The sequence below is a fragment of the Tachyglossus aculeatus genome, chromosome 1, assembly GCF_015852505.1.
Source record: "Tachyglossus aculeatus isolate mTacAcu1 chromosome 1, mTacAcu1.pri, whole genome shotgun sequence".
Taxonomy (NCBI): domain Eukaryota; kingdom Metazoa; phylum Chordata; class Mammalia; order Monotremata; family Tachyglossidae; genus Tachyglossus; species Tachyglossus aculeatus.
This window is the reverse complement of record NC_052066.1, coordinates 119,911,848-120,200,205: the sequence shown is the minus strand read 5'-3', so window position 1 is coordinate 120,200,205 and position 288,358 is coordinate 119,911,848. Positions and strand designations below refer to the sequence as shown.

At 45.0% G+C, this 288,358-nt stretch overlaps 4 protein-coding genes and 1 non-coding gene across 8 annotated transcripts in view; 2 read left to right on the top strand and 3 right to left on the bottom strand.

The window, feature by feature from the left end:
- Positions 1-97,473, bottom strand: part of NOL10 (nucleolar protein 10) — a 110,712-nt gene extending 13,239 nt beyond the window's left edge. Inside the window, exons 1-19 of the mRNA XM_038743452.1 lie at positions 97,404-97,473; positions 87,466-87,511; positions 86,184-86,282; positions 81,883-81,960; positions 77,919-77,956; positions 77,520-77,656; positions 71,468-71,533; positions 68,066-68,126; positions 66,691-66,776; positions 60,743-60,821; positions 58,564-58,713; positions 56,390-56,456; positions 51,061-51,113; positions 10,158-10,284; positions 6,989-7,068; positions 6,317-6,415; positions 4,641-4,730; positions 293-466; positions 1-24 (exon numbers count right to left, since the gene is read on the bottom strand). The exon at positions 1-24 is cut by the window's left edge and continues 224 nt beyond it. Of these exons, the coding sequence (XP_038599380.1) occupies positions 1-24; positions 293-466; positions 4,641-4,730; positions 6,317-6,415; positions 6,989-7,068; positions 10,158-10,284; positions 51,061-51,113; positions 56,390-56,456; positions 58,564-58,713; positions 60,743-60,821; positions 66,691-66,776; positions 68,066-68,126; positions 71,468-71,533; positions 77,520-77,656; positions 77,919-77,956; positions 81,883-81,960; positions 86,184-86,282; positions 87,466-87,511; positions 97,404-97,469 (1,620 nt within the window). The 5' untranslated portion in view covers positions 97,470-97,473. The remainder of the gene's footprint in view (positions 25-292; positions 467-4,640; positions 4,731-6,316; positions 6,416-6,988; positions 7,069-10,157; positions 10,285-51,060; positions 51,114-56,389; positions 56,457-58,563; positions 58,714-60,742; positions 60,822-66,690; positions 66,777-68,065; positions 68,127-71,467; positions 71,534-77,519; positions 77,657-77,918; positions 77,957-81,882; positions 81,961-86,183; positions 86,283-87,465; positions 87,512-97,403) is intronic.
- Positions 97,474-111,272: 13,799 nt separating this feature from the next.
- On the bottom strand, positions 111,273-117,072 carry LOC119927231 (putative oxidoreductase GLYR1). The gene is given in 5 exon segments (XM_038745774.1): positions 111,273-111,488; positions 112,957-113,088; positions 116,032-116,178; positions 116,238-116,453; positions 116,455-117,072. Coding segments are annotated over 5 exon segments (1,296 nt in total). The 5' UTR covers positions 117,040-117,072.
- A 14,723-nt stretch (positions 117,073-131,795) lies between these two features.
- LOC119934282 lies at positions 131,796-131,933 on the top strand. Its single transcript, XR_005452899.1, has one exon. It is a non-coding gene; the product is annotated as a small nucleolar RNA SNORA7 (small nucleolar RNA).
- Positions 131,934-153,043: 21,110 nt separating this feature from the next.
- Positions 153,044-210,134, top strand: ATP6V1C2 (ATPase H+ transporting V1 subunit C2). Of its 4 annotated transcripts, none has more exons than XM_038747132.1 (14): positions 153,047-153,208; positions 155,457-155,624; positions 161,285-161,352; positions 173,974-174,059; positions 179,906-180,000; positions 183,399-183,490; positions 193,300-193,398; positions 193,847-193,915; positions 201,837-201,929; positions 202,238-202,331; positions 206,350-206,487; positions 207,570-207,667; positions 209,199-209,328; positions 209,735-210,134. In XM_038747132.1, exons 2-14 carry the CDS (start codon positions 155,496-155,498, stop codon positions 209,822-209,824), a joined length of 1,281 nt encoding a protein of 426 aa, XP_038603060.1. In that variant the 5' UTR covers positions 153,047-153,208; positions 155,457-155,495; the 3' UTR covers positions 209,825-210,134. The 4 variants fall into 4 exon arrangements, with proteins under 4 accessions (XP_038603283.1, XP_038603060.1, XP_038603213.1 ...); XM_038747209.1 differs by lacking the exon at positions 153,047-153,208 and adding an exon at positions 155,172-155,257; XM_038747355.1 differs by lacking the exon at positions 209,199-209,328 and having other exon boundaries at positions 153,044-153,208.
- A 629-nt stretch (positions 210,135-210,763) lies between these two features.
- Positions 210,764-246,450, bottom strand: PDIA6 (protein disulfide isomerase family A member 6). The gene is made up of 13 exons (XM_038747003.1): positions 246,372-246,450; positions 236,566-236,707; positions 228,316-228,373; positions 227,684-227,810; positions 224,166-224,272; positions 222,955-223,085; positions 221,842-221,956; positions 220,419-220,559; positions 219,846-219,930; positions 218,591-218,663; positions 216,849-217,007; positions 212,440-212,536; positions 210,764-211,239 (listed from the first exon to the last, which is right to left on the bottom strand). Exons 1-13 carry the CDS (start codon positions 246,388-246,390, stop codon positions 211,171-211,173), a joined length of 1,323 nt encoding a protein of 440 aa, XP_038602931.1. The 5' UTR covers positions 246,391-246,450; the 3' UTR covers positions 210,764-211,170.
- Between the last annotated feature and the right edge of the window lie 41,908 nt (positions 246,451-288,358).

The window sequence follows — 288,358 nt, the reverse complement described above, 5'->3', positions numbered from 1 at the left end:
TCCTTCCCGTTCGTTCTCCTCTTCCTGAAGACAAAAATAGTCAATGGAAGCACACATTTCCCCACCGCCCCCACAACACCTTTTACAACAGCTTTTGCCTAAACAGAGTACGTGACCATCTCTACATTACTCTAATTTTATGACAGCTTTAATTATAATTTTCAAGTGAAACTTGCAGTTCATCTGAAATTCTAACTCTGCAAACACACCAGCCTCTCGTTTTAAAGTCATATGCCAAAAGATGGAATACAAAATGATTTTAAGCCACCCCAGAGGGCAGGATGTCAATTACCTGTTCCAGAGCTTCTTGTTGTTCCAGAAGTCGCAGCTTCTTTTTCCTTTTCTCACTGACTTTAGAAACAAGAGGATTCAGAAGTCTAAATTCTTCACTCTTCTCATCCACCTGGAAATCGGGGTTCTCAAACATAACTTTGAATCGATCATCGGAGAGAATGTTGGGTACGCTCTAAAAGACAGAGGGGGAAAAGATCATTATTAGCATGTTTCAAAGTTAAACACTGCAAACATCTGGCTGGGAAAAAAAAATGACAAAAATTTCTCTCAATTACAGCTTTCAGTAGTTACAAAGCAAGAAGCTGAATAAAGCATGAATTAATCATCACCAAATTTCTTCAGAACCAGACTCACAGAGAACTTTCCAAATGCCCCTAGGTTTTAACTCCCACCACTAAGACAGCCCCCATTAATCAACTTCTCAGGTGGTCAGTTCTACTTGGCTCTCATGCACTCAGAGCAAGCAATTATTCCTCAGATAGGCCTGTGTCTTTTTTGGCTTAACGCAGAACACATTTGTCAGATTTGTTCAATCAGTGTTCAAGAAAAACCTTTTTCAGAATTATGAGATTTTAGGCTTAAAACCAAGCATTATTAATGAAAAACAATTCCAGACCTAACGTTCAGGACTGAACAAAAAGCCGTATTATGCTTAAAAAGAAATATAGAAAAAAATGAAACCAGCAGGTTTCTCTGACTAGAACATGTTAGCCTTTGCATGACTTGGAATTCTTTCCAGGCAACTTCATTATTTTGTTCTTTTTGACTACTTAATCATCCTCAAGAGAATGGGGCAAGATAATCTGGAAGTCCCACGACTTAAGGTAAATTAACACGCCCTCCTCCCAATTCCTATAGAAACATGTTTCATTTTTAAGGAGGCATTTCATCAATCGTATTTATTGAGCGCTTACTATGTGCAGAGCACTGTACTAAGCGCTTGGGAAGTACAAATTGGCAACATATAGAGACAGTCCCTACCCAACAGTGGGCTCACAGTCTAAAAGGGGGAGACAGAGAACAAAACCAAACACACTAACAAAATAAAATAAATAGAATAGATATGTACAAGTAGAATAAATAAATAGAGTAATAAATATGTACAAACATATATACATATATACAGGTGCTGTGGGGAAGGGAAGGAGGTAAGATGGGGGGGATGGAGAGGGGGACGAGGGGGAGAGGAAGGCATTTGTTTTTTAAGAGTCTGTATAAGTATATCCATAGTTCTCCAGTTTTCCAACAACATGGAAGTTGCAGATTTGCAAAACCCCATCTTATGGAAAACTTACCATGTAATGCTCACCTGTTCAGATACCATGTGCACATGCAAATACCAGTTCCCATGACCCAGCGGACTTACTACATACAAACAGGCTTATGTGACCGGACAAGTATTCCTGAATTCCCTAATGATGTCCTAACTGAAACTTGGGTTCTGGCAAGAAAGGGTATGAATATTTATTCTCTATGCACCCTAGAGCAAAGATGAAACACAGCCTACCTAGACTACATTATTTGATTTAACTTGGTGGAAAAGTTGAAGACAACCACATTTTAGATTAACACTTAGAAATGAAAAAAAAAAACACCTTTCTGAGCCAGCTGCAAAAATACCACCACCAGGGGCTTTCCCTGGTCCAATTATTTGTTTTCACAGCTGTCTAGAAAGGAAAAAATAAAAAAGGGTTTGGTTTAGGTTGGAAATGTTTTGTAAGTTTATGAATGTCTAGCTAGTGATTTACCCTAAAACAAACTAATAAGCCAAAACGTAATCACCTGCCACTACAGGGAGATATTCCAAACAGCCTTTACCTAAGAATATACTACTACTTCACAAAGCCTAGGAGTCTGTTCTGAAGAGGATATTTACAACTGATACTTCTGATAGAGCTCCCTTTATCCATGACCATCAAAGCATTTTATAGAGATCAATGCTTTGAATAACTCATAAAAAAATGTTGAAAAATCATAGCTACCATTGCCCACTTGGAAAGGCAGAATGTTAAAAAAAAAAAAAAAAAGATACCGTTGCCGATGTTGCAAACTGATTTGGCAAAATAGCTTCCAAGCAGCAACCTTCTAGCGTGGTGATTTATTATTTTGATTCAAAGTTCCAAGTCTTATTTAATCATCTCTGAATCTGTCAACACATCTCAGACACAGCCACCCAGACAAGGAACACCCATAGCTTGAAGACGTCTGTTGTTGCACTATGTCCCTTTGAACGAGCTGCTGCAGGAAAACACCATGAGCAAATGAGTGAAGCATTTAAGTTTGGAACGGAGGTGGCGGTCCTTTCCCTGATTTGAATGTTGCAAACAAAAATTGGCACACAAAGCTAACAAAAAGTGTATGTGCGTGTGTGCACATACACACACACACACCCCTCCCCATCCACCCCGTTTGTTGTTACAGAGCCATGATACAGGGTGAGGAGGAAGGTGACACCTAAGTAAAATGCCAAAACTGAAAGCTTAGGGAAATGTCTCTGAGGAAGGACTGATTTTAGGATTCCTTCTGCCTGAGCAGATACTAGATGACAGCATTATTGGAAGGGGCAAGTGAACCCCTTTCAAATTGGCATACACTTTCCACCTGGATTTGGTCCTTCTTTTCATCTGGTTCTAAAATTCAACATCTTTTCATTTACACATATTTCAGACAATAGGGAGAGGGGGCGGGGGCTACACTCCTTCTAAAGGTTTGCTTTGTAACAACAGATCAAAGTCAAAAAACGTTCTAATTAAAACTCTTTAGTTTGCCATCAGAATTGTTGATTGGTTAGATTTCATTTTATTTATTAGCAACCATTCTGCTCTGTTTGCCATCTAACAATTTTGACACTTGGCTGGTAACCACGACTTGGGCACATACATATAAATCTCCCTCGACTGTTAAAAGCTTCCACTGTACCAATGCTCCCACAAAACTGCACGGAACTAATTCCCAAAAGATTGTATCCAAAAGCAGCAGGAGCTATCACAGCTATTAAAGTGGCGGAGGTTTTGAAGATCTTAATTCAAAGTCAACACTAATTATCCGCTAATGGTTTTAATGCTTCATCTGAAGTATGGAGTACTGTAAGGAGGACCATTGTTCAAATATGTGAAAGGAGGCTCCTGACAGATTAAGCCTCTCTGGTTTGTGTTGTTCCTTTAAATTTTCTGTTCAGCTTAGGTGGGGGGGCTTCAGGGGGGCTGGGGAAACTGAGGTGATAGGAGGAGGGGAGTGAGAGGAAGAAAACAAGATTCCTCTTTCTACCTTCTTGACTTTTACTTTGCTGCCCTGGCCAGTTAAAACGTCTGGGTTGTGTCCTGGAACGAGGCAGGAAACGAGGACGGAGGAGGAAGTGGCAGAAGCCTCTTCCTCTGAAAATTTCTGACACCCAAATCACAGACACCAATAGTTATTATCCCACTTTCCACCTTCTTCCTCTTCTTCCATCTCCCCCTCAACAAAAGCCTATATTTGGTTGGAGTTACCCCTACCAATGCCAACTTGGACAATCAGAGGATTGCCCAAACATCAAACATGTTTAATTCTGCATGTCTGTAACTGTTCTATCTAGTCAGAGGCTCTGTGGTCGAGGCACAATCCCAAGAATGCTTTTTTAAATGAATGACAGTATGAAAGAAAACTGGAGGGGAGGATGCACCAGGGTTTGGGACCTGGAGTCTGTGCAGGCAGAACAGAGAAGGCCACCAATAAACAAAAGAAGATGTGGAAATGACCACAGCAGCAGAAATAGATAGAACAGGATAGGTAGTCTGGACTATATGTCAAAGAGTCTTGAAGGCTGTTGCTAAAACCGTCATATTTCAACGCTCTCAAATTACAGGGCTATAAACAAAGTTATGTGACAATCATAAACCTGCTGTGTCTACTTATCAATGGTACTTACTGAGTGCTTACTAAATGTAGAGAACCGCAGTAACCATTTGGGAGAGTACAATAGAGTCAGTGGACACTATCCCTGCTTAGAATCTGACGTGGGGGGACAGACATTAAAATGAATTACAGACAGGTGGAACAGTAGAACACAAGGCTATGAACATAAGTGTTATGTGGGCCGCAGAGGGATGCCAAAGTGCTTAGTGGAGCACTTATCAATAGAGAAAATTTCAATGCCATAGTTCCATAAGTTCTAACAGTCAAGAGGCCTAACTGGTGCTGCCTGGATTTTGGCCACCAGGTTGTGATTCTTTCTGATCACACAAGGAAACGTTTCAGAAACACCAGGCTAAGGCTTGAAAACAGCTTAAAAGTGCTTAACAAACTTTACAGAAAACTACTCCAAACGAAATCTTAAATATGGAGAACTGCTCCACAAGGAATCTTACCTTCATCTTCTTTTTCCATGTGGACTGCTGCCGCTCCTCCTCTTCCTCAATCAGCTTGAGAGCAAGCTCTTTATTAACCTTTGGAAGTTTCTAATAAAGAAGAAAAGAATGAGTAGATATTAGGCTCAAAGACATGCATCTTGGACACTTGAAGAGGTCGAACTGTTTTCAAAAGGACTGGGACTAAAGAGAATTAAATACCCTTTATATGGGCAGACAATGATTATAATAAGAACCATGTGAGACATGGGAAACCGGGTCCAAGTGAGGTTTCGTTAGCACAGACATGGCCCTACTGCAGTGTGGTTCGCAATACCCTGGACCAGCTCCCGAGAGTTGGGTATTGGCTGCCCCTCTATGGCTCAGAGTGTGTGACCGAAGAACTTCTGATGCTGGGGAACGCAAGAAAGCAAACCCCAGAGGGAGGTTGCCTTGCCTTTCTCTTCTCTCAACACACACACACACACACACACACACACACACACACTCACACACTCTCACTCACTCTCTCGCTCTATATATATGTACATAGATATCTATATACATATATATAAAAAGAGAGAGAGCGAGATATCTATATACATATATATATACATAGATATATATGGGTGTGTGTCAATCACATAGAAGCCAGCTTCAGCTGGCTCGTTTACCTGACAAGGAACTGCCCGGCTGCAGCTTAAAAAAGAAGGATCAAAGGATCAGAAGAGCTGGTTCTATTTAAACTGCAACTTAGGTAGATTGACAGTGAAAAATACCACTGGGATTACTGCTTGGGAGAAAATTTGGACAGTGCAGGAGCTCTGGCAGAGCTGAGGGGCAGCAGTCACCCCTGGGGGCCCGTTTCCTTGTTTTCCCTAGAATCTGAAATGTCTCCAAATTTGGGGACACTTCCAAGGCTGGAGGCACACATTTCAGAAGGCAGAGGAGCAAAACATATTGGTTTCTCCATCAACTGGCTGGGTCCCCTACACCTTCCTGCTCAAGAGATAAATCCACGGCAGGGGGAAGGATTCAGAAACACTTGCCCCCACCCTTTGGAAATAACAGTCCCAAAGCCAGAATCAGCTTCTGCTCTGGAAAACAAGTCTACTTACTTGCTGCTCTCGGGCTGATCCTTTCTCAATATCCCAACTCTAAAGGTTCTTTCCAACTCTGATTCTTCCACTGGAATTGACAACTCTCAACTGGATTCTGTGATTCTTCCAATTGGAACTGACACTATTAATTTTTAGAGCAAGAACAGCCGTAGATTTTAGGGTAAGTCATTTTTTATTCTCCACTGGCTTCTAAGTTGCACAAAGCAAGCACACCAGGTCTTAAAAAAGGAAAAATCCCTTCTCGTCCTCTCCTCTCTCACATATTTACCATGATTTGAAGGGAGGGAGAGAGGAGGATATCTTGAGGGAGTTTCAGGTGACTGATATATTCAATGTCTTTCTAGTCGGGAGGAGTGCTACCTGCTTTAAGTTCCTGCAGCATTTGATAGCTAATGAAATGCACAATCTCTTAAGCATTTGATATAAAATATTTATTCCCCTACCTAGACTAAGAATAAAACGCAATTTCGGTTGGCAGGAAGGATTTCAAAATGAAGACAGAAGATCTCCGATATAACCCACATCATAAAATTTCAAAAATAAACCCGTACCAAATTCAACGGTAACCATATATACCTTTATTTTGACTCTTTGAGCGCGTGCTTCTTCTATTTTCTGCCTAATCCTATCCTTTTTGTATTCTTCATATGCAAATGGGTTTACCATCAATTTCACCTGAGGAACACAAGCATGAGAAATGAGGGGAAAAAAACTATGTATTAGTAGCCTAATTCATAAATGTCATGGCCATTGTTTAAAATAAAATGAAACAATATTTTCAAGCTACATTTGTAGTATTTCCACGCTACACAATATATATCTGGGAAGCAGTGTGGCCTTTTTGGAAGACCCCAGGCTTGGGAGTCAGTACACCAGTCTCCCTCTCTGGGTCTTGGTTTTTTCATCTGTGAAACGGGGATTAAATACTGAAGTTTCCCTCCAACACACTCCTATGGGAGAAGAACTGTGTCTGACCTGATTGCTGTAAGCTCGTTGTGGGCCGGGAATGTGTCTGTTTATTGTTGTACTGTGCTCTCCCAGGCACTTAGTGCAGTGCTCTGCACACAGTAAATGCTCAATAAATATGACTGAATGAATGAGTTGGTAGCTACCCTACTGCTTAATACAGTGCTTGGCACATAGGGAATGCTTATTAAATCTTCTAATACTATTATTATTATTATTCCACAGACATCTAGGGAAAAGGATATGGTCAGGTTAAGAACCTAACTTGAATTTTGTGTTTACCTTGTGGTACAGTCTTATATCCATGAAAAAGCCATGCATATATGCTCTGAGGAGAGGTGATCCAATGAGATGAGTAAGTCCTGGGAAGGGGGAAAAAAACACATATACACACACAAATAAAAATAATACACAAACACATGCAATTTAAGAGATCTTCCGAACAATGAAGATCTTTTCTAAACAAGATTGTAGTCTGTTTTAGCCAACTACTTAGATTTAATTTCCATCGTATTTTACAGAATTTCAGGACAATTCATCACCCAGGGAGTACAAACTGAACAGTGGCAACCAGGAACAACTTCTCTTCCTAAAATAAATGCCAGAGGCTAGCAGCTGGGCTAACACCTTAAGCTAGAAGCTCTCTCACCCATAATCTCACCTCACCCTAAGGAAAATAGAAATCAGGTTATTGCTGCCTCACTGATGGGCTGTCAGGTGTCCTTAGACTATTATTCTCTTTCACACTCTAGACTGTAAACTCACTGTGCGCAGGGAACATGTCTACCAACGCTGTTGCACTGTACTCTCCCTAGCGCTTAGTAGACTGTTCTGCACACAGTAAGCACACAACAAATACCACTGATAGACTGATTTAACCAGAACTGGGCCAACAAATGTCTCAGACTTAAAAAACAAACAAAAATACCAGTATTCATTTTCCATGAACACTGAGCAAGACTGTATTATTCCTGAACATCACCCGATATTTTAAATACTCAATGTGATAATGAAAGCAAAAAAGCAATGAATGGAAGGATGAGAATGAACTAAGAATGGAAAGTGCAGAAAGTGGGGGAAGAGGAGAAATAAAGAATTACCAACATTCCACCTTCTGGATAAATTATCAATGGGTGCATATACTTTTCAGATCTTTGTGGTTCCTGATGTATTATAATGAGTTAGGACTGCTAATATTTTCTTTAGCACAATGTGAATTATTTAATGGGAGAAGCTGTGAGAATGTTTGTCTTACAACAGAACATTACAGATAATCTGATGCTTATGTGATAAGAGGATAATGAAGTGAGGTGTAAATTCAAAATAATAGCATAATGTAACACAGATCTTCTTCTGAAGAAGAAATATTGCCCTTGGCTCCTCAGTTGTGGAAGAGAACACACACACCCACAACACATCAGAAATCAGACCACGCACATCAGGAAAAAATAATTCTAAAACATTAAGGTTAAATGCCAAGGACATCTTAAAAACTAGTTTCTGAGCTAACAAATATCTTCATAAAGCATGGTAGTATTTAGTTAATTTACAGATGGTTGAACCTATTGCAGGGACGCAAGACTCATTCCACTTAGTAGATGACTGACACCAGTATATCTTCCATAGAACGATACCTTTCCATAGAAAGGTATCTAAACTTGTACACACCTGGATAATGGATGGATTGACATGTGTTCTGTGTTCACTAGGTTTTGTGCTCTGTGTCCATTTTGCACCCAAAGGATCTATTTAATCCACATGGAGAATATAAAATAATCTGTCACCGGTATAAATGTTAAATATTCTCCATAATTTTACATGCTTCCCTTAAACATGTATTTTTAATTCCCTTTGTTTCCCAATGTGAAGGCAGTAACTGAGTATAATTTTCAATATTAGGAAAATTTCTGAATCCGAAGTGTAAAATATAGTTGTGATATTTGTTAAGCACTAAGTGCCAAGTACTGTACTAACATCTGGAGTGTGGACAAAGATAATGAGATCGGACAAAGTTCGTGTCCCACATGGGGCTCACAGTCTAAGTAGGAAGGAGAACAAGTCGTGCATCCTACTTTTACAGAAAACTGAGGCCAGAATAAACTAATGTGACTTGCCTATGGTCACAGAGCTGTCGGAGGAGGCAGGATTAGAACCCAGGACACGGCTTCCTGGCCCATGCTCTTACCATTAGGCCTGCAACAAATTCTCTGTAAAGATGGTAAGTCGGAGGGTGGGGAGAGGAGGAAGATTTGGTCCATAAAGGCTTACTGTTGAACTTGGAAATATGAAATGCCTTCTAAAATTATCTTACCCGGAAGGAGTTTGTCTTAATCCAATTTCAAACTATTGCTTGTTACCTATTGTACTTTTCTCATTGTCAAAAAATAGACAAGACACTGAAAGTACTGGACACAGTGTGGTCACAGAAAAACCCAAGAAGAGGTTTGAAAATTTTCAAGACAAATAGTTGGATATCCAAGAGTTACATAGAAGAAGTCTCTTTCAGAGCATTTATCTGAAGATGTATAAATATGCAGTAGCTAAAATAGCCTGGCTATTATTGTTTTTAGTTTGTTACGACAAACACTTATGAACAGTGCCTATCTTCTGAAGAACGCTAAGGATCTGAAAGACATTCATTAAGCTTAGTGGCCCAACGATGGAAGAGAGGGTGGGACTGCTAAAACAAGTTTATAATTAGAGCAACCCGCTGTTCAGAGGGATGAAGTGACTTTCCTCAGAGTCACCTCAAAGGAGAGTCTCCCCTCTCCTACTCCAGCCTTCTTCACTTGAAGAACAGTTTCTCAACAGCAAATGAGAGAAGAACCCCATCAGCTGCGACTGGGTTTCTTTGCAGTCAACTAAGCCCTGCCCGGACTTGTAAGAGTGTGGATCTTCCTTTTTCCCCGCCTTGCTTGCTGAAGGCTTAGTGCTACGTCTTGCTCCTAGCAGCTGAACTGTATGAGCATAATGGGTGGGTTCCCTTTTGGGGGTTACCTGTGTGTGTGACCATGCTCTTTTTACTACTCTAGAGCTAGGAAGCGAGTTGGAAATTCCCACTGGAATTCCTGGGGGGCTTTCAAACCATTGTGATGTTTGGCTGAGGAATATAAATCAGCGTTTAGTTCCACTATTAAAAGGTATGCTACACATAAAACGTGCATTTGCTTTCTTCTTAGTATTTATGATTAAAGGCACTGAGATTCTATGATTAAATACCACTATTAGAACAATGAACTATGTTTCCATCACTGGAAAAGAAGGAAAACAATGCTGGACTAATGACCGTCCATTCTGCTTTGCTCATTTACCCGTCGATGGATGTGCTGACAATCTCAGCACACTAGGCCTGCTGACAATTGCCAATGCTGACAATCTCAGAAAGAGAGGAAAAAGGAAATTCAGGAAAGGAAGTGCTGTGTGACTATTAAGAAGCAGAGCCGTTTCTTACCTAAATTTTCTAGGTCTTTCTTGGTGACAAATTTGTAATCATCATAAACTGTGCTTTCAGGATTCTCCTCTAGTTCTTCGGTCAAGTTGTCTAGGAAAGAGCACCATCTTGGGGCAGGGCCCAGAACCTAGGGACAAACATGACAAGAGAATCTTGAATTATTCTTACACAGCCCAACTCTTAAAAATGCAGTTAACTGTTTACAGTTCCTCACCTGGGAGTCACAGAATAAAAGTCACGAAACCCTTCATTTCCATCAAGGGTTCATAAGACTAAAAGGCGATGGGGTTGTGCAAACACCTTTTCATTTGGAAAAGAAAATAATGATAATAATGATGATGGTAATAATAATAATAATAATAATAATAATTGTTAAGCACTTACTGTGTGCCAGGCATATAGGTGAATTCAAGCATATTGGTTTGGACAGTCCCTCTCCCAGGTAGGGCTCTCAAACTCAATCCCCATTTTACATATGAGGTAACTGAGGCATAGAGAAGTGAAGTGACTTGCCCAAGGTCACACAGCAGACAAGTGGAGGAGCCGGGATTAGAACCCATGATCTTCTCTCAGGCTCGTGCTCTATCCACTACGCCATGCTGCTTCTCTATCTGAAAAATCCATTCAGCTTGCTGCCTAAGGGACATAGTATATAATAAGTGCGTATTTTCTGCAGAACTGTTAGAATTTGTGTCTTTTGATTTGGATGCATATTGCCCAAAGTCTTCAAAGACAGTTGAGGCTGGCTGATTTAATTAAGAGATCCAACTTCCTTTTAGAACCACAAAACAGATGAAGTTCTAAGTTGATGTAATGAGGCAAAAAAAGCAAACTGCCTTCTTAAATACAGCGAGGTTTTGAAATTCACTAATGCAATGAATAATTACACTACATCTCAACCTACCCTTTCATTTTATTTAAAATGCAGTCTTTTTTCCTCTCCTTACACACTTAGAAAACTTACCTAAAGACACTTGGAAACACCTTCAAAATTTCATGTAAATTCTATCTTATGTGGCTATATTACCTGTATATATGTATATATTTTTGTACATATTTATTACTCTATTTATCTTACTTGTACATATCTATTTTATTTATTTTATTTTGTTAGTATGTTTGGTTTTGTTCTCTGTCTCCCCCTTCTAGACTGTGAGCCCACTGTTGGGCAGGGACTGTTTCTATGTGTTGCCGACTTGTACTTCCCAAGTGCTTAGTACAGTGCTCTGCACACAATAAGCGCTCAATGAATACGATTGATTATGTGGAGAATCTCATTTAAAAACTGTTCTTGACAACATGGGTTCATAACTTTTACGTGGGCAGTATTCCCTGATTCCAGGCCACTAATAAAATAATAGTTAAGTTTAAACTCCCTCTACTTCTGCCAAATACCACAAATATTTTCAGTATCGCTTTTCCATGGTTGATAGGAATCTTTTTCCAACTTGGCTCTAACAGTCACACCCACCCGGGAAGGACAATGATTCCAGCAGGTGTGCTAGTGCTGTGGAAAAAGACCACTATGAAAATCAGCCCTCACTGGGACTCCATCAAAGAGGACCTTTTTAATAGCTGGTTTTTCCTTTTCTATGAGGTACTCATCATTTTAAATGAGGGGAAAGAAACAATAAATCACAATGGAAATCCTTTATTATTTTTCACATGAACTACTCTTCTGAGGGTGTTTAGCAATGACAACAGAGGAAATTCACCCCACCAAAAGTTCATTTTAATATGATGGGCCAAATCACACCATTAATTTGCTGGCTACAGTGACCGTTCCCCCCCACCCCCCCAGTTTTGAGAATTTTCAAAAATTACATGCTCATTTAATTATGAGCAAGGAGAATACTATTGTCTAGGCCTAATGTTTCTATTCCAATCTAAAGAGCGGAACCACTCAGTAATCAATAACGCATTTGCTCACAAAACTGCTCCAGCTTTTGTGCAATTTGTGCAACCCCAAAATAGTGGGGGTTATTTTCTGGGTAAATAAGTCTAGCAATAAGGTGAGCAGGAGAAAAGAAAAAGGACGGGAGAATTAAAAGGAAAGTAACAGGACACTTAAGACTGCTTTTCTTATTACTAAGTGCATTCTCCCGAAGTGCTGCATACAACACATACTCAATGAATTAACTCACTTCCCACTTTCAAAGCCCTACTGAAGGCTCACCTCCTCTAAGAGGCCTTCCCAGACTAAGCCCCCCTTTTCCTCAGCTCCCCTTCCCTCCCCATCGCCCAAATCACTCCCTTTGCTCTATCCCCATCCCACAGCACTTGTGTATATATGTACATACCTATAATTTTATTTCATTCATTCATTCATTCAATTGTATTTATTGAGCGCTTACTGTGTGCAGAGCACTGTACTAAGCGCTTGGGAAGTACAAGTCAGCAACATATAGAGATGGTCCCTACCCAACAACGGGCTCACAGTCTAGAAGGGGGAGATGGGCAACAAAACAAAACATGCAGACAGGTGTCAAAATCATCAGAATAAATAGAATTATAGCTATATGCACATCAGTAACAAAATAAATAGAAGAGTAAATATGTACAAGTAAAATAAATAGAGTAATAAATCTGAACAAATATATACAAGTGCTGTGGGGAGGGGAAGGAGGTAGGGCGGGGGGGATGGGGAGGAGGAGAGGAAAAAGGGGGCTCAGTCTGGGAAGGCCTCCTGGAGGAGGTGAGCTCTCAGTAGGGCTTTGAAGGAAGACAGATAGTTTGGTGGATGTGTGAAGGGAGGGCATTTTTAATGCCCGTTTACTTGCTTTGATGTGTATATATCTACAATTCTAATTATTTATACTGATGCTATTGATGCCTGTTTACTTGTTTAGATGCCTGTCATCCCCATTCTAGACTGTGAGCCTGTTGTGGGCAGGGATTGTCTCTTTGTTGCTGAATTGTACTTTCCAAGCACTTAGTACAGTGTACTGCACACAGTAAGCGCTCAATAAATATGACTGAATGAATGAGTAAATGAACTTCCCTTATCCCTTCCTTAGCCTCCATCCCCAACCACGCAGCGTGGCTCTGTGGAAAGAGCCCGGGCTTGGGAGTCAGAGGTCATGGGTTCGAATCCTGGCTGCTACATGTCTGCTGTGTGGCCTTGGGCAAGTCATTTAACTTCTCTGAGCCTCAGTTACCTCATCTGTGAAATGGGGATTAAGACCGTGAGCCCCACGTGGGACAACCTGATCACCTTGTACCCCCCTCAGGGCTTAGAACAATGCTTTGCACATAGTAAGAGGTTAACAAATGCCATCATTATTATTATTACCGTTTACAAGTACTTGGTACAAAAAATTATAATCCTTTATTTCTTCCTCAAAAAATGGGGTGTGGCTATTACATGGTGGTGGCAGCAATTATGTGAGTAATTACAGTGAATGTATGATTGAAACCATTGAAATATTTAAAAAAATACATGACAGCTGAATATCAAAAAGATTAGAAATCTTCCAAATCAATCATTCTTAGGACATTTTTCAAATGTAAGCTGTAACAATGAGGCACAGTCCAGTTAAAGAACATGCATTAATGATCGATCGATGGCAAAAATAAACACCTATTCCTAGTCTGCTAATAAATGTGAAACCTCAATTTAGTACAGGTGTGTAAAACTCACCAAAATACTTGTTAAAACAGTGTCTGTTATTTTATCCAAAGATAACCATATCCATATATTGCACTCTAATTAAAATTTCACTGAAGGACATACTTGCTAAGCATAACAGACTTTGCCTTTCTTTAAAGTGGCTCTGGCTGGCAGGGGATTTCAATAAAATCACCCTGACTCTCTGTACAGCTCTTTCCTATTCTCACTGCTACTTTTGAAAGTGCATTTTAATTGGCTTTACTGGGACAGGCGCTGTAAGAGAGGCAACCAAAATTTCCCCTCCACTCAGAAAACAAAATTTGTTTTTAATAAAAACATTTTTCTTTCCTGCCTTCTTTGAGGTTAGGATGCTAATCAAACAACAGATACTTCATACAATCTTTCAGAGACAAATTTGCTTTGATAAGGCTAAATGGTTATTATTTACACTACAAGAAGTTTCACTTAGCTTCACTGGAGGTTACCTAAAATGTATTTTGAGGGAACTATCCTCAGGGGACAGACTTTGGGATTACAATATCCACCTCCACATCAAACAGAAACTCCTTATCAACTGCTTCAAAGGACTAGATCCCCTCCTACCTTATCTCGTTGATTTCCTACAACCCATCCTGCATACTTCCCTGCCAACCTACTCACTGAATTTCGATCTCATCTGTCTCGCACCTTGCCCATGTCCATGAGATCATGGAAATTCCTTTGCCCACGTCCATCCACTGGCCTGGAACTCCCTCCTCCTTACTACAGGACAATCACTCTAATTAAAATCACACCTCCTTTGAGAGGGCTTCCCCAACTAAGCCCTCATTTCCCCTACTCCAGCCACCTTCTGCAAAATTCAAAGCCAACAACTGAGAAACCAGTTGGTAGATTTAAGTAAATGAGTGAGAATGTGGAGCTACAAACTTCATTTTGTGATGAAAGTGCCCAGGGCACCGGGAATGCCACCTGCCTATGCTGAAAACAGCCCAGCCGGCAGTAATACTCTGAAACAGTCCACTTCTCCAGAGAATGATCAAAGTAAAGCCAAATCCATAGGAATTATTTCAAGTTGATTTCAGATAAAGCGAGTCTGAGGTGTTCCAATGAAAAGACAAATTATTTTGACAACCGATGAGGCAGGGGACAAGCCGGATCCCTTTCCCGACCTGAAGACAAGGTCCTGCTCCCCTGCCCCGGGGTCAGAATAGAGACCCAGATGTCTCTTCCTTTCCCTGCAGCTTCACTTCCCAGTGGGAAGGGGGTTATTTTTGGCTCACCTCCGGCCAGAGGAGGCTGAAGGAATGGTGATGATTCACAGTAAACATCTGACTAGTGTTAAAAATTCCATATATCGGCTATTCGAAGAAGCAGCATGGCCTAGTGGATAGATCCTGGGGGTCAAAAGGACCTGGGTTCTAACCTCAATTCCACCACTGGCCTGCTGTGTGACCTTGGGCAAGTCAATCAATCAATCAATCGCATTTATTGAGCGCTTACTGTGTGCAGAGCACTGTACTAAGCGCTTGGGAAGTACAAGTTGGCAACATATAGAGACAGTCCCTACCCAACAGTGGGCTCACAGTCTAAAAGTCACTTCAGTTCTCAGTGAGGGACGTGGGCTGTCGAACCCTGTATCTACCCCAGCTCTTAGCACAGTGCCTGGCACCTACTAAGTGCTTAACAAATGCCATTTAAAAAAAAAAAACAGAACAGGGTGTGCTGCAAAGGGCCTTAGGGCAATACTTCTGACAAAAAATTCAGAGGTTGATTTTTAACTCCTGGGGTAAAGTGACATAAAATGGAAGAATCAGATGCATCATAGAAAATGCAGTTCTGCTATAAACAGAGTACATTTATTTGCTGTACTGCAATATTCTGTGTGGCTCTTCAAACTTTTGTGAAAGGAGTAAAAATGAGCTACATGCTAAGCATGGGAACGATCATGCAGTCTGAAATATACATATATATATATATATATATATATTATACATACTTGATGTGTGGATATAGATAGGATAGATAGATATCAATCTATCCACACATCAAGGATTGCCATTTCCCTAAAGCATCACCAACAAACGCAGCACACTCTTCCTTGGGAATAGGGAAGAGGATCCTGGCTGTGCCAGCCAAGCCAGTGGTGGTGATAGAACCAGCACGGGCCCCGGAGTCGGAAGGTCATGCGTTCTAATCCCGGCACCCCCGCTTGTCTGCTGTGTGACCTTGGGCAAGTCATTTCACTTCTTTGGGCCTCAGCTCCCTCGTCTGTCAAATGGGGATTAAGATTGGGAGTCCCCACGGGAGGGACACGGACTGTCCAACCTGATCTGCTTGTCAGCGCTTAGTAAAGTGCTGGTGCTTAACAAATACCTTATTATTAGTGGCTGTAGCTTTCATTTTTCCCACTCCACTCCTAGTTGGGCTCATACCAGAGGACTTTCGGGACCGTTAAGAAGTGGATAACCAGATAAAGGAGAAAAAACTATACCCGCTGCCTCTCTGGAGTTCCCACTTCCTCCAGGATTCTACTAGCAGCACTGTGGCAGAGGCAGGTAAAAGCAGAACTTCCAGCCACTGTCTGCAAATGTCACTCTACCTCACTGCCTGCGCTTTTGGTATTTGAGCCTCTATCCTGCTGGGTCTATCTCCCTCAACCTCTGTCAGAGATGGCACGGGTAACTTCACTATGACAGTGTTGACTAAATTTTCAGAGACACTCATGAGTATAATCTTCAACCTCCATATGCTAAAGTAGTAGTATCAGAAACAATTGGTGAGTTTATAATTGGCACCAAGACATGGGGCTAGTAGCTCCACCACGTAGTAATGTATCACCTAACATTTGGCGAGTCGCTCATCGCCTTTTTAATGAGCCCATTTGTTATGTTTTCATGACATTTTAAACTGTACAGATCTGTACCAGACATAGACCTGAAAAGCAAAATTTTGCCCACTAGCATATCTCCAAGATGGATAGACTTGAGTTTTGAAGTGCATTTTAAAGCCACTATAAAAAGTTATGTGAGTGTGTGTCCTTGATTCCTTCTCTCCAATACCCCTAATGCAGGTTAAAAGATTCCAAACACAGCTGCATATACTTTCAACTTTTGACAGGCGATGCTTAATAGTAAAGTACTGCAGGCCCAAGACAAGAGAAACAACTGGGCAAGCCTCAGGGAGTGGTCGTGTATTTAAGCATGTAATTGCATTTTCAACATAATTAGTTGTCTAATTGTACATCCAAGTTTACATGCACTTGCATGAGTAATTACGATTCATTTAAAGGCAGTCTGCTTGTAATGCTTTGTTCTCTGTTTCCTAAAAATCAGATTAGTAAAGGACTGATTTGATTCCAAAATAATTTTAAAAGGTTTCCATCATACATGCTACATGAAAAGTATATACATATATACATGTAAAATCTGTATATAATCTGTAAAATTGTACATATAGTTATAATTCTATTTATTTATATTGACGCTATTGATGTCTACTTGCTTTATTTTGTCTGTCTCCCCCACCTTCCTTTCTAGACTGTCAGCCCACTGTTGGGTAGGGATTGTCTCTGTTGTTAAACTGTATTTTCCAAGCGCTTACAGTGCTCTGCACACAGTAAGCACATAAATACAAATGAATGAATGAATTTTAAAAGAGGTGGATTCAAAAGGCTATGCAAAAGAGAAACAGGATTTTAAAAAAGTCAAAATTACCTGCTATACCTACGTGTATAGAGGTACAGCAAGTCAACTTTCCAAAAGCTCCATAAAAAGAAAGTACCATCAGCAAGAAAATTCAAGCAAAGAGAAATGTTCTGATGCCCCACCTAGGTCTCTAGACCTCTCTCCTGTTTTTGGCTAAAATAGTATTTTGAGAAAAGGTTACATAAAGTAAATTTAAGTGAATGCACTTTTATCCATATTCCCTTTAGCCTCAAACATTTCAGTACTACTCACCAACAGTTCACTAAACTGTAATCTAGTAGGCAACAAGTTTGGCCATCAACTCTGTTGTATTCTCCCAAGAACTTAGTACAGTGTTCCACACATGCCAAGTGCTTGATAAATACCACTGACTGAATAAATACTGTAGCTACATATGTGATAATGTAGGGTAAGAAATGAGCAACAGAAGCTTGTGGCCTAGTGGATAGAGCCTGGGCTTGGGAGACAGAAGGGCCTGAGTTCTAATCCTAGCTCTGCCATTCGTCTGTTGTTTGATCTTAGGCAAGCCACTTCACTTCTCTAGGGCTGAATTACCTCATCTGTAAAATTGGGATTAAGACTTTGAGCCACATGGGACAAGGGCTATGTCCAACCCTATTTGCTTGTATCCAGCCCAGTGCTTATTACAGTGCCTGGCATATAGTAAGCACTTATTATTACCATCATCAGAGGATAATTCTTATGGTATTCTTATGTTCCTGTCTGACACTGTTACAGAAACAAAGTCCAACCACTTTTCATCCTGTCCCAAGGTCGATTTTATGTGGTGGGGGTGGGGGAGGGACACGGCATACTGCAGGATTTCTGAAGGAATCGCTTTTCCAAACGCAGTCCTATGCAGCTGTCTCCAGCTGTGCAGAAACCACTGAGAAAACTCTTGGCAACTGCCCTACTAAGGGTAAGAGCTGTCCCTACGTTTGAAGACTAGTCCCAGTATTAAAAATGAAAGGGATTCCTTCTGGCAAAAAAAAAAAAAAACATGTAAAAGGGAATGGAGAGGCAAATTCACCTCTGCTCCCATGCAAAAGGGCCTTGAATTAACCCCCACAAAAAAACAATAAACTAAACCAAAACAAAAAAAGCAAGTACAAATTTGTGTGCAAAACAAGAAAACTGAATGGAAATCATCCAACGCGGATGTTTCAGAACAACATCAATAAAATCAGATATTATTGACCGATCAATCAATCAATGAATGGTATTTATTGATCACTTACTACGTGCAGAGTACTGTACAAAGTGCTTGGGAGAGTACAACAGAATGAGCAGACAAGTTCCTTGCCCATAACAAGCTTACAAGCTAGAGGGGGAGAGAGACACTGATATAAATAAATACTGATGCAGAATAATTTCGGGGACAGAAGAGGAAAAAATGTAAATACTGCAATGAGGATGTGGTAGCTCTGTCTACAAAGACAAACTTGTTGGTATTTGCCCAAGCTTTACAAACTAACGAGATTGGACTTGTTGCCCAGCTAATGATGGATTTACTGATAGTACTTTTTATTGCAATTCAGCACAGAGTGCTGAAAAGTGAGGTGAATAGAAAGACTGTTCACGTTTTTTTTCCCCAGGAGCTATTTCCTCATGGGTACGTATTGATTAGCCCAACAGCCTGCCCAGTTGACAGGGATCCTTGGCCTTCCTATCTTCATCTTCTCCCCACTGCCCTCCATGCCCCCCATACCCTCATCTTCCTTGTGTGGGTTCTGTGATTGTCCTGAGACCGCCTAGGGCAGCAGCTGGGTGAAAGAGTTGGGCTTCTTACAACAGAAAATGATGAAACGCTGGTTGGTGAATGTGTTAATGTCCAAGTTCCCTGCTCTGAACCCCTTCATCTACAGCCTGAAGAATAAACATGTGAAATTTGCACTGGGGAGGGAACACTCCCCCCACCTTACTCTCTGGCATAAAATACCTGTTTCTTGGTGCTGATAATCCCATCCCTCGTCAGAAGGACTGTCCACGGATTTATCCGGGTGTATAGCTCTCTTCTGGCTCCAAAGACAGAGTCCTGACTGGAAATTTTTCCAAAGTGTGCGGCTCTGGCTGAGAAGGTCATTCTGTGACTGGCTGATCTTTCTCCATAAATATGAGTGAAGGAATGAATGACAAGGATGTAACCCTCTCTCCCTGATCCCTTTCAGATTTGCTTGAGAGAAATGCAAGGCATCCCTCTAGACTCTAAGCCATTGTGGGCAGGAAGCACGTCTGCCAACTCTGTTAAACTGTACTCTCCCAAGCACTTAGTACAGTACTCTGCACGCCATATGCGCTCAATAAATGCCACTGACTGAATGACAGGAGGCTGGATGACTGGTTTGTGGCACTAAAAACACTGGTCCTGTTTGCAAGGTGCTGTTCACTCAAAATAGATATACCTTCTGAAAAATTTTTTTTAAAAAATGCTTGCCGCTAGCATAGCTGTTGATGCATAAAGCAATGATAAGGGATGTTTGACCCCAATATAAATTTCCCCAAAGATATTCTAAAATTCTGTTTGTTTTTTCTCCATGAGCACCTTAAAGTGTTGTAAGTAAAAGGCAATAAATGAAGGAGAAAGACAATGGAAAGAGAGTCAACTGTAAGCCAAATCACCTTTCTGTTCAAGAGCAACACTTGGGATCATCTTTCATTGAGAGCAGCACTTCCAAAAAGGTTATCAGGCACATCCACACAGAGTTGGAGGAAATAAGCTAGTTCTCACAAACAATGGAAATAAATTAGGATGGGAGGTTTCTTTTCATCTAACTTGACAATGTACATAGGCCTTCATTCCCCTCATCAGAATCTAAAAGACACCCCATGTAAATTTTTAAATGGAGACTTTGGGACCTGATTTTATTATTGGGCTTGGTATTTTTTAAAAACCGATTATGATATAATGGGGGAGGGAAGTCTGTCTTCTACCTTTGGAACAAAAAGGAACAGCTGAAGAAATAAAAATGTGTTTGATACACCTTTGGGAATCTCCTTTATATTTACAATACACTCAGCGATTTCTCACTGATTTCTACCTCTGAACTGACTTGCTTCATGATGGATGAAACTGAAAATTGCTGTTGTTGAAAAAGGCAAATTCATATGTTGCATTCTTGCAACCTACTGTGTGACGTAAAATTGTGTTAACTAGGCATGAAGCCACTGGAAATGTTGGGGTGAGGTTTGAGGTCTTAGATTTTTATAATGTATCAAAAAATGTAGGTGACATTTAAAAGTCAAACTTAAAACAGAAAATACACTCATATCCAAATACCAGGTATCTGACCTCCTATGTATCCAACAAAAGTGACCCACTGAGTGGTTACTTTGTAGAGAAGCAGCGTGGCTCAGTGGAAAGAGCCCGGGCTTGGGAGTCAGAGGTCATGGGTTCGAATTCCGGCTCTTCTACATGTCTGCAGTGTGGCCTTGGGCAAGTCATTTAACTTCTCTGAGCCTCAGTTACCTCATCTGTAAAATGGGGATTAAGACTGTGAGCCCCACGTGGGACAACCTGATCACCCTGTACCCCACTCAGGGCTTAGAACAGTGCTTTGCACATAGTAAGTGGTTAACAAATGCCATCATTATTATTATTATTATTTGACAGTACTGCACTAAGTGCTTGGGAGATTTCAACACACTTGGTAGACATGTTCCAGGAGCTTACAGTTTAAATGGGGAGAGACATTAAAATAAATTACAGGTAAGGGAGGCAATTCAGTCATAAGGCTATGTAGAAGTGCTGGGGGGTGTTGGAGGGGGTGAATGCCAAAGTGCTTAGCGGGAGACAAAGTCAAATAATCAAACAATGGTACTCACTGAGCACTTACTGAATGCCCAGCCCTGTACTAAGTGCTTGGCAGAAAAGAACTGGTAGAAACAGAAGACTGCCCACAAGGAATTTACAGTCTAGAGATAGAGACCAACATTGATATAAATACAGACAAGGGAACTAGCAGGGTAAAAAGGTAAATAATAATAACAGTGATGGTATTTGTTAAGCGCTTACTACATGCAAAGCACTGTTCCAAGCACTGGGGGGATACAAGGTCATCAGTTTGTCCCACGTGGGGCTCACGGTCTTAATCCCCATTTTACAGATGAGGGAACTGAGGCCCAGAGAAGTGAAGTGACTTGCCCAAAGTCACACAGCTGACAATTGGTGGAGCTGGGATTTGAACCCATGACTTCTGACTCCAAAGCCCGTACTCATTCCACTGAGCCACGCTGCTTCTGTGCGTAAGTGCTGTGGGGCTTAAGACGGGATGAATATAAAGTTCTTAAAGGCCGTACAGAATCAATCAATCAATCGTATTTATTGAGCACCTACTGTGTGCAGAGCACTGTACTAAGCGCTTGGAAGCAGAACAGAGTGAGTGGGAAATAACGGCTTAGGCGGGGAAGTTCTCTTGGAGAAGATATTATTATAGAATAGCTCTGAAGGTGGGAAAAGTGGTGGTCTGTCGAAAATGAACGTAGAGGGAGTTCCAGGCCAGAGGAAGGACATGGGTAGGTAGTCAGTGGTGATAATAATAATAATAATAATAATTATTATTATTATTATTATTATTATTATAACCACAACAACAGTATTTGTTTAAACGCTTACTACGTGCCAAGCACTGTTCTAAGCACTAGGGTAGATACAAGGTAATCAGGTTGTCCTACGCGAGGCTCACAGTCTTAATCCCCATTTTACAGATGAGGTAACTGAGGCATAGAGAAGTGAAGTGACTTGCCCAAAGTCACACAGCAGACAAATGGCAGAGCCGGGATTAGAACCCACGTCCTCTGACTCCCAAACCCGGGCTCTTGCCACTAGGCCATGCTGCTGGTGAGATAGATGGGATTGAGGTACAATGAGTAGTTGCATGAGAGATGTGAAGTTCATTCATTCACTCATTCAATCGTATTTATTGAGCGCTTACTGTGTGCAGGGCACTGTACTAAGCGCTTGGGAAGTACAAGTTGGCAACATAGAGAGACGGTCCCTACCCAACAGCGGGTTCACAGTCTAGAAGGGGGAGACAGGCAACAAAACATATTAACAAAAAAAAAATAGAATATGTAAAAGTAAAATTAATAGAGTAATAAGTATGTACAAACATATGTACATATTTACAGGTGCTGTGGGGAGGGGAAGGAGGTAAGGCGGGGAGGGGTGGGGAGGGGAGGAGGGAGAGAGGAAGGAGGGGGCTCAGTCTGGGAAGGGCTCCCGGAGGAGGTGAGCTCTCAGTAGGGCTTTGAAGGGAAGAAGAGAGCTAGCTTGGCGGATTTGCGGAGGGAGGGCATTCTAGGCCACGGGGAGGACGTGGGCCGGGAGTCGATGGCGGGACAGGCGAGAACGAGGCCCAGTGAGGAGGTTAGCGGCCGAGGAGCGGAGGGTGCCGGCTGGGCCGGAGAAGGAAAGAAGGGAGGTGAGGTAGGAGGGGGCGAGGGGATGGACAGCCTGGAAGCCGAGTGAGGAGTGTGCTGACTGGGTGGTAGTAGTTGATCACAGAAGTAAAATTAGAAAGGGGAGGGCTGATTGAGTACCTTAAAGCCAACGGTAAGGAGTTTCTCTTTGATACCGAAGTGGATGGGCAACCATTGGAGGTTTTTTGAGTGGGAAGACACGGGCAGATTGTTTTTGTAGGAAAATGAACCAGGCAGCAGAGTGAAGTCTGGACTGGAGTGGGGAGAAACAGGAGTCAGAGAGGTCGGGAAGAAGGTTTATGCAGTAGAAAGTGCTTGGATCACTGTAGTAGGAACTTGGATGGAGAGGAGAGGGCAAATTCTAGAGATGCTGAAGGTACAACTGACAGGATTTGATGACTGACGGGTTGAAGTCGTGGGTCGAATAAGAAAGATGAGTCAAAGAAAATGCCAACGTTACAGGCTTATGGGATAGAGAGGATGGTGGTGCTATCTATAGGGATGGGAAGGCTAGGGAGAGGCCAGGGTTTGGGTGGGAACCTGATGAGAAATTCTGTTTTGGACATGTTTAAGTTGGAGATAATAATAATAATAATAATAATAGCATTTATTAAGCACTTACTATGTGCAAAGCACTGTTCTAAGCGCTGGGGAGGTTACAAGGTGATCAGGTTGTCCCATGGGGGGGCTCACAGTCTTAATCCCCATTTTACAGATGAGGTAAACTGAGGCCCAGAGACGTGAAGTGGCTTGCCCAAAGTCACACAGCTGACAACTGGCAGAGCTGGGATTTGAACCCATGATTTCTGACTCCAAAGCCCGTGCTCTTTCCACTGAGCCACACTGCTTCTCAGATGTCGGCGGGACATCTGAGTAGAGATATCCTGAAGGCAGGAGGACATGCAAGTGCAAGTCTGCAGAGATGGAGAGAGGTTGGGGCTGGAGAGGTAGATTTGGGAGCCTAGAGATGACAGTTGAAGTGGAAATGGGCGTAGATGGAAAATAGAAGGGGAAACTTGACTGAGCCTTGAAGGACCCCTGTAGTTAGACAGTAGGATGTAGAGGAGGAACCTGAAAAATAGATTGAGAAGGAATGACCAGAGAGAAAGGAGGAGAACCAGGAGTGGCAGTAGGAAGGGGAAAATTAGGTGGAGGGAGTTGGGGAATGAGAGTTGGGTTTGGGGAGGTTTCCTAGAAGAGATATCATTTCATTATGGCTTCGAAGGAGGGTGGTCTGTCACCTTTGTAATAATAATAATAATGATAAAATTTATTAAGCGCTTACTATGTGCAAGGCACTGTTCTAAGCGCTGGGGAGGTTACAAGGTGATCAGGTTGTACCACATGGGGCTCACAGTCTTAATCCCCATTTTACAGATGAGGTAACTGAGGCCCAGAGAAGTTAAGTGACTTGCCCAAAGTCACACAGCTGGCAATTGGCGGAGCCAGGATTTGAACCCATGACCTCTGACTCCAAAACCCGTGCTCTTTCCACTGAGCCATGCTGCTTCATGTAGTGGACAGCACAGACAGAGTAAGCATCCAACAAATGCCACAGCTATTACATACGGGGAGGGAGTTCCAGGCAGGAGGGAGGGCATGAACTGACCACCAAACTAAAGACTTTATTACTCATCACTAAAGAAGATTTATGGGTCCTGGACACACTACGGCAACACTAAAGATCACAGAGAACCACCCCCGTAGCAGGCAAAGTGGGAATATTCCAGAGACGGTAGAGACACGATAAGGAATTTCTGAACATGTTTTCCACTATGGAAGTGGAGGCCTGCCAAAGTCTAGAAAGCCAGCCAGAGTGTGAAGTCATGACTCTAGTTCTGACTTCTGACAAGCTAACTCCACAGTAAATGCCATCAAAAAGGGCCAAACTCCCAAATATGGTAGCATTCCTCCAGATATCAGGAGGAGGAGACCTATTCATCAGGTATCTGCGTATGGGAACCCAGAGGAAAGGCCATAAGCCTTCAAAGATACCCCCATAATCACCACCTTCAAGAAGACAGGAGACAAAGCTGATTGTGGAAAGTACCATACTGCTTTCCAATGCCAGCAAGAGTCTAGCTAAAATTCATTTGGACAGACTACTGAAGAATAAAGTTAATCGTGTACTTCCTGAATCACGATATAACTTCAAACCAAAACACAGTACAACAGAGATCATTTTTACAGCCTGAGAGGTCTAGGAAAACTGCAGAGAACACCACCACTTTTATATATTGCTTGATCTTATAAAAACATTGAACTCCATGAATACACCGGGGCTCTCACAGTGGCTCAACAAATTTGGCTCTGCTGAGAAATTCACTAGTATCCTTACGCTACTTCACAACGGTACAGTTGGTCAGATCAGAGTGGAAGTTTTCCACTCTGCTTCTTTCCCCTCCAATCAAGTGAAGCAGTTCCGCGCTACCCCTTATCCCACAGACCAGAGATCAAGGAGTGGGAGTCAATCTAAGCTTCCGAGCCACTGGAAAACTTCCAGCTTAACACGCTAGAAGCACCATCAAAAGCACCACGATTCAGGTTTTGCAAATTGCGTAAGATTTGTGCATTTCAAGAACATACCCAAAGCATTCAAGTAATTATGAATCACTTTGCACATTCAACACAGCGCTATGTACTGACAATATAACTGTGTGAACCAGCCTACACTGGGGAAAATCAATCAATCAAAGGCATTTAGTGAGCGTTTACCGTGTGCAGGGCACTGTTATACGCACTTGGGGAAGTACAACAGAATTAGCAGACATGTTCCCTGCTCATAACGCGCCTATAGTCTAGAGGGGGAGACAGGCGTTAATATGAATAAGTCCTATTACATAATTCATATATATAATAGTACTATTAGAAGTATAGTAATAGTAGCATAATAGTATATAATATTAGTTCATATTATATATTTTACAGATATGTAATCCCTATGGGGTTGCCACATGGTCACAGTTTGAGATGCACAGATGACATAATGGGGAGAGCGAACCTGAGAAAAGAGGGCTTAATCAGGGAAGGCCTCTTGGAGGAGATGTGACCTTAATACTGCTTTGAAGGTGGAGAGAGTGGTGGTCTGGTGTATATGAAGGGGGAGGGAGTTCCAGGCTAGGAGGAGGGCATAAAGGGGGTAGCGGTGAGATGGACGAGATTAGGGCACAGTGAGTAAGGTGGGGCTAGGAGCAGAGTGTGTGGGATGGGCTACAGTAGGAGATTGGTGAGGTGAGGTGGATTGGGGCAAACTGATGGAGCCCTTTAAAGTCGACGGAAAGGAGTTTCTGCTTGATGCAGAGTGGACAGGCAGCCCTTAGAGGTTCCTGAGGAGTGGGGAGACACAGACTGAATGTCTTTGTTGATAAATGATCCGTTCAGCAGAGTGAAGTATGGATCGGAGTGGGGACAGACAGGAGGCCGGGAGGTCATCGAGGAGGCAGAAGCAGTAATCAGGGTGAGATGGGATAAGTGCTTGAATCAGCATGGTAGTAGTTTGGATGGAGAGGAAAGGGTGGATTTTAGCGATGTTGTCAAGGTAGGACTGACAGGATTTGGTGACAGATTGAATATGTGGGTGGAAGAGAGATGAGTCGAGGACAAGGTCGAAGTTACAGGCTTGGGAGACAGGGAGGATGATGGACATCCAAGTAGATACGTCTTCAAGGGAGGAGGAAACGAAAGATTGCAGGGAAGGAGAGATTTCAGGGCTGGAGATGTACACTACAAATCACCAAAGACGTTCTTTGGCAGTACAGAACTTGATCCTGTTACTAAATTCTACTACCTAGATAGTACATTCTCCTTCAGTACGATTGACAAAAGTAGAAGAAAACAGACTAAAAAGGCCAGAATGACTTTTGGAAGACTGATGGTGACAATAGGGCATTTTAGTCCATACCAAAATGGAGGTTTATAAAGTGGCTGTGGGGTCCAATCTCCTCTAGGGCTCAGCCGTGGATTTACTACAGAAGACACGTTCAGTACCTTGAACCCTTCCATCAGCAATCAAGACAATGCACAGCACTAGAGTCCTTGGGACAATACGATAAAATCGACAGACATAACTGCCTCCCCCATAGAGCTCACCTAGGAAACCATATTTAACACCAAATGAAGGACCAACAAAACGAGGTTTTAGAAATTATTCCATTCGCCAGCACTGTTCACAAAAACACATCGTGGTTGGTGGCCCGCGCACTTGGCTCCTCTGGTGCTAGCCTTCTCACTCTGCTTCCACCTCACCTGCCTCAGCACCAACCCCTGGCCCATGTCCTGTCTCTTGCCTGGAACACCCTCCCTCCTCAAATCCGACAACAATTACTCTTTCCTCCTTCAAAACCTTATTGAAAGCACATCCCCTCCAAGAGGGCTTCCCAGACTAAGCCCCACGTTTCCTCATCTTCCACTCCCTTCTGTGTTGCCCTGACCTGCTCGCTTTGCTCTGCCCCCCTCCTAACCCCAAAGCGCTTATGTACATACCTGTAATTTCATTTATTTGTATTGATAGCTGTCTCCCCTCCTTACGACTGTGAGCTCGTTGTGGGCAGGGAATGTCTCCGCACACAGTAAGCGCTCCATAAATACGACAGTGAATGAAGGATGACAGCGGAACACCCAAGTGACTGCAAACGGAGCAGCGTTAAGAGGGAGGTGCAAGCTAAGAGACAGACGGCAGTAAGCTGTTGGGAGACACTGTGGCAGAAAGACCAGCCAGAAAGTGAGGATGGTGGCGGGGAGGGGGACGTCTGAGGGAGAGGCTGCACTCCTTGAATCAGACTTTGCAAAGATCAGATATCAAGAGACAGTTGCAAAAAACCACTTGTGAGTTTTCTGAAGCTATTTAGGGAGGTCGGAGCAACAGTCCCATGTTTAACTGAAATGAATGTCAATCGACAAACAAGAGTATTTATTCAATTTTGCACTCCAGAAAATGGTTTCCTCGAGGAAAACTGGAAATCCAGCCTGATTCGGAATCCAGAGTTGTTCTTTACTAACCCATGGCAGACAGTGAATTTCCAGAAGGCAAAGTGAAATTTGGCCCACAGTTCACTAATGCACCAGGAGGCCAGTGTGGCATGGAACCCCTTCAAGACAGGGACCCCTAAGGCCACCCAAGCACGGCTATGCCAGCGTCTCACTACAGCATCACAGAGAGCCTCTGCCCGACAGGAACCTTTAGAGCTCCCCAGTCCTGGGGAGGCCACTACTTAAAAAAAAAAAAGGCATTTGTTAAGTGCTTAATATGTGCCAGGCACTGTACTAAGCTCTGGGGTATATTCAACATCATCAGATTAGACACAGCCCATATCCCTCTCCACTTTACCAACATGGTATCTGAGGCCCAGCGATATGAAGTAACTTGCCCAAGGTCATACAACAGACAAGGGGAGGAGCCAGGATTAGAACCCAGGCCTTGCTGCTTCTCTTTGAAATCACAGTCTAGGCCTGGAGCCCTGGGGTTCATTCATTCATTCAATTGTATTTACTGAGCGCTGTGTGCAGAGCACTGTCTAAGCACTTAGAAAGTACAATTCGGCAACAGATAGAGACAATCCCTACCCAATAACAGGCTCAGTCTAGAAAGGGGAGACAGACAACAGTCTTCTCCCTCCAAGACCTCTGCTTAGCTAACCTTATTCTGCATTATCTTGTAACACATATTTTGTATTTAACTGTTATTGTTCTGTCCGTTTACCCCCATATACACTGTGAGTCACAGGAGACAGGGACTTTTCTGATATACTTAGCAATCACTGCAGCATGGATCTATGCACAGTGCTACAGTAATGAACTGGAACCCCTATTATCATCATCATCAATGGAATTTATTGAGCACGTACTGTGTGCAGAGCTCTGTACTACGTGCTTGGGAGAATACAACAGGGTTGGCAGACACGTTCCCTGCCCACAGATTTAGAGTCTAAAGGATGAGTACTCCTCAGCTCTTGACTGCAACCTGGTAGACTCTTCTGCTCTATTTTTACCTTAAAATCGCCACAGTTATCTCTCAGGGTTGCACTCTGGCAAAATCTCACATTAAGGGATTCATCCTGCTCTCCATGTGCACAAACCATTTCTTCCAACACCGTGGTGCACTGCGTCCAAACAGGCTCACCTTGTTGGATGAATCTTCCCTAATTCCCTGACATAACAAATTTAGAAAAGCAGTGTGGCTTAGTGGAAAGAGCACGGGCTTGGGAGTCACAGGATGTGGGTTCTAATCCTACCTCTGCCACTTGTCTGCGGCATTTATTTATTTTATTTTGTTAGTATGTTTGGTTTTGTTTTCTGTCTCCCCCTTTTAGACTGTGAGCCCACTGTTGGGTAGGGACTGTCTCTATATGTTGCCAATTTGTACTTCCCAAGCGCTTAGTACAGTGCTCTGCACATAGGAAGCACTCTGCACATAGTAAGCGCTCAATAAATACGATTGATGATGATTGATGATGACCTTGGGCAACTCACTTAATTACTCTGTGCCTCAGTTACTTCATCTGTAAAGTGGGGATTAAAAGTGTGAGCACCACGTGGGTCAGCCAACCTGATTCTCGTGTATCAACCCAGCGCTTAGAACAGTGCTTAGCACATAAGTGCTGAACAAATACCATTATTATTATGTAGTAATAATAACAATAATGCCAGAAGTAAAAATATGCATCACAGTAAAACTGAGTGAATATCTAATGGGTACCTTCTTAATCACTCTGAAAATCACTGGACTTTCGGGTGATTGGATCCAAACCCTCAAATGGACCCGTAATTTTGAGTAGGAACTTACTGGTAACTCAGATTCCCAGGAGTCTTCTGGATCAGGAAAACTGGAATTACAACAGATAGTTGAGGGGGTGGGGATGTCTTTCGCAGAGTGGGATAAACCTGAATATTTTTCTCAATAGAAATTTTGATCTCTCTTTAAGGAAACTGGCTAAACTAACATATGCTACAAGTCAACAGAGGGTAGACGGGTGGAGGGCGGAGCAGGGGCCCGCCAAGGCCCCGACACTGCCTCGTTCTGAAAACAAGCCAGTGGCTTTCCCCGGTGGGAACCACTGCCGGACTCTCGTAGGGCGTCTGCTTTGGGTAACTCCACCGGACCAGGAGGCCCCTCTCCCCTTGGCCGGCTGAACTTTGTGATGGTCGGATCCGAAATCCCAGAGGAATCCGGCCTGATGTCGGGACAGCTGGCTCCTGGGGACGAAGGGCTTTCCTGCTCCTCTCCCTCAGAAGGAACACGTCCACGTGCAAGGAGCCTGGGCATCACAGGACCTGGGTTCTCGTTCTGGCGCTGACCCGTGCCTGCTGTGTGATTTTGGACAAGTCCCTTCACTACTCTGGACCTCTGTTTCCTCATCTGTAAAATGGGGATTCAGTAGGTGCTCTCCCTCCCTCCTACTTAGACTGCGAGCCCCTCATGGGACAGGGACTGTATCTGACCTGATGATCCAGTATGTACCCCAGCACTTAGTACAGTGCCTGGCACATAGCACGTGCTTAACAAATACCCTTAAAAACCAAAAAAAAAAATCCAGATTCTTTTAAATGAGCATTTGATCTGAGACCAAACAGGAAGGTAATTTTGATTTACATCATCCTGAAAGTTGATTTATTTAAGGTAAAAATATTCCTTTCCTTGAACTGATCCATCCCCTCTCAAAGACCACCATAATCCGAGAAAATAGATGTGGGTTTATCAGGACAGGTTCCTTTGTTTTTTTTTTTTATTTATTTTTGTGGAGTTTGGACATGTCCCCATGCACTCACTACTTGCAATTTACTACCACACTTCTTTAGAGAAGCCTAAAGCCTCAAGCCAACTCCAGTTTGCAATAACAATCATTCCAACACTGCTACAGTACTATTCTTCCCACCCTCTTCCTCCCCCTAATTTCCTAAACGCATTTAAAAACCGTTTGCAGGATGTGTAGACGTATACATGCACATGCACACGCGTGTATGCAGCCCCCCACACGCACGCACCCCTTGGGTGCTGAAGGCACAAGGCCAACTGGCATCATGTGAGCATATATTTATCTTCTGGATGGATCACACACCTGGCCACTTGCATTCCCTGAGACCTGTTTACAGTGTGTCTACTGCCAACAGTGACACAGATGGTTTCAGAGTATTAGCCTTCGTTACAGCCTCAGCGGTTTCCTGATCTGTTTTACTTCCTTCCAGGCAAATGTCTTTCTGAATTATTTTTCAGGGTCGACTCACCAGCACCTTACAAATCTTTAACCTCCTTTCAGTGTATGTACAACACCATGAGAATAACAAAAACCCTGTGGGGGGGAGAGACTTGGTAGGTGTTCACAAAGATCATAATAAATTTCACTTTTTAAAAATCAAAGACTCCCCTTGCGGCTCTTTAGTCTTTGGTAATATAATAATAATAATAATGGCAATTATTAAGTGCTTACTATGTGCAAAGCACTGTTCTAAGTGCTGGGGAGGTTACACGGTGATCAAGTTGTCCCACGGGGGGCTCACAGTCAATCCCCCTTTTATGGATGAGGTAACTGAGGCCCAGAGAAGTTAAGTGACTTGCCCAAAGTCACACAGCTGACAATTGGCGGAGCCGGGATTTGAACCCATGACCACTGACTCCAAAGCCCGTGCTCTTTCCACTGAGCCACTCTCACCGCCCCCCCCCCCCAAAAAAAAAAACTATTCACAGAGTATCTAATTCTGGGTAATAAGTACTATAATAGTGCTTGCTATTAAAATAGAGAATATTTTAAATTCCAATAATCCAGTTGGGAACTAGTACATTTAAAGATGATCATAAACTCAACACTACAGAAAGTGTATTTATTTTGTTAGGGATTCAGAATTACAAGGTGGCTGGATAACAGTCATAGAAAAAGGAAAAAAAGAAAAGACCTGGACACAAAACCTTCTCCATTAGCAACAATTGTTTTACCCCAGCCAGTTTCAAAGGCCACAGGCAGTGAAGCTTCTATTACTTCCTTTTAGAAATTATTCCAATCTTTAATATGACACAAACTGCTGAGGAAACAAATCACATTTAAAATCGGTTTTAAATTCTCTTTAGGTGTCGTTCATTTTAATATTGGTCAGTGCCGATTCCCATCAGTTGTTACAATCACTGCAAGTTCGTGAATGATTTTTATTCTCTTTGCCTCATTTTAATAGTCTCATTTGTAAATTTGTAGTATTAAATCAGACTAAAGGAGAGCATTACAGCTGTGGCTGGGCTTCTCCGGCACTAAAGCGGGAAGAATTCAAATGAGAAACAGTTTGGCCTCGCGGAAAGGGCAGTGCCCTGGGAGTCAGAAGACTTGGGTTCTAATCCCGGCTCCACCACCTGTCTTCCTGTGTGACCCTGAGAAAGTCACTTTACTTCTCTGTGCCTCAGTAACCTCACCTGTCTAAATGGAGATCAACAAGGTGCGCTCCAAGTGGGAAATGGGCTGTGTCCTCCCTGTCTTGTATCTACACTTACAAATATCATTAAAAAAAATGAGCTGCAGCACAGCAGCACCATATCTTTTAAGCTCCCCAAGGTTGTCAGAGGTGTAGGGAGAAAAGGAGGAAAGGGAAGAGAAAGAAAGGACAGTGGGGGAGAAGATGACGACAATTTGAGCCAAGGAAATTGACAAAACATTTGTCTAGTAACAGCCTACGGTACAGTGACCTAGAGCTACACCAAAATATATCACTCTAAATTAGTTATAGGTAAACCTGCAGTGAGCAAGCAAGCACCACTTTTTATTTTAATACAAAATGCATGACTATTTTCCTAGTAGGGCAAATTTAAACTATAACAGCTTTTTTGAAAAATCAACAGGATACCCAGAAAATTGCTTCCTGACTGTCACACGTTGATGCTTTTTGTATCTCTGCTATTCTTGTGATTCATTAAGTTGTGGTGGGAAATGGAGAGGATTTCCTTTGTTGAAAATAAGCCACATATATCACGTTTTAGTCTCAACATGTTTAGATTACAACGGGAAGCCCAAATTTCCCCTTGGTAAAAACACAAACAACTTGTTTGCCTTGGACTTGTGTGCAAGGCAAAATGATTTATTACTCACTGGCAATTATTTCTCAGTCTCATACCAAACGATATCTCCGCTGACAACCATTAATGAAAAAAATGATGTGTCTGCAGTTTAACAAGAGGTGCCTACCCACCAGAAATTTCCTAGATAACCTAGAATTGATTATTGATATCTTTTCTCATTTTACGATACTCACCATTTTGAGGGCTTATATTTCTTAAGGAAGATGATATAAGCAATCTGGAGCTTTCACTTTCTAGTTCCAATACTAGTATGCTGTCAATCTCAATTTTTCTCTAAAATAAGCACTCTGTGCACCTTCCGTATTGGGTTTGAAACACTTTTTAAAACAATCTTGCAAATAATATTTTCATTTTCAGATTATGTGCCTTGCTCTGGCCTAATTAAATGCTATAAATTGGAATGAATTGTGTATCAATCTATACCCATGGGTATGTACTTTTTCTTACCTCCCCGTCAATCTCTTAATCACTGCCTCCTCTCCCTACATACCGCTTTCCCTCTCCTCTAAGTCTACGGACTCTTTTGTTGGTCCATCAGTTTCTCCTTTCACCTGTATCTCTCCATATTTGGCTCTGTCTCCCCCTCTCTGGCCTGGTACTCCTGCTTCTCATTTTCCCTGCTCCATCCCCTTTTCCTTCACCATTAGATGTCCTTCTGTATCTTTTCCTGTTACTCTACCATTGTCCCTTTAAGGAAGACTGTAGCTTTTTCTTTGCGGTATTTGTTGGGCGCTTACCATGAGCCACGCACTGTACTACGCGCTGGGATATATACGACCTCATCGGGTTGGACAGAGTCCATATCCCACACAGGGCTCCCAAACTTAATCCCCATTTTACAGATGAGAGAATTGAGGCCCAGAGACTTGCCCAAGGTCTCCCGGCAGACAAGTGGTAGAGTTGGAATTGGAACCCAGGTCCTTCTGACCCCAGGCCCACGCTCTAGCCATTGGCTACACTGCTTCTCTTGTAACTCCCCACTTATCGTTTCTTTCTCCAGGGTCATTTCTGCTGCTATTTCCCTTTGTCAGCTCTTCCACTCTTCTCCAGGCTTATTCCCTCTCTCTCACTCTCTCTCTTCAATTTCCCTTTCAGTTTCTTTCAGCCCATTATGCCTGAGCACCAGTCACTCAATGCTGGGACATCAAGGGAGTCACCAGCTCTGAAAGAGAGGAGGCAGTGGGCTCCCTGGTGTGTGCAGCTCAGCAACATCTCCTCCCTGGAGCTCAGGCACTCCATCTCCAAGCAGTGCTATTTATTGAGCATTTAATGGGTGTAGAGCACTGTATTACGCACTTGGGAGAGTATAGTAGAAATGAATTAGTAGAGTCAATCTCTGCCAACGAAGAGCTCAATACTCTAAAACCCAGGCAACCTCTTGCCCCAAGCCACCTCTCCTTCAGAAACCCACATTTTTCAGTTGCAGGGCTGCCAGACTGTGAGCCCACTGTTGGGTAGGGACTGTCTCTATATGTTGCCAACTTGTACTTCCCAAGCGCTTAGTACAGTGCTCTGCACACAGTAAGCGCTCAATAAATACGATTGATTGATTGATTGCCAAGCTCACCATGAACATGTGTCGGGGCGGGAAGGAGGGGGGTTGCACTCTCCCAGATGGAGATCCTCTGCTGGGGGCGGGAAGAATGGAACTGAATCCCTTCGTAGCATTTGTCTTTATTACTCTATTTATTTTACTTGTGCATAATTACTATTCTATTTATTTTGTTAATGATGTGTATCTAGCCTTATTTTTATTTATTCTGGTGACTTGACTCCTGTCCACATGTTTTGGTGTCTGTCTGCCCCTTCTAGACTGTAAGCCCGTTGTTGGGTAGGGACCGTCTCTAATATGTTGCCAACTTGTACTTCCCAAGCACTTAGTACAGTGCTCTGCACACAGTAAGCACTCAATAAATATGATTGAATGACTTTGCCATTTTCAACAATAGCAATTTTCAATTTCATCCATCATGAAGCAAATCAGTTCAGAGGTAGAAATCAGTGAAAAATCGCGAGTGTGTCGCAAATATAAAGGCGATACCTAAAGGTGTGTCAGTGAATTTGTCTGCCAGAGAGGGCATTGGGGGAGTCTGCACTGAGCTGGGCCTATCAGAGGGGCTTTAGAGCCCACCCAGCCTATCTGAGGGGATCAAAAGATAGCATTTGAGAGCTAAATGTGTGCAGAGCACTGAGCTAAGCACTTGAAGGGGGAGTTCCCCAAACCTATACGTACCACCAACTTCTCCGGGGGGCGTGGGTCTTAGAGCAGGTACTCAGAGGATGCCACAGTGTGATAGGCATCTCTGAGATGGTCCCAGGAACTCACTGCAAAAGGATTCCCCAGACAAGCACACCACCCCAATAGTCTCTTTATCTGGGCTCCTCTGGCAGGGACATTGTTTCCCTTCTCGTTCCTCTTCTCTTGGTAACTGTCGCTAATCAGACAACTAAGCAACCCCATGACAGTGGGGGGACGTAAGGGAAAAGAGTTCTGTGGCAGTCAGGAAGAGCTAGCGGTACTACTTCTGATCCTACAAGAGACCTTCTGGACTCTGCAGAACACGGGTCTGGGCAAGTCACTTCACTTTTCTGGGCCTCAGTTACCTCATCTGTAAAATGGGGATTAAGAGTAGGAGCCCCATGTGGGACAGGGGCTGTGTCCAACCTGATTAGCACTTAGAACAGCGCTTGGCACACAGTAGGTGCTTAACACGTACCACAATCATTACTGTTATTATTATTAATATTATTATCTTGCTGAGGGGTTTCAAAAGCGCTCTTGGCAGGTCCCCCTGACTGTCCACCATGAATATTACTATTTATTAAGCTCCTACAGTGGGCATCACCTTAGGTCTTACAGAAAGCAGCAGAAGTAGAAAAGAACTGGCCCCTTGCCAGAAAGTAGTTCGCTCACTGAAGGTAAGACTGTATATTCCTCCCCTGGCCAAATTTGGCTATAATTGACTAGAGGGTTTCAGTACAAACTCACTATGACGATAGCCAGAATATCGATCCTTCTGGGTCGGCGTGACCTCCCAACCACCGAGAAGGCTAGAACTCCCCCGAAGGAAGCATGGCTGGCAGAGAAGCCTGCCAAGCTTCGAGGTGATGGGACCATTCCTTTGGACGTTGGAAGGCTGGGACGCCGAGGTGGGAACGGGCCCGGGGCAGCACGGCTCCGCGGGATCCCCATTCCCGTCGACCCTTAATCTGTTTGCTTCTCCTTCGCCTCTTGTGCGTCTCTGCAATCTTGACTTTCCCTATGGGTCTGCCTTGCCCTGCTTAATCCGCGAGCCCCTTGTGGGACATGGAGTGGGAAGAAATTGTTTAGTGTGCACGGCATTTAGCCCAGTGCTCAGCGATAGATAAACCAACTGTATTCACTGAGTGCCTGCTCTGTACAGAGTGGTGAAACAAGAGCCTGGGAGAGCACGATCAAGTTTAGAACACATCACCCCGGCCCTCAAAGAGTTTGCAATGTTGCACACGGTAGGTGCTTAATAATATCACAATAATAACGGCATTTGTTAAGTGCTTACTATGTGCAAAGCACTGTTCTAAGCGCTGGGGGGGATACAAGGTGATCAGGTTGTCCCACGTGGGGCTCACAGTCTTAATCCCTATTTTACAGATGAGGGAACTGAGGCCCAGAGAAGTTTTGCCCAAGGTCACACAGCTGGCAAGTGGTGGAGCCGTTGATTAGAACCCATGACCTCTGGCTCCCAAGCCCGTGCTCTTTCCACTGAGCCACGCTGCTTCTCAATCAATCAATCGATCATCTTTTTTCTCCTTTAAGTTATTATGATCCTCGCAAGTTTCTCCCTCCTCTCCACTCTTCTAAACTCACATTCTGGAGCTGGAACCGCACTCAACCACCACTGACCCCAGTGCTACTGTCACGGAGGGTGAAAGGATTCTCGAGCCAAGGACTGGAAGCAGCTGCTCTAAAACTACTGTTCGCCCATAAAAACTCTGAGTAATTTGAACCTACAACTTTGGTGACCATTTCATACTAATGAGACTTTTGTACTCTTTAACGAAGCAGAGCTCTGATTACTTTTAGCCTATTACTATCCTACTGCTACACCCGTAGGTTTTTTTAATCCTCCAGGTCTCTTTATGGAAATTTCACCTTTTAACCAGTCACATGAATGATAAACAGAGAACCAAGGATCTGTGCGCCCTCCAGTCAATGTGGGAGACGTGAGATCCCATTCTGCTGAGAGAAGCAGCGAGGCTCAGTGGAAAGAGCACGGGCTTTGGAGTCAGAGGTCAGGGGTTCGGATCCCAGCTCTGCCAATTGTCAGCTGTGTGACTTTGGGCAAGTCACTTCACTTCTCTGGGCCTCAGTTACCACATCTGTAAAATGGGGATTAAGACTGTGAGCCCCACGTGGGACAACCTGATCACCTTGTTACCTCCCCAGTGCTTAGAACAGTGCTTTGCACATAGTAAGCGCTTAATAAATGCCATTATTATTATTATTATTCCAGCCCCACACTCCCTTCTGCTACTAGGATAACATATCTCCACCACCCTCCAGGTCCAAAGGAACAACTTGGGTTGAAGTTGAAGTAAACTGGGGACATCCTGTGCCCAACCTGTCCCTATCCTGTTTCCATACAGAGAAACAGCATGGCCTAGTGGATAGAGCACAGACCTCGGAGTCAGAAGGATCTGGGTTTTAATCCCAGCTCGACCACTTGTCTGATGTGTGACCTTGGGCAAGTCACTTCACTGCTCTGGGCCTCACTTACCTGATCTGTAAAATGGGGATTAGGACTGTGAGCCCCATGTGGGACAGGGACTGCGTACAGCATGATTATCTTGTATCTACCCCAGCGCTTAGAACAGTGCCTGGCACATAGTAAGCGCTTAACTAATGCCACAATTATTATTATTACTTTGTACAGGAGGAGAATATAGCCTCCTGTAGGACCAGGGCTATTTGATTTCTCCTGGAAAGGCAGTTCTCTTAAGGTCTTTTGGCATGTGGGAGTAGAATGTGTTGCCATGTTTCTTAATATTCACAGCTAGTATGTAGGTCCATAAATTAGTCCTTGCACATAGTAAGCGCTTAGTAAATGCCATCATTATTATTATTATTCTGTTACTGTAAACTCCTCTCTCTATGCCATTCACACTCACATTACTGGTCCTGGGTCAAGTTGTGACCTCTGCACTTCAAAAAAGATGCAGAGAAACTGGAAAGGATCCAGATAAGAACAAACCATATCTCCAAGGCGCTTAGTCATTCACTTGCCTGGATCCAGGGAGGTGGAACAAACAATCTCTCAAGATCCCTTCCAACTCCAGGAGTCCCCAGATACAGGAAAATCAGAGCACGTGATAGAACCTCCCCCCTTAGTGAAATAACCATGTCCCTGCTAAAAAAAAAAAAAAACCCAAAAACCCTTTCTCTTTATTAAAATCCTTCTCAAAAGTCTGCAAAATGGCTTATCGACTTAGTGTCCCTGTCCTCAATCTCCCATAGCTCTATCATGCTCCAGGACTTACTGGACCCTCTCTGGCTCGTTGCTATCGCCACACCCTACAAACACCCCCCAAATAACCCCAGACAGCCTGCGGTCCTACTTAAAAAAAAACATGCCTAAAAACCATCTCTTCCACAAAGCATTTCAATAACTACTTGTTCTGCTAACTCTCTGTTCCATCATGTACATCCCTTATGTGCTTTCAAGCTCCCCAGGGTGAAGCATTCTTCAAATCTGGCACGAGTGCCGGCCAGCCAAACACTGTGTGCTTGTGGGGCCAAATGACGGTAATTTCTACCTAAATTGTTTATGACGCTAGGGTATAACAGGCTTTTACCTAAAATGAACACTTCTCATGAAATGTGCAATCTGTCACTCTCAGATCCTACATGAAGAGCAACATTGTTCTACCAGCTTCTGGTCTCCCCAGAGGTACTGGAATCGCTTGGTGAACTCCTGGGCCTTGCCTATATTTATGGGTTAAGGGGAGGGGAGGGAGGAAGGCTGCCGCTCCTGCAGAAGCCCATCCCACTCCCCCCACAGGAATCTTGATTACTACTGGGGGCCCTAAGAAGTGCCAATCCACTTATCCTCCCCACCTAAGAGGATTGGGGTCCTTGGGGGTGGTCACGGAACAAATCAGTCTCCCTTGGGCTCTCCAAATCACCAGTTAGCCCGGGTTCAAACCACCTAGCATAGCTACTGATCTCAGGGGGGCTTCCAAAGCCTGCCACAATCTAAAGTCAAACCACAGGCACGGGACAAGGCATAGCAACTCCCCAGCAGCACGACCTAGGGGAAAGAGCACAAGCCTGCGAGTCAGAAGGACCTGGTTCTAATCCGGGCTCTGCCGATCGCTTTAACTTTTCTGGGCCTCAGTTTCCTCAGCTGTAAAATGGGGATACCTGTTCTCCCCCCTACTTGGACTGTGAGCTCCATATGGCACATGGACTGTGTCCAACCTAATTTGTACCTGCCCCAGAGCTTGGAACAGTGTTTGACACCTAGTAAGCACTAACAAATACCATTAAAAGAAAGAAAAAGAAAAAAAAAAACAGGCCTAGGGAGTCAGAGGACTTGAGTTCTAATACCAGCTCTGCTATCTGCCTGCTTTGCCACCTTAGGCAAGTTCGTTTAACTTCTCTGCATCTAGTCTCCCTATCTGTAATAAGGGATCTCCCTCCTACTTAGAATAGTGAGCTCTATATAGGCTAGGGACTGTGCCCAACCCGATCATCTTATATATATATATCCCAGTGTTTAGTGGAGCTCTTGGCACATAATAATAATAATAATAATAATAATAATAATGATGATGATAATAATAATAGCATTTACTAAGCACTTACTAAGTGCAAAGCACTGTTCTAAGCACTGGGGAAATTACAAGGTGATCAGGTTGTCCCACGGGGGGCTCACAGTCTTAATCCCCATTTTACAGATAAGGTAAATGAGGCCCAGACAAGTTAAGTGACTTGCTCAAAGTCACACAGCTGATAATTGGCGGAGCTGGGTCTTGAACCCATGACCTCTGACTCCAAAGCCTGGGCTTTTTCCACTGAGCCATGCTGCTTCTCCATACCAGATACTTAACAAATACCTCAGCCACTATTATTAGTTTCAGAACCAGGCTCATTTCTAAAAGGTTGGGCCAAACTGCCTGACAACTTCTGCTCTAAACAAAAATTAGTGGAGTATTCTGGGGAGGTGAAGAGGGATGTTCAAAAGAAACTCCAGGCAACACAAACACTTTTCCATTCTTTTCTACAGACATAAAAAACAATAATAATACTATTATTAATAATAGTATTAATAATAATAGTAGTATTATTATTATTCTAGAGACATAACAAACAATGGGTCTAATGGGTCACCTGGCTCTGGAACTCAACACTTAGAATTAGCCAACAACTGCCACAGTATCTATCTGTATACAGCTGTAATTTATTGTTTTATCTATTTGTATACATGTCTGTCTCCCCCTCTAGACTGTGAGCTCGTTGTTGGGTAGGGACCGTCTCTATATGATGCCGACTTGTACTTCCCAAGCGCTTAGTACAGTGCTTCGCACACAGTAAGCGCTCAATAAACACGATTGAATGAATGAATGAATGGAGGTCTCCACCTTGTAAATCTTTCAAGATGCATGAATGAGTACATTAATTTAAACTTCCCTTTAGCCTCGAACTGAACTGACTGCAAACTAGGACATTCATTCATTCACTCAATCATATCTATTGAGTGCTTATTGTACGCAGAGCACTGTACTAAGGTCTGGGAGAGCACAGTGTAACAACAGACACATTCCCTGCTCACAAGGAGCTTACAATCTAGAGGTGGGGAGACAGTCATCAATACAAATAAATAAATTACAGATATGTACACAGGTGTTGTGGGGCTGTGAGCGGGGAAGAGCAAAGGGAGCAAGTCAAGGAAATGCAGAAGGGAGGTGAAGAAGAGGAAAGGAGGGGCTTGGTGTGGGAAGGACTCTTGGAGAGGTGCCCTCATTAAGTGCTCTGCACACAGTAAGCGCTCAATAAATACGATTTATTGATTAAGGCTTTGGGATGGGGAGGTGGAGGGGTAATTGTCTGTCACATTTGAGGAGGGAGGGCGGTCCAGGCCAGAGGTAGGATGTGGGCAAGAGGTCGGCGGCGAGATGGGTGAGACTGAAGCACAGTGAGAGGAGTGAAGTGTGAGGGCTGGGTTGTAGAAGGAGAGTAGCGAGGTGAGGAAGGAAGAGAGGCAAGGTGGTGAAGTGCTTTCAAGCCAATGGTGAGGAGGTTTTGTTTGACGTGGAAGTGGCTGGGCAACCACTGGAGCTTTCTGAGGAGCGGGGTGACGTGTCCTGAAAAGCAGCAGGGAGGACACTGTCCAACCATCACTGATTAGAATTCCAAAAAGATAAAGGAGGGTAACTACCGGTACAAGCAGAGAGGCGTGGTGGAAAGACAATGGGCCTGGGAGTAAGAGGACCTGTGTTCTAACATCAGCTCTGCTACTTACCTGCAAGTCACTTACCTTCTCTGCACGTCGGTATCCTTACCTGTAAAATGGGGATTCCCTCCTACTTAGACCATGTGGGACAGGGATTATGTATGACCTGATTATCCTGAATCTACCCCACTACTTAGAACAGTCAATCAATCAATCAGTCGTATTTACTGAGCGCTTACTGTGTGCAGAGCACTGTACTAAGCGCTTAGTACAGTCCTTGGCACACAATAAGTACTCTACAAATACCAGTTATTATCACTGGTGTCACTGCTTTCTTATACTGGCAAGTCGTCATCAGCACCTTCCCTGCCCGCTTTGAGCTTACAATCCAGAGGGAGGCACATAAATGTTCAAACAGGTAACCTAGTCCTCCGTGCTGGTGCAGGCAGTGAGACATATATAGTAGCTTGCCTCCCTGCCCCACCCAAAGCAGCATCTTGGCCTCCTGCATCGTTCAGGACCCCACATTCCCTTCTCTACACCCTGGACAGGGTACATCCACCTCTTTCCAGTTCCAGAACACCCGAGTTCCTTCATTCATTCATTCAGTCGTATTCATTGAGCGCTTACTGTGTGCAGAGCACTGTACTAAACGCTTGGAAAGTACAAGTCGGCAACATATAGAGACGGTCCCTACCCAACAACAGTTTAGAAGGGGGAGACAGACAACGAAATAAAACATGTAGACAGGTGTCAAAATCGTCAGAACAAACTGAAGTAAAGCTAAGTGCACATCATTAACAAAACAAACAGAACAGTAAGTATGTACAAGTAAAATAAATAGAGTAAAAGATCTGTACAAACATATACAAGTGCTGTGGGGAAGGGAAGGGGGTAGGGCGGGGGGGAGGGGGAGAGGAAAAAGAATTGAGGAGTTGTTACATTTTGCACGGAAAGGGAGTACAATATGGTCCTGTAGGAGCGGGGCTAACTCATTTCTCCAGGAAAGGCATTTCTCTTAGGGATTTTGGCATCTAGGAACTAGAATCCATTTATTATGCTGAGAGTTGTAGATGAGGCTGCTCATAATTCATTCAATTCTCAAGTAAGGATGCATTCTTACCCTACACTTCAGCAAATATTTCACCCATATGCTTTAAAATCCATTCTCTCCCATGCCACGTTTCAATGATCGAGGCAGGCAAGTGTGCAGGACGATTCTGAACGGTGGTCGCGGCCAGCAGAGGCTGGACTACAACTTGCATGGCATTTTGAAACTCTCCGCTCCTGTGTGCAAGCACCGACAGGGCCAGGGCACAGGAGCTCTCTTTGGTTACCCTACAATCTGGTTATCGGAGAGCTAGTTTTCTCACACGAACGTTGGGAGGAACTGGATTTCACGTGCCTGAAGAACCAAATCCAGCAAGAAACAACCTCAGTCAACGCTTCCGTCCTGTGTTCGTTTTACTCGGGGATGTTACGGGATCTGAGAAGCAGTATGGTCTTGCGGAAACAGTACGGGCCTGGGAGTGCGGGCACCTGGGTTCTAAACCGGGCTGTTGTGTGACCTTGGGCAAGTCACAACTTCACTATGCCTCAGTTTTCTCACTTGTACAATGGACAGTCAACACTATTTTCCCTCCTCAGATTGTGAGCCCCATGGGGGACAAGAATTGTGCCAACTTAATAAACCTATAGTGCTTGACACATGCTAAATACTTAAGTACTTAAGTAGCATAATTACTATTTTTTTATAATAGCATTTATTAAGTGATTACTATGTGAAAGGCACTGTTCTAAGCCCTGGGGAGGTTACAAGTTGATCAACCTGATCAGGTCGTCCCATGGGGGGCTCACAGTCTTCATCCCCCCTTTCACAGATGAGGTAACTGAGGCCCAGAGAAGTTAAGTGACTTGCCCAAGGTCACACAGCTGACAATTGGCAGAGCTGGGATTTGAACCCAAGACCTCTGACTCCAATGCCCGTGCTTTTCCCACTGAGCCATGCTGCTTCTCTAATCATTAATAATAATAATGATGGCGCTTATTAAGCGCTTACTATGTGCAAAGCACTGTTCTAATCATTATTACCTAAGTTATTATCATCACCACCGAAAGCTTACCCTATTTCTTACTAGGTAAGAAGGTTTAATAGCAGCAGAGCAGAGATTTGGACAAGTGCCATTAGTCAGAACCTCACGCTTTACACAATAGTACTGATACACACATAGCCCTTTGCTCACGGAGGGTTTCAAAAACATCATTTGCACTTTAAAAATTCTCCCTGTCAAGTGAACCCTGACCTTTGGGCTGCCTTAACAGGATCCCATTGTATTTCGGTCTATGCTCAAAGAGTAGTGAAGAAAAATTAAATGACTTTTCAATTTATTCTTGAGATGGACCCTGTGGGAGGACTTATGTGAGGATCTCCAGAACACCACCCCCACTGTGCAACTTAAAGAGAGCAAGTTATGTAGTTATCTGCTTAGAAGCCAAAATGACCAGCCTCGTCTGTGGCTGACACTCATCTTTCCCATGAGTACATTACCACCATAGACAGAAATAAGTTGGCACAGTTGCTTGCCCGCTAAAGGAGAGATCGTGGAAGGGATTGAGACATGTGTCCCCGGGTGGCCCCGAGGCCAGAACAGTCTAAAGAGGGGGGCTCTCACTAAATTGTGAACTCCATGAGGGCAAGGATCGTGTTTGCCTGCACTACTGTATTTTCCCCAGCACTTAGTACAATGCTCTGAACTCGGTAAGCGTTCAATAAATGTCATCTATTGATTTGATTGGGAAATGAGTGCTGTGTAGTTAGTCCATCAGCACTATCCTCTTCACATTCCCACCGGTTTCTGCTTGGGGGTCGCAAGTGGGGCCACGCATGAGTGTGTGAGATCACGTAAAACATATCACTTGTGACGGCCAGACTATCCTCTAATCTGTTGAACAGCTTAACGAGAGATCTAGATTCTTTAAACAGAGTTGGAATTCAATTTTTCTTGTTACGGCTGCTGTGCTTCTAAGTGATTAGCACTATACAACCGTGTAATGCTCATTTTGGCAATCAAGTGGCAGATCCCCCAAGACAGCAATTTAGCACTTGCATTAGAGGAAAAGAAGCTAAGGTGGCACCTTCAGGTAGATACGACTTGTGACCAGGCACAATCATACTAGACAAGGGGCCCTTGCCAAATGGTGGGAAGGGACCTCTAGACTGTACGCTCGTTGTGGGCAGCGAATGTGTCTGTTTAAAATTACATTGCACTCTCCCATTAACAATAATTGTATCTCTTAAGCGCTTACTAGGTGCCAAGCACTGTTCTAAGGGTGGGATAGATACAAGGTAATCAGGTAGTGCCACATGGGGCTCACAGTCTTAATCCCCGTTTTACAGATGAGGGAACTGAGGCACAGAGAAGCTCACTGACTTGCTCAAAGTCACACAGCTGACGAGTAGCGGAGCCGGAATTAGAGCGCACAATCTCTGACTCCAAGCCCATGCTCTTTCCACTAAGCCATGCTGCTTCTTTAGAGCTTGGGATAGTGCTTCGCCCACAATATGTGCTCAATGAATACGACAATGAATGACTAAATGAAGGGTGGCAGGGTCTGGAATGGTGGCTGGGAAGAACCGGCCCAGGAGAACTGGAAGGAGAAGCGGGACGGTTGGTGAGAGGCTTGGGCTTGGCACCGGGGATAGATGTTGCCCATCGAGTTCACTACCTCTGGGAGCTCTGATTGGCTCGGAGATGACTCCTCCCAGACAAAGACTGACTCGAAATGTTCCCAACGGATAGACAGGGGCAAGGGGAAGGGGGAAGAAGAAAGGGCAGCAGGTAGGACGATGGAGATTCTCATCCTATCCCGTCTGGACTACTGCACTAGCCTTCTCTCTGATCTCCCATCCTCGTGTCTCTCTCCACTTCAATCCATACTTCATGCTGCTGCCCAGATTGTCTTTGTCCAGAAACGCTCTGAGCATGTTACACCCCTCCTCAAAAATCTCCAATGGCTACCGATCAATGTGCGCATCAGGCAGAAACTCCTCACCCTGGGCTTCCAGGCTGTCCATCACCTCGCCCCCTCCTACCTCACCTCCCTTCTCTCCTTCTACAGCCCAGCCCGCACCCTCCGCTCCTCCGCTGCTAACCTCCTCACCGTACCTCGTTCTCGCCTGTCCCACCATCGACCCCCGGCCCACGTCATCCCCCGGGCCTGGAATGCCCTCCCTCTGCCCATCCGCCAAGCTAGCTCTCTTCCTCCCTTCAAGGCCCTGCTGAGAGCTCACCTCCTCCAGGAGGCCTTCCCAGACTGAGCCCCTTCTTTCCTCTCTCCCCTTCGTCCCCCTCTCCATCCCCCCGTCTTACCTCCTTCCCTTCCCCACAGCACCTGTATATATGTATATATGGTTGTACATATTTATTTATTTATTTATTTATTTATTTATTTTACTTGTACATTTCTATCCTACTTATTTTATTTTGTTGGTATTTTGGTTCTGTTCTCTGTCTCCCCCTTTTAGACTGTGAGCCCACTGTTGGGCAGGGACTGTCTCTATGCGATGCCAATTTGTACTTCCCAAGTGCTTAGTACAGTGCTCTGCACATAGTAAGCGCTCAATAAATACGATTGATTGATTGATTGATTGGAGACAGGAGGGCTGCAGCCCAAGAGGGTGGAGCTGTGGAGGAGAGGAGAGTCGTGGGAACAGTGACCGGTGGGGAAGGAACAGTGGAGAGCACTGTGTTTTCTGGCCTGTGCTCTCTCTCCAGCTGCTTCCATAGCAGCTGCTACTCCTGGGCGCACTCTTGCCCGCATTCCCACACAAATCAATCCCTGCTCCTGCTCCTTCCAGAGGCAGACTGTTAACCTACAGGGCTGTCCTCTTCTCTTCCCCTTACTCAACTGCTTGCTCTCAAGCCTGCCCCCCTTCTACCTCCACAGCTTCTTCCTCCCCTTCCTCGCCCAACTAACCCATGAGAAGCGGCGGAGCTTAGTGGAGAGAACATGGGCCTGGGGAGTCAGAGGACCTGGGTTCTACGCCCAGCTCTGCCCTGTGTCTGCTGGGCGACCTCGGGCACGTCGCTTCTCTGTGCCTCAGTTACCTCACCTGTAAAATGGGGATTAAGACTGTGGGTCCCACATGGGCTACACAGAGTATGCACTTAACAAATTAAAACACCAAAACCAAAACACACGGATGGAAGTAGAAGTGTCTCTGCTTTGCCTTACGGAACATAAAGAGCAACAAAAGAAGGCTGCTACCTCCCTTCCCATCTCCTTTCTCCCTATCCTTCTAGACTATAAGCTCATTGTGGGAAGGGAATGGTCTACCAACTCTGTTGTACTATACTCTTCCAAGCACTTAGAACAGTGCTTTGCACATAGTAAGCACTCAATAAATACCACTGAGGAAGACAATGTCCCTGACATGCCCCTCACTGGTGGCCAGCCTGGAGATCACTGCGCTGCTTCACCCCTCTGCCCGCTGAGAGATGGAACAGCTCTTGCGTTCCGATGACCCCGAAGCCCCTAGCTCTACCTTGCTTCTAGACCCTCTGCTCTGCAGACGTCTGAGTGACCCTAAAGATAAAAATCCGCATCCTGTAGCAAATTAAGGAACTCCCGGGTAGATAAGAGCTGATACGTTTTCCTCTCACGCTCTTTCCTCAAGTTTGCACAAATTAAAATTCTTGAAAGTTTAATCAAAGCAGCTCAGCCATGACTACAATTATACTGTGGGAAAACACATTTGGAAACCTATGAGCATTAAGTGAATAGTACAGTCCCAAAAAGACTTTGTTTCCAAGTTTTTGCACTAGATGGACCAAAAGTACTTTGCCAAATCCAGAAGACGCTGTTAGGTCTACCCAGCAAACCTCCCTAATTTGGCATCTTGCTCGTCTATCTGGGACTGACACCTTCTTCCTTGCCAAATATCAGCTCTTTAGCTTGACTTGAGCTTCAGAAAATGGCATGATTTCAGACCCCTGGGCTATCTCTCCATTTTGGAGGCACATTAAAAAGAGCAAAGGCTATATGGCAAAGTACAACATCTCAAAGCCAGATCATGCCGTCTAAAACCTAGGGAGAGGGAAAAATTAAAAAAAACCTCAGATCACAGATTTCAGCATAATGCTGACCTTAGCTATAATAATTTGTGTTTTTGCCCTGTCCCCGCAGAGAAGTAGCTAAGAAACAGGCTTTTAGGGCTTGGGTTTTTCACAGCTATCAGTTAAATCCAGATCTCAAGGCAAAATTCAACGCTCTGTCCCTGGTGCATAACACCCGTTCGAGGACTTTCACAAATAATTTTCATAAATAGTACGTTGTTACGGGGAGGTCCCAATTGGGTACTGGTCTTTGAAAATGATGTTTCAATATCACCCCTTGCAAGTTAACAGACGCCTACTTGCTCTCCCAATTGTGGTAATTATGCACCTCTTCCAGCATGCTCACAGACTTTTCAATCCTCAGATCTCTGAAATCAGGTATAATTATCCTTAAGCCTAGAAGAGTCCAAAGGCTCACTTGCTGGCACTGCTGTCTACAGTCAAGTGAAATTTTCATTAGCGAATGTAGAACATACCTAAAGACCTCTCTCAGACTTCATTACCCTATCAGGATTTTGAAGGGAAAGGAGGATATTCAAGAATTAACTCGGAGATACTACATTAGTGGTGCAGCTTGTCAGAAGGTTGCCCAATTCTCCGATCCCAAAAACCCATTTGATTCCTGTTATTCTCTTATTTCTTCCTCCTTCTTCCACTATTCGTGCAAACTGTTTGTGTTTAGTATCGTCATAAATGAACTGGGAGGGAGAGTGGGCAGCGAAATCTCAAAGTTTACAGAGGACACAAAGCTCTTCCAGGTGATGGAATACCCTGAAGATGAGAATTCACGCCAGAAAGACCTCATAAAGCTGAATGAGTGGGCTGAAAAATGGCAGAGGAGCTTTAATGTGAGCCAGTGCAAGGAAATACAGTAGGGAAAAATCATCCAAATTGCAAACGTGTGATGACGGACTTGGAGCTATCAGTCATGACTTAGGAAAGAGGTTTGACTCACTGATGACTCTTCTTTTAAATCAGCAGTCCAGTGTGTGGCAACGGCCAAAAAGACTGGATGGGGATGGAAAACCAAAGGTATAATTTTGCCACAGACTAAAACCAGGATATGCCTGTAACTGGAGTACAGCCAGGTCTCCTATAAACTGGACTGGCGGGGGGGGATAGGTAAGCGCTTAGTACAGTGCTCTGAACACAGTAAGCACTCAATAAATACGACTGAATGAATGAATGAATGAAAAGGGGGGTATTCACTCTGGCAAAATTCCACATGGAGGAAAACTGAACAATTTCACACATATGCTAAAAACTGTTTCTTCCAATAACGAGGTGCCCTGTGTCCAAACGGGCTCCGTGTCATACAAATGTTCCACGGGTGCCTAACCACACGGGTATGTGAGAGAGAAGGTCTAACAAGATGATTAAGGGAATGTAGGAATCTGCTTCGGAGAATAGGCTTAATGACTTAAGAGCTTTAGCTTGAAGAGACCCAAGATAAGAGGGAATATGACTGAAGTTAAAAAAAAAATCCTTAAAACATGAGGTCAGGGCAAATACAGACTATGTTCCTTGGCACATCCGGAAACTGAAAGGGCACCACTGCTTGAGAGGTACAAAACAGACAAAAAGGAAGCACTTCACACAGCTTGTGTAGTCTACTTGGAGATTAACATAAGCAATATCAGTAGGTTCAAAAAAGAGTTGGATAAATTCACGGATGAGCAATCTGTAATAGGTTACTAGAAGGGAAGTTAGGGATATAAGAAAGAAAAATTAGGAATATTAGATGGCATATCCCTAAAAAAGTAGGATCGATATCAAGGAGGGCAACAACCCAGGCTAGTGCCCCAGTAGGAGTCTGATTATTGGGACTGAGCCAGTGATGCCTTGGGGATTTAAGTTGAGTTTTTGTTTTAGTAAATCTGAGGCCTAACAGAAGTCAGGTGGAAAATCTCAACCCCTTTTAGTAATGGAGATCATGATGCAACAAAAATACAAGTATTACTTTGTGATTTTCTGCAGTGAACGTTGGGCTTAGAATTATGTGGGACAGTAAATGTCAGTGTTTAAATGACAATTCATTTGAACTGATAAATTCAGGAGTGGCATGCCCCTCCAATCTATCAGTAAGCATAATACTCAGAGCATCATGAATGTTTAAATGCTGCCATTTAACTGAAGGGGCAGGTCGATGTGGGCCTCGGGGAAAAAGTCAGACTACATAAAACCTTGGGTAGAGGACATACCGATACATACATAAGGCTAGGAGTTCTAGAGAAGTCAATCACTCAATCAATCAAGGTATTTACTGAGTGCTTACTGTGTGCAGAGCACTGTACTAGCTGCTTGGGAGAGCCCAACCCAACTGATCCTGCTCGCAGTAAGCTTGCATTCGAAAAAGTAGGAAGCCGCCTTGAGTCTGGTCTTAATCTAGCCTTCGGAGATGGAGGCTGCCTACGTGAAGCTCTGCTGAGCCCTGCCTGGATCTGGCTTGGAGCGGCATTCTCCCTCATTTCAGAACACCTCAGGCTGCCAAGTCCACGGGCACGCACTGGGATTACAGTTCCTGCTCATGGAGGGAGGACGGGAGGAGCGAGGAAGAAGAAATAATGGTACACTGAGGACCCAGTCATATCTGCGGGAATTTCTCCCTTCTCTGTTTTGTCAAGGCAGTCTGTCAAGCTCCGGAAGGCTAAATGAAAGAATGAGTTTCAGGCCAGGTGAGGGTCCACACTAGCTAGGCTAGTGAACTCGGTGCTGAGATTTCTTTCATAGCCTGAGCCCAAACCAAACTACACCTAGCATGCCTGCCTTCCTTCCCTTGTTGCTGCTGTTTTATTATTATTATTATTATTATTATTTAATGTGCACTTACTGTGTGCAAAGCATTGCATTAAGCGCTTGGGGAGTACAATATTACATTAAACACATTCTCTGACCACAACGACCCTCATCACTGGAGCTGTGTCTTCACACCACTGGAAGGGGCCCGATATTCTTGCTACTGCCCTGTGGTGCAGGGTTCAACCCTGGAGTGACAGGAAAGCCCAAAGCCCAGCGATACGTGACCCAGAGAACAGCAAGAACTTCGCACAGTTTTTCCAGTAGTCAATACCTTTATGATTGGAGGTTTTGGGCTCCCAATATGATCTCCAACTGCCCTCCCTGAAATGGCTAACAGCCATAAAACAGAACTTGTTCAAGGCAACCGAACTCAAAATTACATGAGCAGAAAAAATGCTACACTTCTGACTTCAAACAATGACAAATTAACAACTACAATACTGACAGGGCACTTTTTCTTTTATGCTTGCATTTGGCTCTGCGTGCTAATAACATTCTTGACAGGAAAAATTCTAGAGCAGTTAGAAACAAAAGGAGAGCTGTAAATTCTAACAACGCCATTTCCATTACTTGTTTTACCTTGAGATTCAACAACTTCCCTTCTGGTGGTTTAAAATAAACATTTTGGGATTTTTCTAACTCCAATGAGCTAATTCAGTCCCCAAACAAATCTGGTGTGCATCATTTAAATAGTGAGACTCACACCCCCTCCGAGAACAGACAGCTTATATAAAGTACTTAGCTCATTTCTCCTTTCATTTGTTTGTACTTACCGGAATGTAATAGACACCCATTTTGGGGGTTTCGTTGGCTGTCAGAAGCATTCCTAAAAACACACAATGACAATGACATGGTCAACACATTTTGCCAAGACAGATCATCATCCGCATTTGTTTTTCCATTTTAAAATATCTGGATAAAAAGGAGTGAATGCTTGTTTTGAATGAAATCCAGTTGTACAAAAGACTGAATGTTTTTTAAAAGAATTCAAGGGACACTGGAATAAATGCAGCAGTTACAATATCTGGTACCTGTAATTAGTTTAAAAAAAAAAAAAAAGGCCCTGGCCTCTCCCAGCCCCAAATCAAGAAAAAGCAGATCCCAGTTTTTCCACTGAGATAATGAGGTTCTTGGAGAAATGTTCATTCTTTCCATCGTATTTCAATCGTACTGTGTGCAGAGCCCTGTACTAAGCACTTGGAAAGTACAATTTGGCAACTAGAGACGGTCCCTAACCAACAACAGGCTCACAGTCTAGAAATGTTCTCTATCCCTCCACTTCTTTCAACCTTGCAACTTCTCAGATGCTTTCAAACTAGTGGGCCTTTAAAGACCATCACACAGTACAGCAAGAATATCACCACCAACTCTTCTAATCTGCCCCACCGTGATGCAATCTCAGGCAATGGTGCAACTGTAGAACAAGAAGAAAACTTGGGAAGCATTGTGTTTTTAAAAGAAACCCAGCAAGATAAAAATGGGCCACAAATTTCTGTGACCGCATCAGTATTCTTGCTTATTCCATCATCAATTTGGAAATATGGTGGCGGAAACAAGTGAAGGAAGACTAAATTAAATGTGGAGCTAGAGAGTTAAGATGAATGCACCTGAAGATCTATGCAACAGGTCCCTTTGACAAATGAATGTAAAAGGTAATTATTTTGTGGATCAGCTCTGTGGGGCACAAAACAATATAAAAAGTTAATACGAAAGAAAACGTTATCTTGATAAATATTTAGTGAGGCTGAGAAAAGGGTCAAGTAATATTCCATCTGAGAGGAGAATGCATAACCAGTCAGAACCACAACTAACCACTGCAGTGTGACATCTGCCTCAACTCATCAGATGCAAAAAACACAGAGACCCGGCACATAGTCACATACCTACCTGGAGGAGACCAAAACATTGAAAGATACAATAAAGGCCAAGTCGGAAACACAAGAATATGGTGCTAAAAACAGTAAAGTCAAAACCTTCTGGAAATGTTTTCTGTCACCTTCAGAAAGGCCAAAAGCACTTTATGAATTCTTCCGGTGCCTAATGGGACCTGTAAAACCTTTGGCATCCGAGCATTTTCTAAAGCATGAGAGACAAATAAAAGCTTCATTCAATGAGAGGGAGAGCTCTGGAGCCAGAACAGGAGAGCGCAAATTATACTGATTGTGCTTCACGGGCAAAAGAACACAGTGTTGGCAACGCACGCTCCAAAAGCCTTCAGCCATAATTAAGGAGGAAAAAATCTTAGGGACTGAACCTAGCAGCAGTATCGAGCCTTGCACGATACGGGAAATCTTACAACAGAAAAGGAGCGTCCTGATCAAAAGGCGTCTCTTCTACTTGTCTCCACTGGCTCAGCTTGTTAACACTGAGCATCTCACAAGGGAACACAGCCACACCTAACAAACCACATAGCAGACTCTAATCTGATTACATATGAGAGAACTCAGACTGGATTAAACTAGATTCTTTTCTTCAATGGGGCAAGATCCACTGAAACCATATAAAGTGATACAAACTGATCCACTATCAATCTAAGGTGGTGAGGAGGAGGGGGGAGGGAACTGAAACCAATCACGAATGTGGAGAAAAAATAAGCGTTTCAAAAAGCAAAAGGAATGTTGGAAGTTTCTACCAGTAGAGAAGGAAAAATAAATGACTGTTAGAAAAGCTTAATTCAGCAGAAACATCAAAGACCTTCGGAGCAACTAAGGTGAAACGCTGATTGTCAAGAATAAATCCCTATACCGGCACAGTCAAACTGTGACGTGGAAGCTTTCTCTATTTTCCTCTGAAATATCCAGGACTGGCTGCTGTGTCAGAAACCGTACTAGTTAGTAGACTAATGGATACTAAGTTTTTTCCCCCCATCAGATGGGGGCTGACCAGGAGTTTGCTACTGTGCCCATCAGCACTATTAAAAGTCACAGATGATCTGTATGTGTCAGTTCCTCCACTACAAAGAGTATGCCCAACAAAGCAAAGAGTATTTAGATCCGATACTAAGAGAAAATACACGGCCTAAGCAAAACTTTCAGGCTTTCTAATAGATGGCACAAAGAATCACTGCCTGAGAGTTTTCAAATAATAGCAGGTACTTGGAAAAGATTTTCAGCTAAAAGACACCGAGAATTTTCCTTCCCCAACTCAAGCAAGGTCATTAACTCCAAAACTAAACTTCATAAAGTAAAGGTAGGAAAATAGGGTCTCTCCTCAGTAACTGTAATAGTAAAGTAGCAGTAGAGGAGTAAAGAATAGGATTTTTCTGTTGAGCACTTTCCAAATGATTAAAAAAGTAGGGCAGAAAAGACTAAAAGGGCATCTGATCTTTGTCATAACCTGGCTAGGCTGTTACAGCCTCCTGACTCTCCCCTTCTCTGGTCCATGCATCTACTGACCGGGTCCCTTTTCTACAACATCATTCTGCTCATTCATTCATTCAATCGTATTTATTGAGTGCTTACAGTGCGCAGAGCACTGTACTAAGTGCTTGGGAAGTACAAGTCGGCAACACATAGAGATGGTCCCTACCCAACAACGGGCTCACAGTCTAGAAGACGGGCTTATGTCTCCCCACTCCTCAAAATCCTTCAATGAAGGCCAATCCCTCTCTGCATCTCGCAGAAACTGTTGACCACTGGCCTTAAGGCACTAAAATCAGCTCTCTCCTCTCTACTCACCACTCTCTTCTCCCATTGCGCCCCAGAGTTTACACTCTTTGTTCCTCCAAAGCTAACCTTCTCACTGCACCTCATCCTTGACTCTCCCCTCTCCGACCCCTCGTTCCTCCCTGGAACTCCCTCCCCATTCAAATCCGTCAGACCACAATCTCCCCCATCTTCAGAGAACTCCTGAAATACCACCTCCTTCAGGAAACTTTCCCCAATTCATTTTACTTCCCTGCCGGTCACACCCTCCCAAGTATCACTTCAGAAGTTTTCCTCCACATTATTGCTTCTGCCTGCAGTCACCTGGAGCGCTTTTGCACGTTATTTATTTCCTGATCTTTATATCTAGGTTTCTAGTCTTTGCTTCCTCCTATCTGTAAATGTCCCTGTCGGTCTCCTATTAGGCTGCAAGTCCTATGTGGGCAGGGGTTGTCTCGTCTTTCCCACGCTCCACACGCGGAAAGCACTCAATAAACACCGCTGATTAATTGATTCTACCTCTCCTCTCCCAAAATTCTTAGTGTATTCTCTGCACGGAGTAGGGCCTCGATAAATTGAAACAGGGAAAATCCTTGGCAAGCCCACCCAGGATCCCGTCCACCCCCTGCCTCAAGCTGCTCCCCCAAGCATCCTGTTGTTGGAGACAGACTTCTGGGCCAAACCGACCACTGGAAGATTTTCATTCAAGTGTTGATTTTTGGTCCTACTGCTCCAAGGGTTTGTGTTGCTTCTACCCCTACTTACAGTGTCCCTTCTGAGTCCCCAGCGGCTTCCGATCTCTCCCTCTGTTCATCATCACCCCTGCCTGGGTAGCCCGGGCGTTGCTGACGGGCCTGGGAGGAGAAAGACCAATCCGAGCAATGCTAAGAGCACCCTAGGACGCCGGACTGTGAGCCCGTTGTTGGGTAGGGACTGTCTCTATATGTTGCCAACTTGTACTTCCCAAGCGCTTAGTAAGCGCTCAATAAATACAACTGAATGAATGAATGGAGAAGCAGTACAAGCAGAGCATGAATCACACCTCCTACTACAACCGCAGCCAGTCTGGGACAAACTTCGACCTCCCACGTTCCCTCTCAGGACGCCACAGCAAACTTGAAAATGTTGCTAACGCAGAAGTTAAAATATTTGCTTTGCTCAAACCGACTGGGAACAAAATGAGGGAAAGGGCAAAGCATGTGAGGGCGGGGGCTGGGGGAGAGCATTATGTAATGAGAGCGAGGATTCTCCCAGCTCGTGCATCAGTGAAGCTAAGGGCCAAACCACAAAGAAACAGTTAAAGGTCACGTCCACTTGTGTTTATACACCACAAGAAACTATTTCCTTGGTTTCTCTAAGTCTGCCGTTTTAATTAATTTCTGCAAACTACTTTGAAGATGAAAAGCTATCTATAGAATAAATATTATTATTATCATATACAGGATATGCACGCTGATATTTTCTTGACATAATTTTTTTAAGTTAACAAGGGATGAAATTAAATAAATGCTGTTAGGTATGAACGGCCATAGATGTACATCTCCAGACATTTCTTCAGCAAAATGAAAATATGGAACACACTGCATTCCTGTTCAAATATTTGATTTACTTATTTACAAAGTGCCTTTCACTTAAGCAAATGCCTGAGGGTCAGATAATGAGACAGAGGCATTGAAGGCTGCAAACCCACCAGCAAGCTGACGAAGACTCAGTTTTTAGCTCCACTTTCATTTGAGCCCAATGGGGTGTGCTTGGAAATTTATCCAGCTGAGTTAGGAGATGGTATTAGAGAAGCAGCGTTGCTCAGTGGAAAGAGCACGGGCTTTGGAGTCAGGGGTCATGGGTGCGAATCCAAGAGCTGCCAAGTGTCAGCTGTGTGACTTTGGGCAAGTTACTTGACTTCTCTGTGCCTCAGTTCCCTCACCTGTAAAATGGGGATTAAGACTGTGAGCCCCCCATGGGACAACCTGATCTCCTTGTAACCTCCCCAGCGCTTAAACAGTGCTTTGCACATAGTAAGCGCTTAATAAATGCCACTATTATTATTATTATTATTAAGATGGTGAAGCAGCGTAACCTAGGGGATACAGCACAAGACTGGGAGTCAGAAGAACCTGGATTCTAATCTCTGTTCTACCACTTGTCTGCTGGGTGACCCTGGGCAAGTCATTTCACTTCTCTGTGCCTCAATTACCTCATCTGTAAAATGGGGATTAAGACAGTGAACCCCATGTGGGACAGGGACTGTGTCCAACCTGATTACCTTGTAACTACCCCAAGGCTTAGTATAGTGTTTGGCACACAGAATGCACCTACCAAATACCATAATTACGACAACCAAGTCCTGGCCAGTTGCAGACAAACCCCGTCTCGCTGTTGAGATCAGAAGAGCTCATGGCTCTGTAAAAAAATGGCCTACACTTTTCAACTAAATGAGTATTTGATATGTTCCACATACCTGAATTAGGATACAGACACACATCATTAATATCATGTTCCGGCTCCATAGAGGTAAATATTTTCCCCTGAAAGAGTAACAGAAAAGAAACTGGAGAAATGCCTTTGCTTCATTATAACGAACACCGCAGCTCTAGGGAACATTCTTTTCAGGGATGAGTCCAACCAACCACTAATATGTCAAGGGATATATGAGAGCTGGAAGGGATCCATAGGAAAGGCTGGAATTTGCAGCCAAGCTGTCTGGACTGAGTCTGGGACGAAAGAGCAGGTGAAAAATTCCAAACTGCTTAGCCTACCCTGCTAGCTGTTAGCAGAGCAGCAGAATCGAAAAGAAACCAAAACTCTACCAAGATAGGGCTAAACTTCAAAAAACAAATGAAAGATCTGAGCAGCTTCATGCCTGAGCATTGAGGAAACCGAGCTCGACAGCCCTGCTATCACCATGACAGACATGCTGCTTACTCTCTTCGCTTTGACATGTGCACGTGTTCATACAACACAGAGCCAGGAGGACTCATCTGAAACACGGGGCAGGTCATTAAACCAGAGTTTTCCTCCCAGCTACACGTGGGGCCATTTCCATCAATTGATAGTATTTACCGAGTGCTTAATCCGTGCAGAGAAATATGCTAAGCATTTGCGAGAGCACAGTACGGCTGAATTGGTAGGCAAACTCCCTGCCCTCAAGGAGCTTACAGTTTAGCAGCACTTCACAGTACTGAAGGGAGCGTGACCACTGTAAGAGCAGCAGTAACAGCTAATACTGCTGAGCTGCTCCTTACAGGGCTCTATGTGGACGCGAGAACTCTGGGGGAGCCAGGAAAGGGTGGACGGCAGCAACCAACGAACGAGTGCTTAGTACAGTGCTCTGCACACAGTACGTGCTCAATAAATACGATTGATGATGAGAAGCAGAGTGGCCTAGTGGATAGAGCAAGGGCATGGGAGTTGGAAGAACCGGGGTTCTAGTCGCAGTTCGGCCACTTGTCTGCTGGGTAACCTTGAGCAAGTCACTTCAGGTCTCTGAGCATCGGTTACCTCATCTGTAAAACGGGGAATACTACTGTAAGCCCCATGTGGGCTATGAACTGTGTCCAACCTGATTCGCTTGTAACGAGGGCAGCAAGAAATGTCCCAGGTTGCACGAACGCCGGGGAGCTGGCAATGACAGTGGTATAGGGAGGGAGAGGGAGAGAGAGGGAGAGAAACAGAGACAGACAGAGAGTGTGTGTGTGTGTGTGTATTATTCAGGAGAAACATTAAGACAGTACTCCAGGTTCTTAGCAAGGTTTAAACCCTTGGACTAAATCCTCCAGGACAGAGTGTTGCCATATTTTTCTTAAAGATTGTCAGGGATGGAGACGGCAGTACTGTTTTTTCTTGTTTATGTGGTCTGACAATCTATAAAAGGAGATTACATTGCTTAGGCAGGGACTGTTCTTCAGGGAGCCTTGTTAGTTGCTTCCTAGTATCAAATTAGTACAGTGCTCTGCACACAATAAATATGACCGAATTTAATGAGGTGCTCTTTTGGGTGGCCAAATATTACTTGAATAATCATCTGTTCCCAGGTCAGTGCTAAGGTGACTGCTGGTATTACCTAGGGTCTGCCTTTTAGCTGGCCAGACATAACTTCAGTCCTTACTCTTCAAAGGAAGAAAACCCCTACAATCTTTAAATTGTGTAGGGATAGAATGGGGTTGTTGAGTAAAGAGTCTTCCGTTTAAACGCATGTAGGTTCACAATAAAGAGAAGGTTTAGAAAAGCTGTGTGGGGAAATGCTTAGTACATTGCAGAGCACATAATAAGCACATAAAAAAAAAGAGTTTAGGATTATAGCTGGCTTCTCCCATTCAAAGGATATTCAAAGGACACGGAAATACCTCCAAACTGCTGGTGCTCATTAAGTTTCAAATCAACAACTGTCTAATTTCCCCACTCAATTTCTAATTAAAAATGCATTCATAATCTGAACACCCGAAAATCACCTAGGAGGCAAGTAGTGACTACACTTCATATAGTACATACACACATATTCTACTTCATATGTACAATATTTTCAGGATTGTTTAGTACTTCATCGAACCAATATTCAAAATATCTCAAGAATTTACCCCAAAGCCAAATGAGACATAATCATGGCAACCTATGTCAATTCAACATAATACTTACTGTGTCCTTGTTCCACATTTTGATAATTCGGGCATCGGCAGACAAAACCAAATCCAAAGAATCCTGGAACTGGACTGACTTGATAGGCAAGTCATACTGGTGGTCCTTAACTATTAGTGGTTTACTAGAGCGGAGATCATATAACAAAACCTGCAAGAAAAGGTTTTTTTAAGTATCTAGTGCTAAAAAAAATTAAGGAGTTATTTTGAAACAAGAAATGGAAGTGAAAACAATTTAACATTCTGAAAAACAAACTGCTTTTTATTATTTTAATTCAATTACAAAATTTTTTCATTTTATTCAATGAACACAGTTTTTCTCTCTTTTCACTGAAATAAAAGTGAATTATATATTGTTCATTAACCTACTTTGAATGAATGTTGGGATTAATCCTGCTATTCAGAAGTTTTTGTTGTTTTTTTTTCCTTTTGGAAGATGGAAAAATAATTGTAGGCCAAGACATAATTTACCTAGAATTAGAAATCACCAAACTTTATAGCAAGAAGAGGAATAACTAAACTCTTCAGGACAGAAGTTTATGCTCTTCTTAAAAAGCCACCAGAAATGGAGACCCAATTCACTACTTCTTTACCAGTCCATCGTTTTATTAAACTGATAGTTCAAAAGTTTTTCTTTTGTCCAGTCAAAATCTCTCCAATTTCCCTAAACCTATTTTCAGTCCTCAAGAGACTGGAGAAGAACTGGTCAGCACTCTGCTACTTCACATTCTTCAGGACAGAAATCACCTCCGCCTTTTTCCCTTGACGCCAAATCATTCAATTTATAGTACTTTAAGTGTTTACTATGTGCCGAGCGCTGTACTAAGCACTGAGGAGAGTGTGATATAAGGAGAAAACCTACTCCCTGGCCATAATCTAAAGGATTATAAACTCGAATATCTTTCAGCCCTTAATCATCTTTGTCATTCTTCCCTGGCCCTTCTATGGTTTCTCATTCATTCATTCAATCGTATTTATTGAGCACTTATTGTGTGCCTAGCACTGTATTAAGCACTTGGGAAGTACAATTTGGCAACAGATAGAGACAGTCCCTACCCAACAATGGGCTCACAGTGCAGAAGGGGGAGACAGGGAACAAAACAAAACAAGTAGGCAGGTGTCAATACCATCACAATAAATAGAATTATAGCTATGTGCACACCATTAATAAAATAGAGTAATGAACATGTACAATATACACATGTGTTGTAGGGATGGGAAGGGGGTAGGGCAGAGGGGGTGATGGAGAGGGGAGGAGAAGCAGAGGATAAGGGGGGGCTCAGTCTGGGAAGGCCTCCTGGAGGAGGTGAGCTCTCAGTAGGGCTTTGAAGGGAGGAAGAGAGCTAGTTTGGCGGATGTTTGGAGGGGGGGCATTCCAGGCCAGGGGAAGGACGTGGGCTGGGGGTCGATGGTGAGACAGGCGAGAACAAGGCCCAGCGAGGAGGTTAGCAGCAGGAGTGGAGGTTGCGGGCTGGGCTGGAGAAGGAGAGAAGGGAGGTGAGGTAGGAGGGGGCAAGGGGATGGAGAGCTCTGAAGCCAAGAGTGAGGAGTTTTTGCTTCATGCGAAGTTTGATAGGCAACCACTGGATATTTTGGAGGAGGGGAGCAACATGCCATTCTCCACAATCCTCACGGATCAGACCAGGTAAGGTTAAGTTAGTAGTCACTGCTTACCCCAAAATTAAACTATCCAAACAAGGCTCTTCTCCTTTCTGCCATCTAAAAGTTACTAAGGAGTGACAACATCCAAGGTCACCCTCAGTCACTCATCAAGGCACTCTTGAAAATAACTAGGCCGTACACCTTTCCTTTCCTCTTAAAGTCGTTCTACAACGCAGGAATTGTGTTCTTGACGAACCTTGTGTTTAGAGAAACTCGGGCAACGGTACATGTGCCTTGACCTTCCGCTGTATGTACGCACACAACTGTTTCTTCAGTTGAGTACTGCATCAACTGTACACTGCATTTTACCCAGATAGTTGTGAGCTGTCGAAAGAGCCCTCCCTAAATAGCATTCCACCCAAAGCACCCAGTGACGACACTCATTTTGGGGTAGAAGTGATTCCGGCTCTCAGTCAATTGACTGAGAGCGCTTAGTACAAGCACTTAGTACAGTGCTCTGCACACAGTAAGCGCTCAATAAATATGACAATGAATGAATGAATTGACAGCACGATTACCTGTCCCGTAGATGTCCCAACTGCCATATTCAAAGCTCCATTAAATTTCAGGGCTGAGATCGTTGGTAAAGTCTCTATTCTGAAAGAGATAATGTAAATGTTCTATCTGAAAGACCATGCACCTTACCTAATCAATCAATATTTACTGAGCACTTAGTACAGTGTTTTGCCCACTGTAAGCGCTCAATAATTATGAATGAATTGAGCACTTACTATGTGCAGAGCACTGTAGTAAGTGCTCGGGACAGTAGTAATAATAATAATAATAATAATGATGGCATTTGTTAAGCGCTTACTATGTGCTTAACAGCACTGTTCTAAGCACTGGGGGAATACAAGGTGATCAGGTTGTCCCAAATGAGGCTCACAATCTCAATCCCCATTTCACAGATGAGGTAACTGAGGCTCAGAGAAGTTAAGTGAGTTGCCCAAGGTCACACAGCAGACATGTGGCAGAGCCGGGACTCGAACCCAGACTCCCAAGCCCGGGCTCTTTCCACTGAACCACGCTGCTTCTCAACAGAATTACCAGACACATTCCCTGCCCACAACACGCTTACAGTCTAGAGGGGGAGACAGACATTGATGTGAATAAAGAATTCATAATATATAATTTACAGATATGTACATAAGTGCTGTGGGTTTGGGAGTGGGACAAAAATCATATGTTGAAAGGTCATAGATCCAAGCGCACAGATGACACAGGAGGGTGAGTGAGCCAGGGAAAGGATGGTCTAATTGGGGAAGGTCTCTGGGAAAAGATGTGTTAATAATGCTTTGGAGGCGGAGAGGATGGAGGTCTGATGTATATGGAGGGGCAGGGAGTTGCAGGCTAGCGGGAGCGTGTGAGAAAGGGTTTGGCAGGGAGACAGTGGTACAGTAACAAAGCTGGGGATAGATCGGTGAGCATGCAGGCTCAGTTGTAGTAGATGAGTGAGGTGCATTAGGATGGGGCAAGATGATTTAGTGCTTTCAAGTTGATGGTAAGGAGTTTCTGTTTCATGCAGAGATGGACAGCCAGCCAGCCACTGAAGGTTCCTGAGGAGTGGGGAGATGTGGACTGAAACGTTTTTGTTGACAAATGATCTGCGTGGCAGAGTGAAGTATGGATTGGAGTGGCGAGAGACAGGATGCCGGAAGGTCAGCGAGGAGGCAGATGGCGTTGTCAAGGCAGGATAGGATAAGTGCTTGGATCAGAATGGCAGGAGTTTGGATGGAGAGGGCAGAATTTAGCAACGATGTGAAGGGAGAACTGACAGGATCTGGTGACAGACTGAAAATGCAGCGTGGCTCAGTGAGAAGATCCCAGGCCGGAGCCACAGGTCGTGGGTTCTAATCTTGACCTTGGGCAAGTCACTTTAACTGCTCTGGGCCTCAGTTCCCTCATCTGTAAAATGAGGATGAAGACTGTGAGCCCCACGTGGGATAATCTGATGACCTTGTATCTACCCCAGCGCTTAGAACAGCTCTTGGCACGCAGTAAGTGCTTAACAAATACCAACATTATGATTATCATTATGATTATTATTATTAAATGGGGGTGGAATGAGAGCTAAGTCGACGACAACGCCGAGGTTATGGACTTATGAAGCAGGATAGTGGTGTTGACTACATTAAGCGCTTAGTTTAGTGCTCTGCACACAGTAGGTGCTCAATAAATATTGAATGATATTGAAGATTGAATGATAGGAAAAAGAGGGGGAGGACAGGATTTGGCTGGGACGATAAGGAGTTCAATTTTGGACACGTTTAACTTGAGGTGTCAGCGGGACAACCAAGTAGATGTGTGTCGGACGCAGGAGGAAATGTGAGATTGCAGGGAAGGCGAGGTCAGCGCTGGAGATGTAGATTGGAAATCATCTGAATAAACGTGGTAATTGAAACCGTGGGAGTGTAGTGGGACCTAGAACTGAGTCTTGAGGGACCCCCCGCTACTGTCAGAAGGTGGGAGGAAGATGAGAAGCAAGCAAAAGAGACTGAGAAGGAACGGATAAAGAGATAGGAGAACAGAGACGACAGTGTCAGTGAATTCAAGGTTGGATAAAGTTTCAAGGAGAAGGAGTGGTCAACAGTCTCAAAAGTGGCTGAGAAGTATAGGAGGATTAGGACGGCGTAAAGGCTGCCAGATTTGGAGAGAAGAAGGTCACTGGCTACCTTAGAGAGGGTTGTTTCTGTGGAGTGAAGGGGGCAGAAGCCAGATTGGAGAGGATCTAGGAAAGAAAAGCCCTCTCAGGATCGCACCCGGTGAGTGTCCAATACTCTACCAGTCTCGGTTACAGGAAGGAGAGTCAAACAGAGGCATCCCCACTCCATTCCTAGCTTGGGCAGTGGCTAGCGAGTGGAAGGCAACATGATACAAGTCAAAATTCGCCTGTGCTGGACAGCGCGGCATAGGAGAGAGTCAAGGGCAGAGACTCAAGTTTATTGCACGGAAGAAGACCACTTTTGTATTTTTACCAAGAAAACTGTATGGATACACTACCAGAGCAATTGCAGATCGCAATCTGCAAGGCATTCTGAGAGAGGCATGTCTGTGGAGTTGCTATGGGTCAGAAACTACCCGAAAGCATAAGACAAGGAGAGAACTGGAGAATGGGAAGTGGAAACAGCGGGGACAAACAACTCCTCAAGAAGTTTGGACACAATAGCAGCTATCTCCAGATTTCAAAGGAGCCAGTCATCAGGGACCGTCTCTATACGTTGCCAACTTGTACTTCCCAAGCGCTTAGTACAGTGTTCTGCACATAGTAAGCGCTCAATAAATACGATTGAAAGAATGAATTTGAAGCCACACAGCAAATATAATACAGGATCAGAACTTCAACCTCATTTTAAGAGAAAACTGTGACCAAACTCTAATGCCCTCATTACAGAATGCATGTGAAAACAAACAATACTAACAATACCATACTGCCTTTTGCCAGGGAACAGGGGAAGAAATGTAACTGGAAAGGAACAGAGCTTGGGAGAGTACGGTGGGATTAAAGTACACTTCTCTGACCAAGTTTATACTCTCATGAGGGAAACAGGTAAAAAGTTATTTACAAATAGTGAAAGATGTTGAAAGTACTAAGTATTAGCAGTCCAAACGCATGAGGGCGAAAGTGAAAAACATAAGTGAATGTAGAGATAAATATAAAAAAGCATACATCTGAATACCATGTGTTGAGGAGTTGAAGTGCCAAGGATGCGCTCTGGCTGTTAATATTCACCCACCCTTAGTTCCACGGCACTTACATATCCATGACGTATTTATTTATATTAACAAATATTAATAAATATATTAGTATTATATTAATATAGAGAAGCAGCGTGGCTCAGTGGAAAGAGCACGGGCTTTGGAGTCAGAGGTCATGGGTTCGAATCCCAGCTCCGCCACATGTCTGCTGTGACCTTGGGCAAGTCACTTAACTTCTCTGAGCCTCAGTTACCTCATCTGTAAAATGGGGATTAAGACTGTGAGCCCCACGTGGGACAACTTGATCACCTGCATCCCCCCCAGTGCTTAGAACAGTGCATTGCACATAGTAAGCGCTTAACAAATGCCATCATCATTATTATTATTAATGCCTGTTTCCACCTTTAGACTTAAAGCTCCTTGAGGGAAGGGAATATGTCTACCACCTCTGTCATACTTTACTCTCCCAAGCGCTTAGTTCAATGTTCTGCACACAGCAAACACCCAATAAATGCCATTGATTAATAGGAGGGGAAGAGTCAATCAAGTGCCACTTAGCTGTGTGACCTTGGGCAAGTCGCTTAACTTCTCTGCGTCTCAGTTACCTCATCTATAAAATGGGTATTAAGACTGTGAGCCCCACGTGTGACAGAGACTGTGTCCAACCCGGCTTGCTTGTATCTACTCCAGTGCTTAATACAGTGCCTGTTTCACAGAACGCGCTTAACAAATACCACTATAATTGTTATTACTATTACCTCAAAGCCAATGGCAAGGAGTTTCTTTTTGATGCGGAGATGGACTGGCAACAGTTGGAGGCTTTTGAGGAAAATGGGGAGATGTGCACAGAAAGGTTTTAGAAAGATAATTCAGGAAGCAGAATGAAGAACGGGCTGCAATGGGGAGAGACCAGAGGGAGCAAAGTCAGCAAGAAGGCTGACGCAGTAATAAATAATAATGATGGTATTTGTTAGCAGTAGTCAAAGTGGGACGTGGGACGTGCTAGGACCAGTGTGGTAGATGGAGAGGAAGGGGTGGATTCTAGAGTTTCTGTGAAGGTGCAACTGACAAGATTGAGTGAGACTGAAAACGCGGGGTGAATGAGAGAGACGTGTTGAGAATACTGCAAAGGTACGGGGCAAATGAGACCGGGATTGGATGGTGGGGCTGTGTACCGTGATGGGGAAGTTGCAGGAAGGAGAGGGTTTGGGTGGGGTGGTGAGGTATCCTGTTTTGGGCATGTTTAGTTTGAGGTTTCAGCAGAACATTCAAGTAGACATGTCCTGAAGGCAGGAGAAAATACGAGACTACAGAGAAAGAGAGAGTTCTGTGCCAGAAAAGGTAGATTTGAGAGTCATCCATGTAATAATAATAATAATAATGGCATTTATTAAGTGCTTACTATGTGCAAAGCACTGTTCTAAGCGCTTGGGGAGGTTACAAGGTGATCGGGATGTCCCACGGGGGGGGCTCACAGTCTTCATCCCCATTTTACAGATGAGGCCACTGAGGCCCAGAGAAGTTAAGTGACTTGCCCAAAGTCACGCAGCTGACAAGTGGCGGAGCCTGGATTTGAACCCATGACCTCTGACTCCAAAGCCTATGTTCTTTCCACTGAGCCACGCTGCTTCTCTAAGGTATGGGTGGTTGTTAAAGCCATGGGAGCAAATAAGTTCTCCAAAGGAGTAGGTATAGATGGAGAATAGAAGGGGGATCCTTGTGGGCAGGGCACGCTTCTACCAACTCTATTTTATTGTACTCACCCAAGCTCTAAGCGTAGCACACAGTAAAAGCTCAATAAATGCAATCAGAACCGAGCCTCGGTGATCTCCCACAGAGAGCAGGTGGGAAGCAGAGGAGCAGCCAGAGAAATAGGAGAACCACTCAGTCATATTTACTGAGCACGCACTTACTGTATACTGAGCGCTTGGGAGAGTACAATCTAACAACAAGCAGACACATTCCCTACCCACAACGAGCTTACAGTCTGGAGAGGACAAGGTCAATGAAGCCAAGGGTGTGGTGGTTTTTTGTTGCTGCTGTTTATCGGTATCTGTTCAACGCTTGATATATATGCCAGGCACTGTACTAAATGCTGGGGTAGACACAGGAAAAGCAGGCTGGACACAGTTCATGTCCCACATGGTGTTCATTGTCTTAATCCCCATTTTAACAAATGAAGTAACTGAAGCACAGGGAAGTGAAGTGACTTGACCAGAGACACAACAAACAAGCGCAGAGCCAGGTTTAGAAGACCGGTCCTCTGACTCCCAGGATCGTGCTCTTTCCACTAGGCCAAAAGTTAGGAGAAGAGGGTGGTCCACAGTGTTGAAGGCAGCTAAGACGTGGCTGTTACCTTGCAGAGGGCAGTTTCCATGGAATGGAGGGGGCAGAAGCTAATTTGCAAGGGATCACGGAGAGAACGGGAGGAGAGGAAGGAGGCAGTGGGTGCAAACAACTCATTTGTGGAGTCTGGAAAGGAATGGTGGGAGGAAGATAAAGCGATAACTGAAGCCCTACAACGAAAAGATTAGCAGAGGGCATGCTCAATACGATTTTCCCTGTACATTACGAAATCCATGCCAAAGAAATAAAAGTGAAAAGGTTAACGTCAACAACTCCAGCAACAGAAGCCTAATAAACGGGATGTTGCCCTGGTAAACTGTGGTTTACCTTTACTGACACAAACTTTTTGTTTTCCTCAAACTCTGCTGGAAGTGAAAACCGGTTGTGGCTACGGTTGCCAGAAGATGAATCTCTTCTTACTTACTCTGTATTTGCGGTGACGCTGCTTAAAGCACAGTCCAAGACGCCAACTCTATTTCTGGTTCTTGGATCCCAACATTCCACCCTCCCCTAGAAAGGAGAGACATTTATTAGTGACCCGGCTGAAGCTGCAAATGAGTGAAAAGGGCAATTTTTAAAAGCTCACCTACTTCACTGGACTTAAATTATTTTGGTATTCCTATGACAACACTCACGACTGATGCATTTGGCCCGCGCGCCCCCAAAATGTGTTTCGTAAACTGCGGCAAATTAGGTAATTTGTAGGACACAGCATGCCACACTTCAAGTTGAAGAAGGTTTTGGGGTTGTTTTTTTTTGGTTTGTTCACTTTTTTTCTTTTTAAATGGTACTTGATAAGTGCTTGCCCTGTTCCAAGCACGTACTAAGCACTGGGGTAGACACAAAATAATTAGTTTGCACGCAGTCCCTGTCCCACATGGGACTCGCAATCTAAGTATGAGGGAGTAGGATTTAATCCTCATTGTACAGATGGGGTAACTGGGGCACAGAGAAGTTAGGTGACTTGCCCAAGGCCACACAGCAGACTAGAACCCAGGTCTTCTGTCTCCCAGGCCCGTGTTCCATCCATTAGGCCACAGTGCTTCCCCTGCTTTTGACACACTATAAGCTTTATATCAATGGTATACCCAAACCTTCTGACCACCAAATAAAGAAACGTTAGGAAGCAAAGCTATGGAAAAGGAAAATACAGATTCCAAGTTTCTGAAAAAGCAGACATGGGTTGAAATTACAGATTGAGATAAAAATCAAGAGTTTGACACTTAACCAAGATAATAATAATAATGATGATGGCATTTATTAAGCGCTTACTATGTGCAAAGCACTGTTCTAAACGCTGGGGAGGATTCAAGGTGATCAGGTTGTCCCACATTTGTTAAGCGCTTACTATGTGCCAAGCACTGTTCTAAGTGCTGGGGGGATACAAGGGAATCAGGTTGTCCCACGTGGGGCTCACAGTCTTCATCCCCATTTTACAGGTGAGGTAAGTGAGGCACAGAGAAGTGAAGTGACTTGCCCAGAATCACACAGCCGGCAAGCAGCAGAGCCAGGATTAGAACCCACGACCTCTAACGCCCAAGCCCGGGCTCTTTCCACTGAGCCACACTGCTTCTCATCATCTTCTTTTAAAAGATGCCTCATGGCAGAGGCTTCAAATTTTCCTCTACTGATATTTCTGATCTAACTTTACGGATTTCACTTCACAACACAAATCTGACAGGTAAGAAAAGCAATTACTGACAAACACCTACGACACACTTTGCTTTTGAAGTGTGTAGAGCAGAGAAATGCTGTGAACAAAAAATAAAGCAAAGTTTAAAGGTACTTTAAACATTTACCTCTATTGTTCCAGTAGCAAATAAGCCATGCGTGGAATTTATGTCACAAACAATGTTCTCCCTGAAATGGTAAAATAGAACAAGGTTAATAAAACCTCCCGGATCATGGATAGGGAAATTATCCTTCAATTTATAGATGGCAAAAGTAAATTACAAAAAAGTTATGTGCTTTGATCATGGTCATATAAATGGATTCTTGTTCTGAGTTTCTAGTGGTTTCCCTTCATGTAATGGTAGTATAGACTATCTGGTAAACACTAACGTAACTAATACGACAAAACCAGTAAAACTGTATCCTGCTTTACAGTCCCACCACACCTAATGATCCTAGAAAAACAGCATTCTGTCCTGTTTCAAAAACCCTATGGCAATAGTTTATCTCCAAGGATGAAGAAAATATAACAGAGGCCATAATAGTTTTTTCATTTTCTCATCCACTGTTATATTCCTACCTTCGTAGTCAATCAGTGGCATTATTTGAGCACTTACTGTGTGCAGCACACTGTACTACGCAGTACAATACAAGAGCGTTAGCGTACATGTTCCTTTCCCACAGCGTGCTTACAGTAATAATAATAATCATGATGGTATTTGTTAGGCACATACTATGTGCCAGACACTGTATTAAGCACTGGGGTGGATATGAGCAAATCTAGTTGGAAACAGCCTCTGTCCCATGTGGGGCTCAGTCTCAATTCCCATTTTACATAAAATAATAATAATAATGGCATTTATTAAGCGCTTACTATGTGCAAAGCACTGTTCTAAGCGCTGGCACTGTTCTTAAAAGGCACAGAGGAGTGACAGGAGGTGGAGCTGGGATTAGAACTCATGACCTTCTGACTAGCAGGCTCTATTCACTACACGATGCTGGATACAGACAAAGTTATAAATACTAATTTGGATGCTCCCAATGACCCTTCTACTATGCACTTCCTCTCACTCCTCAACTCCAGCCCTGACCCCACTCTTTCTCTGCAGTCTTACATTTACTCCTGCTGTCAAAAAAGCTCCCCCTGAATTCCCACTGACACCTCATGTTTAACAGGTCCTAAACAGAATTCCTCATCTTTGCAGGCAAAATCCCTCCTTCCCCCATTTTCTCTCTCACTGTAGGCAATCTTCCCTATCTCACAAGCCCGTACCTTTCGTATTCTCCTTGACTCCTGTCCCTCATTCAGCCCACGTAATCAATCAGTCACCAAATCCTGGCCGTTCAACCTTCACAACATCCCTAACGTTCATCTTTTCCTCTCATCTAAACTGTTCCTATGCTGAGCCGAGCACTTCCTTTCCTCCTCACGACACCTGCTCTACCCACCCTAATCCAAACTTTGCTCTGCTGCCATGATCATTTCCTAAAAAACCGTTCAGTCAATGTCTCCCACTCAAGAACCTCCAGCGGTTGCCCATCCATCTCCTCATTATACAGAAACTCCTTACCATCGGCTTTACATCCCTCAATCAGCTCTCCCCATCGCACCTCACCTCAGTGATCTCCTACAGCCCAGTCCCCATCCTTCGCTCCTCGAGCGCCAGTTTGCTCAGTGTACCTCCATCTTGGCTCTCTTGACGCCAACCCCTTTCTCAAGTCCTTCCCTCTGGCTTGGAACTCTTCTCCTTCATCATCATCAATCGTATTTATTGAGCGCTTACTGTGTGCAGAGCGCACATATATACCAGACCCATTCTTTCCACCTTCCAAGCCTTTCCCGATTAAGGCCTCTTTTCTAGACTCCCCCTCCCTTTTGTGTCATCTATGCACTTGGATCTATAAGCACACCCTACCCTCAGTCCCACAGCACTTACACACGTAACCTTAACTTACTGGTTTATATTAATTCGATTCAATTCAATCGTATTTATTGAGCGCTTCCTGTGTGCAGAGCACTGTACTAAGCGCTTGGGAAGTACAAGTTGGCAACATATAGAGACGGTCCCTACCCAACAGTGGGCTCACAGTCTAGAAGGGGGAGACAGACAACAGAACAAAACATATTAACAAAATAAATAGGATAAATATGTACAAGTAAAATAAATAGAGTAATAAATACGTACAAACACAAAGACAGGATACTATATACTATACTACTACTACTATACTACTATATATACTATATACTACAACCTCCACAAAGGCAAGAATCATAGAATCCAAGTCCTCTGACTCCCAAGGCTAGGCTCTTCCCGGGCCATGCTGATTCAAACCCACTATGACAGTTTCATCTGTTTGGGTTATTCACTTACGTCATTTCTCCTCCCTTTCACCATTCTCAGGGAAAGATCGAAACATTTTACATAGTACAGCGGTTGCTTCCATCTGTCTCCCCCTCTAGACATATGTATATATGCACCTGTATATATGTTTGTACATATTTATTACTCTATTTATTTATTTTACTTGTACCTATCTATTCTATTTATTTTATTTTGTTAGTATGTTTGGTTTTGTTCTCTGTCTCCCCCTTTTAGACTGTGAGCCCACTGTTGGGTAAGGACTGTCTCTATATGTTGCCAGCTTGTACTTCCCAAGCGCTTAGTACAGTGCTCTGCACACAGTAAGCGCTCAATACGATTGATTGACTGATTGATAGACAGTAAGCTCTTTGTGGGCAGAAAAACGTGTCTACCAACTATGTTATTTTGTGCTTTCCCAATCACTTCTTACAGTGCTCTGCACACAGTGAGTGCTTAATAAATGCTATCGATTGACTGATTGATAAATTCAAAATCTTGCTCCGAACAATAACATTTTCAGGAATGAGTCAGGAATAAGCCAAATTTGATTTTAGTCCTGATTTTGCCCTCGATTCCCATAAATCCTTCTTCCTCCCCGCAAAAAAACAAGGAACCCTCAAGGCAATCCAAGAAGCTTGGGATATGGTGTTTATAGAGTTCTAGAGACCTCCTCTTTGAATCCTCTTGATTCAAAAACGAAACCAAAAAAGCCTACTATTACGACTTATTTGGGTAGGGACTGTTTCTATATGTTGCCAACCTGTACTTCCCAAGCGCTTAGTACAGTGCTCTGCACACAGTAAGCGCTCAATAAATACGATTGATTGATTCTAGAAAGCCACAGGTCTTTCTAAAAGCTTTGGAGGTACAAGTGAGTCTGAAACTGTGCCACAAAACATCACGTGCGCATCAAGCCCGCAGAAGACAGCAATAGATAATGCCTGTTAAATGCTCAGTGCTTGAGATGATTATCACCTCAGTTTAAAAAATTGGAATTTATAGACAGCCGCGCTCGGAATTCTTTCTAAACAAAATAACAGCTATGGAAGTAGCCCATTCTGATTAATCTCCATCTCTTATATGAGGAATGATGATCCCCTTAGTATCTGGCTCCATCTACTGCTGGAAAGCAAGGGTAGGACGTGCACGACTAAAAATACTCACGAAGCATCTGTCTGCAGGGGATTCAAGTACCGTCCTTGTTCCAGATTTAGCCTATACACTTCAGAGCTGAAATGAAAAGTCAAAAATCAAAAAAGAACAGGCAGTAAATTCAACTCCGCTCAGTGAAAAAGTACTAGCCACACAGCAAATATCGGAAGTAGAATACCCACAATATCCCAAAACATCCGTTTTCAAAGTACTTAGCATGAAGAAATTAAGTATTTTTTTTTGACTTGTGAAATTCTTCACCTGAAAAATAATCACTATAGTGATTAAATGTAACTCATGTTACATGAGCTAAATGTAACTCGTTTAGCATTTTAGAAACTTGATTTCAAATTCAACAGGGAAGCAGCATGGCCTAGCGGATAAAGCACGGATCTGGGAATCAGAAGGACCTGGGTCCTAATCCTGGCTCGTCACCTGTCTCCTGTATGACCTTGGGCAAGTCACCTCACTTTTCTGTAGCAGTTACCTCATTTATTAAAATGGGGATTAAGACTGTGAGCCCCATGTGGAACATGGACTGTGTCCAACTGATTACCTTTTACTACCCCAGCACTTAGAACAGTGCTTGACACAGTAAGCACTTTGCAAATACCATTATTATTATAATTATTATTAAATTCCAAATGAAAATTCACTATAAAAGGAGCCCTCTGCTTTCAGGTTAAACTAAGTTTTTGCAAAACTTCCTGGATTTTGTTGAAAGCATGTTCCTCTCCCCACAACCCCTCACTTTTCACATTTTACCCAGATTTTTCATTAACCATCCAAGATACTGGGGTTTAAACGTATTTCACCTACCCAAACAATCCACTGGATGAGGCAAGTGGCACCTGGATCGTGATTCTAACTGGGGGCTATTTGAGGGATGAAGGAGTTCTTTCTTTCCAGCAATCCCAAATCCAGATTGGGAAACGAGTTTGTGGGAGAACATGGGACCCGATTCTGGACCAAAATTAATTCTGTCACTTATCCAGAAAATACCATTTGCATCTCTATGTTTCTCGTGCCTCTTTAGGGGTTGGCAATTAAAAAAAAAAATACCCCAATTTGTCAGATTAAAAAAAAAAAAAGGTCCTTCAATCGGGCGGTGGATGATGGCCCGGAAGTTTGTGAGTTACCTCAGGACATGGGTGTGATCGACAGTGTGGGACCAGCAATCTGGGAACATCCAAAGACTGCTTCTGTTGTGCCGATGTGCTTACTGTTTGCTATGGCTAGTGCTACTTGGGATTTTCCCATTAGTCCCCTGGAAAGTTCAACACGGAAATGGCCGGTCAGTCAATCAATTGAACGTTTTGAGCGCATACTGTGTGTACAGCACTGTGGCCACAATGTTTTCAACTGCAAAGAACCAGGCTGGCAGCTAAGCCTAGTAGAAAGAACACGGGACTGGGAGCCGGGAAGCCCGGGTTCAGTCCCACTTCCCGACTTGACTGCTGTCTGTGACCATGGGCAACTAACGTAACTGTTTCGTGCCTCAACTTTCTCATCTGTAAAAATGGGGACAAAATATCTCTTCTCCCTCCCTTTGGAACTAAGGACTCCATTTGGAAAAGGGACAGAGTGCAACAGGATCGTTCTGAATCTACCCTAGCCTTTAGCACAGAGCTTGGCGCAACGAAAGCACTTTAAACCCCGACATTTTTTTTTTTCCTCTATGGCATTTGTCAAGAGCTTCTTATGTGCCAGGCAAAGTACTAAATGCTGGGGTAGATACAAGCTAATCAGACTGGACAAGTTCCTTGTCACACATGGGGGTCACAGTCTTAATCTCCATTTTACAAGTGAGGTAACTGAGGCACAAAAGTGAAGTAATGTGCAAGGTCACACATCAGACAAAAGGAGAAACCAGGATTAGAACCTAGGTCCTTCTCTCAGGCCCTTGCTCTACCCACTAGGCCATGCTGCCTCTCACTCAGCTCTAACATCATATGGCCTGAAGCTGTGCTTCCCTCTTTGAACAAACTATTTTTTCTCTGGTATTGCTTTTTAGTCACTCCATTTCACTCATCATACGGCAGTTATTCAGACATCCCAGTGGCACTCATTCTACTCATTTTTCACTCGGCAATCCTGCAGTGAGGTGAAGAGAGCCTTGAAAAGGCATCCCTTTAAAGCAAGAAGACCCCTCCACAAGGAGAATCCAGCAACTAGCTCTTAAGCATCAACCAGGAGTCTCTCACACTGCTCCTCTACCCCTACCCTACTCTGTACCTCAGTCTCATCCATCCCACCACTAACTCCTTGCCTATGTTCTCCAGTGGGCCGGAATTCCCTCCTACTCCATAAACAGTCCACCACTCTCCCCACCTTCAAAACCCTCCTAAAATCGCATCTCCTTCAAAACACCTTACTAAACTAAGTCCTTCATTTCCCTTACCCCTCCCGCCCCTGTGTCAGTTACAAACTTGGCTCTGTACCCTTTAAGCCCTTTCTTTAATATTCACCTCAGCCCCCACATTATTTATGTAAATATTCCTATACTCTATTATTTCCCCTTAGTCCTTCTCCTTCTGTAGACTGTAAGCTCCTTCAGAGTAGGGACTGAGTCTATTAACTCGGGTGTATTGCACTTTCCCCAGTGCTCTGCAGTCAATCAATCAATCAATGGTATATTGAGCACTTACTATGTAGAGCCCTGTACTAAGTGCTAAGTACTAAGTTGGGAGAGTACAACACAACAGAATCCATAGTCATGATCCCTGCTTTCAATGAGCTTAGTCTAGAGACAGACATTACTCTAAATGAATAACACAGATGGGCATAAGTGATGTGGGGCTAAAGCTTCTCCTCCAGACTGTAACCTCATTGAGGGCAGGGAATGCGTCTGTTTAGTGTTATATTATATTCTCCCAAGTGCTAAGTACAGCACTTTGCACACAGGAGGGGAGGGGAGGAGAGGGAAGGGGAAGGGAGGGGAGGAAGGAAGATCAAGTGCTAAAAGGGACAGAACCGAGTGTACAGATGACAAAGAAGAGAGAGGGAATTGGGGAAAGAACGGCTTAATTAGGGAAGGCCTTTAGGACGAGATGGGACTTGGTACTCTCCCAAGTGCTTGGGAAGCAGCATGATGTAGTGGAAAGAGCACAGGCTTGGGAGACAGAGGACCCGAGTTCTACTCCCGTTCCACTGCTTGACTGCTGAGTGACCTTGGGCAAATCACAAATTCTCTGAGCCTCAATTTCCCCCGTCTGCAAAATGGGGATTAAATCCTACTCTCACCTATTCAGACTGTGAACCCCATGTGGTACAGGAACTGTATCCAACCTGAATATCTTCCATCTACTCCAGTGCTTGGCACACGACAAGCCCTTAACAAATACCATTATTATTCTTCTAATTACCCTTATAAATAAGGCTTTGAAGGTGGGGATAGTGGTGGTCTGGCACAGAGGAAGAGAGGTGGAATTCCAGGCCAGAGGGAGGATGTGGGAAAGGGGTCGATGACAAGGTGAGGCGAGATCAAGCAAGCTGGAGCTGGAGGAGCGGAGAGTGCAGGCTGGGCTGAAGTAGATCAGTGAAGTAAGGTTGAAGGGGGAGAGCTGATTAAGTGATTTAAAGCCAACGGTAAGGAGTTTGTCTGATGCGTAGGTTGATGGGCAACCACTGGAGGTTCTTGAGGAGTGGGGAAGACCTGGACTGAATGTTTATTTTTAGAAAAATGATCTGGATAGCAGAGAGAAGCGCGGACCGGAACGGGGAAAGACGGAAGGTGGGGTGGGCAGTGAGCACGCTGATGCAGAAGTCACAGTGGAACAGGATAAGTGCTTGACGGAGAGGCAAGGGCGAATTTTAGTGACATCGTGAACATAGACCTCACAGGATCTGGTGACACACTGAACGTGTCGGCTGAATGAGAGAGGCGAGGATAACGCTGCTGTTTCGGACTTGTGAGATAAGGAGCACAGTGGTATCATCTACAATCAATCAATCAATCAATCGTATTTATTGAGCGCTTACTGTGTGCAGAGCACTGTACTGAGCGCTTGGGAAGTACAAGCTGGCAACATATAGAGACAGTCCCTACCCAACAGTGGGCTCACCGTCTAGATGGGAAAGACAAGAGGAGGTCAGGGTTTGGGGCGGGAAGATAAGGAGTTCAGTTTTGGACACGTTTAGTTTGACAGTGAAATGTCTTGAAGGCAGGAGAAAATAAGGGACTGCAGTGGAGAGAGATGAGAGCTGGAGAGGTAAATCTGGGAATCATCCATGTAGAGATGGTAGCTGAAACCCTCGGAGCGAATGAGTTCTCCGAAGGAGTGAGCAGACGGAAGACAGAAGGAACCCCACAACTGAGTCATGAAGGACCCCCGACTGTCAGAGGGGGGGAGGCAGAGGAGGCGCCTGCATACAGTAAGCGCTGAGTAAATACCGCTGAGTGACATTCATAGTTTCACTTAACGCTGCAATGTTGGTACCCTTATGGGCAACAACTGCTGTTTCTTTCTGGACAAATGTTGCAATAATAATATAGTATTTGTGAAGCACTTACTGTGTGCCAGGCACTGTACTAAGCACTGCGGTGGATACAAGCAAATCGGGTCGGACGCAGTCCCTGTCCCGTGTGGGGCTCACAGTCTTAATCCCCATTCTACCGGGTAACTGAGGCACAGAGAAGCGAAGTGACTTGCCCAGGGTCACGCAGCAGACCAGCGACAGAGCCGAGATTAGAACCCATGACCTTCTGAGTCCCAGGTCTGTGCTCTCTCCCTTATGCCACGCTACTTCTCAAGTTATGATTCTGATGGCCATTTTCTTAGTGTTACCTGTTTCTTAGTGTTTCCTAAGGTTTTTTTTTTATCTTTCAAGACTAAACTCAGCAAACACAATTATTTGGTGGGACCAGACCATTTTAGGGCACAGTTTCTAGTCCCTCTTCCCTTGATTCCTCCCCATATTCTCTGCTCCACAGAGCATAAGGCGGGTGCCAACATATGTTGCCAACCTGTACTTCCCAAGCGCTTAGTACAGTGCTCTGCACACAGTAAGCGCTCAATAAATACGATTGATTGATTGATTGAAGAATGGATGGTCAGGGAGTAGCTAGTAAAGTACAATATATGAGAAAAGAGAAACACTCCTTGATCTGAAGAAGCAGCATGGCCTAGTGGCAAGAACCCGGGCTCGGGAGTCAGGGGTCGTGGGTTATAATCCCGCCTCCGCCATGTGTCTGCCGTGTGACCATGGGCAAGTCACTTCACTTCTCTGTGCCTCAGTTACCTCATCTGTAAAATGGAGATTGAGACTGTGAGCCCCACGTGGGACAGCCTGATCACCTTGTACCCACCCCAGCGCTTAGAACAGTGCTTGGCACATAGTAAAGCGCTTAGCAAATGCCGTAATTATTATTATCTTGAATAATCAATTGGCTTCTGGTGAGTTAAGGATATGAGTTGGTGAGTTGAGGTGAGTTGAGTATTTGTTACTTGTTTTGATGTCTGTCCCCCCTCTTCTAGACTGTGGGCCCACTGTGGGCAGGGACTGTAACTATTTGTTGCTGAATTATACTTTCCAAGCACTTAGTACAGTGCTCTGCACACAGTAAGTGCTCAATAAATACAACTGAATGAATGATATCTTTCCTGAGGCAGACCTATCTGCCCCTCCAAAAACCTTATGCCAGTCTGACCTCAACCACCTCCAGACTCGACTGCTTAATAATAATAATAAAAATAATAATAATAATGATGATGGAATTTGTTAAGCGCTTACTATGTGCCAAGCACTGTTCTAACCACTGGGGTAGATACAAGGTCATCAGGTTGTCCCACGTGGGGCTGAGTCTTTATCCCCATTTTACAGATGACGGAACAGGCACAGAGAAGTGAAGTGGCTTGCCCAAGGTCACACAGCAAAAAAGTGACGGCGCCAGGATTAGAACCCAGGTCCTCTGACTCCCAAGCCTGTGCCACTGAGCCGTGCTGCTGCCCTGCATTTTCAACATGAACGGCAGTAACTAATGAACTGCCAGTGACACTGGAGCAAATTCAACCGGTCGCCAGGAAAATACAAGAAAAGAGAATGACACTTTCAGGGCATTTACCTTGCGCCAACAAAGTAGAGGTCACAGGATGGATAGTGATAAGAGAAGTCTCTCCCAAACTTAGGTATCCTGGTTTTATAGTAATAACCTCCTTGCGAGTGAAATTCAATGTATCTATCATTGTGCAAGAAAACCACCTGGAACAGAAAATCGGAGACTTAATTTCGGTAGACTCACAGATGAGGATTAACAAGGTCTACGATACACAAGTATTTTATAATTGTCTTTTTTTCTATGAATACCATATTCCACAAGCCATCAAATTACGTTTTGGTGCATGGGTAAGGCACCCACCCAAAATAATGAAAATAACCAAAGAAAAAGCACCAATTTCATAAAAAAATTAAATCTTTCTCGATTCAAATCACAAACTATTGATTTTATAACAATTCACCATACCTTTGAGTAGTCGTCAGATAGTATTTCAAATGTGACCACTGAAAAGAAAATTTATGGAAAATTGAAAACGTTATTCACAAAACATTCTCTCCATTAATGAACGAAAAGTATACAATGCAGTGCTTAAACATACGTGCAAACACGTACTAAAAAAGTCCGACAATCCTGAAAATGCATGTGCCAAGACTTTGGGCCATACGTTTTTAACCCCATTCTGATGGAGTAATTCCAAAGAAAACCATATTTCTGATTCGCTCCTGTTCCACCAAATGTAAATTTTGAGAAAGGGGTTGATCGGCCGGCTTCTTCAAGAATTATGGCCAAAAACCCACAAGATTTCTACATCGAAAAAGTGTCTGAGACACACACTGGTCCTGCTTGCGTTTCCCTGGGGCACTGGAGCCAATTAAATGAGCTAATTCATAAAACGCCGTTTTTCCCCTTTGTATTTTCTCTCGATGGCTCCTCGGGACAATGGGGCTTTTTAAACTTTAACTGCACATTTATGAATGCACAATAATTAACTTTGTACTTACAAAAGAAGAATGGTGGGTTTCCCCAGCTAGGAATGACTGACAAAGATTCCTTTTGCTAAAGATGTTTGAACTAGTACTTCCAAAGATTATGCAAACACACAAAGGAAATATTACAATCTCTAAAGGTTCACACAATAACGCACTTCAAATATGGATCAAATTCAACTGTACAAACTTAGCAGCCAAAGTGAAAGGCTCTGCCTACCCTGAGCACATACTAAATTCAGAAAAAGCACGTCAAGTGATTATCCATTAGCACAATTTGCTTTCATTTGAGTTCACATTCCCCCATCGCTCCTACGAGGGGAGGGGCAGAGGACAGAATAAATGGCTAAAATACGTTCTCGACTGAAGCACGGTTCCCTTTCTCATCTCCCTTGCCAGACAATGGGCCAATTAGGACAAAAGCAAACCAAAAAAAACCCTTCTTATCCTTTCTTCTCCATGACATTTCACTTTCTGGACGACTCTACGGCCATGCCACCCTGAACGCGCCCAATCTCAGAGTCGAACCTGGTTAGTAGTTGGATGGGACAATGCCTGGGAATACCGGATTCTGGAGGCTTCCTTAGACTGAAGCTCCTTTCTAGACTGCAAGCTCCTTGCGGGCAGGGAACAGGTCCACTAACTCTGTGAAACTGTACTTTCCCAAGCGCTTAGGACAGTGCTCTGCACGGAGTAAAGACTCAATAAATACCACTGATTGATGGACCAGGGAAACATATCTTGTACATATCTTTTCTATTTTGTACATATCTATTCTATTTATTTTATTTTGTTAGTATGTTTGGTTTTGTTCTCTGTCTCCCCCTTTTAGACTGTCTGCCCACTGTTGGGTAGGGACTGTCTCTATATGTTGCCAATTTGTACTTCCTAAGCGCTCAGTACAGTGCTCTGCACACCGTAAGTCCTCAATAAATACGATTGATGATGATGATGATGATGAAACAGATGACTGACTATGGGCATTTTCTATTGATTTATTTGGGGACAGTGATAATCACGTTCCCTAGAGATTGAGATTGCTTCAACTGATTTCCTTTCAAAATTAGGACCTTGGCTTCCGGCCTCAGTTTCCAAGCCCAGCCAGGTAGATAGTCTGCCTGTCTTTCTTCCAAACTCGGAAGCTCAATGTTTTGGGGATTTTAGAAATCTATCTTCTGCCCACTCCCTGTTTCTACACGCGCTCAATAAATACGATTGAATGAATACCTGCATATATGTATATATGTTTGTACATATTTATTACTCTATTTAATTTGTACATATTTATTCTATTTATTTTATTTTGTTAATATGTTTTGTTTTGTTGTCTGTCTTCCCCTTCTAGACTGTGAGCCCGCTGTTGGGTAGGGACCGTCTTTATATGTTGCCACCTTGGACTTCCCAAGTGCTTAGTACAGTGCTCTGCACACAGTAAGCGCTCAATAAATACGATTGACTGAATGAATACCCAAGATGAGTCTTATGCTGTTGGGGGAAGAAGGATGTAGGGGTGTAAATCTCCACACATTCTTCCTCTCCAAGACAGGCAGCCCCACATCCGGACTCCCATTTCCACTCCATATCCCAAAGGAGTCACCTCTCCATGGGATAGTGGAAGAGGGCGGTATGAGGCAGAACACTCACTCCACTGTGCCACTACACACTTCCCTGTGCCTCAGTTACCTCATCTGTAAAATGGGGATTGAGACTGTGAGCTCCATGTAGGACAGAGGATATGTCCCGGAAGATTTGCTTGTACCTACCCCAGTGCTCAGTACAGTGCCTGGCACATTGTAAGCGCATAATAAATACCATAATTAGTATTATTATCCATAAAACGAGGATTAAGACTGTGAGCCCTATGTGGAACAGAGATTGTGGCTACCAGAGGTGCAGCATAAGAGCCCAGGCTTGGGAGTCAAAAGGTCATGGGTTCTAATCCCGGCTCCGCCGTCTCCCCCTTCTAGACTGTGAGCCTGTTGTTGGGGAGGGACCGTCTCTATATGTTGCCAGCTTGTACTTCCCAAGCGCTTAGTCCAGTGCTCTGCACACAGTAAGCGCTCAATAAATACGATTGAATGAACGAATGAATGAAAGTAACTAACCTTCTCTGGGCCTCCGTTACCTCATCTGTAAAATGGGGATTAAGCCTGTGTGCCCCACATGGGACAACCTGATTACCTTGTATCAACCCCAGAATAGTGCTTGGCACATAGTAAGCACTTAACAAATACCATCCTTATTATTATTATTAATCAAGTACTTAGTACAGTGCCTGGAACACTTAACAGTGTTAACACTTAGCGCTTAGTATAGTGCTCTGCACACAGTAAGTGCTCAATAAATACGATTGATTAACAGATACCATTTAAAAGGAAAAAAAAGGGGAGGGGGAATGGGGAATCTCCAGTTTGCCCCAGGTGATGCCCTTCGCTGAGGGCTCTTCCCTTCCGTGCTACAGCCCAGCAACATCATGCCCCATTGGAAGCCCCATGAGCTGGATTGCTTAGAGAAGCAGCATGGCTCAGTGGAAAGAGCCCGGGTTTTGGAGTCAGAGGTCAATCAATCAACCAATCAATCGTATTTATTGAGCGCTTACTGTGTGCAGAGCACTGTACTAAGCGCTTGGGAAGTACAAGCTGGCAACATATAGAGACAGTCCCTACCCAACGGCGGGCTCACACTCTGGAAGGGGGAGACAGAGAACAAAACCAAACATACTAACAAAATGAAATAAATAGGATAGGTACAAGTAAAATTAAATAAATAAATAAATAAATAAATAAATAAATAAATAAATAAATAGGTCAGGGCTGCAAATCCCAGCTCTGCCAATTGTCAGCTGTGTGACTTTGGGCAAGTCACTTCACTTCTCTGTGCCCCAGTTCCCTCATCTATAAAATGGGGATTAAGACTGTGAGCCCCCCGTGGGACAACCTGATCACCCTGTATCCCTCCAGTACTTAGAACAGTGCTTTGCACACAGTAAGCGCTTAACTAATACCACCATCATCATCATTATTATTATTATTATTATTATTATTATTATTATTATTATCACTATATGAGACTGCTTGTGAGGCTTCAAACTCCATACAGAGTTCCTGGCCCCGCACTGTCTCTCCCCGACATCCTGATCCTCAGAGGGCTGGATCACACTTCTGCCCAACTCTTCGGAGGTAAGTCCAAATGACTAAAAGGTTGTGTGGCCCCAGTCTTTTTCTTTTTAGAAGCCCGTCAGAAAGACTCCGTAGCATGTTTAGAGAAGAGGCAGATGATACAATTCCAGCAAAATAAAACTGGCTGTGGCTTGCTCTAGCCAAGTGAAAACTTGCCCTTTTGGAGAAATTCATCCTAAATGAAGCTAGGACCAAGTCTACTGCCTTTGAAAATCTATGTCCAATTTTATTTTTGATTTCTTCAGCTCAACCCCCAATACTCACCCTCTGAATCTAAGCATCTCTCAAATTTCAATGATAGCTGATAGGTGTCATAGCATCGAACACGTGGTTTGTACGTTCCTAGAATAAATATAAAAATCACAGAATGAATAAAGCAAACAACATAATCAGAAATTTAAAGGTTAAAAAACAACCGCTCGCTAAATCCCAATCACATATATACACCCTCTCTTTGTTCACTACAAAAAAACTGTGTGTATGTTGCTATCATTTCGTGAACCTATGAAAAATCAACGCGGGTGCAGTCTGCATCATTCCACCCACTAGACTTAATAATCATTAAAACAGCATGACCTAACCTGAAAAATTAAATCTGATTTGAACTGTAGCTTCAAAAAAATGCATAGTTCATTCATTCCTTCAATTGCATTTAGTGAGTGCTTACTGTGAGCAGAGCACTGTACTAAGCACTTGGAAAGTACAAATCGGCAACAGATAAGAGACAATCCCTACCCAACAGGGGCTCACGGTCTGGAAGGGGGAGACAGACAACAAAACAATATAATCAATCAATCGTATTTATTGAGCGCTTACTGTGTGCAGAGCACTGTACTAAGCGCTTGGGAAGTACAAGTCGGCAACACATAGAGACAGTCCCTACCCAACAGCGGGCTCACAGTCCATACACAAATACTGACCAAAGGACCAGAAACTCTAGGAAGCAGCATGACCTAGAAGAAAGAGCACAGAGCTGGGAATCAGAAGACCTGGATTCCAATCCCACCTCTGACACTGGCCTGCTGTGTAACCTTCGGCAACTCACTCAACTTCTCCAGGTCTCGGTTTCCTCATCTGGAAAATGACCGTTTAATTCCTGTTCACCCTCCTATTTGCACTGAGAGTCCAATGAGAGGCAGGGTTGTGTGCCACCTGATTATCTTGTATCAAGTACAATGTGTAGTATACTGCTTGGCATACAATGCCCTCCCTTTTCGTATCTGACAAACGGTGACTCTCCACGACTTCAAAGCCTTATTAAAGGCACATCTCCTCCAAGAGGCCTTCCCTGATTAAGCCCTCATTTCCTCTTCTCCCACTTCCTCTGTGTCACCCTGATTGGCTCCCTTTATTCACCCCTCCCACAGCCACATAGCACTTACGTACTTTATTTTCTTTTGTTAAAATGTTTTGTTTTGTTGTCCGTCTCCCCCTTCTAGACTGTGAGCCCGCTGTTGGGTAGGGACTGTCTCTATATGTTGCCGACTTGTACTTCCCAAGCGCTTAGTACAGTGCTCTGCACACAGTAAGCGCTCAATAAATGCGACAATGAATGAATGAATGAATACAGTACTAATATTAGTAATTACGGTATTTGATAAGCATTTACTATATGCTAAGCACTGTTCTAAGTGCTGGGGTAGATACAGGGTAATCAGGTTGTCCCACGTGTGGCTCACACTTTTAATCCCCATTTTACAGATAAGTGAGGCACAGAGATGTTAAGTGACTTGCCCAAGGTCACACAGCCGACAGATGGAGGAGGCGGGATTAGAACCCGCGACTCCCGAGCCCTTGCTCTTTCCACTAAGCCACACTGCTTCATATAGTAAGTGCATAACAAATACTACTACTATTATTATATAATAATAACAGCAATGGATCACCAAGCCAGTACACAAACACAGGGACATGCGTGGGCTGACGTCTCCTGGCAGGAAGCGTCGCGGCCTTGGAAAGGGCCACAGGTTCCATCACACGACTGGTGGTTCTCGCCGTGCAGCCTGGAGAAGACGCAACACTCTGCAACTTAATACGCATAGCATCTGTACAGTTTTGTCATCGAATAAACCAGATGTAGGACAGTCCCACACTGCTAACTCTGGCTTTATTTTGAAGGTTGCTTCCAATCTTTAATGTAGAAATAGGATGCTGCGTTCATAACACATTGGTTAGTGTTTGGGGCTTTCTTTGTACTGGGGCGGCTGATTAATTGTGGATATTCTATGGGTCCTCTACAAGGATCATTAAAACAGCCTGTCTTTGCTCTCTTGTCGAGATTGGGGCATCTAGCATAAGGAGCAATAGGTGTAATTTGCACTTCTTAGAGCTTGAGTCAAGCTTAATTTTTTTTTTTACCATTTGAGGTACGTCTTTGCCTAAGCGCAGTAACTTATTCAACTGTCTCTGCTGTTTAGTATTTTTACACTTTAGGTTTTGGATTGGAGAGGGAGGGGAAATAGAACGGCAGAAATCTAAAACCTGAGAAGCAGTGTGGTGTAGGGGACAGAGCTTTGGCCTGGGAATCGGAGGACCCGATTCTGATCCTGACTCCCACTTGTCTGCTGTGTGACCTTGGGCACGTAACTTCACTTTTCAGGGCCTCTTACCTCATCTGTTGACTGGGCATCAAGACTAGAAGCCCCATGGACGGGTCCAACCTGATTCTCTTGCATCTACCCTCACTGCTTCGTATAATGCCAGGCACATAAATGCTTATCGAATACCATAAAAACACCTTGCAACATGAACCCTTGATTAACCTTTGACTGCTGTGACTGGGGACAAGGGGCTGAACAGTCACTTGACTTTTAAAGGTATAAAAAGTAAGGGCTTTGGTTTTGTGGTAGATCTGCAGATGTTGAATGCATCAGTGTTTAGTGCGTGTCGTGCTAAGGACTTGGGGAGAGTAAATAGGGCTGCTACAAATGATCCCTGCTCCCAAGGCTCTGTGCCAAGCTCTGATAGGAGATTAAATCAAATGGGGCATAGCCCATATCTCAAATGGGGTTCCCAGTGGAAGAGGGAGAGAATAGGTGTTTTATCCTTATTTATGGATGAGGAAACTAGCCCAGAGAGATAAGTGGTTTGCCAAGGGTCACACAGAAAGCAGACACAGCTGCAGAACCAGAACAACCACCCAGGCTTCTTGCTTCCCTGTCCAGCCCTAAACATTAGTTCACACGGTTATGGAGGAGCCGCTTGGAAAATGGGGAGAGCTGTTGGCGATCAGAAATTTCTACATCACCTTTGAGTTTCTGACCATCTTCAGTCCTGTAGCTCAGCATGGGCTAGAGGGGCAGTCTCTCAGTCTGTCAATAATTAGAGCCAGGGGCTAGTGTGAATGTGTACATATTTACTATATTTATTTTATTAATGATGTGTATATAGCTATAATTCTATTTATTCTGATAGTAGTGACACCTGTCTATACTTGTTTTGTTTTCTGTCTCCCCCTTCTAGACTGTGAGCCTGTCGTTGGGTAGGGACCGCCTCTATATGTTGCCGATTTGTACTTCCCAAGCGCTTAGTACAGTGCTCTGTACACAGTAAGTGCTCAAGAAATACAACTGACTGAATGAATGAATATATAGCTACAATTCTACGTATTCTGACAGTATTGACACCTGTCTACTTGTTCTGTTTTGTTATCTGTCTCCCTCTCCTAGACTGTGACTCTGTCGTTGGGTAGGGACCGCCTCTATATGTTGCCGATTTGTACTTCCCAAGCGCTTAGTACAGTGTTCTGTATACAGTAAGTGCTCAAGAAATACAACTGACTGAATGAATGAATGAATATATAGCTACAATTCTACGTATTCTGACAGTATTGACACCTGTCTACTTGTTTTGTTTGGTTATCTGTCTCCCTCTCCTAGACTGTAACTCCATCGTTGGGTAGGGACCGCCTCTATATGTTGCCAATTTGTACTTCCCAAGCGCTTAGTACAGTGCTCCGCACACAGTAAGCGCTCAATAAATATGATTGAATGAATGAATGAAATCGGGCTGGAGATGACAAATTTGAAACTAGTGAGCTTCAGCCTTGGTACTGTAATCCAGAAAAAAATTAAAACACCCAGGCCTCAACATGAATAATTTTCTCCATTTTTTCCACCTGCATTGATCAGATTAGCCAGGAAAATATCTGTACTTTCATCTTCTGAATGTATTTACATTGCTGAATTAAAAGATGGATATTTTTATCTATACCAATAGAAATAAAAACAAAGAGAAACAGAACGAGTGTCAAATAAACTGTTCCTACACACAGAGCATGAGTCACTAGTACAAGGATAGAAATCTGAAGAATGTCATCGTAAAAAACTTATCAGAGAACCTCAATCCACATTACTTAGCTAGAAGAAAAAAACCAACCATTAAGAAAAGTGTGCCACTATAGAGGGGAACTTCATTATTCATGTCAAATCTCAGATCAGGAAAAGGATTAACACGGCCAGTAATAAGCAGAATGGTAAGGTAAACTGCTAAGGTACTTCGAAGGGTAAAGTCTCCCATTACTTTCAGTGTATAATAAAACGTGGTTAAAAGGTTAAGGTCCTTACCAGTTGCCAAAATATACTGTCCATCTTTTGACACCTTAATGGTGGTACTAACTGTAGGCATTTCAAAGTCCTGAATAAGCTCAATTCTTCTTCGAACATCTGCAAAGACATAAAATCAAAAAACAGCGTGAGGAAGCTACAGACTAGAGGAAACATTCCCCACGAGGAGAAGGAAAAACGAGCCTCTCAAGATTTTAAAGACCTGATATAATCAGATTAGAGGAAGTCCTGACGAACGGACTGGGCAGGTAAACCTTAGAAATTATAAGTCAGTTAGATAACACAGAGACAGCTTAAGAGCCCACCAAATACAATACATAGAGTAGTTCTTTTTGGTGCTTGGAGACGATGCTGTTTAATCAATCAATCAATCATATTTATTGAGCGCTTACTGTGTGCAGAGCACTGTACTAAGCGCTTGGGAAGTACAAGTTGGCAACATATAGAGACAGTCCCTACCCAACAGTGGGCTCACAGTCTAAAAGGGGGAGACAGGGAACAAAACCAAACATACTAACAAAATAAAAGCGCTAAATTATTCACACCACCCTCAGCATCACAGCACTTCTGTACGTATCCGCAATTAATTGATATTAATAAAAATACAACTAATTAACGTATCTCCCCCTCTAGACCGTAAACTCCCTGCAGATGGGGAATGTGTCTACCAACTCTGTTGTACTGTACTCTCCCAAGCACTTAAGAACAGTGTTCTGCACACCGTAAATGTCCAATACCATTGATTGATTCATCTCTAGGAAGGTTGTGACCAAATACGGTCTCTTCCCCGAGGGTATAGTTGTCCCTTTGTTAGAAAACGCTGCTGATGGTGAGACCGTATTGATCGATGACTGAGAATCCCGGGCACACGTGAACGCGTGCATCTTTGTGATGAAAATTCAGTTGGGCACCATTTTGGGCCCTTTGCCAGTTGGAGGGAGCACTGACCAAACATTTGTGGTTGAGAGGAAACAGCACCGGAATGTCATGTGCTTGGCTTGTTTTGGCAGTAGTAGTGGAGGTTTTTGCTGAGCCCTCCGCATTCATTCTCTCGCTCACTTCGGCTCAGCGGGCAAGCACTGGGTAGGCGGTCGAGAGAAAATGGGGAGGTCGGGGGTCACAGGACATCTCCGACTTCAGCAGCTGCAGGAACCACCCTGGTCTGACCAGTGCCTGCTTGAACATGAGTGTCGATATTCACAGGTGCATCTTATAAGGATAGAAAGGTACTATACGAATAGGGGTACTGCTGCGGTTGAATTATAAAAAAAGAATCACTCACCGACATCTTTTTTTTGCAGCTCTCTCTTCTTCCTGTCGGAAAGCCACTGAAAGAAAAGGGGGGAAGGGAACAGCTAATCAGACCACAAATCCTGCAGGGAGTCGGGTTTTTAAAGGCGGCCTTATATGCAACTGCAATTTAGTTTCTGTGATGAACTGCTTCAAGACTCGGAACTGATTCCTTCCGCACGCCACCCCCAAGAGAAATGAGTACACTCCAAACGCTGTCCTCTCGTTTCTTCAATCCAAGTATACCGTGGCCCAAGCCAAAGGGATGTTCCAGGTTCTTCACGACGGTCGGATTTGGGCCCCAGGCCACCCTGAACTCAGAACCCAGGTTTCCACCGGCCTGTCCCGGCTAGGCGGGGGGGAATGCAAAGGGCCGACCACCAGTCTGACGGGGCTGCCAAAAGGAGTCGGTGGCTGGGGAAGCTCTGGGCTACCTCCCCTCCACCCTCAACCTGAGCAAAAATTCATCAATCATCAGTCTAGCGCATTTCTCAACCACTGTTCAGGTGCTTGGGAGAATACGATGCGAGAGAGTTCACAGACCCGATCTGATCTCTTCCCACAAGGAGGATACAGTCCAGAGGGGGATACGGACGCTGAAATAAATTTCAGACGGGGGAAATGGTAGAAAGCCCAAAGCATCAGAATGATAATAATAATAATAATAATAGCAGCACTTATTAAGCGCTTACTGTGTGCAAAGCACTGTTCTAAGCGCTGGGGAGGTTACGCGGTGATCAGGTTGTCCCTCGGGGGGCTCACGGTCTTAATCCCCCTTTTACAGATGCGGTAACTGAGGCACAGAGAAGTGACTTGCCCGAAGTCACACAGCTGACAATTGGCGGAGCCAGGGGTTGAACCCCTGACCTCTGACTCAAAAGCCCAGGCTCTTTCCACTGAGCCACGTTGCTCCTCAGAAGGCGTGGGGGTACCTGGGCCAGACTCAGGTCTTGCGAAATGGAATTACACTGCATATCAATACCATAAAATGATGCAGGTAGATCTGTTTTTACCGAGGGATGTTCACAACATCTTGACTAATCAACAGTCGCTAAGGCCAGGCACCTGTGGCCTTCACCAACCCAGATGTGGCATTTCGACGAGAAGCAACATGGCCTAGTGGATAGAACACGGGCCTGGGATTCTTTCTGACCTGGGTTTTCATCCCGGCTCTGACGCTTGACTGCTGGGTGACCCTGGGCAAGTCATTTGACTTCTCTCTGCCTCAGTTGCCATCTGTAAAATGGGGAGTATTACTACGGGCTCCACGTGGGACGTGGACTGTGTCCAAACTGATTAGCCTTCATCATCATCATCATCATCATCAATCGTATTTATTGAGCGCTTACTGTGTGCAGAGCACTGTACTAAGCGCTTGGGAAGAACAAATTGGCAACATATAGAGACAGTCCCTACCCAACAGTGGGCTCACAGTCTAAAACGGGGAGACAAAACCAAACATACTACAAAATAAAATAGAATAGATATGTACAAGTAAAATAAATAAATAAATATTATCCCTCTGTTGACCCCTTGCCCAAAACCGCCCTCTGGCATGAAACTCCCTCCACTTCCATATGACAGATCACCCCTCTGCCCATCTTCAAAGCCTTATTAAAATCACATATCCTCCTCTCTTCCCCAATTTGCCCTACTCTATCTCCCTTCTAACGGGGAAGCAGCGCTTCATCTAGTCCAGAGCTTAGTGCTGTCTGGAAAAAAATCAGTGCACGTGATTTGGGTATGATTTATGTACATCTGCAATCCATCTGGGGGCATATACGAAGTTCAACGGGGACACGTCCTTCATTATGGAGGTGATGTTGCCCGCAGAGACCGCACCCATGGGAGTGAGTAACCTTGAGGGTTGCCCACGGTGCCCATGAAAATGCAGGAATGCCCCTTTTCTGGCACCTTGTCATTTTGGGTGAGCACTGCTCCGACACCGATGCTGAAAGACGGAAAGCTTCCCTGCCGCCGACAGGCCACACTCTTGGATTGCTTCCGCAACAGTGATGACGGCTTACACTGAGTCATCCCCAGTCTCTTGTCCGGTACCCTGGGCCCAGTGGGCAACGCCTTGAGAGGCTGGTTGGGAGTTTCCAGTTATAAAAAAAAAGTCAAAAGGTTTTTTTTGGGGGGGGGGGGGCTTTAAAGTGAAAAATGTATTACTGTTACCCCGAAGCCCGTCCTTTGTCGATTTTTCTCTTCTCACCAAAACCGATCCCGTTCCCATACACCAGAAGTGAATGGCAAAGAAAAGAAAAGGTGCTACGGGAACACACCATCATCATCATCATCATCAATCATATTTATTGAGCGCTTACTATGTGCAGAGCACTGTACTAAGCGCTTGGGAAGTACAAATTGGCAACATATAGAGACAGTCCCTACCCAACAGTGGGCTCACAGTCTAAAAGGGGGAGACAGAGAACAAAACCAAACATACTAACAAAATAAAATAGAATAGATATGTACAAATAAAATTAATAGAGTAAAAAATATGTACAAACATATATACATATATACAGGTGCTGTGGGGAAGGGAAGGAGGTAAGATGGGGGGGATGGAGAGGGGGACGAGGGGGAGAGAGCCCGGGACTCCAAAGCCCGGGCTCTAGGCCTAGTGGATACAGCACAGGCCTAGGATTCAGGAGGACATGGGCTCATCTGCTGGGTGACCTTGGGTGAGTTACTTCACCTCTCTGAGCCTCAGTTCCCTCACCTGTAAAACAGGGATTAAGACTGTGAGCCCCACGTCATGGATTGTGTCCAACCTGATTATCTTGTATCCCTCCCTCACAGTGGGCAAGGAACCTGTTTCTTGCTGAAGTCTCCCCGGCGCTTAATACAGTGCTGTGCACACAGTAAGCACTCAATGAATTATTGAATTTGTGAATCCAGTACAGCTAAGTCGCAGCCCATTTGAGGAGGAATCACTGAAATTCTTTTAGGGGGTTTCCGCAGGAGAGGCTGACCTGACGTACCCACTCCGTCCCAAAAGGTGGGCCATATTTCGACCCCCAAATCCACGCCACGGCCCAGTGGCGGGGCACGGGGACACTGAGGAGAACCAGCATCTCTCGGAGCGCACCCAATGTTTTTTGTGATAATAACGGTGGTATTGGTTAAGCGCGTACTATGTAGAGAAAACTACATACTAGGAAAATACAAAAAATACTAGGAAGAGAAAACACTGGATACAAGCAAATCAGATTGGACGCAGCCCGTTCCACATGAGGCTAACGGTCTTAACCCCCATTTTCCAGATGAGGGAACTGAGGGTCAGAGAAGTGACTTGTCCAAAGTCACCCAGCTGGCAAGTGGTGGAGGCGGGACTAGAACCCAGGTCCTTCCGAGGCCCTTGCGTTCCCCAGCCTTCCTCATCCTACCGCCGAAACGGGCCCACGGCAAGCAGCGACGACCAGAACGTGGAAGCCCAGCCATATCCTGAGGAAAACCTGCTCCGGGGATTCTCCTTCCGCAGGCTCGGCTGGCCTCCGAGCCTGCGGACACGACAAGACATCTTTGCTAGGTTACAGGTGGCCTGTGGAGAATGTGGAGTACAGCGCTCTGCACACAGTAAGCGCTCAATAAATACGATTGATGATAATGTGGTCTGGGCTGATTCCGAAATCCACCTTCTCAAAACCTCAGGAACTACTTTACCTGACCATCGATTGCGTTCACTCCCCTGCTGTCCCAGGCAACAGCTGTGATTACTTAAATTGCTGATTCCTCTGACCGCACGCCCCTTGAGGGCCACCGACCCTTTCTCATTCCCCACCGTGTGTTCTTTCCCAGTGCTCAGTACGGCCCTCTGCTCACAGTAAAGCACCTGATACGCCGTCAACTTTAATAATAATAATGATGATGGCATTTATTAGGCATTTACTATGTGCAAAGCACTGTTCTAAGCGCCGGGGAGGTTACAAGGTGATCAGGTTGACCCACGTGGGGCTCACAGTCTCCATCCCCATTTTACAGATGAGGTAACAGGCACAGAGAAGTTAAGTGACTTGCCCAAAGTCACACAGCTGACACTTAGAGCCAGGATTTGAACCCTTGACCTCGGACTCCAAAGCCCATGCTCTTTCCACTGAGCCGCGCCGCTTCTAAGGCAATCGGCTCTATGTTTTCTACCCACCCTCGCTCATCTCCCGCTACAACCCTTCCCGAGCAATTCATCCTCTGAGACTCACTCTGCCTGGATCTCACCTGTCTCACCAATCAATCAATCGTATTTATTGAGCGCTTACTGTGTGCAGAGCACTGTACTAAGCGCTTGGGAAGTACAAGTTGGCAACATATAGAGACAGTCCCTACCCAACAGTGGGCTCACAGTCTAAAAGACTGTGACATATATGCCATGCCATCGTCATCATGTAACTCCTTGAGCAAGGGTCGTGCCTATCAGCTCTACAGTACTGTACTCTCCCAAGTGCTTAGCACAGTGCTGTGTATGATAATGATAATAATAATAATGATAATAATAATGATGATGATGATGATAATAATAATAATAATAATAATAATAATAATAATAATAATAATTGTGGTACATGTTAAGCACTTACTATGTGCCAGAAAAGGGTGGATACGAGCAGATCGGGTTGGACGCAGTCCCTGTCCCATCTGGGGCTCACAATCTCAATCCCCATTTCACAGATGAGATAACTGAGGCTCAGAAAAGTGCAGTGACTTACCCAAGACCACACAGCAGACAAGTGGCAAAGCTGGAATTAGAACCCATGACCTTCTAATAGTAATGATGGTATTTGTTAAGCACTTACTATGTGCCAGACACTGTTCTAGGCACTGGGGTAGATACAAGGTAATCAGGTTGTCCTACTTGGGGCTCACAGTCTTAATTCCCATTTTACAGATGAGGGAACTGAGACACGGAGAAGTTAAGTGACTTACCCAAGGTCACACAGCAGACAAGTGGTGGAGGCGGCATTAGAACCCAGGACCTTCTGACTCATTCATTCATTCAATCTTATTTATTGAGTGCTTACTGTGTGCAGAGCACTGTACTAAGCGCTTGGGAAGTACAAGTTGGCAACATATAGAGACAGACCCTACATCATCACTCCTCCCCCTCTCCATCCCACCCGCCTTACCTCCTTCCCTTCCCCACAGCACCTGTACATATGTATATATTTGTACGTATTTATTACTCTATTTATTTTACTTGTACATATCCTATTTATTTTATTTGGTTAATATGTTTTGTTTTGTTCTCTGTCTCCCCCTTCTAGACTGTGAGCCCACTGTTGGGTAGGGACCATCTCTATATGTTGCCAACTTGTACTTCCCAAGCGCTCAGTACAGTGCTCTGCACACAGTAAGCGCTCAATAAATACGATTGATTGATTGATCAGTGGTACTTACTCGGCTTTTACTGTGCGCAGGGCACTGTACTAAGCACTTGGGAGACTACACTACAGAGTTGGCAGAGACACTCCCTGCTTACAACAAGCTTCCAACGCTCGATTCATTCATTCAATCATATTTATTGAGCGCTTACTGTGTGCAGAGCACTGTACTAAGTGCTTGGAAAGTACAATTCGGCAACAACTAGAGACAATCCCTACCCACAATGGGTTCACAGTCTAGAAACGGGCTCAATAAACACCACTGACTAACAGATTTGGGGTGGGTGGGGGAGAAAGGAGGTGGTGCCAAGCGTTGCTTTGGTTTAATTCTCCACCTAGGAAGAAAAGAAGAGGGGAAGAAAGATAAAACTCAGTGACAGAGCACATCCATTGCGTGTATGGAGTCCCAGGTTCGATCCCTAGCACCATTTATGAGAAGCAGCGGGCTCAGTAGAAAGACCATGGGCTTGGGAGTCGGAGGTCGTGGGTTCTAATCCCGGCTCCCCCACTTATCTGCTGTGAGACTTTGGGCAAGTCACTTAACATCTCTGTGCCTCAGTCACCTCATCTGTAAAATGGGGATTAAGACTGTGAGCCCCACGTGGGACAACCTGATCACCTTGTTCCTTCCTCAGCGCTTGGAACAGTGCTTGGCACAGAGTAAGCTTTTATCAAATACCACTGTTATTAAAAGGAGGAGGAAGAGGGGGAGGAGGAGGAGGAAAAGAAGGAGGAGAAGGAGGGGGAAAAGAAGGAGGAGAAGGAGGGGGAAAAGAAGGAGGAAGAGGGGAAAGGGAAGGAAGAGGAGAAGGAGGAGGAAAAGGAGGAGGGAGAGGGAATGGAGAAGAGGGGAAGGAGGAGGAAAAGGAGGAGGAAGAGGGAAAGGAGGAGAAGGAGGAAGAAGAGAGGAAGGAGGAAGAAGAGGGAAAGGAGGAGGGGGAGGAGGAGGAAAAGGAGGGAGAGAGGGGAAGGAGGAGGAGAAAGAGGGAGGGGGAGGAGAGAGAAAAGAAGGAGGAAGAGGGGAAGGGGAGGGAGGAGGAGGGGGGAAAGGAGCTGGAAAAGGAGGAGGAAGAGGATAAGGGGAAGGAGAAGAGGGAAAGGAGGAGGAGGAGGAGGAAGATGGAAAGGAGGGGGAAGGCGGAAAGGGGGAAGAGGAGGGGAAAAGAAGGAGGAAATGGAGGAGGCAGAGGGAAAGGAGGAGGAGGAAGAGGGAAAGGGGAAGGAGAAGAGGGAAAGGAGGAGGAGGCGGGGGAAGAGGAGGGGGAAAGGAGGAGGAAGAGGGAAAGGAGGAGAAGAGGGAGAGGAGGAGGAAGATGGAAAGGAGGGGAAGGTGGAAAGGCAGGAGGAGGGGGAAGAGGAGGAGGAAAAGAAGGAGGGAGAGGGAAAGGAGGAGGAAGAGGGAAAGGGGAAGGAGGAGAAGAGGTGCCCCGCACAGCGTCCTGCACATGGAGGGCTCCCAGCACAGTGCCCTGCTCATACAGAAGCAGCGTGACTCAGTGGAAAGAGCCCAGGCTTTGGAGTCAGAGGTCATGGGTTCAATTCCCGGCTCTGCCAATTGTCAGCTGTGTGACTTTGGGCAGGTCACAACTTCTCTGGTCCTCAGTTCCCTCACCTGTAAAATGGGGATGAAGACTGTGAGCACCCCCGTGGGACAACTTGATCACCTTGTAATCTCCCCAGCACTTAGAACAGTGCTTTGCACATAGTAAGCGCTTAATAAACGCCATTATTTTTATTAGGGAAAGGAGTTGGAGGAGGAAGATGGAAAGGAGGGGAAGGCAGAAAGGAGGAGGAGGGGGAAAAGAAGGAGGAAGAGGGAAAGGAGGGAGAGGGGAAGGAGTAGAGGAGGGAAAGGAGGACGACGATGGAAAGGAGGGGAAAGCAGAAAGGAGTGGGAAAAGGAGGGGGAAAAGGAGGAGGGAGAGGGAGAGGGAAAGGAGGAGGAGGAGGGAAAGGGGAAGGAGAAGAGGTGCCCAGCACAGCGTCCTGCACATGGAGGGCACCCAGCACAGTGCCCTGCTCATACAGAAGCAGCATGGCTCAGTGGAAAGAGCCCGGGCTTTGGAGTCAGAGGTCATGGGTTCAATTCCTGGCTCTGCCAATTGTCAGCTGTGTGACTTTGGACAGGTCACTTAACTTTTCTGGGCCTCAGTTCCCTCACCTGTAAAATGGGGATGAAGACTGTGAGCACCCCCGTGGGACAACTTGATCACCTTGTAACCTCCCCAGCGCTTAGAACAGTGCTTTGCACATAGTAAGCGCTTAATAAATGCCATTATTATTATTAGGGAAAGGAGGTGGAGGAGAAAGATGGAAAGGAGGGGAAGGCAGAAAGGAGGAGGAGGGGGAAAAGAAGGAGGAAGAGGGAAAGGAGGGAGAGGGAAAGGGGAAGGAGTAGATGAGGGAAAGGAGGAGGACGATGGAAAGGAGGGGAAAGCAGAAAGGAGGAGGAGGGGGAAAAGGAGGGGGAAAAGGAGGAGGGAGAGGGAAAGGAGGAAGAGGGAAAGGGGAAGGAGAAGAGGTGCCCAGCACAGCGTCCTGCACATGGAGGGCACCCAGCACAGTGCCCTGCTCATACAGAAGCAGCGTGGCTCAGTGGAAAGAGCCCGGGCTTTGGAGTCAGAGGTCATGGGTTCAATTCCCGGCTCTGCCAATTGTCAGCTGTGTGACTTTGGGTAGGTCACTTAACTTCCCTGGTCCTCAGTTCCCTCACCCGTAAAATGGGGATGAAGACAGTGAGCAACCCTGTGGGACAACCTGATCACCTTGTAACCTCCCCAGCACTTAGAACAACGCTTTGCACATAGTAAGTGCTTAATACATGCCATTACATGCCCCTCTCCATCCCCCCCATCTTACCTCCTTCCCTTCCCCACAGCGCCTGCATATACGTATATATGTTTGTACATATTTATTACTCTATTTATTTTACTTGTACATATCTATTCTATTTATTTTATTTTGTTAGTATGTTTGGTTTTGTTCTCTGTCTCCCCCTTTTAGACTGTGAGCCCACTGTTGGGTACGGACTGTCTCTATATGTTGCCAATTTGTTCTTCCCAAGCGCTTAGTACAGTGCTCTGCACACAGTAAGCGCTCAATAAATACGATTGATGATGATGATGATGATTAGGGAAAGGAGGAGGAAGAAGATGGAAAGGAGGGGAAGGCAGAAAGGAGGAGGAGGGGGAAGAGGAGGGGGAAAAGGGGGAGGAAAAGGAGGGGGGAGAGGGAAAGGAGAAGGAGGAGAAAGATGGAAAGGAGGGGAAGGCAGAAAGGAGGAGGAGGGGAAAGAGGAGGAGGAAAAGGAGGAGGAAAAGGAGGGGGGAGAGGGAAAGGAGGAGGAGGAGAAGAGGGAAAGGAGAAGAGGGAAAGGAGGAGGAAGATGGAAAGGAGGGGAAGGCAGAAAGGAGGAGGAGGGGGAAGAGGAGGGGGAAAAGGAGGAGGGAGAGGGAAAGGGGAAGGAGGAGAAGAGGGAAAGGAGGAGGAAGATGGAAAGGAGGGGAAGGCGGAAAGGAGGGGAAGGGGGAAAAGAAGGAGGAAAAGGAGGGGGGAGAGGGAAAGGAGGAGAAGGAAAATGGAAAGGAGGAGAAGAGGGAAAGGAGGAGGAGGAGGAAGATGGAAAAGGAGAGGAAGACGGAAAGGAGGAGGAGGGGGAAGAGGAGGGGGAAAAGAAGGAGAAAGAGGAGGAGGGAGAGGGAAAGGATGAGGAGGAAGAGGGGAAGGAGAAGGGGGAAACGAGGAGGAGGAGGAAGATGGAAAGGAAGGGGAAGAGGAGGGAGGAAAAGGAGGGGGAAGAGGGAAAGGAAGAGGAGGGGAAGGAGGAGAAGAGGGAAAGGAGAAGAAGGATGGCAAGGGGGGGGAAGAGGAGGGGGAAAAGAAGGAGAAAGAGGAGGAGGGAGAGGGAAAGGATGAGGAAGAAGAGGGGAAGGAGAAGGGGGAAACGAGGAGGAGGAGAAAGATGGAAAGGAGGGGGAAGGGGGGGGAAAAGGAGGAAAAGGAGGGGGGAGAGGGAAAGGAAGAGGAGGGGAAGGAGGAGAAGAGGGAAAGGAGAAGGAGGATGGGAAGGAGGAGGAGGGGGAAGAGGAGGGGGAAAAGAAGGAGAAAAAGGAGGAGGGAGAGGGAAAGGATGAGGAGGAAGAGGGGAAGGAGAAGGGGGAAACGAGGAGGAGGAGAAAGATGGAAAGGAGGGGGAAGGGGGGGAAAAGGAGGAAAAGGAGGGGGGAGAGGGAAAGGAAGAGGAGGGGAAGGAGGAGAAGAGGGAAAGGAGAAGGAGGATGGGAAGGAGGAGGAGGGGGAAGAGGAGGGGGAAAAGAAGGAGAAAGAGGAGGAGGGAGAGGGAAAGGATGAGGAGGAAGAGGGGAAGGAGAAGGGGGAAACGAGGAGGAGGAGGAAGATGGAAAGGAGGGGGAAGGCGGAAAGGAGAAGGAGGAGGGGGAAGAGGACGGGGGGAAAGGAGGGAGAGGGAAAGGAGGAGGAGGCGGCGGCGGGGAGGGTCGGTGGCCGTGGAGGGGGGGTGGGTCGGGGAGCGGCGTCCGCAGGGGGCGCTCACCTCGGGGAGGGACTTTCCGCAGCTCAGGCTGTAGATCTTCACCTCGTTGAGGCTGGACACCTGCATGGCGGGCGGGCGGGCGGGCGGGCGGGGCCGAGCGGGGCCGAGGGGAGCCGAGGGGAGCCGAGGGGAGCCGAAGCCGGGGACCGAGCCGAGGGGGGCCGAAGCCGGGGACCGAGCCGAGCCGAGCCGAGCCGAGCCGAGCCGAGCCGAGCCGAGCCGAGCGGGCGCACGCGGAGCCGGCTCCGGGGTCGCGCAGGCGCACAGGCGCACAGGCCCGCAGGAAGCGGAAGTGTCGGCTGAGGCCGGGGGTCCTGGCACCGCCCCAGGGGCGGAAGTGGGCGGGGGAGCGGGGCCTGGGCCCGCCACTGGGGGCGCTGCAGGCCGGGGCGGGGGGGGGGGTGTCTAGCAATCTATCCGTCCATCCATCAATCAATCAATCGTATTGATTGAGCGCTTACTGTGTGCAGAGCACTGGACTAAGCGCTTGGGAAGGACAAGTTGGCAACATAGAGAGACGGTCCCTACCCACCAGTGGGCTCACAGTCTAGAAGGGGGAGACGGAGAACAAAACCAAACAGACTAACAAAATAAAATAAATAGAATAGATAGGTACAAGTAAAATAAATAGAGTAATAAATATGTACAAACATATATACATATACACAGTGCCAAGCACTGTTGTAAGCGCTGATAGTAAGCATAGTAAGCACTTAACAAATACCATTATTTTTATTACTGTTATTATCACCATTCATTCATTCAATCGATCGTGTTTATTGAACGCTTACTGTGTGCAGAGCACTGTACTAAGCGCTTGGGAAGTGCAAGTTGGCAACATATAGAGACAGTCCCTACCCAACAGTGGGCTTACAGTCTAGAAGGGGGAGACGGAGAACAAAACCAAACATATTAACAAAATAAAATAAATGGAATAGATAGGTACAAGTAAAATAAATAAATAAATAAATAAATAAATAAATAAAAAGTAATAAATATGTACAAACATATATACATATATACAGGTGCTGTGGGGAAGGGAAGGAGGTAAGATGGGGGGATGGAGAGGGGGCGAGGGGGAGAGGAAGGAAGGGGCAATCAATCGTATTTATTGAGCGCTTACCGTGTGCAGACCACTGTGCTAAGCGCTTGGGAAGTCCAAGTGCATAGTGCATAGTGCATGTGGCATGTGGACATATGCACATGCACTCTATTTTATTAATAATGTGTATATATCTATAATTCTATTTGTTTGGACGGTATTGACACCTGTCTCCCCCTTCTAGACTATGAGCCCATTGTTGGGTAGGGGCCATCTCTATATGTTCCCGAATTGTACTTTCCAAGCGCTTAGTACCGTGCTGTGCACACAGTGAGCGCTCAATAAGTACAATTGAATGAATGAATAAATACAGAGTACTCGGGTGGGACACGGTCCATGCCGCACACGGTCTTAATCCCCATTTTACAGATGAGGTAACTGAGGCACAGAGAAGTGATGTCACTTGCCCAGGGTCACATAGAAGCCAAGTTGCAGGCTCCCAGGCCTGCGCTCTGTCCACTAGACCATGCTGTGAAGTGCTTACTATGTACCAGGAACTGTACTGAGCACTCGGGTAGAGACAAGATAATCAGTTAAGACAGACCCTGCCCCACAAAGGACAGTCTTTACCCCCATTTTGCAGATGCACTAACTGAGGCACAGAGAAGTTTCAATCAATTTGTCGTATTGAGCCCGCGGTGTGTACGGATACTGTAGCGGTGTGTGTGGATACTATACCAAGTACTTGGGGGAGTACAACAAAACAGAGTATAATAATAATAATGGTGTTTGTTAAGCGCTTACTATGTGCTAGGCACTGTATTAAGCACTGTGATGTATACAAGCATATAGGGTTGGACACAGTCCCTGTCATTCATTCATTCATTCATTCAATCGTATTTATTGAGCGCTTACTGTGTGCAGAGCACTGTACTAAGCGCTTGGGAAGTACAAGTCGGCAACATATAGAGATGGTCCCTACCCAACAACAGGCTCACAGTCTAGAAGGGGGAGACAGACAACAAAACAAAACATGTAGACAGGTGTCAAAGCCATCAGAATAAATAGGATTATAGCTATAGGCACAAAATTAGTAAAATAAATAATAATAATAATAATAATAATGATGGCATTTATTAAGCGCTTACTATGTGCAAAGCACTGTTCTAAGCGCTGGGGGAGATACAAGGTGATCAGATTGTCCCACGGTGGGGGCTCACAGTCTTAATAGAGTAGTAAATATGTACAAGTAAAATAAATAGAGTAATAAATCTGTACAAATATATACAAGTGCTGTGGGGAGGGGAAGGAGATAGGGCGGGGGGGTGGGGAGGAGGAGAGGGAAAAGGGGGCTCAGTCTGGGAAGGCCTCCTGGAGGAGGTGAGCTCTCTGTAGGGCTTTGAAGGAAGGAAGAGAGCGAGCTTGGCGGGTGGGCAGAGGGAGGGCATTCCAGGCCAGGGGAAGGACGTGGGCTGAGGGTCGATGGCGGGACAGGCGAGAGCGAGGTACAGTGAGGAGATTAGTGGCGGAGGAGCGGAGGGTGCGGGCTGGGCAGTAGAAGGAGAGAAGGGAGGTGAGGTAGGAGGGGGCGAGGGGATGGAGAGCCTTGAAGCCCAGGGTGAGGAGTTTCTGCCTGATTCATAGGTTGACATTCAGCCCCTGGAGATTTTTGAAGAGGGGAGTGACATGCCCAGAACGCTTCCGTCCTATGTGGGGCTCACAGTCTCGATCCCCATTTTACAGATAAGGGAACTGAGGCCCAGAGACTTGCCCAAGGTCACACAGCAGATAAGTGGCAGAGCCAGGACTGGAACCTACGACCTTCTGAGTCCCAGGCCCGTGCTCTAATTAATTAATTAATTAGTTAATGATGGCATTTATTAAGTGCTTACTATGTGCAGGGCACTTTTCTAAGTGCTGGGGAGGTTACAAGGTGATCAGGTTGTCCCACGGGGGGGCTCACAGTCTCAATCCCCATTTTGCAGATGAGGTCACTGAGGGACAGAGAAGTTTAGTGACTTGCCCAAAGTCACACAGCGGACAATTGGCAGAGCCGGGGTTTGAACCCATGACCTCTGACTCCAAAGCCCGTGCTCTTCTCCACTGAGCCACGCTGCTCTACCCACTATGGGCCATTCTCTGCCCACAGTGAGCTTGCAGTCTAAGAATAATAATAATGGCATTTATTAAGCACTTACTATGTGCAAAGCACTGTTCTAAGCGCTGGGGAGGTTACAAGGTGATCAGGTTGTCCCACGTGGGGCTCACAGTCTCAATCCCCATTGCACAGATGAGGTAACTGAGGGACAGAGAAGTGAAGTGACTTGCCCAAAGTCACACAGCGGACAATTGGCGGAGCCGGGGTTTGAACCCATGACCTCTGACTGCAAAGCCCGGGCTCTTTCCACTGAGCCACGCTGAGGTTAAGTGACTTACCCAAGGTCAAACAGAATGCATGTGGCAGAGCCAGGATTAGAACCCAACATCCTCTGACTCGTAGGCCTGTATTTTTTCCAATAATAATAATAATGGCATTTGTTAAGTGCTTGCTATGTGCAGAGCACTGTTCTAAGCACTGGGGGGTTACAAGGTGATCAAGTTGTACCCCATGGTGCTCACAGTGTTAATCCCCATTTTACAGATGAGGTAACTGAGGCTCAGAGAAGTTAAGTGACTTGCCCAAGGTCGCACAGCAGACAGCAGACAGAGAAGCATTGTGGCTCAGTGGAAAGAGCCCGGGCTTTGGAGTCAGAGGTCATGGGTTTGAATCCCAGCTCCGCCACATGTCTGCTGTGTGATCTTGGGCAAGTCACTTAACTTCTCTGAGCCTCACTTACCTCATCTGTAAAATGGGGATTAACACTGTGAGCCCCACGTGGGACAACCTGATCACTTTGTATCCCCCCAGAGCTTAGAACAGTGCTTTGCACATAGTAAGCGCTTAACAAATGCCAACATTATTATTATTATGTGGGGGAGTCGGAATTCGAACCCACGACCTCTGACTCCAAAGCCCGTGTGCTTTCCACTGAGCCACGCTGCTTCTCAATAGGCCATGCTGCTTCTCAATCCCCCGAATGGGCTAAGATGGCTTTGGGTTGTCTGCAGCAGGGGCAGTGTACCGGGCTGAACGATCGCCATACATAAAACTAATAAAAATTCTGGTATTTGTAAAGCACCTACTATGTGCCAAACGTTGGGGTATGTAATACTAATAATTCATTCATTCAATCGTATTTATTGAGCACTTACTGTATGCAGGGCACTGTACTAAGCGCTTGGGAAGTACAACTCAGCAACGTATAGAGACGGTCCCTACCCAACAACGGGCTCACAGTCTAGAAGGAGGAGACAGTCAACAAAACAAGACATGTGGACAGGTGTCAAGTCACCAGAATAAATAAAAATAAAGCTAGATGCACATCAAACAAAATAAATAGATTAGTAAATCTGTACAAATAAAATAGAGTAATAAATCTGTACAAACATATATACAGGTGCTGTGGGGAGGGGAAGGAGGTAGGGTGGGGGGCTGGGGAGGAGGAGAGGAAAAAGGGGGCTCAGTCTGGGGATCCTGCTCTAATGAAAATGCTACATCCAGCAAAATCATGCTGGTGTCTCATGAATCAATCAATCAATCGATCAATTGTATTTATTGAGCACTTACTGTATGCAGTAAGACTTGCCGGTCTCAGCTCCGCAACATTGCCAAGATCCGCCCTTTTCTCTCCATCCCAACCGCTACCCTGCTCATTCAAGCTCTCATCCTAACACGTCTGGACTACTGCATCAGCCTCCTCTCTGATCTCCCATCCTCATGTCTCTCCCCACTTCAATCCATACTTCATGCCGCTGCCTGGATTGACTTTGTCCAGAAACGCTCTGGGCATATTACTCCCCTCCTCAAAAATCTCCAATGGCTACCAATCAATCTGCGCATCAGGCAGAAACTCCTCACCCTGGGCTTCAAGGCTGTCCATCACCTCGCCCCCTCCTACCTCACCTCCCTTCTCTCCTTCTCCCGCCCAGCCCGCACCCTCCGCTCCTCTGCCGCTAACCTCCTCATTGGGCCTCATTCTCGCCTGTCCCACCGTCGACCCCCGGCCCACGTCATCCCCCTGGCCTGGAATGCCCTCCCTCTGCCCATCCGCCAAGCTAGCTCTCTTCCTCCCTTCAAGGCCCTACTGAGAGCTCACCTCCTCCAGGAGGCCTTCCCAGACTGAGCCCCTTCCTTCCTCTCCCCCTCGTCCCCCTCTCCATCCCCCCCATCTTACCTCCTTCCCTTCCCCACAGCACCTGTATATATGTATATATGTTTGTACATATTTATTACTCTATTTATTTATTTATTTATTTTACCTGTACATATCTATTCTATTTATTTTATTTTGTTAGTATGTTTAGTTTTGTTCTCTGTCTCCCCCTTTTAGACTGTGAGCCCACTGTTGGGTAAGGACTGTCTCTATATGTTGCCAACTTGTACTTCCCAAGCACTTAGCACAGTGCTCTGCACACAGTAAGCGCTCAATAAATATGATTGATTGATTGATTGATTGTGCAGAGCACTGTACTAAGCGCTTGGGAAGTACAAGTTGGCAACATATAGAGACAGTCCCTACCCAACAGTGGAATCCAATCTCAAAACCTGCTTCCTGAAAAAGTGTTCTTCTTACAGCTTCTTCTTGTAACCATCTGAAGAGCCTCAATACAATGCTGTCCATGCAGTAAGCACTCAATAAATACGACTGAATTACTGAACAATTAACCATGTTACAGTGTCTGCTTGGTAGTCAGATACTATTGTGACTTATCACATCAAAGAAAATCTTGACTGTTCTGCCAAGGGGCTACCAACTGAACTTCAGTTTATCCAAAAACTTCTTTATATCAATTTTGCATTGATTTTAATTGCTTTCACCATTTTTTACAGTTTTTGAAGTGAAACAGCACTTATGAATTATAGATAGGGGTGTGCACATCGTAAGTGCTGTTATAATTCATATAAAATGAATTATAGATAGGGGTATGCACATCATTTTATATCTGCTTCCCCACTAGACTGTGGCTTAGTGAATAGAGAATGGGCCCGGGAGTCGGAAGGTCCTGGGTTCTAATCCCGACTCCACCACATGTCTGCTGTGCGGCCTCAGTTACCTCATCTGTAAAATGGGGATTAAGAGTGTGAGCCCCATGTGGGACAAGGACTGTGTCCAACCTGATTAACTCGTACCTACCCCAGAGCTTAGAACAGTGCTTGGTGCATAGTAAGCAATCAATCAATCAATCAATCAATCAATCAATCGTATTTATTGAGCGCTTACTGTGTGCAGAGCACTGTACTAAGCGCTTGGGAAGTACAAGTTGGCAACATATAGAGACAGTCCCTACCCAACAGTGGGCTCACAGTCTAGAAGGGGGAACAAGTACCATAACTATCATTATTATTATTATTCTAGAGGGCAGGGATCTTGATTACCAATTCTGTAGCACTGTATTCTCCGAAGCACTTAGTACAGTGCTCTGCTCATAATAAGCGCTTAGTAAACACCCTATAGTTCAATCCTACTGATTTTTTTTTATGGTACTTTTTCCTTTCAATCGTATTTATTGAGCGCTTACTGTGTGCAGAGCACTGTACTAAGCGCTTGGGAAGTCCAGGTCGGCAACATATAGAGACGGTCCCTACCCAACAACGGGCTCACAGTCTAGAAGGGGGAGACAGACAACAAATATTACTAATATAATATTATTATTTTCCTTTCAATCATATTTATTGAGCACTTACTGTGTGCAGAGCACTGTACTAAGCGCCTGGGAAGTCGAAATTGGCAACAGATAGAGACAGTCCCTACCCAACAAACGGGCTCACAGTCTAGAAGGGGGAGACAGACAACAAATATTACCAATATAATATTATTATTTTCCTTCAATCGTATTTATTGAGTGCTTACTGTGTGCAGAGCATTGCACTAAGCGCTTGGGAAGTCCAAGTTGGCAACATATAGAGATGGTCCCTACCCAACAACGGGCTCACAGCCTAGAAGGGAGAGACAGACAACAAATATTACTAATATAATATTATTATTTTCCTTTTAATCGTATTTATTGAGCGCTTACTGTGTGCAGAGCACTGTACTAAGCGCTTGGAAAGTCGAAACTGGCAACAGATAGAGACAGTCCCTACCCAACAACGGGCTCACAGTCTAGAAGGGGGAGACAGACAACAAATATTACCAATATAATATTATTATTTTCCTTCAATCATATTTATTGAGCGCTTACTGTATGCAAAGCACTGTACTAAGCGCTTGGGAAGTCCAAGTCGGCAACATATAGAGATGGTCCCTACCCAACAACGGGCTCACAGTCTAGAAGGGGGAGACAGGCAACAAATATTACTAATATAATATTATTATTTTCCTTTCAATCGTATTTATTGAGCACTTACTGTATGCACAGCACTGTACTAAGTGCTTGGGAAGTCGAAATTGGCAACAGATAGAGACAGTCCCTACCCAACAACGGGCTCACAGTCTAGAAGGGGGAGACAGACAACAAATATTACCAATATAATATTGTTATTTTCCTTTCAATCATATTTATTGAGCGCTTACTTGTTAAGTGTTGACTGTACTTAACTTACTATATAGGCACTGGTATAGTATATACGCTAATCAGGTTGGGCACAGTATGATGGCATTTGTTAAGCGCTTGCTATGTGCAAAGCATTGTTCTAAGCACTGGGGAGTTTACAAGGTGATCAGGTTGTCCCACGGGGGGCTCACAGTTTCAATCCCCATTTTACAGGTGAGGGAACTGAGGCCCAGAGAAGTGCAGTGACTTGCCCAAAGTCACCCAGCTGACAGTTGGTGTCTTAAGCAGTCAGTGATACCACTGGGAGCATTACATGCATTGAAGCAATTGCAGAAGCTTGTATGTTTGCATGTAACAGTCTCAATTGAAGGAAAGGTTATAAACACAATTTGCTAAGGATTTGCTGAACTAGAACCAAAGGGACAAATTTGCAACCTGTTCTGGAAGGGTACTTCTGTTTGAAAAGGAACAGTAACTCCAATACCCCCCAAATTGTGTATTTCTCACTCTGCCCACTTCATCTGTATCTTTATATTTTAGGGAGAAATATTCAGTTTCCATTAAGCCACATAACTGGTAGTCTGGTTGATCAGTGTCAGCTGTGCGACTTTGGGCAAGTCACTTAACTCCTCTGTGCCTCAGTTCCCTCACCTGTAGGGTGGGGATGAAGACTGTGAGCCCCCTGTGGGACATCCTGATCACCTTGTAACCTCCCCAGCGCTTAGAACAGTGCTGTGCACATAGTAAGCGCTTAATAAACGCTATCATTATTATTATTATTATTATTATTATTAATTGGCAGAGCCGGGATTTGAACCCACGTACAATGCAATCAGAGCAGACACAATCCCAGTCCCACAGGAGGATCTCACTCTATAGGAGAGCGATAACAGGTAAGGAATCTCCATTTTATAGACAAGGAAACAGGCACAGAGCAGGGAAGTGATTTGCCCAAGCCCACACAGCAGTCGAGTGATGAAGCCAGGACTATCAATCAATCAATCAGTGGTATTTACTGAGTGCTTTTTATGTGCGGAGCACTGTATTAAGCACTTGGGAGAGTATAATACAACAAAGAGAGCAGACGCGTTCCCTGCCCACAACAACCTTACAGTCTAGAGGGGGTGACGGGCATTAATATAGATAAGCAATTTATACTATATAATTTAAATATATGGACAGAAGTGCTTTGGGGTTGAGGGTGGGGCAAATATCAAATTCTCAAAGGTCACAGATCTAAGTCCATAGGTGACGCGGGAGGGAGATGGAGCCAGGGAAAAGACGGCTTAATTGGGGAAGGCATCTTGGAAGAGATGTGCACTTAATAATGCTTTGAAGTGTACTTTCCAAGCGCTTAGTACAGTGCTCTGCACGCAGTAAGTGCTCAATAAATACGATTGATTGATTGATTGATTTGAAGTGGCGATCTGGCATATATGGAGGGGAAGGAAGTTCCAGGCTAGGGGGAGGACATGGGAAAAGGGTCAGCACATCTCCTCCAAGAGGCCTTCCCAGATGAAGCCCCACTTTTCCTCATTTCCCGCTCCCTTCTGCATCACTCTGACTTGCTCCCTTTGCTCTTCCTCCACCTCCCAGCCCCTCAGCACTTATGTACATACCTGTAATTTTATCAGTTTGTACTGATGTCTGTTTATTGGCATAGAAGTCTGTCTGCCCCCACTAGACTGTGAGCTTGTTGTCGGCAGGGATTGTCACTCTAATGTTGTACTGTACTTTCCCAAGTGCTTAGTACAGTGCCCTGCACATAGTAAGTGCTTAATAAATACAACTGAATTGAACTGAATTGAATTGAATTGAAATGAGATAGCAGTGATGGGGCACAATAAGTAATGAGGCCTTCCCAGACTGAGCCCCCTCTTTTTCCTCTCCTCCTCCTCCTCCCCTCCCCATCGCCCTCCTCCCTCCCTCTGCCCTTCCCCTCTCCCCTCCCCACAGTCACTTGTGTATATTTGTACATATTTATTACTCTATTTTATTAATGATGTGTACATAGCTATAACTCTATTCTGTTGGTAGTGACACCTGTCTACTTGGTTTTTGGTTTGTGGTTTTTTTATCTGTCTCCCCCTTCTAGACAGTGAGCCCATTGTTGGGTAGGGACCGTCTCTATATGTTGCCGATTTGTACTTCCCAAGCACTTAGTACATTGCTCGGCACCCAGTAAGCGCTCAATAAATACGAATGAATTTAGAGAAGCAGCGTGGTTAGAGAAGCAGCGTGGCTCAGTGGAAAGAGCCCGGGCTTTGGAGTCAGAGGTCATGAGTTTGGATCCCGGCTCCACCACAAGTCTGCTGGGTGACCTTGGGCATGTCACTTCACTTCTCTGAGCCTCAGTTACTTCATCTGTAAAAATGGGGATGAAGACTGTGAGCCCCACGTGGGACAACTTGATCACATTGTATAATAATAATGATGGCATTTATTAAGCCCTTACTATGTGCAAAGCACTGTTCTAAGCGCTGGGGAGGTTACAAAGTGATCGGGGGGGCTCACAATCTTAATCCCCATTTTACAGATGAGGTAACTGAGACACAGAGAAGTGAAGTGACTTGCCCAAGGTCACACAGCTGACAATTGACGGAGCCGGGGTTTGAACCCATGACCTCTGACTCCAAAGCCCGTGGCTGTTTCCATTGAGCCATGCTGCTTCCCAGCGCTTAGAACAGTGCTTTGCACATAGTAAGCGCTTAACAAATGCCATTATTATTATTATTATTATTATTGTTATTACAACAAAACAAAACATGTGGACAGGTGTCAAGTCATCAGAATAAATAGAAGTAAAGCTAGATGCACATCATTAACAAAATAAATAGGATAGTAAATATGTACAAGTAAAATAAATAGAGTAATAAATCTGTACAAACATATATACAGGCGATGTGGGGAGGGGAAGGAGGTAGGGCGGGAGGGATGGGGAGGGGGAGAGGAAAAGAGGGGGCTCAGTCTGGGAAGGCCTCCTGGAGGAGGTGAGCTCTCAGTAGGGCTTTGAAGGGAGGAAGAGAGCTAGCTCGGCGGATGTGCGGAGGGAGGGCACTCCAGGCCAGGGGGTTGAAGTATGGACTGAAGCGGAGAGACAGGAGTCAGCGAGGAGGCAGATGCAGTAGTCAAAGCGGGATAGGATAAGTGACTCGATCAGTGGGGTAGCAGTTCAATGGACTGAATGGAATAGTTATAGAATATTGGAGGGAGGCAAAAGACTGGAAGTCCCTGTGGGGAAACAGGACAGATTTCCAGGCGGTGGATGTATGGGAAAAAGAGCAGGTGAGAAGGTTGTGGTCTGACAGGGGAATTTCAGGATTGGTGAAGGTAGAGACTGAATTTACTAGAGATTATAAAATCAAGTTGGTGAGTGTGTGAGGGAGGTGCAGCAGAAGGTCACTGGAGTAATAATAATAATAATAACAATGGCATTTATTAAGCACTTACGTGCAAAGCACTATTCTAAGCACTGGGGAGGTTACAAGGTGATCAGGTTGTCTCACGTGGGGCTCACAGTCTTAATCCTCATTTTACAGATGAAGGAACTGAGGCCCAGAGAAGTTAAGTGACTTGCCCAAAGTCACACAGCTGACAGGTGGCGGAGGCGGAATTTGAACCCATGACCTCTGACTCCAAAGCCCGGACTCTTTCCACTGAGCCACGCTGCTTCTCTTGAGTAGAGGAGTGAGGGAAGGTGGACAGTGGGAGGATTGTCGGGCACATACACAAAGATGGATTTAGGGTTGGAGAATGAGAGAGGATTGTAAGCAAGGGATCAAAATGATCAGAAAGTTGGGGACGGGGGCTGGGGGGTGGTAGAGGACCATGACTAGTAACCCCTACTGAGAGGTCACCTCCTCCAATAGGCCTTCCCAGACTGAGCCCCCTTTTTCCTCTCCTCCTCCCCACCCCCCTGCCCTACCTCCTTCCCCTCCCCACAACACCTGTATATATGTTTGTACAGATTTATTACTGTATTTATTTTACTTGTACATATTTACTATTCTATTTATTTTGTTAATGATGTGCATTTAGCTTTAATTCTATGTATTCTGACGACTTGACACCTGTCCACAATGTTCTGTTTTGTTGTTTGTCTCCCCCTTCTAGACTGTGAGCCCGTTGTTGGGTAGGGACCATTTCTATGTGGGGTATTTATGGGGCAGAGTGGAGAAATAAATAAATAAATGTATTTTACTTGTACATATCTATTCTATTTATTTCATTTTGTTAATATGTTTTGTTTTGTTCTCTGTCTCCCCCTTCTAGACTGTGAGCCCACTGTTGGGTAGGGACCGTCTCTATATGTTGCCGACTTGTACTTCCCAAGCGCTTAGTCCAGTGCTCTGCACACAGTAAGCGCTCAATAAATGCAATTGAATGACTGAATGAGTGGGTAGAAAAGGCAGATGATACGGGAGTCAAAGGAAGGGAAAGAGCGGGATGGGCGGGATGATGAGAAAGCAGCATCGGGGAGGGAGAAGAAAGCCGATTCCTCCCCCTTTCCCAATAAGCCTGGGAAAAGTGAGAAGATGAGGCCCCCTCTACAGAGAGCGGCAGGGGAGACTGTCGTCTTGGGAGAGCCGGGTTTCAGTGACAGTGAGAAGGAGCGGTGAGTGGGTCAGGAACAGGACAAGGATCAATCAATCAATCAATCAATCAATCATATTTATTGAGCGCTTACTGTGTGCAGAGCACTGTACTAAGTGCTTGGGAAGTACAAGTCGGCAACATATAGAGACAGTTCCTACCCAACAGTGGGCTCACAGTCTAAAAGAATCAATCAATCAATCAATCAATCAATCAATTGTATTTATTGAGCGCTTACTGTGTGCAGAGCAAAGGATGAAGAGAAGCTTTCCCACGATGGAGTAGGGGTCCCACGAGCCGCAGTTGGCTGAGGCTGTGGGGAGGATGCATGGGATGCAGATCCTGTGAGAGGAAGGAAGGGGATAAAGACCTGAGTGTCCTGACTCTCCATCCTGTGTTCTTTTTTATCATTATCGTTGTTGTTGTTATTGTTATTAATACTACTACTACTAATAATAATAATAATAATGGCTTTTGTTAAGCACTTACTATGTGCCAAGCACTGTTCTAAGCATGGCGGGGAGGGATACAAGGTAATCAGGTTGTCCCATGTGGGGCTCACAGTCTTAATCCCCATTGTACTGATGAGGTAACTGAGGCCCAGAGAGGTTAAGTGACTTGCCCAAAGTCACACAGCAGCCAAGCAGAGGAGCTGGGTTTAGAACCTCTGACTTCCAAGCCCGTGCTCTTTCCACTGAGCCATGCTACTTCATTTGCTAAGTGCTTATTATATGCCAAGCACTGTGCTAAGTGTTGGGGTAAACACAAGGGCATCAAACTAGACACAGTCTCTGCCTCTTCAAGGGGCTCACAGTCCAAGAGATGGGGGAGAACAGACATTTAATCCTCATTTTACAGATTAGGAAACTGAGGCACAGAGAAGCTGTTACTTGCCCAACATCACATAGCAAGCAAGAATCTATGATAGCAAGATGGTTACTCGATCCATTGTACAGCTACGCTACAGCTTAATGATGGCATTTATTAAGCGCTTACTACGTGCAAAGCACTGTTCTAAGCGCTGGGGAGGTTACAAGGTGATCAGGTTGTCCCACGGGGGGCTCACAGTCTTAATCCCCATTTTCCAGATGAGGTAACTGAGACACAGAGAAGTTAAGAGACTTGCCCAAAGTCACACAGCTGACAATTGGCAGAGCTGGGATTTGAACCCTTGACCTCTGACTCTGAAGCCTGGGCTCTTTCCAATAAGCCACACTGCTTCATGTAGCTTCCACCTACGATCATCATCATCATCAATCGTATTTATTGAGCGCTTACTATGTGCAGAGCACTGTACTAAGCGCTTGGGAAGTACAAATTGGCAACATATAGAGACAGTCCCTACCCAACAGTGGGCTCACAGTCTAAAAGGGGGAGACAGAGAACAAAACCAAACATACCAACAAAATAAAATAAATAGAATAGATATGTACAAGTAAAATAAATAAATAAATAAATAAATAGAGTAATAAATATGTACAAGCGTATATACATATATACAGGTGTATACATATATACAGGTGCTCTCAAAGAGTCTGAAAATGCATTCCTCTTCATTTTTGTCCCTACAGACTTTTGTAGGGGGAAAACAGAAATGCCTCCAAGATCTTCTCCAATTTTTCCCTTCCCACCTTCCCTTGCTACTTCCTTTTCCCCTGCTCTAAAAGCAGTTTCTCATTTATCTTATAGGGATCTGGCACAGTTGACTCGCAGGTGACACAAAGATTTACTACGGTTTTGTTTTGTAGTGGGAAAAAAACATTATTCCACAGGTTGTCAGGGCTTTTCCAGTGGTGGAGGCTGTTTGTTGCTGCAGATTGTTTTTCTAAATCATCCATAATCTCACAGTCTTTTTCCTGACCATTAAGAGATATCAGCATATTACGCCAATCAGTGGTGTCATTGAGCAGTTACTGTGTGCAGAGCACTATACTACACTTGAAACACGCTCCCTGTCCTCTAGAAGTTTAAAATCTAGTGGAGGACCTAACAATCAATCAATCGATGGTGTTTATTGAGCATTTACGATGAGCAGAGCACTGTACTAAGCACTTGGAAAAGAACAATGCAACAAAGTTAGTAGACACAATCCCCGCCCGCGAAGAGCTTAGAGGATGATAAGTGCTTGGATCAGCATGGTAATAATAATAATAATAATGGCATTTATTAAGCACTTACTATGTGCAAAGCACTGTTCTAAGCACTGGGGAGGTTACAAGGTGATCAGGTTGTCCCACGGTCTTCATCCCAATTTTCCAGATGAAGTAACTGAGGCCCAGAGAAGTTAAGTGACTTGCCCAAAGTCACACAGCTGACAAGTGGCGGAGGCGGGATTTGAACCCATGACCTCTGACTCCAGAGCCCAGCCTCTTTCCACTGAGCCGCACTGCTTCTCTAATAGTTTGGATGGAGAGGATGGGGCGGATTTTAGAGATGTTACGAAGGTAGAGACGACAGGATTTGGTGAGACTGAACACGTGGGTTGAATGACGGAGATAAGTCGAAGGTAATGTCAAGATTATGGTTTTAAGAGATTGGGAGGACAGTGGTGTTGTCTACAGTGATGGGAAAACCATGGGGAGGGCAGGGTTTGGGTGGAAAGATGAGAAGTTCTTGTTTTGGGCATGTTAAAATTGAGGTGTCAGTGGGACATCCACATAGAAAGCAGCGTGGCTCAGTGGAAAGAGCCCGGGCTTTGCAGTCAGAGCTCATGGGTTCAAATCCCGGCTCCGCCAATTGTCAGCTGTGTGACCTTGGTCGAGTCACTTAACTTCTCTGTGCTTCAGTTCCCTCATCTGTAAAATGGGGGTTAAGACTGTGAGCCCCCCGTGGGACAACCTGATCACCTTGTAACCTCCCCAGCGCTTGGAACAGTGCTTTGCACATAATAAGCACTTAATAAATGCCATTATTATTATTATTATTATTATAGAAATGTCCTAAAGGCAGGAGGAGGAAATGTAAGACTGTAGAGCAGAGAGAAAAATCCATATTATCATAATGTATATCCCCCGCAGAGTAGGCTGATTTCCCCTTCTCATTGGCAGTGGAGGACATCTGGCAAGCAGCGTGGCTCAGTGGAAAGAGCCCGGGCTTGGGAGCCGGAGGTCATGGGTTCAAATCCCGGCTCCACCAACTGTCAGCTGTGTGACCTTGGGCAAGTCACTTCACTTCTCCGGCCTCAGCGACCTCAACTGTGCAATGGGGATGAAGACCGTGAGCCCCTCGTGGGACAACCTGATCACCTCGCGCTTGTTAACCTAGCGCTTAACAAATGCCATCATCATCATTCCCGTGAGGCAGATATCATTTTCCCCACCTCGCGGCTGGAGAAACGGAGCTGGAAATGATGGACGACTTTCTTGGGTCCCGGTCAGCGGAGTCAAGATCGAGACCCGGTCCCCTGCCACCCAGCATGTACTCGTTCCGGGAAACCACTCGTTCCAGGAAAGCAATCTGCACAAGAGTCAGACCCCCCTGGGCCCTAGCCGCAGACCATCATGGCCTATCCCCTCCCCGCAACCCCAGGAGTGCTCGACGCCGATCTGGAAATAGCCAGAAGCGAGTTTCCAAGCACTTAGGGTTGGGCGGCGTTCCAGCTGATAGTGGACTGGTTTCAGCCAGCATTGGCAAGGAATAGGTAGGAATTGGGAAGGCCAGACCTGGCTCCAGATTAGCCCCAATTCCTTCAGGTAAAAGGAGGTAAACTGGGGAAAGGGGTCTCGCGTAGTTACCGCTCATGCAGGGTCTATTCTTCAGGCACAGAAATCTGGGCGTACCTACTGGGACCACCAATTACAGCTGCGCTAAGAAGAATTGTGCATTACTGACCAATCTACTGTACCTCGATCTTGTCGACCCCTCACCCATGTCCAGCCTCTGGCTTTTTTTTTTTAATAAATATTTATTAAGCGCTTACTATGTGCAAAGCACTGTTCTAAGCGCTGGGGAGGTTACAAGGTGATCGGGTTGTCCCACGGGGGGCTCAAAGTCTTAATCCCCATTTTACAGGTGAGGTAAACTGAGGCCCAGAGAAGTGAAGTGACTTGCCCAAAGTCACACAGCTGACAAGTAGCAGAGCCGGGATTGGAACCCATGACCTCTGACTCCAAAGCCCGGGCTCTTTCCACTGAGCCATGCTGCTTCTCTAGCCATGCTGCTTCTCTCCCTTGGAACTCCCTCTCCCTCCCTCCCTCTCCCTCCCTCTCCCTCCATAAGAGAAGCAGTGTGGCTCAGTGGAAAGAGCCTGGGCTTTGGAGTCAGAGGTCAGGGGTTCGAATCCCGGCTCCGCCACTTGGCAGCTGTGGACTTTGGGCAAGTCACTTCACTTCTCTGGGCCTCAGTTTACCTCACCTGTAAAATGGGGATTAAGACTGTGAGCCCCCCGTGGGACAACCTGACCACCTTGTAACCTCCGCAGAGCTTAGAACAGTGCTTTGCACATAGTAAGCGCTTAATAAATGCCATTATTATTATTATTATTATAGCCAACTGACGATCATCTCCCCACCTTCCAAGCCTTATTAAAATCACATCCGCTCCAAGAAACCAAGCTCTCATTTTCCCTACTCTCCCTCCCGCGTGGCTCTTGCACTTGGATTTGTACCCTTTATTCACTCTCAGCCCCACGGGAAGTTTGTATGCATCCATAATTGATTTTGTTGTCTGTCTCCCCCTTCTACTGTCAGCTCCTTGTGGGCAGGGAACACGTCTACCAAATTCCTTACATTGCACTCTCCCAAGCTCTTTGTACAATGCTTGGCATGCAGTAAACGCTCCATAAATATGATTGACTGATACTAGCTATTGTTAATAACTAGATATTTTGTTAATGATGTGCTTCTAGCTTTACTTCTATTTATTCTGATGACTTGACACCTGTCCACATGTTTTGTTTCGTTGTCTGTCTTCCCCTTCTAGACTGTAAGCCTGTTGTTGGGTAGGGACCGCCTCTATATGTTGCCAACTTGTACTTCCCAAGCACTTAGTACAGTGCTCTGCACACAGTAAACGCTCAATAAATACGATTGAATGAATGAAAAATGAATGGTGAGACAGAAGCTAGGGAGAAGCAGCCTGGCCTAGTGGAAAGAACATGAGCCTTGGAGACAGAGGACCTGAGTTCTAATGCCGGAGCTGCCATCTGTCTGCTGTATGATCTCGGGCAAGTCAGTTAAAGTTCTCGGTGCCTCAGTTTCCTCATCTGTAAAAAGGGGATTCGGTACTTATTCTCCCTCCTGCTTAGACTGTGAGTCCCCAAGGGGTCACTCATTCATTCATTCGATTCTATTTATTGAGCACTTACTCTGTGCAGATCACTGTACTAAGAGTCAGCTGTGTGACTTTGGGCAAGTCACTTAACTTCTCTGAGCCTCCTTTCTGTGAAATGGAGATTAAGACTGTGAACCTCCTGTGGGACAAACTGCTCACCTTGTAACCTCCCCAGCATTTAGAACAGTGCTTTGCACGTAGTAAGCACTTAATAAATGCATTATTATTATTATTATTATTACAACAACAGACACATTCCTTGCCCACGATGATCATTCAGAAGGCATTGCTCTGACTACAGAAGGCAGAAGAGTGCAACGCTATTGTGATGATTCTTACATCCCTATAAATACAAGGATTTGCGAGTTTACTGGAGGCTCTGCCCTGACAGAAAACGTACTCAAAATGGTTTAGTGCCGTTCCACCTGAAAGCAACTTGCCTCATGCTGCGCACCGAAGAGCACCTCTTAACAAAAATATCTAAAATGGCTCCCTAGGTCTACATGGCTGAGGCTCCATGGAAGATGGGCAGTTGTAAAATTCCCAAATATTATGTCAGATTAAGAATTTCTTGGACTCTGCACCCTGCACCAATCAAAGTGATGCTGGAGTCACTGTTAAACTTGGTCTGGCCGGGTATTTAGCTGCCCAGGAATACATCCTCATTAAGGGTCAGAGATTGTGTTGTACCATGAGAAGCAGCGTGACTCAGTGGTAAAAACACGGGCTTTGGAGTCAGAGGTCATGTGTTCAAATCCCAGCTTCACCAATTGTCAGCTGTGTGACTTTGGGCAAGGCACTTCACTTCTCTGTGCCTCAGTTCCCTCATCTGTAAAATGGGGATTAAGACTGTGAGCCCCATTCATTCATTCATTCAATCTTATTTATTGAGTGCTTACTGTGTGCAGAGCACTGTACTAAGTGCTTGGGAAGTACAAGTTGGCAACATATAGAGACGGTCCCTACCCAACAACGGGCTCACAGTCTAGAAGGGGGAGACAGACAACAAAACAAAACATATTAACAAAATAAAGTAAATGGAATAGTATTTGGATGTTTGGATGCAGAGCCATCCGTGCACCTGGCCGCCTGCCCCACAGCTAAGCTGGGCCTTGGGTCGTTTTTTGCCTGCGAAATGCTGACTCCTGGAGGGGCCATCGAGAGCCCTGATCCCAGAACCTGCCCAATCCGGATGCCGCTCCCATATTTTGGACAGTCGGCTCTCGGCCCCAGCTGGGAATCTCCAGGAGACAGACAGCCCAGCCTTGCCAGGGCCTGGTGGGGTGGGGGGCGGGAACTTATGCTTGGGGGTGAGGGGGTGGTAAAGTCCTTACGTCCTTGGCCGCCTTTGGGTCCGACACGCAGGTGAAGGTGATGTCACAGGTGGAGACCACCTCGGCGGGCGTTCGGCCCAGACGGGCCCCCTCCTGAATGAACAAATCACATTTCTCGGCAGTCCTACTCCAGACGGTCACCGTGTGGCCCATCTTTAGCAAGTTGGAGACGATGCCACTCCCCATGAGGCCCAGGCCCCAAAATCCTATCTTTTTTGTCGGTGGGGGTGATGCTGCCGTTGACGGCGGTGCTGTCCGCTGCCTGGATGGAAGTGGAGCCCGTCTCCTCTTCACATACTTTGAGTTTCTTGGTGATTGCCTGGTAGCAGACCACTGGCTTCTCGGTCTGGCTGAGCAGGAAGTGATGGAAGTGGGGGTCGCTGCCTTTCCCGGGCTCACTGACAACGCTGGGTGGCCATTTAAACCCAGCCACTAGCCCCTTCACCGTGCTGGACTCAGGGATTGTGAGATCCTTCTCGTCCTTCGGAGGCCGGCCTCGCTTCCGGGGGCTCTGCTCCTGGGACCGCTTCAGGGGGGACCGGGACCCCCGCTCCGAGGAGCCCGACGAGACACTCCGCTTCCCCTCAACCGGGCTCTTCTTCACCTTGCCCTCAGCTGTGCCGGCCCGGCACTTCTCGTCGCCCGTGGCTGGCCTGCTCCTGTCCTCCCTCGATCCGTGACGGTTCTTCTCCTCGGTGGAGCTGTGAGACGCCGCCTGGTCTTTGCCCTTGGCTTTCCGTAGGAACTCCTCCACAGCATCCACGGCCTGCTGGAAACACTTGCCCTTGTTGATCTTGATCATCTCCTCCTTGTGGGGATGATAGGGCTTCAGCTGCTCCACCTTGCCTGATCACCTTGAATCCACCCAGCGCTTAGGACAGTGCTTTGTGCATAGTAAACGCTTAACAAATACCATCATTATTATTATTATTACTTTTCAAGCACTTAGTACACTGCTCTGCACAAAGTAAGCGCTCAATAAATACAATTGAATAAATGAATGAATGAATTGTGTCTGGCCCGATTAACTTTAATCTACCCCAGTACTCGGTACAGTGCTTTACATTCATTCATTTATTCAATCATATTTATTTAGCACTTACTGTGTGCAGAGCACTGTACTAAGCAATTGGGCAGTACAATTCGGCAACTGATAGAGACAATCCCTACCCAACAATGGGCTCACGATCTAGAAGGGGGAGACAGACAACAAAATAATAACATCAATAACATCAAAATAGATAAGTCCCCTTCCTTCCTCTCTCCCCGTCCCCCTCTCCATCCCCCCCATCTTATCTCCTTCCCTTCCCCACAGCACCTGTATATATGTATATATGTTTGTACATATTTGTTACTCTATTTATTTATTTATTTTACTTGTACATATCTATTCTATTTATTTTATTTTGTTAGTATGTTTGGTTTTGTTCTCTGTCTCCCCCTTTTAGACTGTGAGCCCACTGTTGGGTAGGGACTGTCTCTATATGTTGCCAACTTGTACTTGCAAAGTGCTTAGTACAGTGCTCTGCACACAATAAGCGCTCAATAAATACGATTGATGGATGATGGATGGATGGATAAATAGAATTATATCGACACATCATTAATAAAATCAAGAGTAAATACATATGTACAAATATACACAAGTGTTGTGGGGAGGGGAAAAGGGTAGGGTAGGGGGGGTGATGGGGAGGGGAGGAGGAGCAGAGGAAAAGGGGGACTCAGCCTGGGAAGGCCTGCTGAAGGAGGTGAGCTCTCAGTAGGGCTTTGAAGAGGGGAAGAGAGCTAGTTTGGTGGATGTGCAGAGGGAGGGCATGCCAGACCAGGGGGAGGATGTGGGCCAGGGGTCGATGGCGGGACAGGCGAGAACGAGGCCCAGTGAGGAGGTGAGCGGCACCAAAGGAGCGGAGTGTGCGGTCTGGGCTGGGCTCCCACCCCCAGATTGACCTTGCGGGAGTCCGCGTCCTCCCGGAAATCAGCGGTGAGTTTAAGGACCAGAACGGGCTGAGCCTGTGGGACATCGTGGAAGAGGGAGGCCGCTGCCGTGGCCAGGGCTTCACACCGCCAAGAACCGACACTGTCGCCGAGCCCACCCCGGCCCGACCCCACTGACCAGCACGCCTGAAGGACATGCTCACTGAAGCAGTGTGGCTTAGTGGAAAGAGCTCAGGCCTGGAGGTCGTGGGTTCTAATCCTGGCTCCACCACTTGTCCACTGTGTGACTTTGGGCAAGTCATTTATCTTCTCTGTGCTTCAATCAATCAATCAATCAGTCGTATTTATTGAGCGCTTACTGTGTGCAGAGCACTGTACTAAGCGCTTGGGAAGTACAAGTTGGCAGCATTTAGAGACAGTTCCTACCCAACAGTGGGCTCACAGTCTAAAAGGGGGAGACAGGGAACAAAACCAAACATACTAACAAAATAAAATAAATAGAATAGATATGTACAAGTAAAATAAATAAATAAATATAGTAATAAATATGTACAAACATATATACATATATACAGGTGCTGTGGGGAAGGGAAGGAGGTAAGATGAGGGGGATGGAGGGGGGATGAGGGGGAGAGGAAGGAAGGGGCTCAGTCTGGGAAGGCCTCCTGGAGGAGGTGAGGCTTCAGTTCCCTCATCAATCCGACTGGCTCCCCCAAGCTTCCCGAAGATAGTCCCACGTCAGGGGAGTTTCAAGGAGTCTGGACCCCTGCGGCAGGCCATCCCTTTTCAAGTCTTAGGCGCTTTGGCCTCGGCCCTAACAAGGTGTCTCAGAAGAGCCTAACAAACCTAGAGAAGCAGCGTGACCTAGTGGCAGGAGTATTGGTTTGGGAGTCAGAGGTCAATCAATCAATCAATCAATCGTATTTATTGAGCGCTTACTATGTGCAGAGCACTGTACTAAGCGCTTGGGAAGTACAAATTGGCAACACATAGAGACAGTCCCTACCCAACAGTGGGCTCATAGTCTAAAAGGGGGAGACAGAGAACAGAACCAAACATACCAACAAAATAAAATAAATAGGAAAGAAATGTACAAGTAAAATAAATAAATAAATAGAGTAATAAATATGTACAACCATATATACATATATACAGGTGCTGTGGGGAAGGGAAGGAGGTAAGATGGGGGGATGGAGAGGGGGACGAGGGGGAGAGGAAGGAAGGGGCTCAGTCTGAGAAGGCCTCCTGGAGGAGGTGAGCTCTCAGCAGGGCCTTGAAGGGAGGAAGAGAGCTAGCTTGGCGGGCCATGAGTTCTAATCCGGGCTCTGCCATGTGTCTGCTGTATGACCTTGGGCAAGTCACTTAACTTCTCTAGCACTCTAGCAGTCTTAACTTTTAGACTGTGAGCCCACTGTTGGGTGGGGACTGTCTCTATATGTTGCCAACTTGTACTTCCCAAGTGCTTAGTACAGTGCTCAATAAATACAATTGATTGATTGATTGATTGATTAATTCTCTGTGCCTCAGTTGCTCATCTGGAAAACGTGGATGAAGATGGTGAGCCCCACATGGGGCAACCTGATGACCTTGTATCTACCCCAGCGCTTAGAACAGGGCTTGGCACATAGTAAGCGCTTAATAAATACTATCCCAACATAATAAAAACTTCCCAACATTTCCTTCTGGGCCAGTTCGTTATTCCACACGCTCCTCTCTCTCAACGGCAGCAGAGAGCAGCAGTTCACATTTTAGATAGGACTGAACTCAATCTAGGGGGCCGCTCTAGTCCCTGAATTTCACAACATCCAGTCCTTGTAATTGTTGACACAGGAAATCCTAATCATTTTCAGTGGAGGATTGAGGGTGCTTAAAAGAAATGAGTTGTTAACACCATCGGAAAAAAAGGACTTTTCTACTCGTTAAATAAATTGCCTAAATTCCACTACCAGTGCTTCCAGTAATCTGGCCTTTAATTTCAAGTGACTTTTATGCCTTCATTTAGCCTACACGGGAAAGTGAAAAGGCAGGCAGAAGTGGTATCGTGTGACTCACACCACCTCCATTCCTCTCTCTCTCTCCCTACCCTCCTCCTGTTGTCCCCCTTGGGGGAAGGGAGGAGAGAAAAACCAAAAAAGAAAAGACTAAAGCGTCCCCTTCTTTTCCACCAACAGCTGCAAGAGCTGATCCCACCTACCCAAAATGAATCAGTCAGTGTCGGTCAGCCATTCGATCGTATTTATTGAGTGCTTATTGTGTGCAGAGCATTCATTCATTCATTCATTCAATTGTATTTATTGAGCACTTACTGTGTGCAGAACACTGTACTAAGCACTTGGGAAGTACAGGTTGGCGACATATAGAGACGGTCCCTACCCAACAACGGGCTCACACTCTAGAAGGGACTGTACTGAGTGCTTGGGAGAGTACAATATAAAAATGCAATGGACACATTCCCTGCCCACAACGAGCTTACAGTCATTCATTCATTCAATTGTATTTATTGAGCGTTTACTGTGTGCAGAGCACTGTACTAAGCGCTTGGGAAGTACAAGTTGGCAACATATAGAGACAGTCCCTACCCAACAACGGGGTCACAGTCTAGAAGGGGGAGACAGACAAGTCTAGAAGGGATGATGTGACAGGAATCAGTATAAATAAATACATTACAGATATGTACATGAGTGCTGTGGGGCTGGGAGAGGGGATGAATAAAGAGAGCAAGTCAGGATGACGCAGAAGGGAGTGGGAGAAGAGGAAAGGAGGGCTTAGTCAGGGAAGGCCTCTTGGAGGTGATGTGCCTTCAATAAGGCTTTGAAGCGGGGGAGAGTAATTGTCTGTCAGATATCCTCATATCTGAAATATGAGGAAGGGCGTTTCAGGCCAGAGGTAGGACGAGGGTGAGAGATCTAGGGTGAGATAGATGAGATGGAGGTGCAGTGAGTAGATTAGCATTAGAGGGGTGAAATGTGTGGGTTGGGTTGTAGAAGGAGAGTAATAATAATGATAATAATGTTGGTATTTAAGCGCTTACTATGTGCCAAGCACTGTTCCAAGCACCAAGGTAGATACAAGGGAATCAGGATGTCCCACGTGGGGCTCACAGTCTTAATCCCCATTTTACAGATGAGGTAACTGAGGCACAGAAAAATGAGGTGACTTGCCCAAAGTCACACAAGTGAGGTGGGGTAGGAGGAGGCAGGGTGATTGAGTGCTTTAAAGCCAATGGTGAGGAGTTTTTGTTGTCAATAAAATGGTCTATATTGAGCACTTACTGTATGCCTAGCACTGTACTGAGCTCGAGAGACCGTACTACAATAGATTTGGTAGACACATTCCTGCCCACAAGGAGCCTACAATCTAAAGGGGGAGACAGACTTTAAAATGTATTATGGAAAAGGGAAATAGTAGAGCACAAGGATATGTACATAAGTGCTGTGAGTGTGGGGTGAGGATCAAAGTGTTTAACACTAATAGGGAGGCAAGAAAAAGCTGAGCACCCCACTAGGCCATGGAGGAAGTTCAATGAACTGCTGAATTTCTCTCTGTAAAATTTGTCTTGCTCAGGTCACGGGCCAATGTCTTTCCTCTCTTTAATTTTATTTTTTTAATGGCATTTGTTAAGCACTTACTATGTGCCAGACACTGTACTAAGACCTAGGGTAGATACAAGCTAATCAGGTTGGATACAATCCATGTCCCACGTGGGGCTCATAGCCTTAAATCCCTATTTTATAGATGAAGTAACTGAGACGCAGAGAAGTGAAGCGATTTGTCCAAGGTCACACAGCAGACTCTGACTTCTAGGCTTGTGCACTTTCCACTAGGCCACGCTGCTTCTCTCAGTTTTATCATCTCATCAATCGTATTTATTGAGCGCTTACTGTGTGCAGAGCACTGTACTAAGCGCTTGGGAAGTACAAGTTGGCAACATATAGAGACAGTCCCTACCCAACAGTGGGCTCACAGTCTAAAAGGGGGAGACAGAGAACAAAACCAAACATACTAACAAATTAAAATAAATAGAATACATATGTAAAAGTAAAATAAATAAATAAATAGAGTAATAAATATGTACAAACATATATACATATATACAGGTGCTGTGGGGAAGGGAAGGAGGTAAGATGGGGGGGAAGGAGAAGGGGACGAGGGGGAGAGGAAGGAAGGGGCTCAGTCTGGGAAGGCCTCCTGGAGGAGGTGAGCTCTCAGTAGGGCCTTGAAGGGAGGAAGAGAGCTAGCTTGGCGGATGGGCAGAGGGAGGGCATTCCAGGCCCGGGGGATGACGTGGGCCGGGGGTCGATGGCGGGACAGGCGAGAACGAGGCCTAACGGTGAGGAGATTAGCGGCGGAGGAGCGGAGGGTGCGGGCTGGGCTGGAGAAAGAGAGAAGGGAGGTGAGGTAGGAGGGGGCGAGGTGATGGACAGCCTTGAAGCCCAGGGTGAGGAGTTTCTGCCTGATGCGCAGATTGATTGGTAGCCACTGGAGATTTTTGAGGAGGGGAGTAACATGCCCAGAGCATTTCTGGACAAAGACAATCCGGGCAGCGGCATGAAGTATGGATTGAAGTGGGGAGAGACACAAGGATGGGAGATCAGAGAGAAGGCTGATGCAGTAGTCCAGACGGGATAGGATGAGAGCTTGAACGAGCAGGGTATCGGTGTGGATGGAGAGGAAAGGGCGGATCTTGGCAATGTTGCGGAGCTGAGACTGGCAGGTTTTGGTGACGGCTAGGATGTGAGGGGTGAATGAGAGAGCGGAGTCGAGGATGACACCAAGGTTGCGGGCTGGTGAGACGGGAAGGTTGGTAGTGCCGTCAACAGAGATGGGAAAGTCAGAGAGAGGGCAAGGTTTGGGAGGGAAGACAAGGAGTTCAGTCTTGGACATGTTGAGTTTAGGTGGTGGGCAGACATCCAGATGGAGATGTCCTGAAGGCAGGAGGAGTTTTATCATCTCGCCACCACACAGTGCGGTGCTTTTCTAGAAGTAAGCATTCCATAAATTACGATGGTCATTTTCAGAGATAACGGAAGCAGCATGGCCTAGTGGATAGAGCATGGGCCTGGGAGTTAGAAGGACCTGGGTTCTAATCCCGGTTCTGCTACTTGTCTGCTGTGTGACCTTGGGCAAGTCGCTTCACTTCTCTGGGCCTCAGTTACTTAAACTGGAATATGGAGATTAAGACTGTGAGCTCCATGTGGAAAAGGGACTGTACAATCTGATTAGTTTGTATCTGCCCCAACACTTAAAACAGTGCTTGACATATAGTGAGCACTTAGGAAATACCATCATTATAATGAATCGTATCAACTTTACTCATCTTGCAAAATGTGTGCTGGGGCTTTTTATTAAGCAGCTTTGATCTGTACAATCCACAGGATGGATTGCTGTCTGGAGAAGCAGTGTGGCTTTGTGGAAAGAGCCCAGGCTTGGAAGTCGGGGTCCTGGGTTCAAATCCCAGCTCCACCACTCGTCTGCTGTGTGACTTTGGGCAAGTCGCTTCACTTCTCTGGGCCTCTGACCTCATCTGTAAAATGGGGATGGAGACTGTGAGCCCCACGTGGGACAACCTCATTACCCTGTATCCCCCCCAGCGCTTAGAACAGTGCTTGGCACATAGTAAGCGCTTAACAAATGCCATCATTATTATTATTATTACATATTGGGCTTTCCAATGTCATCCATCCATCGGTCTGCCTCTTCTGTGGCTCAGTGGAAAGAGCATGGGCTTTGGAGGCAGAGGTCATGGGTTCAAATTCTGGCTCCACCAATTGTCAGCTGTGTGACTTTGGGCAAGTCACTTAACTTCTCTGTGCCTCAGTTACCTCATCTGTAAAATGGGGATTAAGACTGTGAGCCACATGTGGGACAACCTGATCACTTTGTAACCTCCCCAGCGCTTAGAACAGTGCTTTGCACATAGTAAGCGCTTAATAAATGTCATTATTATTCTTATTATTATTTATCCAGCGCTTAGAACAGCGCTTTGCACATAGTAAGCGTTTAACAAATACCACTGTTATTATTATTATTATTATCCATAAGAGTAGCAGCCTCCACAGCCCCAACTTCTTCAAAGGAAAAGGTTAAACCACGCACAGTATCACCTGTCCTTTTCCTTGCCCACTTTCATTCACTCATTCAGTCGTATTTATTAAGCACTTACTGTGTGCAGAGCACTGTACTAAGCGCTTAGGAGAGTACAATACAACAATAAACAGATGCATTCCCTGCCCACAGCGAGCTTACAATCTAGAGGGGGGAATACAGGCATCAGTACAAATAAATAGCTTCGCATGGTGGATAGAGCATGGGCCGGGGAATCAGAAGGTCTAATCCCGGCTCCACCACTTGTCTGCGTGTGACCTTGGCCAAGTCACTTAACTTCTCTGTGCCTCAGTTATCTCACCTGTAAAGTGTGAATTGAGACCGTGAACCCAATTGGGACAGGGACTGTGTCCAACCCAATTTGCTTATATATGCCCCAGTGCTTAGTACAGTGACTGACACACAGTAAGTGCTTAACAAATACCATAATTATAAGAGAAGCAGCGTGGGTCAGTGGAAAGAGCATGGGCTTGTGAGTCAGAGGTCATGGGTTCTAATCCCAGCTCCCCCACCAATCAATCAATCAATCAATTGTATTTATTGAGCGCTTACTTTGTGCAGAGCACTGTACTAAGTGCTTGGGAAGTACAAGTCGGCAACATATAGAGACAGTCCCTACCCAACAGTGGGCTCACAGTCTAAATTACATGCCTGCTTTGTGACCTTGGGCAAGTCACTTAACTTCTCTGAGCCTCATTTACCTCATCTGTAAAATGGAGATTAAGACTGTGATCCCCACATGTGGCAACATGATCACCTTGTATCCTCCCCAGTGCTTAGAACCATGCTTTGCACATAGTAAGCACTAAACAAATGCCATCATCGTTACTATTATTATAAGCACTTAGTACAGTGTTTTGCACAAAGTGCTCAATAAATAAGATTAAATTAATGAATAAATAAATTACAGATATGAATGTAAGTGCTGTGGAGCTGGGAGGAGGGAAGGGCAAAGGGAGTAAGTCAGGGTGACACAGAAGGGAGTGTGAGATGAGGAAAGGAGGGCTTAGTTAGGGAAGGCCTCTTGGAGGAGACGTGTTTTCAGTAAGACTTTGAAGGCGGGAAGAGGAATTCTAGGATTTGAAGAGGGAGGGCATTCCAGGCCAGAAGCGGGACGTGGGCTAGGGATCAGTGGTGAGATAGGCCAGATGGAGGCACAGTGTGAAGGGTAGCATTAGAGGAGCCAAGTGGGTGGGCTGGGTTGTAGAAGGAGAGAAGGGAAGTGAGATAGGAGGGGGCAAGGTGGTGGAGTGCTTTAAAACCAATGGTGAGGAGTTTTTATTTGATACAGAGGTGGATAGGTAATCACTGGAGTATTCTGAGGAGCAGGGTGACATGTCCTGAACGTTTTTGTTGAAAAACGATATGGGCAGCAGAGTGAAATATAGACTGGAGTGGGAAAGCTCCACTTCTCAGATAGAGGTGCTACTGAACAGTGAACTAGCCAAGAAAAAAAAAAGTAGACTGAAAGGTCTTGCTTGGTTAATTCACAAGTTACAAAATGGGTCCCAGAATAATTACGAATTTGTTATTCATTTTTATTTCCTTAAAAGTTGTTTTACGAATCTGATTCTTAAATAAATAAATAAATAAATAAATAAATAAACGAACAAACAAACAAATAAATAAATAAATAAGTACATCCTTCTAAGATTTCTACAAGTTATGCAATCTCTTGTGGCCTTCTCAATCCCTGTGACTGACATTTTGCAACTTTGAAAATATCTTGCGGAAATTAAGGATTTATTTCTGCCATATTCTCTAAAATCATTTTGGCGTCAGCTCTAGATTTTTTTGATCATCATGATTTTAATTTGTAAACGTATTTTTAAACTAAGATTTAAAGATCTGGAAATTCAAAAAAAGAGAGTAGAGTATAATACCTTGTAATATTTCAGGCTCTTCTTATTTCCTGAATCGAATTTTCCAACTGCTGTCCCTAAATCATTCAGTGTGCAAAATGGCCACTTTTTCACCCAGGGAGACATATAGCAATTCTAAAAATTCTAACGTTTTTGTTTTCTTTTTTGTCTGATTAAATTAAATTAATCATTGCTATTTTATGCCTGCCGAAGTAGAATTGGGTAAGGTGGAAGAGAGGTCTTAAGCTTATCTCCAAAAATATTTTCCGGGAACAAAGTCTATTGAGGATAGAAGCAAGGATATTTTGAATAGCAGACTGATATCAACAGACTTCTGCATTCTTTTGCTCTGCAAATGATACCATCACGGTTGCTATTGCTTAGCATTTCTAAAGCAATTAGAAAGGGCGTCTGGTCTGTAGATAGAGCCTGTGTCTTCTGTATAACAGCAAAAGTAAGGATGGGTGAATTATAATGTCTTTGCTTACTGTATCATCTTTTTTCTTGATTAGTTCTGGTTTAGTGGTTACAGAGTGCCTACGGTATACTAGGCTCTGACCACTTTGATCAAATCGTCAATTTTCTCCCAACCCCCGACCTCTCCCCTCTTCAATCTATACTCCACATTGCAGCCCAGTTCATCATCTTAAAATGTTATTCAGCGCTCATCTCTTCCCTCCTTAAAACCCCCAATAGGCTCAAACAAAATCTGACCTCTAAACTGTAAACTCATCTCTAGACTTCAAGCTGGTCTCTGGGCTGTAAACTCATTGTTGTCTCTAGACTGTAAGGTCCTTGTGTGCAGGGAATGTATCTGTTTATTGTTGCGCTCTCCCAAGTACTTAGTACAGTGCTTCACACACAGTAAGCACCCAATAACTACGACTGAATTAATGAGTTACCACTGACTTCAAGGCTTTCCACCAACCTCTCTCAATCTCCATTTTACAAATGAGGTATCTGAGGCACAAATAAATGAAGTGACTTGCCCAGGGGCACAAAGAGGAGGAGCTGAGATTAGAACCCAGGTCCTTCTGACCCCCAGGCCTGTGCTCTATCCACTAGGACACTCTGTTTCTCCGTTTCTTCACTTGTTTTTCCCCAGGCCCCACTCTTCCATTCTCCCAAGCTCACCTTCTCACTGTCACTCACTCTCAGCCCTCCCTTCTCAGGCCCCCTCCTTGCTCAGCATTTCCTGCTGCCTGGAAGTCTCTCCCTCTTCAAATGCAACAAACCTCAGCTCTCCCCCTTTCAACGTCCTTCTTAATTCCCATCTCCACCAGGAGGTTTTCCCTGACTAATTTTCTTCTCCCTGACTCCTATCTTTTTTTATGGTATTTGCTAAGTGCTTACTATTTGCCAGGCACTATACTAAGCACTGGGGACCATCTGTGCCTCACATGGGGCTCACTGTTTTAATCCCCATTTTACAGAGGAGGCAACTGAGGTCCAAAGAAGTGAAGGGACGTGCCCAAAGTCAGAGCAGACAAGTGGGGCAGCCAGGATTAGAACCCAGGTCCTTCTGACTCCGAGGCCCCTGCTCTATCCTCTAGGACGAAATGCTTATCCCCCCCCAAATGCCATCTCAGCACTAACGCATGGACAGCCATCTCTGTAGGTTCTTATCAATGTATGTGCTGGTTAAATGCTTAGTACAGTGCTTTGCACATAGTAAGCGCTCAATAAATACGATTGAATGAATGAATGGCATTTAATCACTTATTTATTCACTTTTCCATCTCTCCATTCTCTTTTTATTACCAATTATAACGCTCTGTTTTCCTTCTGTCAATAATTTCGATTCTGTCTGTCTTCCCTGTTAGATATAAGCTCCTTAAGGGCAGGAATCGTGTGTTTTAACTCTTTTGTATTCTTCCAAGTGCTTAGTATAGCGCTTTGCACCTTGTGTGCACTCAGTAAATGTTGTTGATTTGTTGATAATGAAAAAGCTCAGAGCAGTAGTAATAGTAATAGCATATATTGAGTACTCACTAGGTGTAATGCAGTGTACTAAGCTCTTGGGAAGTATTAAACAAGTGAGTGACACACTCCCACCCACCAAAAACCTTTCAGGGAGAATTTAGTGACTTGCTCAAGGTCACACATCTATAAATTGGCAGCAAAAAGGATATAGATACAAGCTCTTTAGCAGGCTACTGCCTCTCTAAGTCTGAATCAGGCTGCCTCTAACAGTGGTAATGAAAAATAATGATAGCATTTGTTAAGTGCTTACCATGTGCCAAGCACCGTTCTAAACGCTGGTGGGGTGGGGGAAGGGGGAATACAAGGTAATCCGGTTATCCCGCGTGGGGCTCACAGTCTTAATCCCCATTGTACAGATGAGGGAACTGAGGCACAGAGAAATTAAGTGACTTGCCCAAAGTCACACAGCTGACAAGTGGCAGAGCTGGGATTAGACCCCATGACCTCTGACTCCCAAGCCCGTTCTCTTTCCACTGAGCCACGCTGCTCTCTAATGAGATTACTGCGGGCCTCTAGAGTAAATGTGAATTTATTTCTAATAGCTAGCGAGTGGTATCTTTTGATGATACCCCTTCTAGACTGTGAGCCCACTGTTGGGTAGGGACTGTCTCTATATGTTGCCAACTTGTACTTCCCAAGCGCTTAGTACAGTGCTCTGCACACAGTAAGCACCCAATAAATATGATTGATTGATTGATTGATGATGAGCGGGTTAGCTTCTATTTTTCACTTTGTGATTTAATTTGCCTTGCAACATTTAATGTCCTAAATGTTAGGATGAGGAAGCAACGGCAACCTGCCTTTGCAACCTGAAAAACGTCGGGAAAGCTGTGACTTCTACTATGGCCTTGGCTGTGACTGTTAGACTCTGAGCTAACAGGAGCCAGAAACTCTCGCTTCTCTAGCCACAAAGCGCTATCGTATTTATTGAGCGATTACTGTGTGCAGAGCAAATGTACTGAGTGCCTGGGAGAGTACAATATAACAATAAACAGATAACTTCCCTGCCCACAACCAGCTTACAGTCTAGAGGGGGAGACGGACATGAATACAGATAAATAAATTACAATTGGTGTATTTATTGTGTTCCTTGTCTACAGTTTTTTGTTTTACTCTCCTTAAGCATCTGTGACTATAGGCCCCTTAGGGGCCAGGGACCGTATCTAATTCCCACCTCTGTATTTTTACCCAGTACTGGGTACAGTGCTTGGCATCAACTGTGTGGCTCACAGTAGATGCTTAATAAATATTATTACTATTACTACTTTATAATATCATCATCATCATCAATCGTATTTATTGAGCGCTTACTGTGTGCAGAGCACTGTACTAAGCGCTTGGGAAGTACAAGTTGGCAACATATAGAGACAGTCCCTACCCAACAGTGGATTCACAGTCTGAAATAGTCTGCATTGTACTCTTCCAGGAGCTTAGTAAGTGCTCTGCACAGTTACTGCTCAATAAATACATTGATGGATGGATTATAAATTCTGTACAGATTCTAGGTATTCCATTTCAAAGGAAGGATTTCACTGACTTGCTTATAAATTGACTATGTACAAAAAAGTTATGTCATGCCAACAAATTCCTTTACCCAAATTATCAGGACCACGATCCTTCAAAAATAAGGTCGAAAAATCAAGTGGAAGCCAAAAAGCTCAGTTTTCGTATTGCTTTACGTTCCCATCAGGTTGGGGCTGTCTCTTTCACTTTGGGGTTTTTCCAAGATTAAGCAGATGATAGTCAATCCCAGCTCTGTGCTTATCTGTTGCTTCAATCTCTGGATTTCCAAAGCCCTAGTACAGTAGAACTCAATCAAGCGTGGGCCTGAAGCAAAAGGAAAGGGGAGAGAGGCATCTCCTTGGCCTCTGGGTATGAGCAAGACAGTTTCAGAAGCCAAAGCCAGAAATCCTCTGAAGATTTGGTCAAAAGATCCCCGGTCTTTGGTACACTGCTCCCAGGATGTCACAGTCATTCTGAATATTCCTGTCAGAAGTCCACATATGAATGGTGCCTCTGCAAAACACTGGGAACAATGGATAGCACTGTGGACTAGCCCCAGGGAAGAACAATGACATTCTGCCTCTTTAGCAGCCTTTGATGTAATTAAAGCACCTTTAAGTCGAAGGGCCTCCACATTTTGTGCTCACCTTAGAAATAGGCTTTGCTTTAGTTCCACATGGAACTAGCAGAGTGGCCTAGTGGAAAGAGCCTTCCCCAGAAGTCAATCGATCAATCAATCAATCGTATTTATTGAGCGCTTACTGTGTGCAGAGCACTGTACTAAGCGCTTGGGAGGTACATGTTGGCAACATATAGAGACAGTCCCTACCCAACAGTGGGCTCACGGTCTAGAAGGGGGAGAACAGTCTAGAAGGGGGAGAGTCAGAAGACTAATTCCGGCTCTACCTGCTCTGTGACCTTGGGCAGTCCACTTAACTTCTCCGTGCCTCAGTTTCCTCATCTGTAAAATGGGGATTTGGTATCTGTTCTCAGACTGGGTTCTCAGACCCAAACTGGGCTGGCCCTCGCAACCGCTCCTCATTTCTTCTTCTCCCACTCCCTTCTGCATCGCCCTGACTTGCTCCCTTTGTTCATCCCCCCTCCCAGCCCCACATCACTTATGGACATATCTGTAATTTATCTATTTGTATTAATGTCTGCCTTCCCCTGCAAACTCATCGTGGGCAGGAAATGTGTCTGTTTATTGTTGTACTGTACTCTCTCAAGAGCTGAGTGCAGTGCTCTGCACACAGAAAGCACTCAGTAAATAGGACTGAATGAATGAATGAATTAATGTTCTCCCTCCGACTTGACGGTGAATCCCAAGTGGGACCTTATGATCTTGTATCTGCCCCAGCGCTTAGTACAGTGCTTGGCACACAGTGAGCACTTAATGAAATGAATATGAGAAGCAACGTGGCGTAGTGGATAGAGCACGGCCCGGGAAGACAGCAGGTCATGGGTTCTAATCCCGGCCCTGCCACTTATCTGTTTGGGCAAGTCCCTTCACTTCTCTGTGACTCAGTTACCTCATCTGCAAAATTCATTCAATCGTATTTATTGAGCGCTTACTGTGTGCAGAGCACTGTACTAAGCGCAAAATGGGGATTGAGACTGTGAGCCCCACATGGGACAGGAACTGTATCCAACCCAATTTGCTTGTATCTACCCCACTGCTTAGTACAGTGCCTGGCACACAGTAAGCGCTTAATAAGTACCACAATTATTATTATTACCACAATTATTCACTATGCCGTTATCACTGGCATATAGAATTAATAATAATAGCCCCTGCTCTCTAGGAGTTTATAAGCTACTGGGAGAGAGACACTAAAAGAAGACAGTAGAGAAGCAGCATGGCTCAGTGGAAAGAGCCCGGGCTTTGGAGTCAGAGGCCATGGGTTCAAATCCCGCCTCCACCAATTGTCAGCTATGTGACTTTGGGCAAGTCACTTAACTTCTCTGTGCCTCAGTTACCTCATCTGTAAAATGGGGATTAGGACTGTGAGCCCCACGTGGGACAACCTGATCACTTTGTAACCTCCCCAGCGCTTAGAACAGTGCTTTGCACATAGTAAGCGCTTAATAAATGCCATTATTATTATTATTATTAAAATAAACTGCAGGTAGGGGGAAGTAATAGAGTTAAAAGGTAGGTACTGAAGGACTACCCCTCTCAGGGTCGCACCTGGAGAGCGTCTAGTACTCTATCAGTCTCAGCTACAGGAGGGAGAGTCAAGCAGAGGCCTACCCATTCCATTCCTAGCTTAGGCAGCGGCTAGCGGGGGGAAGACAATTTGCTACAAGTCAAAATAATAATAATAATAATAATAATAATAATAATGGCATTTATTAAGTGCTTACTATGTGCAAAGCACTGTTCTAAGCGCTGGGGGATACAAGGTGATCAGGTTGCCGCACTTGGGGCTCACCGTCTTAATCCCCATTTTACAGAGGAGGTAACTGAGGCACAGGGAAGTGAAGTGGCTTGCCCAAGGTCATACAGCTAAGTGGTGGGGCAGGATTCGAACCCACGACCTCTGACTCCCAAGCCCACGCTCTTTCCACTGAGCCACGCTGCTTGCCCTACAGCCCAGCCTGCAAAACTCACCCACGCTGGGCAGCAGCCCCATGGGAGAGAGTCGAGGGCGGAGACTCAAGTGTACTGAGCAGAAGGCAGACATGGTAAACCACTTCTGTATTTTTACTCTATTTATTCTGTATTACTCTATTTATTTATTATTACTCTATTTATTTATTTATTTATTTATTTCACTTGTACATACCTATCCTATTTATTTTATTTTGTTAGTATGTTTGGTTTTATTCTCTGTCTCCCCCTTTTAGACTGCGAGCCCACTGTTGGGTAGGGACTGTCTCTATATGTTGCCAACTTGTACTTCCCAAGCGCTTAGTACAGTGCTCTGCACATAGTAAGCGCTCAATAAATACGATTGATTGATTGATTGATTGATTGATTGATTGATTTACCAAGAAAACCCTCCGGATACACTACCAGAATGATTGCAGGTGGAGAGCAGGGGGTTCTGGAAGAGAGGCGGCCATGGGGCCGCTATGGGTCGGAAACGACTCGACGGCCCGAGACGAGACTGAAGTGCTCCTGGGGGAGAAGGGGTGAGAGCCCAAGCGCTTAGGTGACAGGGTGGTGCTGAAGCATGAGAAGCAGCGTGGCTCGGTGGAAAGAGCCCGGGCTTTGGAGTCAAAGGTCACGGGTTCGAATCCCGGCTCCGCCACACGCCTGCTGGGTGACCTTGGGCAAGTCACTTAACTTCTCTGAGCCTCAGTTACCTCATCTGTAAAATGAGCATTAAGACTGTGAGCCCCACGTGGGACAACCTGATCACCTTGTATCCCCCCAGTGCTTAGAACAGTGCTTTGCACATAATAAGCGCTTAACAAATGCCATTATTATTATTATTATTATTCTCTGGGCCTCAGTTCCCTCACCTGTAAAGTGGGGATTAAGACTGTGAGCCCCACGTGGGACAACCTGATCACTTTGTATCCCCCCAACGTTTAGAACAGTGCTTTGCACATAGTAAGCACTTAACAAGTACCATCATTATTATTTATTATTAGTTGGCAGGGAAACAGGGTGGAGACATAAGGATGGTGGAAGCCTTTCTCCCCTGGAATGAACAGTGCGTTGCTTCTTGTGTCAAGTACTGGTTCAAAGCACTGTGATCGATCCACATACCCAGCGCTTAGAACAGTGCTTGGCACATAGTAAGCGCTTAACAAATACCATCACTATTATTTTACTCACATACATGGAGTATGTGGTAGCTCCCCCCTTTATACTGTAAGCTCGTTGTGGGCAGAGAACGTGGTTGTTTTTTATATTGTTGCTTCCCAAGTGCTTAATACAGTGCTTTGCACACATTCATTCATTCATTCATTCATTCAGTCGTATTTGAGCGCTTACTGTGTGCAGAGCAATGTACTAAGCGCTTGGGAAGTACAAATTGGCAAAATACCGGGACAGTCCCTACCCAACAACGGGCTCACAGTCTAGAAGTTAGCGCTCAGTTAGCACACAGTTAGCGCTCAATAAATACAGCTGAATGAATGAGTGATAAATTCAAGGTAATCAGGTGGAACACAGTCCCCGTTCCATTCACCAGGCGATTCATCATCATCAATCGTATTTATTGAGCGCTTACTGTGTGCAGAGCACTGTACTAAGCGCTTGGGAAGTACAAGTTGGCAACATATACAGTCCCTACCCAACAGTGGGCTCACAGTCTAAGTTCCTGCATGGACTTGGGCAAATCACTTCACTCCTCTGTGCCTCAGTTCCCTCATCTGTAAAATGGGAGTTAGTACCGTGAGCCCTATGCGGGACAGGGACTGTGTCCAGCCCTATTTGCTTGTATCCAATCCAGTTAGTATAGTGCCTTGCACATAGGAAGTGCTTAACAAATACCATAATAATAATAATAATTACTAACAATAATGGGCCCATAATCCAGACACCGACCCTATTCCCTCCCCTCGATTCTCCTCCATCCTCCTCAACCAAATACTGGCCCTATTTCTCCTCCCCCTACAGCAGACATTGGTCCTATTTCACCTCCAGGTAGGATCTTAGGCGCACATTCTTCACAGGTCCAAGTGCAGAGATGTCGCAGAAGGGAGAGCAAGCTGGGGAAAAGAGGGCTCAGTTGGGGAAGGTCTCTTGGAGGAGACTGACTTTGGAAGGTGGGGAGAGTAGCTGTCTGGTGTAGACGGAGCGGGGAGGAATTCCAGGCCCGAGGGAGGATATGGGAAGGGGGTTGGCAGTGAGCTAGACGAGACTGTGGGCCCACTGTTGGGGAGGGACTGTCTCTATGTGTTGCCAACTTATGCTTCCCAAGCGCTTAGTACAGTGCTCTTCACACAGTAAGCGTTCAATAAATATGATTGATGATGATGATGATGATGATTGAGGCAGTGAGCGAGGTAGCGCTAGAGGACTGAAGCGTGCAGACTGGGTGGTAGTAGGAAATCAGTGAGGTGCGGTAGGATAGGGCAAGTTGAGGGAGAGCGTTAAAACCGATGGTAAGGAGTTTCTGTTTGATCCCCATTTTACAGATGAGGTGACTGAGGCATAGAGAGCGTAAGTGACTTGCCCAATATCACACAGCAGACAGGTGGTAGAGAAAGGGTCAGAACCCAGGTTCTCTGACTCCTGGGCTCGGGTTCTTATTCTTATTCTTATTATTACCACAATTAATACTAGACAATTGTCACACAATACTAGACCCCGCGGCTTCTTATTCTTAAGCCTGTCTTCCTGTGAGAATGGCTTCCGCCTGTTTACCATGGAGGAGAGTAGTAATATTACAATAATAATTGTACTTGTTAAGCCTTCACTATGTACCAAACACTGTTCTACGTTCTGGCGTAGATACAAGTTAATTCCCAGATTGAGCCTGAGTACATATTGAGTACATATTTATTAGTCTATTTATTTATTTATTTATTTATTTTACTTGTACATTTCTATCCTACTTATTTTATTTTGTTGGTATGTTTGGTTCTGTTCTCTGTCTCCCCCTTTTAGACTGTGAGCCCACTGTTGGGTAGGGACTGTCTCTATGTGATGCCAATTTGTACTTCCCAAGCGCTTAGTACAGTGCTCTGCACATAGTAAGCGCTCAATAAATACGATTGATTGATTGATTGATTGAGCCCCCTCCTCCTTCTCCCCCTTCTCTCCCTCCCCATCCCCCTGCCTCCTTCCCCTCTCCACAGCACCTGCATATATGTATATATGCTTGTGCATATTTATTAGGCTCTTTATTTATTTTACTTGTACATATTTATTCTATTTATTTTGTTAATATGTTTTGTTTTGTTGCCTGTCTCCCCCTTCTAGACTGTGAGCCCGCTGTTGGGTGGGGACCGTCTCTATATGTTGCCAACTTGTACTTCCCAAACGCTTAGTACAGTGCTCTGCACTCAGCAAGCGCTCAATAAATACGACTGAATGAATGAATGAGGGGAGAGATTAATCAGCGGAGGTCTTTTGGAGAGGATGTGATTTCAGAAGGATCTCGAAGATGGGGCGAGTAGTGGAGGAGGAAAGGGGAGGGAGTTCCAGGGAGGAAGGAAGGCACGAGTAAGGAATGGCAGCAAGAGAGACAAGAATGAGACACGGTGAGTAGATGAGCTTGAGAGGCATGAAGCCTCTCCCAGACTGAGCCCCCTTTTTCCTCTCCTCCTCCCCACCCCCCCAACCCTACCTCCTTCCCCTCCCCACAGCACCTGTATATATGTTTGTACAGATGTATTACTCTATTTATTTTACTTGTACATATTTACTATTCTATTTATTTTGTTAATGCTGTGCATCTAGCTTTACTTCTATTTATTCTGCTATCTTGACACCTGTCCACATGTTTTGTTTTGTTGTCTGTCTCCCCCTTCTAGACTGTGAGCTCGCTGTTGGGTAGGGACCATCTCTCTATGTTGCCAACTTGAACTTCCCTAGCGCTTAGTACAGTGCTCTGCACACAGTAAGCGCTCAATAAATATGATTGAATGAATGAATGAAAGTGAAGCATGTAAGCGCTCAATAAATACGACAGTGAATGAATGAATGAATGGGAAAAGATCAATGCTAAGTCGTGGGGAGAGAACTGAGAGAGTGCAGATAAAGCCGGAGTTCCTGTTTGATGCGGAGATTGTTGGGAAACCATTGAAAGTTTTTCAGGACATGGACAGAGAGTCAGAACCATGTTTTAGAATAATGATCTGAGCAGCAGAGTGAAGTATAAACTGGAGAAGGGAAAGACTGGAGACAGAGAGGTCAGCAAGGAGGCTGATAGTACAGTGCTCTGCACACAGTAAGTGCTCAATAAATACGATTGATTGATTGATTGATTGGTGAAACATTTGAGATAGGATCTCCACTCTACCCCGTTCCACTCCACTGCACTTCATCCACTGTACTCCAGTTCCTACCCATTGCTCCATCCACCTAACTGTATGCTACTCAATAATAATAATAATAATTACGGTATTTGTTAAGCACTTACTATGTGCCAAGCACTGTTCTAAGCGCTGGAGTAGATATGGGGTAATCAGGTTTTCCCACATGGGGCTCACACTTTTAATCCCCATTTTACAGATAAGGTAACTGAGTCACAGAGAAGCGAAATGGAAGAGAAGTGGAAGCAGCGTGGCTCAGTGGAAAGAGCCTGGGCTTTGGAGTCAGAGGTCATGGGTTCAAATCCCGACTCTGCCAATTGTCAGCTGTGTGACTTTGGGCAAGTCACTTCACTTCTCTGTGCCTCAGTTCCCTCAACTGTAAAATGGGAATGAAGACTGTGAGCCCCCAGTGGGACAACCTGTTCACCTTGTAACCGCCCCAGCGCTTAGAACAGTGCTTTGCACATAGTAAGCACTTTATAAATGCCATTATTATTGAAGCAGCGTGGCTCAGTGGAAAGAGCCCGGGCTTTGGAGTCAGAGGTCATGGGTTCAAATCCCGGCTCTGCCAATTGTCAGCTGTGTGACTTTGGGCAAGTCACTTAACTTCTCTGTGCCTCAGTCACCTCATCTGTAAAATGGGGATTAAGACTGTGAGCCCCATGTGGGACAACCTGATCACCTTGTAACCTCCCCAGCACTTAGAACAGTGCTTTGCACATAGTAAGAGCTTAATAAATGCCATTATTATTATTAAATGACTTGCCCAAGGTCACATAGCAGACAAGTGGCGGAGCTGGGATTAGAACCCACAACCTCTGACTCCCAAGCCTGTGCTCTTTCCACCAAACCATGCTGCTTCTCAGTACTCTTCCACCTCTGGCCTGCCCTTGCCATTCATTCATTCATTCATTCAATCGTATGTATTGAGCACTTACTGTGTGCAGAGCACTGTACTAAGCGCTTGGGAAGTACAAGCCGGCAACATATAGAGACAGTCCCTACCCAACAACGGGCTCACAGTCTAGAAGACGGTGAGTCTAGCCATCTTCACAGTCTTGCCATCTTCAAAGTAGTACAGTGCTTAGTACAGTTTTTAGTACAGTGCTCTGCACACAGTAAGCACTCAATAAATACAATTGAATGAATCTTTAAAACCCACTTAAAGCCCACTTTCCGGATTCATTCCTGACTTCCCGACTTTGGTCATCCAACACTCACTCTCAGCAGTCTATACCTTCACTCATCTTCAGCTCTTAAGCATATTTTGACCATACTTCCTTCTAAAACCATCCTTAGCACGTATGTGTAAATTGAATTTAGATGTTTATAATCCATGCGTTACCTGTCTACCCCATTAAATTTTACGCTCTTTGAGAAAATGAACCATGTCTTATACTTCTTTGGGTTTCTCCAAGAGGTTTTAGTACAGTGGTAAGCGCAGGGGAGGCAACGTGGATCATAGGAGGAATGAAGGAACCTGCTTCTGGGAGTCCAGGAGATCTAGATTTACTCAATTGTCAGCTGTGTGACTTTGGGCAAGTCAATTGACTTCTCTGTGCCTCAGTTACCTCATCTGCAAAATGGGGATTAAGACTGTGAGCCCCCCGTGGGACAACCTGATTACCTTGTAACCTCCCCAGCGCTTAGAACAGTGCTTTGCACATAGGAAGCACTTAATAAATGCCATCATCATCATCATTATACCACTGGGATAACAGCCTCTAGTCTGTAAGGAAGGAACATGTCTCCCAATTCTGTTCTACTGTACCTTGGGCAAGTCATTTAAGTACTCTGTGTCTCAATATTCTCATCTGCAAAATGAGGGTCATGCCTGCCTCTCCTTCCCTTGGGAGTTAGAGGTCATGGGTTCTAATCTCGGCTCCGCTGTTTGTCAGCTGTGTGACCTTGGGCAAGTCACTTAACTTCTCTGTGCCTCAGTTACCTCATTTGGAAAATGGGGATGAAGACTGTGAGCCCTATGTGGGACAACCCGATTACCTAGTATCTACCCCAGTGCTTAGAACAGTGCTTGGCACATGGTAAATGCTTAACAAATACCAACATAATTATTATTATTATTTACTTCCCTCTTAGGACACGAGGCCAGTATAAGAAAGACACTGAAATTAATTATCGGGTATCTACCTCAGCACGTAGCATAGTGCTAGGCATGTAAGTAAATGATTAATAAGTGTCACTATAATAACAGTAGGTGCTCAAAAGCACTATGATTGATTGATTGATTGATTGAAATGTCTGGAATTCATTAGCAAGTGTTTTCAATTCCCTACTTCTGCTTTTCCTCCAATCAGTCATTCATATTTATTGAGTGCTTACTGTGTGCAGGGCACTATATTAAGCGCTTGGGAGAGTAAAACAGGGAATGTATCTGTTTATTATTGTATTGTACTCTCCCAAACACTTAGCGTAGTGCTCTGCATGCTGTAAGTACTCAATAAATACTATTGAATGAATGAATGAATGAACAACACAAAATATAAGTGTATTAGAGAAGTAGCATGGCTCAATTCATTCATTCAATCGTATTTATTGAGCGCTTACTGTGTGCAGAGCACTGTACTAAGCGCTTGGGAAGTACAAGTTGGCAACATATAGAGACGGTCCCTACCCAACAGCAGGCTCACAGTCTAGAAGGGGGAGACAGACAACAAAACAAAACATATTAACAAAACAAAATAAATAGAATAGTAAATCTGTACAAGTAAACTAAATAGAGTAATAAATCTGTACAAACATATGTACAGGTGCTGTGGGGAGGGGTAGGAGGTAGGGCGGGGGGCCGTGGAGAGGAAGGAGGGGGCTCAGTCTGGGAAGGCCTCCTGGAGGAGGTGAGCACTCAGTAGAGGAAGGAACCAGTGGAGAGTGAGCAGTTGAATATGGAAGTGAAGGAGGGGAGGAGGGACGGGGCGAAAGATTTCATAAGATGAGAGAGAATGGGGTCAGAAGCACAGGTGGCCGGAGTAGCACTTGAGAGGAGGGAGGAGATCTCATCTGAGGATACTGCTGGGAAACATGGGAAAATAGTGGAGACGGATGAGAGCCAAGGGGTTGGAGAAGGGGGAGGAGTGATGGAAAGAGCCCGGGCTTTGGAGTCAGAGGTCATGGGTTCTAATCCCAGCTCCACCACATGTCAGCTGTGTGACCTTGGGCAAGTCACTTAACTTCTCTGAGCCCCAGTTCCCTCATCTGTAAAATGGGGATTAAGACTGTGAGCCCCACGTGGGACAACCTGATCACCTTGTATCCCCCCAGTGCTTAGAACAGTGCTTTGCACATAGTAAGTGCTTAACAAATGCCATAATTATTCATTATTATTATTATAATAGACATATTTCCTGCCCAGAATGAGCTTCTAGTCTAGAGGAAGCCTACAGTCTAGAGGGATAAATTAGTTGGAGAAATTAGGATTTTTTTCCCTTGTACATTTTGGAATCATCTTTCAAGGAAGCAAATTATCAATTCAAACTATATACACCAACCATATTCCAGGAATTGCATTACCTAGAGTGGTATTATTTATTTTCCCCAATGACAACAAAAACAGCTCACAAATCTTCAACATCCATCTTAATTCTGTTGTTCTACTTACATTTATACTTCAACTTTTTTAAGTTAAGCCAAATGACTTTCAATTGCAGTGACAAAAGTCAGATAGTTCTTAAAGTGTTTTAAAGAATAGCATACTGATTAACACTATGGAAGTAGATGTTAGTTAAGGGGTTTGTGTACCCCACTAGATTGTAAACCCCTTGGGGCAGGGATCTTATGTACCAAGTCTGTTGTATACTCCCTAGTGCTGAGTACAGTGCTCTGCCCACAGTAAGCGCTCAATAAATATAAGTGACTGATGGACTGATGTATGACTTTCTGTACGCATAATGTATCATTAATCGTATTTATTGAGCACTTACTGTGTGCAGAGCACTGTACTAAGTGCTTGGGAAGTACAAGTTGGCAACATATAGAGACAGTCCCTACCCAACAGTGAGCTCACAGTCTAAAAGGCTCTATAGGATATCACTTATTTCATAGTTCATTACATCCTCTATTTCCTAGGCATGAAGAGCAGCATGACTTAGTGGGAAAAGCCCAGGCCTGGGAGCCAAAGGACAGGCGTTCTGCTAGTTGCCTGCCTTGTGACCTCGGGCAAGGCATTCAACTTCTCTGTGCTTCCGTTCCTTCAACAGCAAAGTGGGGATTCAATACCCATTCTCCCTCCTACTTAGACTGTGAGCCCCACGTGGGACAGGGACTGTGTTCAACTAGATTAATTTGTACCTACCCTAGCACTTAGAACAATGCTTGACACATGGCAAACACTTAAATATGAAAATGATAATGATGATGATGATGATATCTCCTACTATCAACAGCACTAGACATAAAACAGAAAATAGAGCACAGAAAGTTTCTAATGGATCTAACAGCAAGAAAGAATGCAGGGAAGCTCAAAGAGTAGATGGGAGATGGGATTCAGGAGACCACAGAGAGGTGACTCCAGCCGAGTAAGGAGAGTTGAAAGAGGAGAAGGAAAGGGAGTGAAAAGGGGAAAACAGAAAATTCGATTGTAAATTTCATGAAGGTAGGGGTCCTGTTTACCAACTGTATCATACTCACCTGAGGGCTTGGTACAGTGCTCTGTACAGAGTGAGAGCTCAATCAATACCACTGATTGAAACTTGTTTATCAGGCACTTAAGTTTAGTGTAAGTTTAGTGCTAAGACCGCCTAAGTGAGGGGTGGGAATTTGGGGCCCGAAATGCCCTTAATGACTGGGAAAATCATGTGAACTGAGAAAATCTCCATGAACCTGACAAAGACACATGATTGAGATGTTGGAAGAAAGTGCTAGATAACTCAGATTATTACTGAGTTTCCTCTGTGGTCCTAATGGTGGCAACCAATTGATCAATCAATTGTATTTAGTGAGCATTTACTGTGTACAACACAACAATATAACAGGCACATTCCCTCCCCACAACAAGCTTATAGTCTGGAGATGCACTTAACACTGAGTTTCCTCTGTGGTTTTACAATGGTGGCAGCCAATCGATCAATCAGTTGTATTTATTGAGCATTTACTGTGTACAACACAACAGTGTAACAATCAATCAATCAATCGTATTTATTGAGCACTTACTGTGTGCAGAGCACTGTACTAAGCGCTTGGGAAGTACAAGTTGGCAACATATAGAGACAGTCCCTACCCAACAGTGGGCTCACAGTCTAAAAGGGGGAGACAGAGAACAAAACCAAACATACTAACAAAATAAAATAAATAGAATAGATATGTACAAATAAAATAAATAAATAAATAAATAGAGTAATAAATATGTACAAACATATATACATATATACAGGTGCTGTGGGGAAGGAAAGGAAGTAAGATGGGGGGAATGGAGAGGGGGACGAGGGGGGAGGAAGGAAGGGGCTCAGTCTGGGAAGGCCTCCTGGAGGAGGTGAGCTCTCAGTAGGGCCTTGAAGGGAGGAAGAGAGCTAGCTTGGCAGATGGGCAGAGGGAGGGCATTCCAGGCCCAGGGGATGACGTGGGCCGGGGTCGATGGCGGGACAGGCGAGAACGAGACACGGTGAGGAGATTAGCGGCAGAGGAGCGGAGGGTTCGGGCTGGGCTGGAGAAGGAACACATTCCCTCCCCACAACAAGTTTATAGTCTAGAGATGCACTTACAGGCTGGAGGTGGCGGGTGAAAAAAGTCCTATGGGACAGTCCAGTTGATGGCTAGGATTGCCAATTTAGGGAACCACTAAATAAGACTGATGGGGTAGACGTACTAATTTCTGAGGACCTTCCTCCACCTCAGAGGGATTCTGCAGGAAAAACGTTTTGATATCTCTCCAACTCTGCCTGAAATGGGACCATTTTTATGGTATTTTTAAGCGCTTACCATGTGCAAAAACTTCTCACTCTCGGCTTCAAGGCTGTCCATCACCTCGCCCCCTCCAACCTCACCTCCCTTCTCTCCTTCTACAGCCCACCCCGCACCCTCCGCTCTTCTGCCGCTAATCTCCTCCCCGTGCCTCGTTCTCGCCTGTCCCGCCATCGACCCCCAGCCCACTTCATCCCCCGGGCCTGGAATGCCCTCCCTCTGCCCACCCGCCAAGCTAGCTCTCTTCCTCCCTTCAAGGCCCTATTGAGAGCTCACCTCCTCCAGGAGGCCTTCCCAGACTGAGCCCCTTCCTTCCTCTCCCCCTCGTCCCCCTCTCCATCCCCCCCATCTTACCTCCTTCCCTTCCCCACAGCACCTGTATATATGTATATATGTTTGTACATATCTGTTACTCCATTTATTTATTTATTTTACATGTACATATCTATTCTATTTATTTTATTTTGGTAGTATGTTTGGTTTTGTTCTCTGTCTCCCCCTTTTAGACTGTGAGCCCACTGTTGGGTAGGGACTGTCTCTATATGTTGCCAACTTGTACTTCCCAAGCGCTTAGTACAGTGCTCTGCACACAGTAAGCGCTCAATAAATACGATTGATGATGATGATGATTAATGACTGGGAAAATCACGCAAACTGACAAAATCGCCATGAACCTGATGAAGACACATGATTGAGATGTTGGAAGAAAGTGCTACATAACTCAGATTATTACTGAGTTTCCTCTGTGGTCTTAATGGTGGCAACCAATCAATCAATCAATTGTATTTATTGAGCATTTACTGTGCACAACACAACAATATAACAGACACATTCCCTCCCCACAACAAGCTTATAGTCTAGAGATGCACTTAACACTGAGTTTCCTCTGCAGTCTTACAATGGTGGCAAACAACCAATCAATCAATCAATTGTATTTATTGAGTGTTTACTGTGTACAACACAACAATGTAACAGACACATTCCCTCCCCACAACAAGCTTATCGTCTAGAGATGAACTTACAGTCTAGAGGTGGTGGGTGAGAAAAGTCCTATTGGACAGTCCAGTTGATGGCTTGGATTGCCAATTTAGGGAACCACTAAGTAAGACTGATGGAGTTGATATACTAATTTCTGAGGACCTTCCTCCACCTCAGAGGGATCCTGCAGGAAAATCTTTTTGACATCTCTCCAACTCTGTCTGAAATGGGAACATTTTAATGGTATTTTTAAGCGCTTACCATGTGCAAAAACTCCTCACTCTCGGCTTCAAGGCTCTCCATCCCCTCGCCCCCTCCTACCTCACCTCCCTTCTCACCTTTTCCAGCCCAGCCCACACCCTCCACTCCTCTGCCGCTAACCTCCTCACTGTACCTCATTCTCGCCTGTCCCGTCATCGACCCCCAGCCCACGTCCTCCCCCTGGCCTGGAATGCCCTTCCTCCGCACATCCGTCAAGCTAGCTCTCTTCCTCCCTTCAAAGCCCTACTGAGAGCTCACCTCCTCCAAGAGGCCTTCCCAGACTGAGCCCCCTTTTTCCTCTCCTCCTCCCCATACGCCCCTCCCTACCGCCTTCTCCTCCCCACAGCACCTGTATATATGTTTGTACAGATTTATTACTCTATTTATTTTACTTGTACATATTTACTATTCTATTTATTTTGTTAATGATATGCATTTAGCTTTAATTATATTTGTTCTGATGACACCTGTCCACATGTTTTGTTTTGTTGTCTGTCTCCCCCTTCTAGACTGTGAGCCTGTTGTTGGGTAGGGACCGTCTATATATGTTGCCAACTTGTACTTCCCAAGCACTTTTTTAGGTGCTCTGCACACAATAAGTGCTCAATAAATACGATTGAATGAATGAATGAATGTCAAATGCTTACAATGTGTCAAACAATGATCTAAGTGCTGGGGTAGCTACAAATTAATTAGGTTCATTCATTCATTCAGTCAGTCAGTCATATTTATTGAGTGCCTGCAGTGTGCAGAACATGTACTAAGTGCTTGGGGAAGAACAATATAATGATAAACAGACACATGCCCTGCCCACAAGGAGATCTAGATCGGGGGAGACAGACATGAATATAAATAAATAAAATACAGATATGTCCATAAGTGCTGTGAGGCTGGGAGGGGGCATAAATAAAAAGGAACAGGTCAGGTCAATGCCGAAGAGAGCGGAAGAAGAGGAAAGGAGGGTTTAGTCAGGGAAGGCCTCTTGGAGGAGATGGGCCTTCAATAAGGCTTTGGGGAGGGGGGGAGAGTAATTGTCTGTTGGATATGAGGAAGGAGGGCATTCCAGGCCAGAGGCAGGACCCGGGTGAGAGGTCAGCAATGAGGTAAATGAGACTGAGGTACAATGAGAAGGTTAGCATTAGAAGAGCAAAGTGTGTGGGCTGGGTTTTGGTAGTAGTAGGTTGGATACAGTCCCTGTCTGGCATGTGACTCACAGTTTAAGTAGGAGGGAGAACAGGAGAACTGAGGCACAGAGAAGTTAAGTGATTTGCCCAAGGTCACACAGGCGGGACCTGGCAGAGCCGGAATTAAAACCCAGATCCTTCTGACTCCCACGCCAGTGCTCTCTCCACTAGGACAGGCTGCTTCTCAATCCAATCATTAGGCTTGCACGACTCCGGAAGAGAATCCTCTTGGTGCTGGACGATCTGCCTCGGTGAAGTAGTAGCAATATAAATTGTATATTAAAAATGATTTATTTACATTAACGTCCGTCTCTCCATCCGGGCTGTTACCTCACGGCGGGGAGGGACGGTGTCTACCAACTCTGTTGTACCGCACTCTCCTAAGTTCTCAGTGCAGTGTTCTGCACACAATAAGGGCTCAATAAATACCACTGATGATAATTAGAATACTACTCGATGCCAACCACTGTTCCAAGGCCTGGGGTAAAGAGAAGTTAATTGGGTTGGACACAGTCCCTGTCTCACAATGGGCTCACGGTCTAAGTAAGAGGGAGTAGGATTTAATCTCTAGTTTGGAGGTGCGGTAACTGAGTCGTAGAGAAGTGATGTGATGGTCACACAGCAGACAAATAGCAGGGCCAGCATTAGAACCCAGGTCCTCTGACTCTCAGTCTTAGGATCTTTCCACTAGGCCAAGCTACTCCTCATACCTAGTTAAAGGAGTTCAGAAAATAAACCATCTGGGAGGGGTTGAAGAACAACAGACAGACTGGGCTAGCCTTGCAGTTCTAGTTCTCAAACCAGATGGGACAGTTCGATTTTGCATAGACTTTTGCTGGCCCGATGCCACTGTCAAGTGTATGCAAGACCAATGTTGATCGCTGATGAGCTTTTAGGCTCCCTAGCCAAGGCAGGACTCACCTCCAAGTCAGGGATAATAAAAGCTCTTGGCATCCCGTGCTTAGCTTCGAGTCCCAGGAAAACGTGGTGTTCCTCATGCTCTTTGGCTCCTGGATAATGCCTTTTGGAGAACTATGGGCTCAGGTATGACAAAAGTTCAGGGTGAACAGTCTTTTCTAAACAGTTTTTCATGAAGTGAGCCCAAGTGGCTAGCTATTATGAGTTCCTTAGAAACTATCTTGGTGATAGGAACTAATGTGGCCAAGTGGGTAGACCACGGGCCAGGCAGTCAGAAGGACCTTTGCTTGTACATTTACTTGTACATATCTATTCTATTTATTTTATTTTGTTGGTATGTTTGGTTTTGTTCTCTGTCTCCCCCTTTTAGACTGTGAGTCCACTGTTGGGTAGGGACTGTCTCTATATGTTGCCAACTTGTACTTCCCAAGCGCTTAGTACAGTGGTCTGCACAAAGTAAGCACTCAATAAATACGATTGATTGATTGATTGACCTAGGTTCTAATCCTGGTTCTGCAACTCATCTTTCTGTGTGACTTTGGGCAAGTCACTTCACTTCTCTGTGCCTCAGTTACCTCATCTGTAAAATGGTAACTAGGACTGTGAGCCCCATGTGGGACAGGGAACTGTGTCCAACCCAATTACCTTGTATCTACCCCAGTGCTTAGTACAGTGCCTGATACATAGTAAGCGCTTAATTGCAATTATTATTATTATTATTATCATTAACATGTACAGCTGGAATCTCTGGAAGATCTCTTGGCTGTAGGCCAAGTTGAAGTCCTCAGAAAGGACATCATCTCTCTTCTTTTAGACTGTGAGCCCACTGTTGGGTAGGGACTGTCTCTATATGTTGCCAACTTGTACTTCCCAAGCACTTAGTACAGTGCTCTGCACACAGTAAGCGCTCAATAAATACGATTGATTGATTGATTGATTGATTGATTGATTGATTCCAGGTGGGGGGAAGGGGATAAATAATCTATTTCCCCTTCAAACGAAAAGGCAATTTCTTCCATATGAAAAAGACAAAATTTCAGAGCAGAGGGGGGACTGTAGACAAGTCTCCCAGTGTGACCCTGGGTGAGGAGAATGATTTATCCTACCACAATGGGTGAGAGAAAGAGTAGTGTACTAACCACTGGGAGCGTGGGTCTGGCTACCGTTGAGGAAGGAAAGCAAAAACCCTGGAGCAAACCAGCTTTGTCTTGTTTTCTTTTGTTCCAGTTTACCAAGGCATTAGTCATTTTGTTGATGCTGTTTGAGCACAGGCATATCTGAGGAAAGTTTCGACCTATGGATGATCAATGATTTTTTGACTGGGGAGTTTTTCATTCTCAGATGCCAATCTTTACAGCTAGTCCTCGGAGAGAGTGGTCAATCGGGGGCCGAGCCCAGCTTTTTTTCAAGACCCCCCGGTTGAACTGTGACTTCAGCTTGTAGAGGTGCCAACGAGAACTCACCTACCAGCAGAAAAGTAGATTTATTCATTCATTCATTCATTCAATCGTATTTATTGAGCGCTTACTGTGTGCAGAGCACTGTACTAAGTGCTTGGGAAGTACAAGTCGGCAACATATAGAGTCTGTCCTTACCCAACAACGGGCTCACAGTCTAGAAGATGATGGGACATGCCTAAAGGATTATCTCTGAACGTCTAGGCTGTTGCTCTATGGTTGGGTAAGAAGACGAGGAATGTCCACCTCCCTGATTATTCTTATTCTTTTATTTTATTAGTCGAGATTCTCCCAGTGAGTCTTTTTGTCTGATTCGATTTTTAAGATTTGAAACCATCCCGGCAAAGCCTATAGATCTGAGAAAGCAGGGCGGTGGTGTCGGAAAGCGGTGACGGACCCTTTACGTACTCGTTGGCTACTGAGGCGATGTGGCTGAAAAGAGAGCCACCTGAGCAGTCTTTAAGTAGAGTTTTGAAATCGCCTGGTGGTTTCTGCCTCCCCTGATGTATTTGAGCTGGGGGCACAGTCCTTTGCAGCAGCCTAAAAAGATACACGAAGAGTGTGGCAAGCAGCGTGGCGTAGTGGACAGAGCGTGGGCTTGGGAGTCATAATGCCATGGGTTCTAATCCCAGCTCTGCTGTTTGTCTGCTGTGTGGCCCTGGGCAAGTTACTTCATTCCTCTGGGCCTCAGTTACCTCATCTGTCAAATGGAGATTAAGACTGTGAGCCCCATGCGGGCCAGGAACTATATCTAACCCAATTTGCTTGTATCCATCCTGGCACTTAGTAAAGTGCCTGGCACATAGTAAGCGCTCAACAAGTATCACAGTTATTATGAATGAGTCAGGTGACCACCCCGTTGAGTCAACCTTGAATTCTAGAGTTGGGTGGAAGACCCAGATCAGATGAGCTGAGGTGGTGGGGGCACAGATTCCACCTGCCACCAGCATTCTCCCACCAACCCCAAGGATGAGGGCACATAATAAAATAATAATAATAATGATGATGATAATTGTGGTATTTGTTAAACGCATACTTTGTGCCAGGCACTGTACTAAGCAATGGGGTGGATACAAGCAACCTGGGTTGGGCACAGCCCTGTCCCAAACGGGGCTCACCGTCTCCATCCCCGTTTTACAGATGAGGTAATGGAGGCCCAGAGAAGTGAAGTGACTTGCTGAAGATCACAGAGCAGACAAGTGGCGGAGCCGGGATTAGAACCCATGACCTTATGTCTCCCAGGCCCACGCTCTATCCACTACGCTAGGAAAGGAACCCAAGATGTTGTTCGCACTCCAACACCCTCCTATGCCAGAACTGAGCAGTTCTGCAGAATCCCTTTGAAAACAAATCAAGAGAGGAAGTACAGCCATGGCTATACCTCAGGGGCTCGAATGTCCAAGCTCGGCCCCGAATGGGCTGAGCCCAGAAGGGCAGAAATCCAAGCCCGGACCAAGCCATACGGGATTCGGATTGTGGATCCCTTAGCTGAGCTAGGAGTCTGGGCCGGCAGCAAGTGGGGCCAGGATCCCATCTCGGTGCAGGCTCCTCTACTGCTTCGTGGACCAGGAAGCAGGGTTGAATGAAGTGTAGGATGTGGGAGTCCGGCTCTACTATGTCCCAATCCCAGCCCCGCCACTGATTAGTGGTGTGACTTCGGACGGCTCGCTTACCTTCTCTGTACCTTGGTTTCCTCACTCTAAGTTTCAGGTGTCCACCCTCGTGGGGGTTTTGCAAGGAGTGACTAATAGAAATAGGTGTCTTAATAATCATGATGCAAAGTATGCAGGTGCTGCAGTGATGGGGACTTCTAAACCTATTAAACATACAAGAACAAGAGTCCCGGTCTGACAGTGATTGATTTCAGCCAAACTACCTCGGCTTCGGTTTCTCTATCTCCCCAGGAGGATTTAGTAATTGAATGTCTACTTTTTCCATGGAACTCAAAGCCCCGTGCAGATAAAGGTCTTCCCGGAGTCACCAACTGAACCTAGGTTGGAGCTGCGAATGGGATCTCTTTCCCTCATCTTCTCTCTCATTTCCAAATCCACCCACCAAACAGACCTCTTGTCCTCATTTTACCCCTCCCCGTTTTATTCACTAATCATTTGGCTCCCAAATTGCTTTGAGCACCTTGGATAGGCAAATGCGAGTGGGTCTATTCTTCAAGAGCTTTGGTATATGAATAAATCACGAATCGTGCATCTTAAGGTTCCCAGCGTGATTGGGAAATGTGTCTCTAGGGGGTTGTGGGATCGGGGTAACTTGAGACCCCATCAATCCTGGAGGAGTGGGTGAGTGGGAGTGCCTAAAGAGCACTTTAGCAGCAGTTCCTTGAAGGCTCGATTCCTCGAGGAATCGTTTGTGCCTCCCAAGGCAGAACCAGATGAACACTAATCATCATCATCATCATCATCATCATCAATCGTATTTATTGAGCGCTTACTATGTGCAGAGCACTGTACTAAGAGCTTGGGAAGTACAAATTGGCAACATATAGAGACAGTCCCTACCCAACAGTGGGCTCACAGTCTAAAAGGGGGAGACAGAGAACAAAACCAAACATACTAACAAAATAAAATAAATAGAATAGATATGTACAAGATAATGAAAAGATAATGAAAAGAAAAGATAATGTACAATATGTACATTAGTGTATATGTACACTAATGCAGTAAAGCAAATCCTGTGAGCCCCAAATCCCTACGGCCCCCCTGGGGCTAGGGAAATACCGGTGGGCTGGAATGAACAAAGTTGGCTGAGCCACGTTGAGTGGCTCACGGCATATCCGTCACCTCTACGCTTTAAGCTCCTTGTACACAGCTGGTGTGTCTACTAACTCTATCGTATTGTACTCTTCTAAGTGCTTAGTTCAGTGCACTGAACACAGTTAAGCGCTCGATAAATTCCATGGATTAACTGATCTCTGCGCACTCTGAAAGGCTCCAGGACACGGATCAAGTCTGGGCCCCGTAGGAGAATGGTGCAGCACGAGGAAAAGAGTTTCTCCTCTTCCGACCACCGGCTTCCTTCCCTCCTCCTGTTCTCAAACCTCCATCCGGTCCTGAGGGCACCCGTGGTCCAGGATGCCAGCCCCCTTCCTCTCCCCCGGATCCACAAGTCGGCCCAGATGACCGGCTCTGAGAAGCTTTTCTTGCCCAGAAAACAGAGAAAACATGGCTGGCCATGGTTCTGATCTCAGGGAGCTGCCTAGTAGTTCAGGAGTCAACTCTGGAGAAAACGTATTTCCATAAGGTTTTTTTAGTTTTAGATAAAGCCGAAACACACTAGCAGTATCCCTCCCCGGAGTTGGATTCCATGGGCCATCAATCAGCCAATCAATCAATCAATGGTATTTCTTTATTGAGCACTTACCACGTGCAGAGCACCATACTAAGTGCTTGGGAGAGTATGATACATCAACGTTAGAAGACCCGTTCCCTGCCCATAATGAGGGAAGGGCCATGAGCCTTTTCCTCACTGAGCAGAACCCAGGCAAACCTCCAAGCAACTTCAGCAGCTCCAGATAGCACACTCCCTCTCTGCAGCTTCCCTTCAGTAGGGAACACCAGACGGGTGTCTCCGTGGGGTTTTCCTCCTCCTAGGACAAGGGTCAGCCTCCTGGGCTGCTGCGATAGCCTGCCGTGGCTACCCTGTGTCTGTCGGCATGCCGGTCTCCAATGGGGCCTATCCCCAGATCTCCTTGACCCGGCTCTGTGAGCGGCGGGCTCTGCCAGCCGGGTGGAAAACCATCATTCAGGGGTGCAGGGTGAGGTCGGAGCACCCTCTCGCTGACCCCTCCCCGGGTCAGATGCTTTCTGCCACGTGTCTGCTGTGGGTGACCTTGGGTAAGTCACTTCACTGTTCTGTGCCTCAGTTATCTCATCAGTGAAGCGGGGATCAAGACTGCGAGCCCCACATGGGGAAACCTGATGACCTTGTATCTACCCTGGCGATTAGAACAGTGCTTAGCAGATAGTAAGTGCTTAATACCGTGATTACTATTATTCCCCATTTCCCCTGGGTGCCCCTGTCTCCCGGGATTGACTGCTCTCCCATCCTGGCTCTTCTAGTGGGGTCTGGGGCTGGACAGTGGGCAGTCAGCATCCCTTGCTCCAGAAAATCTGTTGCTGGGGGGGAGGGAGGGAGGAAGGGAAGGGGAGAGGGAGGGAAGTGGGGAGGGCAGGAGGGAGGGAGAGGAGGAGGGAAGGGAGGAGGAAGCACAAGGGAGAAGGAGAGGAGGAGGGGGGGAGAGAAGGGGAGTTTTGTTCTGTCTCCCCCTTCTAGACTGTGAGCTCACTGTTGGGTAGGGACCGTCTCTATATGTTGCCAACTTGGACTTCCGAAGTGCTTAGTACAGTGCTCTGCACACAGTAAGTGCTCAATAAATACGATTGATTGATTGATTGAGAAGGGAGGGGAGGGAGGGGAGGAGGGAAAGGAGGGGGGATGGAGAGGAGGGAAGGAGAGGAGGAGGAAAGGGGGAAGGAAGGGGAGGAAGGGGGAGGAGGGAGGGAAGGGAGGAGGGCAGGAGGGAAGGGAGAAGGGAGGAGGGAAGGGGGAAGGGAGGAGGGAAGGGGGAAGGGAGGAGGGAAAGATGGAAGGCAAGAGGGAGGAGAGGAGGAAAAGAGGGAAGGGAGGAGGGTAGGAGGGAGGGGATGGAGGGCAGGAGAGGAAGAGGGAGGGAAAGAGGGAAGGGAGGAGGGAGGGGAGGAGGGGGAGAGGAGGATGGGGAGGGAAGGAGAGGAGGAGGAGGAGGAGGAGGAAGTCGGTCGGGCGGTCGGTGGGTCGGTCGGGCGGTCGGTGGGTCGGTCGGTCCGTCCCCCCCACCGGAGCTCCGCTCGGGATAAAAAGTGGAGCGGGGCCGGGGCGGCGGCAGAGGAGGCCGACAGCCCAGTGCGGGACAACAGCCCGCACCGGCACCGGCACCGGCACCGGCACCGGCACCGGCACCGAGGCCGCCTGGGCATCCCCCGGCTGGCCCCCGGCCCCGCTCCGCTCCGGGTTGCGGCGAGGGCCGTCCGGAGGCAGGTGAGGCCGGGGGGCGGCCGGCCGGGGGGGGACGGGGGACACGGGGGACGGGACCGGACGGGACGGGGCCTCGGGGCACACACACCACACACACACACACACACACACACACACACACACACACACACACACACACAGCCGGACCCCCGCACCGCACCGCGCCGCACCGGACAGCACCGGACAGGGCAGGACAGGACGGGACAGGACAGGACCGGACCGGACAGGACAGGACAGGACAGGACAAGGCCGGACAGGACCGGACAGGGCAGGGGGTTGGGGGGGAGGGGGGCTATGACAGTCAGAGGTTGCGGGTTCTCATCCCACCTCCTCTGCCACCTGTCCCCTCGGTAACCTTGGGCAAGGCCCTTCACCTCTCTGGGCCTCAGTTCCCTCATCTGGAAAATGGGGATGAAGACTGAGCCCCACGGGGGACAACCCCGATGTCCTTGTCTCTATCCCAGCGCTTAGAACAGGGCTTGGGGCATAGTAAGCGCTGGATAAATACTACTACTACTACTACTACTACTACTACTACTACTACTACTACTACTATTATTATTATTATTATTATTATTATTATTATTATTATCATCCTAGGGGCAGGGCTGGGCACGATCATGGGGTGCAGGTCTGGTACTCGCTGGTGGCAGGAGCGGGGGGAGGAGGAGGAGGAGGAGGAGGAGGAGGAGAAGGAGGAGGAAGAAGAGGGTCGATGCGCCCCGAAGCTGTTTGACGTAAAGACGGGAGAAACGGTCATCGTCTTTTTTTTGTTTTGTCTTTACAAGGCAGCAGAAGCTTTGGTGAGCCGGCCTCTGGCCCCAGCTTTCCAAAACACCCCTTACCATCCTGGTTTCTCCTGCTAACCAAGCCAGCGTTAAAAGGAGAGCTCGGAGAACACGAACAGACAGGTGTGTGCGTGCATTCGCTCGTGTGTGTGTGTGTGTGTGTGTGTGTGGTGTTTTCATGGTATTTGTCCAGCACTTAGAACAGTGCCTAGCAATCAATCAATCCATTGTATTTATTGAGCGCTTACTGTGTGCAGAGCACACAGTAAGCACTTAACAAATACCCTGATGATAATTATTGTTAAGTGCTTAGAACAGTGTCTGGCACAAAGCGCTTAACAAATAATAATGATAATGATAGCATTTGTTAAGCTCTTACTATGTGCCAAGCACTGTTCTAAGCACTGGGGGGATACAATGTAATCAGGTTGTTCCACCTGGGGCTCACAGTCTTAATCCCCCTTGTACAGATGAGAAAACTGAGGCCTAGAGAAGTTAAGTGGCTTGCCCAAGGCCACACAGCAGACAAGTGGCGGAATGGGATTAGAACCCATGACCTCCAAATCCCAAGCCCAGGCTCTTTCCACTGAGCTATGCCACTTCTCGAACTAATACCATGATGATATTACTATTAAGTGCTTAGAGCAGTGCCCGGCACAAAGTAAGCGCTTAACAAACACCATGATGATTATTAGTAAGCACTTTACTACTTCTACTACTACTACTACTACTACCACTACTACTACTCTACTACTACTACTACACTGCTACTAATAGAATTCATTAAGCGCTTGCTATGTGCCAAGCACTGTTGTAAGCGCTTGGGTATATACAGTGTAATCAGGTTGTCCCACGTGGGGCTCACAGTCTTAACCCCCATTTTACAGATGAGGAAACTGAGGCACAGAGAAGTGAAGTAGCCTGCCCAAGGTCACATAGCAGACAGGTGGCGGAGCCAGGAGTAGAACTCATATTCTCTGACTCCCAAGCCCAAGCTCTATCCACTAAGCAATGCTGCTTCTCTATGTACCAGGCACTGTATTAAGTACTTGGGTAGGTAGAAGGTAATCATATTGGATACATTCCATGTCCTACGTCGAGGAATCATAGTCTTAATCCCCATTTTACAGATGAGGGACCTCAGGCACAGTTGTGAAGTGACTTACCCAAGGTCACATAGCAGACAGGTGGCGGAGCTGGGTGTGTGTGTTTGTGTGACCTTGTCTGTGATCAGAGGGTGGAGACTGAAACCCCAGGGAACCAGAGTTGGGATCCCTTCTTCTGGGTAAGGGGTGTGTGTGTGTGTGTGTGTGTGTGTGTGTGTGTGCGGGGGGAATGGGATGGGGAAGAGGAGTTAAATAAGCAGGGCTTCAGTGGTCAAAGGGTGGAGACTGAAATCCCTGGGCACTAGAGTTGGGACCCCTTGGCCCGGGTAAATTGTGCTAAATCCCGGTTGTAATGTTGCTGTTCTGGTCTTTCTCTCTAAACTGTGCGCTCCTTGTGGGCAGTGGTCACATCTACCAACTCTGTAGTATTGTACTCTCCCGAGCTCTTAGTACAGTGCTCTGCATACAGTAAGCGCTCAAGGAATACCACCGATTGATTTCAGAAGAGATTTTCCCAAAGCCGTCCGAGATCCCTGGTTCTTCAGTATTGTCCCAGAGCCGGCTGAGAGCCCTTGTTCTTCAGTCCAGGTGAGGGGTTTGCTGAATGCCCTAGATGACATTTCCACCCCGGGGTCCTTTCCTTCCTCGTGGCCCATAAATTCCCAAATAAATTGGCCCCACTAAACCCAAATAGTTTGGAAGACAGCCCATGCACTCCCTCTAAAGCATGCCATGCAGAGGAGAGCTGTAGGAAGAAAGAGGCAGCACCTGCGTAAGATAGCCTCCTTGTTGTTATTAGTTTTGTGAGGTCACATTGGGGTTTTTTATGTGACTGGAGAGATGGAAAGACAAGGAAAAAACTTCCCCTTCTTCTTCCTCCTCCTCCTTCTCCTCTTCTTTCTCCTCCTCCTTCTTATTCTCCTCCTATTTCTCCTCCTTCTTTCTCCTCCTCCTCCTCATTCTCCTCCTTCTCCTCCACCCCTACCTTCTCCTCCTTTTAGAACCGGCTGGAATAACCCAGCGGAGGGAGAAACTGCTGCAAGGGCCCCCCAGGTCTTAGAGCAAGGTAGAGGACATGGTGGTTTGGAAAACAAGTGGATTTCCTTAGAAAACGCGTCTTTATACAGGGCTTGCTCAGGCTGAAGAATGGAGAGGGGAAATGATTCCGGAGCCAATTCAGTTCTGAGAGACGGGCCTGGGGAAAACTTTAGCTCATGCCTCCTTTTTGCTGAATGTATTTATCTGGTATTTTGTTTCAACTCCAGCAACTCCAGCAACTTTGGCTGTAAGGGAAGGCTTGAAGCATGGCTGAGTTTTGGTTGATTTCTGCTCCGGGAGATAAGGAGAATCTTCAAGCGCTGGAGCGGATGAACACGGTTACTTCCAAATCCAACCTGTCCTACAACACCAAATTCACCATCCCTGACTTCAAGGTAAAATCCAGGGGCAGAGGAGCGGGAGAACGGTTGGATGGATGGATGGATCGAATAGAAGGATGGGGGAAATAGGAGAGAAGGAGAGCAAAGGCGAGGATACTCTGTGGCTTTCAATCAGCCAATGGAAACTAGTATTAGTGAGTACTCTCCCTCCAGATCACTGTATAAAGTGCTTCAGAGAATGCAATAGAAATGATAATAATAATTGGAGAATTTGTTAAGCGCTTACTATGTGCCAAGTACTGCTCTACATGCGGGATAGTTACAGGATAACAAGTCCCATGTGGGGCTCACAGTCTAAGTAGGAGGGAGAGTCCTCATTTTGCAGATGAGGTAACTGAGGTCCAGAGAAGTTAAGAGCCTTGCCCAAGATCACATAGCAGACAAGTTTCAGAGCTGGAATTAGAACCCAGGTCCTCTTTAGACACGGTAGTAGACATGATTCCCGCCGTTAAGTAGCGAGGGAGACAGACACTAAAATAAGTTGCAGGCAGGGGGAAGCAATGGAAAGTAAAGCTATATCCATGTTCTACACACAGTAAGCACTTGATAAGTACTATTACTATGTACAAAAGTGCAAAATGGCTTCAGTGGGGGTGAGTGCCCAATTGTAACTAGATGGTTTGGAAATGCTGAAGTGACGGTAGGGGCAGGGATAGGATAGGGAGATGAGATATATTGATCACAGAAGACCTTCCAGAGGAGATGTGATTTCAAAAGCTTTCCTTCGTGTGGGGTGCTTTTGAAAGGTGAGAAGAAGGAGGAGACAGCAGAACTGTTTTGCAAAGTTGAGTTTGGGCACCCAGTTAATTGGTATCAAGAGATCTGGCAGAGGAAAATACATTGAGAAGGGGGAGAAATGTGGTATCCTCGTCATTTAAAAGTACGATAGTGGGTAGTAAGATGAGGATAAGAGCCAGAGAGGCTTAAGGCATTTGCTTAAGAAAAAGAAAATCAAAATATTAACTGTAAAAAGAGATTTGTCTAAATTGGAGCTGAAATGACACATCCACAAACATGGTCTCTGTGTCACAGTGCCTTGTGAATAAACTCCGAAAGACAGGGACAATAATGATGCACAATCGTGAAGTGTACCATATTTTTAACCCTACTGAGAGCTCACCTCCTCCAAGAGGCCTTCCCAGACTGAGCCCCCTTTTTCCTCTCCTCCTCCCCATCCCCCAGCCCTACCTCCTTCCCCTCCCCACAGCACTAATTAATTAGCATTAATTACTCTATTTATTTTACTTGTACATATTTACTATTCTATTTATTTTATTAATGATGTGCATTTAGCTTTAATTCTATTTGTTCTGATGACTTGACACCTGTCCACATGTTTTGTTTTGTTGTCTGTCTCCCCCTTCTAGACTGTGAGCCCGTTGTTGGGTAGGGACCGTCTCTATATGTTGCCGACTTGTACTTCCCAAGCGCTTAGTACAGTGCTCTGCACCCAGTAAGCGCTCAATAAATACGATTGAATGAATGGATGATAATCATGTGTACTTTCGGGACAACACCTGCCATTTTATGGGCACTCAGTAAACGTGACCCAGAAAAAGAAAAAAAGGGCCTATAAGCCCACATTCCTAGATGTTCTGGGAGAGAGTCATGTTAAAAAAAGGGGAAAGTTGAGGATATTAAGGAGCAGTGTGGCCTAGTGGATAGAGCCTGGGCCTGAGAGTCAGAAAGACCTGGGTTCTAATCTTGGCTCCACCGCTCGTCCTCTGTGTGACCTTGGACAAGTCACTTCACTTCTCTGGGCCTCAGTTACCATAGCTGTAAAATGGGGATTAAGGCCGCAAGCCTTCTGTGGGACAGGGACTGTGTCCAACCCGAATATCTTGTTTCTACCCCAGCGCCTGGAGCAGTGCCTGGCACATAGTAAGCGCTTAACAAATGCCACAGTTATTATTAACTGCCACACGGATATAATACGATGAAATATTAGGTACTCCTTTGGAAGAAGCTTCATTTGTACTTTCTAGGCGTTTTTTGCCTCTTTTTCATAATTGTTTTCCGCAGCTACTGGTCACAATGTGAAAAGACTTGCTCCCAGCCTATTTTCTCCTTTGCTCCTGTGGTCTGTTTTAAAGATTGAATTTTTGACATTCCACAACACAGACCAACCATAAAATGTAAATCCTGTTCAAAAATGGATGACAGTGCAAATAAAAAAGGTGTCCCAGTAATAAAGGGACCAGCCAAGAAACCAGAGAAAGGGACAGATTGGAGTACATGTCCTGAAGCACAAATCAGTGGTATTTACTGAGTGCTTAGTGTGTACAGAGCACTGTACTAAGAGCTTGGGAGAGTGCATTTCAGTAGAGTTGGTCAACTCAGTCACTGCCCACAAGGTGCTTACTGTCTAGTAGGGGATTAAAACATGAATAGATAATAAAGCAGATATTAAAATGAATTATGGATCAGGTAAATTGGGAGAGTAAAAGGATATGTGCATAAGTGCTGTGGGGCTGAGGGTGAATATCAAGCGCTTAAGGAGTTCGGATACAAGTCCGTAGGCAATACCGAAGGGAACGGGCGAATGGTATGCTATCCTGCCTTGATTACTGTATCAGCCTCCTCGCTGACCTCCCTTCCTCCTGTCTCTCCTCACTCCAGCCCATACTTCACTCTGCTGCCCAGATCATTTTTCCTACAAAAACGTTCAAGTCCACGTTTCCCCACTCCTCAGTAACCTCCAGAGGTTGCCCATCTACCTCCACATCAAACAGAAACTCCTCACCATCAGTTTTAAAGCACTCAATCACCTTGCCCCCTCCTACCTCACCTCTCTATTCTCCTACTACAACCCAGCCTGCACACTTAGCTCCTGTAATGCCAACCTACTCACTGTATCTCAATTTCGTCCATCTCACTAGGCAACCTCTTGCCCGCATCTTGCCTTTGGCCTGGAATGCCTTCCCTTTTCATATCCGACAGTCAATAACTCTCCTCACCTTCAAAGTCTTATTGTGGTCTTCCCTGACTAAGGCCTCATTTCCTCTTTCCTGACTCCATTCTGCATCTCCCTGATTTGCTCCCTTTATTCACCACCCCCACCCCAGCCCTACGGCACTCATGTACTTATCCATAATTTACTTATTTATATTAATGCCTCCCCCTCTAGATTGTAAGCTTGTTGTGGGTAGGGCATGTGTCTGTTATACTGTTATGTTGTGCTCTTTCAAATGCTTAGTACATTGCTCTGTGCACAGTAAGCGCTCAAAAAATACAGTTGATTGATTGAAATAAGGACTTTGTCAGGGAAGGCTTCTTGGAGGCACAGTCAGTAGAGAAAACTAGACAGGCTACGGGGTTTGAAATGAGGACTTTGTCAATCAACCAATCAATCTATCGTATTTATTGAGCGCTTACTGTGTGCAGAGCACTGTACTAAGCGCTTGGGAAGTACAAGTTCAAGGCTTCTTGGAGGCACAGTCAGTAGAGAAAACTAGACAGACTATGGGGTCTGAAATCAGGAACTGGAATCAGTTTTGCCTACTCCATCGAGTTCTCTCTTGGGGAAGAATAACTTTACCTCATGGAAAGGTTACTATAATCTGGATTTGTATCAAGTTAATCTAACAAAATAAGGAGGCAATCACAAACTTACTCAACGGAATAATAATTGGGTCCCAATAATCCCTAATTTCTTAGTAAATCTCAAAAAATATGTGATTTTTTAGCTGAATGTCTCTCTGCTGCTTCAGTTTGAATTGAATGTGATAATTATGTAAATTGGAGAAAGAAAACTGCAAATAGGGTATGCCGCTAGGGTGCAACATACAAGTTTTCCTATGGCTAAAATAACTTTTCCATCATGTGAAAAAAGAATAGTTTCACTGAAGTAAAGCTCTACCAAATTTCTGGTATTTGAGTTAGTCCTTTGTCAATGCATACTTTTCCTAAGAGAAGTAATTCTGATAAAACATCAACAGCATGCATCTTGCCATAATCTAGTTATCGTCTTATCTCCCTCCTACCATTACTTTCCAAACTCCTAGAACAAGTCATCAAACCCATTGCCTAAAATTCCTCAATGCCAATTCTCTCCTTGACCCCCTCCAATCTGGCTTCTGTTCCCTACACTCCACCAAAACTGCCCTCTCAAAGGTCAACAATGACCTCCTTCTTGCCAAATCCAACGGCTCCTACTCTATCCTAATCCTCCTCGACCTCTCATCTACCTTCAACAATGTGGACCACCCCCTTCTCCTCAACATGCTATCTGACTTTGGCTTCACTGACTCTGTCCTCTCCTGGTTCTCCTCTTATCTCTCCGGCCGTTCATTCTCAGTCTCCTTTGTAGGCTTCTCCTCCTCCTCCCATCCCCTTACTGTAGGGGTTCCTTAAGGGTCAGTTCTCGGTCCCCTTCTGCCCTCTATCTACACTCACTTCCTTGGTGAACTCATTCACTCCCACGGCTTCAACTATCATCTCTACGCCGATGACACTCAAATCTACATCTCTGCCCCTGCTCTTTCTCCCTCCTTTAAGTCTCATGTCTCCTCCTGTCTTCAGGACATCTCCATCTGGATGTCTGCCTGCCATCTAAAACTCAGTATGTCCAAGACTAAACTCCTTATCTTCCCTCCCAAACCCTGCCCCCTCCCTGACTTTCCCATCACTGTGGATGGCACTACCATCCTTCCCGTCTCACAATCCCGCAAACTTGGTGTCATCCTTGACTCTGCTCTCTCGTTCACCCCACACATCCAACCCGTCACCAAAACCTACCAGTCTCACCTCCACAACAGCGCCAAGATCCGCCCTTTCCTCTCCATCCAAACCGCTACCCTGCTGGTTCAATCTATCATCCTATCCCAACTGGATTACTGCATCAGCCTCCTCTCTGATCTCCCATCCTCCTGTCTCTTCCCACTTCAATCTATACTTCACGCTGCTACCCGGATCATCTTTGTGCAGAAACGCCCTGGGCATGTTACTCCCATCCTCAAAAATCTCCAGTGGCTGCCTGTCAACCTACGCATCAAGCAAAAACTCCTCACTCTCAGCTTCAAGGCTGTCCATCACCTCACCCCCTCCTTCCTCACCTCCCTTCTCTCCTTCTTCAGCCCAACCCGCACCCTCCGCTCCTCTGCCGCTAATCTCATTCTCTCCTGCCCCGCCGTCGACCCTGGCCCACGTCCTCCCCTGGCCCGGAATGCCCTCCCTCCACACATCCGCCAAGCTAGCTCTAGTCCTCCCTTCAAAGCCCTACTGAGAGCTCACCTCTTCCAAGAGGCTTTTCCAGACTGAGCCCCCTTTTCCCTCTTCTTCTCCCCATCCCCCCCCACCCTACCTCCTTCCCCTCCCCACAGTTACTTGTATATATTTTTGTACAGATTTATTACTCTATTTATTTTCCTTGTACATATTTACTATTCTATTTATTTTGTTAATGATGTGCATATAGCTTTAATTCTATTTGTTCTGACCACTTTGACACCTGTCTACATGTTTTGTTTTGTTGTCCGTCTCTCCCTTCTGGACTGTGAGCCCGTTGTTAGGTGGGGACCGTCTCTATATGTTGCTGACTTGTATTTCCCAAGTGCTTAGTACAGTGCTCTGCACACAGTAAGCGCTCAATAAATATGATTGAATGAATGAATGAATAAGCTGTAAACATTTGACTTATTTCTGTTCTTTTTTAGGTGGGGACATTGGATTCTCTTGTTGGTCTTTCAGATGAATTGGGGAAATTGGATACCTTTGCTGAAAGGTAAAATAAACCTTATTTACTACCTACAAGGGAGACTCTGACATTGTTTTCACAGGACACAGCATTCTTGTTTTAGCCAAACCCACACTTGTCTAAATCTGGTTCTAGGGCTGGTCTGAAGAGGACAGGGTGTTTGACCCCCATTTAGACTACAGCAAGGTCAATCAGGTCACTCAGGGTGACTTGTCGATTTGTCTATAGGATTTATTAATGAAGAATCTAAACCCACAGAAAGGTAGCCCATCTCATAATAATAATGGCATTTATTAAGTGCTTACTATGTGCAAAGCACCGTTCTAAGCACTGAGAAGGTTACAAGGTGATCAGGTTGTCCCACAGGGGGCTGACAGTCTTAATCCCCATTTTACAGATGAGGCAACTGAGGCACAGAAAAGTGAAGTGACTTGCACAAAGTCACACAGCTGACAATTGGCAGAGCCGGGATTTGAACCCATGACCTCTGACTCCAAAGCCCGGGCTCTTTCTACTGAGACACGTTGCTTCCCCATGAGCTACCTTGCTGGTAGCTCATAAGAAGAGTAGGACTGTTGATTAAAAATTCTGCAAAGCAAAGAGTTTTTCCAAATGATCAGCATTTTCTGAACCCACGTTTCAAAATTTGGAGTTTCTATGTCCCCTCTGTATTTTTTTAAATCAATCACTCCACCTTACAGAGAATTGACAGGCACACTAATGAAACGATCCTGTCATTTTCAAGACTGCCTACACTCTAGAGGTTCCTAGGAACATAGTTTGAAAAAGTGTGATCTGCAGAATTCATTTGTTCATTCAACCATATTTTATTGAGCACTTACTGTTCACAAAGCACTGTACTAAATGCTCTGGAGGGTACAGGGAAGCAGCGTGGCTCAGTGGAAAGAGAATGGGCTTTGGAGTCAGAGGTCATGGGATCAAATCCCGGCTCCGCCACTTGTCAGCTGTGTGACTTGGGACAAGTCACTTAACTTCTCTCTGCCTCAATTACCTCATCTGTAAAATGGGGATTAAGACTGTGAGCCCCACGAGGGACAACCTGATCACCTTGTAACCTCCCCAGCACTTAGAACATAGCGCTTCTCTGTGCCTCAGTTACCTCATCTGTAAAATGGGGATTAAGATTATGAGCCCCATGTGGGACACGGACTGTGTCCAACCTGATTACTGTGTACCTACCCCAGCGCTTAGAACAGTGCCCGGCACATAGTAAGGGCTTAACAAATACCAAAAAAAATCTCTCTCCGGGAATCTTAATCCAACACATTATAATTATAGCGTTAATGTGTCAAAAAAATGATACGTCTAGAAATTTAGAGCAGTGCAAATCCTGTAAAGTAACAAGACGAGCAAATGAAACTGCGCAAGCGTACACACACAGTCTTAGTTCTTTGAAAAGTATTGCTTGCGCCTTTGAAACGTGCTGAAGTGCTATTGCAAAAACAAACCCCGGCGGTACTTGTAACCTAGGCAGCATAAACCTGTCAGCACTGCTTCCTGCCAGGATAGCAGAGAAGGGACTGGAGTTCTCAAGGTGTATTGTTTCCACATCCTTTTATTATTTATTTACTCAGAGAGACGGAGTGTTTTTCCATGTAGCTTGTAAGACGGTATTTGGTTCGCAGGACCTTTCCATTTGTTTATTTTTGATTTATTCCTTCGTGCTTTGCACACAATAAACACTCAATAAATATGAATTCATTCATTCATTCATTCATATTTATTGAGCGCTTACTGTGTGCGGAGCACTGTACTAAGCGCTTGGGAAGTACAAGTCGGCAACATATAGAGACGGTCCCTACCCAATAACTGGCTGAATGAATGCTGCTCTTTTGGATCAACTCGTTATTTGCTGAGTACTATATGAGTCCTTGATGTCTTACGTTTTCATCTTTAAAGACGGCATGTTCTTTATACTTTTGTATATTTGGTGCCTCTCCTCTTAACCGGGTTACCAGTTGCTTGCCTGAAATATTAAATTCCTTGAGCACACCATTACCCTTGACACCTCACATACTTAGGGAAGCAGCGTGGCTCAGTGGAAAGAGCACGGGCTTTGGAGTCAGAGGTCATGGGTTCAAATCCTGGCTCTGCCAATTGCCAGCTGTGTGACTTTGGGCAAGTCACATAACTTCTCTGGGCCTCATCTGTAAAATGGGGATTAAGACTGTGAGCCCCACGTGGGATAACCTGATCACCTTGTATCCTCCCCAGTGTTTAGAACAGTGTTTTGCACATAGTAAGTGCTTAACAAAGCCATTATTATTATATGTATTAAATGCTAGGTGCTTAGCGAGTGTTTATAGCAAACACTCATTTAGGACCTATTATTAGGCACTCCTGCCAATTTCTGCAGTGTTTAAATGCTATCTAATTCAAAGCAGTGTAGTCTAGTGGAAAGAGCATGGGTTCTGGAGTGATGGCACTTTGGTTTTAATCACAGCTCTGCCACCTACCTGCTGTGCAACCTTGGGAAGGTCGCTTAACTTCTCTGTGCCTCAGTTCCCTCATCTGCAAAACGGGATTCAATATCCTTTCTTCCTTCTACTTAGACTGTGAGCTCCATGTGGGTCCTAATTATTCTTTCATTCAATCATATTTATTGAGCGCTTACTGTGGGCAGAGAACTGTATTAAGTGCTTGGGAAGTACAATTCCGCAACAAATAGAGACAACACCTGCCCACAACAGGCTCACTTCTATCTACCCCAGTGCTTAGTAGAGTGCTTAGCACAAGTGCTTAACAAATATCGCAGTTATATGAACTTAATTACAGTACCTTTAAATCTCATTTTTGTTTGGACACCTGTTTTCAAATAACTTTACATGGGCCTTCTCTTCTATATGCCATTGATTTTCTGTTCTCAATTTTAAAAATGATGTGCCAGTGGCCAGTTGCAGCAGTAGATGTTTATTTACTTCGACATTGTGAAGCTCATACAACTGTCCTGACTAGAATTGAGGGGAGCGACGGAAAATAAGAAGGGGGCAAGGCCTGGCTGAGGCTGAGCAGTTGGTCTAGTGGAAATAACATCGGTCTGGGACACAGGACCTGGGTTCTAGTTCCAGTTCCTTCCTCACTTGTTGCGCATCCTTCCCATCTTCTCGACTGTGAGCCCGCTGTTGGGTAGGGACCGCCTCTATATGTTGCCAACTTGTACTTCCCAAGCACTTTGTACAGTGCTCTGCACACAGTAAGCGCTTAATAAATAGGATTGAATGAATGAATGAATGAATTCTTCGGGAACTTCTAGTGATTGTCCGTTCCTCTCTCCATCAAGCAGAAGCTCCTGATCACCAATCAATCAATCAATCGTATTGATTGAGCGCTTACTGTGTGCAGAGTACTGTACTAAGCGCTTGGGAAGTACAAGTTGGCAACATATAGAGACAGTCCCTATCCAACAGTGGGCTCACAGTCTAACAGGTTTAATAATAACTTCAGTGCTGTTAAGCGTTGACTTTGCACTGTACTAAGTATGGGGGGATGTTTGAATCACAGTTCCTGCCTTCCCCTCTAGACTGCAACCTCACTGTGGGCAGGGAGCATGTCTGTTATTGTTGTACTGTACTCTCCCAAGTGCTTAGTACAGTGCTCTGCACAAAGCAAGCATTCACTAAATATGATTGACTGACTGGCTGACCTGGGACTCACAGTCTAAATAAGAGGAAGAACAGATACTGGATCCCCATTTTACAGATGAGAAAAACTGAAGCGCAGAGAAGTTAAGTGACTTGCCCAAGGTCACACAGCAGGAATGTAACAGAGCCAGAATCAGAACATGGGTCTTCTAACTCCCAGGCACCTTCTCTTTCCACTAGGCCATGCTGCGCTCAGTCGACTCTCTCCGCACTAAGTACCCTCCCACTATCCCTCAGTTTAGGCACTTTGCTCCTCTCAAGCCAAGATACGTTGCTTCCCCTTGGTCTCTCCCATCACCGACCTCTTGCTCACACCCCCCTCTTCCATCTGGAACTCACTCCCCCTTCACATCCAGCGGTCCACAAATCCCCCTATCATCAAAGCCCTTCTGGAATCTATTTCCTCCAGAAGCCTTTTCCTAAGGGACTGCCTTCCCACAAGGGTTACTTCCGAACTCCCAAATCACTTTAACACTTGGTAACATCCCTTCCCTGGCACTTATGAACATATCTTTATTCTCTATTACTTCCTCCTACCTCTAATGTATTTTAGGGTCTGCCTCTCCCTCTAGATTGTAAACTCCTGAGTGGCAAAGATCAGTCTACTAATTCTATTGCACTCTTCTAAGCATTTAGTACAGTGCTCTGCACACAGTAGGCATTCAATATTATCGTTTGTTAACTAATCTGGGCCTCGGTATCTTCATCTATATGGTGTACTTCTTCCTCATTTATGGGGATGTTCATTCATTCATTCATTCAACTGTATTTATTGAGCACTTACTGTGTGTAGAGCACTGTACTAAGCACTTGGAAGGTACAATTAGGCAACAGATAGACAATCCCTACTCAAGAGTGGGCTCACAGTCTAGAAGGGGGAGATTTGTGTGGACAGAATGGGGTTATTGATAGAATAGCACTTTGAAAAAATAAAAATGTGGTACAAATTTAAGGTCGTTAAAAGGCCTTGAGCCCTAATTTTTAGGGGCTGCAGGACCTGACCACCATTTTAAGAAAATAATAATAATAATAATGGCATTTATTAAGCGCTTACTATGTGCAAAGCACTGTCGTAAGCGCTGGGGAGGTTACAATGTGATCAGGTTGTCCCAAGTGGGGCTCACAGTCTTAATCCCCATTTTACAGATGAGGTAATTGAGGCACAGAGCAGTTAAGTGACTTACCCAAAGATGCACAGCTAAGTGGCAGAGCGGGGATTTGAACCCATGACCTCTGACTCCAAAGCCCCTGCTCTTTCCACTAAGCCACGCTGCTTCTCAGCACTGCAATCCAATGCAATGCAATGCAATGTTCTGGCTATTGAGTGCAGTCAATCAATCAACGGTATATATTTACTACTTACTGGGTACAGAGCGTCAAATTAGGTGCTTGGGAAAGTACAGTACAACAGAGTTGGTAGTCACATCCCCTGCCCATCAGGAGTTTACCTTCTAGAGGAGAAGACAGACATTAAAATAAATTATGGATATGTACTGGAGAAGCAGCGTGGCTCAATGGAAAGAGCACGGGCTTTGGAGTCAGAGGTCAGGGGTTCAAATCCCGGCTCCACCACTTGTTAGCTGTGTGACTTTGGGCAAGTCACTTAACTTTTCTGGGCCTCAGTGACCTCATCTGTAAAATGGGGATTAAGACTGTGTGCCCCTTGGGACAACCTGATCACCTTGTAACCTCCCCAGTGCTTAGAACAGTGCTTTACGCATAGTAAGCACTTAATAAATGCCATTATTATTATTATACTTAAGTACTATGGGGCTGAGGGTGGAGTGAAACCAAGTGCTTAAAGGGTCCCTGAAGGTAAGGGAGTAGGGGAAAATCAGGGCTTAGTTAATGCTTGGCGTATTCATTCATTCATTCAATCGTATTTATTGAGCATTTACTGTGTGCAGAGCACTGTACTAAGCGGTTGGGAAGTACAAGTTGGCAACATAGAGAGACGGTCCCTACCCAACAACGGGCTCACAGTCTAGAAGGGGGAGGCAGACAACAAAACAAAACATGTGGACAGGTGTCAAGTCATCAGAACAAATAGAATTAAAGCTAAATGCGCATCATTAACAGAATGAATAGAATAGTAAATATGTACAAGTAAAATAAATAGAGTAATAAATCTGTATAAACATGTATACAGGTGCTGTGGGGAGGGGAAGCACTTAACAAATACCATTATTATTGTTATGATTGTGATATTTGTTGAGCACTTACTAGGTGACAGGCACTATACTAAGTGCTGGGGTGGATAGAAGCAAATCGGGTTGGACACAGTGTCTGTCCCACATGAGGCTCACAGTCTTAATCCCCCTTTTACAGATGAGGTAACTGAGGCACAGAGAAGTGAGGTGGCTTGCCCAGGGTCACACAGCAGACAAGCGGCAGAGCTGGGATTAGAACCCAGGTCCTTCTGACCCCCAGGGTGGTCCTCTATCCCCTAGGCCACCCTAAGGCCCCTTGAGGATGTGATTTTAGTAAGGCTTAGAAGTGGGGCGAGTAGTGATCTGTAGCAGACTGTGAACCCGTTGTTGGGTAGGGACCGTCTCTATATGTCGCCAATTTATACTTCCCAAGCGCCTAGTACAGTACTCTGCACACAGTAAGCACTCAATAAGTACGATTGAATGAATGAAGGGGGAGGGAGTTTCAGGCCAGAGGGAATCCTGAGCTAGGGGTCCGTTTGCTTGGATATTCTGAGGACCAAGTTGAATGTGAGATTGCAGCATTTCTATTATTTAATGCTCCTAAATATGACTGTGCTCTGTGCTACACCCAAGGATATTTTTCGAAGTCTCAGGCCGACCCAGGAAAACCGTACCAGCTTATCGGAGGCTATCATAAGGCAGGGAGTGCCTGCACTTAGAACAGCACTTTGCACATAGTAAGCGCTTAATAAATGTCATTATTGTTATTGTTGTTGAGTACAGCTGTGTGTGTCTTAGCCGTGCACCGCAGCTGCCTGCTATCTTCATTAGCTCCCTCTCTTCCCTTCGTCCCCCTCTCCATCCCGCGTCTTACCTCCTTCCCTTCCCCACAGCACCTGTATATATGTTTGTACATATTTATTACTCTATTTATTTATTTTACTTGTACATATCTATTCTATTTATTTTATTTTGTAAGTGTGTTTGGTTTTGTTCTCTGTCTCCCCCTTCTAGACTGTGAGCCCCCTGTTCGGTAGGGACTGTCTCTATATGTTGCCAACTTGTACTTCCCAAGCGCTTCCTACAGTGCTCTGCACACAGTAAGTGCTCAATAAATACGATTGATTGATTGATTGATTAGCTAGCCCCGTTCATTTGCAGAGTGATTTTCAAGTACTCATTCCCCAGACAGGCCTCTTTGCCGCAGGCCGTGCTGGTATCCTTGCCATTAGTGAGATGAGGAAAAAGTGAGACAAAGAGGTGACTTGGCCAGAGTTGGGCCGTGTGAGTCAGCAGCAGGACAGAGTGCCAGCCTTGTGTTCCAGCCAATAGACCTCCCTCCTTCAGGTAAACTGAGCCACGGCCTCATGATTAATAAAGGCACAGCCTGCCCCCTCTCGCTATTTAAGAATGAAAGGAAATCATTAATGATGAGCCTTAGTAGTAGAACCTCGAGCTTTCCGATGGCGTTATCACTTACCTCTCCATAATAATGATGGTATTTGTTAAGTGCTTACTGTGTGCACTGTTCTAAGCACTGGGATAGATACAAGGTAATCAGGTTGTCTCATGTGGGGCTCACAGTCTTAATCCCCATTTTGCAGATAGGGAACTGAGGCACAGAGAAGTTAAGTGACTTGCCCAAGGTCACACAGCAGGCAATTGGTGGACTGGGATTAGAACCCTTGACCTCTGACTCCCAAGCCCGTGCTCTTTCCACTAAGCCACGCTGCATTGTTTTATACTCTCACATTTCCTCTAGGGTTTACTACTACTCTTTCCTAGGAGTATTTGTTTTGCTTTGTTTCTCACCAGATGCCTCAATTACTGTTTATTTTTATGACAGAGTTATTCAATTCAGCTGACTCTGCAGGTCGCCATTATCACCCAGATAATTAAGGTAAAATTAGGCTTTTCCACAGAAAGATCTAGAGGATGGAGGGAAAAGTGGCATTAAAACTTACTCTGCATTTGACATCATCTTATTATTATTCAATCGTATTTATTGAGCACTTACAGTGTGCAGAGAACTGTATTAAGTGCTTGGAAAGTACAACAGTACAACAGAGGCTCAGAGTCTCTCACATTTCCTCTGGGCTTCCTACTATTCTGGTCTAGGGTTTTGTTTGCCGAATGCCACAGTTATTATTTGCTTTTAAGATAGGGTTATTCGATTCAGACTGGCTCTACAAGTCACCGTTTTACCCATAGAGTTTAAGTAAAATTCGGCTTTTGCCCCAGTGATCTAGAGGATGGAGGGAAAGTGGGGATTTGGCCTCCGTTATTTAATCAGAGCTTCTTTGGAATGAAACTTGAATTCACACCTTACAGCCGATTGTTTCCTTTGTCACCGAGGGGATCCATAATGGCCTGGGTTTCCCTTCTGTAAAACAATGCTGGGCTATTTAGTGGTTTTCTTATTTGAAAGTCTCTTGTTACTGGAAAACAAATGCTACTGCTTGCTCTTGTTTTTCAAAAGAGCTTCCAATTACTCTTCCCTCCTTCAAAGTTTTATTGAAGACACATCTCCTCCAAGAGGCCTTCCCAGACCAAGCCCTACCTTTCCTCATCCCCCACTCCCTCCTGGGTCTCCCAGACTTGTTCCCTTTGCTCTTTCCCCCTCCCAGCCCCACAGCACTTAGTTACCTACCTGTAATTGTATTTATTTGTACTGATGTCTGTCTCCCCGCCTTTAGACTGTAAGGTGGTTGTGGGCAGGGAATAGGTCTATTTATTGTATTGTACTCTCCCAAGTGCTTTGTACAGTGCTCTGCACACAAGCAGGCGCTCCATAAGTACCACTGAATGCATGAATGAAATATGCTTAAAATGTGTTAGGTTGCAGTGGTTTCTTCCTACTCATCTATTTCTGGGGTGGTCCAATTGGGAAATCAATGAAGAGTGTTGAGTACTTATTGTTTGTAAATCACTGCACTCTCCCCACTCTCCAAGTATCTCCAATGACTGTCTATCCATCCCTGTGTCAAGTGGCTCCCCAATGAATTCAAGGCCCTCAGTCAACTGTCTCCAATCAATCAGAAGCAGCGTGGCTCAATGGAAAGAGCCCGGGCTTGGGAGTCAGAGGTCATGGGTTCAAATCCCGGCTCTGCCAACTGTCTACTGTGTGACTTTGGCCAAGTCACTTAACTTCTCTGGGCCTCAGTTCCCTATCTGTAAAATGGGGATTAAGGCTGTGGGCCCCCCGTGGGACAACCTGATCACCTTGTAGCCTCCCCAGTGCTTAGAACAGTGCTTTGCACATAGTAAGTGCTTAATAAATGCTTTCATGATTATTATTATTATTAATCATGTTTATTGAGTGCTTACTGAGTGCAGAGCACTGGACTAAGTACTTGAGGGACTACAGTATAACAGAATTGGTACTTTCCCTCTTATTTATCCTCACTTATCCCACTACAGCTCAGATCACGCCCTTTGCTCCTCTAATACTAACTACTCAGTGTCCCTCGTAGAAAACTCACCCCCTCCCTCATCCTACATATCCAACAGACAGCAGTCTCCCCATCTTCTAAGCCCACTAAAATCATATAATAATAATATTGGTATTTGTTAAGCACTTACTATGTGCCAAACACTGTTCTAAACGCTGGGGAATACAAGGTGATCAGGTTGTCCCAGGTGGAGCTCACAATCTTAATCCCCATTTTGCAGGTGAGGGAACTGAGGCACAGTTGAAGCTAAGTGACTTGCCCAAAGTCACACAGCTGATAAGTGGCAGAGTTGGGATTAGAACCCATGACCTCCGATTCCCAAGCCCGGGCTCTTGCCACTGAGCCACACTGCTTTTCATATCTCCTCCATGAGGCCTCCCCTGACAAAGATCTCAGTGTAGCACAATGGAAGAGCCACAGGCCATAAAGCTGGAGGTCCCAGGTTTGAGGCCTGGCTCTGACACGCATTCCCTGTGTGGCCTTGGGCAACAGTTTCCCAGCTGTAAATGAGATAATAATACCTAAACCCTACCTGGCAAGGGTGTTGTGAGGAGTAAATAACTAAGTAATGTAAGGTGCTTTGGTAATAAAAGCACCACCTAGAAACAAGCGCTTAGTACAGTGCTCTGCATACGGTAAGCTCTCAATAAATACAATCAATCAATCAATCAATCGTATTTATTGAGCGCTTACTGTGTGCAGAGCACTGTACTGAGCGCTTGGGAAGTACAAGTTGGCAACATATAGAGACAGTCCCTACCCAACAGATTGCAATCAAATGAATAAGATCAACAAATTGTTGCCAAATTGTACTTCCCAAGCGCTTAGTACAGTGCTCTGCACATAGTAAGCGCTCAATAAATACGATTGATGATGATGAATAAGATCTCATTCCCCCACGCCATTTTCCCTGATTCCCTCACCCATGCACTTAATCCCACTCCCTAAACACTTCGATACTCCACTCCAAAACACACACGCACACACACACACACACCCGCTTGTATCTGTAATTTATTTTAGTGTCATCCTCCAGTAACTAGAGTGTAAATAACAATAATAATAATGGTATTTGTTTAGCGCTTACTATGTGCCAAGCACTGTTCTTAAGCACTGGGGTAGATACAAGGTAATCAGGTTGTCCCACGTAGGGCTCACAGTCTTAATCCCCACAGATGAGGGGACTGAGGCCCAGAGAAGTGAAGTGACTTGCCCAAGGTCACACAGCAGACAAGTGGTGGAGCTAGGATTAGAATCCATGACCTCTGACTTCCAAGCCTGGGCTCTTTCCACTAAACCACGCTGCTTTCCTGATTCTTGAGGGCTGGGATCATATAGGATATTCTTCCAACCTCATAGTGTCATGCACCAAGTAAATGCTCAATAAACACCTGAGTACCATTCATTCATTCAGTTGTATTTATTGAGCACTTACTGTGTGCAGAGCACTGTACTAAACGCTTGGGAAGTATAAATTGGCAATATATATATATATATATATATGTATATATATATATACACACCAAACACTGTACTAAGCATTGAGGTTGATAAAAGTTAATCAGGTTGGATCAATTCCCTGTCCCACATGGGAGAACAGGTATTGAATTAGGAGGCTAGATGAGACTAGTTAGGAGACTAGATCCCTGTCCACAGTAAATACAAATACATTAATTTATATTAATGTCTGTCTCCTCCTCTAGACTTTAAGCGTGTTGTGGGCCGGGAATGTGTCTGTTGTATTGTACTCTCCCAAGCTCTTAGTACAGTGCTCTGCACACAGTAAGAGCTCAATAAATACGACGAAGAAACATACGTTTCTTCGGATCATTGTTCGATTCAAACGGGATATGAGAGCAGTGTTGCCTATGAGTCGCAAACAGAGTATGCCCAGTTCTGCCACAGCTCGTGTTTTCACTACATACTTTGGTTAAAAACTTCGTTAGGCAGATAAGGAGTTTTCACCTAACAACACCAACCCGCTCGACTATGGTGGGCTGTGTTGCCGGCATGGAGGTTTTGCAAGAAAAACAAATGTCCTCATAATAGAACTGGGGGCACAAAACGTAGCATTTGCTGCTGATGCACAGGGTGTACAGCGAAAGGGCAGTGAAAGAAGTTCATGCCGAATAAAGCCAGAAGACAGTGTTCTGCATTTCTAGGTAAATGGTCCGAATCCACCCGCCTCCGGGCACAGGAGTCCTTCTGCAGATGTACCTGATCGTACAGTTAGATCGTACCTGAGCCGGGAGGGGAGAGCTGCAACCTCGAAGTAGTATACATAATATTTTATCATTTAGGTGCGCCTGATTTATAGTTTCGCACTGCCATGGAGACCTGAATCTCTTTATGCCAAGCATTTCACTTCTGTCGCCTAGAGAATAGAGCACAGGCCTAGGAGTCAGAAGGACCTGCCGCTTGCCTGTGGGGTGACCGTGGGCAACTCACTTCCCTTCTCTGGGCCTCAGTTACCTCATCTGTAAAATGGAAATGAAGGCTGTGAGTCCACTGTGGGACAGGGACCTTGTCCAAACCAATTATCTTGTATCTACCCCATTGCTCAGTACAGTGCCGGGCACATAGTAAGTACTTAACAAATACTGCGGTTATTAATTAATATAAAGTAATTAATATAAATTAATTAATTATTTATAAATTAAATTAATTAATATAAATTAACAATAATGCTTATTATTGTTATTATTATTATTATCAAATCAGCAGCCTAAGCTGCTGTAACACTGGCTCTGACTGTAGACTGTAAGGTTGTAGCATTCATTCATTCATTCAATTGTATTTATTGAGTCCTTACTGTGTGCAGAGCACTGTACTAAGCACCTGGAAAGTACAATTCGGCAACAAATAGAGACAATCCCTACCCAACAAAGTGCTCACAGTCTAGAAGCAGCTGTAGCAGGGAATGTGTCTGTTATACTGTTCTCTCCCAAACACTTAAAACAGCGTGGCTCATTGGAAAGACCACGGGCTTGGGAGTCAGAGGTCATGGGTTCTAACCCCGGCTCTGCCACTTGTTGGCTGTGTGACTTTGGGCAAGTCGCTTCACTTCTCTGGGCCTCAGTTACCTCATCTGTAAAATGGGGATTAAGATTGCTAGCCCTATATGGGACAACCTGATTACCTTGTATCCCCCCAGCGCTTACAACAGTGCCTTGCACATAGTAAGCGCTTAATAAATGCCATTATTATTATTATTATTGTTAATGCTCTGCACACAGTAAGGGCTCAATAGGTGCAACTGTGTAGTGTATGTCTCAGTGCTTGGTCCATACCAAGTGCTTAATAGAGACACCCTGCCCCCCTCCTACTAAAAGGGTATTTTATCCTCTACTAACTATTCTTGTGTCTCTCCTTTCCTGAAAGCCTTATAAAGAAGATGGCACAGTGTATAGTGGAAGTGATGGAAGATGCGAAGGGTAAAGTTCAGGAAAATCTACTGGCTAATGGAGGTAGGTAACTGCAGGGCTTTCTTCTGTGGGCCAAGTCCTCTGTGAACGGGGAGGAAAAAGAGTCATTACCGGCTACACAGGTGTAAAGAATCCAAGCAAGTTCCGTGGCTAGCAAAAAATCAATCTCACTCTGGCCCCTGGGATAAATATAATTTAGGAGTCTTCTGTTTGATGGGCTCATGTTGGGCTCGAGGTGATATATCTATTCATTTTGGACTCTGAGGAGATGTAGTTAGTAGACCCAGGATTCAACAAATGTTGGCTTAGTTCACCATTCAAACAAAAATACAGGGTCAGATGCTCTCTGCCCTCATCTGTTAGGGCCTGCCTTTCAACTTTTATCTGTTTTTGTTTTTAGCTTGTTTTCAAGCTTATCTTGACGTGCTCTGACTCACCTGATACTTCAGCTAATTACACATAGGATTGCCCCTCCTCAACCTTGATTTTTTTTCTCTGCCACTAGTGACCAGTTTATTCCTCGACTCCTGTGTGGAGCGGTAACTGAAAGGCTAAGGGCAGTTAAGAGTCATTTTGGATGTTCAAAATGGATATCTGAAATTGTGACCAAATATCCTGTTTCAGCAGGAGAAATCCACTTTAGATTAGGGCCCGGCTGCTCACCAGGGAGAAAGCCAGACCCTGAATAGCCCCAATTTCAGCATTGCAGTCTTCTGTTCCTGTCCTCCAGCCTCCTATTTCCTGTGAGGCATCTGAAGCCAACCTCAGAAAGTTGCTCTCACAAAAAAATGAAATCATCTAAGTCCAGGCCAACCTTTCTTGACTGAGATCTGCCACCCAATCAGTAACTGCTACCCCTCCATCCATTCCTCTGTGGGCACTTCCATCTCTTCCCATTCAGTGGGCCCGCTTATGAAGCGTACCCTGTCTGGCCTCTTCCTTCAAGTTTCTGCCTGATGACCCCCTACTACACTGTGAGTCCGTTGTTGGGTAGGGACCATCTCGATATGTTCCCGATTCGTACTTCCCAAGAGCTTAGTACAGTGCTCTGCACACAGTGAGCGCTCAATAAATACGATTGAATGAATGAATGTTCCTGGTTTCGCACTCTGCGGGGTGAGTGTGGAAAGAGGCAGAGGTGGAGGCTGGCGTGGACTGAAATGCTATAATAGCATACCCGAGTTGCCCCCAATAACCGTGGGGCCCTTACCCAGTCCGAGCCCCATTTTTCTTTTGGGCAGCCAGCTGTAGCCGCCCTGACCTTAAGTGGGCGAGAGGTGGTGCGTGCAATGTGCGTACGATGTGGGATGGCATCAAAGGTGAGTACCGAATACGGAGGAAGTTATGTACACAAAAGTAGTAGCGTGTTTGGAAATAAATAGGATACGTAGTTCCAGTGGGTACCCACTGATGTCTGCTAACGCGCAAGGCATTGTAAGTGTGCAACTAACTATGCAGCAGCACCAAAGCCATTGTGATTGCTCGGCGTAGGTGCCAACTTTTTATTAGAAGTGCGGAGGTGAAGAGGGGATGGGGATTTTAGAGGGCCCAGGAGGGGACAGGCTTCGAAGAGATAATCTGTCAGAAGGCCACTAGCTAGGTTTTTTTTTCAACTCTGGTTAGAAATTCTCAGGTCTTGTCCATGATGAACAAGGTCGGGATTCCAGCTCAAACGTCTGTGTGGACCACTGCCCCCATGAAGTTGGCACCTAGGATTGCTGGGCTGATAATAATCATCATCATCATCATCATCAATCATATTTATTGAGCGCTTACTGTGTGCAGAGCACTGTACTAAGCGCTTGGGAAGTACAAATTGGCAACATATAGAGACAGTCCCTACCCAACAGTGGGCTCACAGTCTAAATTATGGTATTTATTAAACACTTCCTACGTGCCAGGCGTAGTACTAAGAGTTGGCTCTCACCGGAGAAGCCAGGGAAGCAGTGTGGCTCAGTGGAAAGAGCACGGGTTGGGGAGCCAGAGGTCGTGGGTTCTAATTCCAGCTCTGGCACCTGTCAGCTGTGTGACCTTGGGCAAGTCACTTAACTTCTCTGTGTCTCAGTTACCTCATCTGTAAAATGGGGATGAAGACTGTGAGCCCCACGTGGGACAACCTGATTACCCCAGCGCTTAGAACAGTGCTTGGCACTAGTAAGCTCTCAATCAATCAATCGTATTTATTGAGCGCTTACTGTGTGCACAGCACTGTACTAAGCGCTTGGGAAGTACAAGTTGGCAACATATAGAGACAGTCCCTACCCAACAGTGGGTTCACAGTCTAAAAGGGGGAAACAGAGAACAAAACCAAACATACTAACAAATACCAACATTATTATTATTATCTCTCCTGCAAGAGCCTGACCAGGTCAACATGGGGTGGGGAGACCCTTCTCTAAATTGTAAGCTTGCCGTGGCCAGGAAACGTGTCTACCAACTCTGTTGTATTGTGCTCTTTCAAGCACTTAGTACAGTGCTCTGCCCACAGGAAGTGTTCAATAAATACCGGTGATGATGATGATAATGGTGATGGGCCTCTCTTGTCCCCCACAAGCCGGGCATGCTTCGCCCATGCCAGCCAGAACCCAGTCTCTGGACCAAACCAACGCTCTAGAATAGTGAGAGCCTGAAGAGGCCATTCTCTGAGTCTTGGGAATTACTTTTCCTTCTCCACCGATGTGGTAAATCAGCATTTGAGTATCCATTTTTTTAGGGTGCAGCCTAAGAAAAACTGCATCTCAAACATCTAACATATAATAACACTTCAGTGACTTCTGGACTTGGGAGTTTGGGGAGTTTTAAAAAAGATCGGTGGTTTGTTCCTAGAAACGTATTTTTTAATGTGTGTATGTGTGTGTGTGTTTTGCTTTATTTTTTCCAGAAATGCCGAATAAGGTATTAGGTAGCTTGTTTAAAATGGAGTCTCCTCATCCTAGGTCTGTGTTGGCATCTCTCTCCTCTGATTAACAGATTCATCTTATTATGTTGCAGGGTTGAAGGAGAAAATGAAATGTTTAAAGAGTAGGTGGGGTGCAGTGGTTGTGTGTCTCTAAGTGTGTGGCCCGGAGTGCTTCCAAAGGAGGAATCTCAATCTGGTTGTAGGGGTACAGTGATCAGGTTACGATGGATTTCTCAAGTAACAACCTCGTAGCTCGGTCACGATATCCATATGACTCGAAGAGCAACAATTTTGGTCCCATTCCTCATTTCCTCTCTTTTCCCTCACTGGCTAAAGCTCTGGATGCGATAGGGGCAATTTGGAATTGATTAGCTGTGCGGAGTTCACGATGAAAACCGCACCACCTTGATGAAATTCCTGGTTTTTTTGACCATTCAGTCTAATGGAATATCCTTTCCATAGACGATATCCCCTTCAGTTAGCTTGCTGACATGGTGACTGATTTCACACTGCTCAGTGCTGTTTGCTGTTAAACACTCATCTGTCGGCATCCATCTGTGGGAACCGGTGCTCAAATGTCCTGTATGGTCAACCTGGGCTTTTTGAAAGCGTGAAGGAGCTCTCTGCTTTCATTGTCGTTCGACTTTCCACTCTGTTCACTCCTAGTCAGGCCAGGTTTATACTACCGTGACTCAAAATCGTCAGTGCCGCCGGCCTATGCAAAACCCACGTCACTGGTGCAGAAAACCTTCATTAACTCAGATGCCGTTAGTCATTTCTGGTCAAAATTTGAATTAGTACTAACCCCCTCCTACCCTGCTTCCTCCTCCTTAGTCCTCTTTTCTGCTGCCAAAGGAAGTCAAGTATTCAACTGAGTGAGGACCTTTTTAATAGTCACCGTGGAAAAAAAAACTTAACATTAAATTATATCGAGTTTGTAATCAGGTCCTAGCAGGGCCAGTGAAGGAGGTGAATGGGCAGTTTGAGTTCCTACCCCTGGGATCTGACTGCTCCCAAAGTTCAAGGACTCAGGCTGCTCACTACACAGCCAGCAGCCATTGTGGCACTGGAACCCCCCCATTTGGCCCCCCACTACCAGGGTGGGTGGTCTAAGCAGTGTGGCCTCTTGGATAGCGCTTAGTACAGTGCTCTGCCCACAGAAAGTGCTCAATAAATATGATTGATTGAATGAATGATAGAGCATGGCCCTGGAAGTCAGGACCTGGGTTCTAATTCCGGCTCCCCCCCCCTTGTCTGCTATGTATGTGACCTTGGGCAAGTCACTTCACTTCTCTGGTCCTCAGTTACCTCATTTGTAAAATGGGGTTGAAGACTGTGAGCCTCCTGTGGAACAGGGGCTGAGTCCGACTGTGAGCCCACTGTTGGGTAGGGACTGTCTCTATATGTTGCCAACTTGTACTTCCCAAGCGCTTAGTACAGTGCTCTGCACACAGTAAGCGCTCAAAATATACGATTGATTGATTGATAAGCTTGTATCTGCCCTAGCACTTAGTACAGTGTCTGGCATGTAATTAGTGCTTAACAAATATCCCCATATGGGACAAGGGACTGCCCAACACATCTGCTTTTATCCACTCCAGCGTTTGGTACAATGTCTGGCACGTAGTAAACACCTAAAAATGCCATAATTACTAATATTATTAGTAGTAGTATTATTAATAAATAATGGCAAGACGCATGTTTTCCTCTGACTTCCCTCATTGGGTGACCTTGGGGAAAATCCCTTACAGCATGGTTCTTCTTTTATTTTTCACATTTGTTGAACACTTATTTGAGCAAAGCTCTGTTTCAAGCATACAAGATGATTATTCACACCAGGTCCCAGACCCATAGGGAGTTCACCATCTTCAAAGAAGAATGGGGAGAGGGAGGGACAAAGAAAATCAGTCAGTCAATCTTATTTGTTTAGTGCACTGCACTAAGAGAAATAGCATAACAAAACCGTGCTAATTAAGTTAATAATGACCACTACAGTAACAATCTGGGCTGTAAAACATTCCTGCTAAACAAACAGTTTTCAGACTGTACATCACCAGGAAGGGAGAAATAGCCACAACCTACCCAAGTTCCAACAGCGATTACTGGTCTTCTGCCTTTTCTAGTACGTATTACAATCCTCTAAACTGTAAGCTCCTTGTGGTCAGGGAATGGGTCTACCTACTGTTATATTGTACTCTCTCACGTGCTTAGTACAGTGTTCTTCACACAATGAATACGATTGATTGATTTGCGTTGATAGGTACCAAATAACTCTACCCAAACACTGAACAATAAAATAATCAGGCAAACTCAATCTTTTTAGGTTTAAGGAAGTCCAGGGAAAAGGAAGTCACTGGGCAGCAAAGTAACAATGTTCTATAAGAAGGTTTCTGCAAGCCAGGAACTTCATAATCTTTACACATTACTTCATGGCGGTAATTTACACTAATATCTCGTGCCAGAGTTATAAATCTCATTGATTGGAAGATGAGAAAATGTGTCCCAAAAGGGTTTGTGTCAGTTCTCTATTCATCCAGGCATTTATCTGCCGTATTTGATTTGCTACCTGTTAAAACTGGAAATTCAGATTTTAAATGGCCACACCTTACACACACACACACACACACACACACACACTTTTTGAAAAAAGATACCCTTTTCTCCTGTTGCTTGAAGGAGCTGATGAAGCTAAAAAGTAACCTTCTGTTAATTTTCTCAGAGAGGGATCCTGAGATAAGGGAGTGGAAAAGAGCGATCAAAACATGGTGACCATCACAGTCATCTGTGCATTTCACCCTACAGCTTAATTTCTGTCCCCCCAGAACAAAAACCTCTTTTGCATGGCAGTTTTCTAAAACCTCAACCCTGTTGTGGATTCTGCTGCACCTTATGTGGCTGTTGCTTTTGGTTTGTAGTTGTACAGTGTGCTGGGTGTGTTCTCTGAGGCAAGGGATCATTCTGATTAACTTCTCGCTTTGTGTCCTTTCAGTTGACCTAACAACTTTCGTGACCCGTTTCGAATGGGACATGGCCAAATATCCAGCAAAACAGCCTCTGGTGGCCGTCGTGGACACGTTAGCAAAGGTAAAGAAAAACAAGTCAAAAACAATTCCCAAACAGTTTTGCTACTGGGGTACCTTTCTGAGGTTCGGCCTGGAGATTATTGAATGAGTTTATCTTTTAAGCAAAATTTAAAATTTATTTCACAGGCGGGTGGTGCATTTAACGAAGGCTCTACCCCCTAACCTGGCTTCCTGACCACACAGCCTTTCTGAAGATGAACCTGAAATAACTATAATATGCACCCTATAACGTAGCGTGTAATTGAACTGAAACTGTGACTGGAAAAAGTCTAGGGTTAATAATAGTAATTGTGGTATTCGTTAAGTGCTTACTATGTGTCGAGCATTGTTCTAAGCTTTGGGGAAGATACAGGGTGATCAGGTCAGACACAGTCCCTGTTCCACACAGGGCTCATAGCCTAAGTAGGAGGGAGAACAGGTATTGAATCCCATTTTTACGGATAAAAATAAAAATAAATAAAATAAATGATGGCATTTGTTAAGCGCTTACTATGTGCAAAGCACTGTTCGGGATACAAGGTGATCAGGTTGTCCCACGTGGGGCTCACAGTCTTCATCCCCATTTTACAGATGAGGTAACTGAGGCTCTGAGAAGTTAAGTGACTCGCCCAAGGTCACACAGCAGACATGTGGTAGAGCCGGGATTCGAACCCATGACCTCTGACTCCAAAGCCCATGCTCTTTCCACTGAGCCACGCTGCTTCTCAGATGAAGTAACTGTTGGCCCAGAGAAGGTACGGGGAAGCAGCAGGGCGTAGTGGCTAGAGTACTGGCCTTGGGTGTCAGAAGGTCATGGGGTCTAATCCCGCCTCTGCCACTCGTCTGCTGTGTGACCTTGGGCAAGGCACTTCACTTCTCTGAGTCTGTTACCTCATCTGCAAAATGGGGATTGAGAATGTGAGCCCCATGTGGGACAGAATGTGTCCAACCCGATTTGCTTGTATCCACCCAGCACTTAGTACACTACCTGGTACATAGTGTAAGCACTTAACAGACACCATAGTTATTATTAAATGACTTGCCCAAGTTAAATGACACAGCAGGCCAGCAACAGAGACGGAATTAGAACTCACATCCTCTGACTCCCAAGCCTGTGCTCTTTCCACTAAGCCATCCTGAGCCACCCACCCTGCCCAGACCATAGGATTTCGATTATTTTCCCATGAGCTCTTACACCATGCCTGATTAGAAAAGGCCAGTTTTTTGTTTTACCTGTCTTGTTCTCTCCTCCCTTCTCACACCCTCCTCCCCCCCCTCCCATTGCCCCTTGTCCTTTCAGAAAAAAGAACCCCTTCCTTCTTACCCATTCCCTTATCTGGGTGGGGCAGAGCGGGCAAGCACACACCTCTTTTCCATCCTTACGACTTTGATCCAGTTCTTTAAGTGCAGTGGGAAATATTTGGCAGAGTCGCCTATGGCCATTAGAGTGACCCACAGGAATGTGCACGTGGGGCCAACAGTGGGTGACCCCTGCCGAACAGTGTTCTTGAGGCTTACTTCAGCCAAGCCCTACTCTGACCCCGCTCCTTAGGTATTTCATTAGATCTTTGGGTCAGATGATATGTTGTTTGTTTACCGGGCCGACGTCTGAGGTTCGGCTTCAGTCTGTCCCTCCTTCTCAGGGGATGAGGGTGGAGCTCCCGGGCCTGGGAAAGTTTGGAATGAGGTGGGGGTTCTCAGGACGCGGACAAGGCGTTCCTTTACGTTACAAAACTGTGGTCTCCTCGGACCGTGAAGGTGCGGTGCAAAGCTTGTCCCACACATCAGAGGTATCTGATGGTGGCCGGGGGTCTCCCTCAAATAGGACCCCTCCTCAGTTGGAACCCATCTCGGGTTTGGTGATGCAGAAAACGTCCACCTTCCTGAGCCCGCTCCAGCGATCTGCGGATGACAACTGGATTAGCAGGGAACGGATCAGAAGGCTTAAAACTTGTCAGAGAAACAGGCCTTCCGGACCGGGGCCCTCCTAACCCCAGAATCTGGGGCTGACACATTTCCCAAGGGACTGCGAATAGCAATCGATTAATCAGTCGTATTGATTGAGAACTTACTGTGTGCAGAGCACTGTACTAAGAGCTTGGGAGAGTACAATCTATAACAGAGTGGGTAGACAGGTTCCCGCCCACAACGAGTTTATGGTCCAGAGGCGGGAGGCAGACGTTAATATAAATATATAAATTACAGATATGTACATTAGTCCCAGTCTATAGATGGGCCAGGTGCCTGGTAAACTCATTATTCATTCATTCAATCATATTTATTGAGTGCTTACTGTGTGCAGAGCACTGTACTAAGCACTTGGGAAGTACATTATGAGCAGGGACAATGCTAATTCCATTGCATTATACTTTCCCAAGCTCTTAGTACAGTGCTCTGCACATAGTGAGCTCTCAATAAATGTGATTGATTGATTGATTGACTTTGGTCTATGGAATATACAAAGCGGATGGTCCTACTTATGAGGAAAAGCTGAAACATCTGTTTGTTGGCCATCCACAGGGTTGATGAAGTTTTCAGCAGGGTAGATTAAAAACTAAAAATGTTGGGCCGGGGAAGATGACTGTCAATATGGTAACCAGACCATGAAGGCATCCTGTCGACTTCTACAACTGCAATGGGTTTATGAGCAAGATAACAATATTCCTTGGGAACAACGTCCCTTGTATTGATGAAAACATTCTCACCTTCGTATTTCAGCACTTCAGGAGAATAATTTAGCTGACCACAACCCCGCTACAGCAAAGTCTTTCTTGAGGATCCGATTTATGGTTTGGAATTTAGCCTGCGCAAATGTGCAGCTCTTGAAAGCTATGCTCGGGTGTTATAATGAGAAGCAGCGTGGCTTAGCGGAAAGAGCACGGGCTTGGGAGTCAGAGGTCGTGGGTTCTAATCCCGACTCTGACATTTAGCTGTGTGACCGTGGGCAAGTCACTTAACTTCTCTGTGCCTCAGTTCCCTCATCTGTAAAATGGGGATGAAGACCGTGAGCCCCTCGCGGGACAACCTGATTGCCTTGTATCTACCCCAGTGCTAAGAACAGTGCTTGGCACATAGTAAGCACTTAACAAATACCAACATTAATTAATTAATTAATAATGGATCAAAAGTAGAATTTCCATCTCATCAGTGGGATTCTGGACAGTAACTCATTTAATGCTGTAATATTTAGCTACCATGGGTGAAAGGTGCAAATTCCTAAATCTCTCGCTAGAGCTTTGCACATTTTGCCATTAGCCAATATGCAGCCTGGAAACCATTTTATGTTAAACAATGCTGGCTGTCTTCTTTCAGTGATGGTTAATGCTGCAATATGGAGGGCCACCCTCACAGACCTATACTGGGAAATTCTAACTTTTTTTAACATCCAAAGTCAATTGTCACATCTGTTTCCACGTCTAGCAACTAGCCCAGATAGAAACAGACCTGAAAACCAGAACTGCAGCCTACAACACTTTGAAAGGAAATCTGGAAAACCTGGAAAAAAAATCCATGTATGTATTGTTTTTTTTTTCTGCGTCTATAGAGTGAAACTGTGTGCCTGTGCTTATATCTGCTCCTACTTGTAGCTTTACCTGCGGTATTTACTTTTCTACGTCCGAAAAGTTTGGATATTTAACGGGGTTGTCCTTGTTTCGTCTGTGCCATCATTTTTTGAAGGTCCCAGGTAGATTGTGTGGCTCAGTGGATCAAGTTCCTCCCTCTCATTCCACCTCCAAATTCAGTCTGTCACCATATTTCATTCTCAGGACCATAGTGGTCCAGGAACTTGTCCCTCCACTCCCTGACTTGATTACTTCATCAGCCTCCTCACTGTTTTCCCTGCTTCCAAACTCTCCCTTCTCCAGTCCATACTTTTCTTCCGCCCAGATCCTTTTCCTAAAACATCATTCCCCACACATCTCCCCACTCAACAGAAATCTCAAATGGTTGCTTATTTTTGTCGTGCACCAGGCAGAAACTCTTAATCATTGGCTCAGTCACCTCTTAGAACAGACTTAACACAGTGCTTTGCACTTAGTACTATTATCCTCCCTCCCCCTTGTCTATTTTATTCTCCCACTGTGTTTCAGCACTCACCCTCCATATTAACATATTACTAATATGTTAATTAATATATTAACATTAACACAGTTAACATATTCACTGTGTCTCTTTCCCCTCCTCCTACTCCTTGCTGCTGCTGCCAACCTCTTATTCGTACCTTCTTTCCCACTCCTGGAATTCCCTCCCCTCTTCAAATCCAAGAGTTCCCCATCTTCAAAGTCCTTCTGAAGCCACATCTTCAGCAGGAGGCCTTCCAATCAATCAATCGATTGTATTTATTGAGCACTTACTGTGTACAGAGCGTGGTGCTAAGTAATTGGTAGCATAGAAGAGTATTAGAAGAGCAGCATAGCTTAATGGAAAGAGCACGGGCTTGGGAGTCAGAGGTCATGGGTTCTAATCCTGCCACTGCCACTTGTCAGTTCCCTCATTTGTAAAATGGGGATTAAGACTGTGAGCCCCATGCGGGGCAACCTATTTACCCTGTAACTACCCCAGTGCTTAGAACTGTGCTTGGCACATAGTAATCGCTTAACAAATACCATTATTATCATTATTATTGTTGTTACAATATAACATAATTGGTAGGCATGTTCCCTGCTCACACTGAGCTTATAGTTTAGAGGACGAGCTTACTTCCTTGATTAGGCAGGGAACATGTCTCTTTATTGTTATATTGTACTCTCCCGAGCACTTAGTACAGTGCTTTGCACACAGTAAGTGCTCAGTAAATACGATTGAATGAATTAGTTTCTTATCTCTCCTGGTTTATATCCCACAACTGCCACTTCAGCATTCCTGCATCAGTCTTCTTCTAGTCTTCTAGACTGTGAGCCCATTGTTGGGTAGGGACCGTCGCTATATGCTGCCGACTTGTACTTCCCAAGTGCTTAGTACAGTGCTCTGCACATAGTAAGCGCTCAATAAATATGATTGAATGAATGAATGAATGAATCAATCAGTTGTATATATTGAGCACTAAACTATGTATAGAGCACCATACTAAGTGTTTGGGAGAGAACAGTATGTTGAGTTGGTAGACTGTGAGCCCGTTGTTGGGTAGGGACCGTCTCTATATGTTGCCAACTTGTACTTCCCAAGCGCTTAGTACAGTGCTCTGCACACAGTAAGTGCTCAATAAATATGATTGAATGAATTAATGAATAGACATATTCCCTGACCACAAGGATTTTACAGTCTAGAGGTGGAGGCAGACATTGAAATAAATTATGGGTCTATGTACATAAGTGCTTTGGGACCAAGGGTGGAGTGAATAACGGGTGCAAGTCCAAGAGCAAGGGCTATGCAGAAAGGAGAAGGAGTGTCAGAAATTAGGGCTTAGTTGGTGATAGCCTTTAGCAGAAGAGGTGATTTTAATAAATCTTTGAAGGTGGGGAGTAGTGGTCTGTCAGATATAAAGGGGGAGGGAGTTCCAGGCCAGAGGCAGGATGAGAATGAGTGGTTGATGGTGAAATCAATGAGATCAAGGTTTAGGGATTAAGTTGGTATTAGAGGAGCAAAGTAAGTGGTCTGGACTGTAGTAGGAAAACAGTGAAATAGGATAGGAGGGGAAAGGTGACTGAGGGCTTTAAAGCCAATGGTAAAGAGTTTCAGTGTGATGCGGTGTTCCATTGGGTTTACATTCTTACTCCTTGTAAACTGTAAACCATTGGGTGTTCATGAGGACTGGGAGACAGGGACTGAACTTTTTTAGGAAAAAATGATCCAGGCAACAGAGCGAAGTATGGACTGGAGTGGGGAGAGATAGGAGACAGGGCGGTCAGCAAGGAGGCTGATGTAATCGTCAAGGAGGGATGGGATAAGTGCTTGGATCAGTGCAGCGGCAGTTTGGATGGAGGGGAAAGGGTGGGTTTTAGCAATATTGTGATGATTGAACTGACGGGATTTGGTGACAGATTGAATACGTGGATTGAATGACAGAGAGGAGTTGAGGATAAAGCCATGAATATGGGCTCGTGAGACAGGGACGATGGTGGTTCTATCTACAGTGATGGGAAGGATAGAATTTGGGTAAGAAGATGAGCTCTGTTTTGGACATGTTAAGTTTGCGGTGCCGCTGGCACATCCAAGTAGCAATGTCCTGAAGGCAGGAGGAAATATGAGTCTGCAGAGAGGGAGATGGAGATTTGGGAATCATCCTCATAGAGATGGTAGTGGAAGCCATGGCAGCGAATTAGTTCCCCAAGGGAGTGGTTGTAGATGGAGAATAGAAGGGGATCCAGAATTGAGCCTTGAGAAACTCCCACAGTTAGAGGTTGGAGATGGTGGGGGAGAGGAGACTATGAAAGGAACTGAAAAAAATCAGAGAGATAGGAGAACCAGAAGAGAACAGTGCCAATGAAGCCAAGAGAGAGAGAGGAGAGGGGGGTGCTCCACAGTGTCAAAGGCCCCTGAGAGTTACAGGAGGATTAGGAGAGAGTAGAGGCATTTGTATTTGGCAATAAGGAGATCATTGGTGACCCTTAAGAGGGCACGACCCAAGTAATTAAGAACTAACAACCTCCTGCAGCACTTAAAGTACATACATAACTTACATACTGTTACTAAAACTCTTAACTCATGTACACGTCCCCCTTTCTTCCTTATTCATATTAGTAACTCACTTTAATGTCTGTCTTTCCTGTTAAACTGTAAGCTCTTTGAGAGCAGGGATTTTGTTTACGAGTTTTATGTGCCCTCACTAGCACTTAATATAATCTACAGCCGACAGTAAGCCCTCAATAAATGCCACTGATTGATTGGACTCCAATCCATCATCTCTAATCCTCATTAGGATAATGACTAGCTAATGCAATGTAATCATCCCTAAATAGGAAATCTACCCAATAATTGCCCATCTATCCAACTCCTCATTAACTAGAACCATTAGTTATTGGTATCTGTGTCGTAAATGGGACCAGGAATCCTTTGGATAATGGAAATCATTTTTTACCAAGGAAACCCTTTGCCCCAGAGTCCACATCAGGCTTTGACCAAATGAATGGTTTTGAGTTTCTCCCTTTTTCTTTCTTAATAATCGTGGGGAATTTAAGTGTTTATTGTGTGCCTAGTGATGGGTAGGTACCATTCCAGTTCCAATCCAATGTGGGGCTCATTGTGTAAGGGGAAGGGAGAACTCGGATTTAATCCTTATGAGGGCACAGAGAAGTTAAGTAACTTGCCCAAATTCGCCCAGCAGGTCTGTAGCAGAGCCGGGATTAAAACCCAGGTATGCTGACTCCAAGTCCGGTTCTCTTTCCACTGGGCCATGTTTTCTTTCACCCCAGCTGAGGCTTCTCCTTTGGACATATTGAGGAGCAGAAAATGTCAATAAAAATGAGTTGCAGTAGGAGGGATTTGACAGATCTCCCTCGTTCAATATATAACTCCTGCATAACCATTAGCCAGTCTATTCTAGAACAACAGGTGTTGCAGTGCAGTTCTGTGATTCCGAGTAATGATAGTATCTATTAAGCTTGTCCTGTTTCTTGTTGGAAGATAGGAAGGCACCGGTTCTTCTGAACAGACCCTTGAGTGGGCAAACCCTAAAAACATCCATAACGATGTTCTTTTTGACTTTTAGACTGTAAGCCCACTGTTGGGTAGGGACTGTCTCTATATGTTGCCAATTTGTACTTCCCAAGCGCTTAGTACAGTGCTCTGCACATAGTAAGCGCTCAATAAATATGATTGATGATGATGATGCTCACCACTGATGGCTATAGGCCATCACATGTGCACCAAATGCGTTTTTGGAGAAACCCTGAGAGAATCAACTCCAGCTCTGTGAGATGAAAAACCGGTAAACCAAAAATTTTCCATCTTTTGGGAGACATTACAAAGCGACCAGCCCACTGGCTGTACATCCTGGCTCTTGTCTCGGAGTCCAACTAACTGAAAACTGCCCACCTTCTTGCCCACTTAATCAGTCAATCATATTTATCAAGAGCTTACAATGTGCAGAACACTGTGCCAAGTGCTTTTAGACTGTGAGCCCACTCTTTTAGACTGTGAGCCCACTGTTGGGTAGGGACTGTCTCTATATGTTGCCAACTTGTACTTCCCAAGTGCTTAGTACAGTGCTCTGCACACAGTAAGCACTAATAAATACGATTGATTGATTGATTGGTAGTTCCCTGCCCACAATGAGCTTACAGTCTAGAGGAATGAGTTTACAATCTAATAATAAGGGGGCCTATTCGGGACCCTTTCACATTTAAGATTAACCGCCTCTAGAAGGTAAGCTTGTTGTGGGCAGGGAACGTGCCTACCAACTCTTGTTAAATTAGACTCTCTCAAGTGCTCAGTACAGCTCTCTGTCCACAGTAAGCACTCAATAAATACGTTTGATCGATTGATTGCTCGGGGTAGTTGGGGCTCCAGAGGCATCTTGGGGGCATTTGTACTTCCCAAGCGCTTAGTACAGTGCTCTGCACATAGTAAGCGCTCAATAAATACAATTGATGATGATGATGATGATTCAGCCTCTTGGCCTGCGGATAGGGACTGTGGCCCAGGCCTACTCACGACTTTGAGTGACTGCTCAGAACTTTATTGAGCAGATGCTGTTTGGTCACTACTTTCCTGTGGGGCAACAGCTGAAGGGATGAGCTGCAGGAACTGGGAGAGACAGAGGTGGGAATGGAAAAAGAGAGGAAGCATTTTACTACAGGATTGAAAAATAAGTGAAATTCTTATTTTTTTTATAATGGCATTTATTAAGCGCTTACTATGTGCAAAGCACTGTTCTAAGCGCTGGGGAGGTTACAAGGTGATCAGGTTGTCCCACGGGGGGCTCACAGCCTTCATCCCCATTTTACAGATGAGGGAGTTGAGGCCCAGAGAAGTTAAGTGAAATGCCCAAAGTCACACAGCTAAGTGGCGGGAGCGGAATTTGAACCCATGACCTCTGACTCCAAAGCCCGGGCTCTTTCCACTGAGCCACACTTATTCCTTCTCCATATTTGTGATTTAAGCATGGCAAGCATTCATTCAAGCATTCATGGAAGCAGCGTGGCTCAGTGGAAAGAGCACGGGCTTTGGAGTCAGAGGTCAGTGTTTCAAATCCCGGCTCTGCCAATTGTCAGCTGTGTGACTTTGGGCAAGTCACTTAACTTCTCTGTGCCTCAGTTACCTCATCTGTAAAATGGGGATTAAGACTGTGAGCCCCCTGTGGGACAACCTGATTACCTTGTATCCCCCCAGTGCTTAGAACAGTGCTTTGCACATAGTAAGCACTTAATAAATACCATTATTATTATTATTATTAAGCAGCAGTGAAGTACACCTCTTTCTAGGCACTGGAGAGGCTGCAGAGGAGTGCTTACTACAATGCTCTGCACACATTAAGCGCTCAATAAATAGGATTGAATGAATGAATGAATTACTATAAGATAGGGTCCTCTATCCTCACCAGACTAATGAGTCTGACCGCTAATGTTTATCCATCAACAAGCCAGAATGAACAGTCTACTGGGAGGGAGGGAAATACACTGTACTCTCCTGAGCACTTAGTTCTCTGCACAAGGTAAGCACTCAGTAAATGTTATTGATTTGTTGATGATTGAATAGGAAGCTTTTCTTCAACATGTAAATGGCCTCATGCCTGTCCTGGGCCAGGGGGAAGAGGCTCCCAGGTGCAGTGGGACAGCAGAATAAACTAGTGTGAGGGGATGGGAAAAAGTACTACCAATAATAATAATAATTGTGGTATCTGTTAAGCCCTTACTGTGCCAGGTACTGTACTAAGTGCTGGGGTGCTAACAAGCAAATCTGGTTGGACACAGTCCCCGTTCCACACAGGGCTCACATCTTCATCCCCATTTGCCAGATGAGGTAACTGAGGCACAGAGAAGTGAAGTGGCTGTCCAAGGCCACACTGCAGATAACTGGCAGAGCTGGGATTAGAACCCACGACCTTCTGACGCCCAGACCTGTGCTAGAAAGCCTCCCCGTAACAATAATAATAATAATTGTGGTATTTGTTAAGCGCTTACCCTGCGGCAGGCACTGTACTAAGCACTGGGAGTGGATACAAGCAAATTGGGCTTGTCCCACGAGGCGCTCACAGTCTCAATCCCCATTTGACATTTGAGATAACTGAGGTCCAGAGAAGTAAAGTGACTCACCCAAGACCACACAGCTGACAATCCCTTCTCTTCTCTCCCTCTCTCTCTCTCCCCGCCACCCTGCCAAACCCACATACGTTCCACCTCTGCCTCCTGGCACCCCTAAGGCTACAGACAACTCGGAATGTGTCTGTTTATTGTTCCATTGTACTCTCCCAAGCGCTTAGTACAGTGCTCTGCACACAGTAAGAGCTCAATAAATATGATTGAGTGACTTGGGTTCCCTAGGACGAGGGGAGGCTCTGCTGGGTGAAGGATGGGCACTTCCTGCTCTCACGGGAGCTGAATTTCTCATTGTCAACCTGGAAGTCACAGAAGCACACTTGGTTCCGTGCGCTACACTGTTTGCCCAGCATAACATCGTGATGAATGTTTGAACTTTTTGCAGAAATCAGTATAACTAGGGCGTGTCTCTGACCCCTATGGACAGACCCTCTCCTCCCCCAAAACACACACACACTCTCTCTCTTTCTCTAGAGCTGATGCACACCCCTCCCTGGCCTCTGTAAACCCATTTCCACTGCCTACTAATGAGATTCCAGGTCAGGGAGCTGAGACAGAGGGAGGTTGGTTATTACTAACATTAACATTAGGTTGTCCCTTAGCAGTCTGTACCAGTCAGGGAACAAACGGAAAACCAGAATGTCTTGTATAAAACTGGGCAAAATGGCCCCCAAGCCAGGTATTTTCCTCATGGATGGCCTTTTGGCACAATGATAACACTGTCTGGTGCCGTTGGGGCATCTGAAAGCTGATGTATGTATTTTAAAATATCAGTCATATTTACTGAGCATTTAGTGTGTTACCAAGTGCTTGGGAGAACGCAGTATAACAGAGTTAGTAGACACATTCCCATATGTTTTGTTTGGTTCTCTGTCTCCCCCTTCTATCATCATCATCATCAATCGTATTTATTGAGTGCTTACTGTGTGCAGAGCACTGTACTAAGCGCTTGGGAAGTACAAGTTGGCAACATATAGAGACAGTCCCTGCCCAACAGTGGGCTCACAGTCTAAAAGGGGGAGACAGAGAACAAAACCAAACATACTAACAAAATAAAATAAATAGAATCGATATGTACAAGTAAAATAAATAGAGTAACAAATATGTACAAACATATATACATATAAACAGGTGCTGCGGGGAAGGGAAGGAGGTTAGATGGGGGGGCTTCTAGACCGTGAGCCTGTTGTTGGGTAGGGACCATCTTTATATGTTGCCAACTTGTACTTCCCAAGCGCCTAGTACAGTGCTCTGCACACAGTAAGCACTCAATAAATATGACTGAATGAACATTCCCTACTCACAACAAGCTCACAGTCTAGAGCGGGAGACAGACATTAATATAAATAAATAAATTATGGATATGTGCATAAATGCTGTGGGGCTGAGAGAGAGGTGACTAAAGGGAGCAGATCCAAATACAAGGGTGATAAAGAAGAGAGTGGAAGAAGAAGAAATGAGCTTAGTCAGGGAAGGCCTCTTGGAGGAGATGTGCCTTCAGTAAGGCTTTAAAGAGCGGGGAGTAATTGTCTGTCAGATATTAAGAGGGAGGGCAGTCTAGGCCAGAGGCAGGATGTGGGAAAGGGGTCTGTGGTGAGATAGAGGAGATCAAGGTACAGTGAGTAGATTGGCTTTAGAGGAGTGAATTGTGAAGGCTGGGTTGTAGTAGGAGAGCGGAGAAGGTTAGGAAGGGCAAGGTGATTGAGTGCTTTAAGGCCGACAGTAAGGAGTTTCTGTTTGATGCACAGTTGGTTGGGCATCCACTGGAGGTTCTTGAGGAATGGGGAAATACAGACTGAAAGTTTTTGTCGAAAAATGATCTGGGCAGCAGAGTGAAGTATGGATTAAAGTGGGGAGAGGCAGGAGGCGGGGAGTTCAGCAAGTAGGCTGATGCAGAAATCAAGGCCAGCTAAAATAAATGCCTGGATTAACATGGAAGCAGTTTGGATGGAGAAGACAGTGTGGATTTTAGTGATGCTGTGAAGGCTGAGCTGACAGAATTCAGTGACAGATGTGGGTTGACTGAGAGAGAGGATAATGCCAAGGTTACAGGCTTGTGAGACAAGAAGGATGGTGGTGACATAATAATGATAATAATAATAATATAATAATGATGGCATTTATTAAGTGCTTACTATGTGCAAAGCACTGTTCAGTGCTGTTCCCCTCACTGTACAGTGAGGGGAAAATAATAATAATAATGATGATGGTATTTGTTAAGTGCTTACTATGTGCAAAGCACTGTTCTAGGGACATGTTAAGTTTGTGTTGTCATCAGGACACTCATTCATTCAATCATATTTATTGAGTGCTTACTGTGTGCAGAGCACTGTACTAATTGCTTGGGAAGTACAAGTTGGCAAACTATAGAGATGGTCCCTACCCAAGTAGACATGTCTTGAAGGCAGGAGTCACTGCAAAACTGCAGAAAGGGAGAGAGATCAGGGCTGGAAATATAGATTTGGGAATCATCGGCAGAAAGGTGATAGTTGAAGCCATGGGAGTGAATGAATTCTCCAAATATCTCAGTCTCTGTGTAGTGTATGCATTCATGCACTTGTACTATATTTCTCTGGAACCAAGCTGATGGTTAGTTAACTCTATATAGACTAGATATTAAAATTTCAATCGAAGCAATTGCCTCCAAATACTGGCATTGAGATCATGTCCTTCTCTCTTCCCCTCTTCACCTTTTCCTTCCTTCCCTCTCTCAAATGGTATTAAGCATTGGCAGTGGAACTTCTGAAAGTAAGTGCCTGAGGAAGAATAAAATCATGGTTTAAGTCTCTGATGTTGTGACTCAGTATGTCTCATTTCCTGATGCCTTTTCACTCCATCTCCAGCTTTGATCAGTATAAAAAAAATGTGATTCCAAAATAGGGCTGTGGGATGGTAAAAAGAAAAAATGGTGGGGGTAATTGGGGAGATGGGCAAAGATTGTTTTATACCTACAATGGAAGCAGGGAGGAAAAATGTAGCTATAACTGGTAATAAGTGAATGGAAAAATGAAGACAGTACGCATATCAGTGTACACATAAATGCTGAGGGTTTAGGCACAATGTATATGTTATGGATGTGAAATATGAGTTTCCTGAATTTCTTCATCATTTGGTTTTTATTTCAGGGGAAATCTGTTTACTCGAACACTTGCTGATATCGTGTCCAAAGAAGATTTTGTGTTGGATTCTGAATATCTTATCACTCTCCTGGTTATAGTTCCCAAGTAAGATAATTATGTATTTTCAGCCAACAATGCAGAGTCCTCTCTGTATTTCAAATTCCAACTCCTTAGTGGGACTAGCCCAAGGAAGTCTCATTGCCATGTTAGTTCCCTAAGGGAATTTTGGCCCCTTTGTGGCTGCTGTTTGGGGACTGGGAGGTTAGTGGAGGGGGTGGAGAGAGACAGAGAGAGAGAATGAAAGTGAATTCCAAGGGCAGAACTTCATCTAACAGTAAGCTCCATTGGCTCCTTGTGGGCAGAAAATTTATCTACTAACTCTGTTGTATTGTAATCTCCCAAGTGCTTATAGTACAGTGGTCTGCATCATAATAAGCACTCAATAAATGCAAATGATTATAAAACCACTAGCACATGATGGGCTCTTGAGAAATATTAATGGGTAATGATCCTCCTTCTAGAAACTAAATTTATTGATTTCTGTTGTTCAAAGGACCAGTTACTCACAGTGGCAAAAAACATATGAATCCCTCTCAGACATGGTGGTGCCTCGGTCAACCAAGTAAGTGAAAGTAACTCACCCTTGGGCTTTACCCAGAATTTCACATCATTTCACCCCTCGTTCCCTGGAATCGTTTGTGGATGTTCACCAAGGCTCTGTAGGTCCTACTGTGTGCAGGGCACTGTACTAAGCGCTTGGGAGGTGCAAATCGGCAACATATAGAGATGGTCCCTACCCAACAACGGGCCTCACAGTCTAGAAGGGGGAAACAGGCAACAAAACAAAACAAGTAGACAGGTGTCAATGCCATCAGAATAAATAGAATTATAGCTCTATACACATCATTAATAAAATAGAGTAATAAATATATACAAATATACACAAGGGCTGTGGGGAGGGGAAAGAGGTAGGGTGGGGGGGGTGATGGGGAGGAGGAGGAGGGAGAAAGTGGGGGCTCAGTCTGGGAAGGCCTCCTGGAGGAGGTGAGCTCTCAGTAGGGCTTTGAAGGGAGGAAGAGAGCTAGTTTGGCGGATATGTGGAGGGAGGGCATTCCCTGTGTCCCAGTGGAAAGAACAGAGGACTGAAAGTCAGGGCATCTGGGCTCTAATCCCATCTTTGCCACTTGTCTGCTGTGTGACCCCGGGCAAGTTACTTGATTTCTATGTGCCTCAGTTTCCTCATCTATAAAATTTCTGTTCTCTCTCTCCTTTAATAATAATAATAATTTCAGTATTTGTTAAGCGCTTACTATGTGCCAAGCACTGTTCTAAGTGCTGGGAGAGATCAAGGTAATCAGGTTGTCCCACATGGGGCTCACAGTCTTAATCCCCATTTTCCAGCTGAGGTAACTGAGCCCCAGAGAAGTGAAGGGACTTGCCAAAAGTCACACAGCTGATAAGTGGTGGAGCTGAGATTAGAACCCATGATCTCTGACTCCCAAGCCCAAGCTCTTTCCACTGAGCTATACTGCTCCTTTAAATTGAGAACTCTGTGTCGGACAGAGACTGTGTCCAATCTGACTGTATTTTATAAATAATAATAATGATGGTATTGGTTAAGCACTTACTATGTGCAAAGCATGGTTCTAAGCGCTGGGGAGGTTACAAGGTGAGCAGGTTTATCTACCTTAGTGCTTAGTACAGTGCTTGTCAAGTGTTTAATGAACTATTATAATAATTATAAGAAGAAATGGTAATGAGTGGAAGCAGACTTGAAAGGGGGAGGGGAAAATGTTGTGGACTGCACAGAAGGATTGTATTGTGTGATTGAAACAAACTTTACAGAAAGGTTCTGAAATCTTTAGCCTAAAGAATATTCACCAAGCTATCTGCACTTGCCAGTATCACTAGACCCCCCCACCCCCATGCTCCTCTCTGTCACCTGGCAAAGAGGACAGCAGCACATTTATGCATCTGGTTTCTCCACAGTCACAAAATTACAGTGAAAGGACAGTAATCAATCATTTAATCAGTGGTATTTATTGAGCACTTAGTATGATTTGTGCATCTGGTCTCCCTACAACCACAAAATTGCAATTAAAGGACATTAATCAATGATATTTATTGAGTGCTTAGTAAGTGCAGAACACTGTTCTAAGCACTTGAGAGAGTACAGTACAAGAGAAATTCGTAGACATGTTCCCTGCCCACAAGTGAGTAGAACAGAGATAAGGCTTTGTAACTTCCCCTTTGCTTCCTGCCCCTGCTTGATTTATTTTGGGTCGCTTGCTCTGATTAATTTTAGGCCTGTGGGCAAGTGCTTATTTACATGATTGAATTTAAAGGACCCCATTTAGCCACCCCTCAGTTTCTCCGTCTGTAACGAGCTGCTACCACGTTAAGCCAATCACTTATCCTATCCTGCCTTGATTACTGTATGATGATGATGATGATGATGATGGCATTTATTAAGTGCTTACTATGTGCAAAGCACTGTTCTAAGTGCTGGGGCGGAATACAAGGTGATCAGGTTGTCCCACACGGGGCTCACAGTCTTAATCCCCATTTTACAGATGAAGTAAATGAGGCTCAGAGAAGTTAAGTGACTTGCCCAAGGTCACACAGCAGACATGTGGCAGAGCCGGGATTCGAACCCATGACCTCTGGCTCCAAAACCAGTGATCTTTCCAGTTAGCCATGCTGCTTCTCTATCAGCCTTCTTGCTGACCTCCCAGCCTCCTGTCTATCCTCACTTCAGTCCATACTTTGCTCTGCTCCCCGGATCATTTTTTTACAAAGACACTCAGGACATGGTTCTCCACTCCTCAAGAATTTCCCGTGGGTGCCCATCCACCTCCACATCAAATAGAAAGTCCTTACAATCGGCTTTAAAGCACTCAATCACCTTGTCCCTTCCTGCCTCACCTTGCTATTCGCCTACTATAGCCCGGCCCGCAGACTTTGGTCCTCTAATGCTAACCTTCTCACTGGGCCTCAATCTCAGCTATCTCACCACCCGCGTCTCACCTGCCTCCAGTGCTTAGAACAGTGCTTTGCACATAGTAAGCGCTTAACAAATGCCATCATTATTATTTGGCCTGGACGCCCTCCCTCCTCATATACAACGATTACTCTCCTCTCCTTCCAAGTCTTATGGAAGACACACCTCCTTCACGAGGCCGGCCCTAAGTTCTCTTTTATTTTCTTCAACTCCCTACTGTGTGACCCTGACTCACTCCCTTTAGCAGCGTGGCTCAGTGGCAAGAGCAGGGGCTTTGGAGTCAGAGGTCATGGGTTCAAATCCCGGCTCTGCCAATTGTCAGCTGTGTGACTTTGGGCAAGTCGCTTCACTTCTCTGGGCCTCAATTCCCTCATCTATAAAATGGGATGAAATCCTGGCTCTGCCAATTGTCAGCTGTGTGACTTTGGGCAAGTCATTTAACTTCTCAGGGCCTCAGTTCCCTCATCTGTAAAATAGGGATGAAGACTGTGAGCCCCCCGTGGGACAATCTGATCACCTTGTAACCTCCCCAGCGCTTAGAACAGTGCTTTGCACATAGTAAGCGCTTAATAAATGCCATTATTATTATTATTATCCCCCCTCCCATCCCCATAGCACTTAGGTACATATGTGTAATTTATTTATTATTATTATTATAATGTTGGTATTTGTTAAGCACTTTCAATGTGCCAAGCACAGTTCTAAGCACTGGGGAATACAAGGTAATCAAGGTTGTCCCACGTGGGGCTCGCAGTCTTCATCCCCATTTTACAGATGAGGAAACTGAGGCACAGAGAAGTGAAGTGACTTGCCCAAAGTCACACAGCTGACAAATGGCGGAGTCGGGTTTAGAACCCATGACCTCTGACTCCCGAGCCCGTGCTCTTTCCACTGAGCCACACTGCTTCTCTACGGTATTTGTTAAACGCTTACTATGTGCCAAGCACTCTCTGTCTCCCCCTTGGACTCGGTCTTATTGTGGGCAGGGGACGTGTCTGTTATATTGTTATAGTGTACTCTCTCAAGAGTTTAGTACAGTGCTCTGCACACAGTAGGTGCTCAATAAATACTACTGACTAATTCTGAGTAGTAATATCTGCTGCTCGAAGGGCTGGATTATTTCAGGGGCTCAGAAGGCTTAAAACCAGGGCCTGGGCTTTACAGGGCCTCTACCTCCCCCCAAATCATAGCGCCTCTTGACTTTACCAACATAGATCCTTTTAGGGACATTGAAAGGATGATCTCAGAATGGTTGCCCTGCACGCCGGCTTTTAGTGTTTGGAAATGGAGCAGCCTGAGAGAGGAGAGAGGGTGAAGAAGTCGATCAGATTGTCAGCTGGTTGTGAGCAGGGAACGTGTCTATCAACTCTGTTGTATTGTTCTCTTCCAAGCGCTCAGTCCAGTGCTCTGCACACGGGTGAAAGTTCCTTGTGGGCCGGGATCATCATCATCATCATCAATCGTATTTATTGAGCACTTACTGTGTGCAGAGCACTGTACTAAGCGTTCGGGAAGTACAAGTTGGCAACATATAGAGACAGTCCCTACCCAACAGTGGGCTCACAGTCTAAAAGATCATGTCAACCAACTCTATTATCATCCTACCTCTGGCCTGGAATACCCTCCTTCCACATATCCGCCAAACTAGCTCTCTTCCTCCCTTCAAAGCCCTACTGAGAGCTCACCTCCTCCAGGAAGCCTTCCCAGACTGAGCCCCCCTTTTCCCTCCTCCTCCTCCCCATCACCCTCCCGCCCTACCCCTTTCCCCTCCCCACAGCACTTGTATATATTTAGTACTCTATTTTATTAATGATGTGTATAGAGCTATAATTCTATTTATTCTGGAGGTATTGACACCTGTCTACTTTTTTTCTTTTGTTGTCTGTTTCCCCCTTCTGGATTGTGAGCCCGTTGTTGGGTAGGGACCGTCTCTATATGTTCCCGATTTGTACTTCCCAAGCGCTTAGTACAGTGCCCTGCACACAGAAAGCGCTCAATAAATACGATTGATTGATTGATTGATTGATTGAATGAATGAATGAATGAATGAGCCTGCCTTTTCTCAGGAGCTCCGGTAAAAAATCTCCATCCTCAGCCCAGGGGGTAGGAATTAGCGTAAATAGTACTAATCACCGCCCCTCCCTAAAATCTGCCTCTTGCAGATTTCCCGGTTGGGAGAGGTCATTAAGCCGATAGTGAATTGAAAGGGGAAAAGTGTGTTTGGTGATTAAGGAGGTGGAGGTGACAATTGCTTGTGTGTATTTTGCTTGACTTTGTGCTTAATGTCTCCCCCTCCCCGTCCTCCCAGTCACCTTCCCTTTTGGAAGAGCAAGTCACAGGGCAAACGTGGGAAGGCAGGGGGAAGGAGAGGCATGTCTGCGAAGGAGGATCGTCCTGCCTCCTTGCTCTCTCCTTTTTCCCTCCCTCCTTCCCACGTTTCTCCATCTCCACCACTACTGGTTGGTGTGGCTGAATCATCTCATCAGCGGTCAGCCGGAATGAGCTCATCAAGGATCACATGAGATGGGCCAGCCCTGGGCCCCAGTTTTTCTTAATGCAGCCCTAGAGGCTAGAAAACCGAAGGTTCTTTGATAAATAGGCTCAGGTCAATCAGTTGTATTTTTTTGAGCACTTTTACCCTGTGCAAGGCACCGTATTAAGCGCTTGGAAGAGTAGGATGCAGTTGGTAGATACTATCCCTGCCTTCCAGGAGCTTATAGAGGGGGAGGCAGATATTAAAATAAGTTACAGATAGGGGAAGTAGTAGAGTATAAGGATGTCTGTCTCTTCTTCTAGACTGTAAGCTTCTTATGGGCAAGAAAACTGTCTGCTAATTCTGTTTGTATTGTACTCTCCTAACTGCTCAGTACAGTGCACTGCACATGGTAAGTGCTCAATTGATATGACTGATTGATTGGTACGTACCTAAGTGCTGTGGGGCTAGGGTGAGTATAAAATTGCTTAGAGGGATACACAGCCAAGTGCATAGGTGATGATGCAGAGGGGATGGAGGGTGGGAGAAATGAGGGCTTAGTCAGGGATGGTGCAGAGAAGCAGCATGGTGTAGTGGATAGAGACGGGCCTGGGAATCAGAAGGTCATGGGTTCTAATCCCGGCTCTGCCACTTGTCTGCTGTGTGACCTTTGGCTAATAATAATCATAATGGCATTTGTTAAGCACTTACTATGTGCCAAGCACTGTTCTAAGCGCTGGGGTAGATACAAGGTAATCAGGTTGTCCCACTTAGGGCTCACAGGCTTCATCCCCATTTTACAGATGAGGTAACCGAGGCACAGAGAAGTGAAGTGACTTGCCCAAAGTCACACAGCTGACAAGTGGCAGAGGTGGGTTTAGAACCCACAACCTCCGACTCCCAAGCCTGTGCTCTTTCCATCAAGACATGCTGCTTCTGTGCCTCAGTTACATCATCTGTAACTGAGTATACAGTACAGGTATAAATATACCTGTATATATGTATATGTGTTTGTACATATTTATTACTCTATTTATTTGTTTTACTTGTACATATCTATTCTATTTATTTTATTTTGTTAGTATGTTTGGTTTTGTTCTCTGTCTCCCCCTTTTAGACTGTGAGCCCACTGTTGGGTAGGGACTGTCTCTATGTGTTGCCAACTTGTACTTCCCAAGTGCTTAGTACAGTGCTCTGCACACAGGAAGCGCTCAATAAATACAATTGATGATGATGATGATCATCTGCAAAATGGGGATTGAGACTGAGCCCCACATGGGACAGGGACTGTGTCCAACCCGAGTTGCTTGTATCCACCCCAGTGTTTAGTGCAGTGCCTGGCACATAGTAAGCACTTAACAAATACCATCATTAAGGCCTCTGGAGGAGGTACGGTTTTAGAAAGGCTTTGAAGATGGGGAGAGGGAGTCTTTCAGTTATGAAGGGGAAGGGAGATCTAGGAGGGAGGATGTGGGAAAAGGGTTGGCATCGAAACAGACAAGATCAAACACAGTAAATTGGCGCTAGAGGAGTGAAGTGGGTGGGTAGGCTTTTAATAGGAGGTCAATGAGGTAAGATAGGATGGGGAAAGCTGCTTTCCTTAAAGCAGATGGCAAGGAGTTGCTGTTTGATGCGGAGATGGTTGGGCAGCCATTGGATGTTTTGGAGGAGTGGGGAGATCTGGACTAAACAGTTTTTGGGTTTGTGTTTTAGAAAAATGATTGAGACAGCAGGGTGGTGTATAGACTGGAGTGGGGGGAGGCAGGGAAGTCAGTGATGCAGTTGTCAAGGTGGGATTTGATAAGTGAAAAGGTTAGCGCCTTCTATAAGGTGAGTATTTTATTATCCTGATCACTCTCAGAAATACCACTTGGTCTGGGTTCTAAAATCCAAGAACACATAGTAACTGCTGGCACTTGCTGATGCTGCCAGGAGATTTCATTTCTCCCCAAAACTGTTTAATTTGATTTATACGCACAACATTCTTTTTGATGGAGAAGAAAAACCCTAGTGGGAGAGGTGATGCCACCTTGGACTTGAGAGAAGAGGAGTTGGGGAGAAATGCTGCAGCTTGGAGACAGCCCTTTGGATAGGGCTAAGTGAGACAAAACTGTTTCTGTTTCACTTCCTTTCCCCTTCCACTATTCCCCATCTAGATTATTAACCCCAGGCCCTGCCTCTCGGACGGGAAGCAGCGTGGCTCAGTGGAAAGAGCCCGGGCTTTGGAGTCAGAGATCCGGGGTTCAAATCCCGGCTCCGCCGCTTGTCATCTGTGTGACTTTGGACAAGTCACTTCCCTTCTCTGTGCCTCAGTTCCCTCATCTGTAAAATGGGGATTAAGACTGTGAGCCCCCCGTGGGACAACCTGATCACCTTGTACCCTCCCCAGCGCTTAGAACAGTGGTTTGCACATAGTAAATGCTTAATAAATGCCATTATTATTATTATTAATGCTGAGTGGAAAGGTACCAGCAGGACAGGAAGCAAATGTGGGGACTCCCCTGTAATGAAGGAAGGTGGCTGTGGTTCCTTTGTTCGTACAAAGGCCTCTTCTCACTGGACAGTCAGCAGTTCTAGGAAAGGTGGGAAACGTGGGTGGTTGTGGCACGGCTGTATTTGGGTGAAAGAATGCTTAATAGGAACTTACTGGGTTGAAGCCTTGAGCAAGAATCCCATAGTGACAATTATGCCTTTTACACTGTGAGCCCACTGTTGGGTAGGGACTGTCTCTATATGTTGCCAATTTGTACTTCCCAAGCGCTTAGTACAGTGCTCTGCACATAGTAAGCGCTCAATAAATACGATTGATGATGATGATGATGATGATGCCTGCACCCAAGCCATGACCCCCGTGGCTAGCCCTCAGCTCGAGGTGACAGCTCACTTTGTTGGGCCTGCTTAGGTCTCGGGCCAGATTTTGGACTTGGTTTACATCCCTTCAGCTGTCCAATTTAAGCAGGATAAACCTAGCAATAAAATGGGGAGGGGGTGACCCGGATTTTCTTAGAGAGGCACTTTGCCTCAAAACTAAACAACAATTTCAGCCATAAGTAGTGTTTCTTCCCACAGACTGATTGCTGAAGACAACGAGGGAGGACTTTTCACGGTGACAATGTTCAGAAAAGTGATTGATGATTTCAAATCCAAAGCAAAAGAAAACAAGTAAGACCTTGATTTTGGTGTTTTTAAAAGATGGCCCATTGTTTTTTGTGTCCATTCCCCGCCCCCTCCACCCCAAAATTCATTCATTCATTCATTCAATCATATTTATTGAACGCTTACTGTGTGCAGAGCACTGTACTAAGCGCTTGGGAAGTACAAGGTGGCAACATATAGAGACGGTCCCTACCCAACAGCGGGCTCACAGTCTAGAAGACCAACACCCAACACCCCCCACCCCTGGGCTCAAGCATCCATTTTTAATCAGGGCCAGCCTAGCAAAAGCTAATTACTTCTGCATTTGCCTTCAGGTTTATCGTTCGTGAATTTTTCTATGACGAGAATGAAATAAAAAACGAACGGGAAGAAATGGCCAAATTAGTTTCAGATAAGAAGCAACAATATGTAAGTACTTGAACTTGCTTGACCTTCCTACTTGGTGTTCAAACAGTCGTCAGGCAAGACTGACCTGCGATGTTTCAACTAAAGGGAGAGAGCTCAGTGAGAAGGGATCATTGATCCATCGGGCAAGCAGCGGCTTAGGAGCCATAGCGACAGTTTTCCAAACTTTATTACAACACCTTGGGCAAGGCACGTCCCCTACCTGCTCTGCGTCTTCCTGATTTCTAAACTGGGGACGTCTTTGAAGGGGGAGCGTGACAGGGAATGAATTAGTGATAGCCAAGTGCTCTAACTGTTGGCCCTGCTCTCCCCCATGATGGAAACTTTGGTCTGTCAGGACTAAAAGGAAATTGAAGAAGGCCATTTACTGTGAGGCGGTTGAGGGCACGATCCCGATGGAGTGGTGGGAGTGGGATGGAGGAGGCTGATTTGCTGGCACAGCGCATGAGGGTGGGCAGGATTGTCTCCCGGGGTGACATTCCCCATCCTGGTCCAGGACTCAGGTTGTTTCTCCTGCAATCAGTTTGTTCCTCTCTAGGAATAATGTTTTGTTGAACCTGACCCTGCGTCCAGGAAGCTTTGGTTAGAATACAAAAAGAAGCAGTGTCGTCTGGGAGTCAAAAGGAGCTGGGTTCTAAGGCCGGCTCTGCCGCTTGTCTGCTGTGTGACCTTGGGCAAGTCACTCCATTCTCTGGGCCTCTATTACCTCATCTATAAAATGGGGATTAAGACTGTGAGCCCCTTGTGGGACATGGACTGTGTCCAACCTGATTAGTTTGTATGTACCCAGAACTTAATAAGTTCCTGGCACGTAGTGAACGCTTAACAAATGCCATAAAAAAAGTAAAAAAAAAAATGTTTTTGTTTTCTCATTAACGTGGGATCTATATGGCCCTTAGCAAGTCTTTATTTCTTAGTTTGTCCCCTATCAATCCTTCAGGGATGTTGTGAGTGGAGTTGCAGAATTCATTCATTCTTTTAGACTGTGAGCCCACTGTTGGGTAGGGACTGTCTCTATATGTTGCCAACTTGTACTTCCCAAGCGCTTAGTACAGTGCACACAGTAAGCGCTCAATAAATACGATTGATTGATTGATTCATTCATTCATTCAATCATTTATTGAGCGCTTACTGTGTGCAGAGCACTGTACTAAGCGCTTAGAAAGTGCAATTCAGCAACAGAGACAATCCCTATCCAACACCGGGCTCACAGTCTAGACAGACAACAAAGCAAAACAAGTAAACAGGCATCGATAGCATCAATATAAATAAATATCATTAATAAAATAAATAGAATAATAAATATGTACATATATACACAAGTGCTGTGGGGTGGGGAGGGGGGTAGAGCAGAGGGAGGAAGTGAAGGCGATGGGAAAGGGAAGAGCAGCATAGCCTCCATCTTCCCCAAGTGTCCCAGAAGGATTCTGGATCTGAATATCTGGCAGTCCAGGGGACAAATGATCTGTTATAAAGTACTTCGGGATCTGTAAAGTACAAATGCACTCCACTCCCCCTACACACATTCATCAGGATAATCATAATCCTGCCATTGCCCAGATTCTGAATCTGTAAGGAGGGAAAAAGTTGTCCACAGATTCTTTTGGATCCAGGTTCCTCTTTCTAGCCTCATTTCAAGCGTCAGATCAACTAGAAAACGTATTGAATAGCCATCTCAATCGATCAGTGGTGTTTATTGAGCACTTACTATGCGCAGAACACTGTACTGAGCTCTTGGGAGAGTACAGTATGACAGAATGGGCCACTTAAAATGCTTTTCTGCGGATTTCAAACATTAACCTAAGTGGGGGAAAAGAAAAGAAGAGCCACAGATTGTTGAGCCATGTCCCCTCTCCAAAATGTAGACCATTTCAGATTGAACCCCCCGCCTTACCATTCTGACTTGGAAACCAGCAAAGGGCCTTTGTGCTATCACTTGAGTAAGCGCTCAATAAATACGATTCATTGATAGGGACCGTCTCTAAATGTTGCCCCCCACACCTTACCTCCTTCCCTTCCCCACAGCACCTGTATATATATTTTTTTAGACTGTTGGGTAGGGACTGTCCCTATATGTTGCCAACTTGTACTTCCCAAGCGCTTAGTACAGTGCTCTGCACACAGTAAGCGCTCGATAAATACGATTGATTGATATCACTCGGTTTCACGCCGTGTAATGAAAATGGGTCAGCCGGAACTCGGGAATTTTATGTCAATTAATCCTCCAGTGGTATTTATTGAGCACTTACCGTGTGCAGAGCACTAAGCTAAGCATTTGCGAGAGCACCACACAGTAGTGCGCTTAATACAGTGCCTGGCACATAGCAAGTTATTATTATTGTTGATAGACAGGATCCAGGGCCTCATTCACTCATTCAATCGTATTTATTGAGCGCTTACTGTGTGCAGAGCACTCTACTAAGTGCTTGGGAAGTAACACATAGAGACGGGCTCAAAGTCTAGAAGGGGGAGACAGACACCCTCAAAGGAGCTTTACAGACCAGGGGGATTTTTCTGTTTCCCAGGGACCCTTCCCCAAATATTCTGCCTAAGGATGAGTGAAGTGGGCCCTCTGTCCTTGCTCCGGCCCACCCGATGATCAGTCTGTTATGTAAGAGCATCTCACCTGCTCTGCGGGTGAGCAGGTTGCTGGCCTGGCATCCTTCTGCACATAGTAAGCGCTTAATAAATGTCATTATTATTATTATTATTATTATTATTATCACCCCCGAGGTCCGTTCAGGAACGGAAACCAAACTCGGATCCACGATCCGACTTTTAAACACTTAGCGGCTTGACTGTGAGCCCACTGTTGGGTAGGGACCGTCTCTATATGTTGCCAACTTGCACTTCCCAAGCGCTTAGTACAGTGCTCTGCACACAGTAAGCGCTCAATAAATACGATTGATTGATTGATTGATTGCAAGGTTCTCATCTCATTGGGCAGGGAGAGTAGACCACCTGGATGCCTCTAGGCAGGGTTGAGGAGGGTGCCTGGGGGTTAGGGATGTAGGTCCTGGAAAAGCTTGCGCTTGGCTCAGTGGAAAGAGCACGGGCTTCGGAGTCAGAGGTCATGGGTTCAAATCCCGGCTCCACCAACTGTCAATCAATCATACTTATTGAGTGCCGCTTACCGTGTGCAGAGCACTGTACTAAGCGCTTGGGAATCAATCAAATTTATTGAGTGCTTACCATGTGCAGAGCACTGTACTAAGCGCTTGGGACTCAATCAAATTTATTGAGCACTTACCATGTGCAGAGCACTGTACTAAGCGCTTGGGAAGTACAACTGTCAGCTGTGTGACTTTGGGCAAGTCACAACTTCTCTGTGCCTCAGTTACCTCATCTGTAAAATGGGGATGAAGACTGTGAGCCCCCCCCGTGGGACAAGCTGATCACCTTGTAACCTCCCCAGCGCTTAAACAATGCTTGGCACATAGTAAGCGCTTAATAAATGCCATCATTATTATTATCTGTTTTCAGTCTATCGCATTGGCACATAGAGTATTCGCGGGTTTGCTGCTAGCGTTCCCTGGGTCTCCAGCCCATGGGAACTCACCGTCCACTACTCTGGGATAGCGGTCGTGGTTTTTTGCTCAGTGGGGCAGCGTTTGTGCAACGTGCGGGTTGGGTAGCTCAAGAAAAAGCCACTTGGTTTGCCTCCCTCGGAGAAGTGAGGCGTGTCCATGCCATCCCCTGGGCCCTGAGCGTTTCCAAGCTTGCCCCACGGGGTTGGATTCGTGCCACTCGAGCCAGGACCGGGGGAACGGGAGAGGGGCGGCCCGTCCTGTCCCAGCATGGCGTGTGAACCTAACTCCCTTGCCAGTGATCGGCTCTGTCCCCGGGCGGAGAATCGGCAGTCCGGCTCCCTTTCCAACCCTAGGTCTCGCCTCCACGCCCGTTCGCCGCCGGGCGTCGGGATCTTCCCGGGCCTGCTCTTACGTCCTCTCCGTTGGACTTAATTTGTGTTGCTGATGTGCATGTTTGCTGAAGGATTAATCAATCATTTCTATGCTTATAGCAAACTTCGCGTGTTGCCCTTAAAAAGGGATCAGCCGCCCTCCCGGATCACATGGTTAAGGTAACCCCGCTAGGGAACACCGATAGGCCCGCTACGGGGCAGACGGAGAGAGAGAGAGAGAGTGAGGGCGAGGGCGAGGTAAGCTATCCGCCGGGGAGCCTGGGATTGCTAAACCCCATCCCCTCCCCTGGTCCAGAAGTCTACAGTGACTTCGGATCCAACCCTCTCCCTGTCTTCCACCACCACCCTCCTCCCCCAACATTTACGACCTAGCCTGGATGTCTAGGTTCTAAATGTGCTGCTGACTGTGAAGCTGCAGATCTCCAAATCCCTTACTGCCTGCTAATCTAGAGGGTTTCTTTGGAATTGTGCCCTTTCCGCCGGCAACCAAGTCCACAAGGAAACCCCTCAAGCGCTTCTCTTTGGGGCCCGTTTCCTTTAGGATTCTAGGTGGTTGGGCCTGAAGTCCTGGGCTCTGTCTCTGATCTTGGGCATCGCCTCTGTCCTCTCCACGCTCTGTCCGGTTCCCCATTGGCAAAAGGGGGAGACCGATACCCTCCACTTACTCGTGCCGATAGAAAACTCGTGAGTCATCGCCCACCAAGGGCTCCGAGATGGTCAGGAGACGTTCATAATATTGCTATTACGCACGTTCTCAATATTAGCGTCGTCGTGGTGGTCATTCCCCAAGAGGAAACCGTCGAGACGCGATCCGCCAAACTCCAGCCGAGACGGGGTTTTTCAACCCCGTGCTCCAAGGCAGACCCTTTGCGGTCGGTAAGAGGTTGATGACACTGTAGCGGACGTTAAGAGAAACTAGGGCCCTGGTCTATAAAGCCCTCGGACAGGAGCTCGAAACCTGCCTCGGTAGGACTTTGGTCTCAGGGTGGCTCCCAGTTTTTCCAGAGGTTGCTATAAACAGCTGCATGTGTTGGGATCTTACCTACTAACATCCTCCGCCTCTACTCTGCGGACCCTGACTTCTTCTGGTGCTGATCGACTCAGTTCAAGCAGGTGGCCTTGGTTCCCTTCCTGGATCTTTTCCCATCTTCCGCTATGGATGGTCTCTCTCCGACTTTGGCCTAACGGTTTCTCATGGGGTTATTGTTTCTCCTAACAAAAAGCCTCTGGCCTTGAAACGATCTCATTTGACGTGATGATGTCCAAGATGAGATGAGGTAGAGGCGGAGAGTAACACTGCCGTACATTTGTTTCCCAAGGGTCCGCTGTTCCGCTGGCTAAAGGTGAACTTCAGTGAAGCATTTATTGCTTGGATTCACATAAAGGGCTTGAGAGTTTTTGTTGAATCTGTGCTCAGGTGAGTAAATTAAGTGTTCGCCGGAATACAATTTTGAAGGGAAATGACACCTCCCCCCGACACACAAATCCTTGCACAGCTGTAGGAAGATTGATATTAGAAGATAGAAAATATTCCAGCAATGGTATCTGTTGAGCACTTACTATTTGCAGAGCACTGCCCGTACTAAGCTCTTGGGAGAGTACAATATAGCAATATAACAGAGTTATTAGAAACATTCCCTGCCCAAAATGACCTTATAGTCTGAAGGGGAGGACAGACATTAATATAAATAAATGGATATGTACATAAGTGCTGTGGGGCTGAGGAAGGGGTGAATAAAGGGAACAACTCACAGTGACATGGAAGGAAGTGGGAGAAGAACTAAGGGCTTTATTAGGGAAGGCCTCTTGGAGATGTACCTTCAATAAGGCTTTGAAGGTGGAGAAATTGTCAGCCATAAAGAGGGGAGGGCATTCCGGGCCAGAGCTGGGATGTGGGTAAGAGGTCGGTGGAAAGATGGACAAAACTGAGGTACGGTGAGTAGGTTGGCAGTGGAGGAGCAAAGTGTGCACGCTGGGTTGTAATAGGAGAGCAGTGAGGTGAGGTAGGAGGGGGCAAAATGATCTAGTGTCTTAAAGTCGATAGTAAAGAGTTTCTGTTTGATACGAAGGTGGACGGGCAACCACTGGAGGTTCTTGAGGAGTGGGGAAACGTGGACTGGACGTTCTTGTAGAAAAATGATCCAGGCAGCAGAATGAAGTATGGACTGGAGTGGGGAGAGACAGAAAGCAGGAAGGTCAGCACGGAGGCGGACAGAAACCAAGGCGGGATAGAATAAGTGCTTGGATTAATGTGGTAGCAATTTGGATGGAGAAGGGGCAGGAAAAATACTATCCTCTAACTGAACTTGGAACCAGTTAGGTAGACTTGCTGGGAAGAATCTTCATTACCAGGCTGCCCAACAGCTCAAAAACTACAAGGGAGAACTAGAGATAGATTACAAGGGAAACACAATTATTTGTAAATGTTCTAACTGTAAATATATGTCTGTCTCATCCATGAGCAGGCAGGGACTATGTTCCTTGTCAGTTTTGTACTTCCTAAGCATTCACTTAGTTTTTCACCCAATGCATGCTAATACAAATTGGGGTATTTAAGTGCCTACTCTATTCCAAGCATTGAAAAAGCATTGAGGTAGATACAAAATAACCAGGTCAGACGGTTCTACCCCCCACATGGAGCTTACAGTCTGAACGGGAGGGAGGTCAGATAATACCCATTCGACAAGGGAGGAAACGGAGGCAGGTATTAGAACTCAGATCCCTAGAGGTCCAGGTCTACGCTCCTTCCACTTGACCACGCTGGTGCCAATTTTACTTATTAATGGGAATGAAGAAACACGTTCCTCACATTTTTCCTGTTCCCCGTTATGAACTCTGTCCCATCAAGTGTGTGACAGTCAGAGCCATTAAAAATCAAAACAACTGCTTTCTTTAATTTTGATGCTTGTGTTCACTGAGTCAATATCCTGTACTTTTAATTTTAAAAGGTACGGGCTACCAGTGAATTTTCAGGCAGTACTCCTCCAGCCCCATAAGAAGTCCACAAAACGTTTAAGAGAGGTTCTAAATGCTGTATTCAAACACCTGGATGAAGTTGCAGCAGCAAGCATGATGGATGTATGTATATTGTCCAAAATGACACGTTACTGTTCTTACTTCTATTACGATCAATTCATCTCTAGTGAGGTTACAAACAATAAACGGAATACCCCAAGCTGATTTATTTTAGAATTTTTAGAATTTTTCCAACTCGGTTTTCTGTTTGCAAAAATCTAGGTACCGGCATATACAGGTGAATATATCTGTTTAACCCAAAATAGGAACTGGAGGGAGAAGGAATGAGTTGGCAGTAAGGGCTGAATAGTGTTTCTTTATTATTGTTCTCTTACGGTTAAAGAAATTCAAAACCTCTGCATTTCATCACCAACAAAAAAAAAAGGATAAGGTGAACGCTATTTTTTAAACAGTCACTTCCTCAATACCCCATGCCATAGGAATCAGATTTTCTCTTTTCTCTTTACAGGCTGCTATGGATATCCCTGGGTTACAACTAAGCAACCAAGACTATTTTCCTTACGTATATTTTCACATTGACCTTGGTCTTCTTGACTAGTTAAGAAAAAGGCCATTTGCTACTGACCTCACATCTCCACTGTGTTTCTGACGAGCTGGGCTCTCCACCCTCATAAAGCTTCCGACGCCCCTTTCAGGAAACAGATCAGTCTTACAAAGAACCACTTTTGGGACGTAATCAGGATTAAAAAAATTGTCTTAGAATACCGTCTTAATTACTGCTGAAATAGTATGGCTGTATTTATTTATTTTTTTTGTAAATGACAGAGCGTGAAATTCTTCCATTTCCTTGAATGTTAAGAAACACCTGGATTTCAGACAATCAAAGCTATAAAGTTTCTCTAACGAGGCTTCTTCGTTGCAGTTGAATTTTGTTCCGGACATAACTTTCTAAGTATGCTGTAGCTGCTAAGCAGATTCCCGAGGTATAGTTTTAAAACTGCTTTTAGGAACTCTGGGTTTTCAATTTCGCTTTGCTCACGCCCCCGGGGATAATCGGCGCTCTCTCCAAAGCTGATTTTTAAAAGGTAAAATCTTTTAGCAGTTTGCACGTGCCTAAACTCTAATACCACGTCCGCCTGCGTTGCAGTAATCAATGCTCCACCCTCACAGAGCTGACCCCAAGTTCCTGGAAGCCTCCTGGGTGGTTGTCATACTTACTTCTGGAGAGTCGAGTGAGCTGTGGGGAGCCTGAAGGCTTCACTGGGTTTGAGCTGGAGAGATGCTGCTGCGGGAGACGAAGGCCGGGGATCCCTTAAAGCGTAGCTTGGTAAACTGCAGGTACCTCCTCTTCCATGCTCCACCCTAGGGCTGGGCTAGCTAAAAGGAGTACAACACTTAAACTCCATTTTAACCTGCGCCACTTCTAATCTGTAGCAACAAAGACAGGTTTCCTGCAATTGCTCAAGCCCTTTTCCCTGCCCGAGGGCGTTTTGCTAGCCAAGCACCTTACCCCGAATTAAGAGGATGTGGACACTCCTTTTCTTCATGAGACTCTCAAAAATATCTCGTTTTTATTCTTTAACGGGAACAAAAGCTGTTCATGTTCACTTAAATCACAGTAACTCAGTACAGTAACAGTCTCACGAGCTTCAACTAGCACAGTGGAGAGATGCACAAAGAAAGGTGTCAACACGAGATCTAAATTGTCTTCAAAATATTATCTGACAGTATACAATCAAATTCACCGGTTACAACAATTCATAGAATTTTCCAATGTTTTCTTGAGATGCGAACAGTTCACTGTTACAGTGTTTCAACTGACCAATCGTGTGCTACTTCTTGGTAAAAAAAGGCCACGGGTAGATCCATTTGGCTGTGAAGGACATTCCATCACTCCTGGACAAGCCACTCCCAAGAAACTGTCTGAAGTCTATACTGGTAACCTCACAATTCGTCTTTTCCCAAGTCGTCGAGTTCCACGTCACTGAGGTCGATATCATCTTCAAGTGGAAGCTGTGAGACAGCAAGAGGGTTTTTTTTTTTTTTTTAATTACACAATGCATTGAGATGGAGCGTCCAATACCGCTCCATCCTAGGAAACGTTAAGAGGATCGAACGGTGTGTTCTGCTAATAGGGCAAGGCCACCTGGTATCCCTTTGGACTCAGGTGAATGCCAAGGGGCTACTATCACCCCCACCCCTAATGCCCAGCCAACACTTTTTTTAAAAAAATGGCATTTGCTAATCTCTTACTATGTGCCAGGCTTTGTTCTGCCCTAGACTGTAAGCTCATTGTGGGCAGGGAACGTGTCTGTTTATTGTTCCACTGTTCTCTCTCTAGTGCTTGGTACAGTGCTCTGCACACAATAAGCGCTCAATAAAAACAACTGATTAAGCACTGGGGTAGACACAAAGTAATCAGGTTGGACAGTCCCTGTCCCACGTGGGACTCAGTCTTAATTCCCATTTTCCAGATGAGGTAACTGAGGCCCAGAGAAGTGAAGTGACTTGCCCAAGGTCACAGCAGACAAGAGATGGGGCTGGAACTAGAAACCAGGTCCTTCTGAGCCCCAGGCCCATGCTTGACCCACTAGGTCACGCTGCTTCTCATGCAGCTTCGGGACCTACAATCACTGGTATTTACTGAGCGCTTACTGGGTGTGGGGCTCTGTATTAAGCACGTGAATGAAGCCGGAGAATGGGTTCAGCCCCCACAGATGCTCCCATCCTCTAGGCCTTCATCCCATGGGCCTCCACACACAACACCTCTGTCCCCAAGGAAGACACACCCCTGTCCTAACAGATGAACAGCTCAGGTCAACCACAGAGGCAATAAGGAAAGCCCTTTCGCTGGAAACATTTTAAGTGCACAGGATTAATAAATTAGGGTCCCAAACCTGAAATCAATGACTGGTGGGAAATCCTGTACTGGGCTTCGGATTTTCTGCTACGGAATTTAAATGGAGGTGGAAAAACATGGCCATAAATTTCAGCTTTTTATGGTTGCAATCTGGTTAATGTCAAGCACCGAGGCTTTAGAGACTTGCCTTGATTTCAACAAGTAAATAAAACTCAAGGTTATGTCAAAGTCTTACGGTTTAAGGCATTATCAGCAAGTCTGGGCCTGCACAGAAATTGCATTACTTTTTCTAATTTAATAAAATAATCATATGAGGGCATGCGCACGCACACACACAAAATTCAGTGCCTTACCTCTCCATCTTTGCCATCCCATGGCTCCACAGTGCTTATTTTAGGGAAAGCCCCACCGCCTACCGGAGCTGTGGAACCACGGCCAAAAGAGAGCTCTCTGGAAAGAATTGATATTATTATTTGGAGAGACATATAATACACACTGAATCTGTAACAGAGCTGTGTGCCCCGTGTAGTGCCCGAGAATTAAGGAGTCTTGGGAATTCAGGACCAGCTAACAGCTTCCCCTCTTTTCCGACACAACACAAGCTACATCCATGCTAAGTTATTTCCCCCAAATCCACCTTTAATTTATTTGGCTGTTACGTATGTACTGACCAGGCACAAATGCTAATTACATTTAACACTTTTTTTTTTTAACGTTGTATGTTACACACTTACTATATGCCAGGCACTGTACTAAGCGCTGGGGTAGATACACAAACTAATCAGGTTGGAAACAGTCCGTGTCCCATGTCAGACTCAGTCTAAATACCTGGAGATGAGGTAATTAAGGCACAGAGAAATTAAGTGATTTGCCCAAGGTCACACAGCAAACAACCGGCAGAGGTGGGATTACAATCCAGTTCCTCTAAATCCCAGGCCTGTGGCCTTTCCACTAAACCATTATGCTTCTTGAATGAACTGAGAACCACCTGCTCAGGTTTACATATCATCTACTGCAACTCAATTCTACCAGTATTAGGCAAAAATGTAAAAAGTTCTTGCTTATCCTGAAGTGCCCATCCCCGCCCGCCCCCCGTGCCCCTGTGGAAATTCTTTATCACAATGTATTTAAATTTCATGTGAGAAAACTGAGATCTAATAGAGGTAAAGTGACACAGCAGGCCCGTGGCACGGTTGGGACTAGAATCCAACACCCAGCCCTCCTCCAGACTGCAAACTATACGAAGGGGCAGCTAATTAGGCTTTTTTGGGGTTGGTAAGGGTTCTATATAATTCTGCCAGCATTCTACAAAGCCCAACACTTTAACTTACCATCAAGATTAAGGTTAAATGTTAAACAGCTTTATCCATTACAGAATGGCACTGAAAGTAGATGCTGTTCATCTCCTAACATCTCAGTTTGCACTTGCTGAGCATCTGGAAGATGTCAGACTTTTTTGAGCAGAACATTGCCATTGTTTTTTAAAAAAACTGACAGCTCTTATCAAAATATAAATACCTCACATGAAACAATTAGGATAAAGGTTTCCATTCTCCCCTTTTCTCTTCCCTTGCCATGCTAAGCTTTCTCTGCTTTTACTAAGACAGTTCTAAGCCTCCCTATTATATTACTTGAAGTCATAAATGTTAAAGTGTCTCCTTGCTCAGCTCGTACCCTGATGTTCCCTGTAGTTACTGGAGCTGTGAATCCCTTACAGGACATGCACATTTGAATTGTTACAGATATTTCCACTTAACAGAGTTCTCTTAAATTATGCTTAGAACAGTGCTCTGCACATAGTAAGCGCTTAACAAATGCCATCATTATTATTATTATTATGCCATCATCGAAAAGGAGAGATTCTGGGATTTGAGAAGATCCATGAATGGCTTTTTAAAAATACTTAGTTTCTCCTGGCCATCTGTGGACCAGTGACGAACACATTATTTCCATTTTTGGTGTTTACTGCTTGTCTATTCCTCTCTGACTAAAAGTGTGCATGCACGGCCATCCTTGAAAATTATTCTAAAATAGTATCTACACATTTCCGGATAATAAAAGATCAGAAGTTGGAGTTGCCAAAGTGTCAGTAGCCTGCCAGTCACTGTTTGGCTGGCTTTCCACCAACCTAGCTTCTATCGGCTGATTTGGCAGGGGCATGTATATTTGTATTCCTGTCCCTGCCAAATTAGATTTATGAATATTACACAGTCATTCAGAATATATTCATGAATACACTCTACTGAATATGGGGGTGCGGGGAGGAGGAAAGAAACCCCTTGCAGCAATGAAGTTCATTCATATTTATTGAGCACTTACTGTGTGGAAGGCACTGTATTAAGCGCTTGGGAGGGTATGATACAACAACAAAGACACATTCCCTGCCCACAATGAGCTCACAGGCTAGAGGGGAGACAGACATTAATATACATGGATCAATACATAATTCATGACAGATATATACGTATATATACGTGCTGTGGGGCTGGGAGGGAGGATGAATGAAGGGAGCAAGTCAGGGCGATGCAGAAGGGAGTGGGAGAAGATGAAAGGAGCGCTTAGACAGGGAAGGCTTCTACCAGCATTCTACAAAGCCCAACACTTTAACTTACCATCAAGACTAAGGTTGAATGTTAAACAGCTTTATCCATTACAGAATGGCACTGAAAGTAGATGCTGTTCATAACATCTCAGTTTGCACTTGCTGAGCATCTGGAAGATGTCAGACTTTTTTGTGCAGAACATTGCCATTGTTTTTTTTTTAAAAAACTGACAGCTCATCAAAACAGAAATACCTCACAGGAAATAATTAGGATAAAGGTTAATCAGTGTTTACTGATGGTAAACGCTGAAGCTCTAGCAAAGGAGCAATAGTTCCAGCTCAGCTTTTCCTCCTTCCCACCCTCATCGTCAGCTTCCTTGCTCCTGCTGCAGAGACAGGCTCTCTCTTCTTTCCCCTAGGTAGCCAGCCAGCCTCCCCTGCTCCCTGCTCCTCCCTAACCTGCCTTGCTCCTCAACCCCTGCTTGCTTGAGGGGAGGGGAACAACATGTTATTAGGTTGGCTTCCCTTATAATAATAATAACTTTGATATTTGTTATGTGCTCACTATGTGCCAAACACTATAACTAAACACACTCTAGACTGTGAGCTTGTTGTTGGCAGGAACGTGTCTGTTTGTTGTTATATTGTTCTCTCCCAAGTGCTTAGTTGCACCCAGTAAGTGCTCAATAAATACAATTGAATGAACGAATGAAGTAGATACAGTCTTTTAGACTGTGAGCCCACTGTTGGGTAGGGACTGTCTCTATATGTTGCCAACTTGTACTTCCCAAGCGCTTAGTACAGTGCTCTGCACACAGTGAGCGCTCAATAAATACGATTGACTGATTACAAGATAATCAAATTGGATACACAAATTGGATACAGTCCCTGTCCCACATGGAGCTCACGGTTTAACTACGAGAGAAAACAGAGGTTAAACCCCCATTTTAGAGATGAAGCGCCCGGGGCATGGAGAAGATACATGACTTGTCCGGTCATACAAGCAGGAAATGGCAGAGCAGGGATTAAAACTCAGACTGATTCTCAGGCACCTGATTTTTCCCTTCCACATATACTTTCCCCCTGGGGCCAGATCACTGCAAATCAATGGTATTTATTCTGTACTTACTGTGTGCAGTGCATGTTCTAAGCATTTGGGAGAGTACAACAGAGTTGGTAATGGAGGCAGACCCTCCCTGACCACCAGTTCACATGTGTATAGAGCTCATGGGATTAGAGAGGACCTCACCCCCAGAGAGAGAGAGAGAGAGAGAGAGAGAGAGAGTGTATGTGTGTGTCACTGTGTGCAGAAAAAGGTTTAGAATGACTTCTAAAAACCGTTGACAATCTCAGAGGAGACTTCCAGTCCATTTTTTAGGCTTGAGAATAATTGATAAGGTAAGGGAGTGGCTATAAAACCAAGGGGCCTTTGAAGGAAGGTTAAAATAAAATGTCTACTCTAATCATTGTGAGACAAATCAAGGTAGTGGCACCTAAAATTAAAAATCAGGTTTGCAGATTTAAGTTGCTGGCTCCAAATGGGGGCAGGTTGGGGGCTGTGCAGAGGGAGTGATTGATTGAGAGTGTAGAGTGTGACTGGGGGGAGGACAAAGAAATGGAGCCGGGGGGGGGGGGGGGATGGGGTGTGGATATGCTTAGAACAGTGCTTTGCACATAGTAAGCGCTTAATAAATACCATCATTATTATTATTATATGTGCGCACACACACTGTTGCTTTGGATACGAGGCTCTCAGCCATATTATGGTTTTGGTTTGCAGTTCTTCAATTCAAGAAGCCTAGCCCCTCTCTATACCACACTATATAGAAAAGTAAGGAGTCCAAACAGAACTAAATCCTCAGTCTCAACTACAGAGAAACTAAAGTAGTATTTCTATCCTCAGTCCCCCAACCGAAACCGTATTCTTAGCAAGTGAGATTTCTTTGCCGATGAAGAAACCGAGGCCCCCCAAAAGATTAAATGACTCGCCCAAGGTCACACATTAGGTCAGTGGCAGAGCTGCAACTCAAACCCAGGCCTCCTGACTCCCAGCCCTGTGCTCTTTCCACTAGACCAGGTTTGTTTTACCGCTGAACAACCTGTCTGTGAAAATCCATTTCTGCAGCCCTATCACCTGGTAATAATTACAATTATTTTACAGACCATCTGAGCAACATCAGGCATGGAATTAATTTTTTCAAGCAATAAAAAAAACATTACCTGAGAAACTCATTAATTCCTTGTTCACTGAAAGATCCTTTCAGGAGGGCAAATTTCATCTTCCGTGCATTAACAGCTGCCATTGCAGGGTATCCAAATCCTCCGATTCCCAGTGCATTTTCAAGCTCAAATTGGGCACCAGCTTCTGTCCACAGCCACCTGCAAAAGTAGCACATCTCAGATGACCAAACGTCTTTTATGGGAAACAACAGAGTTTTTTTAAAATACCTTTCCAAAGGATGACAAATGGCATTTTAATTTTTTTTAGATGAATAATTGTTTCTCATCAACAGTTCAGAATCAATATACTAACTTTTAGTGTTTTATGTTTCACTCCTGGTAAAGTCATTTTAGGGAATGGAGGTAAGGAGTAAGGCTGTTTTCACACAATCAAAAGCACATTCATTCAATAGTATTTATTGAGCGCTTACTGTGTGCAGAGCACTGTACTAAGCAATTGGAAAGCACAATTTGGCAACAGATAGAGACAATCCCTACCTAACAGCAAACTTACTTACTGAACATCTAATGAGTGTAAAGCACTGAATTAATAAAGATAGACAAAGATAAAGAGGAACAAAATAACCGTGGTACTTGTTAAGCCCTTACTACGTATCGGACACTGTACTAAGCACTGGAGTGGACACAAGCTAATCAGGTTAGACACAGTTCCTGTTCCACATGGGGTTCACAGTCTCAATCCCCATTTTACAGATGATGTAAGAAACGCAGAAAAGTGAAGTGACTTTCCCAAGGTCGCAGACAAGCGGTAGAGCCAGGGCTATATATATCAGTAACATATATTAATCAATCAATCAATCGTATTTATTGAGCGCTTACTGTGTGCAGAGCACTGTACTAAGCGCTTGGGAAGTACAAGTTGGCAACATATAGAGACAGTCCCCACCCAACAGTGGGCTCCCAGTCTGTCTCTCTCTCTCTAGACTGTAAGCTCGTTCCTGGTCAGGGAATGTGTCTGTTTATTGTTACACAGCACTCTCCCAAACGCTTAGTACAGTGCTCTGCACAGAGTAAGTGCTCAATAAATACAACAGAATGAATGACTGAATCAACCCAGGTCCTTCTGATTCCCAGGTCCCATTAGACCACAACGCGCCTCTACAATACCAATCATTACGAAGTGCTGTAAATAGGAATAAAATACACACGTATTAAGGTGGGTGTTGGGTTGACAACTGGGGTAATGTGAATTAACTGGGGAAGGATTCCAGGAGCAAATGAGGTTTTTGAAGCGGCTCTGAAGATGGGGAAACCTGTGGGCTTTGCACACAGTAAGCGCTCAATAAATACGATTGATTGATTGGGAGTCGGGGACAAGTACCAGGCCAGGAGATTAGCATGAGCTGAGGCCAGAAGCGGGAGTGTTAAAAAGCTCAGAAGGAGCAAAGAGCCTCCACTGGGGAATGGAGTGGGTGAAGAGCGTCAACGTGGACCATACAGAAAACGGGTGGCAAGTCCTGAAGACAAAAGGTACGGAGGCCTGCTTGATGTTAAGTCGGGTACGAAAATCACACCACAAATCCAGACGTGTCCACCGAGCACTATACCACTTTCGACTTAATATTATTAACAGGAAAATGTACCACACCACGTGACTGTGAACTGATTTTTAAGGCTGCTACACCAACTTTTTCTGTGAAAAAACAGGCGGCCACACACGTCTACCAGTACGGTACCTTACCACTCTTGATGTTTGCAAGCTAAAATGTTGGAAAACTTACCCCCACATTTTCTTTTTGTATTTGTCTGCCAACTTTAACATAACTTCCAGATACGAATTTCTTCCGGAAGCGCCTGTTTAAAATAGACAACATTTACTGCGTTAAAAAAAGCCTTCATGTATGTATATTCAAAGGTGAATACCACAAGAAATCTATTACTTCATGTGCAGTAACATTGCAACATCAATTAGAGGGCACAACTTTGACAAAATAAAGAGAACTTAACATGTTCAAGACCGAGCTCCTTATCTCCCCTCCCAAACCCTGTCCTCTCCCTGACTTTCCCATCACTGTAGACAGCACTACCATCCTTCCCATCTCACAAGCCCGCAACCTTGGTGTCATCCTTGACTCTGCTCTCTCATTCACCCCACATATCCAATCCGTCACCAAAACCTGCCGGTCTCACCTCCACAACATCGCCAAGAACCGCCCTTTCCTCTCCATCCAAACCGCTACCTTGCGGGTTCAATCTCTCATTCTATCCCAACTGGATTACTGCATCAGCCTCCTTTCTGATCTCCCATCCTCCTGTCTCTCTGCTGCCCGGATTATCTTTCTACAGAAACGTTCTGGGCATGTCACTCCCCTCCTCAAAAATCTACAGTGGTTGTTTATCAACCTTTGAATCAATCAAAAACTCCTCACTCTCGGCTTCAAAGCTCTCCATCGCCTCACCCCCTTCTACCCCACCGCCCTTCTCTCCTTCTACAGCCTAGCCCACACAATCTGCTCCTTTCATTCATTCATTCAATCGTATTTATTGAGCGCTGACTGTGTGCAGAGCACTGTACTAAGCGCTTGGGAAGTACAAGTTGGCAACATATAGAGACGGTCCCTACCCAACAGTGGGCTCACAGTCTAGAAGGGGGACAAAACAAAACATATTAACAAAATAAAATAAATAGAATAAATATGTACAAATAAAATAGAGTAATAAATACATACAAACATATATACGTATATACACATACTTGTTTTGTTTTGTTGTCTGTCTCCCCCTTCTAGACTGTGAGCCCGTTGTTGGGTAGGGACCATCTCTATATGTTGCCGATCTGTAGTTCCCCAGCGCTTAGTACAGTGCTCTGCACACAGTAAGCGCTCAATAAATACGATTGAATGAATTAAATTGATTTTAAAGGATTGGCGGAAAAAGCTAGATCCTCTTGGAAGAAAGTATTATTTGAAATGACGCTTCCAGCACACTTATGTCAAAAAAATGACCATGATTGAAAAAAGTTCTTGTTGCTCATACCAGTATCAAGAATATGAGGTAATACAGCAATGACACAGAGCTGGTGGTCCTCACAAGTCTTCTTGGCTACCGCTTCATCAACAATCTAGTAAGTAAATACAGCAAGAATGTTACTAACTGCTGCGAGAGACACTGGACGCAAAATGAATTTTAAAATACAAATGGACACGTGTTCTAGCTACATGAGCCTTTAGTGATAAATAACCCCAAGATAACCTGTTAACTCGAGCCGCTGGATGGGCTTCAAATGTGGTTGTATAAATTCTTCAAATTCCAAATAATGCCCGGTGATTATTTCTGGAAACTCTCAGAGGACAAAGCAGCTCCAAGAAGTGTCAAAAATATAAGCCTCTATGAAGACTTGTGCAACAGTAGAAATCGTGTGGCTATATAGATATATGAATGCATATTTATGCTAAAATACAGGTGAATCCACCGAACTTTAGCAGAAACCGCTTATATCTCTGTACATTCTTTGGTACAGAAGTACAGAGCACTGAAGTGAACTACGGAGAGATGGAGAGAGCCAGAGAGAAAGCAAGGGAGGCTTAGACGAGCACAGGGCGGACAAACCTCAAGCAGCTCAGGTGGTGGAGCGTTATCTGAAAACAAATCCAGAGCCCGGGAAACAATATCAGATCTTGTTCTTCCACCATCATAATCCCGGGGCTCTTCTCCTTTCTGAAAAATCTTGATTGTGGGGAAACCTCGGATCTGAAATATAATACAAACTACTCAGATTGACTTCCAATTGAAAACTGCATCATTTTTCAGTCTTGTGGTTACTTTTTTTTAACAGAAATGTACACAATATTTTCACATCAGATAGCAGTGTGTTTGACTAAGCTAGAAAAGTACAGTCAAGTTACTTTAATTAAAATTTTAAATTAGTTCTTCCCTAATGTATACTTTGACTAAGTTTAGAGGAGAACGCTGCGGGGGAATTACAAAATGTTCTTCTGCCACGCATGGCTGTTTCAACTGATAATATAAAATGAACACGTGTGTGGTTTGCATAGTGTATTACTATGCAACTGTAACCATAACTACCACATTATTAAGCTGAGTGCATGTAGTACAGTGCTCTGCACATAGTAAGCACTCAATAAACACAACTGATAGATGTTGTTGCTTGGCCCCTCTAAGGCAAAGGCATATGACTATACCCCGAATTTCTATCAATCAACGCGGCCAATCTATAATATATGAAGTTGAGAAAGTGTCATAAATTCCTCAAATCAATTGATGGCATTTACTGAGCACTTGCTGTGTGCAGAACACTGTACTAAGCACTCGGGAGAACACAGTATAACAGATTTGGTAGATACGATCCGTGCCCACAAGGAGCTTACTTACAGGCCAGAGACTCTAATACCAGTTAATCCTGGGGTGTGTGTGTGTGTGGGTGTGTGTACACGTCCGCATGTAATGTGTACATTATTGTATCTCCCTCCACTTCATGCTAAGGACAAGCAATGAATCCTTATATCTGGAATCTTCACATTGAGATGGCAATGTTTTCTGCTGAATTTAGGTCCAACCAGTGCCCTTCTAAAGAAATTTGAGGTATTTCCTACCACCATCTCAAAACAGACTTTTATTGGATAGTCTTCTATGATAATTAACCTTTGGTCCTTTTTAATATGGCAATAACAATCCGTTGGAATGAGCTTACATAATTCTCAAGCATGAACAAAAAGGGCTGGTAATAGCTTTATGCCTGGATGGAGAGTTCAAATCTAAACTAATGCCTGTAGTTTGGTTTTGATTCTAATTTTCCAAAGGACTTTTCTATTATGAAGGATGCGAATTTTTAATTATTGAATCTAAAAAATTCTATTCACCACCACTCAGCGGACTCCAAAGAGGTTTTAATAGATTGAAATGATATAATTTTACACGACGGCAAAATGGGAGCAACAGACCTTTCTGAAAGATTGCCACCACAAAACTCAAGGTTTAGAGTTTAAATACCTAAAGACCGGAGTGTACTTACCTCATATCGGCTAGCTAGTACTTGGTTGACTGTAGCATCCACGGCAGCTAATTTCACTTTCCCTTTCGTCTGATCCTTGACTTCAGTGGCAGCAGCTGCCCATTCTGGCTCTAAGCTACAGAAAAAAACTATTTTAGTTTTTGGCACTGACACTCTGGCCAATATATGGAGCTTCTCTGCACGGACCACGGAAGGTAGATAGACAGACAGGCAGACACACAGGATCTAGTCTATATTTCTTGTTTACAACACATTCAGGACATATAGATCACCTTCTCACTACTCTTACACTCTGGGACTGGATTTAAAGGGTTGGGGCCAATCTGGGAAGCCCGACGGAGCAAAATTCAGGGTCCAACCTAAATGAAGCCCCAATTTTTAAAAAGATGTGTCAACCTCTAAAGGGTTGAGCGGCTCTGGCTGCATGAGCAGCTAATCTCATCTCTAACAGCAACAGTAGTTCTTGCCAAGGAAGATGATCCTTAATTCTTTGGTTGCCTTACAACAGTGCTTGGCACATAGTAAGCGCTTTACAAATACCATTATTATTATTATTTCCCGTTTCCCACAGCTCTCCTTCCCATACTGCTTGTCCCAGCAGTGGTGATGCAGAAGGAAGGTGAGCCCATTCTTCTGGTTTTTTTGGCAGCTGATTGCCAGCTCTGGCTTGGAATCCCATGCAAAGCCCTAACTACCAAATTCAATCTGACCATTATTTTCTAATCCTTCAGGAGGGGGAGAAAAATCACAAACAGGATGTAAATCAATCAATCAATCAATCAATCGTATTTATTGAGCGCTTACTATGTGCAGAGCACTGTACTAAGCGCTTGGGAAGTACAAATTGGCAACACATAGAGACAGTCCCTACCCAACAGTGGGCTCACAGACTAAAAGACAAGCAAGTAAATAACAAGCAAAGGGAAACTTTTCCTTTCTCTACTTTCCCATTCATCTTTCTTTGTTCTCCTCTTTCTCCATCCTTTTTCCACTCTGCCCCAAACTGTTCTTTGTGCTTATAAAACTCCAAGTTTTTTTACAGTGGCACTGATAGATATTTAAAAGACAAGGCTAAAAATCTATTTTGTAAAGTTCAGTCATCCGCCAACTTACTTTTTGCAGTGTCCACACCAAGGAGCATAAAACTCGACCAGCCAAACATCGTCACTCTCCAGGACGTTTTTGTCAAAGTTGTCATCCGTCAGTTCAATCACATCCTTCTTACTTGGGCCTCCACTACCACCCTAAAGAAGGCCACATTCCAAAACCCTCAGTTATGTCCAACAGACCATCACATCCGTACATCCACCTTTACATTACAGTAAATATTCTCAGGTGTCCCTAACAGCCAAAAGAATAGCTGTTGTAAATCAACGGCACAATTATTTACCAAAGATCAAAAGCTTAGCATCTTCAAACAGCCTTCTTTCACAAGAAATAACTGAAAAATCATAGATAATAATAATAATTATTATTATGGTATTTGTTAAGTGCTTACTATGTACCAGACACTGTTCTAAGAACTGGAGTAGAAACAAGATATTTGGGTTGGACACAGTCCCTGTCCCACACAAGGCTCACGGTCTTCGCCCCCAATTTTCCAGATGAGGGAACTGAGGCGCACAGAAGCAAAGTGACTTGCCTAAGGTCACACAGCACAAGTGGCAGAGCCAGAATTAGAACCCATGACTTTCTGACTCTATGGGCTGTGCTCTATCCATTAGACACCATGCTCCTGTAGTAGATCGAACGTACCATCCAAGTCCACTGACTGTGGAATCTCTGTCCAGTCCAACAGTCTTTCTTTTGGGAACTCATGTGCATGATTTCACCTGAGACTGATTGTCCCGGGGCATTACTGGCAGTGCCCAAACATGGCAGGGCCGGGGCTAACCCCAGTGGAAGGTGTGCATTACCTTCCTCAGGCCTGGCTCGTGGGAAGAGCCTGGGCTTGGGAGTCAGAGGTTGTGGGTTCTAATCCCGGCTCCGCCACTTGTCCGCTGTGTGACTCTGAGCAGGCCACTTCACTTCTCTGGGCCTCACTTCCCTCATCTGTAAAATGGGGATGAAGACTGTGAGCCCCCCGTGGGACAACCTGATCACCTTGTATCCCCCCAGCGCTTAGAACAGTGCTTGGCACACAGTAAGGGCTTAACAAATACCAACATTATTATTACTACTGTTATTATTGCTTCCCCTGCCCAGCACACAGGTCCTGTCCCCCAGGCTTGATTCTGTCTCTCTTAGCCAAATGAGCTCATTTTATCTTGAAAGCACAGTCTTGGAATAAGGATATATCTGTAGATCATTTTATTGGCCTGTACCTGCTTTCCAGAACTAGATCCACCACTCTTTCCGCTGAGGCGATCCTTAACCAGGGGCCGGAGAGCGCTCAGAGCCGCATCCACGATAGCTTCGCCTGTTCTGCCGCCTGCGGGGAGAGAATGGAAACCTTCAAACTTGCAGATCACTTTTCAGTCTATCAAAAGGTCTACACAGGAGCTTGACAGCTGAATGCCGTACGCCATAGGTTGGGCGACCTCCTTGTGCAGAAGACAGAAACAAAATAAAACCAGTGAACGTCTGGTGTTCCAAGAGCAAGTTTAAAAGGAGGAAGAGGAGGAATTCCCCAGGGCCTGGAATGCCCTCCCTCTGCCCATCCGCCAAGCTAGCTCTTTTCCTCCCTTCAAGGCCCTACTGAGAGCTCACCTCCTCCAGGAGGCCTTCCCAGACTGAGCCCCTTCCTTCCTCTCCCCCTCGTCCCCCTCTCCATCCCATCTTACCTCCTTCCCTTCCCCACAGCACCTGTATAGATGTATATTTGTTTGTACATATTTATTACTCTATTTATTTATTTTACTTGTACATATCTATTCTATTTTATTTTGTTAGTATGTTTGGTTTTGTTCTCTGTCTCCCCCTTTTAGACTGTGAGCCCACTGTTGGGTAGGGACTGTCTCTATATGTTGCCAACTTGTACTTCCCAAGCGCTTAGTACAGTGCTCTGCACACAGTAAGCGCTCAATGAATATGATTGATGATCTCTCTCCTTCTCTGCAGTCTCGTATTTCCTCCCATCTTCAGGACATCTCTACCTGGACGTCCTGCCAATGCCCCAACTTCAGCACGTCCAAAATGTCTTCCAATCCAAACCCTGCTCTTCCCTGTTTTACCTATTCCTGTAGGTAATCCACCTCCAATCCAATCCACCTCCATCCCTTCTATCTCACAAGCCTGTTGCCATGGCAGTATCACCTGCATATATGTATATATGTTTGTACATATTTATTACTCTATTTATTTATTTATTTTACCTGTACATATCTGTTCTATTTATTTTATTTTGTTAGTATGTTTGGTTTTGTTCTCTGTCTCCCCCCTTTAGACTGTGAGCCCACTGTTGGGTGGGGACTGTCTCTATACGTTGCCAACTTGTACTTCCCAAGTGCTTAGTACAGTGCTCTGCACACAGTAAGCGCTCAATGAATATGATTGATTGATTGATTGAAAGGAAGGAGAGGAGGAAAAAAGGGGGAGGAGAGAAGATGCCCAAAGGGCAAAGCACCAAGCTTGCCCCCTCCCTCCCGAATCACCGCTGCTTACTTGCTCTAGACCTGGCTGACACTCAGAGGGGAGTGTGGGGAAGGGGAAACACATCTATTTCTTCAAGGCCTGTGGGAACTGGTCTAACTGTGTGTGGCATCTGTCCGGCACAAAGGCACTGCTCTTATGCCCTGGCTCGGAGCCCCGCTGCCTGACTTGAGGCCCAGTTCCGCTCGGGAGGACTGCTCTAGCCCACTGCCCAGAGAGCTGTGGGTACTCCCTACGTGGCCTCTTTTCCTGCCCGCCTTGGCTGGCTCCCTTAGTCCTGCTGCTGTATGCTCAGGCACTACCAGCAGGGTAAAGAGAGGGCTTGAAAGAGCAGCTCCTGCACTTGAGACAGGGACTGTGATCAAAACAAGTGATTTACTTGTATCCACCCCAGAACTCAGCACAGTGTCTGGCATAGTAAGCACTTAACAAATGCTACAGTTATTATTAGTATTACCTCGCTGCCAGGTGAGAACAATGGGAATCCCACTGGGCTGCGTAGGGTTGTGTCTTGCTGGCAGAGGGCAAGGAATGGAGCCTCCACCTTGGCCTCCCTTAGCTCCTTTCTCGGAAAGCGGCGGGGAAGGCCAGCTACTTCATGCCCAAAATGCTGAGAGAAAAGCTAACAGTGTCATGCCTATGCTCAAGGGCCGCATCTTTTATCTAAAATAGAAATAGCTTGAGCGTCACAGGTTGCCAGCTTGTGCTACAGAATCACCAAGTGGTGTGTAAGGGAGCAGAGTAATCATTATTACACTTCTCATGGAAACGGAAATTAAAGACGCCTCCAGAATTGGACTGCTAATAGAAAAGGGCAAGAAATTCAAGGGGAACAGGGAACGGATACAAAAAAAAATCCGGTGGAAAAAACCCAACAAGATGAATAGAGCAGGTGCCACCAGATTGCATACTAGAAAAGTCCACAAATTCATGTTGTGGGTTTTTGTCTATGGGAAATGCTTTGCACATATTTGGACCAGATCACAGATGATATATTGTGCTGGAAAGGGGGAATGTGAGGCAATTGTCCAAATACTTAAAGCCTGAAATGGTTTCTACTGAACTATCTATATAAGGCAAAAGGTATATGCTTGTATATATGCTTGGGTATATATATATATGCTTGAATGCTATGAAATTACATATATAATTAAGCAATAATTTCCAACTTCATTTTGCAAGAGTAGATCTGATACAAGCTATACTCATTTACACAAGATACATATTCACAGGACATACATATATCTTCATCAAACACTGCAAAACTACAATGACGAACTATGTCTCGCCATCTTAAAATCTTTCCACATCTCTGCTGGGGATAAAACTGAAGCGCAGTGGTGTCGACAGCTGAAGAGGAGGTGAAAAAAGCAATCAGCATCTCCCTCATCATCCCCTCCCACTGTAAAGATTTTCATGATCAGATCACATGGATTTCTGCAAAGCTGGTTTAAATACCCTAGAAGTACTCCTCTTCAATTGTTACAGTAAAGTCCCATCGATTTCTAGATATGAAGCAAGCCTGTGCTTTTGAGACCATAAGCTGTGTGAGCCCCTTTGGTCCACTGGGTAAAGTTCAAGAAGAAAAACCTACCTTATATATGACTATAAAAGAATATAAAATATGTAAAACTCATTTTTACTTACCATAGGACTGCATACTGACATCCAAGATACTGTACAAATTATTCTAATCAATTAAAATTCCTGTTAAAGGAGTCCTGCTCCCAGTTCCACTTAGAAGTTAGGAATGATTAAGGACAAAGCTGCGAAGATGACAATGAAAGTAGGAGCTTGTTGTGGGCAGGGAATGTGTCTGTTTGTTCTTGTACTGTACTCTCCCAAGCGCTTAGCAAAGTGCTCTGCACACAGTATGCACTCAATACGACTGGAGGAATAAATGACCATGCAAAGCACAGCGACTGGACCTTAAAGGAGAAAAGCACAGGACGAAACCCAACAGGGGGGAGATATGTATTTTCTAATGGTCCCCAAGGGCTCAGTTCTGAACTCGGCACACAGCAGGTACTCAAATACTAGCCGCTGCTGCCTCGGAGGTGAATCAGAGCTTCAGAACACCGCAATTTTGCAAACGGTTTCCTGTGGTAGCCAGAATGGTTGGAAGAATATTAAGGATAGGTACTCTGCTAAAAAAAAAAAAAAATCCCAGTTGGAGAAATCATGGATGCTTCGGGAAAGCGGTAAAAATAGTCAAACACAGGACAGAGAGCCAAACCTATGAACTTCTTACCCTGGTAATCTTCGGGTTTGTTTTTGTTGGCGCCAAAGATCTTGATCGTGGGAAATCCTTTAACACCATACTGACCACCTAGGGACTGATGTTTATCCGCATCAACGGCTCCCACTTTCACTACCCCCTGTTGAAATAATTAAAATTGTTATTCCTTAAAAATCACCAACCACGTCTGCCCAAGGTGCCTGGGTAATTTCAGTTGCTGGCCACCAAGAAATTGCTTGGGACTAGCGAGCCCGTAACGGCCTGGTGATCTGACATCCGGAGAACAAAGTCTCCGTTACCTAATAGTTTTTCAAGGTAAGTACATAAACCAAAACAAGTTTTAAATTCAAGGGGTCACCGGACTGCAGTGTCTTACTTCCCACACAGAGCAATGTGTCAACATCATTTATTTTCCTTCCAATTATGTCTGATCACATTAACCAATAAGGCAGAGAACATTCCAAACAGAATTTCTTTGGCTCTAAAGGAGCTCGGTTTCCCAACGTTAATTTACTCTAAGTAGTGGGAGTCAATATTTCAATCTCTGTCCATTCTTTAACATGAACCCCTTTTTGCTATCATTATTTATCATTTATCATGCAACGTTATAGTCTTTAGACATTTCTGAGGATCCTGAAACTTACTTTTAATGCTGTTGCCGCTTTTTTCCACTCTGGTGTTAACCTTTGGCAGTGACCACACCTTTTTAAAGATAGAAAAACGTACTTTAGTCAAATCAGGTTGATGATTTTACTGTATAAATCATGTGGCTGATTTGTAAGCTTGATTTGTAATTCTTAGCCAAAAAGTAAGATAAAAAGAATTCCATTACACGCCTGCATGAATTACAGCAGTACTGAAAGTTTAATATGTCATCAATGAATGTTAAAAACCCTGGTTGCTTTTTTCACTTCTAATTAAAATAACTATCCCCAAATAGAAACTGTGCCTAAAACTAATGATCTAGTAGGACTCCTATGCAAAACATTTGACTCTCCGTCGATAAGATACCAAATAAAACAGAAACAAATACATACCTACAAGAAAATAATAATTATTTCACTCTCCCCTGCCACTTACTTTCCAAAACAATATGCCATTTTCGTATTTCATAAGGGTAGGAATCAGGTAAGCTGAATTTCTAGCTACATCAAGTCAAAAATATAAAATTATTCCTCAAATTGGACACAAAGATCCTATATGAAAATGTAACTTTTCTCAGTCCGCTAAAATGTGGTTAATCGTGGATTATGCAAAATTTAAAATAAAAAAGGAAACAATTCTCACAAGGTGACTGAACTGAAAATGGTTCCAACTGAATAGAGAATTAAAAAACAGTCTTATCCAGTTATTGGTTAGTACCAGTAACTACTAAATGAATCTTTCATAAATGGCCTGATAAGGGATATTGCGCTGAATTAAATATCAAGCATACTAGATTTAAGAATAGGGAGTTGCATAAAAACATCCAGGACAGAAGCCATAAGCAGGTATTCAACATATTCCAAATTTAATTTTTAGCTCCTAAAATGGCCCAAAGCATTCCTTTCCTGCATGATCTTTTAAACTGCCCCAGAGAATTAACTTTTTGATTCTGATGTTAATAAAATTACTACTCTGGAGGGCAAAGCAGCATGGAGTAGTGGATAAAGCACGGGCCTCGGAGTCTGAAGGTCATGGGCTCTAATTCTGGCTCCACTACTTGTCTGCTGTATGACCTTGGGCAAGTCACTTCACTTCCCTGGGCCTCAGTTACCTCGCCTGTAAAATGGGGATGAAGACTGTGAGCCCCACATGAGACAGGGACCATGTCCAACCTGATTAGTACAGTGCCTGGCAGAGTAGGTGCTTAAATACCATAATTACTATTATTATTAGTTTAGTGGCTGTCTTCCCTAAACTCCTTGGGGACAGGGATCATGTTGATTAATTCTACTGTACTCTCCCTCAAGTGCTTCACGTAGCTACAAACAAAACACGGCTCAATACGACCGATTCATTGACTGCCACCCAACACCCAGGCAGGCATGCCCTGAGGCTCTGTTTTAGACTTTAGTTTTTGCTTCATGAGCTCAAAATTGTGCCCACTCTTTGAAGCTGGAGTCCTGTCTATTCTCTCTACCGTACTCTCCCAAGTGCTTACTACAGTCTACATTAGAGATGCAGAAAGAGCACAGATCTGGAGGTCTGAGGACCTGGGTTCTAATCTCAGTTACACCACCTGCCTGCTGTGTGACTTTAGGCGAGTCACTTTACTTCTCTGGTCCTCAGTTTTCTCATCTGTAAAATGAGGATCAAAAATCTGTTCATCCTCCCTCTACGGCTGCAAGCCTCAGAGGGGACAGGGACTCTGTCCAACCTGATTACCTGATATAATAATGACGGTATTAAGCGCGTACTCTGTGGCAAGCACTGTTCTAAGCGCTGGGGTAGGTACAACGTAATTAGGTTGTCCCATGCGGGGCTCAAAGTCTTCATCCCCATTTTACAGATGAGGTAACCGAGGCACAGAGAAGTGACTTGCCCAAAGTCACACAGCTGACAAAAGACGGGGCCAGGATTAGAACCCAGGACCTCTGACTCCTAAGCCCAGGCTCTTTCCACTGAGCCACGCGGCTTCTAGGCATCCATATCTATTCCACCACTTAGTTTTTGTCAGCGTGAGCACTTAAAACACCATCATCTTCAATGGCATTTATGGAGCGCTTACTGTGTGCAGAGCACTGTACTAAGAGCTTGGGAACGTAACCATCAATTATTACCAGATTCTAAAACAAGGCAATGACCAGAGTTGGGACTTAATCCACAGCAAAACTTGAAGGTGTGACAGAAAATAGTCAAGTGGAGGTTTATAGCTGCAGGGGCCAAGCAGTGTGGCCTAGTGGATTGAGCGTAAACCTGGGGGTCAGAGGACCTGGGTTCTAATCCAGATTCTGCCAGTTGTCTACTGTGTGACCTCGGGCAGGTCACTTCACACCTCTGGGCCTCAGTTACCTCATCTGTAAAATGGGGAGGTGGGACAGGGACTGTATGCAACCCACTTTGCCTGTAGCACCCCGGCACTTAGTACAGCGCCTGGCACACAATATGTGCTTAACAAACACCACAGTCATTATTATGATTTGGAATCCAGAAACCAAACTCCACACGCTTGATAATGAAGCTGTCTGAGGGCACTGCTTGGGAAAATGGCTGGAAAAAGGGTTTAGTCTAGGGTAGCCCCAAATGAACTCCCCCTTCCTTCCTTTTTAGTCCAGGGATAGTACAGTTCTCTGCACACAGGAAGTGCTCAGTAAATACGACCGAATGAATGAATAAGCAGAGAGAAGTACTTTATTGCATGGAATTTTTTAAGGGGTGGTCTCAACCCGCAGCTGACCTCCAAGCACCCAGCCCGGCAGCATAGGAAGCACTCTTTTGAAAAGAGCTTGAAAGCACCCTGCTCCTCTTGTAACATTGCTAAGTTCCCTTCTCTCAGAGCTTCTGAGTCCATAAGGCGAGGAGTGGAGGGAGAAGGTGCAGGGATAGGGGCAGTTTCAACCCTCCCACCTGAGACCAGTAGTAATAATAATAATAATAATGTTGGTATTTGTTAAGCGCTTACTATGTGCCAAACACTGTTCTAAGCGCTGGGGTAGATACAAGGCAATCAGGTTATCCCACGAGGGGCTCACACTCTTCACCCCCATTTTCCAGATGAGGGAACTGAGGACCAGAGAAGTTAAGTGACTTGCCCAAGGTCACACAGCTGGCAAGTGGCGGAGCCGGGACTGTGAGCCCGTTGTTGGGTAGGGACCGTCTCTATATGTTACCGACTTGGACTTCCCAAGCGCTTAGTACAGTGCTCTGCACACAATAAGTGCTCAATTATCATCATCATCAATTGTATTTATTGAGCGCTTCCTGTGTGCAGAGCACTGTACTAAGTGCTTGGGAAGTACAAGTTGGCAACATATAGAGACAGTCCCTACAACAGTGGGCTCACAGTCTAAATAAATACAATTAAAAAAATGAATGAATGACCTCCGGCTCCCCAGCCCGTGCTCTTTCCACTGAGCCAGGCAGTAGACAAGCTCCACCCCTACAAGTGTTAACATGGGGAAAAGCCTAGTTTCCAAAATGTAGATAATAATAATGGCATTTATTAAGTGCTTACTATGTGCAAAGCATGTAGATCTGTTAAGGTTCAGACTGTTTCTCAGCAAGGACTATTTTCATGAAGCAGTGAGGTACCAATCAATGGTATTTATTGAGTGCTTGCTCTGTGCAGAGTGCTGTACTAAGAGCTTGGGAGAGTAGAAAAGAATCGGCAGGCACGTTCCCTGCCCATAAGGAGCTTACAGTCTAGAAAGGAAAACAGACATCTGAAGACTGTCCCCTCCAAGGGGGTTTGAATTTTCACCGGTCACTTTTAATAGCATTCACTCGTCGAGCTTTACCGGTTTATTTCCTATTTTCAATGTGATTATACGAATGTTAAATGTGTCTACCCCCTTCCCCTCAGCATGTGTACAGCAAGCCCCCTGGGGGGACAAGGACCAGGTCGGAATTGATGATTTGTGTAATTATCCCAGGGTCAAGTGCTGTGCAGTACCTGATAAATGTTAGCCAGTCTCTCATTTCTAAAAGCCAGGCCCGTAATGCTGCGCCCAACCCATTACTCTGCTCTTCTGTTACAGCTACATGGGATTTCCTGGGTGTAACCACCTTGGCCAAGCATTTTGAAAATCATTCCCAATCCACACATCTATCATTTCCACTGGATGAACACGAGAGGGTAAGGCTTCGTATTTAAAATTCGTAACCCGGACAAGCAGTAGGACTTAAACAACTATTGCACTGCAACGAAAACCATTCTATGCACAGGATGAGGTGAATTGGCGGGACACCAAAGGACTGTTTCGGTCTCAGAAGATACAACTCCTTTGTCTATGTTTCGCTTGTAAATGGCATCTTCTGTGATTTGAAAGAAAGGAAGCTCCATTTCGTTGTGGATTCTTTCTGGTCTTGGTGGGTGAGAAATCCAGGTTTGTGATGACCAGAGCTGGAGCAGGGTGGGCTAACCAACTTGGCCAAGCCTGGCTGAGGGGACAGTGGTTGCAGCTCCACATCATTGCTGCCTCTGCATACCACTCCAAATAATAAATAATATTGGTATTTTTTTAAGCACTTACTATGTTCGAAGCACTGCTTTAAGCGCTGGGGCGGGGGGGGGGTACAAGGTGATTAGGTTGTCCCACGTGGGGCTCACAGTCTTAATTCCCATTTTGCAGATGAGGTAACAGGCACAGAGAAGCTGAGTGACTTGCCCAAAGTCACACAGCAGATAGGTGGCGGATTAGAGCCCATATCCTTCTGACTCTCAAAACCGTATTCCTTCCACTGAACCACGCTGCCTTCCAACCCGGGCAAGGGGCAGAGACTTCAGTCTAGGGCAGGCCAGGACTATGGTGACGGTGTGAGGCTTCTCTGACCTTAGAGCACTGTCAATTCCTAGAGGCAATGCCTCCTCAAGACAAGGGCAGGAGGATCCATGCCTCTACTGAAACCCAGTTCAGTCTGGGCTTCCATCTCAGTATGCTGGGGCAGGGCAAAGAACCGGGGGCCAGACTCCCCCCAATCAACAGTAGCAACAAAAAGCATTGTCAGCAAGGTGCCGCCCCCAGACCGCACTCAAGCGCTGGCTGACTGGTGATAAGCGACATTATTTTTGAGTTCAGTTTCAGGGACTTTTCAATATTAAAACCTACTACAAAGCAAACAGGACACAAACTCATCAGCACTTTTGAACTTAATGTTAAAGGACTGGACTAAAAAAATCCAAAACCCAAAACTTACAGTGAATGTTTTAGGAAATGAATGAATCAAAACTGTGAATTTAAAATTCGGGCCCTTTGGCAGATTATCAGATTTTAACACCTTCAATTTTTCTCCAATCCCAATATATTCTACTGCTTTATTTATTTCACAATATTCTTGAGACTTTTGTTCTTTCTCCCTCTCTGTACCAAGCAGGTACAAACCCCTATTCCTTCTCCTACAGAATTGTCTCCACATCAGGGACTCTCCAGAACCTACTTTTATCCTGTCACATTGTACACCATGTAGTGGCTGTGAATGGAAAAGGGTCAGGGAAAGAGCAGAGACAAGAGCCAGACTCCCTGGAGCCCTCGTGTCCCTGCTGTAATACAATTCATTACATCGGTTTTAGTACTGTTTTTAAAGTCAAAATGATTGTTTAGAAAAAGGGGAAAGAGGACTCTTTATAATAACTATATCATAGTATCTTCTTACACAAAAAAGCCACCTGACTTTATATAAATGGCATATACAGCCTATGGTCATTATAAGGACCATTTTTTGGCTTGTAAAGAGCCCATCATTGCTTACCCAAAGATATTCTGAACACTCACGCCCCTGTATTATTGCTCTTTTGAATCAATGGAATTTACTGAGTGCTTTCTATGCGCAGGGCACTGTACTAAGTGCTTGGGAGAGTACAATGCCACAGAGTTGGCAGACACGGTCCCTACCCACCCGAGATCATTAATATAAATATACCTAAATGTTGTGGGGCTGAGGGTGGGATGAATACTAAGTGCCCAAAGTGTACATACAGAACCAAGTGCACAGACAACACAGAAGGGAAAGGCGGGGCAGGGAACAACAGCTTTATCAGGGAAGGCTTTTTGGAGGAGATGTGACCAAGGACTTTGAACATGTTCTGCCGCATACGGAGGGGGGAAGATCCAGGAGAGATGGAGGATGTGGGAAGGGGCTCGGCAGCAAGAAAGATAAGATCGGGGCACTGTAAGTAAGCTGGCACTAGATCAAAGTGTGTAGGCTGGGCTGTAGCAGATGAGTATAGTAAGGTAATGGAATGCTTTAAAGTCAATGTTAAGGAGTTTCTGTTTGATGCAGAGGTGGCTGGGCAACAACTGGAAGTTCTTCAGGAGCGTGGAGATGATTATCGAACATTTTTTCCCCCAAGATAAATGATTCAGGCAGCAGAGCGGAGTGTGGATTGGAATGGGTAGAGACAGGAAGCAGGAAGGTCAGTGAGGAGGCTGATGTGGGAGTCAAGGTGGGATGCAGTAGAAACAGCTATTCTAATTTAGATTAGACTGTGAGCCCACTGTTGGGTAGGGACTGTCTCTATATGTTGCCAACTTGTACTTCCCAAGCGCTTAGTACAGTGCTCTGCACACAGTAGGCGCTCAATAAATACGATTGATTGATTAGTAGTTAATGCAATTCTCACTCTGTTTTACTTTGTTTTCTCCATTAAACTCTTTCTAGTCCTCTACTCCTATTCCCAGGTCCCATGTACACATCCCAAGGTGTGACCCAGCAGGTATTAGCTGATGACTACCTTTTCCACCTCCCTTCTCTCCCCCAGGGTGCCTTATCCCTCCAGTGGAATGAGCAACCCCAGATCTTGACACCGTAGCCAAGTGAGAATGCCTGGGCTGAGATGGCAGAGTTGGGTAATAATAATGGTACTTGTTAAGCGCTTACTCTGTGCCAGGCACTGTTCTAAATGCTAAAAGGTAATCAGGTCGGACACAGTCCCTGCCCACAGGGGGCTCACACTCTTAATCCCCATTTGGAAAATGAGGTGATTGAGCACAAAGAAGTGATGTCAAAGGTCACACGGCAGATGTGGCAGAGCCAGGATTAGAACCCAGGTCCTTCTGACTCCCAGGCTTGTGCTCTATCCATTAGGCTACACAGTTTCTCCAAGGTTTTCCGAGCTTATCGATTCTCCTGACAAACAGCTTGTGGTACAGAAGGCCTGGAAAACATTCAACTGCTTTGGACAGGAAGGTGCTGGAGGTGGTTGGAGGGGTGGTGGGGGGGAGGAGAGACACCTCAGGGTTTCCCTGCATTGACTACCTCAGTTTAGTTAAGCAGGCTAGGCCTAGACAGCAGCACAGTTGGGAAAGGGGGAGCCCAGAGGCCTCAGAATATACCCTGGCTTCTCACTGCTGGTTCCATGATGCTTCCTTTAGTCCTGCCAGGGAGGTTGGATCCACCTTACAATCCATTCTCACTCAGGCGAGGGGCAGGATTTAGTTTTTCATGATTAAAGGGCCTCCCAGGCCAATAAAATGGTTAATCACGATCAGCTCGCTACCTCGCTCTCCCCCAAACTCCATTCGATTCACTTTAGCTCTCTTCTGAAGTCCCCAGTGCACTCCCCACCACCCGCCAACCCTCCGACAAGCCCTTCAACTATTTTGTTAGTAAAATTGAAGCCTTCAGAGGTGAATGCCCCAAAGTCCCTCACATCCCCCTCCGAGTTTTTATCTTCCTTCTCAGAGAGGCCTCCCATCTGCCCCCAACCATTGCCTAAAAAGTCTTCCTCCCGTTCTCCTCTCCCTCCCCTCCTCAAATGCCATCTTCATTTTTTTACCCAATAATGGCTTCCCCACCCTAGAATCTCAGTTCTCCACCCACTCTCAGTTCTCCCCCATATTCAAATACCCCAACATGGCTTTCCCTAACTCTAAATTGCATCAACCAGTCACCTCTAACACTTATATATTCACTTATACTCTCCCCCTTTCCAGTCAGTTATTTACTCGGATGATTCTATTGTAAATGCCTCTGTCTCCCCCTCAGAGTGTATGCTCCTTGTGGGCAGGGAACGTGTCCTATTCTTCCACTGTTCTTTTCCAAACACTCAGTACAGTGCACCACATCCAGTGGGTGCTCCAGAATTACCATTACCAATCCTTCCCTTCCCTTAAAGAAATGGTCTCTAGGGAGGGAAGTCCCTGACTAGACGGACCCATGTTATAAACAAACCCCAACCTATTTACTTTTCTAACAAAGCAACTTTACAGAACAAAAACAATTACAAGTCAGATACTTACAACTGAGTTACTTACCAGGGAGCATAGAATTCTACCAGCCACAAACTGTCACTCTGAATAACTTCTTTGTTGAAATTTGAAGGTGTCAGTTCTACCACATCATCACTAGATGAATATAAGCCATTTACTGCCAGAAAGAATGCACAGCTCACCGTTCCTAGGATTATAAAAAAAAAAAAAGAAGTTTCTTCAGATTCATTACCATCGAGCTGCAAGAAGAGCGGGTCAGAAAACATGTGGATGGCAGACCTTCAGAAAAACTAGCAAGTGTTCCTTGTAACATCTTAATCTGAATTAAGATACTGCTCCCAATAGGGCTGGGAAGGAAACTGCCATGGTAGATAATGGTTTTTCAAAATAAAGTACAACTGAAGGCCTGACCACTCACGGTTACTAAATACCTCACACTATTTTCTGTAAAGATGGAAAAATTACAGAGTCAATTTCCACCAAACTATATATTCTTCCGAGTTTTTAGTAAAATAACTCGATTTAATTATCAGTTTCCTTGTGGCTGTCTCTGCCTCCAGCATCTCCCCATTCCAGTCTACAACGCACTCTGTTGCTTGGACTATTTTTTAAAAACATTATTCTGTTCACATCTCCCCACTCCAGTCTACAACGCACTCTGTTGCTTGGACTATTTTTTAAAAACATTATTCTGTTCACATCTCCCCACTCTTCAAAGACTTCCAATCGTTCCCCATTTATCTTCGCATCAAACATCAAACCTCTCACCATCAGCTTTAAGGCACTCAATCAGCTCCGTCCCTACCTATCCTCGCTTCTCTCCCACTACAACCCAAGCTTCCCCTTCCATTCCTTTTAACACTAACCTAGTTATTGTGCTTCAATCTTGTCTCTTTCACAGTTGACCCCTTGGTTCCATCTTACCTGGAGCTCCTCTGCCGCCCACCCCCGCCGACCCTCCCCATATCCAACAGACCACCGCTCTCTCTATCTTTAAAGCCCAACTAAAACCAAACGGATATTTTCTCCAAAAACCCTTCTCTAACTAATCTTTCATCACCCACATTATTCTCCTTGTGTCGCTCATACGCTCAGGTCTCAACACCCTAAGCTCTTTGATATTCACCTCACAAGTAACAGCACTTATGTACAAACCCTTATTATACCCTGATGCTTCCCCAATTGAATATATAACATCCATTTCCCCCACTATTCATTCATTCATTCGTATTTATTGAGAGCTTACCGTGTGCAGAACACTGTACTAAGCGCTTGGGAAGAACAAATCGACAACACATAGAGACGGTACCTACCCAACAACGGGCTCACAGTCTAGAAGGGGGAGACAGCAAACAACAAAGTAGACAGGTATCAATACCATTAGAATAAACAGAATTATAGCTATTTCTTTGTAGGCAGGGACCATGCCTACCAACTTTACAGTAAAGTAGACAGGTATCAATACCATTAGAATAAACAGAATTATAGCTATTTCTTTGTAGGCAGGGATCATGCCTACCAACTTTATAGTACTGTACTCTCCCAAGCACAGTGCTCTGTACACAGTAAGGGCTCCATAAATACGCTGGAAAATAAGGAAAACATTAAATAAACAAAGTAAATTCCTAGGAAAGAATCTTCAGAACTAAAAAGTGATTTTTGGTTGAAAAATACAGTTGTGGAAAGTTTAGAGGAAATAATTCTCTCAAATAAATGTACGTAAACGTCTCATTCAAAACTATCTTTACAGCTTCTGTAACGCAGTCAACAGACTGCAAACCACTAGAGAGCAGGGATCGTCCTCTATAATCTAGAATGCCTAGTGAGTACATGGGTAGTCAATTGAGAATTACTCGAAGACAATCTTTCAGGAATACAGGTAAACCAGCACCATATTCTTGGACCAAAAGGGCAATTTCCCAGGAATTTCCCACGTCTTAAGGGCGGATGAAATGCAAGTCCTCTTTAACGCAGAGAGGAGGTCAAAATAAATACAAGGGCACTTCTGCATGTCTCTTCTCCCTCAGAATATGCCTGCCAACAGGATTATCTACAGATCTAAGTGCCTAAATCTACGGGAGCAGATGGTTTGACCATCTGCAGCTCCCACCTCCACTTGTCTGCTGTAATTAAAGATATCATAAATCCACATCAGTGACACCAGGGCCCTACCACGGGAATAAGGCTGCAAGACTGGAAAGCAGCACAGGTTTGGGAGTCGGAGGACGTGGGTTCTAACCCTGCCACTTCTCTGCTGCGTGACCCTGGGCAAGCCACTTCACTTCTCTGTGCCTCAGTTCCCTCATCTGTAAAATGAGGATTGAGACTGTGAGCCCCACGGGGGACAACCCGATTACCCTGCATCTACCTCAGCGCTTAGACAGTGCTTGGTACACAGTAAGCGCTTAACAAATGCCAGCATTATTATTAAGATCACATTTTCTGACGGTTTATCTTCTAGAAATGCTGAAGGTCTCGCTAATTAAGGTCTCTAGATTCACTAAAGGGGGTCATGTCCAACCAATCATCCTACACCTTGGCAAAACCTCTTCCTCGAGATACCAAGGCTAACCCCAACTCCCATCCCCATATTTCCAAAGGCTGCAGCCAGGGCAGGTCCAGAGGGGGAAAAAAAAATCAAAATATCGATCAATCAGTGCTACATATTGAGAATTTAAGCTTCCTATTGCCCCCACCTCAATTTGTCTATGAGGCCCATTTTGGGCCCCAGGATGGGCTGAGGGAGGTGTCCAAAAATATATATATAATAATAACTATGTTATTTGTTAAGTGCTTACTATGTGCTAAGCACTGTTCTAATGTATGTTTCTAGACTGTGAGCCTGTTGTTGGGGAGGGACCGCCTCGATATGTTGCCCACTTGTACTTCCCAAGCGCTTAGTACAGTGCTCTGCACACAGTAAGCGCTCAATAAAAGAGATTGAATGCATGAATTCTTGGCCCCCCCATAGAATTTCCTTTCTATCACATCACTGTTGCCAACTTGTACTTCCCAAGCGATTAGTACAGTGCTCTGCACAGTAAGCACTCAATAAATACGATTGAATGAATGAATGAATGAATGAAAAAAGGGGCCGGGAAGTGGAAATGCGGGAAGAGCTCTGCACCTCCACCAAGCACTCAATAAGACAGGCAGTGTGGCTCAGTGGAAAAAGCCCGGGCTTGGGAGCCAGAGGTCATGGGTTCTAATCCTGGCTCCGCCACTTGTCTGCTGTGTGACTTTGGGCAAGTCATTTCATTTCTCTGTGCCTTAGTTTCCTCATCTGTACAAGGGGGATGAAGACTATGAGCCCCACGTGGGACAACCCTCCAGCACTTGTATCCCCTCCCAGCGCTTAGAACAGTGCTTGGCACATAGTAGGCGCGTAAAGTTCTAATCCCAGCTCTGCCATATGACTGCTGTCTGACCTTGGGCAAGTCACTTAACTTCTCTGAGCCTCAGTGACCTCATCTGTAAAATGGGGATGAAGACTGTGAGCTCCACGGGGGATAATCTGATTCATTCATTCAATCGTATTTACTGTTTACTGTGTGCAGAGCACTGGACTAAGTGCTTAACCTGATCACCTCCCACCCCCACTTAGAAGCAGTGTGGCTCAGTGGCTTTGGAGTCAGAGGTCATGGGTTCAAATCCCAGCTCTACCAACTGTCAGCTGTGTGACTCTGAGCAAGTCACTTCACTTCTCTTTGCCTCAGTTCCCTCATCTATAAAATGGGGATGAAGACTGTGAGCCCCCCGTGGGACAACCTGATCGCCTTGTCACCTCCCCAGCCCTTAGAACAGTGCTTTGCACATAGTAAGCGCTTAACAAATACCATCATCATTATTATTACAACAGCGCTTTGCACATAGTAAGTGCTTGGCCAACGCCATCATTATTAGTATTATTATTAATAAATCACACAGATGAAAAAAGGGGGAGGGGGTGGAATTCATTCATTCCATCGTATTTATTGAGCGCTTACTGTGTGCAGAGCACTGGCCTAAATGCTTAACCTGATCATCTTGTATACCCCCCATGCTTAGAGCAGTGCTTCACACATGGTAAGCGCTCAACAAATGCCATCATCATTATTATTATTATTATTACTAAATCGCACTGATGAAGGGGGAGGGGGTGGAATTCATCCATTCCATCGTATTGAGCACTTACTGTGTGCAGAGCACTGGACTAAGCGCTTAACCTGATCACCTTGTACCCCCCCCCCCACGTTTAGAACAGTGCTTCGCACATAGTAAGCACGTAACAAATGCCACCACCATTATTATTATTATTAATAAATCGCACCGATGAAGAAAGGGGGAGGGGGTGGAATTCATTCACTCAATCGTATTGATTGAGCGCTTACTGTGTGCACAGCACTGCACTAAGCGCTTAACCTGACCACCTTGCATACCTCCCAGTGCTTAGAACTGTGCTTTGCACATAGTAAGCGCTTAGCATATGCCACCACCATCATTATTATTATTAATACATTGCACTGATGAAGAAAGGGGGAGGGGGTGGAATTCGTTCACTCAATCGTATTGCTTGAGCGCTTACTGTGTGCACAGCACTGCACTAAGCGCTTAACCTGATCACCTTATATTCCCCTCAGTGCTCCGCACATAGTAAGCGCTTAGCAAATGACATTATTATTACTATTATTATTATTAATAATAATAATAAATCGCACCGATAAAGAAAGCGGGAGGGGGTGGAATTTGTTCACTCGATCGTATTGATTGAGTGCTTACTGTGTGCACAGCACTGCACTAAGCGCTTAACCTGATCACCTTATATTCCCCTCAGTGCTTCGCACGCAGTAAGCGCTTAACAAATGACATTAATATTATTATTATTGCTAATAATAAATCGCACTGATGAAGAAAGCAGGAGGGGGTGGAATTCGTTCACTCAGTCGTATTGATTGAGCGCTTACTGTGTGCACAGCACTGCACTAAGCGCTTAACCTGATCACCTTATATTCCCCTCAGTGCTTCACACACACTAAGTGCTTAACAAACATTAATATTATTACTATTGATAATAATAAATCACACTGATGAAGAAAGGGGGAGGGAATTCTTACACTCAGTTGTACTGAGCGCTTACTGTGTGCACAGCACTGCACTAAGCGCTTAACCTGATCACCTTATATTCCCCCGAGTGCTTTGCACGCAGTAAGCACTTAACAAATGACATGAATATTATTACTATTGCTAATAATAAATCGCACTGATGAAGAAAGGGGGAGGGGGTGGAATTCGTTCACTAAGTCGTATTGATTGAGCGCTTCCTGTGTGCACAACACTGCACTAAGCGCTTAGCAAATGACAAATATTATTAATAATGACAATAAATCGCACTGATGAAGAAAGGGGGAGGAGTGGAATTCGTTCACTCACTCGTATTGATTGAGCGCTTACTGTATGCACAGCACTGGACTAAGCGCTTAACCTGATCACCTTATATTCCTCTCAGTGCTTCGCACACAGTAAGCGCTTAAGAAATGACATTACTATTATTATTATTGATAATAATAAATCGCACTGACAAAGAGAGGGGGAGGGGGTGGAATTCGTTCACTCAGTCATATTGATTGAGCGCTTACTGTGTGCACAGCACTGCACTAAGCGCTTAACCTGATCACCTTATATTCCCCACAGTGCTTCGCAAGCAGTAAGCGCTTAACAAACGACATTAATAGCATTATTACTGATAATAATAAATCGCACTGATGAAGGGGGAGGGGGTGGAATTCGTTCAGTCAGTCGTATTGATTGAGCGCTTACTGTGTGCACAGCACTGCACTAAGCGATTAACCTGATCACCTTATATTCCCCTCAGTGCTTCGCACACAGTAAGCATTTAACAAACGACATTAATATTATTATTCTTGATAATAATAAATCGCGCTGACAAAGAAAGGGGGAGGGGGTGGAATTCGTTCACAAAAGTCGTATTGACTAAGCAATTACTGTGTGCACAGCACTGCACTAAGCGCTTAACCTGATCACCTTAGATTCCCCTCAGTGCTTCGCACACAGTAAGCGCTTAGCAAATGACATTAATATTATTATTATTGATAATAATAAACAGCACTGATGAAGAAAGGGGGAGGGGGTGGAATTCATTCACTCAATCGTATTGATTGAGCGCTTACTGTGTGCACAGCACTGCACTAAGCGCTTAACCTGATCACCTTAGATTCCCCTCAGTGCTTCGCACACAGTAAGCGCTTAGCAAATGACATTAACATTATTATTCCTAATAAAAATAAATCGCACTGACGAAGAAAGGGGAGGGGGTGGAACTCGTTCACTCAGTCGTATTGATTGGGCGCTTACTGTGTGCACAGCACTGGACTAAGTGCTTAACCTGATCACCTTATATTCCCCCCAGTGCTTCACACACAGTAAGCGCTTAGCAAATGACATTAATATTATTATTATTACTAATAATAAATCGTACTGATGAAGAAAGGGGGAGGGGGTGGAATTCGTTCACTCAATCGTATTGATTGAGCGCTTACTGTGTGCACAGCACTGAAATAAGCGCTTAACCTGATCACCTTATATTCCCCTCAGTGCTTCGCACACAGTAAGCGCTTAGCAAACGACATTAATATTATTATTATTGATAATAATAAATCGACTGATGAAGAAAAGGGGGAGGGGGTGGAATTCGTTCACTCAGTCGTATTGACTGAGCGCTTACTGTGTGCACAGCACTGCACTAAACGATTAACCTGATCACCTTATATTCCCCTCAGTGCTTCGCACACAGTAAGTGCTTAACAAACATTAATATTATTACTATTGATAATAATAAATCGCACTGATGAAGAATGGGGGAGGGAATTCTTACACTCAGTTGTATTGATTGAGCGCTTCCTGTGTGCACAGCACTGCACTAAGCGCTTAACCTGATCACCCTAGATTCCCCTCAGTGCTTCGCACACACTAAGCGCTTAATAAATGACATTAATATCATTATTATTGCTAACAATAAATCGCACTGATGATGAATAAAAGGGGGAGGGGGTGGAATTCGTTCACTCAGTCGTATTGATTGAGCGCTTACTGTGTGCATAGCACTGACTAAGCGCTTAACCTGATCACCTTACATTCCCCTCAGTGCTTCGCACGCAGTAAGGGCTTAGCAAATGACATTAACATTATTATTCTTAATAAAAATAAATCGCACTGACGAAGAAAGGGGAGGGGGTGGAATTCGTTCACTCAGTCGTATTGACTGAGCGCTTACCGTGTGCACTGCACTGCACTAAGCGCTTAACCTGATCACCTTATATTCCCCCCCAGTGCTTCGCACACGTAGTAAGCGCTTAGTAAATGACATTAATATTATTATTATTGATAATAATAAACCGCACTGATGAAGAAAGGGGGAGGAGGTGGAATTCGTTCACTCAGTCGTATTGATTGAGCGCTTAGTGTGTACACTGCACTAAGCGCTTAACCTGATCACCTTAGATTCCCCTCAGTGCTTAGCAAATGACATTAACATTATTATTCTTAATAAAAATAAATCGCACTGATGAAGAAAGGGGGAGGGGGTGGAATTCGGTCACTCAGTCGTATTGATTGAGCACTTACTGTGTGCACAGCACTGGACTAAGCGCTTAACCGGATCACCTTATACTCCTCTCAGTGCTTCGCACGTAGTAAGCGCTTAGCAAATGACATTATTACTATTAATAATAATAAATCGCACTGATGAAGGGGGAGGGGGTGGAATTCGTTCACTCAGTCGTATTGATTGAGCGCCTACTGTGTGCACAGCACTGCACCAAGCGCTTAACCTGATCACCTTAGATTCCCCTCAGTGCTTCGCACACACTAAGCGCTTAATAAATGACATTAATATCATTATTATTGCTAATAATAAATCGCACTGATGAATAAAAGGGGGAGGGGGTGGAATTCGTTCACTCAGTCGTATTGACTGAGCGCTTACTGTGTGCACAGCACTGCACTAAGCGCTTAACCTGATCACTTTATATTCCCCTCAGTGCTTCGTACACAGTAAGCGCTTAGCAAATGACATTATTATTAATAACAATAAATCTCACTGATGAAGGGGGAGGGGGTGGAATTCGTTCACTCAGTCGTATTGATTGAGCGCTTACTGTGTGCACAGCACTGCACTAAGCGCTTAACCTGATCACCTTATATTCCCCTCAGTGCTTCGCACGCAGTAAGCGCTTAACAAATGACATGAATATTATTATTATTGCTAATAATAAATCGCACTGATGAAGAAAGGGGGAGGGGGTGGAATTCGTTCACTAAGTCGTATTGATTGAGCGCTTACTGTGTGCACAACACTGCACTAAGCGCTTAGCAAATGACATAAATATTATTAATAATGACAATAAATCGCACTGATGAAGAAAGGGGGAGGAGTGGAATTCGTTCACTCAGTCGTATTGATTGAGCGCTTACTGTATGCACAGCACTGGACTAAGCGCTTAACCTGATCACCTTATATTCCCCTCAGTGCTTCGCACACAGTAAGCGCTTAAGAAATGACATTAATATTATTATTATTGATAATAATAAATTGCACTGACAAAGAGAGGGGGAGGGGGTGGAATTCGTTCACTCAGTCATATTGATTGAGCGCTTACTTTGTGCACAGCACTGCACTAAGCGCTTAACCTGATCACCTTAGATTCCCCTCAGTGCTTCGCATGCAGTAAGCGCTTATAAATGACATTAATATTATTATTCTTAATAAAAATAAATCGGACTGATGAAGAAAGGGGGAGGGGGTGGAATTCGTTCACTCAGTCGTATTGATTGAGCGCTTACTGTGTGCACAGCACTGCACTAAGCGCTTAACCCGATCACCTTAGATTCCCCTCAGTGCTTCGCACGCAGTAAGCGCTTAGCAAATGACATTATTATTAATAACAATAAATCTCACTGATGAAGGGGGAGGGGGTGGAATTCGTTCACTCAGTCGTATTGATTGAGCGCTTACTATGTGCACAGCACTGCACTAAGCGCTTAACCTGATCACCTTATACTCCCCTCAGTGCTTCGCACGTAGTAAGCGCTTAGCAAATGATATTATTATTATTAATAATAATAAATCGCACTGATGAAGGGGGAGGGGGTGGAATTCTTACACTCCGTTGTATTGATTGAGCGCTTACCGTGTGCACAGCACTGCACTAAGCGCTTAACCCGATCACCTTATATTCCCCTCAGTGCTTCGCACGCAGTAAGCGCTTAACAAATGACATTAATATCATTATTATTGCTAATAATAAATCGCACTGATGAATAAAAGGGGGAGGGGGTGGAATTCGTTCACTCAGTCGTATTGACTGAGCGCTTACTGTGTGCACAGCACTGCAATAAGCGCTCAACCTGACCACCTTATATTCTCCTCAGTGCTTCGCACGTAGTAAGCGCTTAGCAAATGACATTATTACTATTAATAATAATAAGTCGCACTGATGAAGGGAGAGGGGGTGGAATTCGTTCACTCAGTCGTATTGACTGAGCGCTTACTGTGTGCACGGCACTGTACTAAGCGCTTGGGAAAGACGAGGGGGGGAAGGGAAGAGGGGGCGACCGTTGGTTGGGGGGGCGACTCCCCTCAGGGCGCGCGCGCGCGCGCGACTCCCCTCATCGGGCGCGCGCGACTCCCCTCAGCGCGCGACCCCTTCAGCGCGCACGCGCGACCCCTTCAGCGTGCGCGCGCGACCCCCTCAGCGCACGCGCGCGACCCCCTCAGGGCACGCGCCACTCCCCTCAGCGCGCGCGCGACCCCCCTCAGCGCACGCGCGCGACCCCCCCCGGCCGCCCCCGCTCACCGAGCACCAGGCCGGCCATGCTGACCACCCGCTCCGCTCGGCCCCGCGGCTCCAACGTCGTCGCCGCCGCCCGCCCGCTCCAGCCCGCCTGCCCTTCCTGCCCCGCCCCCCGCAGCCGTGGCCGCCGCCCATTGGCCCTTCCAGACGTCACTCATCCCGGCAGCCAATGACAGGGAGCCGGGTGGAGGGGTCCCCGGGCGGGGCGGGAAAGGGGACGCGCATGCGCGCTGGGCCCGTTTAAGGCCCACGCTTGGTGGGTGGGTGGGTCACAGGTTGTGGGTTCTAATCCCACCCCTGCTACTTATCAGCTGTGTGACTTTGGGCAACTCACTTCAATCAATCAGTCCTATTTATTGAGCGCTTTCTGTGTGCAGAGCACTGGACTAAACGCTTGGGATGTACAAGTTGGCTACACAGAGAGACGGTCCCTACCCCAAAGCGGGCTCACAGTCTAGAAGGGGGAGAAGGACAACAAAACAAAACATATTAACCAAATAAAATAAATAAAATAAAAATGTACAAGTAAACACTTCTCTGGGCCTCAGTTACCTCATCTGGAAAATGGGGATTAAGACTGTGAGCACTGTACTAAGCGCTTGGGATGTACAAGTTGGCAACATAGAGAGATGGTCCCTACCCAACAGCAGGCTCACAGTCTAGAAGGGGGAGACGGACAACAAAACAAAACATATGAACAAAATAAAATAAATAGAATAAAAATGTGCAAGTAAACACTTCTCTGGGCCTCAGTTACCTCATCTGGAAAATGGGGATTAAGACTGTGAGCACTGTAGTAGGCGTTTGGGATGTACAAGTTGGCAACATAGAGAGATGGTCCCTACCCAACAGCGGGCTCACAGTCTAGAAGGGGGAGATGGACAACAAAACAAAACATATGAACAAAATAAAATAAATAGAATAAAAATGTGCAAGTAAACACTTCTCTGGGCCTCAGTTACCTCATCTGGAAAATGGGGATTAAGACTGTGAGCACTGTACTAAGCGCTTGGGATGTACAAGTTGGCAACATAGACAGTCCCTACCCAACAGCGGGCTCACAGTCTAGAAGGGGGAGACGGACAACAAAACAAAACATATTAACAAAATAAAATAAATATAATAAATATGTACAAATAAATACTTCACTTCTCTGGCCCTCAGTTACCTCATCTGGAAAATGGGGATTAAGACTGTGAGCACTGTACTAAGCACTTGAGATGTACAAGTTGGCAACATAGACGGTCCTTACCCAACAATGGGCTCACAATCTAGAAGGGGGAGACAGGCAACAAAACAAAACATATTAACAAAATAAAACAAATAGAATAAATATGTACAAATAAATACTTCACTTCTCTGGGCCTCAGTTACCTCATCTGAAAAATGGGGATTAAGATTGAGCACTGTACTAAGCGCTTGGGATGTACAAGTTGGCAACACAGAGAGATGGTCCCTACCCAACAGCGGGCTCACAGTCTAGAAAGGGGAGATGGACAACAAAACAAAACATATTAACAAAAAAAAAAATAAATAGAATAAAAATGTACAAGTAAACACTTCTCTGGGCCTCAGTTACCTCATCTGGAAAATGGGGATTAAGACTGTGAGCACTGTACTAAGCGCTTGGGATGTACAAGTTGGCAACATAGAGAGACGGTCCCTACCCAACAGCGGGCTCACAGTCTAGAAGAGGGAGACGGACAACAAAACAAAACATATTAACCAAATAAAATAAATAAAATAAAAATGTACAAGTAAACACTTCTCTGGGCCTCAGTTACCTCATCTGGAAAATGGGGATTAAGACTGTGAGCACTGTACTAAGCGCTTGGGATGTACAAGTTGGCAACATAGAGAGACGGTCCCTACCCAACAGCGGGCTCACAGTCTAGAAGGGGGAGACGGACAACAAAACAAAACATATTAACCAAATAAAATAAATAAAATAAAAATGTACAAGTAAACACTTCTCTGGGCCTCAGTTACCTCATCTGGAAAATGGGGATTAAGACTGTGAGCACTGTACTAAGCGCTTGGGATGTACAAGTTGGCAACATAGAGAGATGGTCCCTACCCAACAGCCGCTCACAGTCTAGAAGGGGGAGACAGACAACAAAACAAAACATATTAACAAAATAAAATAAATAGAATAAATATGTACAAATAAATACTTCACTTCTCTGGGCCTCAGTTACCTCATCTGGAAAATGGGGATTAAGACTGTGAACCCCACGGGGGGGGCAACCCCATCTCTGTGCCTCAGTTACCTCATCTGGAAAATGGGGATTAAGCCTGGGAGCCCCATGGTGGGGGCAACCCCATCTCTGTGCCTCAGTTACCTCACCTGGAAAATGGGGATTAAGCCTGGGAGCCCCACTTGGGGCGTGGACTGTGTCCAACCTGATCAGCTTGAATTTACCCCAACACTTAGCACGATGCCTGGTGATAGTAAGCGCTTAACAAATACCATTTTAAAAAAAAAAGTCACCTGAATTCCCCAAGCAGCGAACTTTCCATTAGATAAACAATGATGTTCCGGTGCCCAGTTAGCAGCTAGTATTCCAGGAAAGTTTTTAAGAAGGATAAAAAAGGAATCGTGCATTCATATGAATGAATGAATGAATGAACCACTGCTACTCACAAGAAATTTGCAAGCTAAGGCATGGGGGTATTACTCTATTTATTATTACTCTATTTTATTTGTACATATTTATTCTATTTATTTTATTTTGTTAATATGTTCTGTTTTGGTGTCTGCCTCCCCCTTCTAGACTGTGAGCCCACTGTTGGGTAGGGACTGTCTCTATATGTTGCCAACTTGTACTTCCCAAGCGCTTAGTCCAGTGCTCTGCACACAGAAAGCGCTCAATAAATACGATTGAACGAATGAATGAATTACCTTGTCTCCCCCCCAGTGTTTAGAACAGTGCTTCGCATTCATTCTTTCATTCAATCGTATTCATTGAGCCCTTACTGTGTTCAGAGCACTGTACTAAGCGCTTGGGAAGTACAAGTTGGCAACCTATAGAGACGGTCCCTACCCAACAGCGGGCTCATAGTAAGCGCTTCACATTCATTCATTTACTCAATCGTACCTATTGAGCGCTTACTGCATGTAGAGCACTGTACTAAGCGCTTGGGAAGTACAAGTTGGCAACATATAGAGACGGTCCCTACCCAATAGCGGGCTCATAGTAAGCGCTTCGCATTCATTCATTCATTCAATCGTATTTATTGAGCGCTTACTGTGTGCAGAGCACTGTACTAAGCGCTTGGGAAGTACAACTTGGCAACATATAGAGGCGGTCCCTACCCAACAGCGGGCTCATCATCATCAGATGGGGATGAAGACTGTGAGCCCCACATGGGACAACCTGATCACCTTGCATCCCCCACCCAGCGCTTAGAACAGTGCTTTGCACATGGTGTTATCTAAAGTAGGAGGCAAAATAAGTTAACCAGCGTAAATGGGCTGCAGGGTTCGAGAACCCAAGGTGGTGGTGACGCAGATAGGAAAAATGACTCATTCATTCATTCATTCATTCAATCATATTTATTGAGCGCTTACTGTGCTCAGAGCACTGTGCTAAGCGCTTGGGAAGTACAAATCGGCAACATATAGAGATGGTCCCTACCCAACAACGGGCTCACAGTCTACAAGGGGGAGACAGACAACAAAACAAAACATGTAGACAGGTGTCAAAGTCATCAGAACAAATAGAATTAAGAATTCTATTCTAATTCTAATTAAAAATTCTAATTAAAGAATTAGAAGCAGCGTGGCTCAGTGGAAAGTGCATGGGCTTTGGAGTCAGAGGTCAAGGGTTCGAATCCCGGCTCCGCCAACTGTCAGCTGTGTGACTTTAGGCAAGTCACTTCACTTCTTTGGGCCTCATCTCATCTGTAAAATGGGGATTAAGACTGTGAACCCCCCACAGGACAACCTTGTAACCTCCCCAGTGCTTAGAACAGTGCTTTGCACATAGTGAGCGCTTAATAAATGCTATCATTAATTAAAGCTATTGTTGTCCACTAGCGGACTTGAGACATGACTGACTCCATTTTGTGTATGCTGACGGTAACCCTCCATTTTGTGCGGGCCAAGAGAACAACTCCTTTTTTTGTATTTTGTGTAAGGCTCAGCAACAGATGTCTTCAAGGCCAGTAACAAGTAACACCTATCATCATCATCATCATCATCAATCGTATTTATTGAGCGCTTACTATGTGCAGAGCACTGTACTAAGCGCTTGGGAAGTACAAATTGGCAACATATAGAGACAGTCCCTACCCAACAGTGGGCTCACAGTCTAAAAGGGGGAGATAGAGAACAAAACCAAATATACTAACAAAATAAAATAAATAGAATAGAACAAAACAAAATAAATATCTATGCAAGGCCATAGGGCAGATAACAACATCCTGCACAAGACAGTGAAGACAGAGAATAATGAGAATTTGTAACATCCTGTCGGTCCCAATTGGATTCCTGAAATTCCCAAATGCTCCGCTCCCCTGTTGCTGTAACTCAATAAAAGAAACAGTGAGAATGGGATCGGGGCTGCTTGTCACTCGTACCTCTCTCGGGAGGTGAACGGGCAGGTAGCCGCTTTCCTCCTTTCCTGGTCCATCTGAACTCATGTCTCCGAGTCATTTTTCCCATCTGCGACATCACCTTGGGTTCTCTCACCCTGCCGCCGATTTACACCGGTGGTTCGGTTGTCGCTCGTTTCTTCATCGACTACACGAACCCATATGATAAGTTCGGTTGTCGCAGTCACTCGTACCCCATCGGGGTGAACGGGCTGCTCACCACTTTCTTACTGCCCTGATCTATGACTCGTTCTCTCAGAGTCACTCGTTTCTTCACGGACTAAACGAACCCATACGATAACCCTGTTTGTCGGCAACAACAGTTCCACGTCATGTTTGTCGATAACACTATATGCACATCAGTAACAAAATAAATAGAATAGTAAATCTGTACAAGTAAAATAGAATAGTAAGTCTGTGCAAATTTATATGCAAGCGCTGTGGGGAGGGGAAGGAGGTAGGGCGGGGGGGATTGGGGAGGGGGAGAGGAAAAAGGGGGCTCAGTCTGGGAAGGCCTCCTGGAGGAGGTGACCTCTCTGTAGGGCTTTGAAGGGAGGAAGAGAGCTAGTTTGGCAGATGTGAGGAGGGAGGGCATTCCAGGCCAGAGTGGGCCTGGAGTCGATGGCAGGACAGGCGAGAACGAGGCCCAGTGAGGAGGTTAGCGGCGGAGGGACGGAGAAGGAGGGGAGGGAGATGTAGACCTGAGTTCAGATAGACTCAGAGACCTGAGTTCAGATAGAGCAGTAGAGGTAGCAAAGCTGACTGCTCGCCTGTTCACCTTGGTACAAGTGACGGATAGCCCGGATCCCAGCCGCTTCTTCCCTTTTCTTTGGTTCCCCATCGGAGCTACACAAAGGATTCATCATCGTCAATCGTATTTATTGAGCGCTTACTGTGTGCAGAGCACTGTACTAAGCGCTTGGGAAGTACAAATTGGCAACATATAGAGACAGTCCTTACCCAACAGTGGGCTCACAGTCTATACTCTAAACACAGGGCTCGAAACTTTGGCACCCTGTTTGTCAGATGTTATCAGGAGACATCGCTCACACTGGATGGGGTCGTCTCAGACAGGGCGTAGCCGCTTTGATCGGTGTCGGCCCTCCTATTCCTCACACATCCTGATGTTAGTATGTTTGGTTTTGTTCTAGTATGTTTGGTTTTGTTCTCTGTCTCCCCCTTTTAGACTGTGAGCCCACTGTTGGGTAGGGCCTGTCTCTATATGTTGCCAATTTGTACTTCCCAAGCGCTTAGTACAGTGCTCTGCACATAGTAAGCGCTCAATAAATACGATTGATGATGATGATGATGATGTTAGGCCCTGCACACAATGGAGTCGGTTATGCTAAGCCTTTAGGGAAAAAGCGGTCAATGCCGCTTCTGCTGGAGTATGCGGCTAGCGTGGACACCAGTGTGCTTAACCAATGCCATCATCATCATTTTAGAGAAGCAGCGTGGCTCAGTGGAAAGAGCCCGGGCTTGGAAAGAGCCCGGGCTTGGGAGTCAGAGGTAGTGGGTTCTAATCCCGGCTCCCCCACGTGTCTGCTGTGTGACCTTGGGCAAGGCACTTAACTTCTCTGAGCCTCAGTTCCCTCATCTGTCAAATGGGGATTAAGACTGTGAACCCCACTGGGACAACCTGATCACCTTGTTTGTGTCCCCCCAGCGCTTAGAACAGTGCTTTGCACTTAGTAAGCACTTAATAAATTCATTCATTCATTCATTCAATCGTATTTATTCAATCAATCAATCAATCAATGGTATTTATTGAGCATTTACTGTGTGCAGAACACTGTACTAAGCGCTTGGGAAGCACAAGTTGGCAACATATAGAGACGATCCCTACCCAACAGTGGGCTCACAGTCTGGAAGGGGGAGACAGAGAACAAAACAAAACATTAGCAAAATAAAATAAATAGAATAAATATGCACAAATTAAATAAATAAATCACAGTCTCAATCCCCATTCTACAGATGAGACAACTGAGGCCCAGCGAAGCGAAGGGACCTGCCTGAGGTCACAGGGCGGACAAAGGGCGGAGCCGGAATTAGAACCCAGGCCTCTGGACTCCCGGAGCCACTCACCAATCATTTCAATCAATCAATCAGTCAATCAATCAATCGTATTTATTGAGTGCTTACTGTGTGCAGAGCACTGTACTAAGTGCTTGTACCATTATTATTATTATTATTATTATTATTATTATTATTATTATTATTATCTCAACCCTTTTGTCCCTGCCCCCCGTTCCCCATCCCCACCTTCCAGTCAACCCCCCCACACACATTTTCCTCTCTCATTCTCCTTCATTTTGAATCATCAGACCTCTTCTTCTGCACCATCCCTTCCTCACTTCTCTCTCCCCACATCCTTGCCTCATCTTTCCCAAACCTAGCATTACCTCCTTCGACTACATATGTGTAGTCTATTTATGTTGATAATGATGATGATCAATCAATCAATCATTCTTATTTATTGAGCACTTACTGTGTGCAGAGCACTGTACTAAGCGCTTGGGAAGTACAAGCTGGCAACATATAGAGACAGTCCCTACCCAACAGCGGGCTCACAGTCTAGAAGGGGGAGACAGAGAACAAAACCAAACATACTAACAAAATAAAATAAATAGAATAGATAGGTACAAGTAAGATAAATAAAGTAATAAATAGAGTAATAAATAAATAAATAGAGTAATAATAAATAAATAGAGTAATAGAGTAAGCACTGGGATAGACAAGTTAATCAGGGTGGACACAGTTCTTGTCTCACAGTCTAAATTGGAGGGAGAACAGGCACTGACTCTCGATTCCGCAGTTCAGGAAAATGAGGCACAGAGAAGTGAAGTGAGGCGGCCAAGGTCACACGGCAGGCAAGTAGCGGAGCTGGGATTAGAACCCAGGTCCTCGGGCTCCCAGGCCTGTGCTTTATCCACTTAGGCCATGCTGTTTCCCTGTTTCCCTATCTTGTACAGTTCACAAAATAGAGCAGTAGGGAATTCTGAAGCCTTCCGATAATCAAGAAAGGTTGATAATAATAATAATAATGGCATTTATTAAGCTCTCACTATGTGCAAAGCACTGTTCCAAGCGCTGGGGAAGTTACAAGGTGATCGGAGTGTCCCACAGGGGGCTCACAGTCTTAATCCCCATTTTACAGATGAGGTAACTGAGGCACGATGGTTTTTGTTAAGCGCCATGTGCCAAGCACTGTTCTAAGTGCTGGGGTAGATACAGGGTAATCAGGTTGTCTCACATGAGGCTCACAGTCTCAATTCCCATTTTACAGAGGAGGTAACCGAGGCCCAGAGAAATGAAGTGACTTGCCCAAAGTCACACAGCTGATAAGTGGCAGAGGTGGGATTAGAACCCACAACCTCTGAATGCTAAACCCGGACTCTTTCCACTAAGCCATGCATGCTGCATGACAGGTGTTCATAGCTGTCTCCCCATATAGACTGTAAACTCCTCGTGGGCAGTATTGTACTCTCCCAAGCGCCTAGTACAGTGCATTGCACCCCTAACTTAAGTCCCCTTTCACTTCTTCGCAAAAGAGGCAGAAGTCTTTGAGGACTAAGCATTTTCCATTATGGAAAGAGGGGCTCCTAATTTTCCCCCAGCCCCCAAATAGTTCTGGTTTAATTCTATTTTATGAGTGATATCAGATAGGGTACTGTAGACCACACCATCAATCAGTCGAGAATATTTATTGAACGCTTACTCTATGCAAGAGCCCTGTATCAAGCTCTTTGGAAACTACAATAGCATTAGTAGATGTGATCCCTGCCTGTACAGTGTTTATAGCCTAGAGAGAGAGGCGGTTATTAAAATAAATTACAGATATGGGAAATAGACCTATTTATTGAGTGTGTAGAGCACTGAACTAAGCACTTGGGAGAGTACACTATAACAATAAATAAGACACATTCCCTGCCGGCAATGCAAAGTTATGTATACAAGTGCTGTGAAGCTGAGGGTGGGGTGAACAGCAAGTTCATTCATTCATTCGTTCAATCGTATTTATTGAGCACTTACTGTGTGCAGAGCACTATACTAAGCGCTTGGAAAGTACAATTCGGCAAAGTCCTTAAGGGGTACTGTCCCGTCCACGGGAAGCAGCGTGGAGGGGAAGCAGCGTGGCTCAGTGGAAAGAGCATGGGCTTTGGAGTCAGAGGTCGTGGGTTCAAATCCCGGCTCCTCCACTTGTCAGCTGTGTGGCTTTGGGCAAGTCACTTCACTTCTCTGGGCCTCAGTTCCCTCATCTGGAAAATGGGGATGAAGACTGTGAGCCCCTCGTGGGACAACCTGATTACCTTGTATCTACCCCAGCGCTTCGAACAGTGCTTTGCACATAGTAAGTGCTTAACAAATACCAACATCAGTATTATTATTACTGTTGTCCACTAGCGGACTTGACATGACTGACTCCATTTTGTGCATACTGACAGTAACCCTCCATTTTGCGCAGACCGAGAGAACAACTCTTTTTTGTATTTTATGCAAGGCTCAACAACAGAATGTCTTCAGGCCAGTGACAAGTAACACCCGTCTACGCAAGGTCGTAGGGTAGATAGCAAACAACTCCCGTCTGTACAAGGCCGTGAGAACAGAGACTAGTGAGAACTCACAACCATCCTGTCGGTCCTAATTGGTTCCCTAAAGTTCCCACTGCTCGCTCCCGCTCCCGTATTGCTGTAACTCAATAAAAGAAACAGTGGGAATGGGATCGCGGCTGCTTGTCGCTCTCTCGGGAGTGAATGGGCGAGCAGTCAGCTTTCCTACCTCTGAACTCATGTCTCCGAGTCATTTTTCCTATCTGCGTCACCACCTTGGGGTCTCAAACCCTGTGGCCGATTTACACCGGTTAACCTATTTTGCACCCTACTTTTCGATAACGGTACAGATCTGAACGCATAGGTGATCCACAGGAGGGTGGATGGGAGAAATGAGGGTTTAGTCGGGGAAAGCCACTTGGACAGCATGTAATAATAATAATGACATTTGTTTTAATGACATGTAATTTTAGGAGGGCTTTGAATGTGGGAAGAGTGGAGGTCTGTCAGTTATGAATGGGGAGGGAGTTCCAGGCCAGAGGGAGGACCAGGGCAAGGGGCCGACAGCGAGACAGTCGGCAGTTGAGGTACAGTGAGTAGGTTGGCATTAGAGGGAGGATCTGAGCAAAACAATTTGGCTGCGGAGAGTCGAGAGGAGCAAAGTTGGCGCGTTGTGTTGTAGCAGTAGATCAGCGAGGTACCGTAGGAGGGGAGAGCCGACTGAGTGCTTTAAAGCTTCTGTGGACGGGCAACCACTGGATATTTTCGAGAAGCAGCGTGGTTTAGTGGAAAGAGCGCAGGCTTGGGAGTCAGAGGTCATGGGTTCTAATCCCGGCTCCATCATTTATCAGCTGTGTGACTTTGGGCAAGTAATTTCATTTATTCATTCATTCAATCGTATTTATTGAGTGCTTGCTGTGTGCAGAGCACTGTACTAAACGCTTGGGAAGTACAAGTCGGCAACATATAGGGACGGTCCCTACCCAACGGGCTCACAGTCTAGAAGGGGGAGACAGACAACAAAACAAAACATGTAGGCCTCAATTACCTCATCTGAATAATGGGGATTAAGACTGTGAGCCCCGCATGGGACAATCTGATTACCTTGTATCTGCCCCAGTGCTTAGAACAGTGCCTGGCACATAGTAAGTGGCACATAAATACCATTATTATTATTGAGGAGATACGGACTGAACATTTTTTTTAGAAAATTGATCTGGCCAGCAGAGAGAAGCATCGACTGGAGAGGGGAGAATCAGTATGGCGTACTGTAAAACATGGGCCTGGGCATCAGAAGACCTAGGTTCTAAACCCAACTCTATTACTTGCCTGATGTGTGACCTTATGAGAGTCACTTAACTTCTCTGTGCCTCAGTTTGCTAATCTGTAAAATGGAGATTAAATCCTACCCCCTCCTACATAGGACTGTGAGTCCCAGGTGAGACTGTGTCCAACCTGATTATCTAATACCTGTCCCAGTGCTTAGTACAATGTTCTGCAAAAGCAGCATAGCCTAGTGGGTAGAGCATGGTCCTGGGAGTTGAAGGTCATGAGTTCTAATCCCAGCTCCGCGACTTGTCTGCTGTGTTACCTTGGGCAAGTCACTTAACTTCTCTGTGCCTAAGTTCCCTCTTCTGTAAAATGGGGATTAAGACTGTGAGTCTTATATGGGACAGGGACTGTGTCCAACCCAATTTGCTTATATCTACCTCAGCACCTGGCACATAGTAAGCGCTTAACAAGCACCATAATTATTATTATTATAGTAAATGCTGAACAAGAACCATAAAAAAGGGAAGTCAGTGAGTAAGCTGATGCAATAGTCAAAACAGAATATCCTAAGTGCTTGGATCAGCATGGTATAGTTTGGCTGGAGGGAAAGGGTTGATTCTTGAGATTTTGAGTCCCCTGAGGAATAGGGATCTGTATAGTCCCTCCCAGAGTTTAATACCATGATTGGCACACAGTAAATTCTTAATAAATGCTATTAGTACTATTACTTCTAAGTGTTACAGTGGGGTATGAGTTCTTAAGAAGAAACGTAGCCTTGTGGAAAGGGCATGTGTCTGGGTATCAGGGGACCTGGGTTGTAATCCCAGCTCTGCCAAATACCTGCTCTGTGACCTTAGGCAAGTCACTTAACTTCTCTGTGCCTCAGTGCCCTCATCTGCAAAATGGGGATTCAATACTTGTCAGTCCCCTTACTTAGATTGTGAGCCCCATGAAGGACAGGGACCATGTCTAACCTGATTAACCCTTCCCCCCAATCCTCCCCCCACCCCCTCAGCCTCCCCCTCTAGACTGTAAACTCATTGTGGACAGGGATGTGTCTACCAACTGTGTTGAAGTGTACTCTTCCAAGCACTTAGTACAGTGCTCTGCACACAGTAAGTACTCAATGAATACTATCGATTGACTGATAGATTTCAAGTTGGGGAAAAGAATCATAGGTTGGGGGAACAGTGTGAGGAAGAGGGCAGAGGTGGTAGTTGAGAGTAATGTATAGTTATAAGGTTACCTTGTGCTATTTGATCCAGGATTCACTAAATCAATGGTGTTTATTGAGTGCTTACTGTAAGCAGAGCACTGTAATAAGCTCTTGGGAGAGTACAACGGAGCTAGTGGACAAGTTCCCCACCCTCACAGACTACAGAAGTTGGTAGAATGGAGTCTGCCGAGTTCTACCAAGAAAGGGGAGAATGAAGCTCCAATCGGTAAAAAACAGCTTTGGGACCTCTGACAATATATTATGACATTTTTTACTAGAAATTAAGCTTTGCTATTTCTGTAGAAAAACATTCCTAGAGTTGCCTTTATGTTTCAAACTGCTTTTGAACTTCTGCCACAACCCAGTAGCACTGCATGAATGGAGGTTTAGGTGACCCTGATTGTTCTTAACTGAGGTGCCCGAAACCAAAGAACAGGATTTTCTTCCTGTTCCGCCTGGAGAAGCAGAAAAAAACGAGGAGGCTATATGAATGTGAGGCCTTCTTCTCTGTGTATTTGTAGAGCCTAAACCTAGCCCTTTCTTGCACTGGCCTTAAAGCTGAAGTCTATGGTAAGCAGCTGCTTTTGAATTTATATGTGCTTGCATTTTTACTAAGTGCTTTCCCAGTAATTTTCATCTGTCCTCACAACATCCCTTTTCGGTAAGGAGGATCAGGGATTTTCCTTGGGCATTTTACACCTCAGAAAATAGCCATAAAGAAGTAAGGTCACGTCGTCAGTAGGTGAGTGGCCAAGAGAGTTGAGTGGCAAATTGTCCCACACTTCCTCCCCTTCCTCATTTCCCACGATCCCCTCTTTATCCCAGGATCTCAACGAGCAGCGGTGGTAACAAGAAAATGAGTACCTATGGTATAGGTGAGTTGTAGCCCTCCCACTTCCTAGCAGACAGTTTGGGGGTGCTATTCATTCAATAATACTTACTGAGCGCTTACTGTGTGTAAAGTGCTGTACTAAGCGCTTGCTGTACCATCAGGCACCATTGGGCACTTGGCTTTTCAAATCCCGGCTCCACCACTTGTCAGCTGTATGACTCTGGACAAGTCACTTAACTTCTCTGTGCCCCAGTTACCTCATCTGTAAAATGGGGATGAAGACTGTGAGCATCCCGTGGGACAACCTGATCAACTTGTAACCTCCCCAGGGCTTAGAACAGTGCTTTTGCACATAGTAAGTGTTTAGTAAATGCCATTATTATTATTATTATTATATTATTATTTTCAGCTTATCTGTTCTGTCCAGAACTAACATGGCACAGGCTACCTAAATGTCTGAAAGTATTTTATTAAAGATGCTCAGCTTCCCTTTGCCTCAGCTCTGCTGCAACTCGGAAGCGAACACTATGTTTACAAGGATCTGTATCCTTTAAGCACTTGATGTTCACACTATCCTCAGAGCCATAGCGTGTGTATATATATATATATATACATATATACGTACTTTATTTTAATTTGTCTCCTCCTCTATACTGTAAGCTCCTTGTGGGCAGAGAATGTGTCTACCAACTCTGTTGTACTGTGCGTACTCAAGCGCTTAGTATGGAACTCTGCACACATTAAACACTCAATAAATATCATCGATTGATTGATTGACTGATTGATCCAGGATGGAAGCTCTTTGGCTCTAGAGCAAGGGGGTCGGTAAAAGGTTGCCCCAGAGAACAGTAGTCATAAATAGCACTTACTGAGAGCAATACACTGTACCAGAGCTTGAGAAATACAAAAACACAAAGAAGTGATGTGTCCTCTGAGGAAGAGCTTTTACTCAAATGGGGGAGATGAACGTAAAAATATTTACTTTAAGAGTAATCAAGTAGTAGTAATAATATAGTGCAGAGCACGGTATTAAGTGCTGGGAAGGAATGCACATCAGGGAACTAGACATGCTTCTTGTCCCTCAGGGGCTCACAATCTAAAAAACTTAATCAAAATAAATAACTGAATGGACAGTTGAATAAAAATATTTACAAAAGTGCTGAAGGTGGGTGTTAATTCATTGGAGGGCATGCACTAGGTTTTGCAAATTTCAGCAATGTTTCCATGTGACTTTTTTAAAAAATGATATTTGTTAAGTGCTTACTATGTGCCAGGCACTGTACTAAGTGCTGGGGAAGATACAAGATGAATAGTTAGGGGAAGCAGCGTGGCTCAGTGGAAAGAGCCCGGGCTTCAGAGTCAGAGGTCATGGGTTCTAATTCCAGGTCTCCCACTTTTCAGCTATGTGGCTTTGGGCAAGTCACTTCACTTCTCTGGGCCTCAGTTCTCTCATCTGTAAAATGGGCATTAAGATTGTGAGCCCCACGCGGGACAACCTTGATTACCTTGTATCCCCTCAGCACTTAGAACAGTACCAAATACCAACATTATTATTATTATTATCAGTTTGGATGCAATCCTTGTCCCACATGGGACTCACATGGGACAACCCCATTTTCCAAATGAGGGAACTGAGGCTCAGAGAAGTGAAGTGACTTGCCCGAGGTCACACAGCTGTCTAGTGGCGGAGCTGGAGTTAGAACCCAGGTCCTTTGATGCCCAGGCCCATGCTATTTCCACTAGGCCATACCATTTTGTTGTATAACCAAGAACATCATGTAATGTCCTACCGGGTTTGCCAAGGGGCATCTGGATTTCAAGAGTGCCTTTGCTGGCCACTTTACTAATAATTAATAACTGTGGTATTTGTGCACACTTACTATGTGCCAGGAACTGTTCTGAGCACTGGGGTTGAGACAAGCTCCACAGGTTGGACACAGTCCTTATCCCACCTAGGGGCTCACAATCTTAAAGTCAACCAACGCGGTCCTTTGTCCTCAAGGAGCTGAATTGCTCCAAGTTTCCCAGTTAACATCAGTTGAAAGTAATGGATCTATCCTCTGGATTTCTAAACTTGCTCATATATTTCTGGGCTTGCTTTTTCTTGCTTGTGTAGGGGTATCTACAGAGAGAGAGAATGCAGGGAGAGGGGAAAAGAGCTAGACAGTGAGAAAGAGAGAGTGGGAGAAAATGAGAGAGTTTTTCCTCAGATCCAAGATCCAAGGACACATATATCCTGTATATATGTATATATGTTTGTACATATTTATTACTCTATTTATATATTTATTTATTTATTTATTTTACCTGTACATATCTATTCTATTTATTTTATTTTGTTAGTATGTTTGGTTTTGTTCTCTGTCTCCCCCTTCTAGACTGTGAGCCCACTGTTGGGTAGGGACTGTCTCTATACGTTGCCAACTTGTACTTCCCAAGCGCTTAGTACAGTGCTCTGCACACAGTAAGCGCTCAATAAATATGATTGATTGATTGATTAATAAATGGCATTATTATTAGTAGTAGTAGTAGTACAGTGTTCTGCACACAGTAAGTGCTCAATAAATACGATTGAATGAATGAATGAATAAATACGATCGAATGAATGAATGAATTTATTGAGTTATTATTAAGATGATTATAGTAATACAGGGCCAGACAATAGGTGAGCCCTTGAGAGGCTGAAAACAATTGAGCTGGTTCCTAGATGTCTGTGAAATCTTATCTGAATAATACCACGGGTAAATACAGCAAGTACATTACAGTACAAAGATCTTTCCTACACAGAGCCATTTAGCTATGTCAATGTAACCTGCCCTTGGTAATATTTACTGTGATTAATGTTGGCTCCAAGTTTATGGATAGAAAAGACATTTTCCTTTGCTCTCACTAACTGTGAGACTGAGACAAATGATCTATCGGACAGTTAAGACAAACGAATCTTTATTCTGAGAAACATCCCTGCATACATTTGGGGAGCTCTGCAAAGGGAAAAGTGTATTGAATGTAAATAAATGTGTTATTAATCAATCAATCAATCGTATTTATTGAGCACTTACTGTGTGCAGAGCACTGTACTAAGCACTTGGGAAGTACAAGTTGTTACATTGCACATTTGGAGATGATAACAATGACAGGAATTATTTTTTCTTTGTGTGGATGTGGTTGAAAAAGACCTCAAATGTTTGAGTGAGGAGGACTCAACCAGAGTTCATTGTTAAAAGGAAAACAACCCAAAATACATATTTCTTCATGGCATAAACCAAAGCTGCCTTGTTAAAACCCAATGGAAGGGAGTTGTAACTAGTTTTTTATTCTATTCATTTTTCCATATCAACTGAAAGATGGTTGATTCTTTGAAGACTATAAGGATGACATATTGTTCAACTTATTTTATGCAGCCATCCTAGAAGATCCAAAAGAGGGTCTGGACCTCTACGTTAGAAACTTTTTGAAATTTCCTGTTAATATGATCAAACTTCCAGTAAATTTTACAAATTCTGCAGACTGTGAGCATCAGTGAAAATCAGGGAATCAATTTTTCAGGAGTTGTATATATGCCAAAAGTACCCTACTTGTCTATTTCACCACTGACTCCTCACTTACATCCCGTCTCTGGCTTGAAATGACCCCTCCTTCCCCCCCTTCTTTTTCGACAATTACTCTGCCCTTCAAAGACCTGTTGAAGACACATCTCCTCCAAGAGGCCTTCCCTGACTAAGCCCTCATTTCCCTCTTTCCCATTCCCTTCCGCATCGCCCTGCGTTGCTCCCTTTATAATAATAATAATAATAATGACATTTATTAAGAGCTTACTATGTGCACAGCGCTGTTCTAAGCGCTGGGGAGGCTACAAGGTGATCAGGTTGTCCCACAGGGGACTCACAGTCTTAATCCCCATTTTCCAGATGAAGTAACTGAGGTCCAGAGAAGTGAAGTGACTTACCCAAAGTCACACAGCTGACAATTGGCAGAGTAGGGATTTGAACCCATGACCTCTGACAACAAAGCCCAGGCTCTTTCTATTGAGCCACGCTGCTTCTCTATTCATCCTCCCTCTCAGTCCCATAGCACTTGTGTACATAACCATAATTTTATTTATTCATATTAACATCTGTCTCCACCTCTAGTCTAAGTTAGCCGTGGGCAAGGACTACATCTGTTATATTGTTTTGTTGTTCTCTTCCGAGTGCTTAATCCAGTGCTCAATAAATACAATTGATTGATTAATTATGCAAATGCCTGTGTACTCTAGAGGTACATACAAGCAAACAGTAAATGCCATCACTGTGAACACCACAGAATCAGCTTGCACTATGGACTGATGATAAGCTTGAGAAATATCTAGGTAAAATACCTGCTACGAGGAAGATTTTCACTAGTAAGGCAGAGATGAAACTGTCCAAATTCTTGAACTTTGGATTCATTCGTTCATTCGATCATATTTATTGAGCGCTTACTGCGTGCAGAGCACTGTACTGAGCGCTTGGGAAGTACGAATCGGCAACATATAGGGACGGTCCCTACCCAACAACGGGCTCACAGTCTAGAAGACGGGCTCACAGTCTAGAATAATGGATAATAATGATATCTGTTCAGCGCTTTTTTTAAAATGGCATTTATTAAGTGCTTACTATGTGAAAGCACTGTTCTAATTGCTGGGGAGGTTACAAGGTGATCAGGTTGTCCCACGGGGGGCTCACAGTCTTAATCCCCATTTTACAGATGAGAGAACTGAGGCCCAGAGAAGTTAAGTGATTTGCCCAAAGTCACACAGCTGAGAGTTGGCGGAGCCGGGATTTGAACCCATGACCTCTGACTCCAAAGCCCGGGCTCTTTCCACTGAGCCACGCTGCTTTTCTAGCGCTTCATATAGCTTGCTATGTGCCATGAGCTATTCTAAAGGCTAGATGACTGTCATCAGTAAGACTTCAAATTTTGACCAAACTGAAGGTCTGTGGAATTGTAGTGTTGCATCATGCTGTCTGCAAGACAAATCCCAGACACACTGAGTACTCTCCCAAGCGCTTAGTACAGTGCTTTGCATACAGTAAGTGCTCAATAAATATGATTGAATGAATAAATGAATGACAATCCTAGCAGTATACCCCATCTGCCTAGCAGCAGCATTGGCCTGGTGGATAGAACACAAGCCTAGAGTCAGAAGGACCTGGGTTCAAATCCCAGCACTGCCACTTGACTGTTGTATGAACTTGGGCAAGTCACTTAACTTCTCTGTGCCTCAGTTACCTCATCTGTAAAATGGAGATTAAGACTGTGATCCCCACATGGGACATAGACTGTGTCCAATTTGTATACTTTTGTATCTACCCTAGCTCTTAGTACAGTGCTTGGCACACAGGAAGCACTTAGTGCTTTGCACATAGTAAGTGCTTAATAAATGCCATTATTATTAAATACTATAAAAAATTTTCGGCATTAAATGGCCCTACCAAATCATAAACAAGATTCCAGACAACGTTAAACCATTCATTCATTCATTCAATTGTATTTACTGAGCACTTACTGTGTGCAAAGCAGACACAGTCCTGCCCAAAGGGAGCTCACAGCCTAGAGGGGGAGACAGACATTAATATACATAAATAAACAGATAAATAAATAAATGAATTACAGATATTTACATATGTGCTGAGGGGATGGAAGGGAGGATGAATGAAGGAGCAAGTAAGAGCAGCGCAGGAGGGAATGGGAGGAGAGGAGGGAAGGCTTAGTCAGGGAAGGCTTCTTGAAAGATATGTGCCTCCAATAAGGTTTTGAAACAGTGCTTTGCACATAGTAAGCACTTAATAAATGCCATCATTATTATTATTATTATTATTGAAGTGGGGGAGACCACCAGAACAAAGCTCTGTTCACCACAATCCAGATTTTTCCTAACCTGGCATGTTTTATTAAATGACTTATTCTTTCGATGATAGTCTATATAGGCACTTGAGAAAGAGAGCCTCTAGGCTCTTCTGATGCTAATAAAATGACATCAATGACACCTACACCTTACCAACCCTGCTGCTGTATTTGGAGACTTTGCCAAATAAAAGTGTATGACATTTTCTGAACATCTTTGAAGAAAGGGGGTTTATTCAATTTTTGCGATTCTTTTCTGCAATCCTCAAGGGATCTTAGAGAAGCAGCATGGCTCAATGCAAAGAGCACGGGCTTTGGAGTCAGAGTTCATGGGTTCAAATCTCGGCCCCGCCAATTGTCAGCTGTGTAACTTTAGGCAAGTCACTTAACTTCTCTGTGCCTCTATTATTGAAGTAGGGGAGAGTAATTATCTGTCTGACCACCAGAACAAAGCTCTGTTCACCGCAATCCAGATTTTTCCTAACCTGGCATGTTTTATTAAATGACTTATTTTTTAGATGATAGTCTATATGGGCACTTGAGAAAGAGAACCTCTAGGCTCTTCTGATGCTAATAAAATGACACCAATGACACCTACACCTTACCGACCCTGCTGCTGTATTTGGAGACTTTGCCAAATGAAAGCATATGACATTCTCTGAACATCTTTGAAGAAAGGGGGTTTATTCAATTTTTGTGATTGTTTTCTGCAACCCTCAAGGGATTTTAGAGAAGCAGCATGGCTCAATGCAAAGAGCATGGGCTTTGGAGTCAGAGGTCATGGGTTCAAATCTCGGCTCCGCCAATTATCAGCTGTGTGACTTTAGGCAAGTCACTTAACTTCTCTGTGCCTCAGTTACCTCATCTGTAAAATGGGGATTAAGACTATGAGCCCCCCGTGGGACAACCTGATCACCTTGTAACCTCCCCAGTGCTTAGAAAAGTGCTTTGCACATAGTAGGCACTTAATAAATGCCATTATTATTATTATTATTATCTGAATGGTTATAGGCAGGGGACATGTCTACTGACTCTATTATATTGTATGCTCCCAATTGCTTAGTACAGTGCTCTGCACACAGTAAGCATTCATTAAACTTGATTGATTGAGTTAGAGCCAGAGAGGGACTGAGTCATCCTGATTGAGCACTTATTTTGTGCAGAGCAGGGTACTAAACACTTGGGAGAGTACTATCTAGCAGAGTTGGTAGACAAGTTCCCTGCTTTTTTAAAAAATTTGTTACGTGCTTACTATATGCCAGGTAGTGTACTAAGTGTCAGGGTAAATGCAAGCTAGCAAGGTGGACCCAATCTATATCCCTCATGGGTCTCACAGTAGTAATCCCATTTTACAGACGAGGTAACTGAGACAGAGAAGTTAAGTGACTTGCCCAAGATCACACAGCAAGCAAGTGGCAGAGTCGTGATTAGAACTCAGGTCCTTCTAACTCCCAGGCCTGTGCTCTTTCCACTAGGCTATGCTGCTTTCCAGTGCTTATTAGTGACTGGCCTCCACACATCTGCCAAACTAGCTCTCTTCCTCCCTTAAAAGCCCTACTGAGACTCCTCCAGGAGGCTTTCCCAGACTGAGCCCCGTTTTTCCTCTCCTCCTCCCCATCACTCCCCCGCCCTACCTCCTTCGCCTCCTCATAGCACTTGTATATATTTGTACAGATTTATTACTCTATTTTACTTGTGCATATTTACTACTCTATTTTATTAATGATGTAGAGAAGCAGCGTGGCTCAGTGGAAAGAGCCTGGGCTTTGGAGTCTGAGGTCATGGGTTCAAATCCCAGATCTGCCAATTGTCAGCTGTGTGACTTTGGGCAAGTCACTTCACTTCTCTGGGCCTCAGTGACCTTATCTGTAAAATGGGGATTAAGACTGTGAGCCCCCCTTGGGACAACCTGATCACCTTGTATCCCCCCAGTGCTTAGAACAGTGCTTTGCACATAGTAAGTGCTTAAGAAATACAATTATTATTATGTGCATATAGCTATAATTCTACTTATTCTGATGGTATTGACACCTTTCTACACATTTTGTTTTGTTGTCTGTCTCCCCCTTCTATGTTGTGAGCCCGTTGTTGGATAGGGACCATCTCTATATGTTGCTGACTTGTACATCCCAAGCGCTTAGTACAGTGCTCTGCACACAGTAAGCGCTCAATAATTCCCAGACCCAGGAGGCCTTCCCAGACTGAGCCCCTTCCTTCCGCTCCCCCTAGTCCCCCTCTCCATCCCCCCATCTTACCTCCTTCCCTTCCCCATAGCACCTGTATATATGTATATATGTCTGTACATATTTATTACTCTATTTATTTTACTTGTACATATCTATTCTATTTTATTTTGTTAGTATGTTTGGTTTTGTTCTCTGTCTCCCCCTTTTAGACTGTGAGCCCACTGTTGGATAGGGACTGTCTCTATATGTTGCCAACTTGTACTTCCCTAGCGCTTAGTACAGTGCTCTGCACACAGTAAGAGCTCAATAAATACGATTGATTGATTGATTGATTGAATGAATGAATGAATGACTGTCATTTGGTCTCATCCCTCAACCTTCTTCTGAAAAACTCCTGTAAACCAAATAACTAAACACGCCCAGGGGCAGCAGATCAATATAGCTCTGCAGGGAGAGCAGACCTTGGGGATTTTTTTCTGCTTTCCTCAGTCCCTTGTTCAACCCTAGCTAAACCTCAGTGCAGCAGGAGCACAGTAAGGCTGTGAGCTCTAGACTGGGAGCTCACTGTGGGCAGGGACTGTCACTATTGTCCTATTGTACTTTCCCAAGCATCTCGTACAGTGCTCTGCACACAGTAGGTGCTTAATATGATTGAAAGAATGAATGAATGTGATGACAAGTGAGCCTGAGAGTGTTATGGTAAGGAAGTGAAGATGCAGATTCTGTACAGGAAACCTATTTCCTGCTTGACTGGGAAGGCGTTGCTACAGTTTTGAGAAAAGAACGGAAGTACGCTGGATTAAAACACCCAAACACCAAAGGCCACTCTACCCAAACTGGGCAGGGTCATTTTGAAAGGAAATGAGCTTGTTAGGGGCAGGGAACGTGTCCTCTAAATCTGTCATATAATAATAATAATAATAATAATAATAATGGCATTTATTAAGCGCTTGCTATGTGCAAAGCACTGTTCTAAGCACTGGGGAGGTTACAAGGTGATCAGGTTGTCCCATGGGGGGGCTCACATTCTTAATCCCCATTTTACAGATGAGGTAACTGAGGCACAGAGAAGTTAAGTGACTTTGCCCAAAGTCATCCAGCTGACAATTGGTGGAGCCGGGATTTGAACTCATGACCTCTGACTCCAAAGCCCGTGCTCTTTCCACTGAGCCACGCTGTTTCTCCAAAGCAAATATTTTACTCTCCCAACTGCTTAGTACAGTTCTCTGCACATACTAAGCACTCTAATAAATACCACTGGTTGATTGGCTGCTAAGATGCACGCATGGCCTAATGAGGAGGTCACGGGCTAGAGAGTCAGAGTCAGCCAGCTCCTCCGTGTAACTGCTGTGTGACCCTGGGCAAATCACTCAACTTCTCTGTGCATTAGTTACCTCACCTGTAAAAATGGGGATTAAGACTGTGAGCCCTAAATGGGACAGGGACTGTGTCTGACCCGATTATCATGTATCTATCCCAGTGCTTAGTACAGTGCCTGTCACATAGTAAGTGCTTACTGAATACCACAATTATTACCATCATTATGTTCCCTTGCCTTTAAGGATCATAGCCAGTCCATGAGATTTCTGTCCTCAGAAGTCTGAAGTCTGCCTCTGTGAACAAACAAGCCCAGGTTCTTAGAGTTGGAACAGGTCTCTTCCTCCCTTCAAAGCCCTACTGAGAGCTCACCTCCTTCAAGAGGCCTTCCCAGACTGAGCCCCCTTTTTCCTGTCCTTCTCCCCATCCCCCCACCCTACTTCCTTCCCCTCCCCACAGCACCTGTATATATGCTTGTACAGATATATTACTCTATTTTACTTGTACATATTTACTATTCTATTTATTTTGTTAATGATGTGACTTTAGCTCTAATTCTATTTGTTCTGACAACTTGACACCTGTCCACCTGTTTTGTTTTGTTGTCTGTCTCCCCCTTCTAGACTGTGAGCCCGTTGTTGGGTAGGGACTGTCTCTATATGTTGCCGACTTGTACTTCCCGAGCACTTAGTACAGTGCTCTGCACACAGTAAGTGCTCAATAAGTACAATTGAATGAATGAATGAATGAAGACAGTTCACCCAGGAGTTAGCTGGACAAGGAAAGCAGTCTGTTCAGTGGTTACCCGCTCTGGCACTTCCTCAATACACCACTCACCATGAGGGATGCTGTGTGTTTTCTTCTAGGCAAAAACAGTGGGAAAAAAAAAACCGTTTGGGTTTTTAAAATAAAATAAAATAAAATAAATAAAAAAGGGTCACCAGTCCCTCCCAGTCCACTCTGTAAGCCTCCGGCTTGGGTCCTTTGCTTACAATGATATTTGGTCCAACTGCCATTTTGCTCCAACTCATCTGGCCCTGCATTGTTTGAAAGACCCTGCGCTTAGCTGATTGGTGGCATTAAAGGCAGAACTGCATTTTTGCAACTCTCCATTTCTGCTCACTGTGTCGTGCAAAACATCACTCATGCAAATCCCCCTTCCCTCTCCTCAGATACTTTACAACCGCACCTGTCAGAACTGAGTGCACGTGACCAGCGGACAATGGGCAGTAGTGGTGAAACGGCAACAGAAATAATAATAATAATAATTTTGGAATTTATTAAGTGCTTACTATGTTCTAAGCGCTGGTGAGGATACAAAGTGATCAGGTTGTCCCACGTGGGGCTCACAATCTTAATCCTCATTTTACAGATGGGGAACTGAGGCACAGAGAAGTGAAGTGACTTGCCCAAAGTCACACAGCTGACAAGCGGCGGAGCCGGGATTTGAACCCATGACCTCTGACTCCCAAGCCCATGCTCTTTCCACTGAGAAATGACTGGGGACTATGCCACTGCCAGCAGAGATCTTTACCTGGGGTGAAACTGTAAACTCCTGTGGGCAGGGAGTGTGTAGTGGTCTAGTGGACAGAGCACAAGCTTGGGAGTCAGAAGGATCTGGGTTCTAATCTCCACTCTGCCATGTGACTTCTGTGTGACCTTGGGCAAGTCACTTCACTTCTCTGGGCCTCGGTTAGCTCATCTGTAAAATGGGGATCAAGATTGCAAGCCCCATGTGAGATTATAATAATAAAAATTTTGGTATTTGTTAAGTGCTTAAAAAGCTCTTAGGACAGTGCTAAGCGCTTAGAACAGTGCTCTGCACACAGTAAGCGCTCAATAAATACGATTGAATGAATGAATGAATGCAAAGCACTGTTCTAAGTGCTGGGGAGGATACAAGGTGATCAAGTTGTCCCATTTGGGGCTTACAATCTTAATCCCCAATGTACAGATGAGGTAACTGAGGCATAGAGAAGTTAAGTGACTTGTCCAAAGTCACACAGCTGACAAGCCATGGAGTGGGGATTTGAACCCATGACCTCTGACTCCCAAGCCTGTGCTCTTTCCACTGAGCCACGCTGTTTCTCTTAGGGATAGGGACTATATCCAACCTGACTGGCTTGTATCCACTCCTGCACTTAGAACAGTGTCTTGTACATAGCAAGCACTTAATAAACTCCACAGCTATTATTATTACCACCGCATTGTACTTGGATCTGTGATCTCTGGACATTTGATATTCCCCCCACTCCCAACGCCACAGCACATATGTACATATCTTTAAATCAGATATTATTATTTATTCATATTAATATCTCTCTCCCCCTCCAGAATGTAAGCTTCTTATGGGCGGGAAACATATCTACTGATTCTGTTGTACTCTCCCAATCACTTAGTACAGTGTTCTGTATATAGTAAGCACTCAACAAGTACCACTGATTAAAAAGCTCTTAGAACAGTGCTAAGCACTTAGAACAGTGCTCTGCACACAGTAAGTGCTCAATAAATACGATTCAATGAATGAATGAATGAATGCAAAGCACTGTTCTAAGTGACCAACTCTGTTACATTGCTTACCGACTCTGTTACATTGTACTCTCTCAAGGCCTTAGTACAGTGTTCTACACACAGTAAGTGCTCAATAAGTACAATTTATTGATTGACTGACCACAACGAGCTTACTGTCAGTAGCAATTCCCTCCCTAGTAGGTTGGGGGAAGGGGGCCAAAGGGGCAAGGGTCCAGAGCCTACTTGGAGAACTCCAGATCTCAGGGGTTTTTGAGGGCGCTGTAGTGGAACTGATTTAGATTCTGCCTTCGTCCTTGTTATCCCCAGAGACTCTGATCAATAACAGCCACTCCCCTCCTGTTGGCTGCCCACTAGACTATTACCTTTGGTCCAGTCCAAAAAAAAATCAAGTTGCAGCAACATCGCAAAAGGGGGTTTCACTGCAATAGTAAATGCAGATCTGCATGGATGAGGACAGAGTCCGTTGCCCCCCAGAGTGGGCTCAACCTCATCACTGAAAGGTGGCAGAGGTAGGTATTTATAGTCCGTGGAGGGCGTGGTGTTCCTTCACATCAACAACAGAATCCAATTAAAGTATGGCTCCAGCTTTCTTAATGGACTACAGAGTGTGGCTGAATCATGATTTAGGAAAACGAGGTAGATTAATGCAAAATGGAGACTGGAAACAAGATGGAGTAAGACTGGTTAAGAGTTGGTTTCCACACTTTCCCAAAATTACCAGCCATGCTCAGGCCTAGCTTATCCATTGGGTTAAATGGACAGAAGCATAGGGACCATAGTCTGGGGTAGGCTTCTGGTCAACTAGGAGGCCTATTAATGATAATAATGATGGCATTTGTTTAGCGCTTACTATGTGCAAAGCACTGTTCTAAGCGCTGGGGAGGTTACAGGGTGATCAGGTTGTCCCACGTGGGGCTCACAGCCTTAATCCCCATTTTACAGATAAGGTAACTGAGGCCCAGAGAAGTGAAGTGACTTGCCCGAAGTCATACGGCAGACATGTGGCGGAGCCGGGATTCGAACCCATGACCTCTGACTCCAAAGCCCGGGCTCTTTCCACTGAGCCACGCTGCCTATTGTGGATGACCTGACAATAACCCAGACTGAGCCCCCCTTTTCCTCTGCTCCTCCTCCCCTCCCCTTCTCCCCTACTCTCTCCCTCTGCTCTACCCCCCACCCTGCCCCACAGCACTTGTGTATATATGTTCAGATTCATTATTTTATTATTCTACTTATTTTATTAATGTTGTGCATACATCTATAATTCTATTCATTTATATTGATGCTATTGATGCCTGTCTATTTCTTTTGCTTTGTTTTGTTGTCTGTCTCCCCCCTTCTGGACTGCGAGCCTGTTGGGTGGGGATTGTCTCTATTTGTTGCCGAATTGTACTTTCCTAGTGCTTAGTACAGTGCTGTGCGCACAGTAAGCGCTCAATAAATAGCTAAATAAATAAATAGGATTGAATGAATGAGTAAAATTACATCTCCTCCAGTCAATCAATCAATCAATGGTATTTATTGAGACCTTACTATGTGCAGCATACTGTAAGCACTTGGGAGAGAGCAATGCAACAGAATTTGCAGGCACTTTCCCTGCCCATTACAAGCTTCCAAGAAGCCTTCCCGGACAAGCCCGCATTTCCCCTAGTCCCCCCATCTTCTACTTCACGCTTTCTTTTGGATTTGCATCCTTTAGTCACCCCATCCTCGACCCCACAGCACTTACGTACATATCCTCCCCCTTATCCCCCTCTCCATCTGCCCATCTTACCTCCTTCCCTTCCCCACAGCACCTGTATATATGTATATATGTTTGTACATATTCATTACTCTATTTATTTATTTATTTATTTATTTTACTTGTACATATCTATTCTATTTATTTTATTTTGTTAATGTGTATGGTTTTTGTTCTCTGTCTCCCCCTTCTAGACTGTGAGCCCACTGTTGCGTAGGGACTGTCTCTATATGTTGCCAACTTGTACTTCCCAAGCGCTTTGTACAGTGCTCTGCACACAGTAAGCACTCAATAAATACGATTGATTGATTGATTGATATCCGTAATTAATTTATTTATATTAATACCTGTCTCCCTGTCTAGCCTGTAAGCTCGTTGTTATCAGGTAACATGTCAACCAACTCTGTTATATTGTACTCTCCCAAGGGATTAGTACTGTACATGGCACAGAGTAAGTGCTCAATAAATACAATTCATTGATTGGTTGATCGATGATTGTGATAATTGTGTATGTATGTACATAGTTATAATTCAATTTTTTATATTAAAATTGCTCTGGGCGTGCAGGTTCTGGAACTCGTCCATGGCTGAGAACATCACATTGAGCCCGTTGGGCATTACTAAGTCTGAGGAGGGCGGGGATGGGGTGTCACAGATTATCAATCAATCAATCAATCATATTTATTGAGCACTTACTGTGTGCAGAGCACTGTACTAAGCGCTTGGGAAGTACAAGTCGGCAACACATAGTGACAGTCCCTACCCAACAGAGGGCTCACAGTCTAGAAGGGGGAGACAGAGAACAAAACCAAACATACTAACAAAATAAAATAAATAGAATAGATATGTACAAGTAAGATAAATAAATAGAGTAATAAATATATACAGATTACTGAACCTGTCAATCCTCAGCCCTCACCCTCAAGTCCCCCCCATTCACCCGTTCGGTGGTAGGGATGCAGTGCTTAAAACAGTGCTTTGCACATAGTAAGCGTAGAATAAATGCCATTATTATTATTATTATCATTAAATATCTAAAATTCAATTTATTTATATTGATGCCTGTTTACTTGTTTGATGTCTGTCTCCCTCCTTCTAGACCTTGAGCCCGTCGTGGGCAGGGATTGTCTCTGTTGCTGAACTGTACTTTCCGAGCGCTTAGTACAGTGCTTTGCACATAGTAAGCACTCAATAAATACGAATGAATGAATGGATGAATGACTCACCCCTCCTCCGCATCCATTCTGCTTTCCTTACTTCCCAGTCCCATCTTTTCTCTCCTTTCCATATGGCCACTGTTCCTGACTAAAAATAACCAGGCGGTGCTAGGAAAGTAGAACAGACCACTGAACTGCTTTTGTAAAATGGTTTGTAATCATTTGCTGATTATCATCAGCTCCTGGATGACTGTTTCAGGATCTGCGGTGGTGTTTTCAGCTTGCCGAGCTGGAAGCTCTCTGGAGGGCTGGATTGGATTGGACTCTAAAAACAGCTTTCAGATCCTCGTTGAAAATAGACTGGAAAAAGATTGCTTTGTCCCACTTGTTCTGTTGAAAATGGGGACAGGATCAAAAACTGTACATAAAAGCAATTGTCAAAGGAAGTTAAAAGAAGTGCTAGTAAACCATGGGCCATCCTGTGCTGCTCTTTCAGTACTACATGGAATAGGAAACTGTATTTAACCAAGCTTTGTAGCTATAAATAAACTGCTGGTTTTTGGCAAGGTGTAGATGGAAAAAAAATAATCTTGGTATTAATATAAAGAAGAATTAGTGTCCTCTCTAACAATTCTAATTGCTGTAAATTCCCTGGTTGTCCTATCTGGGCATCCTCACCTATTCCCGGCTTAAAATGTTCAAATGGGTGGTATGGGCAAAGACTTCTGCGGGTACTCTCTGTGTGGGATTGTCAAGCCACTCTTATGTGCAGTCATTAATTCCACAGGCATCTGGAGGTTCTCCCTATTCATTAAAGAGGGCTCAAACTCTGTGCTCTTCTTGGTGCAAAGTAGAGAAAGAGTCCTTATTCACTCTAGGTGTGTGCCACTCTCCCTCCTTCACCGATTCTGGCATAGTAGCAGCAGGGTCAATTTTTTTTATCACCTTTACAAGTCAGTGCAATTGAACCTTAGCTGGAGTGCTTGCCGAAGGTGGAATCCTCTTCGTGATATGGCTGCTTGTACTGCCTTCCACAAATCCCAGCCTACAGTGAACTCCTTTAACGTTCACAGGCACTGACACTCCACCTTGGGCAGGGTCTCATTGTTTTCTGTCTACCCCAGTGCTTAGCACATAGTAAACCCTTAATAAATGCCATCATTAGTGTTATATTCATTAACCAAAATGAAGGCCTACAGAGTTATAGTTGCGCGGCTGTGAGACAGACCCCTTGAGCAGTCCTATCGATGGCCAAGTTCTTAATGCAGTGCTCTGCACACAGTGAGAGCTCAATAAATATGATTGAACGTCCTCCCCCTGGCCTGGAATGCCCTCCCTCTGCACATCTGCCAAGCTAGCTCTCTTCCTCCCTTCAAAGCCCTACTGAGAGCTCACCTCCTCCAGGAGCTCTTCCCAGACCAATCCCCCTTTTTCCTCTCCTCCTCCCCATCCCCCCCACCTTACCTCCTTCCCCTCCCCACAGCACCTGTATAAATGTTTGTACAGATTTATTACTCTATTTATGTTACTTGTACATATTTACTATTCCATTTATTTTGTTAATAATGTGCATCTAACTTTATTTCTATTGATTATGATGACTTGACACCTGTCCAGATGTTTTGTTTTGTTGTCTGTCTCCCCCTTCTAGACTGTAAGCCCGTTGCTGGGTAGGGACCATCTCTATATGTTGCCGACTTGTACTTCCCAAGCGCTTAGTACAGTGCTCTGCACACAGTAAGCGCTCAATAAATACGATTGAATGAACGAATGAATGAACTACAGACTATATTCAACATCAGATGACAGGATAGGAGTGCTAGACAACAAGAACACGGCCAAAGTGATGTTCTGTAAAAACCCTCCAAAAAGCTGTGGTAGAAAGCTGGAAAGAGAATTGCAGAGAAGCAAAGCAGTGAAGCCTAGTGGAAAGAGCATGGGACTGAGAGGAAGAGGAACTGGATTCTAATCCCAACTCTGCCACTAGTCTGCTGTGTGACCTTGGGCCAAGTCGCTTAACTTCTCTGTGCCTCAGTTACCTCATCTGTAAAATGTGGAATAAATCCTCCTCCCTCTGACAGACTGTGAGGACTGAGGGGACAGGGACGTCCAAATTGATTATTTATTCATTCATTCAATCATATTTATTGAACACTAACTGTGTGCAGAGCACTGTACTAAGTGCTTGGAAAGTACAATTCAGCAACAGGTACAATCCCTACACAACAACGGGCTCTCTTGGTATTGTGTACTTAGTACCTAGTACTGTGCCTGCTACATAATACGCTTAACAAGTATTATTTTTTAAAAAATAGAATGTCATTTTGAAGGGTCATTTTAGTTTCACCCTTGTTTTCTCCGGGTGCCTGGGGGAACATTCCACTCTGTTCCTGGGGTGGTCATTAATGACATTAGAGATATAGGTTCCTTTTTTTTGCTGTCTTGGAAGTAAGTGTTGCATAGTTTACATAACATAGCATAAGGACATAATAGGACCCACAAAAAGATTATCTGTGAAGATTCACAGAACCAAGAGCATGTTGGTATCCCTGTCCCAATCTCTTTGCTCCAATGACACTGTTAACTCCTTGAGGGCAGGGATCACATCTACTAACTCTGTACTATAAGCTTATTCAGGGAATGTGTCTGTTTATTGTTATATTGTACTCTCCCAAGCACTTAGTACAGTGCTCTGCACAGAATAAGAGCTTAATCAACAGACCATAGATTGATTGTGTTCCCCTCCTATTCAGCCAGTCAATCATAATAATAATAATAATGATAGCATTTTTTAAGCACTTACTATGTGCAAAGCACTGTTCTAAGCTCTGGGGAGGTTACAAGGTGATCAGGTTGTTCCACGGGGGACTCACAGTCTTAATCTCTATTTTACAGATGAGGTAACTGAGGCACAGAAAAGTTAAGTGACTTGCCCAAAGTCACACAGCTGAGAATTGGCAGAGCCGGGATTTGAACCCCTGACCTCTGACTCCAAAGCCCGGGCTCTTTCCATTGAGCCACGCTGAGCACTTACTTTGTGCAGAGCATTGTTCTAAGCACTTGGGAGAGTACAATATAGCAATAAACAGACACATCCCCCGAATAAGCTTACAGTCTAGAGGGAGAGATGTTGATATAAACAAGTAAATAAATAATTTACTATAACTCTTTAGACCTTTTAGTATGGAGCTGGAAGGGCGGATGAATAAAGGGAGCAAGTTGGGACAATGCAGAAGGGAGTGGAGAAGAGGAATGGAGGGCTTAGTCAGGGAAGGCTTCTTGGAGGAAATGTGTTTTTAAGAAGGCTTTGAAAGTGGGAGGAAAGCAATTGTCTGTTGGATATGAGGAGGAGGGCGTTCTAGGCCAGAAGTAGGTGAGAGGTTGTTGGCGAGACAGATGAGATTGATGCACAGCCTGGGGGCTGCTTCCAAGCCATGCAATTTGGGGGTGGGAGCTGTAGTGGAGGGAGGTGAGATGTTTAAAGTTAATAATACTGGGAATGAAGGTGTGCAGAGAAGCAACTTTTCAGCATAAATTATTATTATGGTATTTATTAAGAACTTACTCTGTGCAAAGCCCTCTTCTAAGCACTGGGGTTGATACAAGGTAATCAGGTTGTCCCACGTGGGGTTTACAGTTTTAATCCCCATTTTACAGACGAGGTAGCTGAGGCACAGAGAAGTTAAGTGACCTGCCCAAAAGTCACACAGCTGATAAATGGCGGAGAACACATGACCTCTGACTCCCAAGCCCGGGCTCTTTCCATTAAGCCACGTTGCATAAATGGGATGCATCACCATCCTATCTATGCCATACCACTCCCAGGCACACTTAGATGAATGCAAACATACCAGTGTCTCTGAGCCCAGTTATATCTTGCAGGATTTCAGATTTAAATGCTGGATCTGAAAATAAATGTTCTTCCTTTCCCTTCTTTAGCATTTCTGACTGGTTCAGCCTGCTTGTCTCCACTTGTCTGATGGAAAAATCTTGAGACACTTCACATTAAGTGATGATTCAGCTTACTGCCCTGGCAGCAAAGCTCTGCTGACTGGCTCTGGGATTTGAGATTCAAGACGAAGGAGAAAAGGCTTTTCCTCAAAGTGCTTTCAGTTTTGTAATTTCTCACCTAGTGTGGCCAAACTGAAACACCAAGGCACAATTCATTCATGTTTCTGAGTTTCGTAGTCCACTGATTAACTGACGGGCTTTCTGGGCCTTAGAAGTAGCAGTTCTTTGCTTGTGGTTTATGCTCTTCGTTTACTCGGAGGAAAATGGCAAGGGGCCAATGGTAACGACTCCAATAAAGGAACAGAAAATCTGGATTCTGTCGTGGACACCTTTGGGAATCTTGAACCAGAAGTTTTGTCTCCCTATGGCTTGGTCTGTCCATCTCCTGCCAGTGGTCATTCATCCTTCTCACCCCGTTACTCTGAGCCCACTTTTCATGGTTCAATAATTTACAGCATTATCTAAACTTATGTTCATATATTTCAACTCTATTGCTTCCTCCTACCTGTATTTTGTTTTAGTGTCTGTTTCCCCTGCTAATCCTAAGCTCCTTGAGGTCAACGATTATGTAAGTTTTTTCTTAACGGTATTGGTTAATGGTATTTTAATAGTATTTGTTAAGTACTCTTCTGTACTTTCCAAGGGGCTTAGAAAAGAGCTCCACCAAGTAAGGGCTCAGAATCAATCAATAACATTTTTTGAGCATTTATTCTGCTCAATAACTTTGAATGACTGATTTAGTAGAAAAATTCAGTTAAACACTGCTGTTCTCAGATAGCAGGCATCATAAAAGTACCCGCCCAAGAAAACATAAGAATGATTGTAAATTGATTCACAGAATCAGCCAGCTGTTTTGCACTGCTGATAAGCCTGGAGTTAGCCAAGCTAATGCCAATGCTTCAGCCTGTACCCGGGAAGCCAGACCGACCAACAGAAATCTATACTGGTAACACAGAGCTAAATTCAGTCACGGAATTTGGTATCTTAAACAGCACACTGTCCAAGGAAGGAGGAAATTGAATTGGCACATCCTTTGGGAAACTCTCAAACGGACTGTAGCAAGAGTGTAGTATTAGGCTCTGGACTAAATAGCAGGTGGTATATCCAATCAATCAATCAACCAATCTTATTCATTGAGTGTTTCCTCTGTGCAGAGTACTGCACTAAGTACTTGAGAGAATACAGAATAACAGAGTCGGGAGACATGCTCCTAGACCACAAGGAGGTTATAGCCTTGAGGGAGAGACATGAGAAAGAGCAGAAAACTCAGGTTCTAGTCCCAGCTCTACCACTGGGTCTGGTGAAAGGCCTTGGGCAAGTCATTTAACTTGTTTCCCCATCTGCAAAATGGGGATAAAACACCTGTTCTCCCTCCCTTTCAGGTGAGCCCTGAGTGGGACAGGGACCATAGTCAGCTGTTACCTTGTATCTAGCGCTTAGCGCATAGTAAATATCTAATAAATACCATCATCATTATTATATTTATACAGAGAAGCAGCATGGCTCAGTGGAAAGAGCACAGGCTTGGGAGTCAGAGGTCATGGGTTCAAATCCCAGCCTTGTTGCTTGTCAGCTGTGTGACTTTGGGCAAGTCACTTAATCAATCAATCAATCAATCGTATTTATTGAGCGCTTACTGTGTGCAGAGCACTGTACTAAGCGCTTGGGAAGTACAAGTTGGCAACATATAGAGACAGTCGCTACCCAACAGTGGGCTCACAGTCTAAAACGGGGAGACAGAGAACAAAACCAAACATACTAACAAAATAAAATAAATAGAATAGATATGTACAAGTAAAATAAATAAATAAATAGAGTAATAAATATGTACAAACATATATAGATATATACAGGTGCTGTGGGGAAGGGAAGGAGGTAAGTTGGGGGGATGGAGAGGGGGACGAGGGGGAGAGGAAGGAAGGGGTTCAGTCTGGGAAGGCCTCCTGGAGGAGGTGAGCTCTCAGTAGGGCCTTGAAGGGAGGAAGAGAGCTAGCTTGGCGGATGGGCAGAGGGAGGGCATTCCAGGCCCGGGGGATGATGTGGGCCGGGGGTCGATGGCGGGACAGGCGAGAACGAGGTACGGTGAGGAGATTAGCGGCGGAGGAGCGGAGGGTGCGGGGTGGGCTGGAAAAGGAGAGAAGGGAGGTGAGGTAGGAGGGGGCGAGGGGATGGACAGCCTTGAAGCCCAGGGTGAGGAGTTTCTGCCTGATGCGCAGATTGATTGGTAGCCATTGGAGATTTTTGAGGAGGGGTGTAACATGCTCAGAGCTTTTCTGGACAAAGACAATCCGGGCAGCAGCATGAAGTATGGATTGAAGTGGGGAGAGACATGAGGATGGGAGATCAGAGAGAAGGCTCATGCAATAGTCCAGACGGGATACGATAAGAGCTTGAACGAGCAGGGTAGCGGTATGGATGGAGAGGAAAGGGCGGATCTTGGCAATGTTGCGGAGCTGAGACCGGCAGGTTTTGGTGACGGCTTGGATGTGAGGGGTGAATGAGAGAGCAGAGTCGAGGATGACACCAAGGTTGCGGGCTTGTGAGACGGGAAGGATGGTAGTGCCGTCAACGGAGATGGGAAAGTCAGGGAGAGGGCAGGGTTTGGGAGGGAAGACAAGGAGTTCAGTCTTGGACATGTTGAGTTTTAGGTGGCGGGCAGACATCCAGATGGAGATTAACTTCTCTGGGCCTCAGTTACCTCACCTGTAAAATGGGGATGAAGACTGTGAGCCCCCCGTGGGACAACCTGATCACCTTGTATCCTCCCCAGCGCTTAGAACAGTGCTTTGCACATAGTAAGCACTTAATAAATGCCATTATTATTATTATTATTATTATTACTAAAGGTCTACAGAGTTATAGTGCTGTTTACTTTTCTGTATCGCTGAGAGACAGACTTCTTGAGTAATCCCATCAGTGTCAACTAAAGCTATATTCAACATCAAATGGCAGGGCAAGAGTGCTAGACAACTAGATCACAGCCAAAGCATGGGACAGGGAATCAGAAGGCCTGAGTTTTTATCCTGGCTCTGCCACTTGTCTTCAGTATGACTCTGGGCAAGTCACTAAATTTCTCTATGCCTCGGTTTCCTCCAAGAGAATCCTCAAAAGTCACAACTCCTAGTTCTATTTCTCCTCCCTTATTAACACCCATGCCCATCACCCCCGTCAGCTCTTCCATACATTTAACTCCCTTCTCAGGTCCCCTATTCCTCCCGCTCCTCCATCCCTCCCCCTCAATAATCTGGCCTCCTACTTCATTAGTAAAATTAACTCCATCAGGTCTGAGCTTCCCAAAGTCACTCTTCCCCCTTCTCCAGCCCCCCTGCTCTCAACCTTCTCAGCTACTCTCTCATCCTTCCCAGCAGTATCCTCAGTTGAGATCTCCTCCCTCCTCTCAAGCACTACTCAATCAATCAATCAATAAATCGTATTTATTGAGCGCTTACTATGTGCAGAGCACTGTACTAAGCGCTTGGGAAGTACAAATTGGCATCACATAGAGACAGTCCCTACCCAACAGTGGGCTCACAGTCTAAAAGGGGGAGACAGAGAACAGAACCAAACATACCAACAAAATAAAATAAGTAGGATAGAAATGTACAAGTAAAATAAATAAATAAATAAATAAATAGAGTAATAAATATGTACAACCATATATACATATATACAGGTGCTGTGGGGAAGGGAAGGAGGTAAGACGGGGGGATGGAGAGGGGGACGAGGGGGAGAGGAAAGAAGAGGCTCAATCTGGGAAGGCCTCCTGGAGGAGGTGAGCTCTCAGCAGGGCCTTGAAGGGAGGAAGAGAGCTAGCTTGGCGGATGGGCAGAGGGAGGGCATTCCAGGCCCGGGGGATGACGTGGGCCGGGGGTCGATGGCGGGACAGGCGAGAGCGAGGTACAGTGAGGAGATTAGTGGTGGAGGAGCGGAGGGTGCGGGCTGGGCAGTAGAAGGAGAGAAGGGAGGTGAGGGAGGAGGGGGCGAGGTGATGGACAGCCTTGAAGCCCAGGGTGAGGAGTTTCTGCCTGATGCGCAGATTGATCGGTAGCCATTGGAGGTTTTTGAGGAGGGGAGTAATATGTCCAGAGCGTTTCTGGACAAAGATAATCCGGGCAGCAGCATGAAGTATGGATTGAAGTGGGGAGAGACACGAGGATGGGAGATCAGAGAGAAGGCTAGTGCAGTAGTCCAGACGGGATAGGATGAGAGCTTGAATGAGCAGGGTAGCAGTTGGGATGGAGAGGAAAGGGCGGATCTTGGCAATGTTGCGGAGCTGAGACCGGCAGGTTTTGGTGACGGCTTGGATGTGAGGGGTGAATGAGAGAGCGGAGTCGAGGATGACACCAAGGTTGCGGGCTTGTGAGACGGGAAGGATGGTAGTGCCGTCAACAGAGATGGGAAAGTCAGGGAGAGGACAAGGTTTGGGAGGGAAGACAAGGAGCTCAGTCTTCGACATGTTGAGCTTTAGGTGGCGGGCGGACATCCAGATGGAGATGTCCTGAAGGCAGGAGGAGATGTGAGCCTGGAGGGAGGGGGAGAGAGCAGGGGCAGAGATGTAGATCTGGGTGTCATCAGCGTAGAGTAATCCAGCCACCTGTGCTTCTGACCCCATTCCCTCTCATCTTATGAAATCTCTCACCCCTTCCCTCCTCCCCTCCTTAACTTCCATCTTCAACTGCTCACTCTCCACTGGTTCCTTACCCTCTGCCTTCAAACATGCCCACATCTACCCCATCCTAAAAAAAAACCCTCTCTTGGCCCCACCTCCCCTTCTAGTTATCACCCCATCTCCCTCCTACCATTCCTTTCCAAACTCCTTGAATGATTCATCTACACCCACTGTCTCGAATTCCTCAAGGCCAACTCTCTCCTCGACCTGCTCCTGTCTGGCGTCTGTCCCCTACATTCCACCGAAACTGCCCTCTCAAAGGTCACCAGTGACCTCCTTCTTGCCAAATTCAACAGCTCCTACTCTATGCTAATCCTCCTCGACCTCTCAGCTGCCTTCGACACTGTGGACCACCCCCTCTCCTCAACATGCTATCCAACCTTGGCTTCACAGACTCCATCCTCTCCTGGTTCTCCTCTTATCTTTCTGGTCATTCATTCTCAGTCTCCTTTGTGGGTTTCTCCTCCCCCTCCCATCCCCTTACTGTAGGGGTTCCTCAAGGGTCAGTTCTTGGTCTCCTTCTGCTCTCTATCTACACTTACTCCCTTGGTGAACTCATTCACTCACATGACTTCAACTATCATCTCTATGCTGATGACGCCTAAATCTACATCTCTGCCCCTGCTCTCTCTCTCTCCCTCCCTCCAGGCTCTCATCTCCTCCTGCCTTCAGGACATCTCCATCTGGATGTCTGCCCACCACCTAAAACTCAATATGTCCAATACTGAACTCCTTATCTTCCCTCCCAAACCCTGCCCTCTCCCTGACATTCCTGTCACTGTAGACGGCACTACCATCTTTCCCGTCTCACAAGCCTGCAACCTTGGTGTCATCCTCGAGTCTGCTCTCTCGTTTACCCCTCACATCCAATCCATCACCAAAACCTTCCAGTCTCACCTCTGCAACATCGCCAAGATCCGCCCTTTCCTCTCCATCCAAACCACTACCTTGTTGGTTCAATCTCTCCTCCTATCCCGTCTGGATTACTGCGTCAGCCTCCTCTCTGATCTCCTATCCTCCTGTCTCTCCCCACTCCAGTCTATACTTCACTCTGCTGCTCGGATCATCTCTGTGCAGAAATGCTCTGGGCATGTTACTCCCCTCCTCAAAAATCTCCGGTGGCTACCAATCAACCTATGCATCAGGCAAAAACTCCTCACTCTTGGCTTCAAGGCTATCACCTCACCCCCTCCTACCTCACCTCCCTTCTCTCCTTCTACAGCCCAGTCCACACCTTTCACTCCTCTGCCACTAACCTCCTCACTGTGCCTTGTTCTCGCCTGTCCCACCGTCGATCCCCGGCCCACATACTCCCCCTGGCCTGGAATGCCCTCCCTCCCAACATCCGCCAAGCTAGCTCTCTTCCTCTCTTCAAAGCCCTACTGAGAGCTCAGGTCCTCCAGGAGGCCTTCTCAGACTGAGCCCCCTTTTTCCTCTCCCCCTCCCCATCCCCCCGCTCTGCCTCCTTCCCCTCCCCACAGCATCTGTATATATGTTTGTACAGATTTATTGCTCTATTCATTCTACTTGTACATATTTACTATTCTATTTATTTTGTTAATGGTGTGCATCTAGCTTTACTTCTATTTATTCTGATGACTTGGCACCTGACCACATGTTTTGTTTTGCTGCCTGTCTCCCCTTCTAGACTGTGAGCCCGCTGTTGGGAAGGGACCATCTCTACATGTTGCCAACCTGTACTTTCCAAGTGCTTAGTACAGTGCTCTGCACACAGTAAGAGCTTAATAAATACAAATGAACTCCCCTGCCTCAGGATAGATACCAGAGAATGAAGCCACACACCGGTAGGTCCAGAGCAGTGTGGGTTCCTGGATCTAGGGGTACAAACCTGTCGGTCACTGGGACACCCCCAGTCAGTGATCCTTGATCTACTGAGCAGAGTAGGGCAAAGATACAGGTCCCAAAGACTCCTTTCCCCTCCTCCAACATCTTATCCTTCTCCTATGACTTTGCCATTATTCTATTTGGGAATCTGGTTCAGCCAGTATTACTGGGACCTTTGCAGAACTAGCAACGGGTTTTGCTTAACCTCCCCGCCTCCAGTTTCCCTATGGGTTGCCCTGAATGTAGGATTGTCCCTATTTTTATTCTTTTTAGTCCTACTTCAGTGTAATCCTCTAATCGACCCCAATATCTTGAAGCCTAGCTTCTGAAACTAATTAGGATCACAGACAACCAAGCGCCTGAGTGAATAGGTTTTTAGCCCGGAAGCTATGCTCACCTCAGTACAGCTGCTCTGGGAAGGACATGCAAAGAAGTTACAACACATCAGGATCTTCAACAACTGCTGAGCAGAGAGCTGAAATTGGGAAATCAAAAGTGTGGAGGGCAGAGGAAACATTTTAAGGACGCGATAGAACAAAGCCTTAAACAATACAGCCTCCCACTTGAACACTAGGAATCAGTTGTCCTAGACAGGCCAATATGGTGTACTGAAATCGAGAAAGGAGCTGCTGGGTTTCTTTGTTTTTGTTTTGTTTTGTTTTTTAATGGTGTTTCTTAAGTGCTTACTATGTGCCAGTATACTGTAATGGGCGCTGGGGTAGACATGAAAGAATCTATTTGGTCCCAGTTTTTCTCCCACATAGGGTTCTCAGTCTTAATCCTCGTTTTACAGATGAGGTAACGGAGGCCCAGAGAAGTGAAGTGACTTGCCCAAGGTCACACAGCAGACAAGTGGCAGAGTCGGGATTAGAACCCAAGTCCTCTGACTCCCAGTCCTGTGCTCATTCCACTAGAGCATGCCACTTCTCAGCGGTCTTCCAGCACAAACTTCGTAAGCACTGTGAGACAAAGATACAAAAGCAGAATCAGTACCAGGAGCTGCAATCATTAAATATGTCAAAACAACAAAAGGACAGTTTATGTGTTCACCGTCTAGTCTGTACTATGGGCCTGCACTGGCCTTTTCAATCACCCACTTCACCCTTAGGTGAGCTTAATCATCTGGGTGTATTCTTTTTTTAATTCTATTTTTTAAGTGCTGACTGTGTGCCAGGCACTGTGCTAAGCACTGGGGTAGATACAAGATAATCAGGTTGGACACAGTCCCTGTGCCACATGAGAAGCAGCATGGCATAGTGGCTAAGGCACAGGCTTGGGAGGGCGTGGGTTCTAATTCCCGCTCCGCCACTTGCCTGCTGTGTGAACTTGGGCAAGCCATTTAACTTCTCCGTGCCTCAGTTACTTCATCTGTAAAATGGGGATTAAGACTGTGAGCTCCACGTGGGACAACCCGATTACCTCGTATCTATCCCAGTGCTTAGAACAGTGCTTGGCAGATAGTAAGTGCTTTACAAATACATTATTATTATTATTATGAGGCTCATTTTACAGATGAGGTAACATTCATTCATTCATTCAATTGCATTTATTGAGCGCTTACTGTGTGCAGAGAGTGTACTAAGCGCTTGGGAAGTACAAGTCGGCAACATAAAGAGTTGGTCCCTACCCAACAATGGGCTCACAGTCTAGTACAGGCCGTGATATGTTAAGTGACCTGCCCAAGGTCACACAGCAGGTAAATGGCAGAGCTGGGATTCGAACCCAGGTCCTTCTAACCCCCAGGCCCGTGCCCTAGCCACTAGATCCCACTGCTTCTCTTTGAGCACTAATGTCAACTGTTCATTTTGTGTTTGTTCATTCATTCATTCAATTGTATTTATTGAGCACTTACTGTGTGCAGAGCGCTGTACTAAGCTCTTGGGAAGTACAAGTTGGCAACATATACAGATGGTCCCTACCCAACAGTGGGCTCACAGTCTAGAAGGGGGAGGCAGAGAACAAAACATATTAACAAAATAAAATAAATAGAATAAATATGTACAAGTAAAATAAATAAATAGAGCAATAAAAACGTACAAACATATATACATATACACAGGTGCTGTGGGGAAGGGAAGGAGGTAAGGCAAGGGGGATGGAAAGGGGGAGGAGGGGGAGAGGAAGGAGGGGGCTCAGTCTGGGAAGGCCTCCTGGAGGAGGTTAGCTCTCAGTAGGGCCTTGAAGGGAGGACGAGAGCTAGTTTGTATGGGTGTGTATGTATATGTGTGTATGTGCATGTGTATCGGGTCAGTTTTGGAAGTTGTACATCTACACAATTCCAGGATTAGCAGAAAGATCGGTGTCCCAGGCAGGTATATAACAATGATGGTATTTATTAAGCGCTTACTGCATGCAAAGCACTGTTCTAAGCACTGGGGTGGTTACAAGGTGATGAGTTTGTCTCACAGGGGGCTCACAAATCTTAATCCCCATTTTACAGATGAGGTAACTGAAGCACAGAGAAGTTAAGTGACTTGCCCAAAGTCACACAGCTAATTGGTGGAGCTGGGATTTGAACCCATGACCTCTGACTCCAAAGCCCGGGCTCTTTCCGCTGAGCCACGCTGCTTCTCTGATCGTATATGATCATGGATCCTCCCTGCTGTCAACTTTCTCAGGGTTGGTCGTTGCTACTTGGACGTCAGTCAGTCAATTGTCATTGACTGGAGAAGCAGCGTGGCTCACTGGAAAGAGCACGGGCTTTGGAGTCAGAGTCCATGGGTTCAAATCCCGGCTCCACCAATTGTCAGCTGTGTGACTTTGGGCAAGTCACTTCACTTCTCTGGGCCTCAGTTCCCTCATCTGTAAAATGGGGATTAAGACTGTGAGCCCCCCATGGGACAACCTGATCACCTTGTAAACTCCCCAGCGCTTAGAACAGTGCTTTGCACATAGTAAGCGCTTAATAAATGCCATTTTTTAAAAAAATTGTATTTATTGAGTGGTTACCGTGTGAGGAGCACTGTACTAATTGCTTGGGAGAATACAATATAACAATGAGCCAACACACTCCCTGCCCACAAGGAGCTTACGGTCTAGAGGGGAGTGTTGGAGTTTCTGCCTTTATCATTAGGTCAGTGATAGAGCTGGGATCTAGAACCCAGGTGTCTGACTCCTAGATGCCCTTTCCACTGGATCACACTGAGTTCCTGGGCTCATTATCCTTATCCTTTTAAATTATCCTTTTAGTGATAATGCAAGAATCCACTTGATGGCACTATCTTATTCTCATAAAAACTGCGTCCCTTAAACCATATTGGCATTTACAGATAGGAAAGGAACATTAACGAGATTTCTGTATAGTAAGTGGTATCTGGTGTAAAGAATATTTCTAAGAGGAACTCTTCAAGAAGTACACCATTAAATTCCCAGTTGGCAAGACAGGAGAGGGGAAGTGAACAGAAATTCATTCATTCATTCATTCATTCAATCGTATTTATTGAGCACTTACTGTGTGCAGAGCACTGTACTAAGCACTTGGGAAGTACAAGTTGGCAACATATAGAGACTGTCCCTACGCAACAGCGGGCTCACAGTCTAGAAGGGGGAGTCAGACAACAAAACATATTAACAAAATAAAATAAATAGAATAAATATGTACAAATAAAATAAATAGGGTAATAAATAGTACAAACGTATATACATACATATCAGGTGCTGTGGGGAGGGGAAGGAGGTAAGGCAAGGGGGAGGAGGGGGAGAGGAAGGAGGGGGCTCAGTCTGGGAAGGCCTCCTGGAGGAGGTGAGCTCTCAGTAGGGCTTTGAAGGGAGGAAGAGAGCTAGCTTGGCGGATGTGGGGAGGGAGGGCATTCCAGGCCAGGGGGATGATGTGGGCCGGGGGTCGATGGCAGGACAGGCGAGAATGAGGCACAGTGAGGAGATTAGTGGCAGAGGAGTGGAGGGTGAGGGCTGGGCTGGAGAAGGAGAGAAGGGAGGTGAGGTAGGAGGGGGCGAGGTGATGGACAGCCTTGAAGCCCAGGGTGAGGAATTTTTGCCTGATGAAATCCAGAAATCCAGTGTCTTGTCGTGGAAAATACAGTTTGGGAACTTAGGAAATTTCTAAGCTGAAATCCCCACAGCCTAGGCTGATTCTGGGCTAGATCTGATTGGCGCCAGCATATCTCAGCACTTTTCTCAGGCCAAACCCATTCAGAGATTTTGCCACTCAGAATTCCTGATTGCCATTCCACATTAGAGATAA

Bases quoted from the DNA above. Each gene is read 5' to 3' on its own strand.
- ATP6V1C2 (XM_038747132.1), top strand. From the start codon at position 155,496: ATGGCTGAGTTTTGGTTGATTTCTGCTCCGGGAGATAAGGAGAATCTT. The intron at 202,332-206,349 runs GTAAGTACTTGA...CTATGCTTATAG, and splicing joins CAGATAAGAAGCAACAATAT to CAAACTTCGCGTGTTGCCCT. The intron at 209,329-209,734 runs GTATGTATATTG...TTCTCTTTACAG, and splicing joins CAGCAGCAAGCATGATGGAT to GCTGCTATGGATATCCCTGG.
- PDIA6 (XM_038747003.1), bottom strand. The intron at 227,811-228,315 runs GTAAGTTTCAGG...TTATTTCAACAG, and splicing joins AAGCGGCAACAGCATTAAAA to GGGGTAGTGAAAGTGGGAGC. The intron at 212,537-216,848 runs GTAATGTTTTTT...AATTCTTTCCAG, and splicing joins GGAATTAATGAGTTTCTCAG to AGAGCTCTCTTTTGGCCGTG.